The sequence below is a fragment of the Balaenoptera physalus genome, assembly GCF_965194825.1.
Source record: "Balaenoptera physalus genome assembly, chromosome: 17".
NCBI lineage: Eukaryota > Metazoa > Chordata > Mammalia > Artiodactyla > Balaenopteridae > Balaenoptera > Balaenoptera physalus.
The window spans coordinates 3,555,268-3,843,625 of NC_138895.1; the positions used below are offsets into that span (position 1 = coordinate 3,555,268).

Here is a 288,358-nt window from a genome sequence, read left to right on the forward strand (position 1 = left end):
CTCTCTCTGGTTTCATCACTTGTACTATAAAAGGAGATAAAAATAAGACTTGCCCTGAAACTCCATGAGGTTGGTATGAATATTATCTGTTGGAAACATGGGGTGAGACTACTCACAAAAACTGTAACATGTAATTCATCCAGATAAAACTACAGTTTATTAAGAGAGCACCGTAAAAGACAACGCTCTTTATTTGGAAGGCCAGGAACCAGAATCCTAGCTTTAAAACTCAGGAAGGATCTGTGCCTGTCCACAGTCTGCACACAAATATTAAAATAATCCCTAAATGGTTCCCTTGGTGTAGATCTTATTGAAGAAGCAGAAGAATATACTGAGAAGCCAGAATCACACACAAGCTTGCTTTGTTTACATACTAAAGGAACTTTGGAAAAACAAGTCCTATTATTTAATAGAAAATCTGTATCATTCTTTTTCCTCTGAAATTCACACTTACAGTCTTTCCCTCCACAGAAATGTACCCTATTTAAATATATTCTTATGCCTAAAAATTGTTACCGATCACTTTTCTGCAAGATAGATAAAGATAAATGGATAGATAGTCTTTCTAATTTCTTAGCACTCTTGTTTTCCAAATATAAAAAAGCAATGTCTCCTGGATTGAGTTATTCACATCAATGTCTTACAAATTTTAATAATTACTAAACATGAACGGGTAAATTTTTATTAGATTAATGGGCCTAAAGGTTGGGTCTTTTCATGTATCCATTCATGAAGATTATTGATTGCTAAAATAAGACAGGGGTAAGTTTTAATTGTACACCTGTTTGTCATTCACATGGCCCTCAGTGTTAAGAAGTAATTGTGCCCATAATGAGTACATGGGAAAGGAAGTTTTGTTATAGCACTGTCACTGAATTGTTTGAACTGCTTCTGACTTATATGCCCCCTCAAAAAAAGCACATACTGACTTAGCTTTAAAAAATTATTTTAAATGATCTATTGGCTGACAATTCACTTAGGTCCTGTTTCAATCGTGTCGACAGCAAAGATGTGAAAATCAATTTGACTTTGATTTGTTACCAAGTCAATCCTCTTTCTCAATGTGGGGAAGGCATTTCAAAAATAGGCTTTTCCAGAATTCCCTGGCGGTCCAGTAGTTAAGACCCGGCGCTCTCACTGCCGAGGGCCTGGGTTCAGTCCCTGGTTGGGGAACTAAGATCCCACAAGCTGCGCGGTGCAGCCAAAAAAAAAAAAAAAAGGCTTTTCTTAGACTTCCAAATGCTGCTCATTAAACTTGATTGTCTTTAACTTAGAAATACCTAGTTTATCAAGTTGATATACGACTGGAGTGAAAACAAAATGTATAAAATTGAATATTGAATATTTTAGGATTTTTCCCATTGACTATAAATTAAAACATAGAGAGCTTCATACTAAATTTCAATATTCTTGGTTGTGTCTGTCTGCCTTAAAAAGACATGACTCATGTACAGAAAATATGAATTATTGTATAGAAATAAATGAATAATAGTTAATAATTTTAAATGGTTAAATTTAGAATCATGAATTTGACAGGATTACAACAGCATGCCAAGACTTTAACTATATCACGAATTAACTGTAAGTAAATTAAACTGGTTTTCTTACCTTCAGGGTATTGATTGGGTATGGGGGATATTTTGTCTCTATTCATGCTTAAAATTCTCTGCTTGTAACAGTATAAGATAATCTTCTCTTTGGAAACAAACAGCAAAAAGAAGAGATTGTACTGTGTGGCTAGCAGGTATGGAGCTTACAGAAGACGTATTAGTGATTGTTATTAAGTACAGCGTACTCCCGGTCTTCAACAATCTGGCAAGCGTGAATGAAAATATTATTTTTGCCCTTTGAGTCTGAATAAAAGTTTGTGAAAATGTAAAACCATTATGTATCTCTGCTGGATACTCCTTTTTTTTGCAAACATGTAGCATTTATCTGCCAGAAGTAAACAAGAATCTTTTCACCTCTTCCTCCTTGAGACGCTACCATCTTGGGAACTGCAACATGGTCCATGAAACGGGCCAATGAGAGGGGTCTGTCCCGTTCCCGAAATGTGGAGGGTTTGTCTCGGAACGGATGATGCGTCCCAGGATGCTCTTCACAAACCTTTACTACCTGATTCCACGGACACTTCGAATAAGACCTGCAGCTTTGCCGTGAGATTGTATCTGGATGGATAAAATGCCATGGCCTCAATCCGTAATGAGACTCCCAAGCCCAGCTCTCAGGAAGCTCTCCCTAAAGAGGGATGCACTGCTCCCAGTGGTCAGGACATGAAAGATGAGGGCACGAAATAAAAAGTGGCATTCTCACCCTGCCCCACTCTGCAGTGTATCTGAATTCAGAATATCCCAGGATTGACCAAAATACTGTTTCTAATGTCACATTCACTCAACAGCAATCTAGTTAAGATGCAGAAAACCCCACACGGGTTTATGGAACTTTGATGAAAAGAGCTTCTCCAAGACCAAGATCTCAGATTCTTCTTGTTTTGTGAAGTGGGAGAAAGAGGAAGTGAGAAGAGGCGTGACCTCAAGGTGTGGCCCGTGTGGAGGGCACTGTGACAGAAGATGCAGGCGGATGCTGAGACCGCCGTCCGCTTCCTTCCCCACGGACCGGTGGTGACCCGTCATCAGCTGCGAGGCCGGCTCGGTGTGGTCCTCTCTGTGGGTTCCACGGTGGCCCGGCCCAGACCGTCTGATCTCTTCTCTGGAACGCCCATGTCTAGTTGATGCATTCTTTCCAGGCGCCATGTTCAATAGGTGCATCTTTGCAAGATGATCCTGAGGGTGGGTGTGGGAGACCACACGGTGGCTCTTCCACCCGAGCACGGTGGCTCCCTCTCTCCTGAGTGGGTGGGAAAGGTCTCATCCCGCCGGGATCAGTCAAAGCAGAGAACAGGTCATCCTCAGAGAGAGCAGGGCTGGTTAAGAACGACCAGTGCTGTGAAGTCTGTTAGGTGAGGACTGACAGGTACCTGCCCCATCCAGCAACAGGGATGTGGGCGGTCAGGTGATGAGAGCAGTCTCACGGGGGGAGCGAGGGAGGACGCCAGGTGACTGAAGACTGAGAAAAGGCCCTGTGGAAAAGCTACACAGACCTCAAGTCTCATCTTTTCCTCTGTGATTCTTTTCCCCATTTCTCCAAACTAAAGCAATACATCATTCTTGGCAACCACATGAAACATTTTTAATTTTTCTTACAGGATTCATCACATCTGCCTTATATTAAAGCTATGATTCCTCTCTCTTCCTATATTATAAACTCTTCAAAGATGGAAAGTAGCATCTCTTACACATTCTTTTATACACACATACACACAGATACCTGGACACACACCTGGATACACACACACACACCTGGACACAATAAGTACTTAGGTCAGTCTTGCACAGAGCAGTTTTTTCTTCTTTTCTAACATCTTTATTGGAGTATAATTGATTTACAATGGTGTGTTAGTTTCTGCTTTATAACAAAGTGAATCAGCTATACATATACATATATCCCCATATCTCCTCCCTCTTGCGTCTCTCTCCCATCCTCCCTATCCCACCCCTCTAGGTGGTCACAAAGCACTGAGCTGATCTCTCTGTGCTATGCGGCTGCTTCCCACTAGCTATCTATTGTACATTTGGTAGTGTATATAAGTCCATGCCACTCTCTCACTTCAACCCAGCTTACCCTTCGCCCTCCCCGTGTCCTCAAGTCCATTCTCTATGTCTGCATCTTTATTCCTGTCCTGCCCCTAGGTTCTTCAGAACCATTTTTTTTTTTTTTTTAGATACCATATATATGTGTTAGCATACGGTATTTGTTTTTCTCTTTCTGACTTACTTCACTCTGTATGACAGACTCTAGGTCCATCCACCTCACTACAAATTACTCAATTTTGTTCCTTTTTATGGCTGAGTAATATTCCATTGTACATATGTGCCACATCTTCTTTATCCATTCATCTGTCGATGGACACTTAGGTTGCTTCCATGTCCTGGCTATTGTAAATAGAGCTGCAATGAACATTGTGGTACATGACTCTTTTTGAATTATGGTTTTCTCAGGGTATATGCCCAGTAGTGGGATTGCTGGGTCGTATGGTAGTTCTATTTTTAGTTTTTTAAGACCCCTCCATACTGTCCTCCATAGTGGCTGTATCAATTTACATTCCCACCAACAGTGCAAGAGGGTTCCCTTTTCTCCACACCCTCTCCAGCATCTATTGTTTGTAGATTTTTTGATGATAGCCATTCTGACCAGTGTGAGATGATATTGCATTGTAGCTTTGACTTGCATTTCTCTAATGATTAGTGATGTTGAGCATCCTTTCATGTGTTTGTTGGCAATCTGTATATCTTCTTTGGAGAAATGTCTGTTTAGGTCTTCTGCCCATTTTTGGATTGGGTTTTTTGTTTTTTTGATATTGAGCTGCATGAGCTGCTTGTAAATTTTGGAGATTAATCCTTTGTCAGTTGCTTCATTTGCAGATATTTTCTCCCATTCTGAGGGTGGTCTTTTCATCTTATGTTTTCCTTTGCTGTGCAAAAAGTTTTTAAGTTTCATTAGGTCCCATTTGTTTATTTTTGTTTTTATTTCCATTTCTCTAGGAGGTGGGTCAAAGAGGATCTTGCTGTGATTTATGTCATAGAGTGTTCGCCTATGTTTTCCTCTAAGAGTTTTATAGTGTCCAGTCTTACATTTAGGTCTCTAATCCATTTTGAGTTTATTTTTATGTATGGTGTTAGGGAGTGTTCTAATTTCATTCTTTTACATGTAGCTGTCCAGTTTTCCCAGCACCACTTATTGAAGAGGCTGTCTTTCTCCATTGCATATTCTTGCCTCCTTTATCAAAAATAAGGTGACCATATGTGCATGGGTTTACCTCTGGGCTTTCTGTCCTGTTCCATTGATCTATATTTCTGTTTTTGTGCCAGTACCATACATACTGTCTTGACTACTGTACCTTTGTAGTATAGTCTGAAGTCAGGGAGCCTGATTCCTCCAGTTCCGTTTTTCTTTCTCAAGACTGCTTTGGCTATTCGGGGTCTTTTGTATTTGCATACAAATTGTGAAATTTTTTGTTCTAGTTCTGTGAAAAATGCCACTGGTAGTTTGATAGGGATTGCACTGAATCTGTAGATTGCTTTGGGTAGTATAGTCATTTTCACAATACTGATTCTTCCAATCCAAGAGCATGGTATATCTCTCCATATGTTTGTATTATCTTTAATTTCTTTCATCACTGTCTTGTAGTTTTCTGCATACAGGTCGTTTGTCTCCTTAGGTGGGTTTATTCCTAGGTATTTTATTCGTTTTGTTGCAATGGTAAATGGGAGTGTTTCCTTAATTTCTCTTCCAGATTTTTCATCATTGGTGTATAGGAATGCAAGAGATTTCTGTGCATTAATTTTGAATCCTGCTACTTTACCAAATTCATTGATTAGTTCTAATAGTTTTAGGGTAGCCTCTTTAGGATTCTCTATGTATACTATCATGTCATCTGCAAACAGTGACAGTTTTACTTCTTCTTTGCCAATTTGGATTCCTTTTTCATTTCTGATTGCTGCCTCACCTGGCTTTTAAAAGTGCTTTGCCAAAACCCTTCGGGGAGCTTGGGGCTTTTTAGGGCATAAGCCACCTTGTCTCCTTGCATGGCCCTGAAGTAAACCTTTCTCTGCTCCAAATTCCTATGTTCCGGTTTGTTTGGCCTCACTGTGTGTCGGGCACACGGACTTGCATTAACACGGGGAAGGTGTGCCGATGTATCTCCACTTTAATACAGAGCAAGTCCACTTTTATCCGTGATAAATAGTGGGGTTCCACTCATTTTAAATAGGGTTCTACTGCATGGTCATCTAGTTGCTTATCTAGTAAAATCTGGGGCTCGTTTTGACTTTAGAATATCTTTGATAGGTGGCTACCCCTGATTTTCCTTGTCTCAGCCAAGTAGTTGTTAAAGCTGAGTGCAAATCCCATAAGCTTGGGTAAGTCACTTAACCTCCCTCAGGGCCTCCTCTTCTCTAAAAGAGGGGTAACAGTCGTAGCCTCACAAGAGGGCTGTTCTAAGCTTCAGGAGAGGTAAAGCATTCAAAGCACTTAGCACAGGCCTTCCACAAAGTAGGCACACTCACTAATTTTAGAATCACTACCTCTCAGCAACATTTTATTCTACACAACTCTAATAGAAAGTCCCTTCTTTATCCAGAGCCAAAAATCTATCACCAGACAACGCAGGATGGGTCCGACTTACCCCGCTTTCTTCAGTGCCTTTTTGAATGACCTACATCGAAGTGCTGCTCACACATCACTGGATGTTCTCTGGTTTTCCGCTGTTTCTCACAAATCGTGATGCCCAAGCCTAAGCACGATGCTCTAGCTATTCCCACGCCAGCGTCCCAGGGCTGCCCACCTCCCTCGTCACACATGCTCTACTGCTGTAAGGGAACGCAGACGGCGCTAGGGTTGACGGCCACGTGGCCTGTGGACCCACAGCAGGAATGTCCTTCGTGGAAGCCCCAAGCCGGTATCACACATCTTACTGTCAAGATGCACCTGCCCGGTTACTTAAGGAATTGGGATTTTCGGGACTATGAGTTTCAAAGGTGACAATAGTTATGGGGACTTCCCTGGTGGTCCAGTGGGTAAGACTCTGCGCTCCCAATGCAGGGGGCCCGGGTTCGATCCCTGGTCGGGGAGCTACATCCCGCATACATGCCACAACTAAGACCTGCTGCAGCCAAAATAAACAAAGAAATATTTTTTTTTTTAAAGAAAGGGACAACAGTTACATTGGAAAACCAAGCCCACTCCTCATATTTCCCTCACCCCCGTGTCCACCTTGCCCTCTAGAAATCGTGCTGTGTTTGTTCCTCAAACAAATAGCGCTGTTTCTTGAGCCCAGGCCTTTTCACAACAGTGCTCTCGCAGGTAAGGACAGTCTTCACACCCTCTCCTCTCCTGACGGCTGGTGAACCTCTACTCTGCCTTCGACATCCGGCTCCAGGATCATTTCCTTTAAGACGTCTTCCCTGAAGCCCCAGGCTAGGTTAGGGGTCCTAACCTAGGACCCAATCTGTGCCCCTAATCTATCTATTCTTACCGTAGATATCTTTGAGGACCTTGATAAATGCTATTCTTTTTCCCCACCTGAACGTGAACCCACGAGCATAAGGCCCAGTGGAATCTTTGTGACTGATACAGCTGCCACTGGAGGCTTCAAGCAAGTCAGTTCCACCATCCTGAGCCCCAAATCTCGGCAGACTCACCCTGCAGCCCCGTCACGGCAGGGGCGGGCACCAGCCAGGCTCCTCCCAGCAGGGGCAGACCCTCCTGCAGGCAGCTCACGCCCTGTGGAAGTGGAGAGGAAGGACCCTGATCCACGGCCCAAGTTCCTCCTCCCAAACTCCCCATGAGCTCAATCACGCCCTCTCCTGGACAAAGTGAGGGAGGGACCCGAGAGGCCGGGTGGGTTACATGCTGGAGCCCTCTGCGTGTAAGGGCACGTCACGAGACAGAGGGCACGTGCGGGATGGGGGGAATGTGCAGGAAATGCTCCCCTTCACTTCCCTCTAGCACTTAGCAAAGCTAGCGAACATCTTCACCTAGTGCTGGCTCTCCTCTCTCAGTGAACTAACTGTAAGCTGCTTGAAGACAATGCCTATTGTCTAGTGCAGGTCACACCCAGAGCGGTTGTCAATAAAGATCTACTGAGCTGGATTCACTCCCCTTGAGATCTGTGTCCCTCCCTTCAACTCACAGACACCAGCCACTCAGGGACATAAGCTCTGGAGCTTAGGTTTTACATTTCGGTCTATGATCCAGTTTGAGATCACCTTTTTATACAGTGCAAGGTATAGACGGAAGTTTATTGTTTTGCGCACAGATATCCAGTTGCTCCAGTAACATGGGTTACCCTAAATATATCACCACAAATATTTAACTCATAAAACTTGAAAGTTAAGCAGTACCTTTTCCCTCCTCCCAAGTAAAGCAAGGACACAAACTCGGATCACGAGCCCCACAAATCACGTTCTATTACGTGCAGTATTTTCGTTCTACTTTGTTTTTATTTTAATCTCCCAAATTAGGCCTCATTTGTTTAGTTTTATTCCAGCAAGCTCTGTTTCCAGACTCTATCCTGCCCCTGGTTTATACACTGATTTTTATGCCAGTACCACCCTGGCTCTATTGAAAGTCAAGTACTGTTAATGCCTCCAACTTTCAATTCTTTCAAAATTGTTTCAGCTCTTCTAGGTCTTTTGCATTTCCACGTAAACTTTAAAATCAGTTTGTCTATTTCTACAGCAAAGCCTGCTGGCATTGCTGTTGGGATTGTATGAAACCTATGGACCAGCTGGGGAGAACTGACACGGTAACCCTACTGCGTCTCCAAATCCATGATCGTAATAGATCTCCTCATTAAGTTTATCCTCTTTCATTCGCCTCAGCAATGTTACAGCTTTTAGTGCACAGATCTTACACATATTTTGTTAAATTTTTGAAGTATTTTTACATTACTTTCCTTTTTTTTTTTTTTTTTAAATAACAAATATTTATTCCTTGTTTTCACCATGACTTCAAGGATTAGAAGAGGTCTCTGCTCAGAGTACTTACTAAGGGACATAGGATAGCAGATTAGCCATGGTCTCTAACATTGCCAGTTACTGTTTTTACACTATTTTTAATTTCAGTTTCCTGTTGTTGGTTGCCGGCACAGAGAAATGTGTGTTTACACAGGGACCTTATGTCCTGTGATCACCCAGGACCACCCACCCGGGCCTCAGGGATGCTGGCCTTCTGCCAGGCTGATGGCGGGCACCGATGACCCCACTCTTCCCGCCCCGCTGTCACCCAGCTCACCTCCCCGCTCTCCTCTCTGCCTCAGGGATGTTTGCTGAGGGTGTCCTAGGTATTCTCCCGTGTGTATCACCTCACTGCCTGTTACTTTCGTCTGAGCCTCATGCCAACATCTCAAAGGAGAGGTCTGGGCCAGCACGATTGTCCTCCCGGGCCCGCACCCAGACTGGACCGCACCCCGGCCCGGCCACGGCCATCTCCTGATTTGCTGCCTTTGGGTCAGGCCCCCATTCCGAGCCGTCAGCTGTGCGGGTGCAGAGGGTCGCAGGGCGCCACCAAGGCAGCACCCCTGCACAAAGCCCCAGGCAGGACCACTGCTCCGGGGGGATTACGGGCACGGCCGCTCTCTTCAGAGCAAAAAACCTCACTTTTTCAATCTTTTCTCCCGACAGCTTCTCCTGATGACTGTGCCGCCCGGGAGGAGGGTCCCAGCCTCATCCACTAACACATGACGTGACACGTTTGCTTCACCTTGCTCCATCAGAATGCGGTCTCAGATGTTAGCATTCAAATAGAGACATTTTAAATGCCAAGAATAAAGAATCATTATTGTAGAAGAAACGTTTTAGAAGAAAATAGAATCTTAAGGACAGGACTTGTTCTGTGTTATTCCAAAGGTAGACCTTGCCCCAAATGTTGAAATTTACTAGAAACTGATACTGTCTCAAAGCAAGAAAACACACTAACTAGAGCTGTTTGCAATAAAACAGGTAGCCTGTCACTGGTATACATTGAGAAGAAGCAGGATATCTGTCTATCATGCTACATAAAATAGTCACATGTAATGATTACAATCTGTTCTCACTCCTTTACATGTACTAATTTTAGTTCTCACAACCTCAAATGTTAAACATTGTTAGAACGGACAGACTCAAAAACCCCTCCCACTCTGAGGCCATACACGCCGGCACACCTGCCCCCTTACGCCCAGGTTTAATCTAGGCTTATTCTAACACGGATCTTACATGCCAACTTTGATTAAATTTTGGGAGTTCAGGTTAAACATGGTGAACTAAACACACGCATTTCTCTCTGCTTCCTATCCAACCCCACTCAAAATGCTACAATGGATTAAAAAAAGAAATAAACAAACAAAAACAAATCAAAAGGAATAAACCCACAAAGAGAACAAGAGAGATGACGGCAAATACAGGACAGCAGATGGACAAACGGCAACTGACTTAGGTTTCTGCTTTTCTCCTTTAATAACAGCCTGCCAAGGGGTAGGCGGGGAGAAGGTGATAGAAGCAAGCCACTTAGCGCTCCAGATCACCCACCCCCTCTTCCCCAGTCTCAGGAACTGGAGCCGACGGGTGTCCTGAAGTTAAAATTCTGGATGCGTAACAGTGGGATTCCCAGACCCCTCCCGTAATGTAGTTATTACTGTTGGGTTACATCTATTTTCTTGCAATTTGTTTTCTATGTGGCCCCTCTCTTCTTCGTTTCTCTTCCCCCGCCCTCTTTTGGGTTAATCAAGTATTTCTAGTGTTCCATTTTATCTTCGCTAATGGTTCTTTGGCTGGACCTCCTGGTTTATTGTTTTAATGGTTGCTCTAGGGAATTAATTGTGCATCCTTAGTTCATCACAGGCTACATGTTATACCCCGTCATGTATCATGTAAAAACCTCATGAGAGTATAATTCCATTTCCTCCTCCTTGCAACCTTTGTGATATTGTTGCAAATATGTTATTTCTACCTGATACATGGTTATTCAATCGTTTTTGTACATTGGTTCTTTCAGCTAAGCTCCCTGATATTTTCTTTCTTCCTTTGAGAGGGGAAAGAGACAAAGGCACAGACAGTTACCAGAAGGTAAAGCATCTTAGAACCAGCGTCCCTTCATAGAATCATAGAAATGTTTCTTCCACTTTGTTTCTATTTTTGGAAGAGTAATCAACTCTCTTTCTCTCCTAAGAATTGAAAGAGAATGTGTCCTCAGGGTCGGACTTGCATAACTGTTGAAGTAACATAACATTTGCAGTAAAAGTCGGTCTTCTCTCCAACTGACTTTTCCACTGGAAACTTGTTCAGAAAGTTAAAGGAGCCACATCTCTTAATCAGAACGAACACTGTGTACAGCAAAATAAGGGAGAAATTTCAAACTCAAAAGTGATTTCATCACAAGGTTCAGATTTGGAAAGTGACTGACACCTACTAACTTTGAATGGTTTCAAATTTTAGTCTCAAATATTCTCTATTTTCAAAGGCAAAGGATGAGAATGGAGCACCTTTTAAGCAATTATCAAATAAAGCAAAAGCATCAAAACCTGGCTCAATGCTTTCCAAGATTTGACACCTAGAAGGTACAAAATTGTTTACATTTTAACTATATAAAAACTAACCTCAATTACTCCCATGTGGCTAAACAGGAAGTGTGAAGATTTTTTTCAATTGGGTATGTTCTATAAATCTGGTATTCGTGACTGTCCAGGTACATTGTGTGGGAACAAGCTTTACCTGCCAGTGAGATGTCCCTTTCACACATCTTTTAAAATATAAGGGTCAATGAAACCCAAAAAAGAAGTTTTCCACAAAAAAAAAAATTTGTTTTTAAACAATAAAACAAGTTAAAAATAATTTTTAAATGGGTAGAGGACTTGAATAGATATTTTTCCAGAGAAGACATACAGATGGCCAAGAGACACAGGAAAAGATGCTCAACAACACTAATCATCAAATAAATGCAAATCACAACCACAATGAGCTATTACTTCACACCTGCTAGAATGGCTATTATCAATAAGACAAGAGAAAACAAGTGCTGGCGAGGATGTGGAGAAAAAGAGAACCGTTATGCAGTGTTGGTGGGAGTATAAATAGGTGAAGCCACTATGGGAAACAGTACGGAGTTTCCTCAGAAAGTTAACAACAGAATTGCCATACAATCCAGCAATTTCACTTCTGGGTATTTAACCAAAGGAAATGAAAACATTAATTCAAAAAGATACCTGCACCCCAGTGTTCACAGCAGCACTATTTACAATTGCCAAGATATGGAAGCAACCAAAGTGCCCGTCAATAGACGAATGGATAAAGATGTGGTGTATACATACAGTGGAATATTACTCATCCATAAAAAAAAGAAGGAAATCTTGCCATTTGTGATGACACAGATGGACCTAGAGAGTATTATGCTAAGTGAAATAAGTCTGGCAGAGAAAGACAAATACTGTATTATTTCACTTATACGTGGAATCTAAAAAACAACAAATAAATGTAACAAAATAGAAACAAGAGTCATAGGTACTGAGAACCAACAGGTGGTTGCCAGAGGGGAGGGGATGGGGGAGGAGAGAAACAGGTGAGAGAGGTACAAACTTCCAGTTACAAAATAAGTGAGCCACAGGTATGATGTGTACAGTGTGGGGAATAGAGTCAATAATTATGTAATATCTTTATATGGTGACGGACGGTAACTAGACTTATTGTGGTGATCACTTTGAAATGTATGGAAATATCAAATCACTATGTTGTGTAACAGAAACTAACACAGTGTCGTAGGTCAATTGTACTTCAAAACAAAAAAACAAGCTCATAGAAAAAGAGATCAGACGTCTGGTCGCCAGAGGTAGGGGGTGGAAGGAGGGGGGTTGGATGAAGGTGGTCAAAGGTACAAACTTCCAGTTATAAGATAAATAAGCACTAGGCTATAATACACAATATGATAAATTTAACTAACACTGCTGTATGTTATATATGAAAGTTGTTAAGAGGGTAAATCCTGAGGGTTCTCATCACAGGGAAGAAATATTTTTTTCTGTTTCTTTAATCTTGTATCTATACGAGATGATAGATGTTCATTAAACCTACTATGATCATTCCATGATGCATGTTAAGTCAGGTCATTATGCTGCACACCTGAAACTTACACAGTGCTGCATGTCAATTATATCTCAATAAAACTGGAAGGAAAAGAAAAAAAGAGGTGATTCTCAGAACAGATTTGGAATTTGATACTTGGGTACCCAAATATGGTTTATAGCTTGTCAATGGATAGAATAAATGATTAGCTGGTCTTTTTTCAAAAAAAGGGTTACCTACTTGGATTTTGTTTGTCAGAGTTAGAACTCCACTCTGTTAGTGTTTGCAGTTTACTTGAAAGCGTAAGTGGCATTATATTTATAGGAGGATTTAATCACTGAATGTTAAAAACATTAAGCACAGAAAAAAATGAAAGTGATTGTTTTGTAACTGTTATAAGTTCTATAAGCTGAGTGTAAAGATTTAAAAGGAAAAAAGTGCCTAGAGATAGTTAATTTTAATATTTGGGATAATAATTAAAACATGGGCATGGGAGTATTGCTCCCCATGTACAAAAGCACTTCTCGGGGATTAGAGCACCAATGATTTCCACCAGGATGACTGTCTACTTTATAACTACAGGGCTATGCAAAATGAAACTAAAATCAGAAAGTATGACATCAGAGAATCAATGTGTTCTTATGAAATTCAGAAGATTTCACTGTCTCTGGTTACCAGAACTTCTAGAAATTGAGTGTCTTAAGAACCTAATAACTTTGCAAACCATTAATACCTTAACATGAAAACTGATCCTTTGCTAATGCAGAATCTGTAATTCCACTGGTTAGTATTCTTCCATGTTTAAGAAGTAAAAATGTCTAGGTCTAAGCACTTTTAAAAATTTAGAACTTTCAGTCAAGAAAAAATTGGTTTGATCAGACTACCTATTTTCTTGGAAAATAGGAAGTCAACTCTAAGAAAAATCATTGAGTCACATGAACCCACTGACGACCATCATTTCAACTAACTTTTCCCACAAGATCTCTACATTGAAAATGAGACAATCTTTCATCCTTAAACAGGAGATGGATCCTACGAGTGTCTTTCTGTAGAAGAAAAACATCAAATAAACTGTCTATTAGCCTTACAACCTTTACTCAACAACTCAACATTCAGAGAACTGCTAGGAATGAAAAGTGAAAATAAAATGAAAATGAATGAAAAATGAGACTCAGAGAGACCAGGAGATAAGATTAAAAACAAAAGGCTCAGATCTGCGGGAGGTGAACGTACAGGCCGTGGATGCCCCGCTGAAGGCCTGGCGTTCCAGAATAAGGGGCTGGGGCTGGGGGTGGGATAAAATATCTACTGGCAACATTTAAACCAAAGCGTATTAAAAGAAAATAGACTTGAGGTACCAAAATCCAAGAATAAAAGTACAGGAAACCAATGAAAATAATCTAAAGCTAAAATTCCTCACTGTGTTCCATAAGCAAATCTTCTAGACCACAGCAGCACTTGAGTTAATTTAACATTTTAAAGTTCTCTGAATGTTAGCAGAGGATTGCCGCAATGTGTATGTGTGGATGGACGGACGGATGGATGGATGGACAGACGTAAGACAGAGATACATATAATTTCAAAACATTTATTTACCATTCACTATTTTTGCAAATACAATTCTCCCAATTTGGTTGGGACAAGAGGTATTTGTGTAAAAGGCCAAGTCAGGAACAAGGAAAGACAAAAAACATATTTGGAGTGAGAATCCTTTAATAATTCCATATGCATTCCCAGAGAACAATAAATACAGAAATTACAAGCAGTATATGTAACAGTAGTATTTTCCTTAGATACAGAAAGCACCCACTTTAATACAAAGTAATGGGCAAACACTCGTATTGAAATCAGCACTGGGGAAAGCTACACAACAGAAAAAAATGACACGTAAAATGAGAAATTGTTTGCTCTCGACCCTAATCACTGCGACTCACACTCCAGGTCTTCTGCCCCGGGGGAAGGGGCGGCTGGAGACCCCGAGGCTGAGCGCCCGTTCAGCTCCGGGCAGCTGCAGTCTGCGGTTGCTCAGACTGGAGCTGTTTACCAAGATATTCCCTGAAACACAGGAAGGAAATAGCAAGGGAGATTAGAACCGAAACAACAAAGAATCTCTTTCAAAATTGAAGAACTATATACACTGTCGTCTATGCTTACTTTAACATCTAAAAACTAGTAAAATAGCCCCAGAAAACTAATCTTGTCCAAATTTCAGAAGTACCTGTACTGTATGAATTTTAAACACTCCATGAACCACAGACAAACAAGGCATGACACACACAAACAAGTAATTCTGCATCCGATCACCGGCCACGTCTGCTTTCCTGTTTAGAGAGTTGTGTCTGCTGTCACCACTTCTGCAATCTAACAAGTTCAAAATCAACGTACGGAGGATTCCAAGTAAGTGGCCCAACACATAAGAAACAAATTTCCTGACGTTAGAAAGTACAAGTGTTTACCTCTAAGGATTTACCCAAGAGCACATGAAAACAATCACTGAAAATAACATCCAGAATCACGACACTTAATCAGAGCTACTAGTTACGCAGCACTTACTCTGCACTGGCAGAGTCTGAAACCTTCACCAAGATGGTCCTACTGAACCCACAGAACAATCACGAGAGCCGAGAAGCAGTATTCTCATTTTACAGATGGGCAACTGTGGCTTAGAGCAGTGGTCTCCAAACGTTTCAGGTGACGTTCTACTTCAGAAAATTATTCGAATGGTCTGTGTATACTTCGCTCTAAATTGCATACAGATACCACTGTTGATTCCAGGACAGAGAACAATCTTTTCCCTATTTTCCTATGAAGGATTTGCCTAAACTTTTGTTTTTGAACTACCTAATAAGGACCAGAAAAAAGAGATCTTTTAAGAATATTTAAAAGATCCCCTCCTGTTAAAAGGGAAAAGCTTGAGTTTTGGAATAGGGACCGGGTTTACATTCCGGAGCCTGGCAAAGCTGCCCGGAGCTCACGCCGTGAACCACCAGGTGGGTCTAGTCCCTTGGGGCTGTGGTTCATCTCCCGTGCCAGGACCCAACTAATACTCAGGGGACAACAGTGAATACCGGGACGTGGGGAAGGTACCTGATTTCCTCACACAGGAGGCGTTGCAGAAGTAGGGTCACAGCAGGAGGATTAAAACAGAGGGAAGAAGAGTTGTTCCCACAGAGAATTTAAAAACACACCCAGAGGGCTTCCCTGGCGGTCCAGTGGTTAAGACACGGCCTTCCACTGCAGGGGGCGCGGGTTCCATCCCTGGTCGGGGAGCTAAGATCCCACATGCCTCGCGGCCAAAAAAACCAAAACATAAAACAGAAGCAGTACTGTAACAAATTCAATAAAGACTTTAAAAATGGTCCACATTAAAAAAAAAAATTTTAAAACAAAAATCAAAAAAATAAAAATAAAAACACGCCCAGCCATAGCTTCCTCCCCAATGTCTTCTGCTCTTGTTTTCCTGGTCAAAGGTCTTTATTACAGATAGATAATAATGCTCCACCCACTACACTCTCATTTTCTCCCTGCATACAAGGTGGCCACGGGGCATTCCCCTCCTCACAACCTTACTGCTCGGGGAGTACAAAAACCAGGGCCCCCTTTCCTTGTCTGCTAAGTAGGGTTTATGCAAGCTAGGATTTAAGCGAAGGACAAGAACACACATAGATGTAAAGGGTTCAGCTAAAAACCCGCACATCAAGAATCCCAGATGGAACTCTGTGAGCCCTACTTGAGGTAGGTCACAGGATACCAAGTCTACTGGGAGAAGAGCCCAGATGGGACCCGCGGACAGAAGAATCAAATTCCTCCTCAGGCTTTCCTGAAATTGTTGTTTGCTATGGCATGTGGGTTGTTAAATTCAGAGGGAGCCGAACCGAGGCGCAACTGAAAAAGATCCTGTCCTACAGAGAGAGGACCCAGCCTGCGCGAAGCTTTGGAGAAAATCTACTCCTGGGTTCGTCTTGTAAAGGGTTGTGGTCTGCTGCCCCGACATCAAATGTGGTCAATTAAAACATTCCCGAGATTCACCCAAGCTGCCTCTGAGTCCTGTGTGACCCCAGGCACGGGGCAGTCCGGACACCAGGGGCCTGGGGCTGGGAACACACAAAGGCAGCTATGTCTGCACTTTGGTACCGGCCACCGTGGAAACCTGAGTACAGGTGTGCCCACCCTTATCCTCTCACCTCTGCAGCGTCCTGGGAGTGGGCATTCTCATCTCCATCGACAGGGGAGGGAAAGCTGCAATCACCTGCTCAGGAGCAAAGCGGGCAGGTGCACGGGCCGGGGCTCAGGTCCATTCCTCTCTCTACTGTGAGGCTGCCAGGCCTCCAAAAAGAGGCCAGAAAGTTGCAGAAAGCAGACATTGTGCCTATCTTTAGAGTAGGAAATAATAACAGGTGTGAATAATTTCTTCAGGTTAAGGTTACGTCACTGTCAGGCAAGAGGAAAAGCGACTATGGACTTTTCTTCAGGGGATGACAATGTGTCTCTAATAGGACTCCAGAAGAGCTACTTAAGTGAGTTAATCTGAGTACTGAGTCAATCTCGCTAAACACGAAGATCAGTACAATAAAAATTCAACTCATAATTCACTCAAAGGGTATCCGATTTGTACCAGCAATCTACAGGAGCTGGACATTAATTCTTTGCTTCTACTACCTAAGAAGCAAAATTTGAGAAGTGTAATATTTTCTTCTCTTTAATCTTCATCCATGACTTTGTAGGGGAACAGAATTTGCCACCCAGTATGTGTTTCTTCAACATGAGGATTATTTTAGGCTGATTATTTTTTTAAAAAACAAAAGCCTTGGCAAGTTCGCTTCTTACCTGCCCCTTAACTGCCTAAAGAACTCAGACAAAGGCCTTGGTCCAGGAAGGGCACTGTCACCGGAGATCTACAAAGCACACGGGTCGGCGCTGGGGGGAGCTACACAGGGCCGGGAGACCAGAGTCCTCTGTGTGTCCCACTGTCCCTGCGGGCCCAGCAAACATCTGTCACCAAACATCCACTTTCCCACCTCCGTGTGAACTGCCTTCTCCCCGCTGAAGTCCCCCCCCTGCACCCCCTTCTCCTTCTCTCAGATGCCATATAGTTTAAAGTTAAGTTATTCCTCCAGCTTTTATCATGATTCTGAGTATTACACACAAAGCAAATTTTGTTTTTATGAACCGATTTTCCTATGTAAAGCCACGAACCACGTAAAAATCACAGTGCTCCAAGGTCATCTGGATTTTCTCCTATGTTTTCTTCTAGGAGTTCTGTGTTTTACATTTAGGTTCATGATCCATTCTGAGTTAGTTTTTGTGGATGTCCAGTTGTTCCAGCAGCATTTGTTGAAGAGACTACTTTTGCTCCATTGTATTGCCTTTACTCCTTTGGCAAAGATCAGTTGACTATATTTATGGGGCCCTATTTCTGGGCTCTCTGTCCTGTTCCATTGATCTATTTGTCTACTCTTTCACCCATACCCACACTATCTTGATTACTTAGCTTTATAATAAGTCTTCAAGTCAGGTGGTGTCAGTTTTCCAACTTTGTTCTTCTCCTTCAATATTGTGTTGGCTATGCTGCATCTTTTGCTTCTCCATGCAAACTTTAGTATCAGTTTGTCGATGTCCAAAAAAAATAATAATAACTTGCTGGGATTTTGATTGGGATTGCATTAAATTTATATCAATATAACAAGTTGAGAACTAACATCTTGACAGTATTGAATCTTCCTATCCATGAACATGGAATCTCTCTCCATTTACTTAGTTCTTCCGTGATTTCATTCACAGAGTTTAACAGTTTTCCTCATGTAGATCTTATACATATTTTGTTGAATTTATACCTAAATATTTCATTTTGGGGAAGTGCTAATATAAATGGTATTGTGTTTTTAATTTCAAATTCCACCTGTTCATTGCTGGTATATAGGAAAGTGATTGACTTTTCTGTATTAACCTCATATCCTACAACCTTGCTGTAATTGCTTATTAGTTCCAGGACATTTGTTGTTTGTTTTTATCAAATCTTTAGGATTTTCTATGTACATGATCATGTCATCTGCAAGCAAAGGCAGTTTTATGTCCTCCTTCCCAATCTGTATACCATTTATTTTCTTGTCTTAATGCATTAGCTAGAACTTCCAGTACAAAGGAGTTGTGAGAGGGGATCATAGTATTCCCTTATTATCCTTTTACTTTCCATGGGATCTGTAGTGATGTTCCCTTTTTCACTTCTGACACTAGTTAATTTGTGTCTTCTCTTTTTTCCTTCATTAGTCTGGCTGTAGGTTTATCAGTATCATCAATTTTTTCAAAAAACCAGCTTTTGGTTTCCTTGATTTTCTCTACAAATCTCCTATTTTCAGTTTCCTTGTTTTTTTGTTCTTATTTCTTTTCTTCTGCTTATTCTGATTTAATTTGCTCTTTTCTTCTCATTTCCTAAGCTGGAAACTTAGATTACTGACTTTTGAACTTTCTTCTTTTCTAATATATGCGTTCGGTGCTATAAATTTCCCTCTAAGCACTGCTTGCGCTGCATCTCACAAATTTTGAAAAGCTGTATTTTCATTTTCACTTAGTTCAAAATATGTTTATATTTCTCTTGAGATTTCTTCTTTGACCTATGTGTTATTTAGAAGTGTGTTGTTTAATCCCCACATATTTGGGGATTTTCCAGTTATCTTCCTGTTATTGATTTCTAGTTTAATTCCACTGTGGTCTGACAGCTGACACTGCATGATTCCTATTTTTTTTAATTTGTTAAGGTGAGTTTTATGGCCCAGAATGTGGTCTGTCTTGGTGAATGTTCCATGTGGGCTTGAGAGAAATGTGTATTCTGCTGGTATTGGATGAGGTAGTCTATAGATGTCAAGTCTATTCAGTTGATTGATAGTGTTGTTGACTTAACTGCATCCTTATTGATTTTCTGCCTGCAGGATCTGTCCATTTCTGAAAGGGGGGTGTTGAAATCTTCAACTATGATAGAATTCATCTATTTCTCCTTACAGTTCTATCAGTTTTTGCCCCACATAGTTTGATGCTCTGTTGTTAGGCATATACATGTTAAGAATTATAATATCCTTTTGGAGAACTAACCCCTTTATCTTTGCAGAATGACCTTTCTTTTCTTTTTTTTTTAAAGCTTTTTAATTTATTTTTATTTATTTATGGCTGTGTTGGGTCTTTGTTTCTGTGTGAGGGCTTTCTCTAGTTGTGGCAAGCAGGGGCCACTCTTCATCACGGTGCGTGGGCCTCTCACTATCGCGGCCTCTCCTGCTGTGGAGCACAGGCTCCAGACGCGCAGGCTCAGCAATTGTGGCTCACGGGCCCAGTTGCTCCGCGGCACGTGGGATCCTCCCAGACCAGGGCTCGAACCCGTGTTCCCTGCATCGGCAGGCAGACTCTCAACCACTGCGCCACCAGGGAAGCCCCAGAATGACCTTTCTTATCCCTGATAAACTTTCCTTACTTATAAGTCTGCTTTCTCTGAAAGCAATATAGCTACTTCTGCTTTCTTTTGATTAGTGTTAGCATGATATATTTTTCTCCTTTCATTTACTTCTAATCTATATGTGTCTTTATATTTAAAGTGGGTTTCTTATAGGCTACATGTAGTTGGGTCATGCTTTTTGATCTGCTCTGATGATCTATCTTTTGCTTGGTGCAGTTAAGACCATTGACATTCAGAGTGATTACCGATACAGCTGGATTAATATCTACCATATTCATTTCTGTTTCCTATTTGTTGCCCTTGTTTTTTTGCTCCTATTTTTGTCTTCCACTCTTTTTCTGCCTTTTGTGGTTTTAATTCAGCATTTTATATGATTCTATTTTCTCTCCTTTCTTACTGGGCATGTCAGTTATACTTCTTTTTTTACTTTTTTTAGTGACTGCCCTAGAGTTTGCAATATATTAATTTACAATTAATCCATGTATATTTTCAAATAGCACTATACCACTTCATGGATAGTGTGAGTAGCTTGTAATAACCAAATAATCTTAATTCTTTCCTCTCGTCCCTTGAATCATTGCTGCCACTTACTTCACTTACATATAAACATACGTAAGCAATGTGTATAAAATACATATAAGCGTACATACTCAAGGATATTGTTGCTATTAGTTTTTTGAACAAACTTCTATGTTATATTAGTTAGGAATAAGAAAAATAAAAGTTTTAATTTTACCTTCAGTTGTTCCTTCTTTGATGCGCTTCCTTTCTTTACATAGGTCTGAGTTTCTGACCTATATTATTTTCCTTCTTTCTAAAGAACTTTTTTTCATATTCCTTGTATGGCAGGTCTACTGGCAACAAACTCCCTCAATTTTTTGTTTATCTGAGGAAATCTTTATTCCTCCTTCACTTTTGAAGGATAACTTCACAGGGTACAGAATTTGGTGAGTTTCTTCTCTCAACATGTTAAATATTTCACTCCACTCTCTTTTTGCTGACATGGTTTCTGAGAAGTCGGATGTAATTCTTATCTTTGTTCCTCTATAGGTAAGGTGTTTTTTCCCCCTGGCTTCTTTCAGGATTTTTTTTTTTTTCACCTTCGATTTTCTGTAATTTGAAAATTGCATGTTCAGGTGTAGTTTTTTTTTGGTTTTTATCCTGCTTGGTGTTCTCTGAGCTTTCTGGATCTGTGGTTTGGTGTCTGACATTAACTTGGGAAATCCTCAGTCATTACTGTTTCAAGTATTTCTTCTGTTCCTTTCTCTCTTTCTTTTTCTGATATTCCCACCAGATGTATTTTACCTCTTTTGTAGTTGTCCCATAGTCCTTGGATATTCTGTTCCATTTTTTTAGTCTTTGTTCTCTTTGCTTTTCAGTTTTGGAGGTTTCTATTGATATATCCTCAAGCTCAGAGAGTCTTTCCTCAGCCGTGTCCAGTCTAACCAATAAGTCCATCAAAGGCATTCTTCATTTCTTTTACAGTGTTTGTGAGCTCTAACATTTCTTTTCGGTTCTTTCTTAGGATTTCTGTCTCTCTGCTTAACTTGCCCATCTGTTCTTGCTTGCTGCCTGCTTTATCCACTAGAGTCCTCAGCGTGTTAATCCTAGTTGTTTAAAGTTCCCAGTCTGATCTTCCAACATTACTGCCATGGCTGGTTCTGATGCTTACTATGTCTCTTCTTCTTTTTTTTTTTTTGCTTTTTGGTATGCCTTGTACTATTTTCTTGATAGCTGGACATGGTGTGCTAGGTAAAAGAAACTGCTGTAAATGAACCTTCTGTAACCTGGTGGTGAGGTGAGGGAGAGGAAGCTTTCTGGAGTCCTTTGATTGGGTCTCAGTCTTTCTTGAACCTGGGCCTCGGGACTGTGAACTTCATGAGTGTTCCTCAGGGTTTTTTCTACCCCTTTGGGTGGGACAGGATGATGAGAGCCAGCTAGAGTTGGTTATTTCCCTTCCCCAGGTCAGTCGGACTCTGATGACACCCCAGCAGGCTGGGCTCTGGTTAACTAGTTTCCCCTGAGTGCAGGCCTTGTTAGAATGGAACAATAGTTAGAACTATATCAAAATGGTTCCTTTCCCCTCCCCCTGCCAGAAGGCCAACGGAATTTTTCTCAGATATTTCTTGTGGAAACCTGGTCTGGCTTCTGGAGAGAAATCTCCCCATATGGTGGGGGCCCCCCATGACTGGCTCCCCTGGAGTTTTTAATCCTCAGACTTGTGCACACTGAGCCTCCTGCAATTCACCAAGCACAGTCCAGCTCTCCTGCCAGGCACTGGTCCCCCGCTGGGCTCCACGTGTGAGTCCTGCTCAGGTAAGCCACAACTCCCTGTATTCACCTGCCTCTCCAGTCTCGTCCTACCTTCTCCCCTATGGATCCAAGAAGGATTGTTGATTTTTTCAGTCTGTTCAGCTATTTACTTGTTGTTCAGATGTAGTGGCAACTTCCAAACTCCTTACATGCATAACCGGAAACCAGAAGTCCCTCCTTTTCATTTTAAATGCTGGTTCCAGATCAGCAAGTAGTTACAACAAAAAGCGATCTGTACAATGCAGAGTACGCCCCTAAATGACCACACTACGTGCAAATCTGGTTAATGTGCTGTGTGGGAGAAACGTCTGTGCTGTTAGAAGGACTCTTAAGAAGACAGTATGCAATAAGCAAAGTCCATGTTTAGCACTTATTATAGACTCCTTTTTCTTTAATTATATTTAGAATGTAAGATTCTTACATGAGAATTCCTCCACTAAAAATATCATAAGAATAACGTGGAAAACTCCAGGTACCCAAAGAGAGACCACAATTTTCTAAATTAGTTTTGGAAAATGTTAAACCCAGAAATGTCATATGTTTATTTAAAATCACATGGAATGTCTTGGTAACATGATTATTAATGCTAAAAAGTTAAAACTTACATAAGGGTTTTTTTCCTTCAATTCTGTTCATAAGTAACTGTTTTAATCACTGCATTTATGGCTATGTACTACTTACAGAACAACTAAAATATCCTAAGCAGATATAAAGATCCGAGAATAAAGTAGTATCACCCACACCCTCGGCTTGCTGCGTTCCTCTCTCTTTACCTACATGTGAAAAACCTAGAGAGGGTGACACTCTTAGAACTTATTATTCTGCTTGAAAATAGGTTGAAAAAGAAGCTAGAAACAAAGAGAAAATTCTACAGGAGATCCTCTACCTACAAAACTCAGTGTTTCTTTCCTGAGGTCCTGAGCTGTCCATTTGCACATATTGCTGCTTCTGAATTAGAGGCTGATGACATTTAAAATCATTCGGTAGGAGAAAAATGATGACATTTTATGATGTTAAATTATAATGTATAAACTGAGGGTCTATATAAAAGTTCTCTAAAGTAAGCTGTCACTGTTTACATATTTTGCCAAATTTAAGAATATAAAAATCCAGCCCTGCTCAAAAGAACGAGGGACATACCAGGAACTGCACATGGGGACGGGAAGATCAGAGCCTGCACGTGCCACTTAGCAGAGTTGTGGCTAGGACTGACCCGCTCGAGGCCCTCTGAACTGAGGAGACCCCGGTGTGTGCCCACTGCACACCCCAGCAACTCCATTCAGCCCCCCATGCCCCACCCACATCAGTCAGGGTTACATGTAACCCACGCGTCATTCCACGTAAACACAGGTGTTAAGTGGAAGGGAGAAACACTGGCTACTCTAAGTCCTGCAGTTCACGGAAATAGTTCCGCAATCAGTCATAAAATTGTGAAAAAGAATTAAGTAGCGTTTTCACATGATATATAACTCTATACTCCATGTTCTATAAACCAGGGATAAATCCTTCTCTACATTATCAAGAAAAGTAATGTTTAACTCCCTAGAGCAGAGTCTAAATCAAGACCCAGTTCCATGATATTGTGAGTATCCAATTTATACTTAAAATGTAATTTTTAACCTAAAACCAAAAAAAAAAATTCTCCTCAGTAAAAAAGAAATGTTAACTTTACGATATCCAAAATTACGATTTAGTCTAGTCAACAGAAACTGGTAATAATGCAATGCCAAAAATCTAAAAATCATTTATGGTAGAAAAAAGTAAAAAAATCAAGAGTGTGCTGGAAATCTGGAAACAGCCAGGGAGGGCCTCAGAGCAAAACAACAACAGAGAAAACGTGCAAAACTGTCAGGAAAAATTGCTGCTGCCATTCAGACAGACTTTTATTCTACTTTTACACCCATGGTTGTATTTTCATTATTTTCAACTAATTTATTTCACCGTGTTGTACTAAAATATACCCTTTCTAAAATTTTGTTTTAATTAAATCAAAACAAACAAAATGTTGAGAGGAAACCAAGTCAACTGTGTTTTCAGGTTTTATTTAGTGTGAAACATCTTTCAGACACCAGTACCATGGTTTAGGTTAAAAAGCCTCTATTTCAGGAAAAGTAGAAAGGCAGACTTTACCAGCATGATTTACTGAAGGCAACCTGGTTACGTGCATAAAGATACTGACTCAAAATCCTTTTACATTTGGGGAAAACTCTGCTGAAGACTGACTTTCCAATGGCATTCTATTTGGTCTCACACTCATCTGATGTTGAAATAAATTGCTATTACTTGAGCAATTTTCATTCTCTGGCACAAAGTGCCAGAGAAATGCGTATGTCACAACAAAAGATACAGGTCACATGTGAATTCTCATCTTTATATGAAAATTCCTTTTTTAAAGAAAGTATAGGAAAATGCTGACACTAAGCTTCTCCATTAAAGGGGATTTATCATAACTAAAACATTAAAGCTAAAATAGCTTGGCACATAATTAGAGAGAAGGGGGGAAAAGGATATTCTCTCATCAGCTAGTCAATGACAAAGAGCAAATAAACCAGTTTCTGGCTATAAAGACAATTTACTTTTCCTTTTGTAATCGTACATCAAAAAATTTACTGAGACCAAATCAGATTCCTAAATTCAAGGAAAAGTTTTCAAATTTTAAATGTTTCATCTTTAATGCATGATCATTTGCACAATAAAAATTCTTAACCAAAAAATTTTCTCCACCGGCAAAGGGAAAATTCCCAGTCAACATCCTATTCCACACCCAGCTTTTTCCACATTAGAAATATACATTACAGAAAAAAAAGGGGGGGGGCTTCCCTGATGGTGCAGTGGTTAAGAATCCGCCTGCCAATGCAGGGGACGTGGGTTTGAGCCCTGGTCCGGGAAGATGCCACATGTCGTGGAGCAACTAAGCCCGTGTGCCACGACTACTGAGCCTGCGCTCTAGAGCCTGCAAGCCACAACTACTGAGCCCGCGAGCCACAGCTACTGAGCCTGCAAGCCACAACTACTGAGCCCACGTGCCACAGCTACTGAAGCCCACGCACCTAGAGCCCGTGCTCTGCAACAAGAGAAGCCACTGCAATGAGAAGCCCACGCACCGCAACAAAGAGTAGCCCCCGCTCGCTGCAACTAGAGAAAGCCTGCACGCAGCAACGAAGACCCAAGGCAGCCAAAAATAAATAAATTAATTAATTAAAAAAAAAAACTAACAATAAATTCTTCAAGAGAAAGAACTATTAAAATGAAGTTGTTTTTTTATTAACAAAAGAAGAATTATGCTTCAACAGCCCTACTTTCAACAAAAGGGGAAAATAAAACTGTATTTAATGGAAACTTCAGGAAAATATCTGTCAAATACAAGCTCACTGACTGCAACAGCCTCCAACTCTATTAAATGCCAACATTCTGTAAACGAACTTCATGAAAGAAACAGAAACAAACCAAGAGAAAGAAAATTCCTAAATAATTAATTTACGTTGAAAAACGTGGCTCAGGGTAAAGTAAAAGAAGGAGGGAATCCAGTGGAGTATTCTCTAGTTTCCTGACAGACTTGGAAGATTTTCCTCTGCTAAATAGTAGATAAAAAGCCATTTGGAGTGCCCTCTGCCTTGATCCCATTCTTCTTGCACAGACGATAGGAAAAGAGTAAAAACACTTTCAGTCCATCGAGCGCCGCGAGCACCAGCTCTGAGATCGATCCCCAGTCCATCTACCGCTTGGTACCGTCACCATTCTAGTCCACGGCACGAGCCATCCCTCCCCACGGCCACAACGAGAATCTACGGAAACGGTCTTCCTGCTGCCACACTCACCCCCAACCATCCACTCTCCGCAGAGGAGCCTGTGAGACCTTTCAAAATACAAATCAAATCCTGTCACTCCCCTGTTAAACCCTTAACCATGGCTTTCAACTCATCCAACAGAAGGACCCACCAGACCCTCGGCGATCAGATGGCGGCCACCTCGCCTCGCCCGCCTCCTTTCATGCTGGCCTCAGCCGCTCCTTCAGCTTCCGCTCTGAGCCCCAGCGCGGCGGGCGGCTGTCTGCGGTGGGGACTGGGTGCAATGCGGCCCACCAGCTGCCATTAGCGCCGCCTCCCGGCCCCCAGCTGTCACATCCAAACAGGGCTCCAGGCGCTGCTCTGAAAGGAGCCAAGCTCCCTCCTGCTTCCTGGTCCTTTCCCCTCCCGTTCCCTCCACCTGAAATCCAACCCCCAACACTGGCGGTGGGTGACTGGTTCCTTTCCATCACTGTCTCAGCCTGGCTGCTGGGACTACTCAGAAAGGCCATCTCTCATCACCCACTTCCATCACATCTGTCACCTGGAGCCTAGGGTAACAGGGTACAAATTAAGTGCTCAGAGAGCAGCTGCTGGAAGAAGGCATAAATGTCAGTATTCACGAGAAAAGTGCGTAAGTGGCAGGATCCTAATATTTAATACATGATGTCACTGCGGCAATCCTGGATCCTCTCCTATCCTGTATCTGCCTGCATCTTTCACATGTAAGCATTTGGATGTGCCATTAATCTGTCCTTTGGAACTATCAGTAGCATTACCGTCAGTTAGCGCATCTTTCCCAAGGATGGGGAATACAGCGGCATCTGAGCTTAGAAGAGCGCGGAACAGCCAACCTACTGCTAAAACAGCCACGGCCGAGTCCAGGGTTGTCCGCTCACAGACACAGATGGCTCACCATTGTATCTAAGCAGTCACTCTAATTTATCTTGTTTTGAGTACAAAAAGGTCAATCATTTTGATTTAAAAAATAAAAGCAAGAGAAAAAATATGACTCTGGCTACTATTTCAAAAGCAAAAGGCTGTAACAGATGAAATGTGAGAGCTGAATCTTAACTGATCAATCAGCTTTTACTGTTTTCATGTGAACTGGTAAAAATCCATTCAGGTTAACCGTACGCCGAACAGTTAAACCCTGCAAAATTGTAGCGTCTCTAATCAATAGTCCAGCTGAATTCCATTCAACTCTCAAAAAACGTATTCACCTATGTCGTAATGGTCCTTTTAGTTACTTCTGGAGTTGTTTCTGATACTAGTACTTTGAATATACATTTCTTCAGAACATTAATGCAGCTGTTTTTTCTAAATTATCACATCACTGCTCTGAACGGCTAAAATGTAGTTCTAGGTATTACTCAAAATCACTGCTGTTAAAAGCCACCACTCATCGGAGCCTTTCCACAAGAACTTCTGGACAGGGACGCGAGGCCCAACAGGGCAGCAGGGGGCGGGCGGCACCTACCAGTTGTGCACCATGAGCTTCTGCACGGCCAGGAGGGCGTTGTAGCGCACCTGCTGGTCCTCGTGGTGCATGTGGTTCATCACCAGCTGCTTCCCGCCGAGCTGCTCGATGACCCTGGGGGCCAGAAGCCACGTGGTGAAGACGCTGCCGCTACTTTCAAATGCAAGCTGTTAGCAGAAAGCCCCAACTCCGAACTGCCCAGTGGTTTTACAAAGAAAAGTTACCATACAGGTAAGTAAACCAACACACGTGTCTTTTTTTAAATATCATTTTCTCCAAATCACAGATTTAAAGTTTTTATATATTTTCTCTTGAATCCCTAATGATAAATCCAATTGTTATTCTCATTTCCTAGTCTGGGCAAATATCATCAACCTGGACTGTTGCAGTAATCTAGATGACAGTGTTCTAGGCAGTTGAGTATTAACTTCTTTATCACCAGTATTTGTGGCTTGCTTAAAAACCAGTATACTGAATACCACCTTATGTCTGAAGTAATATCAGATCAATATTAAGCCCAGCAGTTGCCATGCTGTGAACCAGATACGGGCTCAGATGCAGACAGCAGAGAACATGAGGTTAAAAAGCACCCTGTAGGAGCCATGTTAATTTCCTGAAAAAGACGTGATTTGTTAAGATATCTGCCCTTTCCTGTAATGATGGAACATGCCACATGACCTGCTGGGCAGTGAAACAAATGAGAAAATTCCTGTTGTCAAGTACACCAGGAAGACTGACAACCAGCACTGCTTTCTGTCACTGCCCCCTCAACCCCCTGAAAAATCCAGTTACTACAGACACAAAAGCGAAGTGAAAATGGTTATTTGCCTCACGAATGGAAGGAGGTCCTCTGCTCCTCTGGGGGGGAGCGGGGGCGTGCAAGAAGCTGGCGAGCGTCTTTAACCCCAGCCTGGGAGTGTGGGAGCTGCGGTCGGCGCCGCCTGGGGAGTGACATCGCCACCACACAGCCCGTGACAAGTGGCACCTTAGTGCAGTAGGGCTTCTGGTGCTTTAAGACAACCTTGCAGATGAGCACATGGGGTCAGGGGTGAGGGAGAGGCTTTATCTGTATGCCTTTTTATATTTTATTTTTTAAAGCATCTTTTTTAAAAAACGTACTGAATTGAGAAAAAAAATGCAGTATAATTATACCCAAACTTTATGAGTGCTTGATACATGCCAGGTATGTAACAAGCTTCTCCAAACAGCATACAACAGCCTCAGTCTCATTTAATGCTTTCTCCCTCAACTCCTGTCCTTTCACTGTTAGCGTACCTAAGTGATTTCACATTACCGAGCCAGCCTCACCTCCTCTGCAAAGCCTTACCTGTCTCCTCCCAGAGGGAATTCCTCACTCTTCAGTACTTGGAAACACATCCTTCCATTACTATATATCTACTGTGACTTTTCTTACACGTGTTATATTTCCTTTTATACTTGGAACCTACTCAGGTCAATAACAATGTAACTACAAATAATAATTTAAAAATCACCAGTGCTAACAAAATGGCTTTTGAATTAAATCATACAAACCAAAGAAAACCCTGAACATGAAATTTCTGGTGTGATCTCTGTTGGCTACTGCACAACAGTATTATACACGTGTGCTTATGTTTTCATACTTCCCATCTTTAATTAGGTTTATCATTTATCGTGATTCCCAGTACTATGGTCACCTTGATTCCGCTCACTCCATCAGCTCCTCGGCTGAACGAGTCTACTTTACAGGAGTACATGAACTAGGACCCCTATGCTGAACATCTCAGGACACCCCAATGAAACCAAGGTTCCTCACTTACCGCTTGCCTCGCGGGTAATGCCGAACGTACTCGCCAACGTCATGGGCAGCAACAGCTAAGACTTGTGGGTCATCGGACACCTCCAGAAGTTTGGTCAAAATTCTGAAATAAATTTAATCCAAAGAGAGATTGATTTCTAATTCTTTTCTAGAGCACAACAGAGCAAAGGTATAATGCCGATACTTTTCCTGAAAACAGACACTTACAAATATAACTGTATTTTCTACAGGTTTCACTGCTACACACAATACACTACACATGATTTACTGCACGTAAGTTAGCAGCTTTCAAACCTTTATACACACATTAACAGGTCACTTTCAGATTCACAACGTCCACCACCCACAATTCCCACAATATCAGGGAAAGGGAAGAAGGGAGAACATAGGGAGTTCTTAGGGCAGTGAAACTATTCTGTGTGATACTGTGACACAGCAGGAACTGTACAACAGAAAGCCATGAACCTGAATGTAAACTATGGACTTCAGTTAAAATAATGTATAAATATTGGTTCATCAATTAACAAACGTGCCACACTTAGGCAAGACGTTAAAAATAGGGGAAACTGTGCCTGGTGGGGGAAGAGAGGGTATATGAGTACTCTCTGTACTCCCTTCAATTTTTCTGTAAACCTAAAATTATTCTAAAAATTAAAGTCTATTAATTTTAACAGTTATAGTAAGGTATATTTGTAGTAATTCTATCCAAAAACTGAGAAGATAACCCAAAAATGGGAGATAACATTTGCAAAGTACATTGTCTGATCAGGGATTTACATCCAAAATATATTAAAAAAACTCTTACAACTAAATACTAAAAAGACAACGCATTTAAAAAATGAACTAAGAATCTGAACAGACATTTCTCCAAAGATATAAAATGGCCAATAAGGACATGAAAAGCTGCCTGACTCGTTGGCCATCAAGGAAATACAAATCAAAACCATGATGAGGTATCACTTCACACTCACTAAAATGGCTAGAATCAAGAAGTCAGACAATAGTAAGTGCTGACATGGAGATGGAGAAATCAGAATCCTCATACACTGCTGGTGGGAATATGAAATTGTGCAGCCACTTTGGAAAACAGTTGAGTAGTTCCTGAAATGGTTAAACAGAGTTACCATATGATTCAGCAATTCTATTCATAGGTGTCTACCCAAGGAAGAGAAATAAAAACGTATGTCCACATAAAAACCTGTACACAAATGTTTATTACCAGCATTTTTCATAATAACCCAAATGCCCATCACCTAATGAGTGGATAAATAAAATGTAATACATCCTTATGATGGAATATTATATGACCATAAAAAGGAACAAAGTACTGCTAAATGCTACAACATGAATGAACCTTAAACACCTTACGGTAAATGAAAGAAGCTGGTCACAAAAGAACAAATATTATATGATTCCATTTACATGAAATTTTCCTAATAGGCAAATCCATAGAGACAGAAAGTAAAAGCTTAGGGCTGAGGGGATGGTTGGACAGAGAAGTGACAGCTAAAGGACACAGGGTTTCTTTTTGAAGTGATGGAAAATGCTCTATAATTGACTGTGTCGATGGTTACACATCCTCGTGAATATACTGATTTATACACTTTAAATGGGTGAATTGTGTGGTATGTGACTTATATCTCAGTAAAAAAGAAAGAAAGACACTTGCACATATTAGGTCATCTTTATTATAACAAAGGGAACCGTGCAAAGCAGTGGGGAAAATGTTATTTTCAATAAATGTTGCTAGTTCAATTATATATCCATGTAATGAAAAAAACAAATCTTGACCTACCTTATACACCTTACCCAAAAACCAATTCCACACGGAATGGAAATCTAAATGTGAGAGGTTAAACGATAAAGCTGCTAGCAGATAACACAGAAGTGTATCTTCAAGACCTTGGGTAGGCAAAAACTTCTTAACCAGACACAAGAAAGCACTAGTCATAAATAATAAACTGAGCTACATCGAAAGTAAAGAGTTAGTGGCATTGACGTGGTAGAAGAAGAGCTGTGATGAATACATATGACCAAGAAAGCTACAGAATTCCCACAGAAACAAAAACTTGAACAGGCACTTCTCCTGGGAAAAAAGATATCCAAATGGCCAATAAGCACACGAAAAGGTATTCAACCACATGAGTAAGCAAGAAAATAGAAATTAAAACCATGGAATATCTAAAAATTTTAAGAGGGACAAAAATGTGTCCACGAGTATGTGGAAGGATGGGGGTTTATTCAGAGTGTAAACTGGAATTTAAAACTTACTTCAAGAGCTCATAATTCTTCTCATTTAACCTCACAGCATTTTCTCTCCAAAATTTCTCAGATTTGTGCACAGGACTCCATTCCAATCTTCCAGATTTAAGTTCTGAACTATATTCATCAAATGAGCTGTAAAAAGAATTCAAAGTTTATAAGAATCTGAGAGATAGATACTCCAAAATTAAAAAAAATAAAACATCTTCACTAATTATTTAACTACAAAGACTGATCATCCTTTGTACATTCAAAAATTACCTCTAAACAAGTTTAAATGGCTTAATCTTCAATAAATCATGTGAAACTTATTCAGGGTACTAAGGTCCAGTACTCCTGTCAAATTTGAATGTTCACCATGAGATATTAAAAGGAGCACTTGTTTTCAAAATTCTAACCTTAATATACACATAAATGTATGTACATCACTAAAATATCTGATGGGGACTTCCCTGGTGGCACAGTGGTTAAGAATCCGCCTGCCAATGCAGGGGACACGGGTTCAAGCCCTGGTTCGGGAAGACCCGACATGCCACAGAGCAACTAAGCTCATGCGCCACAACTACTGAGCCTGAGCTCTAGAGCCCAAGAGCCACAACTACTGAGCCTGCATGCCACAACTACTGAAACCCACACACCTAGAGCCTGTGCTCTGCAACAAGAGAAGCCACCGCAGTGAGAAGCCCGCACACAGCAACGAAGGGTAGCCCCCACTCGCCACAACGAGCGAAAGCCCGTGCGCAGCAACGAGGACCTAATGCAGCCATCAATCAATCAATCAATCAATCAATCAATAATAAATTAAATATCTGATAATCTAGCATTGTTTCTACCATGCCTCTTAAAACACTGTATTTGCCAGACCACTAGATACATAAAGATAAATTTATGTAAAAGTATATTACTTTAACACAAAATAAAATAGTATATTCTATCATACTTCAAATGACAAACCATGATACTGCTCTACAAAAATAAAAACACACGCCTCAGTACAATATTTTTAAACGTGACTACCAACAATGCAGAGGTAATTGATTAACTGAATTAGCCCACTACAGATTAATTAAAAACAAAAACCTCTGTACATGTAACAAACTAAAATGCACTTTAATTCAAAAATTATTCACTATGTATCAAGCAACAATTATTCAAATCTTCATAATATAAAACTGTTTTAATGTGGTTAGCCAGTGAACAAAGTGACAAGACATGCTTGTACTTTCAAGTAAAATTTTCAAAAAGAAGTAGCCATTTAATACTGATTGATAATTCAGTATAACAAAGATTCACTGGTTAAGTTGATCAGAGTAACCTGCTAAATAAAGTAGTAATTTAATGAAAGGCTACTTAATATAAGACGTAACCTAATATTGTTTAAGTTAATATGCTAAACCTGTAACAACATAAAGAGACAAATCTATTTCAACTGCCCCCATCACCCTGTTAGCTTTAGATAAACAGCAATATTTTTCAAATTACCAAATTCAACATGAAAAATCAGTAAATAATAACAATTGGCTAGCATGGATTAAATAATTTAGAAAGCTATCACTAATCTTATTTATTTTTTTAAAAGGATCTCAAATCATTATTACAGAAGAACTAATGATAATTTTTTAAAATAAACATAATAAAATAGAATTTGTATAAATTGCAAGCCTATTGCTGGCCTATTATATTACAAACAACTTATTCATATCTGAAATTATTAAAACACAAAAATCATCCGCCTTCCTCCACAAAACTCCATACAAACCACTGATATGGGTGACAGCTCCCATCTCTATAAAAGCTTTTGGGCCTTGAGCTTATGGGCTGCACTGAATTACCTGGTAAATACATTTGTGGAACACATACTATACTAAAGGCACTTGCTGGACACCTCACAGAAAATCCTACAAGGTTAGAATTTTTATCACTATTTTACCAAAAGGAAAATTGAGACTTTAAAATGTCAAGAGGCTTGCTCAAGGCCACACGCGGACAAAGTGGCCCAACAATTCAGACTGGAGTCATCCTGGCGCCCAAACCCCATCTATTTCTAGTGAGTAGCTCTCTTTTTAAAATCTATCAATAGTTGAAAAACAAAGAATGCATGGGTTAATGGGAAAAATCATCGAGCTATTATTAAACAAAAAAGAACCAGGACCAGAAGAATACGTAGAACCCTATTTGTGTGTGTCTCTGTGTGTCTCTGTGTGTGTGTGTGTGTGTGTGTGTGCACGCACGTGTGCGCACGCACATGCATGCATGCTAGGGGGAGGGGGGCTAGGTTTTTTTGGGAATGAACACAAGAAACCAGAGAGGCAGGGGGAAGTAGGTGGGGAAGATGGGGGGACTGGCGTGTTGCCTCTTCTGTACTGTATTGTATTCTGTACTGTACTGTATTCTGTATTCTGTACTGTACTGTATTCTGTACTGTATAAAAAAAGGGATTTTTTTTTCTTTACTGCATGTACATCACTTGCATAATTTTTAATATAAAAAATAAATAAAACCAATAGGGACTTCAAAAAAGCAGGAAAAAATACTCTTTCCATATCTGAGCAACCCTCCTCCACAAATTAACAATGACTGCTGCTTAAAAAAGATTTTAAACCAGGGGGAGATTCTCAAAGGGTGGCACCCACAACCTGTGGTAGAACACCAGGTCAGATTTTAGACAACAGAGAACAGTGGGGATCTACCCTAAAGAGGAGAAATAACACACAGCTCTGACCAATGGTTGCCATGATGAAGAGCCAGTGTTTCCAAACCTCTCAATTTTCAATAGAAGACATGATGTTTTAGTGCAATCTTTTGAGTTTATAGTTCGTAACAAATTTAAATTTCCTTAAAATATGAGGCAAGTCAAACAAGGCCCAATATACCAGCCTGTGAGAATTAAAAAGAATAACATACCTAAGATCCTGGACACTCTCACCAAGTTTCTCCAAGAGAAATTTTATATCTTCACTGATATCTTCGTCGTCGTACTTCTGCTGTTCCAAGTTCTCCAACTGTTTCAGAACTTTGCACTGAATCATAGCCAGAGCATACTCTTGGCGAGTTTCTCTTTCAGTTGATTTTTCTAAGAAGTTCTGGGTTAGACAAAGACACGACGAGAAATGATATAGTTTGTTATGTGATGTTCTCTGCACCTGCTTTCACATCCTCTCTCCTCTTCCTGTTCTCAGGTTAACTATCACCTTAAGTGGATGACTGGATCACAAATCCTGACTTCTTTCCTAAGCATCTGTCCCATATCAGGAGCATCCTTCTGATTCCTTCCTTACTTACTGGCTTACTAAACATTTTAAATTATTGACCTAGACAAGCCTCAAAACACTGAACACATTTACAATGAGGTCCATCACCATCCTTCCTCACAGCCCTGCTCTTGAGGTCACCACCATGAACACTCCATTTCTTGGCCACATGGAGCCCATAGGATGCTAAGAAAGACTGTTTCCTCAAGCATCTCTCTAGTTCCCAGTCACTGACCTTTTTCTCCATCCAATCAACCTGTAAGTGCACAAAGGACAGCAATTACAAAAACTCTCTTGCTTCAGTAATTATCAGAAAAGTTTTGTGACATTCAAGCAAATTCCTCAGTTTTCTTCTGTGATTTTTAAGAGTACTTACGAAATCAGCAAAGGAATCTAAGTAATTCTGAAGATAAACTGTTCACTGAATTAACCAATATTTCAGAGCAAACACCATGTTCATGCTGAGGTCTGGAACAAGGACAAACAAGCTCTCAAGAAAGCCACCTTCACAAAGTTGGTAAAGAAGGCCTGTCAAATCTCCCACACTCAAAAAAAATCCTGGAATAAGAATTCTAAATCAACTGTACCAAAATTTTAAATTTCTTTATTTTTGCAAGGAAGTTATATTTCTAATAATTATGTTAAATAAATGCAGAGAGAGATTTAGCTTAGCATATGGAAATTAGTGAGATCGATCCCTACCAAAATTCCAATTTTCACAGAAATAGGAAAAACAATCCTAAAACTTGTATAGAAATATAAAAGACTCCAAATATCCAAAGCAATCCTGAGAAAGAAGAATAAAGCCAGAGAAATCACACTTACTGATTTCAAACTAAACTACAAGGCTACAATGATCAAAACAGTATGGTAATGGCTTAAAACAGACACACAGTCCAATGGAACAGAATAGAGAGCCCAAAAATAAGCCCGTACATATTCAGTCAACTAATATTTGACAAGGGAGCTAAGAAAACCTATTGTGGAAAGGATAGTCTCTTCAATAATGTCATCAGGGAAACTGGATAACCACATGCAAAAAAATGAAATTGGACCCATATCTTTATACCAGTCACAAAAACTAACTCAAAGGGATTAAAGACTTAAACATAAGACCGGAAACTGTCAGACTCATAGAAGAAAACACAGGGGAAAATCTCCTTGACATTAGTTTTGGGAATGATTTTTTGGATATGACACCAAAAGCACAGCAAAAGTAAAAATCAACAACTGGGACTATATCAAACTAAAAAGCTTCTGCACAGCCAAAGAAACAAAAAAAGCAAAATGAAAAGGCATCCTACAAAATGGGAGAAAACATTTGCAAACCATATATCTGATAGGAGGGCAATATCGAAAATGTATAAAGAACTCATTTAACTCACTAGCAACAACAACAACAACAACAAAACCACAAGCCAATTAAAAAATGGGCAGAGGATCTGTACAGACACTCTCCCAAAGAAGACATAAAGATGGCCAACAGATCATGAAACAGTGCTCAACATCACTGATCATCAGGGAAATTCAAGTCAAAACCACAATTAAATATCACTTCGCACTTGTTAGGACAGCTATTATCAAAAAACAAAAGACAGCCAGTGTTGTCCACATTGTGGAGAAAAGAGAACATTTGTGCACTACTGGTGAGAATGTAATATTAACTTCAAGTACAATGGAAAAGGTTAAGGATAAATATTGTGACACCAAAACAACCTATAAGAAATAAAATACTACAAAGCAGAACAGTTAAAAAGCCAATAGAAAAATTAAACTGAAATTCTAAAAAGAACTCAGTTAACATAAGAGAAGGCAGAACAAAAAACAGATGAAACAAACAGAAGAAAATAATAAAATGGCAGACCTAAATCCAACCATACCAATAATTACTCTAAATGTCAGTGAACTAAACACTCCAATTAAGAGGCAGAGATTATTAGAACAGATAAAAATTCAAGAACCAAGTAAATGTTGTCTCAAAGAGACAAATTTTAAATATAAGACACAGGTTGAAACTAAAAGATGGAAAACCATAAGTGGAAGAAAGCTGGCATGTCTATATTAATTTCAAGTAAAGTAGGTAGCAAGACCAAGAGTATTGGGACTTCCCTGGTGGCACAGTGGTTAAGAATCCACCTGCCAATGCAGGGGACACGGGTTCGAGCCCTGGCCCGGGAAGATCCCACATGCCGCGGAGCAACTAAGCCCGTGAGCCACGACTACTGAGCCTGCGCTCTAGAGCCTGCACGCCACAACTACTGAGCCCGTGTGCCACAACTACTGAAGCCCACGCACCTAGAGACCATGCTCCGCAACAAGAGAAGCCACCGCAATGAGAAGCCCGCGCACCACGATGAGGAGTAGCCCCCGCTCACCACAACTAGAGAAAGCCCGCGTGCAGCAACGAAGACCCAACGCAGCCAAAAATAAATAAATATAAATAAACTAAAAAAAAATAAAAAGTTTAAAAAAAAACAGAGCTTCAAAATACATGAAACAATAACTGGCAGAACTGAAAGGAGAAACAGACAAATCCACACTAACAGCTGGAAACTTTAACAACTCTCTCTCTTAGCAATTGATCATTGATAGAACCACTAAACAACAGAATCAGTACAGAGATGATCCAAACGATACTATGAACCACCCTGATTTAATTGACATTTATAGACCGTGATACATCTGCAAAACATGCATTCTTTTCAAGTACACATGCTACGTTCACCGTGACAGACCATAAGATGAGCATAAGACAAATCTCAAATTTCAAAGAATTGGAACCATATAGAACATGTTCTCTGACCATAATGGAATTCAAATAAAAACCTTAAACTGTAGGGCGGCTTGAATTCTGATAACGTCTCCCTTTATGAAACTCCTCCCTTCACCCCTCGCTTTTGTGAGATTTTACTTATTAGTCTACTTAGTTTTCTCTGTTACCTTTTCCAGTTACTTTTCTTACTATTATCTCTCCTAAATTTAGAAACATATCAAAACTCTTCTGTTCATATGGTCCTACATATTTGTTGCCTGGAGAGTTACACTTCATATTTAAGATAGTATCATAACTAACAGTTTCAACTATAACCTCAACCCAGTCAGTGTGACTGGTAAAGAACAGCCTGATGGCACTCTTCTGAAACCATCTCTCCTCTCAATTCTCTAAGACAACAGCACTTCGAAACTTAGTCCTGTTTGATGTTCCCCTTTCCTTCAAGCCTATGTCAAATCAATCAGTAAACCTTACCTGTTTTTCCCTCAAAACATGTTTTAATTTCATCTCTCCATCTCATTACAAAGAATAAAAAGGTTGTGAAAAATACTTTAGAAAATGAATTTACCAGAAACAAACCTAGATCATCTGGCAGCAGTGTACTCTTTAAAGACGCTAAACTCAATGGCATCTTCACCTCAACAAAATCAAAAGCGTAAATATCATTTTGGCCTGTGTCCAAGTAACGGTGCAGAGCGACCTTGACTTCACTAAGAACAAGGTGGAACCAAGTGACAATTCAGATCCTTCCTTCACCAAAACTGCTAACCTTGTAACATACACGTTAAAGCAGTGCTTCTCAAACCGTCTGTGGTGAAGACCAGTTCTGTTTGATTTTCAATTTCCAATCAGTCAGGAACAAATACTTTTAGTAAAAAATACAATAAAAATGAATTTCTAGAAAAATGAACTTTAAAAGACATACAAAATACAAGCTCAAATCTTTATCATTAAATTTGACAGACACGTCAAATTACTCTAAGTTTCTAAATGCTTGCTCTCACTTTCTGTACTTATCCCTCGCAAGCGGCTAACCAAGAGCTGACAGAACTGCACTGATGTGCAGACCACACCCGAAGCAGCGCTGCATTACGGGACTCACCCCAAGACTAAAAATGTCTCAGTCTTACCAAACCTCATCCAAACCTGGTATCTAATAAACAAGAGAGATAAATTCCTGAAATAAGGAATGAGGGGTAGACCTAGGAATAAAATTTCTTGATAGCAACACTTCTATGTGAAAGCAGTGGGCAAAACAGTCCCCACACACCCAAACCAGAGCAGGTCTCTCTGAAGAGGTTATGACTGTGAACTGTCTGCGCAGGAAGATGTAAGTCTGTGTTTGCCTGTGTCTGTGTGTGCATATGTGTGTGGGTGTGAGTTAAACATCATGGTCAGTACAGCTAATGTAGATCCAAATTCAATTTGGTGGTATTTCTTTCTAAGCCTTTATGCTGAAAACGATGCAGTTGTAAAATACAATTTATCTTATTATCTGACATATTACGGAGGCTCTTGACTAAACAGAGCCAAAAAGAGAAAAACTCTACACAACAAATATGGTCTTGAATGTCTTTCTCAGTCACAGCCTCAAAAAACATTCTAATTTATTTTAGAAACGAAAGATTGACATATCAAGTTAACCAATGGAATAACATTCATGGAGACCTGGAGTTCAGCACCTGCTATGAATAAGTGAGACAGACATTTTCAAAAATAAATTCACCCAGCCAAATGGAAAAAAAAAAAAATTAACAGCTGCTAGATTTCTTCAGCTCACAGCAGCTCAGCAAGCTTCCAAAAGCACAAAAATTCCCTTCCTGAGTTTCAGGATGTGGGGAAAAGTGCATAATTAGACAATCCTCAAACAACCTCATTGGTGAAATCTTTATTAAAGGTTACAGGAATTTGAGAATAACGAAGAAAAAAAAGAACACGTCATTTTTTACACCTATTCGATGGTCTAAATCAAATGGCTTTACTATGTCCTTACTAATGGCTCGATTTTAACTCAGTTGTGTACATCAAAGTTCTGGATGTCTAAAGATGTTCTTCTGATATTCAGTCTTCAGTATAACCATGCAATGATTATACTGTCCCAATTTATCAAGGAGAGTCCAAAAAACTAATATACCTGTCAATAGGTTGGGTGTATTTTAAATAATCTGAAATCCAAATTAGACAACAGAAGCTGAGAAATTAGCATAAGTTCGACACATTGCGGGTAAAAAATTGAAACTGCAAATGAAGTATAAATAAGATTTTTAAATCTTGCTAAACATTAGTAAAATATTCATGCTGTCTTTTCTAAATCAAACAGAACAGCACTTGATCTTTGCCTAGGTTCCACATTAACTTAGAATGCAATTTCTAGAGGTGGGCGTTAAAGAGGCAAATTGCTAGTATTTTATGCTTTTATGGAGCGAAAAGGCAGGAAAATAAATACAGATTGTATATTAACTATTGCCAGGCACTTCGTCTGTTATTTCGTTGAATTCTTACCCAATCTTGAAGTGAGTTAAGTATCACTAACCACCTTTCACAAGTGGAGAAATCAGCTCTGAGAGTTCAAGCCACTCTCCCAGCAACCTAGTGCTGGGATTCACCCCAGGCGTGTCTACTCCAGAGCCTACACTCTCGCTAACACACCACGTGGAAAGGAAACTTAGAAAAGGGCTGTGCTATTGTACCCCTCAAATTTCCATAAAAAGCAGATAATCAATCTGGAGAGCTCCCAAATCAGGTCAAAAGAAAACTAAGAATCTCAGTCTGGCTTTATACTTCTTGTGACTTTTTGAACTTTGTATACCGTAAACATTCATCATGGTGACTTCATGAAGTCTCTCCATCAAAGACAGATTCAAACAAAATACAAAGTCCACATCTGATGCATTGAGAGGTGGACAGATAATACATGAAATGGGGGGTGGGGGGAGGAACAGGAAAAAGAAAGGATAGGATAGGATAGAATAGGATAGGGAGGGGGGAGGGAGGGAGAGGGGGAGGGAACAGCTCAAAGGTAGGATCCAGCTAATATCAACAAACACCTCTCACCTACCATACACCCATATTAGAGGTACCTGCTTCCAATGACCCTTTTATCTAACATAATAATGACTTAACATGAAAATCAATGGGAGGAGGAACTAGAGAAGGGACAAAATGCTAAGCAAGGTCTGTGGGAAGCTCAGCTAGAACAGCTGCCACATACATTATGTGCAAAGCAGTTTATGCTGGGGGTGTAGGGTGAGGGGCAAGACAGGGGTCAGGGTTAACAGATACGAGCTACTGTGTGTGAAACAGATGAGCAGCAAGGACATACTGTATGGCACAGGGAACGACAGCCATTGTTGTGTAATAACTTTCAATGGCGTATACTCTATAAAAATACTGAATCAACGTTATACACCTGAAACTAATGTAATATTATAAATCAACTGTGATAATAAATAAATAAATACATAAATACATAAATAAATAAATGATTTGATAAGACAAATGGCTTGTCTCAAAAAAAAACAAAAACGGGCTTCCCTGGTGGCGCAGTGGTTAAGCATCCACCTGCCAACGCAGGGGGCACGGGTTCGAGCCCTGGTCCGGGAAGATCCCACATGCCACGGAGCAACTAAGCCTGTGCGCCACGACTACTGAGCCTGCGCTCTAGAGCCCGCGAGCCACAACAAGAGAAGCCACCGCAATGAGAAGCCCACGCACCGCAAGGAAGAGTAGCCCCCGCTCGCCGCAACTAGAGAAAGCCCACACACAGCACAAAGACCCAACGCAGCCAAAATACATAAATAAATAAATAAATAAATTTATTTTAAAAAAAACAAAAAATAAAGCAGCTTATGCTGAGCTTTAGATTAAATCTCAATCCATTACTATAAATTATTAGTATCTGATTTCTTCCTAAAACTCACAGCACTCACTATATTATCTAAATGACACTTATAAAAAACCATGTAAGTTTATCAAAACTGAGGGGGAAAGATACAAGTGTAGAGATATAGTCTATGAAACAAGAGAACAGCTGAAATAAGACCCTGAGTTCTACAGCAGTTCTTCCCACACCTATATTTCACCTTAAACAAACAAGTCGCCTTATTAACAAACTATCAAAAGAAATAATTTTCTGCTAAATGTTTACAATCTTCAACATTTGGAAAGACAGATATTTTAACGTAAAAAATATGTCACTAACATACAGAAAAGGGTAGGTAGATATGAGCTGAAAAAATAAAATTCACTTCCATGTTTATCACTCAGGCAACTGTTGATCTTTCTATTTCCCAGAAGTTAAAGTCATACAAAGGGAAAAAATAATAATAATCCAAAACATCTTTCTAGGATAATCTAATTGCAAAGATATTGAATCAAGGATGACTATCTTTCCTAACAGTTCACCAATTAAGAAAATCTATTTTTTTAAAAGAGTTTTCACGCCAACTTCATGAACAGCTTCCAATTTAGAAAAAAGTCCACGCACTAAGAGAAAGTAGGGACTCTCTGTATTCTTGCCCGATATATAATTACTGGAAACATAAATTTGCACATTTTTGACAGGTGATTTGACATTATCTATCAGAACTGGTAAAAAGTATATTCTTTGACTCAGCAATTCCATCTCTGGAACTTACCCACCGAAATACTCATCAAAGTGGGAAAACATATGTAAAATAAACTGGAAACACCTCACATTTCCATCAATAGGACACTAATTAAATAAACCACTTTACATCAACACAGTATAATATAGCCACTGAAAAGAATACTGGATCTACTACAGGAAAATGAAAACACATTTATTATATATTGTTAAGAATAAAGTTATAGAACAGTATTTATAACATGACACCACTCTTATTTTTAAATACAAAACAAAATTAGACACCTATTTATATATTTATCTCTATTTGCTTAGAAAAATCTGAAAGATGTTAGTGACTATATTTGGCAAATGTGGTGTCTACGCTATTTACGGTTTTGCAATACATCTGCACAATCTTTTATTTTTGATTTGTCGTTGTTTGTTTAAAGAAAGCGTAAGAACAAACAATGGTTAAAAACACAAATTCTAAAGCCAGTAGCTTGGATTGTATGTCTACCATCTCCCAGCCACTCTTACGTGTCATCCATTTAGATGGCTTCCCCCCACCTGTCCACTCCCCCTGCCATGAGTACAAACTGTGGTATTTTACTCCAAGCTCACCAAGATGCCACAGTTCCATTACTACATGGAGAACAAGCAACTTTCTCCCACCTGCTAAAAGCCCTGAAATATACTCCACAGTAAAAAAAAATGCCTTATACACACACACACACACACACACACACACACACAAAACACGTACCCGGAATGCTGCAAGAATGATTCTTGTCACTTTCTCTTTGACCGATTCTTGCAGGATGTCGGACAGAACAGGAATGATGTTGTAGCGTCGCAGGTGTTCACACATCTGAGGACTGAACGCCAGGAGCCATATAGAAAAAATCATCTGATACTGGAGCTGAAAGCCACACTTGTTACTCAGAACTCCCATGATGCTGAAAAGGAACACACGTTGAGAAAACATTTAACATGACAGCACAACAGGAGAGAAGAAATAACTGATTGTTCTTTTTGCACTAATGGATCAGTCTCTCTGAATCACGTCCTCTCTTTTTTCCCCCGAAGGAACGAGCAAGCCAGACCCCTGCTCACAGAGGGCCAGTCCTGCACGGCGTCACGTAAGCCTCTCTCCAGAGTCTCAAGGACACCACCGCCCTCGCTGCAGGGAGCACGGCCCAGAGGGAACAGTAGGAGGACCCTGACGGACATTCAAGAAGTAAAAGCCGGGCTTCCCTGGTGGTGCAGTGGTTGAGAACCCGCCTGCCAATGCAGGGGACACGGGTTCGAGCCCTGGTCCGGGAAGATCCCACATGCCACGGAGAGACTAAGCCCGTGCACCACAACTACTGAAGCCCGTGCGCCTAGAGCCTGTGCTCCACAACAAGAGAAGCCACTGCAATGAGAAGCCTGTGCACCGCAACGAAGACCCAATGCAGCCAAAACTAAATTAATTAATTAACTTAAAATAAAAGATATAATTAAAAAAAAAAAAAGTAAAAGCCTCAGGACATGGTGACACGGCGGATGTACATTTCAGTGAAGCCAGATGGTATAATCAAGATTTTCAGTCTGGACTGAAAATGATCCAAGAGGATCATTTATAGCTTGAAAAATATTTAGGAAACTCGACAGAAAAAAGAGGAAATGAGTTTGGAAAAAGCCTGTCATGCGTCTGAATTTGACACACAGCCAATCATCAAATTTGGGGTCAGAACCTCAGAAGCTTCTAGTTCAGCCTCCCGTCTTACTGATAAGGAAACTGGGAAAGCGGTGTGGAAATGACAGGTTACACCAAGGAAAGCGCTAAGGAAATTTCCCCGGGGCACGCCTGCATTCACACAAGGGACAGAAAGCATCAAATCACACGGCTAAACAGCGACCAGAGGGGTTAAAGAGAACCCAAAATCCACAGAACGCACAACACAGAGCGCGTGCTAGTGTAAACTTAGTCAGTAAGCACATATCAGCATTGGTTCATCAACTGAAACAAAGGTATCACACTAACAGCAGCTGCTAGTAACAGGGAAGACTTTGGGAGGGCAGGCACATACGGGCACTCTCTGTGCTTCCAATTTTTCTGTAAACCTAAAACTGCTCTAAAAAATAAAAGTCTATTAACAAAATTAAATACATTTTAAATCTAATTTTACGATTTACAACTACTAACTTAGTGGAAGGCTTATATTTGTGCCATTTCCCCATTTTTCTGATTTGTATACACATAAATTCGCTGAATTGCCCTTAATTTTCTCATGCATGATTTCTCCCTTGAATCTGTTCTACTTTTGGTTGGTACGTAAGGCCTGCTTTTATTTAATATTGACGTCAGCATTCAACAGCAGTCAGAGCACAGCATTTTACGCTAGCAGCACCCTGGTACCTGGCTTCCTGTGCGCTCTGACTGTTCCACTTGTTAAGCTCAGCCTGCTACACTCTGGGATGCTGAGGCTGACAATTCACTTTCCGCGTTCCCCATCTCCGCTTTCCCCGCTGGCTCGGTGACAGGAGGTGCTCGCGGCTGACTCAGGGATGGAGGAAGAAGGGACCTCCCTCTCCTGTCGACCTCCTGTTCCTGCCAGCATCGCTTCGGCACGCTTCTTCACCCACGGCAGCGGCTGAATTCATCCTGCACGGGCTCTGGCAGAACGAGCGTCCCTGCACCCTCGAGACACCAGCACCCGCCGTCTGGGTCCCCGACCTCGAGCGTGGGGACCCAGCCCCAGCTGAGCTGTACTGTCCCTTCCAGGCCTGAGCTTCACTTCATGCAGCCCCTCCTGCAGCCCGTGGACCCTGGCAACTCCAACCTCTTACCTTTGCTCCCCGCTTTAGGGGTAGTAGGATCTCTGACACTTGAGAGTCCCTTTATCTGTTTTCAGAAACCCAGTTCACAAATTTATACCTAGTTTATACCTAGGGAGAATTTAATTTCTTCACATTAAATTCTCTCAGTTAAAAGGAAAAATTTTTAACGATGAAAGGGGCGAAGGAGAGTTCAAGGCCAATACACTGGTGCTCAGACCCAGATGGAAGGTCTCAAGGGGAGGCGTGCTCAGCAATGCGGACACCGCAGAGAAGCTGAACAGAGTTAAAGTGTGCCCACAATAGATGGGATTCTACTGCAGAGACAAGGTGGTCTTCTACACCCAAATATCAACCACAGAAACGCCCTAATGAAGCAAAATAAGGCCCCTGTTCACTGGAATAAGGCAGGGATTCCCGTAGGGGCAAGAACCCTAACTCTGAACCCAGTGAGGCAGGAAGAGCGAGCTAAGGGGGACAAAGGACACAAAGGCCCAACAGAAACCCAAACACAGTCATTTAACAAGTATCTGTTGAGGGTCTATGTGGCAGGTACAGCGCAAGGCACGGGGATAAAACGGGCAAAAACAAGACACTGTCCACATTCCTTGAGAGCCCAGTGCAGGGGGAGGGAGGATTCCCAGAGGCCGTGGCCCTCGAGCTGGGCCTGAAGAACCAGCGGGTGCTAATTACCATGTAGGTCTCTGCTCTCCCTCGCAAACTGCTGAGTTTAGTGTTACTTTTAAAGTCACTGGAAAAGTTACTAAAAGATGCTGTGGCATCCTATGTGCTACCTTTGTTAGGTGTTTCATACCTTCCAGCTAGGCTGTATATCTCTTAAAGGAAAGGACCACATATGTTTCCTTTACTCCCCATAATATATGGTATAACATCACGCAGAGAGCGCAAAAAACACAAACTGTCAAATCCAAGATCAGAAAGGAGGTTAAGGTCCATGATGCCAAAATAACTATTTTGTGCTCTGCTTTTTAATTAAGATTTTTCTTTTTAAATCATGCCAACGCAGGGACTAGGGAGACAAACAGCTGACCACTGGCTGACGTGCACACTTCCTGCTGTTCGTCAGACCCATGGGCCCCTCGCATCTCACCACGCAATATATTTTTTTTAATCTTACCTTTCATTTATATACTACTTTATACTTTCAAAATACTTCAAATGTCAGGATATAAATGTTCATAAATGGCCGTTGGATTTGGGGAAGCAATTACCCCAGCAAAAGCCCCCTTTTAGCTCCAGTATTTAAAAAAATCAGTGTTAATCTTCAGACTTTCTAGTGAAGTCAAAGCATACTCTTGGTCTTACACGGGCCCAGAAACATTCAGAAAGAGTGTGTGTCATTCGTGTAACCAAGAAGGAAAGAAAGGAAACTATGCAGAGATAAAAATGTCCTGGGGTCTTAAACCATCAGTCCTCTTCCACTCTCCTCAAACAGGCTATGCTTACAATTTTTTCTCCTCTCAGGATCCCTGCTTGTGATTTGAGGAGCACCAAAAAGGAAAAAAAGAAAACTTTCGACCCTAAACAAAAGAAATGGCAGAGTAAAAAGTACGTGTTTTCTTTCTAAAAAAGTGAAAAAATTCAATGACTTTTCTAAATTGCCCTACTATCAGCAAGTTAACATATTCTACCTTTATTAATGCCTGTTCTCAACCTAAAAGTCTCTGTATTAATTTGATTACTACTAACCTTGTTAGTGGGCATTAGCATATCAAAGTGTGTAGGTTGAACATGGAATATTCTAGATTGTACTTATGCCTGCTCTTGTTGCTAAACTGAATAGTTAATACTGCTTACCATCCTCCAAAATATTAGTGCCAACAATATTTTGAACAGCAGCATTTCGTTAGCCTCGGTCCACTGGACCAAATTCTAGTATTTGAGTTTATTTTTTGAGCAATTATAACTATTTGTATAAACTGCTGTTTCATGACTTTTATTCTCTCTTACAGGTCTTCCAAAGAACAAAAAAGAAAATCTACTTTTTGTTTAATAGAATAAAATTCAATTTATCTTGCAATTACAATGCAGGTCCATTGGACCTATTTATAAACCTAAGATACACTATGTGATCTTGGTGAGTTTGTTAACTATAATTTGAAGAATCACACTATTTCATCATCCTAGATCTTATTTCATCATTATTCATCCATAATTCTCAACTATGCTAATAAATATTAAAGACTAAAATTATAAGAAAATTGGAGAATGACGGAGTCACCTAGGAAGACGATATAATAGTGAAAGAAATAATTATCCTTTCTTGTTGTATTGCCCAAAATACTGCATCACTTTTAAGAAAGTAAAAAGACTAGAAACACCATCTGTGTAGTCCACCTTTAAGTTTCTGTGCGGAAAAGAGTTAACGTCATGGTCCGGAGACAGCTCTCCTCAGAAAGGGCTGCCTGCAAAGCTGGCCCTTGGCTGACTTGCGGGAATTTGACTGGTAATCTGTTCCCTACACGGAACCCAAAGTTCTCCTAAATGACAGGGAAAACTAAACTGTGTGCACAAACAAGATGCTTGTGCTGAGCGCCTGCTCTCCTGCTGGAGTCTGGAACGTTCCATACGAGGCAGAGGGAGCCGACCTGACACCCCTCCAGGGAAACCAGGGGCTCTGAGTCGCTAGAGAGAGTCTCCTGCACAGAAACCTCACACAAGACATTTTTTTAAAAAAAACCTTCTTTTAGATGATTAAATGTATTCATTTCTTTGAAATTGTCAAGGAGAGATGCTCTTAAATGTTACTCCACAGTCAAAATAAAGGGCGCTCACCAGTTCACCCCGTCTGCTTCCACCCAGGCAAAGCGGTACTCGTTGACTCGGAGCATCAGCTGCAGACACCCGGCCACACACTGCACATACTGAGAGCTCTGTGCGGGGAGAAGCACAGCGTTCAAAACCGGAAAGCACTTCAAGTCACAAGGTTATGCAGATAGCAAACTCTGGAGTGGTTTTTACTAGAGTTTCTTATCATCTGAAAAGTCCAAAAGTCTCAAATATTTTTTCAGAAGTCAATCCTTGTTGCTCTTCTCTCTTCCTCCTAGAAACGAAGCTGACTTCTTTTGCCAAATTAAGCCTACATGGTTCTAGCCCACTGAACACATCCAGTCAGGGAAATCAAGGAACAAAGTAATTATGCCTCTGATATGGTTTGATAAACAGCTTATTATCTTGCAATGTTTCACTTAGCCCCGAATAGAGGCACGATACAGAGAATACTGCCCTTCATAATTATACAAGTATCAAAGAACAACAATAAAAGGAAAGAGATAAAAGTGTATGCTTTGAGACAGGCCCATATTTGAATGATCTCGAGCAAGTTTCCGAACCTTGTCGATGCTCAGTTTCTTCATCCGTAATGAGGATGCTACCCCAAGCTCCCTGAAAGGGTGCGCGTAGGATTAAGTAAAGTAATTCATTTCGCACAGAGCTAGACATGTCACAGACACTCAATAAATAAGAACTTAAAAAAAAAACTATACAGCATATAAAAAGTCTACTTAAACACTTGGAGAAGACTGATTTTTTTTTTAAACTATCAGTTCAACAGGCACTATGTTAGAAAAATTAAGGTTAAATCTGAAGCTTGAAATAAATAGAATAAATATGCCCAAGAAGTCGCACGCTCCTCCATGTTAGGAAAGCTGGTAGTAACACCTGGCCTGGGCGCCTCCCTAAATATTTACCATGAGCCTTACATCTATAAGAAATGGAGGGACAAGGGGAAATTTCAGACTCCAGCCTTAAAGAACATGCTAACAAAAAGAAAAAAGAAAGAAAGGAGAGGATCGTGGATGCCATATAAAGTCACAAAAGCTAATAGACATGATGCCACTTCAGCTCTATGTTTTAATTTAAACTAAGTTTGTTAAAACCTAACACTTCAAAGAATTCCAGGCTCTCAAATACAAAAACACAATGATATACTCAGTGGAATAATCAAAAGTTATCATGAAAAGGTTATCTTAGATTTTACCTAGAAAGTAGTGAACACAGTTGCCCAAAAGCACACTATATCCAGTAACTTAATTTGCCTGAAAACCCAAAACAATCGCAGAAATTAATGACCAAAAAAAAAAAAAAAAGTGAATTTTCAGCTCAAAAACAATCTTCCATAATGGGGAAAAAAAATATGTATTTTTCCAATTAGGTCAGCAGCTAAGTAACTCTTTGTGAAAAGGAGAATTCCATCTTCCTTGTTTAGAGAGAGCGCCTAAGCAAGGTTTCTACAATAATGAATAAAAGGCAGCCTAGGGCACTCTCTCCTCTTCCATTTATCATCGATTTCCTCTCAACACGAGAATTTCTTGTTCACTGTAAGTCTTTTTCTTGTCTGTGTCCATTTACCCTACTATGTTGAAATACATGACACATTTAAAAAATGGATTCTTCGTTGCTAGTTACAGCTTCAGGACTCACGTATAAACGAGCATATAAAAGATGCTGCTTCAGCACTATTTACAATAGCCAGGACATGGAAGCAACCTAAGTGTCCATGACAGATGAATGGATAAAGAAGATGTGGCACAGATATACAATGGAATATTACTCAGCCATAAAAAGAAACGAAATTGAGTTATTTGTAGTGAGGTGGATGGACCTAGAGACTGTCATACAGAGTGAAGTAAGTCAGAAAGAGAAAAACAAATACTGTATAGGATCACATATATGTGGAATCTAAAAAAAAAAAAAGGTTCTGAAGAACCTAGGGGCAGGAAAGGAATAAAGATGCAGACGTGGAGAATGGACTTGAGGACACGGGGAGGGGGAAGGGTAAGCTGGGATGAAGTGAGAGAGTGTCATGGACATATATACACTACCAAATGTAAAATAGACAGCTAGTGGGAAGCAGCCGCGTAGCACAGGGAGATCAGCTCGGCGCTTCGTGACCACCTAGAGGGGTGGGATAGGGAGGGTGGGAGGGAGGGAGATGCAAGAGGGAGGAGATATGAGGATATATGTATACGTATAGCTGATTCACTTTGTTATAAAGCAGAAACTAACACACCATTGCAAAGCAATTATACTCCAATAAAGATCTATTAAAAAATAAAAAAAAAGGGCTTCCCTGGTGGCGCAGTGGTTGAGAGTCTGCCTGCCAATGCAGGGGACACGGGTTCGAGCCCTGGTCTGGGAAGATCCCACATGCCGCAGAGCGGCTAGGCCCGTGTGCCACAACTACTGAGCCTGCGCGTCTGGAGCCTGTGCTCCACAACAAGAGAGGCCGTGACAGTGAGAGGCCCGCGCACTGCGATGAAGAGTGGACCCCGCTCGCTGGAACTGGAGAAAGCCCTCGCACAGAAACGAAGACCCAACACAGCCAAAAATAAATAAATAAATTTAAAAAAAATAAAAAAAATTAAAAAAAGACGCTGCTTCTAATGGTACTGACGAACATAGCTGCAGGGCAGGAATAAAGAGGTAGACATAGAAAATGGACTTGCGGACGTGGGGTGGGAGGGGGAAGCTGGGGTGAAGTGAGAGTAGCATCGCCATATACACACTACCGAATGTAAACTAGATAGCTGGTGGGAAGCAGCCGCATAGCACAGGGAGGTCAGCTTGGTGCTTTGCGATGACCTAGAGGGGTGGGATAGGGAGGATGGGAGGGAGGCTCGAGAGGGAGGGGGTATGGGGACATATGTATGCATATGGCCGATTCGCTTTATTGTGCAACAGAAACTAACACGGTATTGTGAAGCAATTATACTCCAATAAAGATCTATTAAAAATTTTTTAAAAAGATGCTGCTTCTAAAACTGCACTCTCTCCTGCGATGCACCGTGAGGCAGTCCAATACCAGTCCAGAAATTATTTTCAAAGTACACAGTGAAGGCAACACTGATGAATGACTGAGTTACTGCCTTCAATTAAACAAAGTAAATCGTATCACTTCCTTACCTTTCTCTCACATTGTCCTGTTAGTCTCATGTACAAAGTTATTCAATGATTTTTTTAGAAGAAAACAGTCAGCCTTCAATCAACCCAACGAGCCACCCACCGAGTCTTCCCCCACACAGAGGTCATTCAAACACTGCTGGAGAGCGCCGCACAGCCACGCAGAGCCACCAGGCAGTTCCGCGCTGCTCTCGCTGCCGTCCCCAGGGCCACGCTCACACCTTCACCTCTACCCTCCTGTCCTGCTCTCTTCCCTCACCTCAGCACTAAGGGAAGAAACGGAGACCATGAGTTAGCGAGTCACTGAGCTGCCAACCTCGCGCCCCCCAACTGCACGTCGCTGACGGCCCTTCGCACTCCCTCCCGCCGAGCAGAGGCAGACCGTTCTTCCCGTCCAGGACCCACGGCCCCAGCAAGGCCCGCATCCCATTCCTCCCACACAGCGTTCCATCACTCAGACCCCTCCCTGCGGCTCCAACCTCTGTTTGATAGGTTTCCTCTCCTCAGCTCCTAAATACACTCAATCCTTCCCGTCTTAAAATTATCCCTAAACCTTGTACCAGTCCCAGCATCTTTCTTCCTCCCAACGCAGGAAGTTTTCTTGAGAGAATCATCACCAGGTTCTTACCTCTCTGATACCTTATCACTCCACTAACATGGCAAATGCTAGGATCAGTGGTGACCTTCAAGTGCCAGGTCCAACAGTTACTCTCCCCCAGAGAACCAGACCTCTACCTCCAGCTGCTTCCGGGAAAGCTCTCGCCCCTCCTCTCTCCAGCTGAACTGACTCACAGCTCCAATGTTAACTCCACCACCATGAACGAAAGGCAGTAACGTAGCGTAACAGTTACGAACAAAGGCTCTGGAACCAGCCCGCCAGGCTCAGCCACTTCCAAGCCGCGTGCCCTTGAATGAGCTTCCCACCTATAAAATGGGGATAACAGGGCACATCCCGTGGGGCGTGGGGATAATCTCATCAGCTAATATACGACAGGCTGGGCTGAGAACCAGCTACAGTGCGTACTCTCAAACACACAAACCTCCCTGGTAGAGAAAAACTAACTTTACTTCTCAACATATTAAGAGAACATCATCAGATAAATTTTCCAATACTGCTGAAAATGCAAATTCTCCTATATTATGGTGGAATAATCACATAAGGAAAACAGCAACTGACAGAATTCACCTTCCTGGTGAAGAGGGTCTCCCAGATCCAAATTCTGCAGAATTACAAAGTAATTCAAGAAGTGAGGAATTACAAAGCAAGTAGGCAACGAAAGATAAACATAAAAACAGCAGCGACAATGTACCAAAGTAAAATTCATGCCATAACAATGTTTACAGACCAATTTTCAATATCCACCTCCATAATGCTGGGATTTAAGTACAAACTAAATGAGAAAAAGTAAAGATAATATTCCTCTAAATTTTGGAATCAAGGGCGTTTAAAAAAAAAAAAGACGTCTGCAGTGCAGAGAAGAGCACCTGTCTCAGACGCAGTGGAAACACACGTGTGTCCAGTGGTATCAGTGAAGCACAAAGCTGAGTTTGTAGAACACACCATCGACCAAAATAAACCCCAGAAGCCAGTTTTACATGAAATCCTCCAGGACTGGTGATTAACCAATCCCAAAAGTATTCAACGTGTCATGACTACTAAACGAATCTTTTCTCATAGAACTAAAAAGTGAGTGTGCACATCTTATGTGTGATTTTTGCTTCTATCATGACGTCCACTTTAGACACGAACGCAAGACAACATCAGTGCCAGGAGGAAACAGGAACAACTGGAACTCTCCTACTTTGTTGACAACGTGTAAACTGGTTTAGAAAAGTGATTGGACTACTGGACCTAAACTCACATGTAACCTGTAGCCCGGCAACTCCATTCTAGAAGTGCTCCAGGTGTAAGTGAGTACATCTACCAAAGGCCATGTACAGGATGTTCATAGCAAGATATTCACAACAGCCAAGAACCAGAACTAACTCAAATATCCGTCAATAAGAGTATGGATAATATTCATTTAATAGATTACTACACGGCAATAAAGGGATGAACTACTGCCAGGTGCAACGTGAGTGACTCTCAATGACACAATACTGCACAAGAATTCGGACACACAGGAGTTCACACTGTGTATGATTCCACTTTTATGGAGTTCAAGGTCAGGCAAAACTAATGCATAATAACGAAAACCTTTGTGGGAGCCGAGGCGAAGGAAAGTATTCAGTAGGACACATGATGTATAAATGCATTCAGCTGAACATTTAAAAATCTATTTTACTCTATGTAAGCTGTAGGGGAACAAGATTTGCCATCTTAAATGGGTCCCTTTGGCATGAGGATTGTTTTAGGGTGATTATTTTTTTGAAAGCAGAGGATTCAAGAAGTCTGTCTTTTTACCTGCCCCTTAACTGCCTAAAGAACTCAGACAAAGGCCCTGGTCCAGGAAGGGCACTGTCACCGGAGATCTACAAAGCACACGGGTCGGCGCTGGGGGGAGCTGCACAGGGCTGGGAGACCAGAGTCCTCTGTGTGTCCCACTGTCCCTGGGGGCCCAGCAAACATCTGTCACCAAACATCTGCTTTCCTTCCCATCTCCGTGTGAACTGCCTTCTCCCCGCTGAAGTCCCCCCCGCCACGGCACCCCCTTCCCCTCTCTCAGGCACCACATCTGCGGCCTCATATTACGGGGCCCCTGTACATACGTAATTAAATCTGATTTTCTCCTGTAAATCTGTCTCATGTCAATTTAATTCTTTGGCCAGACAGAAGAACCCAGAAGGAGCAGAGCGTAATTTTTTCCTCCCCAACAAAGTTATGACATAAAAATAAGTGACCAAAGAAAGGAAGGGAGGCAAAGAGGGAGAGAGGTTTTGTCAGTCAGAAGTTCTGCCAATTTATCTTTGGCAAATCACTTTAAACTCTTCAAAATTGTTGTCTCATCAATAAAGGAAAGCAATACCAGCCCAATTTTTAAAAAATAGGCCTAAATTAAAAAACAAAACAAAAACGTCTCCTACTCAAATCTGAACTCACATCAGTTAAACACAAAACAACTCTAAGGTACATTATCATCATTATTGTTCTTGTCATTATGATTACTTCATATTCAGGAACTAAAACACATATAGTGCAAGAATTCTCTTGAAGCTGGCTTATTAAAAGAGACCCTCTACCCTCTAGTCAATACTCATAAAATACCTATATTAAATTAATACCTAAGTTAACTTAACATAATTTCATCTTAGACTTAAGTCTTACCAAGAAAGTAATTTCACTGTTAATTTACAAATTTATAAATCTCCTTCAAGTATTGCTTTCAATCTAATTTTCTTAGGCGTATAATTTAATTACATGACTACTGGGATTCTTTATTGTAGGAAAAAATTATTGCAGACTTAAGAAAATATGATTTACTTTATAAATCACTGCTTTGTATGCAACTTCCGAGAACACATCCAATGTACAATATTAGGTTACCTTATTATTGTTATTGATGTTATAGTTTGAAAATGATATGTAAAAGAAAGTCTGGTATTGAAATACTTTACCATTTAATTTTCCTTTGCATTGCCAGAATATACGCAATCCTTCCAAATATCTGATCAGAAAAGCAAAACTGACAGGTTCTTATCTGTTCTCCTTTTCTTAACATTTATCCTTTGCATATATTTTAATGATCCACAATGTTTAAAACGTACTAATTTTGTGATACAATGAAGATCATCCAAAAATTGCTTCAGGTAAATAGCAATGCTCTGGAAACCTGCACCAAGACACGTAATTGATTGTGAACTTCTCTGGGTCCTCACAGACTTTACAAATCACAGGCTAGAGGGGACCAGAGTTAAATAAGAGGGCTGCACTATGCAAATTCCTGACACAGCCCCTCATTTCTGCTACTCGGGTAGCACTTTAACGCACTTATGGACAAACAGTGAAGAACCAAATCGTTAAAGTCCTCCAACTCTTCTGAAAGACTGAAAAGTCTTAAATTAAAAACAGAGCCGGGGGCTTCCCTGGTGGCGCAGTGGTTGAGAATCTGCCTGCCAATGCAGGGGACACGGGTTTGAGCCCTGGTCTGGGAAGATCCCACATGCCGCGGAGCAACTAGGCCCGTGAGCCACAATTACTGAGCCTGCGCGTCTGGAGCCTGTGCTCCGCAACAAGAGAGGCCGCGATAATGAGAGGCCCGCGCACCGTGATGAAGAGTGGCCCCCACTTGCCACAGCTGGAGAAAGCCCTCGCACAGAAACGAAGACCCAACACAGCCATAAATAAATAAATAAATAAAAATTAAAAAAAAACAAAAAACAAAAAAAAAAAAACAGAGCCGGGCTTCCCTGGTGGCGCAGTGGTTGAGAATCTGCCTGCCAATGCAGGGGACACGGGTTCGAGCCCTGGTCTGGGAGGATCCCACATGCCGCGGAGCAGCTGGGCCCGTGAGCGACAACTACTGAGCCTGCGCGTCTGGAGCCTGTGCTCCGCAACGGGAAGGGCCGCGATAGTGAGAGGCCCGCGCACCGCGATGAAGAGTGGCCCCCGCTCGCCGCAACTAGAGAAAGCCCTCGCACAGAAACGAAGACCCAACACAGGAATAAATAGAAATAAATAAATTAAAAAAAAAAATCATTTAAAAAAAAAAAAAAAAGAAAAAAAAAGAAACATCTAGGATTAAAAATTTAAAAAAAAAAAAAAAAAAAAGACAACCTACAAAATGGGAGAAAATATTTGTAAATGAAGTGACTGACAAGGATTAATCTCCAAAATATACAAACACCTCATGCAGCTCAATATCAAAAAAAAACAACGACCCAATAAAAAAATGGACAGAAGATCTAAATAGACATTTCTCCAAAGAATACATACAGATGGCCAAAAAAGCACATGAAAAGATGCTTAACATAACTAATTACTAAACAAATGCAAATCAAAAAAAAAAAAAACAGAGCCTTAAATTTAAGAGTCAAAGCAGTAAAACTACCTTCACATTAACAAGGATATTAGAACTGTCAGAGAAAACAATTTAAGGAATGTGGCCAAAAGCCAAAAAAGCTAAGGTTGTTTTTTTTTTCCCCTTTCATTCTAAAATGTTGTTATTACATGCTAAAACATGGATGAATCCTGAAAACATAAGCTAAGTGAGAGAAGCCAGTCACAGATGACCACATATTACGTGACTTGTGTACAGACAGTGGCCAGAAGAGGTGAATGCAGAGACGGAAAGTAAGTGAGTGGTTGCCAGAGTTTAGGCGAGGGGGTTAGGAATGGGGGTGACTGTTTCGGTGGACACGGTTTCTCTCTGGGGTGTTGAAAGCGCTACAAAATCAGATGGTGGCAATGCTTGCCCAACTCTGTAAATATACTAAAACCAATGGCAAATGGAAAGATTTTATGGTATGAGAAACAGATTTCAATAAAGCTGTAAACAAGCAAACCAAAAAGCCTACAAAGAACTGCAAGTTTGGGGCTTCCCTGGTGGTGCAGTGGTTGGGAATCTGCCTGCCAATGCAGGGCACACGGGTTCGAGCCCTGGTCTGGAAAGATCCCACATGCCGCGGAGCAACTAGGCCCATGAGCCACAACTACTGAGCCTGCGCGTCTGGAGCCTGTGCTCTGCAACAAGAGAGGCCGCGACAGTGAGAGGCCCGCGCACCGTGATGAAGAGTGGCCCCCGCTTGCTGCAACTAGAGAAAGCCCTCGCACAGAAACGAAGACCCAACACAGCCAAAAAAAAAAAAAAAAAAAAAAAAACTGCAAGTTCACTTGCTCACTCACACGTGCCAGGTTTCCAGGTGCTCAAGAGCCATGTGGGGCTACCAGAGTGGACACCGCAGATATAAAGAACACTGCCGTCACCCCGGAGAGTTCTACTGGACAGAACTGCTCCAGAACATTAAAAGGCAAGACAAGACGAGCGATATGGAGAACGTGGCAACCTAATCACGTTACTTACTACCGAGACCATGTCCATCCAGCAACAACCAGGGCCGGAGCAGGTCTACAACAGAGAACAGGACGCGGGAGCAGAGAGTTACCACGGTCCCCTGCACACAGGTATGAAAGAAGCTGGACAGAGGGAACAGAATGCCCAGATTCTTCTGACTCCTCCAAAGGCTGGGAGAGATCACGGTGTTCCTCTTTTTGTCAGGGCAGCAGCCCAGCAATCAACATCTAAGCCTGGGCGACGTCCTCGGAAATGCAGAAGATTGATAATTCCCGTGCAAGGGCCAACAAAGAACTGAACAGACAGTTGAAGGTAAGTTAGGGCAAGTACATGTCATGTGATATGATTTATTATTTTTATATTTAGGTAAAAACAACACAAATCATTTTTAGAAAATTTCATTTATATAACGTCATTTAAATAAAAATGTAATGATCCACTCGTAACTTATGATGATGATTCTGTGCCATTTTAAAAGTCAAGACTGTTGCATCCTGTGAATTTCTCATGTTGCTGTGTAAAGCTTTGTTCTGTTTGTTTTATACTGACATCAAGTGGCAACAGCACAGAATGCAGTTTACCAAACTGCTTTTCTATGCTGTCTGAAAACCTAAAGGGATTTTAAGATATAACATGGATATTCTTTACAAGTCTGAGTACGTGAGGCAACTTGGAGAATGCCTGAAGCTCCAAGTCCAGTCCAGGTGCCTCAGAATCCTCTCGGCAAGGAATTCGTCCCCTTGGGGGTTCCGCCATCATGAGCGGATGACCTTGGGCAAGCGGTGTGCCTTTCCAGCCTCACTGCGCATCCCTAAGACGTGGCTTATGGTGAGACTGATGTCAAAGACGGGGTGTGAATATTCAAGGAGATGTAAACACAAAACGACTAAAACACTGCCAGGCACACAGGAAGAGCTCCACACATACCAGCTACCAATTCTGATCCCCCTACTGAAATACAAGTATCAAAGGAAGTGCTAACACCTCTCTGTCAACTTCGTTAAGTCTGCCTTCCAAGTTGACAGCCTTCTGAAAAAGCAGGAACCTGCAGCAAGAGACAGGGGGTATGTTCAGGTGTGAAGGGCACTAAACGGAAGAGAGGGGGACACCAAAAGCCAGCTTTTCTTCACTCAGAATCACCCCTGATGCTAATTCCGTTTGGGATGTACGTGTCTGAGTCGACCAGATAAACCACTTTGACTAACCACTGCCAATTCAATAGATGAGCGTTGTTTTTCCCACACACCGGACAGAAAAGAGCAAAAGAAGAATGTCACGTCACCAGGGCTCGCACCTCACTGCGTGAGCTTTACTAACTTCCAAACACTTTAATAACCACTTAAGTTTATTCCGAAAACACCTTTCAAAATTTTTACAAATAAGTCTAATTAGACAATTTTTCAAATCAAACAATTTTTCAAAATTTCAAACTGGTAGAAAGAAACTCAAGTCATGTAAAATAAGGATTCCCAATGTAAACATCTGCTTATGGCTGAATATCCAGACTTCAAACCTACCGCCTCCTTCCCCCACCCTGGCCCCAAGACTGCTCACTTAGTTCTGTACCCTGTTCTGATTTCAGAAGGCGCGCAGCCATTTTCCGGCCTGGCGCACTATTTGTCAAGTCCCTCGACCCGTGCCCCAAGAGCAGCCCCACTCCTGGCTCTGAGAGGGACTGTGTCGCCCGCTCCAGTCTACGAGCACACACAGGGCGCGGCCTGCGGGTTGTGGACACGGACCCTGCGTGGCCCCCACACAGCTTCGCTGAGGTCTAGCACGGGCAGGTGGGAGACACCATCCTCAGAAGGCGCTTTCCGGTTTCCCAGAGATACTTCCAGCAAAGGAAGCTGAATACGCCTCACCTACCTTTCTAACTCTCCCCCCCACCCCGCTCTCGGCTGGCGCTATCCAGGCCAACCCATACTTGTCCAAATCTATTGGCAATTCTTGAACTAGTCTGAAGACAGCAAAGTTAAACCACTCCCAACCGGGGGAGATAACCCTAACCAGGAAAGGAACTGGGGGGGCATGATTAGCTTTAACCTTTAACCTTTTGGCTCTACATAAATGTGGGGCAGGATCGGCCCGAAAAAGGGGGAGGGAGAGTCTGGCCACCACGTAGGCCCCCATTAAACCCTGAGCGACTCAGGCAAGTAGTGGGTTTTCGTGCCAGCGGGGAACGGAACTGTTTTCAGCTGCCTGGCGCAGGGTTCATGTACCTGTCAGACGTTCGCGTTCATGAGACAGCTAAAGTCTTAAGAGAGGAGCTCTGCTTACTCACTCGACTTGTGCACCTGAGTCCAGACTTGCTCTGATTCTCAGGCCTGAGATAAAGCCGCCTGAAGAGAAGAGCAACAGGAAGAGGAAGTCCCACGCCCACCAACAGCAGAAAGCAACCGCACAGCCCAGAGAGGCTTACTTTACACACAGCTTTCACAACACCATTAACCCAACTGGAGGTGACACCAAATCCACGGATTTACATCCGGGGGACTAGTGAACACCTTCAAGACGTTAAATGTCTGTGACTCAAAATAACTTAAATTCAGGGTGTTAGGAGGCCAGTGAACGAGGAAGGAAGGTACTTACATCGCTTGAGGAGACCGTCCCTGCTTCAACAGCGACGCCGCTGCCACGCAGTTTCTATTACGAAATAAATAACTTATTACTTAGTTTTGCTTTTAACTTTATCCTACTTCATCAGCTTACGAAAGAGAGCTAAACAAATTTTATCACTGTTTTCCTAATCCTACTGAACAGAGTATCATCAGCTAATAAAAAACGTGGGGATGATACGAAATATTCTAAACGCCGTTATACTCTTCCAGATCATATCTTTATCAATAAATTATTTTAAAAGGAACAATAATAAACTGAATACTAAGTTCCAATTACATTTCATAAGTGAAGCTAGTGCACATTTCCAAGTCTCAGGATTTACTTCCTGGGTCATTTTTCCAATGAGACAACTGTCTTAAGCTGAACTATCTACACTATATTCTGTGGCAAAGCTTTCAAAACAGGTGCATGATGATGGGAAGGTACTACATGGAACTTAAAAAATTAGGTTATCCACAGCAGTGCTAACACATTGTAATGACAATCAGAACCTCACCTGTTACACAGAAATGACCAAAGAAAATTTAAGGTAGAAAGTCAGAAGCTGAATATGCAAGAGAAAAGTGATCATGAATTTCTGAAAGGAAATTTTTATTTTGTTTTATTCAATAACTTATCTACTAAGTGCCAGGCATAAGCCCCTATAACCCAGGTATAACAGTTAAACTATTGGGAAAAAGGCTCCTAAATGTCTCTATAAAGTCGAAGAACAAAATATCCAAATTGGCACCTAATTCAGACTTTTGAAAGTCTATTTCTATTAGAATCATGAAAATGTGGTCCTTTTTATGAGGGAGAAAACGCTTATGATAGAGAAAAAGAGACCTTGCAGAAACAGTGCTATCACGTGGCATTTAAGCAAAGTAGAAAATAAAAGCCCGAACAAGCCTCTGCTTCATGCCTGTCACTGCACCCTGATCAAAGGCTGTGGACAAGTGTCTGCCCACAGCAAGGGTGGTAGCCAGCCAGAGCCCAGCGGAAGCAGTGACCAGACTCTGAGGCACGGCCGGACGGGCCTGAAGCCTCTCCCTGGGGCAGGACGTGCAAAGCAGCAACGCCAGACAGTAACTGAACGAGGCCAAAGACTCGGCGATAAAAAGAGCAAGCGCGCTGGAAAGATACAGAAAGGTCTTTAAGAGCGTGTGTCTCACACCAAGTCTAATGAAAAGTGTTCCAGACACTGAAATCTCTGCTTCCACTAGTGACCGGAGAAATATCCCCCCGATTGCTGGACATGGTTACAACCACAGCTAATCATTCTAAAACTGACCAATCATCTGTGAGGCACAACATAAATGTTACTCCTACGAGGAAAAGTCTAAGATGAAACAACCCAAAATGTTAGCGGCACACTGCAGCGTGCATTCTTTGCTACCAGATGTCATTTTATGACTCCAGCTAGCATAGAGCCTTATTACCACCAGACCATGCCTAACACTAAAGCAGAATGAAGTTTCCTCAAAGGGAAAACTAATCTCATAAGAGGAAAAAAGAAAGGGGGGGAGGCGGGTTACCTCTTTAACTAAGCGCTCTGATCCCAAATGATACACATGTAGAAATAAATACATCTCATCTTCACATACGTATTTTTCACGTTCTAAGTATCTTCTTTTTGAAATACCTCACAAACTCAGTAAAATCTGCAAAACTTGTGGCTCTTGTAAAAATACTTTTAAAAACTAAGCCCAAAAGAGTGTTAAAATGTATGCTGTTGACAGAGAAAATAATTGCTTTTGTTCAAGACACTTCAAAATCTCTCTATCCAAACAGAAAAGGTTATTAGGCTCCCCCCACAAAAAGGCAGGCAATGATAAGACAAAAAATAAATCGAAGCAAAATGTCACGGTGTCTCTCTCATACTTCAAATTAAAATCTACTAAAATCATAAAGTCACCAGCAATCTAAATTACAACTTTCCAAACCTTCATTTCAAATAGGCCCTTGCTTGTCATCTAGCCCTGAGGCCACCATGCCTCCCAGCACGGCTTCTCCTGGCCCATCCTCCATGTCCCGCCCACACCAAAGCTCACTCCCTCCTGCCTTTCCTTCCGGATACAGATACGCCTCCCCACCCAGCTCAGCTCACTCCTTCTCCGCGGCTCACTCCCTCCAAGCCCCCTCACCACCTCTCACTTGGTCATCGGACGCCTAAAGGAAAAGAAACCCTCCACTGAGCCGTCAGGAGTGTCCCGCCATCCGCCCTGCGCTGGGGAACCCAGAAGACAAAAGGGAAAACTCGTCATCTGCCAGCCGTCACCCCGAAAGCTGTCCTCCTCCACGAAGAAGCGGGCTCGAGGGCCCTGACAGCAGCGAGACCACAGCAAGCAGGCTTCGTGTTTCCCTTTGGGCTTAAATTCAACCCCACGAGGACACGGTGAAATCCTGAGAGGGAGTCACTGAGGGAGACGTCCTCTCGGGCTGGAGAGAGCAGCCCCAGGCCACCCAGTGGTGCCTGGGACGGACCCCTGGCCAGGACTACAGGCGGGCTGACTAATGAGCCGTCCCGTGCTGTCTGCAGTCTGAAACCCTCCTGGCGGCAGCCAGGGCCAGTTTATTTATTGGTGTGACTGGTCAGACAGTTTGGCCTGGGTATGTGACCACAGGGCATAAAGGACCCACTGCACACTTTCAAAGAACTCTCTCCAAACCAAGACTCCTGGCACCGACCTGGGTGGTCCAGGGTCCCAGGGCAGAGATGCTCGCCCATCGCACCGTCTCTCCTCCTCTCTCGTGAGCCTCACACGAGTGCACCCTCCTCTCTCGTGAGCCTCACACGAGTGCACCACCCTTGGAGCTGTGTGCGGCCTTCCAATCCTCCAACCCGTGTGATCTCGGCAGCTGCCGTCCTGGAAGGGAAATCCTCCCTACCTGCTGAAATGAAGGGAAAATCCCGAGTGGCAGAAGAGACAGGAAGGTCTGAGCTGAAGCCAGTCACAGGCAGAAAAGGTGAAGCCCCTACCCGACCTGCAAGCAGCACGGCTGACTCATCAAGCTCAGAATGCCTCCTTTTTAACATAGAGTTTCTGTAATTTCACATAATTACCATAAATAGCTTTAGAGAACATGGACGTTATATTCCTTTCAAAGATACGAAGAGGAACGTCTTTTACCTGTGAACTCAGCTGAGTCTTTATCCAATTGAAATAGTAATTTAAGTCACTGCCTTCCATCAATTCTTTTCCCCAAGCTGCTAACTTGGCAATAATTCTTGCTGCCTGAAAAATAAGAAATACATTTGAATATTATACTGATTCTAAAAATCACACCATAGACCCTAAGAAATAGGACTCATAACCATTTTGCTGCAGGATTTCTTTTAGCACTCAACTCCTCCAAAGATAATAGATTATATTTCACTTTTAAAAATATTTCTAATATGGTCAAATGTAGTTCTAAATATTTCCATTAAAGTGAACCAAAATCAGTTGTGTTTTAAGAATTTCACGACATTCCCTGCATTATTCTGAGTTTCAAAAGTAAGATTAGGATTCATTACCAGCAAAAATCAAAAGAACACAAAAATCCTTCTTAGCGACTTTCACCAAATCACTTGCCAGAGTTCTGAGCAATCGCTCCAACAAACTGCCAGCCACTACCTCGGTCATTCAAGCCCTTGTGAGTTCTCACAGTTACAAACCTGTATCTTGGTATAAAATATATCCTGGGTATTGAATCTCTCTCAATAGAAACAAACACCTTTTTCTCCTCACTCAAAAACTTCTCAATTTTCTCCAAGCTATAAAATGAATCACGAAGGGAGGGTGGGAGGGAGACGCAAGAGGGAGGAGATATGGGGATATATGTATATGTATAGCTGATTCACTCTGTTATACAGCAGAAACTAACACATCATCGTAAAGCAATTATACTCTAATAAAGATGTTAAAAAAAAATGAATCATGAATTTTTTTAATTAAATAGGCAGTATAAGTGTATTTTATCAAATCATCATGTTGTACACTTTACACCTCAATAAGTCCGGAAATATATATAGATATAGATATACCTGGGGGGGTGGAGGGAAAGGCAGTATAAAATACTACTTCTCCACCCACAAACCCAATTTAATAAATATTCTTTCAGTACTTTCTATAAGCAAGTTAGTGTTTCAAAGCTCTAATCATTCAGCAGGAGTTAATCCTAGTAGAGACCGTGAAGGCTGATTAGCTAAGCCAAAAATACACTGACGTCTGTTCCCAGACGTGCACACAGCGAGCGAGGTGACAGAGGGCAGCGTGTGTCGTGGCATATTCGGGAGCCTGCACCACGGGGGGGGGGGCAGAGCCCAGCATCCCAACTCCCTCGCTTTGCAGTGACATGCGGCCGTCTTCACGTGCCTCGCTAAGTGAGTTCACGGACACGCTATCTAACTTAAACTGACCTGTCACAAAACAGGTAAGTGACACGAAGGGATCCCTGTAAGGAAACGGGAAATTGAAAAGATGACCAGCAGTGTAAGCACAGGCAAAAGGGCAAAGACAGAGGGACGCGAGGCCCGGCGCTTCCCCTCCCAGCACAAGCTCTTCACCAGCACGGGGTGAACCAGCGGCCATCTGACACTCAAAATCTGAAAGATTAGCCAAAAGTAACTGAAATCATAGAGAAACTGAAACACAGACTTGGCTACACCATGAATAATGATGAATCTTACCCTAAATGTGTACTTGGTCTTTAACATATTTGTCAATTTTATTATAAGACCATCAAAATTAGGAAAATGTTTAAATCATGTTTCCAGACAGTGAAAACAAGCCTCTACACAATTTGAAAGAAGAAAATATATTACTGTTTTTTTTAAAAGTACTCTTTAAAATAGTTTATTTCATGACTCCTCCTTTTTAATTTCTTTTTACGAATGTTCCATACGATATACGAACATACATGAATATAGATATATATGGAGAGAAAGAGAAAGCGTGTGCTCAAAGCTGTTTCACTGACAGTGGATCTTGCTGTGAAAATGTAAAGACATCAACGAAATGCAGCCTCAGGAGCGCCCCCTGCAGCCCACAATGCGCTAGGAACAGAAAAGGCCTGTACAAGGATTGATTCTCTGATCGTCCTCTCAGACCTTCTGCTCAGTGTTAACACTTCCAAAGATAGCCTTTCAGGCTAAGTTTAAAACAGGAGTGTATCTAAGATATTAAAAAGCAATTAATTAACTACTTAATTAAAATAAAAATTAAACACAACAGCTGCTTCAAAGCAAAATTTAATTTCTATAGTAAAATGCAGTTAATTCTGTCACAGACCACCTAAAGCTGTTTGCACATGTGAATTTACCACAGGCTTTATTTTTAAATTATTTATTTGTTTGTTGTTTGTTTGTTTATGGCTGCGTTGGGTCTTCGTTGCTATGCGCGGGCTTTCTCTAGTTGCAGCGAGCAGGGGCTACTCTTCGTTGTGGTGCGCGGGCTTCTCATTGTGGTGGCTTCTCTTGTTGTAGAGCACGGGCTCTAGGCACGCGGGCTTCAGTAGCTGTGGCACGCGGGCTTCAGTAGTTGTGGCACGCGGGCTCAGTAGTTGTGGCTCATGGGCTCTAGAGTGCAGGCTCAGTAGTTGTGGCACATGGGCTTAGCTGCTCTGTGGCATGTGGGATCTTCCCAGACCAGGGCTCGAACCTGTGTCCCCTGCACTGGCAGGTGATTCTTGACCACTGTGCCACCAGGGAAGCCCTACCAAAGGCTTTTATCTCAATGAGTTCATCAAATGCTCTACAAACTTGAACTGTATCAAAGCAACCCTGACTCCTCTGACCTCCCAACACCCCACATTACTAACCTCCAGTAAGGAAGCGCTGCTTTGAAAAGTCAACGTCAGAGCAGTCACTCCTCTGCGTACTGGACGTTACCAAGTCACAACCGGCCCGGGTGAATTTCTTCCCTGAATCAGAAATGTGACCAATTCAAAACTTACCATATGAACAGTGAAGAGATCCTGGCGATTCAACATCGGCAGAAAGTAGGACCAGGCGGTGTTCTTGCTACGTTTAGCATAGTCAAAGAAAATGCTAACGCGCTGGTGATTTTCCTAAAAGAAAAAAAAAAAAAAAAAAAAACCAGAAAGAAAGAAAGAAACATCACTGATCAGAATGCATTTTCCTAAAGAACGTAACAATTGTGCACTGCTTCTCAGCCTTTCATTTTATGTCCCCTCAATCCGTGTTTTCTTTTTTTTTAAATTTATTTATTTTATTTATTTATTTTTGGCCACACTGGGTCTTTGTTGCTGCGCGCGGGCTTTCTCTAGTTGCGGCGAGCGGGGGCCACTCCTCGCTGCGGTGCGCGGGCTTCTCACTGCAGTGGCTTCTCTTGTTGCGGAGCACCAGCTCCAGGCGCGTGGGCTACAGTAGTTGTGGCATGCGGGCTCAGTAGTTGAGGCTCGCGGGCTCTAGAGCACAGGCTCAGTAGTTGTGGCGCACGGGCTTAGTTGCTCCGCAGCATGTGGGATCTTCCCGGACCAGGACTTGAACCCGTGTCCCCTGCATTGGCAGGCGGATTCTTAACCACTGCGCCACCAAGGAAGCCCCGGTGTTTTCTCTTTCCAGTCGGTATGAGATTTGTCTCCCTGTTATTATTACAATGGGGCAGGGGGTGACAATGGGGGCCGGGGTAGATAGTTTTAAGTAAAATCACCTTGAATTATTATGATTAGTTTAAATCAGGTGAGCCACGATAACAGACCCCCTGCAGGTGTAGCACCCGAGTTACATCTCTCCTCAGCCTGCCCTCTCAGTGCTGTCTGGACACCTCCACCCTCCTTCCACACAAACAAAATCGGGAAGGGCAGAGAGATCCTAATTCAGCTCTAGACGGGAGGATCAGCAGGAAGCACTTCAAGCTACTTACAAACAGGCCAGGGAAACAGGGAACTGGAGACACCTCGGATGTTCTAGGTGACCCTTAGCACACGGTGATAGAAAAATTGGGGCAGATGAAGACAGCAAAAAACAGCATAGCATACCAGCAGGTACATCAGAGGAACAATTAATTCTTAGTTGAAATCATGCAAACTCTGTCACTGAAATTTTCTCTGCATATCGCTGGCTGAAATCCACTATCTGGTTCACTAAAACATGGTGGTTAAGTAGCAATATTTGGTAAACAGCACAAATAACCACATAAACAATAATTTTAACTCTCGGATCAACATTCAAATCTTTTTAAATACAATGGTTTTAACTTTGGTCTGTGCTAGCAATTACCTATTTGAGGAGTAGACTACTATCTCTTTAAGTTAACAAATCATTATAGTCTAGACTAACAATTGAAATAGTTCCGATAACGACTTCATCAAAGAACTTGAAGTTCAGGTAGGTCATCATTAACTCCACTGGTGGACTATTTTCAAAGTTAAAATTTTACCAATAAAATCAATTGTCAGAATACGTTTAATCAGTAGCTAAGGATAATGGCAGCTACCTAAGTCTAAATCTCTCCACAGATCCTTCATAAACACAGGTCAACAAGAACAAATAAAACTATACACTTGAAGATGTCCTACTGTGGACACCGCCTTGATTGGCAAAAATGTAAAAACCTGACAGTGCCTTCTGTTGGCAAGGCTGTAGGGAAACAGGCATTCTCACACGCTGGTGGGAATGCAAAATGGAATATTTGGCAATATCTTAACAAAACTGCATATGTGGTTCTCTTTTATCCAGAAATCCCATTTCTAAGAATTTACCATGAAGTACACTCCCAACAATAGGAAAATACATTTGCATAAGGTTATTACCTTCATTATTTCTAATTACAAAATATGGTAACCGCTTTTTGCCCGACATCTTAGCGAGGCCTCAGTGGTAGCAGCTGCCCTCCGAGCTTGAGATGCCCCCAAAGACGGCAAGAAGAAAGATGCCAGAAAGTCGGCCACTAAGGACAAAGACCCGGAGAATGATCTAAGGGCAAAGCCAAAAAGAAGAAGTGGTACAAAGGCAGAATTCGGGAGAGGCTCAGGAACCTGGTCTTCGTAACAAAGCCACACGCGGCCAACTCGGTAGGAAGCTCGCAACCCCAGCTGTCGCCTCTGAGAGATGGAAGATTCATGCTTCCCTGGCCAGGCCAGCCTGTCAGCAGCTCCACAGGAAAAGACCTAGTGACGGCTTCTGAAACAGCTCAAGTAACTTACACCAGAAACACCAGAGGTGGAGATGCCCCAGCTGCTGGGAAGATGCATGAGCGGTCCCACCAACTGCACGTTTTGAAAAATAAAACTTTATTAAACCCAATATATATGTACCTGAACCAACCTCAATGGCTATTACATCAGAGGCCAATTAAGTAAAATATGGTATATCTACTAATGTCCTCTGTAGCTGTCAAAAAAAATATGGGAGATTGAACTGAAATGGAATGATTTCTGGCATATTGCTAAGTGAAACAAACAAAATACAACAGACTATGTCTAGTATGTATTTCTGTATAAGAAAGAGAGGGAAATAAGAAAATACATGTATACCTGTACATGTGTACCTGTTTGCAATAAGAAAAACAGGAAGGACAAACAGAAGTCTACAATATTATGACCTACAAGAGGTGGGTGGGAGTGTGGGCAAGGAGGACTGGGGACATACCTTTCTGTATAGTTTTGACTTCTGGAAGCATGTAAACGTTTTACATAATAAAAAATAGTAAAATAAGACCAACAGGGATGAGGAAAAAAACTGAAGTAGATTACAAACAAAAATAAATGAAGCTGACTATTTCTGGAAAAATAATATAACCACACTAAAACAAACTTGAACACAATACTCTGCACAACCTCGTTTAAAGACAAAGTACTGCAGACAAATACTGAACTCCAGGCAAAGTGCTTTTTTCGGGCATGCGGGTCAGCAATTCTGAGCCGACTTCCTCTGTATCATGGGTGGAACAAGTGAGTAACAGAGGACGAGATGACTGTGCCCCCTCGCCGGCACAGAAGACAATCCAGCATGGAACGGGGGGCTGGCATGAACTCGGGGGGGGGGGCGGTAGAGGGCACAAACTGGAGATGGTCTGTGTGAACTCATGGTTTTTCATTTACGGGTCTGTAAATGTGTATAAAAATCGAGGGAATCTGTGCATGTGTGAGTGTGGGTGGGTGGGTGTTACGTATCAATAAAACCAGGGTCTGCAGGCCAGCTCACGGCCTCCTCATTCTAGTCCAGTCATAGGAACGCGGATTACCAAGGCAGACCACAGCACTCCCCCATTTATCCTGACCTTACTTTCCTAAAGGAAAAAGTGCCGAGAAAGACGGAGATCATGCTCCGACAGGCTTGCGTCAGCCCAGGCTGGACGGCCATCCTGAGCTGATAAAATCACAACAGCCCTGTAAGGGACACGATGGCCCCTAGACGGGCAGCACCCTTCCTCCTAACCTCCGGGTGCTCAGGAACAGTTCGTCCAGTGGTTGCACACAGTAGGCCAGCGATAAATGCTCTTCCTCGTAAACTGACAGACGGACGCCCTCCAAGTAGCCAGACTGACTCTTTTCTTCGAGAGACAGGCAGACTCTTGAGTCTTCAAGACTCTTTTCCCTGAGACGTGCAGACAGGCCTTGGATTTTGCAGCCAGTTGGCCTGTTTCAGAAAGACTGCTCTCAATACCAACAATCTAAACCTAGATTATACTCCAGTATAAAATACAATACTGTGAATAAGGGAGGCCCTCTGTTTAGGGACAACAAAGCAGTAAATAGAAACTTCACGTCACTGGAAAAGTCTCAGATGAGAACCAAAATGCTCTCCAAAAACACCACGCTTTTGAGGGCAAGCACCTTGCCTACAGTCAGCACTAAACCCCCAGGGCCTGGCCCTGGCCCGGGACACAGGGGCACTGAAATCTGCCGAACGACTGAAAGAAAAGAGCCGCATCATCTGTGAGTAGGCAGAGCATCTGGAAAGCCTCAAGGGATGCACCGAGCACCGCTGTTGTCCAACGCAGAACTCTGAGGAAATACGGAAAGACATACTGATTCCCCGACATCCTAAAGACAACAAAATAGCCAGTGTGTGGGCAGTCCCATCTTTACCACTATCAGCAAATTACAACTCACACAATGAAGAAAAATACACTCTCACACTCTGGAAGGGAACCAGTGCTCTGGGTGAAACCTTACAGAAGTGCTGTTACTGGGAGAACACAAAAAGGTGAGGACCAAACGCGTCAGGTGAAGAGCACACCCACCTGCAGCGTGTCGTCGACCACGGTGAGTATGTACTGAACTGTCTGCTCTTTGGAGATGTGAGTCATCAGATTTATAAATGTCTTAGCACACTAGAAAAGATGAAATGAACATTAACCACTGCTTTCAAATGTGCAAACACGACATTTTATTGGAATTTCATTAAAATATTATTTCTCTTGCCTAAATTAGGAGGCAGTTATAGAAAATGCCTGCCTTTTACAAATACCGTGATGAAGTATGGGAGGACCATACTAGGGTTTGCATCAGTTTTTTAATAATTTCTAGTGACGTCAAAATGTTTACTATTTTTAAATAGATCTCGCCACTATCAACTCTTAACACCGTAAAGACTAAGTTACGTAGACAAATCTAATATTATCATTGGTTTTGGGGCTTTTTTTGTTTGTTTTTTTGGTTTTGGGGTTTTTTTTGCTTTTACTAGGAAACAGAATACCAGAGCAGCACAAGTACAGGAATTTGGTACAGTCACTGGAATCAGAAGGCTCTGAGCAGTCTCCATCCTATGATTTAACACCTATGTCACTGTCTCTCTAGAATTCAACAAAACTGGCACCCACGACATGTTTCCTCCCAAATTTCCCAGGATCGTTGTGAGAATCAGGCTGAATTTGTATACGGGCTCCTTCAGCCAATCAGGGCACCGTATCAGAAAATCTGATGGACAGCGGAGTTAGATGTTATTCTAGTGAGAATACAAAGTAGAAAAAAAATTGTCTAAAAAAACAGAAAAGTTAAGCAACTGTGAAAATACTGTATACTTTGAAACAGTAATTTCCATGCTAGGAATCTAATTCGAAAAAATTTTTCAGAAATGCAGAAAAGGATGGAGGAATAAACATACTCAATAGGACATTTTTTCCAAAATTAACAAAGAAAACTAGAGATCCCTCAAATGTCTTCCAATAAAAAAGAATCTTTAGTTAAATTATGACGCCTACCTACAGTGGACTATCACATGGTCATTGAGAAGATTTCTAGAATGTCTAATGACACGGGGCAGGTTCATGGTCTAATATCTGAACTGATCACCTGACTGCCTTCAGTCTGAAGCATCTCCTGCTTCTCCTCAAGACTTCTTTTCATTTCAAATCTTTGAATGAATTCGCAGTCTTCGGAAGAAATCATCTGCCCCCTGGAAAGAAAGAACAAGGTTTTCGTTCAGCAAGAGTTGAAGAGCCACTGGGAGCAAGCGATACAGGACGCCCTGCCTCTCTCCTCTCGCTGCGAGGGTTGACACCAGACCCTGGCGTCCCACGGCCCTGCCGTCTGAGTCCAGCCGCACTATCTACTGCTCACGGGCCTCCCAGGCCCCGACCAGAGCTAACTTACCTGCAAAATGGGAACAAGAACCACATGCCTTGAAGGGGCGGAACTGAGGATGAAATAATTCACATTAGGTGGTTAGCACAGGGCCTGGTCCACAGGAAACACTCACTAAAATGCCACCTCTGGGCCTCATCCAAGTCTCAGCCTATCCCCGTCCCAAGCCAATTTACTTGGCCATCTAAGTTATCAAGACCAAACCCCCTGTATACAACTTTCTGCAGTCATTTCCTCCAGCATATTCTTTCCCTTCAGACCCAGAAAAAAGTGAGCAAATCCTCTCTGAAAACATCCCCCTCCTCCCAGCAGTCAGCCCGCACTCTGTCTTCTTCCCCCACCCGAAGTGCTAACGCGCGATCTGAACTCCAGGCTGACCTCTCCCAGCCCCACTCACAGATCACACGTATGACACAGGCACTCCACACCCTACAGGGGCAGAACTGAGGTCGTGAATGTATACCCCACACACACTCTATCCCCCAGCCAGGCTGATGGGACGATGGAAGCAAAAACAGACACTGTGCCGTTTCCATTAAGACTCAGCACTTCACACATCACAGCTGGTCAGGAGAAAACGCACTCTGCACCCCAGGCTAGACCAAGATAACGACGCCACCCTGTCTGGTTCCAGCCCCCAAATAAATGAAGTCTTTTTTCATAAACCTGAACTCCCTAGCTCAAACAATTTTACCCCCAAATTTGGCTATGCTGACATGTAAAAGCATGCCACACCTTTTTAAATAGGATAATCATATGAAAAAGATGCAGTTTTTCTACCATTGAGAAAGTGTACTATGAAGGTTATACTTGGTAATCTTGAAATTTTGCAGCTTTCTTTTGTGTTTTTATTTGGCAAGCCATTCCTTCTGAAGTCTAACTTCCTTGCATTTGTCCCAAGGAAGCTGTTTTTGCTTTCCGTGTTTAACTTACTTCACCTGTCATCTTCCTTTGACAGCCCACAATCTAACAGGTCATGGACGCCGGCCCCTCCTGCGGTGAGCCAAGTCTGGGCGGGCCCCGTCCTCACAATTCCTCCCCCTGGCATCAGTCTCCTCCCCACTTCCCTACCTCTGGGGTGGCTCAGCCCGATGGCCACGGTCCAACGGGTTTCCTGCTCCCAATCCAACCCTCCTCCACATCCCTCTGACCTACACTGCCAGGCAGCTTTGTCAAACACCACCCCCCCCAACTGTTTTACTCCTTTCATTTGGTCAGACTGTGAATTTGAAAGGCGGCTCTACCTAGCACCTAGGCAGAGGCTTTCAACAAAAACCTTTTCAATCAGTTGACTCACTAAAACCTATGAGCACATCCATGTTACTTAACCTACGTGAGCAGCTGTCTACTCATCTTTAAAATGAGGATAGAAAACTTATTTCACAGAATTGCTACGAAATTACCATGAAACAATATGTGACTTACCAAGTACGTTACTTCTTTTCCCAAAAGCTTGGCTCCACCGCACCCCTCCAAGTCCTCTGCTCATTCATGATCTAATCAGCCAGTATTAGCTGCCAGCCAGCTATGTGCCAGACACCTTAAAGAACAGGCCACACAGCAATGAACTAGACATCCCTCCCTCCGTGAGCTCACATTCCAGCGCAGAAACCAGAAAATACACAAGCACAAAAGCAAATCGTTTTTAAAAAAATACACACACACATATCATCATAATACCAGGATTCTAAAAGTTTATTAAAAAAAACACCTAAAACTAGGTTGGGAGGAAAGGACATATTTTAGCTGGATTAGAGAAGGCCTTCCTGAGGTCACCTGCACAGACACCTGAATGAAGGGAGTTAACGAACCAAGTGATCTAGGAGGAACTTCCACAGACAGAAGTGCAAGTGCAAGGACGCTGGGGCAGCAGTGAGCTGGCTGTGTGAGAGAGCAGGAACGCAGAGCAGCTGCAGGGCTGGGGGCACCGGGGCATGACCTGACCTACACTGTTTCTTAATTGAACTAGAGTTGACTTACAATGTCATGTTAGTTTCAGGTGTACAGCAAAGTGACTCAGGTATATATATATAAAATCTATATCTATATCTATATAGAGAGAGTAAAATCTCTATCTATCTGTCTATATATATATATATATATATATATATATAGAGAGAGAGAGAGAGAGAGAGAGAGAGAGAGAGAGAGAGAGAGAGAGGGATTCTCTTCCAGCTTCTTTTCCCTTATAGGTTTTTACAAAATATGGAGCGTAGTTCCCTGTGCTACACAGCAGGTCCGTGTGGGTCTGATCCACGTTGTCTGAAATGACTCTCACTGCCCTGTTAAAACTGTACCTCCGGGGAACAGTGACCGTAGAGACCCCCGGCCAGGACCCGCGAGCACGCGTGAGACGCGGGCAGCCTGCGCCAGGCGGCACGGGGCACCTGGAGAGAGGCGGTCAGACTGGGGACAGGGCCTGGATGTGCAGACCTGTACCTGGACGGGGTGTGGACTGTCAGGGACAAGAGGAGGGGAGACGGCCCCTACAGAGCTGGCACGTGTGGGCGCCACACTCCGGCCTGCAGCAGCCTAGGCGGGGCTCCACCAGCCGACCTGAAGCTCCCCGAGCCCTGCGCATCCTTCTGAGTCTCCTCTGCCCATGACTCCCACAGGCATCTTCATGTGCTCCCTGAGGACGTCCCCAGTGCTGCTGGGTAATGATTCGCTCCCTCCTTTTGTTATCTGGGAAAACTTGACATATGTCTCCATTTTAATGCTTACCACAATTCGTTATTTAATTTTTTAGTTAAAGGTTTGCTTCCTCATTAAACTTTAAACTCGAGAGGAAGGACAGTATTTTTAACTCTTGCATCCTCAGGACAGTTTTACTGGATTCCAGTTTGACCGGAATAGCCACGCCCATTCGTTTATGGACTGCCTACCTGAATGATTAAGAAGTTTAATCACGTGTAAATACACTTTAAGGCACAGGACTTCCATAGTAACATGTTAATGTGTGAGAGGTACTGGCCTTTGACACTGGGCGATTCTCCCACGGGTTTTACTCTATCAGAAAACAATGTGGCATCAGATTCACTGATAACTCACGGGTCCCGTCCAGCCCCCAACAAGCTGTGAGCGCTCTGGGGGTGGGGGGAGCACATCTCACACCCACTGGTGTCCCCACAGCCAGCTCAACAGAGGCACACGGCTGACATGTGGGGAGCATCTGTGTACAGATGTACAGAGTAGATGGCTTCTATAAAGGAAACCACGAGCTGGACAGCAGAATAAAGGGCAGAAGTAGGAAAAAAGGGAGACTATGACGTACGTAGTGGGGAGGCCTTGGAACAGGAGGAACAGAAGAGAAAGCAATTAAACATCTCCCTGTAACTACGAACGTTCCAAACGCCAACACGAGGGAACGCCTGCCCGTCAGCCAGTACTTTATGATCAAGTTCAATATTATTCTATTTAGGTTATAAACAGTCGGGCTTTATAAACATGAAACTCCTTGCCTTCCAGTCTAAACACACTCTGGACTAAGATTAGGAAACAGAGCTCAAAATCCTCATTTCACAGGGGACTTAAACAATTACACAGACACAGATGACCAGAGAAAACAGCAGAAAGCCCCTCTTGCTCCTGCCGTTGAATCTGTGGCCTCACCATAATCCACGCCCTTAGACAGGGAAACCAGAAGTCATCCTAGATGCTTTTTCACCCTCATACATCAAACTGATCACCAAGATTTTCTCCAATCTCCCCAATTCTAGCCGTTCCCACAGCCCGAATACTGCTCTAACCTGTCCCTAGCTCCAGGCTTATTATCCACAAATCTACCCTCGTCACTGAGGGAAGAACAATCCAACCAAAAGGCAAATGTGATTATCTAACTCCTGCATAGAACTATCAGGTATTTCTAATTCCTCCAACAGTGAATTTAAAACTGTGTTCCTTGGGCCCAGCAATAGACCCCTAAACATAGGGTCAACTGATCTCCAAATGATCAGTTTATATATCTGACCTCCTTACTAGATTACAAGTTTATCTTTTTGTAGCCCCAAAGACTGGAAAAAATGCCTCAAACTTGGCAGGTGGTTATTAAACATGTGAGGAGTAACTAAATTAACAGAAATAAATGGGATCATTTTGGTACACTGCATATACCTCTTAGAACAAAGCAAACTGCTAAATATAAAACTAGAGCTTTCCCAATTTGTTTTTCAAAATATGCATGCAAATCTTAACTGAATTTCCTTAATGACTCACCGTTATGAATATACCAAAATAAACAGATATGAAGTAAAGTCAACATGATAAAGTATGGTCAAGGATAAATGAACACTCACTTTAAGATAAGTACAGAACACCTAAATCTTAACACACACAAGGAGGGGGAAAGAACTAAAATTTATTGAATGTATTCAACACACCAATGCTTGTATTCAACTGTGCTAATGCTTTAAATACACGATTTCAGCAACGCTCCCGTGGGATATGTATCCCCATTTCACATTTACTTTAGTGAACCTCAGAGGAGTTCAGGGATTTGCTGAAGACCAGCAAACTAGCAGACACAAGAACCAGAATTCAAACCCAAGTCTTGAAACTCAAACGCCTGCCCTCTTTGCTAGTTGTCTGAGCCCTTCTGCAACCCCACCCGTCCCCACGCTGATCACCAAGGCATACGGGGCAGGGGTCGGCGGGGGGGAGTCGGGCAGGCTCTGCCCATCATCCTCTTCCTCCCTCCAGGGCCTGAACACTCCTCCTGTGCTTCCCATTCATCCAAACAGTACCACTTTCCAGGCAGAGAAGGTCAAAAGTGCTGGGCCAGTGCTGCCTCCCAACTAGAGCCCCAAACTGTTTCCATCACACGAAGCTGTCTCCCTGTGACAGCTAATTATTCTAAGGAGGAAGTGTTTTCTTCCCCATTTATTAGTATTTTTCCAGTATTTCTCTCACAGAAGCATGACCATGAAAAAGTCTGCAGCAAAGGCACATGATTACCCATGATTCACAGCAAATCAGCACTCACTGAAGGTAGGATTGCCAGTTCACTTTGTTCGCACGAACTTCTGCAGCCTTGGCAGCAATGATGTTGGTTGGAACGGCAGCATCCACGGCGCCCCGGATATCCATCTTGGTCACCTAAATTTATGATCTTGAATGTTTTTCTGCAGACCTTCAATTCTGATGCAAGGTAAAACCAGAATACAAGGTGTGACTGTTTTTTAACAACTACTACTATTATTATTAGCAACAGCATCATTATCACCTTAATCTCTACAAGCATTCAACTCAAATACTAAATATCCTAAATATTAAATAGTTATGCCATTATATTTCACATCTTGTCCCGTTATGCACTGTTCCATAGAAGTGTTCTCTGTAGGTTCTTACTTTTCCAGGAAAGGCTTTCTAATTATTGGCACCAATATTGCAGTAAGATTCTTAAAGTAACCATTTAAGATACTGAATTAAGAAACCATGCTTAGAATAGGCATACAAAGTAGGAAAGTATTTTAAATGTATACAGTTGAGATCAACTTTCTTCTTCTGACAGAGGAAAAAATAAGAACCTGCATAGTACAGATAGGACCAATTATTTTATTCACATTTACTAAGCATCATTTTAAAGTGGCATATGAAAAACCTACATGTCCTTTCTAACATTATTTACTCAAATTAAAACACTCAAAGTGGGAATGCAGTATCTTAGAAGACACAGCTTTCTTTTTTCAATCAAAATTCATAGCAGCTTCAAAATCAATACTGGGAGAATTTTTTGAAACAAATAAAGATTACAGTTTAGGCTCAGCCAACACGAGAGACAGGTCTAATAATGTGATCCTACATTAATGAGTTTTTAAGTAATTCTCACTCCTAAACTTAAAGATAAAAGCTTAAGCCTGATTTTATCACGACACAAACTATAAGTTCCGGTTTACAAAATATAAGCTCAGAGTTATGACCACAAAGAAGCTTAAACCACACCCCAAATTCGATTCCAGGATCCCAATGACCTTAGTCAGTTTGGAAGTAACCTCTACATCTGAGGATGTGCTGCATGAACAAACACGGGCAATGCGGACTGGCTGGGCCCAGGTGAAAACAGCCTCCGTCCGGGCCAAGCTGGAACCTGGAATCAAGCGGGCTCAGCCCCAGCGGCCCCTCCTGCGGCGGCTGAAGGTGCCTCAGGGCGGTCACCTAGGTCCCTGAACAACTCGAACCCCCAGCCGGCCAGGGCCGCGGCCCAATCCTGGGGAAAGCACACCTTTCACCCGCCCACCCTCTCTCCCCTGCCCTTCCCTGCGGGGAAGGCTCCCCAGTTTCGAAAACCCCGCTGAGGCCCGGAAGGCAAGAAATCGGGGAACCGGGGCCGGAGGAGGGCAGGCGGCGCCTGGGCGGCAGAACCCAGCGCGCTCCAGGGAAGCGGAGAAACCGCAAGCTCGCCTCGCCGGGGTCGGGGTAGGAGTCGGGGACCGGGGCCGGGGCCGCAGACGGCACGACCCGAGCGCGGCCTCACCCAGCGAACCCGCGGGACCCTCCAACGCACCTCAAGGCGGCGAGAAGATGCGGCGGTCCGGAGTCGGGACCGCCGCCGTGCTGGGGCGCCGAGTCGGGTCTCCTGCCGAGTTCGGAGGCCTGAGCGGCGGCGGGGACGCGGCGCCAGAACGCGAGCGCGACTCGGCACCGAGCGGACGCGAAGGGCCTTACAGGCAGGAGGAAGCCGCAGCGGCCGCGGGGGAAATGACAGGAGCGCCGGTCACGTGGGCCGAGGCACGTGACCGCCCGGAAGGCGGAAGCCGGGAAGGCCCAAAACAGCCAGAGGAGCGCCCTGCGCGCGCGAGGCTTTCTCTGAGCGCGGGGCTGGGGGCAGGCCGGACACGCGGGGACCCCGCACCCCGAGACCCGGCGCCCCCGGGGACGGAGTCCGAGGGGGAGGGCCGGGCCAAAACTCATCTAGCTTAGCCGTCATTCTGAAAAGTTTAATTTAGTGCTTTGAAATCGGTTGACTTTCACTTGGGTTTGACAAGTCAGTGAAGCAGGCGTTCTTATTCCGAGTGTCCATATGAAACTGATGCTGAGACATGGGTCACAAGTTATCTTGCCCTAGGGTTGCAGATTTAGCGAACAGTGGATGTTCCATGCCACAGCTGCAATTATACTAAAAAAACAAAACAACAACAACAAAACTATTCCTGTTTAATTAAAATTCAAATTTAATAGCACCCTGTATTTTTCTGAAAACCCCGTTTTGAGCCGAAGTTTTCCCCAGTCTCCCTCTTTGTCTTAAGATAATAATGAGTAACGCTACACTGCAACTAGTGAGCAGGTGTAATAAAATAGCATATTGTTTTTGATAACTGCTGAAAGGGATTTGTAGGTATAACCAATACATTTCTCCTACAAATGTTAAATTTAGGTCAAGTTGTGAAAACAAAACTAATATTATACACTGATTACAAAGAAACACAGTAGGAATAGTATATAATATTGTATTATTTTTCTATTGCTGCTGTAACAAATTGCCACAGATTTACTGACTTAAAGCAACACAAATGTATTATCTTACAGTTCTCTAGGGCAGAAGTCTGAGGTGGGTGTCACTGGGCTGCGATGTTTGGCTGGGCGGAGTCCTCCGCGCTGCCCCCCAGGCTCTAGAGGAGAATCCATTTCCTTGCCTTCTTCATCTTCCTCTAGGAGATGCATGGATTAAGAGTCCATCAGCTTCCACACACTCTGAGATGTTTATGCTCTCAGATGCAAGTCTCTCCATCCTGCCTGTTACACTGACTCTGTAGGAAATGTCCTTATACTTGGGAATAATGCAGAATAAATACACATTTGTCAATAAGTACTTTACTCACCTTTAACAAACTGTAAAATTCTTTTCTCATACAAACTCTCCTTCCTGCAGTCTCCAGGACACTTGCTTTACACAGAATTCCAGGGAATGCCAGTCAATGTTGCAGTTCCACTAGATGTGGACACACACACACACACACACACCCTCAAATATGAAAAAATGTTTACTAGGATCTCAGGAGCACTGTGTGTGCAACGTTTTATTAGGAGACTTACTTAGTTAAAAATCATTAACAAATTAAACTTAAGAAGATGAAAGAATGTTCATAGAAATAATTTTTAAGTAGAAGTTTCTGAGAGGGAGAATGTTTACAAGTGTGGGGAAAGTGCTAAGAGAGATTAACAAATGTTCAAAGGAAATGTTTCCTCCAATGTTTGACAGCAGAATAGAAGATGCAGTAATGAGAGTGGGGAAGTGAGGAAGAGGCTGGTGGACCTAAAGGACATCCTTAAAGAGAAACACAAACGATTTGGTTTGCAGGGTGGTGCAGAGCCATGGTTTCTGGCCCCAGGGTATGGAGATGTGGAGGCTAGTCCCAACTGTACTATGACATGTAGCCCTTGGACACATCACCTGATATCCCATGCATGTTTCCCCATTCACAAAATGAAGAAGATGATGGGAAGGAGGACAAGACACTCTTGATGGTCCCTTCCAGCTCTGGAAATCGCACAGGTCAATTTGAGTCTACTGATACCACCTATTCCATTTTCGTTCTGAGAATCCAGAACCAAACACCAGGTCCTTAGACCCTCAGATTTTCAGTATATTCCCAGGGCTGGGCAACCATCACTGCAATCAGTGTAATAACATTTTCATCTCCCCTGAGAGAAACCTCTTACTCATTAGCAATCATTCTCCATCTCTCCCCAGACCCTCCGACCCTAGGCAACCACTAATCTATCAATACGTTCTGTATCTATAGATTTGCCTGTTCTGGACATTTTTTATACATGGAGTTATACAATATGTGGTCTTTTGTGACTGGCTTTTCCCACTTAACATAATGTTCAAGGTTCATTCATGTGGCAGTATGTATCAGTACTTCATTCCTTTTTATGGCTGAATAATATTCCGTTGTGTGGATATACCTCACTTTGTCTATCTGCTCACCAGTTGATGGGCATGTGGGTTGATTCCAATTACTGGACATTTGCATGTCTTTGGTGAACATATGTTTCACTTCTCTTGCTTCGGTGGATATCTACAAGGGAATTGCTGCCGCCAAACTGTCTTCCAAAGTGGTTGCGTCATTCTACACCCCCACCAGCAGTGTATGAAGGTCCCAGTTGCTCCGCATCCTCACTAACACTTGTGATGGTCTGTCTTTTTTATTAAAGCCAACCTGTTGGGTGTGACGTGGTATCTCATTAGTGATTTTGACTTGCATTTCCCCAATGGCTAAAGATGTTGAGCATCTTTTCATACGCTTTTTGGCCATTTGCATGCCTTCTTTTGAGAAATGTCTATTTAGACGATTCACCCATTTCTAGCTGTTTTTTTTAAGAGCTCTTTTTATATTCTGGATACCAGTCCCTTATTATGTATGTATGATTTGCCATATTTTCCCCTATTTTGTGGGTGTCTTTTCACTTTCTTCATGATGTCCTTTGAAGAGCAAAAGTTTTTATTTTGATGAAGTCAAATTTACCTATTTTTTTCTTTTGTCACTTGTGCTTTTGGTATTGAACCTAAGAAGGCTTTGCCTAATCCAAGGTCACAAATATTTTCTCCTATGTTTTCGTTTAAGGGTGTTATAGTCTTAACTCTTACATTTTGGTCTATGATTCATTTTGAGTTCAGTTTTTTTAAACAATAAATTTATTTATTTATTTATTTTTGGTTGTGTTGGGTCTTCGTTGCTGCTCACGGGCTTTCTCTAGTTGCGGCGAGCGGGGGCTACTCTTCATTGCGGTGTGCGGGCTTCTCATTGTGGTGGCTTCTCTTGTTGCAGAGCATGGGCTCTAGGTGCGCAGGCTTCAGTAGTTGTGGCACACGGGCTCAGTAGCTGTGGCTTGCAGGCTGTAGAGCACAGGCTCAGTAGTTGTGTTGCACGGGCTTAGTTGCTCCGCAGCGTGTGGGATCTTCCCGGACCAGGGCTCGAACCCATGTGCCCTGCATTGGCAGGCAGATTCTTAACCACTGCGCCACCAGGGAAGTCCAAGTTCAGTTTTTAATGTGGTGTGAGGTCCAACTTAATTTTTATGCCTGAGGCCATCCCGTTGTTCCAGCACCGTTTGCAGAAAAGACGGTTCTTTCCCAATTGAATTGTCTTGGCACCCTTTGTCAAAAATCAACTGACCATAAATGTGTGGGTTCATTTCTGGACTCTCAATTCTATTATGTTGATCTATGTGTCTATCCTTATGCCAGCACCCCAGTCTTAGTTACTGTAGCTTTGTAGTAATTTTTCAAATTGAGAAGCGTGAATTCTCTAACTCTGTTCTTATTTTTTGAGACTGTTTTAGATATTCTGGGTCCCTTACAATCTCATACAAATTTTAGAATCAACTTGGTCAGTTTCTGCAAGAAAGGGAGCTGGGATGTTGCTGGGGATTGTGTTAGTTTTGTGGGTCAGTTTTGGGGGCCTGGGATCATTTTATAAAGGAAACTTCTCCAGTTTGTTGCCCCCCGTAATACATACCTGGGATCCTTACCTCTGTGCACCCCCAGGGCCAGCAGAGGCTACTTGGGCATTAGATACCGTTTGAGAAAAAGGTATTACGGTCTATCTATTTGCACTCTGTTTAATAATCTTATATTTATAAAGCACTTTACAAATAGGAAGTATGATGTAGAAGCCAAGTCTTGGCTTAATCATTAAGAGGACTAGTTACCACCTAAGAAAATCACTTCAATTAATTCTATATGACCTAAGTAAAAAGTGTAATAATCCTTGGGCTTAAGTTTGGGTATGAGTTTAGCACACATTTCCAGCCACAAAGCTGACTGCTACTAAAGTGACCTTTTAGGAGACCTAGATAGATCAGGTGGCTCCTCTGCCTCTTGAGTGTATAGCCCAAAATTGGCACGTATCACACACTACGAACACAGAATTTTGCCACGCAATCTATTTCCTTTATCATGATATACTAAGCAATATATCACTTGAATCATGTCTTCCAGTTTTGATTTAGCATTAAATTTGAATTAGGAATACATTGCTGCCTGTAGAGGGCAGTCAGAACATACCTGGATGCTCAAAATCAGAGGCTAAGGGTCTGTGGATAAACTGCTGACCCACAACACAGATAATCCTTTTGCTTCAGTTGATGTAACTTTGCAGGGAGGCCCCCAGCAGACTGAGCGACAGACCAGCACCAGCCAAAGGAAGAGAAATAGAGTGGACCCTGGGCTGGTGGTGTTAAAATCAAGCTACAGGACTCGTTTGGAGGCTTTATTGTAAAAACATGCCTAGGCTTTCCCCAGACAACCAAGAAGACGTCCAGAAACATTTCTCCAGACCATCTATGCGGATACGATTTCTGCTCCCGCCTAGGGCTGAGGAATATAATGCAGACATTCATCAAACCGTGGAGAATGAAGGAGGCACCATGGCCAGGCACAATGTCAAGGTAAGACCGTCTCCACAGTCCGTGACCTTTCTTGACAAGGAAAGGGTTTATCCAGAAAGAATATAAAACCATAAGCAAGCTTTAGTGCCAGGGTTCACTTTATCTTATTGATGATTTATCAGAAATGCTTCCAAACCAAACCCAAGAGAAAAACTAGAACCTTGATAATAATTACCTGATCCTTCCAGGTTTCTCCAATCTAAACAACTTCCCTTTACCAAGGCAAACAATTACATGTTGTTTGTTTGTATGTTTCAGGAGGTAATGTTTTAAAAAGCAAAAAACCTAGACATAGATTTTTGTGGTTATTGATACTAACCCTTAGATATTTTTCTCTGATATAAAAATTATATCCCATATAGTAATGAAAAGCTTTCTACAAAAATTGCTCGAGAAAACAAACTGATAAACTAATACAGGCACATAAGAACATTAAGGAGCTAAGGGTTTTTTTTCCTAAAGTCATAGTTTCCTAGGTGAATTTCCTAAGCCTGAATTTCTGCCACTAGATAACATGATTTCCCTAAAGAGTAACCATTTTCCTGCTCAGTATTGTGTGTATCTTTGCAGAAAGTACAGTTTAAGTCTGTAAATCCTCTTAACTATAAATAGAACCACCTCTTCAAAGGTTATTCATGTGGAGGGAGATGGGCATGTGTTAATACCTCTGACAAATAATGATCAGAACTCAGAATTAAATGCTGCAAATCCTACGACAGCAAACCTGTCCAAATCCTGTAGCACTAGAAAATCTATCTGTCCCTATGCTCATATCCTCACAATAATCATTATTTATTTGTAGACTCTAATTATCTGGATCTGCCCCTTCCCCAATGTTATTTTAACCAATTGGCACAAGGAGAAGAAAAATTGTGGGTTTTTTTAGTCATTAGGAACCTTTTTCTGTAGGAATGTACTGACCTTTACTTTTGAGCTTTCAGACAAATAATACATGAATTTCCACACCTCCTCCTATCACCGAAACACTAGGTCTTTAGGAAACTAGAATGAAATGGGATAGAACGGCCAGAAGTCCTTAATTAATGGGCATCTAAATGTAGGCAACACACACAAAAGAGATTTCTAAAAGGCAGAATTTGGAGACAACTATGAGGAAACAGGCAGCAATAACAGTATATGTCGTGTGTGCATATATATAACATACATGTATGTATATATATAATATGTGCATACACACATATAATTTCAAAGTTCTAACTGCCTTGGAGAGTATGCTTTAAGCAGAGTCATAGGCAAAGGATTGGAAAGTATCTATGAACGTGCAGTACACATTCCGACAGCATCCTGGAATCGACAGCCCTGGGGCGCTGGGCCCTCCGAGCTGCCATCCTGACCTCATTGACCCAGGTAATCAGGTCCCAGCCTGTGCAGCAGCAGGTGCAAGCAGTCAGGAGCGATCCAGTTGGGATGCTGCTGGCCTCTCCACTCAGTGTTGCCTTTTTCTATTGTGTCTGAATATAGATGCACATTTAGGCGGCCATGTCCCTCATCTAGCAAGGATCAGGATGGTAGAACTCAATGCATTTAATTCTACAAATATCACTGAGTCCTTACTATCTGCAAAACCTTGGGCTAAGTTTTGAGAAAGAGAAAGATATTGTCTTTCCTCTCTACAGACTCACAGTATTATCAAAATAGCATCCTATCAGCATTAGTCCTGTCAATACTAGAGGCTAGCTATGTGATTACACCCTTTCAATCAGTAAGGCAGTAAGACACTGAGATGGAATATGATTGATATGGAGTAAAACAACTGAAAAAGGTCTAATGAAAGAGTGGGAAAGGTGACATTTAAGGTAGACATGAAATAATGTCTAGAAATGGAGAGAAGTAAGCAAAACATGGGCTGAAATGTGTCTAGATGCCCAGAGGCCACGGTCTTAAATGCACAACTATACTACTATATGTAAAACTATATGTAAAACTGTAAAACTTATAGGAAAAAATGATAAGAAATCTTTATAACCTAAGGCAGGCAGAGTTCTTATATAGCAAAAGCATAGTTCATGGAAGAAAAATTGATAAATTGGATCCCATCAAAAATAAAAACTTTTGCTCCGCCAAAGACCCTATTTAAGAAGATGTAGAGACAAGTTACAGACTTTGAGAAAATACTTGCAGACCCCATATCTGACAAAGACCTTGTAACTAGAAATATAAAGAACTCTCAAAACTCAAGAATAAAAAACCCAAACATTCCAAGTAGGATATGGGCAAAAGACGTGAACAGGCATTTCATCAAACAGCATACACAGATGGCAAATAAACACATGAAAAGATAGTCAACATCATTACCACTAGGGAAATGCAAGCTAAAAACACAATGAAATATCACTACTCACCTATCAGAATGGCTAAAATGAAACATAGTGACAAAACCGATTTCTGGCAAGGACGCAGAGACGCTAGATCACTCAAAGCTTGCTGGTAGGACGGCAAAATGGTACAGGCAGTCTGGAAAACAATTTGGCAGTTTCTTACAAAACTAAACATGCAACTATCATATGATCCAGCAATTTCACTATTGGGCATTTATCCCAGAGAAATGAAAACCTGTGTTCACACAGACTCCATATGCTAATGTTCACAGCAGCTTTATTCATAATAGCCAAAAACTAGAAACAACCCAAAAGTCCTTCAAGGGATGAAAGATTAAATAAACTGTGGTACATCCGTGCCATGGAACACGATGAACCAACTAAGAGGAATCAACTACTTATATGCAAAAGGAATGAACTACTGACATTGCCCCTGGGATCAATCTCAAGGGAATGAGGCTGAGTGAAAAAAGCCAATCCCAAAAGGTCACATTCTGTATGATGCCATTTATATAACATTGTTAAAATAAAATTATAGCAATGGAGAATAGATTAGTGATTACCAAAGACTAGGATGGCGAGAGGGTGGTGGATGCAGCTACAAAGGGGTGGTTTGAGGGAGCTTTGCAGGGATGAAACACTTCTTTATCTTGATTTCCATGGTTACACAAACCTACACGTGTGATAAAATTGCATAGAACTACACTCACACACACACTTGTGAAATCTGAGTAAGCTCTTAGAATTGTACCAATGTCAGTCTCCTGGTTTTGATGTTGTACAACTTATGAAGTTCCCATTGGGCGAAACTTGATGAAGAGTGCGTGGGACCATTGTGTACATCCTTTTTTGGAACTTCCGGTGAATCTATAATTATTTCAAAATTAAAAATAAAAAAAAAAGTAAAAGCCCTCCAAAGGCAGGTTAGACTGAAAATAACAATACATTTATGTGTTGCATAAATGTGTTGCCTACATTTATTGTGGTTCTTCCTGTTGTTCTTTTTATTTGGATTCTTAACCAATTTCATTAGGTCAGTAGCACTGATGTCGTTAGACCTGTTTTAGAGATGAGAAAACAAGTCTGGAAAAACTTTTGGTTACATGTGTGAAGTCAGCTGAGTGGTGATTTGAACCTAGGTTTTTCTGACACTGATTTCATTACTAATTCGATAGATTCTGGCAGTGCTTTAGAAGCAGGCTATAATCTCGTGGGCTTGAAGCCAGTAGCCTCAATAGTGATTTCTCTGTGCATTCTGCCCAAAGCAGCCCAACACGGCCACTCATTTACTACAAAATAAATTAATATTCCCCAAACATGCACACACACGCACACACACTCACGAACTTGGCTTCGTCAGAATTATTTTTTCTCCACAAGGATTTTTGCTTCCTTCCATTTAGGGCACAAAGTACAAGAGGGAGGGGGGGTGCCCCCTGGACCAGTCACTCTTTCTAATAATAAACGGGAGAGAGAGAGAGAGGACACTTTCCAGCCACAGTGGCAATAAGTCAAGTCATCTACCCATCCATCCTTCAATACAGATACATACGTATATGTGTGCATTCTTTCCCAGTAATAAAAGTGGTCAGAGCTTAGACAAGAAAGTGTTCTACACAAAATTACTGTTCATATCATTTCAATGTCGATGCCCCTCTAAGAGTACAGACTCCTAAGTGCTCTCCTGTTCCAGATGTGTGACCCCTTGAGCATCTGATCAAAGCACTTGTTTTGAAACATTACACACTAAAAGGAGAGAAATCAATTCCAAGGCCCCAAAGGGTACCTATGAAGACAACGGAGCTTTGTGTGGCAAAAAGGATAGAAGAAAGAAGAAGGAAAAAATATCTTAGTGAGAAAGGAATTATGCTTCTAGTATCCAGCACCTTCACATGAACGTATTCAGACGACAAAATTGTTCTGTCCTGCCTCCAGTTGTGAAAGGGTAAGTTCGCTGAGAAGGACAAAGATGGTTCTTATCTTTCCGAAGACCCTCTGAAAAGAACTCTGTACTAATCTGCTTAACACCTGAGAGGCTTACAAACCTGCTTAGGGAAAGGCTCGTCTGGAAGTCTGTTGTGGTTACATCTTCCGTCCTGGGCGCGCACGGGCTAGCCGGGAATCCCTGGGTTCCTACTGCAGGTGTTTCCAGGTGAGCAAAGGCAGGAGGGCTCACCAGGCTCCAGACTCAGGGGCTTCTGGGAAAATGTGATTCTTCCCGCCAGTGGGAATATCATGTAAAACCCAGTGTCAGCATCTTCATTCTCCACAAGATTTTTCTACTCTGAAAATAACTGTACAAAAAAGATCCTCATCAGTCCTGTTCTTCAAAGTTTTAGATGAAAACTTTTAAATACAAGTTTTGATCATGTTTACCAACTTTTTTTAACATTTAAATAATTGTCTTTCAGGGTTTTACATTAAAGATTGGGTTTTCGCTGCTGGATTATATTTTTAGAGGCAAACATCTCCACCAGCGCCACCAAATAATTTGGTTTAGCAAAGGTAGACTAGTTTTATGGGCTTCTTTGCTCGTCTGAAGTTTTTCTGAATGAGAATGGGTTAGAGGATATATAGCATTAGGTAGTTTTCTAACTTAGCTTGAGTTTGAAACTTAGCTTTTATTCTTTCTTTTTTTTTTAAATAAATATATTTATTTATTTTTGGCTGTGTTGGGTCTTCGTTGCTGCATGTGGGCTTTCTCCAGTTACAGCAAGCAGGGGTTACTCTTCGTTGCGGTGCGCGGGCTTCTCATTGCGGTGGCTTCTCCTGTTGTGGAGCACAGGCTCAGTAGTTGTGGCTCGTGGGCTCAGTAGTTGTGGCTCGCAGGCTCTAGAGCACAGGCTTCAGTAGTTGTGGCGCATGGGCTTAGTTGCTCCGTGGCATGTGGGATCTTCCTGGACCAGGGCTTGAACCCGTGTCCCCTGCATTGGCAGGCGGATTCTTAACCACTGCGCCACCAGGGAAGTCCTTAGCTTTTGTTCTTGAGACTGTACACCTAGAGTTTCTGGACACACAAATGAATGGCAGTATTTCTAAAAGTGATGGCTCTGCAGTGCTTCGTGTATGTTCCCAGTCACACGAGGCTCAGGGCACATGGTAAGAAGCCTCTCATTCTCTGGTGTCTCCGGATTCTCACACACGGCTTGATTTCCAGGGTGTGTGACAAGAGCCACACAGGGCTTCTCTGCAGCCCAACCAGCATCGCTGCCTGGAGATTCAGCCTACGGCGCCAGGTGCTTTCTGCTGCCACTGGTAGCTTTGTTGTCGGTTGACATTGAACTACCACGGCATACTCACGTAGGACACAGAAGACACATCTTAATAACTCGTGCCCGTGTTATATTCATTATAATATTCAAGCAGATGTTGCATTTCTGAAATGAGTGAGACATCACCAAAAACTGTAGAAAAGGAAGTTTTGCATGGAGATAAGACATTCTGTTATCAATTTTGAAAAGGAGGGAGACTTTTAATAGCAGATTGGACACCACAAAAATTAAAATTATCAAAGTAGGAAATATCAAAATAAAGAAATGTTTGAAAAAGTCTATCAGAACACAGAGAAGAAAGATAAATTAAAATTATGAGGGAGGAGAGGAAATAAGGGATATGGAGGACAGATCTTGGAAATTCACCTTAGGGATAGATAAAAGGAACAGATTAAAAGCGGATCTGAGCAGTGAAACAGCAATAATCAATTTTTTTAAAAAACACAATTTTATACTCCTGATATAAAGATTTCATATAATAATTTGAGAATATTGTATTCCGTCAGACAATGAAAACTAAATCTAGTAATATCTTCATAGAATGTTCAAATTTCAAAAATTAAGACACTATTTCTATAAATATCCAAAAGGGGGAAAATGAGATTACCTACAAGGAAACAAAAAAGAAACTTTACCTTATAATTCTCTGAAGCACTCAATAACTGAAAACAATAGACTTATAACTAGAGAGCTTTCAAAAAAAAAAGAGAAAAAACTGTGTCTCAAGACTTATTCATAGCCAGGTGTCATTCATGCCTTAACACAAGAGAAAGATACTTTAAGATACGCCAGGATGTGGGTGACACATGACACAACCGCACTTCCTGTAAAATCACATGAAAGTTCTTGTCAGAGCAACAAACGATAGGGCAAAATGAGAACCCAGGAACGAGAGAGTCGCGGTTCGGAGGGATTGGTGGTAACTACTGAAACAGTTAATCAGATGGAACTGATAAGAGGTAAAAGGTGACTGTAAAGTGTGACTGTTCTTTAGAAGTCTGGTTATATCATAAAAAGAAAGGGGAAAAGAATGAGGGAAGAGGCTTACCTCTCCAGATTAACTGGCAGAGCACGGGAGGGAGGAGACATCGGGCCTCACTCCTCGTGTCTGGTGTAAGAAAGTTGGAAGAATTCTGCCTGGACGGCATCTCTAAAGCGGAGGGAGGGGCGCCTTTGAGGGGGTGGAGCCAGGTGCCGGCAAAGGGAAAGGCAGTGATGTCCCCTTGACCGTCTGAAGAATGTCCAGCTCAAATGGTACTGCAGTTATGCTTTTTAAAAAGTCCCAAGAGGCACGCGGAAGTGTCTGCAGAACAAATGACTGTGACTTTCAACTTGCTTTAAGATAAGCCAGGAGGAGAGGAAGGTAGGGCAGGTAGGAGGCGAAGCAAAACTGGCAATATGCTGATAACTGATGAAACAGTGAGGGATATGAGGGTTTGTTAGTATATTTATTTGCTCAGTTTATTATTTTTTTAATTTTGAAAACTAACATAATAAAAACATTTTTGTTAAAAATCACAAAGACTAGAGCTTAGAATTTACCCTTTAAAATTAAATAACAAATTAAATAAATACATAATTACAGCTTTCCATATTCTATTTATATACCACAGTGGGAGCAGCTAGTATATGCTTTAGACTTTCACTGGATAGCAAGATTGAACTTAACCTTTCAGAAAAAATTTTAAATGGCAAAAGATCCTGTCTGGAAGTCTAAAAAGTATACTGTAAAAAATCCTTGTTGGCCTCGGCGTGCTGTTTAGACTTTTAGTCATAAATTTTATCGCTCTCAGATTTTAAATTTATGGTTAGGAAGAAATATATCTAAGTCTCATTTCCACTGTGCAAAAGATCTCATAACATCATGTTGTTGGCTTTCCTGCCAAAATCAAGCCAGCCTTCACCAAACCAAAAAACCACTGCAAACATGCTAGAAAATTTAAAGTTTTGCCTTCTTGCAGGGTAAAGATGTAGATGAAATTTACTGGGAATCTTAGATAGTAATCTTGTGTTATAGGTTCCGTACGAACCGTTTATTTCCATTCCGTGCATAAAGCAATTCAGATTAGGCTTGTATCATTTGAGAGCTTATTTTAGAAACCTCTGCAAAATGGTTTTACAGTTACTGCATTTTAAATGACTGAAAAAAGTAGTTTTAAAATGAAGCAACTATGCTGAAAGATAATAGTTTAAACCATGCAGTGACAATTGGCATATATTCAAATATTCAAGAGTAAAACCCAAATGGCAGACTACGTAAGCAATTTAATTTGACGTCAATGATGTAACCAAATACGTTTTTCCATAAGAATCTATTTCGCTGATGTGATTTTGAATTCTCAACACGAAAAATTATAAGGATTCATTTTCCAGTGAGAGACCATTCTAAGGACTGTTATTCAAAAACAGACTGAGAATGAATTAAATATCATAAGCATAGTCTCAACACAGTTTTGTAGCTGCCTGTTCAAACTGCACCTGACTAGAAGAGAAAAGTAAACAGCAGGGAGGCAGGAGCCAAGCAGCTCAGGAACCTGACTCCGGGGGTCTGTGGAAGGTGGTGGAAAAGGCTCAGACCAAGTCGCTGCCTCTCCACGTCCTCACTGCCAGTGCCCAGGAGAGAGTCCAACCCAGGGGGGTCTGGTGCCTACGCCTGGGTCAACAGCCCTGGCCATCCCGTCGGCTGTGAGACAGCCTTAAATAGCTGTCCAGCATGAGTTTTGAGGGACTGCAACTTTGAAGCAGCGTGTGGACCCCCCAAGGCAACCACGTACTCAAAGGAGAGAGCCCCGATTTCGATGTTTGAGTTCGGGCATCTTGACATCTATCCCTCAAGAGCTTTATGATCACATCTCAGAGATAAATCCATCCTTCTCCTCTGTTTATCCCTATTTAGCAAAGATCCGTGGATAGGCCCTCCACAACTGAAGTATAGTCCCCATACATCCCCTCCCCGAGGGGACACGGGTGGACGCTGAAGTTTTCGTGTGACCCTCTCTGCTCTCTTGAGTCAGACCAGATGGATCCAGTGTGGGCCACCTGATCACTCAGACACATGGGGACATGACTATTTTTACCTATAAGTTATCAGGAAAGGTTGCTTGAGGTTATGTAAAAAAATCGTTGAGCAAAATATGGCCAAATGGAATGAATAAAACATGGCTAGAAAGAAATGATCAAAAGCATTTGATATTACCAATTTCGCTCCACATTTCCCAGTTCTGTAATAAATCTGCTCTCTCTGCTTCTGCAAGTTAGATTTAGTCCTGTTTGAGACTCTGATCTGCGACCATTTGCCCAGAAGGTCACATATTCTGAAGGATGTATTTTTTGAAGTTTTCAGTGGAAGAGAGTGTTGTTCTGCCAGCACCATCCTAGGAGGACATGTACTTAATTATATGGACACTTTTGCTGCAGAACAAGTTTGCTGGATTGACAAATAAGCGTATGATCAGCAAACAAGAGCCAGGTCCTATCACTGCCTTTTTCTGTTTTTGTCTTTTCCTAAAAACAGCTGCAAAGTGACTGTTTTTAACAACTCACTAGTGTCAGCAAAGTCTGTAGGGCTCCCCTTTCCCAGAGTTTCTGTCTCAGAGAAGAAAGCCAGGCATGTCCGTCATTTGTTGGCCCCTGGGGGAGCCCAGGCTTTAGGGGCCCGTCATTGCCCCATGTATATTCTGACAACATTGAGAGAGGCAAGGTATGAGGGAAGGAAGCAAAGAAGGTCTCCCCGGCACCACAGCCATCAGCCTGGGTCCAACCGGGAGATGAGAAGTTCTCCTCCCTCTCCCCCCCCGCCCACACCTTCCCCAATATCCCCAGGCGTACCCTGGGCATCTCAGCCTCTCATTCTGGCCTGGTTTCTCCCGTTAGGAAACAAAGGAAGCTCAAGTTCATTTGGCACTTAGATGTAAATGAGCTAATGTATCGTTCCTGCTCACAAAATCTGCAGGGAATGCTAATATTAGATCCCCGAGCATGAACTCTTCCAAGAGTGTAATCTGGGGCGAATAAACTCTGAGCAGGAGAGAGACCCGGTGTTTGGCGGCCTCTGGCCTCTCCCCAGAAGCCACGCTGTGGCCTGGTCCCACCCCCAGCCCCCTGCATCCTCCCTTCACCCCAGAGCCTCCTCTGTCCGATGCAGTCTCCGCCAAAGGCCAGATAACTCTGCTTGGCTCGTCCATCAGAAATGGGCTGTTTTTTACAGACATGAAATCACAAGGGGGAGAGAAAAAAAAAGAATGCCTTTGGATTGTAGGAAATCGGGGAAGTGGAAGGCTGACTACATTTTCAAATTCCTCCTCGCTGAGTCAAGATTCAGCGCCCGGCGGCCTTCTTGTCACACGGCCCTCCATCCCAGGCGCAGATGCAATCACCATGCTGAGGATCTCAACAGCAAGACAGTGCTCCCTTGTTTTTTAAAAGACCGGACGCAGTGAGGGCCGGTAAATGGTGACATCTGGTGGAAAGGCAAGCACTGCAGGATTTCAAACTAGTAAAACCTGAGGCTGGGTTGTAACTAATCGAAGTCTGATGACTCGAAGACGTCCTTTATCCCAGCTACAGGAGTTCGGTTACGCACATCCTTCCGGCCCGCCCAGGTCCAAACCGCCACCAGGCAGTGCGATGACATAAAGCAATGTCTTTGGAATAGCAAGCATGGGCTTTGAATTCAGGTCCAAGTTGGGTTTAATTCTCTGAGTCTTGGTTTTATCATCTGTGAAATCACAACAGTTATACCTGTCACATATAATTTCATTTGGTTGTTTTCTTTTTTATCAGATACTTTGAATATTAAAAAACGTGCATCCAAGGACCCAGGCTTCCCTGGGGAACCCCCAGGACCCACGTGCTTGATCTGTAGCCGTTTCTCCCAGCACAGTTATTAACCTAGTGCTTCCCCTCTACAGGTGGGGCCTCACACCTGCTGGGCACGTGGTAAGAGCCCAGTCAATACTGATTGGCCGATTGATTAGCATTATTGCCTTGCTTCCTTCCCACCACGTGGGTGAAACCCTAATCAGAGATATAAAGTTTTCTCTTGACCTCTTTCACCTGAGGTCACTGTTAAAATCTTTCTTCAGCCAAATGTCTCATGTCCCGAAGGAAATTAATGACAGTTACGAATCCTGAACGGCCCCAAAATGTGTCATTTCAAGTCGGTGCCAGCCTCCAGCTTCCTCAAGGAAAACACTCCTTTTAAAATGCCAGGCAGGGCTTCCCTGGTGGCGCAGTGGTTAAGAATCCACCTGCCAATGCAGGGGACACGGGTTTGAGCCCTGGTCAGGGAAGATCCCACATGCCGCGGAGCGACTAAGCCCGTGCGCCACAACTACTGAGCCTGTGCTCTAGAGCCTGCAAGCCACAACTACTGAGCCTGAGCTCTAGAGCCCGCGAGCCACAACTGCGAGTCCACGAGCCACAACTACTGAAGCCCGTGGGCCTAGAGCTCGTGCTCTGCAATGAGAAGCCACCGCAGTGAGATGCCCACGCACCACAAGGAAGAGTAGCCCCTGCTCGCCGCAACTAGAGAAAGCCCACACGCAGCAATGAAGACCCAACGCAGCCAAAAATTTTAAAAAATAATAATAATAAAATAATAATAATAAAATGCCGGGCAAAGCCATCCAATTCAGCCAAGTCCAGCTCAAAGAAATCAGGGCCCTCTGACAAGTCCTCGGGCAGCCCGGTGAGGCTCGCACAGAGCCCGGTTCATAAGGAGCCACTAGGGGAGCACAGAGCCCACACGGCCCTCCCGGCCCGTCACAGGCTGTCCACTTCGGACAGAACAATGGCTCCCCTTGTTCTTGCCATCCTGTTTGTTGATTTTTGTGCTCCTCCAATGTGACACTTGTGGATCCGGCCCAACGATGGGGACAAATGGAGTGCAGGTGTCCCCTTAGGCGTCAGGCCTTCTCGGAACACCCATTTTAATAAACTCATACCCTCGAGGCATGTGTACAGAATTGGGGCAGATTCTGTCCCACCATTTCTTGTCTTTTGCAATCTAACAAGACATGAGACACATCATCTAGAAGTTAAAAACCATGACTTTTAAAAAATCTTTTTATTACAGAAAATGTCAAATATACACAAAAGCAGAGAAAAACAGCATGATAAAACCCTAGGTACCCCTTACACAGCCTCCACAATCATCAAATCCAGGTCATGTCATTTCTAAGTTCGTTCATTTAACAAATACTGATTGAATACACATTATGTCCCAGGACTGCTTTAGGCTTTTCAGGCACGGGTCTGAATAAGGCACAGTCCTGACACACACTGGGCTGGGAGCCACACAGGGCAACGGACTGTCACTGTCACCACCGAGGGCAGGAAGTGCTGTGGTCAGAGAAAGGAGATGGGCAGCTGACCCAGCCTTGGTGAGATCCCCAGGGAAACGGCATCTAAGCTGAGCCTTGAAAGCTAAGTGGGAGATCGCCCAGGAAGAGAAGAGGAGGCCCCGACTGGGAAAGGGGCCGGCAGATGCCGGCAGAGGGAACGGCAGAGGGAACAGTTTATACGGAGAGCAGGAACGCAAGTGAACAAGGGGATTTTAGGAGCCGAAGGATGCTTAATGTGATTGCAGCCTGGAGTACAAAAGAACAGTGAGAAAGTTGGGTGAGTGAACGGAGTATCAGCAAATCACGAAAGGTCTTTTATGCCACATTAAGTCCTGTAGAGACATGAGGGGCCACCGAATGGTTAGAGGGAGGGAAGTAACACGATCACGTTTGCCTCTTAGAAAGGTCACCTGTTCTGCAGGGTGGGGAACGGATTAGACTAGACAGAGGCGCGGTGTAGACGCCAAGGCGGGACCTGTGAAGGAGAGTCTGCTGTAATTTAATAAGCCCAGCGGGGACGCCAAAGTGCACGCTTGGGGCGTTCTAGAGCTTTCTCTGTGGATTCTGCTGTGTCTCCACTTCAAGGCAGGGCCAAGGTGTGGGCGTGGGGTTGGTGTACGTGTGCTTAGGATTCAAACGACAGCGGCGTTAGAAACTTTTATATACATGCACACAACTGAAGAAACAGAAGACTCTGATGATTGTGAACGTCTCTCTCCCCTGCACTTGTCAACCTTACACTTGCCTCCACCGGCTCTTAGGATTTTAACAAAAGGGTTTTTCATTTCTCAAAGTTACTGACATCAAGCCTTGAAAAGCCTTGGGATGAAATATCACAATCTGAATCCTTGTTGACCTGTTCCTTTATCTTCTTAAGAGAAACTGTATATGCAGTGAAAAAGAAATCCGTGATTTAAAATTATGTTAGACTATGACGGTCAATCATTTTGGAAAGCTTTGCTGTGCTAAGATTGTAAGCTTTCTTGCAAAAAATAGATAATTAAATAGAAACTTTGGACATTACACTGAGTTTCAACTGTACTGCATTTCAGTTTAGAATAACAATATTATGGACTCCATAGATTTAATTTACCAAAGGTGTCTGACGTTATGAGGCAGATTCTCCTAAAGCCTTCACTTTGGTGTGTATCCCTTACTATCTAATATGTCAGGGGCTTCTCTATTAGTGCCTAAAATACTGTTCCTTAAGTTTAGGTAAATCAGACTATTAATTTAGTAAGGAAATGGAGAATTAACAGGCATGTGGTTAACTGACCTAGTACCTGTAGAGTTGAACTTAGTAATTCAATCTCCTCTGCAGGTTTAGAAACATAACTAGTCCTGGAATTCTCATTACTCGCTGAGTGTGAGAAGAAAGGTAAATGGGAATTTTGGTCTAAGAGAATCATTGTGGTCAAAGGTACTTAATTACAACTGGAAACTACCAGAGGCATGTGGGGAATACGAGTGAACAGTATCTCTGTCGTTGATTACTGTCATCGGCGTCAGTAAATAATGACCCTATGTCCTGGGTGTGGAGTCACAAAGCATCACAGCCAGGAGTTATAGGCTGGTGGCCCAGCTCTGCTTTTTGCTTGTCCTAGCGAACATCATCTAACCTCACTGGTCTGCAGTTTCCTCATTAAACAGCCGGAGGAGGGGGGCGGGGAGATGGGGCAGGGGGCAGTGATTAGTCAAGTAACATATAGGAGAACATTTTGTAACTGTTCATGTATCAGGGTAAAAAATGTCACTTATTTTTATGATAAAAATAAGTATGTAAAATATAGTGGGGATTTTGTTAGGGGACTGCCTACTATTTCCTAGGAATAGCTTGTTTGGTAAATATATATATATATAATTTTTTGAATTGTAATCATCCATGATTTTAAAAGACTATACTAGTTTATACAGAGGTAATTTTTATAGAGCTGGAGATCCCAGAAAAACATCACTAAAGCTTCAAATATGAGTTTTGAATTTTTCTCTTTAATTTTCTGATATTTTACATAATAAGAATTCCCTTCCTGATCTCTGGAGATACAGAATATTTCAGAAGACAGAGCACAGGCTTTAGTTTAGTTTACTTTTATTTTCCTTTCTTTTCTTTTTCAGCCTCTTAAAGGAACTAACAAATACGAAACATGGGGGAGGAAGATTTTGAAGTCTTAGGACTTCGGTACACGGATCTTTTTTATTCTTACCATTTAAAAATGTTTTCATTAGTTTACATTTTTAATTAAAATATTCGGAATGAGAATCGTGCAACCCCACAGCTGTGAACGGATGTGATTGCTGTGGTCACCCCACATAGGCAGGATGGACCCCCCCCCCGCCCGGCACCTGCCCAAGCTGTGGTTCCAATACCCAGACCAGTGAGGTCACACGCACACCAGAGAGCATAGAAAGGGTTATTACTCACACGATGCAGCCTCTGAGGAGGGCAGCATGGAAGCAGGTCCAGAAACGGCTTGAGAGAGCAGAGAAAGGGGATCTGCTTGGGGTTTCCATGGCCGGGCCGGGCCGGGCCAAGGGTTCTCCTTGGCAAGGGCCAGGGCTTACCTGGTTGGACCTTCCCGCGGGAGCCAAGGGAGAGGGCACCTGGTGTCCCGTATCAGCCGCCCAGATGTGGGACAGAAGGGGGAGAGTGGTGGCACCTGGAAGCTGTCAGCAGTCGGGCATTAGAAACGAAGTCAAACTCTTTATTACCCACTCTCTGTTACAATAACACAGAGCCCAGAAGCGTATACAATACAGTAAGTCTCCATCTGGCCAGACAGCAACCTCCATTCCCCCATAAAGGCAAACGCTCTCCACTCTTACCAGCTTCTACGTATCCTGCAGAGATGGTCTTATGTATATAAAAACATGTACACACACACACACACACACACACACACAGGTCATTCCTTTTACTAAAGACCAAAGGATGGAAAGCAGATAGCCCAGGGTTTGCTTGAACTCCTTCACACTTGTTCTGTTGTTTTCTAGACAAGAGTCTTTGGCGAGGCCATTTCACCTTTCTGAGTCTCAGTGCAGCCTTCTGTTACACGGAGATGAGACATACCTGCTTGCCGGCCTGTGACAAGGAATGAACGACGTGTCATACGACCAATGCCTGGAACAGGGTACACGACGTCCCTTTTACCTTGCTTTCCTTCTACTTCGCCGGCTGCTCTTTTTCGGCCTCTTTTGCAAATCCCTCTCCCTTTATTGACTCTGAGGTATTGGAAGTTCCCTAGGTTTTCATCCTAGGCCTTTTTCTCACTCAACTCGCTCTCCCTGGCTAATCTTGGCTGTGTGGACAGCTTTGAGACAGCTTACGGGTGATGATTCAGCTCTCTCCCCTGCAGTCCACACATGAATGTACAAATGTTTACTCACCATCTAGCTTGAAATGTCTAGGCATGTCAAAATTGGCGATCTGTCTTTACCGTTCCCCAAACTTTTTCATGATGGTGAAAGGGTACCATGATCTGCCTGGTTTTGAACTAGAAATTTAGAGTCATAACCCTTGACCTTAATCTTATCCTCATTTCACACCCCTAATCAGTCTTCAAGTTTTGTCCACACTCTTCAGAATTATCTCTTGATCCGTTTATTTCGTTATCTCCATCCCTTTTAACACTTTCCTAGATAAAGTTACTATCATCTCCCAAAAAGTTTATGGCAGCGGCCTCTTCTCTGGTCTCCTCTTTCAAGTCATGCCTGCCTCTGAGTGACACCAGAAGTCAGAGATCTTCCTAAAACACAAAACTCACTGTGTTAACTCCCTGATTCAACTTCGTCCGTGCTCCCCATTTCCATCTGGACGTGTCAAACTCCTTAAGCGGACTCAACCTTGTTCTATCTTTTCATCTCTTTCTAGGGATCTTACCCAATCCCAATAGCTTTCAATATCATTTTATGCTAATGATTCCTAAATTTACATCTCCAAGGTTCCCACCTCTACCCTGAGCTTCAGGCTCTTTCACAACAGCCTTTTGAACGGCTCCATTTGAGTGACTCATAGGCATCCAAAACATGTGTTTACCTGGATTCTTGATTTCCCTCCCCGCCTTCCTCATTTCAGCAAGTCACCCAACTGCTCAAGGCAGAAAACCTAGGAATTTTCCTTGAGTCCCTTTTTCTCAGCCTGTACATTGAATCCACCTGATGTCCCGTTAATTCTCTCTAAAATGTACCTCATATCTGTCCACTTCTCTCTATTTTATTCCCATTACCTGCCCAAGTCATCCTCCTCTCTCACCTGGACCAGTTCAAAGCCTCCTGTTTCACTGTTCCCATGCTTGCCCTCTTCCAATTCACTCTTATGCAAAGCAGCCAAAGAAGTCTTTAAAATATATAAATCACATGATGTCACTCTCTTGCTTAAAACCTTTCACTGATTATCACTGCTTTTAAAATAAAATCCAGGGACTTCCCTGGCAGTCTAGTGGTTAAGACTCTGCACTCCCAATGCAGGGGGCATGGGTTTGATCCCAGGTTCAATCCCTGGTTGGGGAGCTAAGATTCTGCATGTCACATGGCGTGGCCAAAAAAAAAAATAAAGAAAAAATAAAATAAAATCCAAAATCCTTACTATGACTTGCTTGCCCTATTCAGTCTACCTAGACTCTTACACCCCCTCATTCAGTACATACAAGAGAAGGTCATTTTCTTCCCCACTCACCTTGAATCCAGAGCATCTAAGACATTGCCTGGAACTGAAGAATATACTAAGCAGGTAATTAATGTTTGTTGAAAGAATGAATAAATGAGTGGCTTACAAGCCCCTTCTTGGTCTAATCCCTGCGTCTGCTATTCCTTTTCTGCTTTCCCAAATCACAACCTAGGCTTCACTAAATGCTAGGAAGAGGATGAGAGTTGGCAAGGTCTATTTGGCAGCAGAAATCAAAATGAGAGAACCGCAAGAGTAGGTGACAACTCTACAGCAGAACCACGATTGATTAACTTAGCTGCCCGCACCCTCACCCCTGGTGGGCTTTCTCAGGCTCCTCTCCTCTCACATCTTGAAGAGTTTTGAGTGTTTTTTCAATTGTGCTACAAGATAAATAACGTAAAATTTACCATTTTAACCACTTTAAAGTGTATAATGCAGTAGCATTAAATACATTCACAAGGTTGTGGAACCATTATTACGATCTATTTCCAGAGCTTTTTCATCAACCCAAACACTCTGGACCCACTAAACGATAACTCCCCATTATCCTCTCCCCACCGCCCCAAGTAACCTCTCTTCTACTTTCTATCTGTATGTCTGACTATTTTTGGTACCTCATATCAATGGACTCAGTCACTATTTGTCCTTTGGTGTCCAGCTTCTTTCTCTTAGCATAGGGTTTTCAAGGTTCATCCATGTTGTAGCCTGTGTCAGAATTCTATTTCTGGAGATTGGTTCAAGATGGCAGAGTAGAAGGACGTGCGCTCATTCCCTCTTGCAAGAGCACCGGAATCACAACTAACTGCTGAACCATCATCGACAGGAAGACACTGGAACTCACCAAAAAAGATACCCCACATCCAAGACAAAGGAGAAGCCGCAAGGAGACGGCAGGAGGGGCGCAATCACAATAAAATCAAATCCCATAACTGCTGGCTGGGTGACTCCCAACCAGAGAACACTTACACCACGTAAGTCCACCCACTGGAGTGAAGGTTCTGAGCTCCACGTCAGGCTTCCCAACCTGGGGTTTCGGCAACAGGAGGAGGAATTCCCAGGAAATCAGACTTTGAAGGCTAGTGGGATTTGACTGCAGGACTTCGACCGGACTGGGGGAAACAGAGACTCTACTCTTGGAGGGCACACACAAAGTAGTGTGCGCATCAGGACCCAGGGGAAGGAGCAGTGACCCCATAGGAGACTTAACCAGACCTACCTGCTAGTGTTGGAGGGTCTCCTGCAGAGGCAGGGGTGGCTGTGTCTCACCATGGGGACAAGGACACTGGCAGCAGAAGTTCTGGGAAGTACTCCTTGGCATGAGCCCTCCCTGAGTCGCCTTTAGCCCCACCAAAGAGCCTGTAAGCGCCAGTGTTGGGTTCCCTCAGGCCAAACAACTAACAGGGAGGGAACCCAGCCCCACCCATCAGCAGACAAGCGGATTAAAGTTTTACTCAGCTCTGCCCACCAGGGCAACACCCAGCTCTACCCACCACCAGTCCCTCCCATCAGGAAGCTTGCATAAGCCTCTTAGATCGCCTCATCCACCAGAAGGCAGAGAGCAGAAGCAAGAAGAACTACAGTTCTGCAGCCTGTGGAACGAAAACCACATTCACAGAAAGACAAAATGAAAAGGCAGAGGACTATGCACCAAATGAAAGAACAAAATAAAACCTCAGAAAAACAACTAAATGAAGTGGAGATAGGCACCCTTCCAGAAAAATAATTCAGAATAATGATAGTGAAGATGATATAGGACCTCCGATAAAGAATGGAGGCAAAGATCGAGAAGATGCAAGAAATGTCTAACAAAGACCTAGAAAAATTGAAGAACACCTAGAAGAATTAAAGAACAAACAAACAGAGATGAACAATGCAATAACTGAAATGAAAAATACATTAGAAGGAATCAAGAGCAGAATAACTGAGGCAGAAGAATGGATAAGTGACCTGGAAGACAGAATGGTGGAATTTACTGCCACGAAACAGAATAAAGAAGAATGAAAAGAAATGAAGACAGCCTAAGAGACCTCTGGGACTACATTAAACGCACCAACATTTGCATTATAGGGGTCCCAGAAGGAGGAGAGAGAGAAAGGACCCAAGAAAATATTTGAAGAGATTATAGTTGAAAACATCCCTAACTTGGGAAAGGAAATAGCCACCCAAGTACAGGAAGCGCAGAGTCCCAGGCAGGATAAACCCAAGGAGAAACAGGCCGAGACACATAGTAATCAAATTGACAAAAATTAAAAACAAAGAAAAATTATTAAAAGCAACATGGGAAAAATGCCAAATAACATACAAGGGAACCTCCATAAGGTTAACAGCTGATTTCTCAGCAGAAACTCTACAAGCCAGAAGGGAGTGGCATGATATACTTAAAGTGATGAAAGGGAAGAACCTACAACCAAGATTACTCTACCCAGCAAGGATCTCGTCCAGATTCGACGGAGAAATCAAAAGTTTTACAGACAAGAAAAAGCTAAGAGAATTCAGTACCACCAAACCAGCTCTACAACAAATGCTAAAGGAACTTCTCTATGTGGGAAACACAAGAGAAGAAAAGGACCTACAAAAACAAACCCAAAACAATTAAGAAAATGGTCATAGGAACATACATATTAATAATTACCTTAAACGTGAATGGATTAAATGCTCCAACCAAAAGACACAGGCTTGCTGAATGGACACAAAAACAAGACCCATATATATGCTGTCTACAAGAGACCCACTTCAGACCTAGGGACACATACAGACTGAAAGTGAGGGGATGGAAAAAGATATTCCACGCAAATGGAAATCAAAAGAAAGCTGGAGTAGCTCTACTCATATCAGATAAAATAGACTTTAAAATAAAGAACGTTACAAGAGACAAGGAAGGACACTACATAATGGTCAAGGGATCAATCCAAGAAGAAGATATAACAATTATAAGTATACATGCACCCAACATAGGAGCACCTCAGTACATGAGGAAAATGCTAACAGCTATAAAAGAGGAAATTGACAGTAACACAATAATAGTGGGGAACTTTAACACCTCATTTACACCAATGGACAGATCATCCAGACAGAAAATTAATAAGGAAACACAAGCTTTAAATGACACCATAGACCAGATAGATTTAATTGATATTTACAGGACATTCCATCCGAACAGCAGATTACATTTTCTTCTCAAGTGTACACAGAACATTCTCCAGGATAGATCATTTCTTCGGTCACAAATCAAGCCTCAGTAAATTTAAGATAACTGAAATCATATCACGCATCTTTTCTGACCACAACACTATGAGATTAGAAATCAATTACAGGGAAAAAAAGGTAAAAAACACAAACACATGGAGGCTAAACAATACGTTACTAAATAACCAAGAGATGACTGAAGAAATCAAAGAGGAAATCAAAAAATACCTAGAGACAAATGACAACGAAAACACAACAATCCAAAACCTATGGGATGCAGCAAAAGCAGTTCTAAGAGGGAAGTGTATAGCAATACAATCCTACCTAAAGAAACAAGAAAAGGGGCTTCCCTGGTGGTGCAGTGGTTAAGAATCCGCCTGACAATACAGGGGATATGGGTTCGAGCCCTGGTCCGGGAGGATCCCACATGCTGCAGAGCAACTCAGCCCATGTGCCACAACTACTGAGCCTGTGCTCTAGAGCCTGTGCTCCACAACAAGAGAGGCCATCGCGGTGAGAAGCCCTCGCACCCTAACAAAGAGCAGCCCCTGCTCGCCACATCTAGAGAAAGCCCACACAGCAAGAAAGACCCAACACAGCCAAAAATAAATAAATTAATTAATTAAATAAATCTATATTAAAAAAAAAAAGAAACAAGAAAAATCTCAAATAAACAACCTAACCTTACACCTAAAGGAACTAGAGAAAGAAGAACAAACAAAACCCAAAGTTAGCAGAAGGAAAGAAATCATAAAGATCAGAGCAGAAATAAATGAAATAGAAACAAAGAAAACAATAGCAAAGATCAATAAAACTAAAAGTTGGTTCTTTGAGAAGATAAACAAAATTGATAAACCATTAGCCAGACTCATCAAGAAAAAGAGGGAGAGGACTCAAGTCAATAAAATCAGAAATGAAAAAGGAGAAGTTACAACAGACACCACAGAAATACAAAGCATCCTAAGAGACTACTACAAGCAACTCTATGCCAATAAAATGGGACAACCTGGAAGAAATGGACAAATTCTTAGAAAGGTATAACCTTCCAAGACTGAACCAGGAAGAAATACAAAATATGAACAGACCAATCACAAGTAATGAAGTTGAAACTGTGATTAAAAATCTTCCAACAAACAAAAGTCCAGAACCACATGGCTTCACAGGTGAATTCTATCAAACATTTAGAGAAGGGCTAACACCCATCCTTCTCAAACTCTTCCAAAAAATTGCAGAGGAAGGAACACTCCCAAACTCATTCTATGAGGCCATCATCACCCTGATACCAAAAATAGAGATACTACAAAAAAAGAAAATTACAGACCAATATCACTGATGAATATAGATGCAAAAATCCTCAACAAAATACTAGCAAACAGAATCCAACAACATATTAAAAGGATCATACACCATGATCAATCAAGTGGGATTTATCCCAGATATGCAAGGATTCTTCAATATACACAAATCAATCAATGTGATACACCATATCAACAAATTGAAGAATAAAAACCATATGATCATCTCAATAGATGCAGAAAAAGCTTTTGACAAAATTCAACACCAATTTATGATAAAAACTCTCCAGAAAGTGGGCATAGAGGGAACCTACCTCAACATAATAAAGGCCATATATGACAAACCCACAGCAAACATCATTCTCAATGGTGAAAAACTGAAACCATTTCCTCTAAGATCAGGAACGAGACAAGGATTTCCACTCTCACCACTATTATTCAACATAGTTTTGGAAGTCCTTGCCATGGCAATCAGGGAAGAAAAAGAAATAAAAGGAATACAAATTGGAAAAGAAGAAGTAAAACTGTCACTGTTTGCAGATGACATACTATACATAGAGAATCCTCAAGATGCCACCTGTCTGTGTCCAAACTTTCCCTTTTTATAAGGACACCAGTCATACTGGATTAGGGACTCATCCTACTCCAGCAAGACCTCATCCTAACTAATTACATCTGCAGCGACCCTACTTCCAAATAAGGTGATATTCTGAGGTCTTGGGGGTTCCAGGACTTCAACATACAAATTTGAGGGAGACCCAATTCAGCCTATAACACAGAGTGACAGCTGTGTTAAGAGAATATGAGAAGCAGGACTTCCCTGGTGGCACAGTGGTTAAGAATCCACCTGCCAGTGCAAGGGACACAGGTTCGAGCCCTGGTCCGGGAAGATCCCACATGCCGCGGAGCAACTAAGCCCGTGTGCCACAACTACTGAGCCTGCGCTCTAGAGCCCACGAGCCACAACTACTGAGCCCGCGTGCCACAACTACTGAAGCCCGCGCGCCTAGAGCCCGTGCTCCGCAACAAGAGAAGCCACTGCAATGAGAAGCCCGTGCACCGTAACCAAGAGTAGCCCCCGCTTGCCGCAACTAGAGAAAGCCCGCGCGCAGCAACAAAGACCCAACGCAGCCATAAATAAATAAATAAATTTATTTTTTTAAAAAGTAGATTAAAAAAAAAAGACAATTTGAGAAGCAGTTGGATTTGACTGAAGAGTATGAAGGAAAGAAAGGAGTCAGGGATACTCCAATGTTTTTGACCTGAATTAAAATAATCAAGTTGCCATTTACTGAGACGGTGAAGATTGCAGGAGAAAGTTTGGAGGGGAAAATCAGAGTTCAGTTTGGGATATAATTCAAATAAATATATGGATATATTCAAATAAAGACCCACCTCCTGTCCTGAGCTCCTCACTTGGTTTGGAATACCAGCAGGGTGGCAGAAGGCCCCGTTATCTCAGCAAAAATAGAGGAGCTAGAGCTTGGGAGTGTTTCCCTTCCCCACACACATGTCACCTAAGTGGCCCTCATTTCTGGTTCACTCCACTTCTGTTCATGGCCCACCTTCCTCATTACCTTTGCTTCATCATTCCACATCTCCTTATGACACCTCCCCATAAGCCTTAGAAAGTTATTAAGAGAATGAAGTCAGAAGTAATTAAGAGCTGCAGAGGTACTCTTTTCACCAGCTGTACTTTCACTAGCAACATTAAAATTCTAAGTGAACCTTAATAGAAACGTTTGATTAATTGTTCAGTTGGCCTCAAATTAATATTAACCTGTGACTCTAGTATCCATGGTCTGTCTTATTTATTGTTGCTTTTCCTATCTGCATGATTTACAGTCAGCACAAGCAAAGATTTGCCTCTATAGTTTTCAGTCACTCTGAATTAGATTCTTAGATCCAAGTGGAAAAATGACTTGTCCAAACAATAGAAAATTAAAATGTATAGTACGGCTAAACCACAGCAAAATAGAATTTTTTAAAATAAAGTTCAGGAAAAAATAGGTCATCTCATAAAATTAAATCTAATTTCAATTTCCATTCTGACTGTGATTTTAATTCTAAAGTTCTCAGAATGTTTTGGTAATAAAGTGGGTTAATTCTGCCATGGAGGTTTCCTTTATGAAAGGGTACTATTTAGGGGTGAATGAAAAATTTTCAATTTGCCTTTTAAAGGGGTGAGACTTTGTTGGTATTGATTAGGGGTGTGGTGATTTTCTCCTCTGCATGGTTCAATAACCAACATGATCAACTAGGCGAGTGGACACTCGATCAGAATAAGGTACTCCCTAAGTCTTCCGGATCCCTAAGGAGCAGTGCTTTCAGGAATACGGATGCCAAGATGATTCCCTTTGGCGGCTAAGTTTTTGAAACTTTCAGACTGTCAACTAGAATCTGGCCTGAAAGGAAGGCAGGGCTTTCTGGAGTGATCAGTACCGCCGGCGGCTGAAGTCCTCTGCTCAGACCGAATTTGGGGGCTACATTGACACTCCGTGCTCTGACCTTGCTAGAACGACCGAAGGAAGTGGACGCGTTTCAGCACCCGACACCTGTCATGCTTCACAGCCCCGCCAGTCAGAGAAGCCTCCCTCCCTCGAAGAGACAGGAGACAGAACTGGGCAGCCGGCTACTCATCCGGAGGGAAAAGACCACGCCAGGGAAGAGGAAAAGGTGGACTTCTCCGGAGACGCACAGGAGCCGGGCTTGGCGTTTCTGGGTCTGAGTCTGGGACTTCCCTTCTGCCGGAACATTTCCCCTGCTTCGCTCCCAAGCGTCTCTGTCTCGGAGCGCAGCAGCGCAGCGGGATGCCTAATGAAGCGTGCCCAGCAAGGGGCGTCAAGCGGCTCGGGAAGCAGGGCTGGGGCGGGAGGGGGAGAGTCAGGTTACAGGTTCACACGTTCTCGGAAAACCATTCGGAAACCTGAGCTGGAGACGCAAATGCCGGGACCCACGCAGGGCCGGGGGCGTGCCCTTCGGGCCCCGGCAGCCGGGCGTGCGCTCTCCGCCTCGTGCAGCGCGTGCCTGAAGCCGGTCGGGAAGGCCGCGGGCCGAGCGGTCAAACTCCGGGCCGCCGGGGACCGCGGCGCTTCTCTCTGGGCCTCCTTAGCATACGGTCCTTCCGGCCGGGGGCCGCGTCCGCTGGGGTGCCTGCGGCCACGGACGCCGCGCTGGAGCGGACGCGGCCGACGGCCCACGCTCCCCGCAGGTGCGCACGGGGTCAGCAGCGGCCCGCCCGCGTCCAGGGGCGCCGCCGCGGCCGAGCCCCCCTTCCCACCCACCCCCGGCCAGGGGCGCGGCGCCTGCGGCCCTCCCCGGGAGACAGCCGCTGGGCGCCGAGTGCCGCTCCGAGCGTTTTCCGAATCGCTCATTTCCCCCTTGAGCGAGCTGCTGGCGCTTATCCAGGAGCCTCCCGGGCTCCCAGCTCCAACCCCTGAAATAAACGCGGCGCCTGTCCAGAGAGCGGGGGAGGGGAGAGGCCCGTCTGCACGCGGAGAAAGAACATACCGGGCGAACGACCCCGTTCTCTAGGAAAAGGTAATGAGGGGAAGCGAAAGAGTGTGAACTTACTCGGAAATGCAAAGCGAGCTCCACTCTCGCCGGGAGCATACAAACGAGGGAACGACGAATCAGCCGACGCGGCCGGCGGCGGCCCAGGAAGGGCCTCATGCATGAGAATGGGTTGCTAGGTTGCCTCGTTCCCTCCGACACCCGCTTCCCACAAGACATCCACCGGCGGAAGAAAGCAGGCCGGGCCCGGCCACGGCCGAGCGGGGTGGGGGCCGCGCCAAGCCCCCGAGGCCGCTCCCGCCGTCAGGACCCTGGAGAGCGGCAGCCGCACCCCGAGGACCCGCGCCTCGCCGCCCGGTCCCTCGCCTTCGCGGCTTCCCGCCTCCACCTTCATTTTTCTTGGCAACCACTTCTCTCGCTCTTCACCAACAGCTTAAATTGCCTTTTTGTTTTGCTTGAGGGGGCTGTTTGGATTGGCTGAGTTAGGTTCCGGTTTGTAACTTCACTAAGTATTAGTGGACCAAGAAGCCCTGAGAGCTCCAAAACGAGAGCCTGAACGAGGCGGTTGAGCTTAAAAAGCCACTGAGGGACTTCCCTGGTGGCGCAGGGGTGAAGAATCTGCCTGCCAGTGCAGGGGACACGCATTCGAGCCCTGGCCCGGGAAGATCCCACATGCCGCGGAGCAACTAAGCCCGTGTGCCACAACTACTGAGCCTGCACTCTAGAGCCCGCAAGCCACAACTACGGAGCCTGCGCGCCACAACTACTGAGCCCACGTGCCACAGCTACTGAAGCCCCCGCACCTAGAGCCTGTGCTCCGCAACAAGAGAAGCCACCGCAACGAGAAGCCCACGCTCCGCAACAAAGAGTAGCCTCCGCTCGCCACAACTAGGGAAAGCCCGAGCGCAGCAACGAAGACCCAACACAGCCATAAATTAATTAATTAATTAATAAATTAATAAGCCACTGAGTTCAATCTTTTACTTCGTAAATGAATCAGACCAACTCAAAGAATAAAGAATCTCCCAAGGTTTGCCATGGAGTTCATTTCAAGGATGAGTCTAGACCCCTGGGCCCATGACTTCTAAATTAATGTTTCCCTATGCTTTCCAAGAAAATAATACTTTTATCTTAACCTCGGCTGCTTAGCTCTCCCAAGCAACAAGTGGAGGGTGGAAAGGCTTGTGTTCGTGGAAATAAGATGGACACAGCGAGTGTGGAAAGGGGGCCTGCAGACTGTGCTCTTAAGTCCTGGTCTCCCCTGACCCCCGCACCCAGCACAACCAAAGTCACATCGCCAGTCCCTTTTCCGCCAGCCTGAGGGCCCCTCAGTCTTCTGCCTGTATCCAAGCCTCCCCTGGACACCTATCACAAGTACCTAGTAACCTCATACCAACTTCTGGTAGAGCTCTGGGCACTACCAGGTCAGGATAGGGTCTGAGGTTCTGCATTCCCAACAAGCTCCTGGGTATTATCCAAGCTGTTGGCCCAGGGACCACACTCTGAGTAGCAAGGAGTTTGAAAGGGGTGGGGGGAGAATGGGAGGGAGGGGAAGCAGGGAAGAGAGGGGAGAAAGGAGAGAAGGGGATCTCCCCTTCTAAGCAGAGGCCTTTTCTTTTGCTCTCACCGACCTTCTCTTGCACCCCGAAAGTAATGCCTCGAAATGCCGCAGTAACTGGCACTCTGCACCTTCTCTTCAGTCTGTAGCGAGACCCGACAGTGACGGTGTGTGATTTTGTTTCTCTCCTCCCCCTCCTCTCGCCCTGCCCGCCGCCGGCCCTGCACAGCTCCCAAGCTCGCCCGCTGCCCCGAAGCTGCTCGGCCTCCTCTCCGGCACGCTCTCCGGCCTCGCGCGCTTCTTCGCTCACCTTCTCCAGCGACCCCTTCCTGGGGCTCCCCGGCGGCGCCCGGACTTCTCTCTCCTGCTCCCCGCCCTGCCAGCCGCTGGGCTCGCGCCGGGCCAGGAGGAGCGGCCGGGCCGCCTCTCGCTCCTGCTCAGGGCAGCTCTGGCACTGCCCGGCCGACCCCCAGGGGGACGCCTGCCCCGGGAAGAGGACGCCGGCGCCGGGCAGAGCTCGCCCATGCCCGTGAGTACTGTGGTCTCCGCCGCCCAATCCGCGGCCTCAGCGGGACGCCAGTTTCCCGGGTTCCTCCCTAACCCCGACTGACCCACTCCACGTGGGGCAAGCAGGGGATCCCGCCAGCAAGGGGAGAAGGGGAGGGGGACGGGTGGGAAGGTCGAGACCCGGCCGAGAACGCTCACGGAAAAGGCGCCGGCGGCCCGCCGGACACCCCTCCCCCCAGGAGACCCTCGAAGCTACTCTTCTCGGGCCACTTCCTCCCAGAGCCTACGGAACGGGGCCGGGGGAGCCCCCGTCCTCCCCGAAGCCGCTTCTCGAAGTCACGCATCGCTCTCCTGCCCCTCCTCCAAGCCTCCCCCGGACGAGCCTCCGCCCCCTCCTCGCGCTCCCACTCCCCAGCCCCCGGCTACGGCGCGCTCGGGAGGCCAGGGAGGAAATGACGTGATGTTATTTTAGTGTCAGGTTGGCTTCCAGCTTCAGTTTAGCCCGCCGAGCTCGGGCGCACGGCCCGGAGGTCAGGCCGCGTCTCCCGAGGGCACACTGGGGGCTCCAGGGCTCCGTGCCCGCAGAGCTGGGCAGCGGCGAGGTTCCCGCCACCCTCCGGGTCTCCCCCTTCCCCGGACTCCGGAGTCGGGAGTTAGCCAACCCCCCCGCCACCCAGCCAGGTGGGACCTTCGGCTCCGGCAGGCGGGGAGGGGGCAAGGAACCCCTTTCCAGTTTGGTACCTCCGGAGGCGGAGGCTGCAGCCGGGTGGGGCGGGGGTAGAGCTGGAGAAGCATCCCGGGGAAAGGGAGATGGTGGGGACCGGCCTCCAGAGGCGGAGAGTCCACGGCCGGACCCTCCGGGTACGAGCACCCCGCGCGCACACACGGGTGCCTCCCCCCGCCCGCTCCATTCACAAGATCCCAGCGCGCTCTCCCGCACGCTGGGGGTCCGCTCGGCCCCCGCGCGCCAAGCATAGGGAGAGCCGAGGGGGCTCTGCGGCGCCCACACTCTCGGTACTTCCTAACCCGGGGCTGAAGAAGGGAACCACGGTCCCGGCATGGATGGGGACCCCCGCCCCAAGCCCCGCCGCAGAGGAGCGCGCCGCCGCGGGAGGGAAGCGAGCCCTGGGTGGCCCGGCCGGGGAGGGGGGAGGGAGGGGCGGGGAGAGGCAGAGGCGAGGGAGGCGGGGGGGAGAAGAAGGCGACTGGAAAGACGGAGAGCCAGAGAAAGAGGAAAGCCGGGGAGAGCGATCGCGGGCGTAGCGAGGGCAGCACCTAGAATTATCATAAAAATAAGGCACTCGCGGGACGCATGCGCACGGCGGACGGAGGCGCGCGGGCCGCAGCTCCCCCTCGGGCTCGCGGGGCTGACCGTGGAAGCGTGAGTAGCCACTTCCTCAACGCCCCCTTCTCCCTCCCGGACTCGCCCTGTGGCCTCGGGCCGGGAGGTAGCCGGGGCCGGGCGGGGCGCGCACGCTGGGCTGGACCACGGTGGCGGGAGCGGGTCAGCGTGCAGGGCGTGCGGGGCTTGGGGTGTGACCGTGTCTCAAGGGGCTCCGCCGGGGCGTCCGCACGGTTCGACCTCTGTGGCCGGGCGCCAGCGAGTGGGTGGGCTGACACCCGAAGCCGACCTGGGAAACCCCGGGCGCCGGAGGCGGGCGGTCTGAGCGCAGGTGGGAAGGAAGCGGAGACGCTCCCGGAATCGCCGCGGAGACGCGCCACTACGGCGGGGACCCGAGGAGTCGGGCGCCCGCCGCGGACCCCGGGGGCCTGACTCGGTGTCGCCACTGAAGCTCGGAAAACCGAATGGACAGAACCGTCCCCACGCTCGGCCCGAGCCGAGGGGGGCGGGGGGAGGGAGGCGGGCGCCGCGGGTATTTTTCTTGCGGGAACCCGGCGATTGAGTCTTCCGCGCTCTCGGGGCTGCGCTCGGAAGTTGGAACGAGTGTGGCGCCCGGGCTGCGGGGACCTCCGGGACGGCGGCGCGCGGCAGGGACTGGGCTTCGGCGGGCGCGGCGACTCCCCCTCCCCCAGGGGTGGGCGGAGTGGGCGGGGGAGGGGTCGCAGAGGCGGCGGGCTTCCGGCCGGCTTGGCTGGTGCGGCGGGGGGAGTGGGCGGGAAGGGATGGGCGGCGGGGGAGGGGTCTGGGGAGGGGCGGCGCGCGGGGACTCGAGCGGTTTTGCGAGCCTCCGGGAGTCGCCAGCGCCCGAGGAGAGAGAGCTCGGGCGGGCGGCCGCGGCGCGGAGCGAGCCCGGCGGCGGCGAAGGACGCGGGCGCCGGGCGGGGGACGCGGCCCCGCCAGCAGCTCAGCCCCACGCGCCCCCTAGGCGGGCCGGGTGGAGGAGTGAGCGCCGAGGCTGAGTTTCTGGCCGGGAGGGGGCGGGCGCTCCGCGGGAACTCGCTCCCACATCCCTTCCTCGGGAGAATCCGGCCGAGGCCGAGCGCTCTTTGTCCGCCCCCGCCCAGCCGATCGGCCGGAGGGCGCGGGTTGCGGCGACCGCAGCCGGTGCCCGCAGCGCGGGCGGAGCGCCCCTCGTCCACGGGCGGCCAGCAGCAGTCACTCGCCCGCTGGAGCTCGCGGTGGCCCCGGAGGCGGGGAGCTTCTGCACCGTCTCGTTACCGTCCTGGGTCAGTCCCCCCTCCTCTGGAGCGCAGGTCGCAGGGCCCCTGCGTGGCTTGGCTTCTTTCACTTCTGGTGGTTCCAGATTGTGGAACTGACCAAACAGGGGTCCGAGTTCACGAAATAGTGTGAATTCCTCCCCAGACTTGGCAAAGGAGTTGTGTCAAGGAAAGACTCTATCTGTAAACTCTTAGTTTTTTGCTCACAACCTGATTTTCTACTGGGTTTCGTCCGGTTTATCTCCTGTTCCTTAAGTGGCGTCTTTTGTATCAGTATCAGTATCGCACATGAGGGGCGATATTGCTTAGTGGTAAGAGCCCTGGACTCAGTAACTGTCTAGATTCAAATCTCAGCCTAGCGGTGTGACCTCGGGCAAGTTGCTTAACCTCTCGGTGCCGTAGTTTTATCATCTGTAAAATGGGGATAAGAAAAATACCTGCCTCACAGGTTGGCTGCCAGCATTCAGTGAATTAATACAGCAGAGCTCTGACACATACCAAACAAAAGTTACTATTACTATTGTTATTGTATTGGTGCTAAATTGGCTAAGTAGACTTCAAAATTAAAAGATCAGGAACAAAATGCACATTTTGTTTGTTATAAAGAGTATACGTGATGAAATAGAAGATGTCCGTCAAAATTAGAAAAATAGAAAATGTTTTCTATGTCAGTATCTAAATTTAAAAACAATACATTTCTACATCATCTGGGCCCTTTTATTTCAAATAATTATGAAGTATATACAATGATTCAAATAGCATTTTAAGAAAATTATCTCTAACCTTCAAAATATTTCACTTTGTAAAACAGATATGCATTAAAACTACGTATTAGGTCATGGTATATACAGAAAATCCGATGTCTGCATTAAAATATTGCCCTGAGTCAGTTTTACTTAAGAGAGTGTGGAAACTTAGGAGCTCGACATGCTAACTTCTCTAAGATCATTGTAAACATTTTAGCCAAAATGCCCTTGATATCAAAAATATAGAATGATAAAAGTCAGATTACTTATGTACCTCCTTCACTTTACAGGTGAGGAAACATTCAGAGAGGTTAAAGGTCAGATATCTGCAGCTAAATAGAGGCCTAAATGGGATTAGAATTAGGTCTTCTGACTCTGCCCAGGCCTCTTACACACCACACAGGTGATTTCCTGTTTACTGCAGATTTATGAACCTTTAACAAATAGGAAACCAGAAGGTATGATATAAGGAAAAAATATACAAGCATGTGATATCAGCGACATAAGAAAGGCCGGGCTGTAATGTGGCTGCTGCTGGCCGACCACTTTATCATGGTCCCTCACATCAGAAGATATGACCACGTGACTTGTTTGAGGTATGGGAAGGTCCCAGATCAAGCAAGAGGTAGAGCCAGCGTTAGAATTTAAGGTCCCACATTTGGCTGCATATTCTGTTAATCCCTTGCAGCGGTTTTACATTAGAAATCAGTTTTGAGCTTTTCTTAAATGTTTAAAAATTGAAGGTTCCTGTAAGAGAGCTTTTTAGGAAAGTCTTTCAAGATTACATACCAGGAGATTTTATTATTCCAGATTTTGTAGACAAGCAAGCATGAAAAAGGAAAAAAAGCGTTCTTATTTTAATGCAATTGCCAGGTGACTGGTTTCGTTCCAGACACTTGAACAGCACTTCCGAAAGTTCTGCTGTTTTTTCATTTCTGCATGTGGCCGTCTAATGACATTCACCTTTCACGAACAGACGCAGCTGGTGGCTTAAAGGTCCAGACCTCACATAAGTGGTTTAGAAATTACATGGCAGAGCCTTTCACGTGCGTGTCTGGCCTTGCAAAGTTATTTACAGGAATGCTGTGTCTGCCAGGGAAGGCACTTATAGGAACTGTGCCTGCGTCCTTGAAGAAGGAAGCCATGGTCCTCTCCAGTCGTGAGCGCGATGTCTTACCCTTGATTTTGCCTCTCTGGACAGATGTTCTTAGACAGAAATCCAGGGCATTAAGCGGGGAGTGACTTTCTAGCAGGCTCCCAAGCCAGTCCAGCAGAACTGAGTTTTGAAATCACACGTATCAAGTCAGGTCCCATTACGATTCTAACGTGAATCACTGTTCAACTGGCAACATTGCCGATTGGTGTTCTGTACAGCAAACAGGTGACTCACAGTGTGAGCGTCTATTCAAATACCTGTAGTGTCAGCAGCAACTAACAGGGTTCACGCCGAGTCAGAGCCTAGCATTTAGTACAGTACAAGTGAGTCACTGACTACCCAGCACTTCTGAGATGGTCCCTGAATGTTACCTTGAGCAGCCAGTTCGAGAGTTTAGACAGCGCTGCACGGGGTGAGTCAGTTCCCAGTACCATTGAATAGGCTTCTGCAGCAGCTCTTCACGGCCAAGCCTGATATGACTGAGTGCCCAAGGTGATATTCCGCGATTATGAATTCACAGACTCCTGCTGATTAGATTCCAGCTCTTTGCATGAGGAGTCATCTGTCAAGAATCAGTAACATGCTCTGCTGCCCAGCAGTGATATTTCACTCGAGTTATTTCAGTGATTATTACAGCCAGTTGACCCTGATGGTTTGGGAATGCTCGATTTCTAGTTATTAATTAATTTTACTTTACATTGTAAAATCCTTCTCAAGTACGTATCGGTGTTTGGATTTTAGACGACAGCGTCTCATGCAAAGTCACCCAGCAGTTGGACTTGCTGAGGTCCTGGGTTGACCACGTGCACCTCAGCCCAACGGTGAAGTGGAGGGAAACATCTTTTTCTCTGGTTTGTCTCTGTTTGTGCCCCTATCACCTCTGATGTTAACTGGACAGTATTTGCTCCAGAGCTAGAACACGAGTTTGTGGTGCCCGTCGTTCTAAGGCTGCAACACTCCCAGCAGTTCCAGCCCTTCTGGGGCTGTTTGGCTAGATCCACACAGGCTTGTATAGCTGTTCCGTTTATGCAAGACACTGGAAAGAATTGTGCAACCCATGCCCTACCCAACCCTTCTAAGTGACTTTTGTGTCTCAGGGCGTGGTGATAATAAGATTTAAGGGACCAGTAGATTCCTTAATTTATGTAAAAGTCTTGTTGATAATTAATGGCAAGAAGTTATTATCCTTGGAATCAATGTTATGAGACTATTGTTTTTAAAAGTACATGTATGTTTTTCTCTATTTGTATTGTAGTGGTTGCAAGAGAAACCCAGAGGTATGGACTTTACCATATACCCTTATTGTGTTTCTACAAATATCCATTTCTGTGATAACCCAGATTCTAATTTGTGCATCTCCTGCTATATAGAAAGGTGTAGATACTTTTTTCCATTTAATAGGGACTGCACACAAAGAGTCTAGTTCTTCCAGGCTTAATGCAATTCCTGGCAAGTTCAGGTGGTTAGGACTCTTTAATAAATTAGACTATTTATAAAATGGAAACGAAGTTTCATGTACATTTTCTAAATCTCAGTGAGGAACTATAGCTATTTTTGTGAGAGTCCTGATTTTTTTAACTTCGTTTGTTATAAATTATAGTCAAGTGTACACGTTCTCAGTTACCCTCGTGTTACCATTATCTGCATCAGGATTTCTCAACCTCAGCACTGTGGACATTTTGGGTTGACTGCCTCCCAGTGGGAGGCTGAATTGTGCGTTGCAGGATGTTTAACAGCACCCCTGTCCTCTACCTCTGGATGCCAGTAGCATACCATCCCTGGAAATGACAACCAAAAATGTCTCTAGGCATTGCCAAAAGTGCCCTGGGGGCTCACCACTGCTCTAGATCAAGATACCGGATATTCTCAACCTGTATCCATAACATCCCCTCTTGCTTCCTCCCAGCCAGTACTCACAGGTATCCACTGTTGTAAGTTCCCAAACCACATATTAGTTGTGCCTGGTGTTGAACCTCTTTTAGAATTAGACAGTACATATTCTTTGCAGCTGGTTCTTTAGCTCAGCATTATGTTTTTGAGATTCATTCACTGTTGCATATATTGTTATTTTTCAATGCTGTGTTCCTTTGTGTGAATACACACCAGTTCACGTATCCATTCCACTCTTTTTTTTTTTTTAATTTATTTGTTTTTGGCTATGTTGGGTCTTCATTGCTGTGCGCGGCTTTCTCTAGTTGCGGAGAGCGGGGGCTGCTCTTCGTTGCAGTGTGCAGGCTTCTCTCGTTGCAAAGCACTGGCTCTAGGCACGTGGGCTTCAGTATTTGTGGCACACGGGCTTGGTAGTTGTGGCTCACGGGCTCTAGAGCGCAGGCTCAGTGGTTGTGGCTCGCAGGCTTAGTTGCTCCGCGGCATGTGGGATCTTCCTGGACCAGGGCTCGAACCCGTGTCCCCTGCCTTGGCAGGCGGATCCTTAACCACTACGCCACCAGGGAAGTCCCTCCATTCCACTCCTAAAGGACGTCTGAGTTGTTTCCACCGTGAATAATGCTAATGTGAACATTCTTATTCATGTCTTTTGATAAACATTAAGCCCTGATTTCCATTGGATGCTCAGGAATGAAATTGCTGGGTAATAGATCCAGTATATGTGTAGCTTTATTAGATACTGGCGGTTTTTACACGCCAAACCAACTTACACCCCTACCAGCAACATATATTGCTTGACATCCTCACCAGCACTTAGTATTGTCCACTGATTTAATTGTAGTCATTCTGGTGTCCATAGAGGTTTAGCATTGTGGTTTTAATTTGTATTTCCCTGATTACTAATGATGCTGAACATCTTTTTTCAGCCATTTGTATATCTTCTCTTGTAAACTGCCTCTACAAGTTTTTGACCTATTTTTCTGTTGTATGGTCTGTGTTTTTCTTATTGATTTGTAAGCGTTTTTAATATACGCTGGATATAAGTTATTGTCAAAAATGTGTGTGTGTGTGTCTGTTTGTCTATCTGTGTGTGTGTTGCAAATCCCAATCTGTGTCTTGCCTTTACACTCTCATTCCATTACCTTTCGACTTCTGTAGTTTCTGCTGAAAAGTCATGCTTCTATGAAGGTGACATGTCTTCTTTCTCTGGCTCATTTAAAATTTTTCTCTTTGTTTTTGGCTTGCCACTGTTTGAACACAATGTGCCTAGGTGTGGTTTTATATTTGTCCTGCTTTGGATTCATTGGGCTCTTTGTATCTGTGAACTGATCTCTTTCATCAGCTTTGGAAATTTTTCACTCAATATCTCTTCAGATATTGCTTCTTAGCAGTTTTCTCCCTTTCTCTCCTGCTTCTGAGACTCAAATCATACGTATGTCTTTTATTCGATCCTAGGTTTTGTCCGTTCTTTGTCTCTCCTTCAACTTGAATACTTTCTTTTAATGTGTGTTTTAGTTCACGTGACCTGTCTTCTGCTGTGCCCAGTCTTCTGTTAAACCATCTAGTGATCATTAATTTCAAAAACTGTTTTATTCTAAATGTAGTATGTCTGTTTGATGCTTATTAATACATTTCAATTTTCTGATGAAATTCTCCATGTTTTCATCAGTTTTTCCATCTAATTCTTGCCTACTAAATCCAGTGTTGAGGTTTTTATGAGCCTGTACCTGTTGTTTGTTTTTTAATCATTGATCACATTTTTCTGTCTCTTCACATATCTAGTAATTTTTGTTGTATGTAGACATCATATATAAAGAAACCGTGTAGGTTTGGATTATATCTTCCACCAGCAAGGAATCTCCCTTGGAGGGATTTGCTCTGTGAGAATGAGTAGCTAATGACTTCAGTCCTAACAGGTATTGAAATGGGTTGGGACAGGTTGCAATTTTAGTAAGACTTACGTAACCTCGGTTACTTCCCATTCCTCAGGTGTTTTCTCCTGGGCTTCAGATTTAGAGCCTAACGGGTTTCTATCTCCTCAGTCTTGAAAGACTAGGAGACTCGGTCTCACCTTCAGAGGCTTCTTTCTGCCCCTGCCTTCCCGAGGTGGCTTCCACGGTCTGGTAAAGGTCACGAGGAAGGCAGCCATGTGTCTGAGGGAGACCTTGTTATTGACAGGAGATGTGCTCTCCCATCTGAGACTGTAGCCTCAGCCCATGCCCAGAGTCCACATACGCCCTCAGGGAAGGAGACACACGGTGACAGACTGCTCCCTGGGGAGGAGCTCTCCCTCAGACACTTTAGGTAATTCAGCCTTTTTGCCTCCACAGCTCTTTGATGTCTTTAGAAATGGGATTTCAGTTATCCATCTAACATTTTTAGTTGTTGCTCAGGAGCTGACCTATTACCATTTTTCTTGAATTAAGTTTCTTTTTCTTCTATCTTGGAATCACATTTTTTATCTTTCTATAGTATCATTTGTTTCCAATGCAATTTAGAAAACGAACATTCAAAATTTTGCCGTGTATGAATATAAAATGCAATACATGTTTTGTGAGTTTAAAAATGTTAGAAGGAAAAGAAGTACATTATAATCCCTGCAACTCTTCCTGCTTCAGATTGCAGTTGTGTGATGTAAAAAGCATGAGCACTGGAATGAAAGAGAACTGGGTTTGAATTTTGACTTTGCTTGCTAGTTCTGTGAGCCTCGGATTCCAAATATGTACAACGGGGATAATTACACTTACTTTATAACAAGAAATGTACAGTAGAGCGTTCACGAGAGTATTCAGTTAAGTGGTAGCTGTTATCATTATTCCTCTAATATTTATCCATCATTATTTTAGGCCCCTGAACATGGATAATCTGATTTTAAACACATATTTTGATATATTTATATCTGGTACAGATTCTAAAACTTTTACCATTCAAACAAGGTGCTGAAAAAAGTTCTTTGATATGAAATGCCTATACCTATGACTTAATATCTATGAAAATATTACTAAATAAGTTTATGCATTCATATTTTGCCAAAATCTTTGTTTTTTTAGACCAAATAAATCCAAATAAATAAATAAATAAATTTTAATGGCAGGAAGAATTACATCCAAAGTAGTCTGCTCTCAGCAAAATTCACATCTAGCTACTTGGTGTTATATCCACTAGGGTTTATTATAAGATGTTGGCAACAAGAAAACCATATTAGGAAATATGAAGAAAAGGCTAACAATATTTTCTGGAAAGGACAGCTAGTTGATCTTTGCAGAGGAGAGTCTGTGGGGTCTGTGAGTAATTTTAATGTTATCTCCATGTTATTTAAATATTTTTACAGTATATTTCCTGTTACCCCTCTGCTCTTTTATTTTGACTTCAGCATTTGTTTCTTTTTAAAAAAAGACCTCACTAATATATGGAAACAATTAAGTTCTACTCTAAATTTAGAATGGAAATAGTAGTCCCGGGGGCAGTTGGATGGTTCTAGAGTAGCAGGCCTCTCCTGATCGCCCGCCCCCTCCCCGGCCAGTGGGACAGCGTTCCGGCCTGCCTCCCTGAGGCCCAAGATGCATCTGTGTTTAGTTCTGTAGCGTGATAAGAGCCGGCTTTGCGGGTCTAGCATCTGACTGCACTCTTTACAATCTGTACGCAGATTTAAACCAAGGCACAAGAATTATGGGTCTCGGGACCTCCCTGGCGGTCCAGTGGTTAGGACTCCGCATTTCCACTGCAGGCGGCACGGGTTCGATCCCTGGTCAGGGAATTAAGATCCTGCATGCCGTGCAGCGAGGCCAAAAAAAAAAAGAATTATGGGGTCTAGTTTACAACAACCTAGAATTTATCAAATTCTCATTAGAGCTAAGTTTCCACTAAAGCAAGTAAGTTATTTCTAGACCTTTAAATGACTGGGAAGTTCTGTACTGTTCTTTTGGCAAAATGAAGTACTTATTAACAAAAACAACTGAACAGCGTACCAGACCAGGTGGAATAAATTTGGGTTAAAGGAGGGTGAATACAATGGCACAAAGAGGTATGAAAAAAGTATGCAAAATCTAGTAACGTGCATAACTCACCTGTTCGTGGTAAACACATCTCATAAACTAACCCGCAAAAGACCTATTATTTTTTCCCTTATCTTCTAATGATCTGTTCAAAATCATGAAGGAAATAAAACTATAAATTCTAACTTAGAGCACATATTTGTTAAAATCTATCAAAAGTAGTCTGAGAATCAGGAGACTACATAGAGATAATTTTTTAATGGAAATTGGTCCTTTATGAGCCTTTTTATGCATCCCTTTGGATGGGGGTTTTATTCCTAAATCCCCGCGTCTGACTGCCTCATGTGGTCTCACCAAAGGAGAATCGAATGGCTGTGGTTCCCTACAAAGAGCCCAAAATGCATCACCATTAAACATTTCAATCCATTTCAATTTTATATCTGCTTGTTCAGCACACTAGCCATCGAACCCTTCATGCCGAGGGCGTGGGGACCTAGAATTCAGGAGATATTTTGGTGCAAATTGTAGAAAACCAAAACCTTGAGGAGCAGAGATCCTGTCATACACCCCCTGGGAACAGCAGACAAAAACGTCCCATGGGCCCGGCCGCCGGGAGCTGTCTTGGGAACACGAAGGCAGCATGGAACCAGGGTGACCGTGTGCTGGCCTGTCCCTTAGCCTGTTCTGATCGGCAGCAGACCACCGACGGGCGTCCCAGAACAACCCCAGTCTGTGTGACCGTAGCCTGCGCACAGCCGTGGCGCGAAGGGTGCTGCTGTGCGGGTGTTGAGAGGGACCCGTGCCTGGAGCCAGACGGCGCGGGTTTGGGTCCGCGTGGGGGCAGCTCCACAGAGTACATGGAGTCAGAAGGTGTGGTTACCGCTACCTTTGCCCATTTAGGCCGAGGGGAAGTTGTGCATTCGTTGGAGATTGTTAGGGGAAAAAGCAGACTCTGATAAAAGAGTTGAGATTTTATTCTGGTGTCATGCGTTACCATTGATGGCCACAGGAGGGGACTAACAAAGTCTGGATTCTATTTTAAAACTAACTATTTTAGGCCTTGAGGGCCATGTGGTCTCTATTGCAACTACTCATCTCTGCCACTGTAGCCAAAAATCTGGAGGGGATAGAGCAGAGGGAGATGCATTTTGGAGGGTGTGCAGTGGGTTTGGAGAGGAGGGCGCAAGCTTACCAATGAGTGAGGTGAAAAGAAGAGTCTAGGCGACTCCTGGGATGTGAGTGGCTGGGGCACCGTGGATGGGCTCGAAGCAGACGGGGGAGGAAACAGCGGGGGCAGGGGGTGGGACTTGAGCCCGTTTAGACGCCGGAATCTGAGACGTCCACGAGAGCTCCAGTTGTGATGCCAGGGGACAGCTGGATTGGAGTGTTTTGAAAGCAGGGGCTGGCGGGGGGCTAGAGGCGGAAACGTGAGTCTGTGCTGTGGCGCTAAACTTCGGGGGCTCGTGGCGGGAAATTCTGGAGCCTAATCAGTGGCTATTTCTGCCATAGAACCTGCACCTCCTTTTCTCACGCTGTAAACAGTCTGCTGAGCATTTCTGTGTATTTATTACAGCTAACTAAGGCCCATGTCCAAAGCCAGAACACGGCCTGTCCTTCTATGGGCTGTGCACTAAGAAAGGTTTTTATATTTTTAAACATTGTTTATTTACTTATTTTATATATATATATAGAGAGAGAGAGATTGCTTTTGAGGAATTGGCTCACAAAACTTAGCAAGTCCAAAATCTTGATGGTGTGGGCCTGCAGGCTGGGGACACAGGGAAAAGTGGCAGCCCTGGCAGGTTCCCTTCTTGCTGGGCGGGGAGGAGGGTATCGGTAACTCAGGAATGGCCGAGTGGAAGGAGGGCAAGGCCTGGGGGAGGGGCGAGGAGCTGCCCCCCTCCCTGGGTGCCCCACCCTCCCAGCTCCTCCAGGTGTTCACTAACGCGGAAGCTCAGTAGTTCTTAGCTTTCTTAATCGTTGGGGGAAGGAAATCGAAGAAGAACATTTTGTGACACAGAAATTTTATGTAGTTCAAATTGCGGTGTCCATGAATAAGGTTTCATTGACACCCAGCCCCACGCGTTCATGTGGGTGATGTCTGTGACAGTTTTGGGGCTGATGGGGCAGTTGACAGCTGTCATGAGCCCACGGAGGCTACCGTATTTACTCTCCAGTCCTTTACAGAATATGTGGGCCTGCCTCTGATCTGTAACCTAGATGTCAGTGTGGAGTATTACCAGGTTCTTGTAGGAAACCGCCTACGTGAAAGTAAGTTCAACCAATAACAATGACATTTCTTAGAAAAATAATGTACTCTCAAGGAAAAAAAAGTAAAAATTCAGAAGGACAGACCAAAGATCCAATTAAAGATAATCTCCTATAGGAAATAAAATCGAAGGATCTAACAAGTTTCCTTTTGGTATCCACCATTTCAACATTTAGCATTTTCATGCTAACAGAAAATGTAATGACAGTTAACAAGCCCCAAAAGTACCAATGAAGAAGGGCCAGAGAGAAGTGATACACACAAAGGTTTTGGGGATGAGAGCTCAGATGCTGAAGGCTTTTAGGGATTCAAATTACTCACAGCCTAAAAGCTTTAAATAGGATGGGAGCTGGATATCTCATATCATTTATAATAGGATCATCGTCATAGATGAAAATTCTAACTAATAATGTACGTGAGGCAAAGTCTGAATAGCCCAACGCTACCATTCAGTAAGGGATCATGGAGAATTTTCTGTGGGGAAAAGTAGAATCTGTGAAAAAGGAGACAAAGAGGGAAAACTTGCCCAGACAGACCTGAAAAGAGTAGAAAAGGCTAGTTAGTTACTTCTGAACACGCCTTTTTGTACCTTTTTATTAAAGACAGTTAAAACAAAAACGAATGTTACTTTTAAGAAACATGATAACCTTATAGTAAGCACACTTTAAAATATGATATCCATATAATTATAGCAATACCTTTGTCACACCCAACAAAATGAACAATATTTTAACATCATTTAATGCCTGACTATATTAGTATTCTAGGACTGCCATAACAAAATACCACAGGCCGGGGTGGCTTAAACAGCAGACATTTATTTTCTCATGGTTCTGGAGGCTGGAAGTTCAAGCTCAAGGTGTGGGCAGGTTTGGTTCTTCCTGAGGCCCCTCTCCTTGGCTTGCAGATGGCCGCCTTCTCACTGTGTTCACATGAAATTTCAATTCACATTCTTAGGGTTTCATTGAAGCATGCGTAATACACGATACCCTGCAGGCTCTAGTTTTATTTAGATTTTCAAGGCAGAGATAGAGATAAAATATGTACGAGACTGAACACAGGGCTTACGTGGCATTAATTGCACTTACCCATTGTCTTCTCCATTAAATAAAACCTGAAATGTAAGTAGTTACCTTTTATGCATTTCTGTTTCTCGGGATGCACTTTGGGAACCCACTTCTCCCCTACTGATTGTAGGAAAGACTATAAATATTATAATTCTCTGGGCCAAAGAGCACTCAAGTGCTTTTAACCAGGGAAAGAGCTTGCATTCCTGACCTTGGTGCTAACCCGTGTCGATGAAGGAGAGCCCTGGGATGCTACGTAACATGCCCGGCATGTTCATTTGCATTCCGCACTGGGACGTGCAGGGAAAGGATTTCCGTGGCACTTTTTCCCCCGCCAAATACACACTTTAAGATTTCTGATAAATACCGTGGTTCTGGGCTATGACGTAGCATTTCCCTCCGGAGCCGGGCACCGGTCCCCTTATGGACCACGCCCCAGCGCTGTGGGATGCTCTTATCCCTGTCTCCCCAGCATTGTCTCTGTGCTCGGGCACACCAGCCCAGCACGGCCGCTGGTCCCCGCTGTCTTCTCTCTCCCTTCTTCCTTGGGTATTTTTCTTTCCTCTTCTGATGTGTCTCAGCTGTCAGTCATGGAATGCCACTGTCACACCCAACAAAATGAACAATGCCCGATTAGCTACTGTACCCGACTCAAATGAATTTCATGAAACAGAAAGTGGGAATGACTTGGCCAACAGAAGTTCAGCTCAGGCAAGTGATTTATGTAAGGTCACACCCATTAGACATGCAGAGTTCAAGGGCTTTTAGTATATTCACAGTGTGTAACTATCACCATAATCTACTTTAGAACATTTTCCCATTTTCATCATTCTAAGAAGAAACCTACCCCCGTTAATTGTCACTCACCAAGTCTCTTTCTCCTGCAGCCCCTGGCAACCACTGATCTACTTTTTGTTTCTACAGATTTGCCTGTTCTGGACATTTCGTATAAATAGAATCATACAATATGTGGCCTTTTTTATCTGGCTTTTTTCATTTGGCAATGTTTGCGTAGTTCACCCAGGGAATGACAGCATCGTAGAATAACAAGAAGAGCTTAGTGAGCATCTTGCTCCTTCAGTTTGCAGGTGAGAAAGCCGAGGCCCAGGGAGGTGGCCGATTGCTGAGGTCACAAAGCCTGACGGTGGGCAAGCCAGGGCTGGACCCACACCTCTTCCTGCTCCGTCCCCAGCGGGCCTTCCTCGGGCTTCCCCAGTGAAAGCACAAAACTGCTCTTTTGCTCTGATTGACAAGCCAACAAATGTACATCCCTCTTCTCTAGTCCTCCCATCCTTAGCTTTTCTCCGCGATTTTGGTCATTGCTTGCCTTCCCTCAGAGGCAGTTTAGGTTGCTTGTAGGCTGGTGAATGGTCAAGGTGCCAGACGTCTGAGAGTGAACAGGTAGGGGCCTGGCTAGTTGACCCCACCAAATAGAGACCCAAAGGCATAGGATCAATTTGTTTATGATCTTAGAACACAGTTTAAGGACTTACCATAGTCTTTTACATTAAGTGTCATCAGTAAGTACTAAGTCAGAGGAATAATTATGGCATTGGATTAGCACTTCATGGTCTCAGAGACCTTTCATGTATGTTCTCTCATTCACTACTTTTATCAAATCTCAGTGTGGCTCATATCATAAAATGAGGAGGTGGGGGGCTTAGAAAGGTGAGGGAATTTGGTCCAGGCCTCACAAGTGCAGAGGTCAGCCTGGAAGGACCTCTGACTTGAAAGCCCACGATGGCTTTTCCTATGTTCCCACTACACGGACTTTTTAAAATTCTTGATCGATTGCTCATGTTCTCCAGCGATCCTTCTGTAAGTCCCAGCTGTGGGCTGGAAGCCCGAGACATGCAGGAGCCCCCAGTTAAGCCCCCTTGGGCGTCTCTGGTCCTGGTCAGCGCAGGGCTGCTCGTCCCGTGATCTGACCTCATCAGGTGCCCCTCCACCCCGCCCACTGTGCTCCCCGGGACCCAGTCAGTCATCAGCAAGACGCCCCTAGTTCTCCACATTGTCCCCCAATGTCCCTCCCCTCTTGTCTCTCCCTGAAGTGTGGCATCTCTTCCGAGGACAGCGCTTCTCCCATGGCCCTGGTAATCGGGGACATTTTTCTGCTGAAATTGCACCATTTACGTCCACTCCTAGAAGTCACATGGGTGTCTCTTTGCTCCCGTTGCCATTTCCAAGACACTTCCTCACTGTCTTCCCCCAAAACCCTCCCTCTTAGGTCTGACCCGGGACACAACATGAGGAACCTTGAAGACATTATGCTAAGTGACATAGGCCAGTCACAAAAAGACACATATTCTTCGTATCTGAGGAACCTAGAAGAGTCACATTCACAGAGACAGGAAGTAGAACAGTGGGTGCCAGGGGCTGGGGGAGGGGGGAAGTCAGTGTTTAATGGGGACAGAGTTTCAGTTTGGGAAGAAGAAGAGCTCTGGAGGTGGATGGAGGTGAGGGTTGTTGGAAAAGAGTGAATGTGCTTAGCACCACTGAGCTGCACACCTAAAAATGGTTAAAGTGGTGTGTTTTCTGTCACGTGCGTTTACCACAATACAAAAAACACTTCTTCCAAATGCATGTCCTAGACCGAAGCCCCAGTACCGCTCCCTCCAGTATCTGCTCGCCCTCGGGTCCCTGCCCCTCACGTAGAAGACTCTAGCATGTGGCCATCATTTCCTCTCCAGCGCCGTTCCTGTCATCATTCTCCTATTTCTTCAGCATCCTTGGCAATGACCTGTGCTGTACTCTGGTCTCCCAGCGCCTTGATTTCTCGACCCCAGAAGTCCACTGCCCTCCCCCACGTCAGCCCGCACCTCAGCCATCCCTGGAGTCGGCGATGACCGCCCGCATCTCCTGGGAAACCTCATCTTCAGACCCCATCCCCGCGCCAGGACCGCACCGCTCTTCCCGCCCGGTCGCCCGCTCTGATCCTTTCCTCCACAAGCTCCCTGGTCTCTGAGGCCTCCGGCCCATTCCCCCCTCCCTGGCCCTCACCTGTGCTCACCTGTACTCACCTGTCCCCAGCAGCCTCCATCCTTCCTCCTCCTCCGCACTTCCCGCGTGGTCCAGGGACATGCCCATCTCATTCGTGGCTGCACTTCCTTCTTAGAAGCCTCACGCCCCACACGCCACGCCACAGTCCTCTCCTCAGGTGCCCCCTCCTCAGAGACCCCCCGAGGCCCTGACTGTGACTGTCGTCCCCACGTCATGCTCTAGGGTCTCAACCATTTCCCATCTTGGCAACACTTCTCGGGCCTGTGGTTCTCCAGCCCATCTGTTTTCATGGCTTGTGTCTGTTTCTCTCACTGGAGCCCTTGGCAGAAGCAGTCTGGTTCACCCCGCGGTCCAGCGCCTGCAGCGGTAATGCACCCAGGCGTGCTCAGTACACGTCTGTGATCAGGTCAACAGGAGAACACTTTGAAAACAAACGCAAGTCCTATTTTTAACCTCTTTACGCTAGATTTATAACTGGGTCGCTCTTTACCTGAACCTCCTGAGAAGCCGTCAAACAAAGACGTGGCATGTTTTCAACCTTTGGGAAACCATGAAACGGAGCAGCCAGGAAGGATGTTTAGAAGGGATCCCCTCTACCACTTCTCCCGATGTCTTGCTGACAGTATCCCAGGACGCTGGACAATGCGAAAGTCCTTTGCAGTAAGCGTGATTGTGCCTACTGGACACCAGATTTAGGCAAAGACCTGTGTAGGGTTTCTGCATCAGACAGACACCACCTCAGTCATTAGTTTTCTTTGAAAGCTTCCTCCTCACAATGCTTTCCAGTTCTGTGACACAAGGGTCAACAACGCTGGGAGGACAAGGAAAACACCTTGCAGCGGAGGAAAATCACGAAGGAACACCTAAATAGGAGAGAGGCGCAAGCAGGCATCTGGTGTCCGTCGTGCTTGCTTCGAGCTTGGAGGGCTTCCCAGGCCCGTGTTCACTGCCCCGTGGTCCTTGCGAGGCTCATGCGGTCAGTGCCCTGGCCGGGGACAGGTATCCCGGTGATGATAAAAGCGGGGTCCCCCTCCTTCTTCCATTACCCTGTCTCCTGCTAGCCTTTCCCGATTGCGTATTTAGCTTTCTTTAAAATGATGCCCTACAAATAGAAAAGCGCACATAATGTTTGGTACATTTTCACAAACCAAACACACCTGTGTAACGAACGCCCGCACTGTACAACAGCACGTTACCAGCTCCCCGAACTCCCTCAAGGCAAGCACTCTTCTGACTTCTCAAAAGCAGAGAACAGCTTTGCCAGGGTCTGTATTCTCTGTAAATATATAGAGAATATACAGATTATCATTTTAACCTTGGCTACATGTGCACTCCAGCAAGCCACCTTCCACAACGGTTAGGTCCCTGAGCCATAGCACACAAGAAACTGCGAGAAGCAGACCACGTTCCCGACTGGCTTCTGCCTGTGATGTTGGCAAAGTCCGTAACCCGATGACCCGGGCTGACAACCTGGCCCTCTCCGTGCTTCGTCAGAGCCCGAGCCAGAGCAGCGTCAGGCAGCCTGTCCCTCTGTCCCTCAGCCTTCCCTTCTCAGCTGTCCAAAATGAAAATGTATTTCCCAAGCCAAAGCACATTCATCCAAAGGTCAGCTTCCTCCCTAACAAGTCTCACCACCTACAATGATGCTTCAGAAGGCAGAGTAAAAAAGAAAAACCTCAGAGGGAGAAAGGACATCCTTGCACAATTTAACCCGTTTTCTAGTGACCCGGGGCAAGCAAAGAGGCAGAGTGATTGATATGGAACCTTCCTTCCTAATCCAAGGAAGGCCCCGGGATGTGGACCCGGGCTGCGGCACGTGGAGAGAGAACAGGGGGCAGACGGGAAGGACATCCAGGAGACAGACTTCATCTGGTTTTGCTGTGAGTTGGAAGTTGAGGGTAACTTCAACTAGACAGATAGTAACACTGCTCACCAAGGTAGAAGGAGGGAGAGGATGGGTGGGTTTGCCCAAGGAATGGTAAGTTCCACCTTAGACATTAATTTTTCCACGTTGCAGATATTTTGTCCTGTTTTTTCTGTAATTTGCAATGATGGCTCAGAAATTCTTCTTAGAGAGCCTATTCCTTGCTTTACTTTATTTCCTTGAAATACTAAAAAGCTAGCAGAAATTCTCACCCAAACCTGAGAATTCACATTCTTTAGCGACTTGAAGATTGCCTGAAACAGCCCCACAGCAAAGATTTAGTAAGTGTGCAGTTCGTTCAGAGGTGCCCTGGGCTAAGCGGTCATCGGGAAAGCAGCCACCTACAGTCTCCTTGAGAAACTCCCGTGGCCTCCTGGGGTACGGAAAGCCCATGGTCAAGATTTCCATCGCTACTTGGCAAAATACTCTGTAATTGTTGATTGGTATTAAGAAAGAACAAGTAGGGCTTCCCTGGTGGAGCAGCGGTTGAGAGTCTGTCTGCCGATGCAGGGGACACAGGTTCGAGCCCTGGTCTGGGAAGATCCCACATGCCGCGGAGCAACTAGGCCCGTGAGCCACAATTACTGAGCCTGCGTGTCTGGAGCCTGTGCTCCGCAACAAGAGAGGCCGCGATAGTGAGAGGCCCGCGCACCACGATGACGAGTGGCCCCCGCTTGCCACAACTAGAGAAAGCCCTCGCACAGAAACGAAGACCCAACACAGCCATAAAAATAATAATAAAATAAAAAGAAAGAACAAGTAAAAGCATGCATAATTTATTAATTTTCTTCCAATCATACTTTCTTATTATTTCTAATAATTCCCGAAGGCAGTTGTAAAAGTTGAGTCATACAGTATGTTCATTTAGTAACAACAGAAGAAAAAGACATTACTGTCATAGTCTTAAAACCTTTGGTGGTTCAAGTTACAAACTTGGTGACAGCGAGATCAACAAAATAGTAAAGATTTCCACTCAAAGTCACTGAAAAACAGATGGTCACATACGTCAGTAGTTTTTTAAAAGGTAAGGACATGTAAGCATCCATCTGGGAGTAATCATAATTCTAAAAAGTCTATTGTTATCATTAAGCTTTCGGTTGACTTCCCTTACTAGAACAGTGAACCAGCTTTTTCTTAAAATAGTCCCGAAATTATTCAGACAATAAAACCAAAAGAGAAAATTTTGAGAACTCATAGTTTTGCACAGAGGAAGAGTTAAGCTCTCTCCCTCTAAAACCCACTAGCTACTAAAAATTGTTAGCTTTCTGTGTCATATGAAGTGGAAGACACAGCTTTGATTTGATTCTTGGTCTATTTGTGCTGAAGTTAATGCAAGTAATTCCAGCTCGTCCTTAATATTTCATGAGCCAGAGTGAGTTGGATTTTTTCTGGTGATGAGTGTGCCACAGGATAACCTGCCAGCATTCTCAAACTTAAAACCCGCTGACTTCAAGATCCCACGAAACAGTAGAAACATTGCTGTTGACTGGATTCATTTCATTTCCCAGCTGCTAATAACAGGTGGGAGTCTTGGGCAAGCAGAGGGCCTGTTTGTGACTTAATTGGCTTCAGGTGATCGGTGTTTATGCCTGGAGCATGTGATTCAGAGAAAGATGTATTCACCTGTGGCTGTTTTCAGAGCAGGTCGCTAAACCCAGAGAGGGTTCAACAGTGAAATCTTCCCTGCTGCTTTCAGTTGGTCTGTTTTTCCAACTCCATTGTGTAGATTCTTTTTTAACTTTATTGAAGTATAGTTGATTTACTATGCTGTGTTAATTTCTGCTGTACAGCAAAGTGATTCAGTTATACATATATATATTCTTTTTCATATTCTTTTCCATTATGGTTTATCAGAGGATATTGAATAGAGTTCCCTGTGCTCTACAGTAGGACCTTGTTGTTTATCCATTGTGTAGATTCTTTTTTTTCTTTTTTTTTTTGGCCACGCCATGCAGCATGTGGGATCTTAGTTCCCTGACCAGGGATCAAACCCGCACCCCCTGCATTGGAAGCATGGAGTCTTACCCACTGGACCGCCAGGGAAGTCCCCATGGTGTAGATTCTTGAATGAAAGAGAAGCAGCAGCCAAAAAAGACTTCCTGTCGGATTAATCAGCCTCAACGCCCCGCATCCTCAGAAGTAGCTCCCATCTGGGTTCTGGAAGCCTCGTGCCCAGCACACCAGATTGGCCCTCCTCCCTCACGGACAAGTGCCTTTCAACAGTCCCTTCCCCAGCCTGTGCCCTGGACTTCTTCCAGTCCTACCAGGGGTGAGGGGCTCGGGCTGAGAGGGACCTGGGTCATAGCTTCCTCCACCCCCGCCCCCGGGGTGAGCACCAGACCCCAAGGAGAACCTGCAGGAGGCCCGCCCAACCCTCCACCATGTCACCACCACCACCCAGCACACCCTGGATGTGCTCGCCCTGCAGGCAGGGTCAGTGCAGAGCCTGTAACTAACGTGAATCTGTGAAAAATCATCTTTTGCATCCAGGGGGGAAGTATGTTAGAAAAAGCTTTCCCAGGCTGGGAAAAGTTAGAAGGTAGAAAGACCAAAAGGAGGCTAAAATTAGGAGCAAATGGGGCTAAATGCTCAGAAACATTACTGCAGAGAACAAGGAAATGAGAGTGTCTCTGGAGGACGCTGTGCAGAGAATATTCCTGGAAGAGCGTTCTTTTGATGCACGTTGGTACCAGTCAAGGGAAGCTCAGAAAACAGCAAAAGGAAAATGAACAGACGTGGCTCCGGAGGAAAGGAGCTTTGTTCCTAATACAGAGCAGCAACAAAGACCCGGTCGTTTGAACAGGCTCCAAAAAAATATCGGGAGGGATCTTTATAGGGTGAGACTGAAGAAATAAGGTAAAATTACCGCCCTAGCATAGTGCTGTGAGAGGAGGTCGGATACTTATGGTCCAGGAGGGAGATTCTCCTTCATTTATCAGATAGTAAACTTTTCTAAAGAGAAACTTCTTATCAACTCTTGGATTACCCTGAAGTAATGTTTGTGTAGGAAAAGGCAGAATAAAAACTTGATTCTCCGTCCTTATTTACAAGTTTTCAAAATCATTTGGGTCCCTAACATTTTCTAAAAGTAACAGTGTTTTAGTATCACTATGAAATCACGGATTTACACACATAATGATGTTTCAGTTCATTGCAGTTAATATTCTTATTGATACTTAAACTTTCTCATACTTGGCAGCGGCAGCCTTGTTTATATTTGCTCATGGCTCTGAAGTTTAGCATTTTTATATAATCAAATCTGCCAATCTTTTGTGGTCTCTGGGGGGAACAGTAGTTACATTATGATACATCTAGGCATCTAAACTATGAGATACTAGCCAACTATTGAATGAATGAGATAGAGCTACATGTACTGTCCAGGAAGATTTCTGAGACATTTTTAAAGTAAAAAATATAAGGCACAGAGTCACACATAGCGTCCAAGGCCATTTAGATAAGCATACTAAAACTATGTTTTAAACTAAAGTTAATTACATGTTCTTAATTTCATAGAAGTGGTTCTGGAAAGAATCACATCAAACCTTAAAGCTGGTTATTTCTGGGGGTGGGAGAAGGATTGGAAAGTTCAGAGGAGCTGTGATTTCTCTATGTACCTCTGTTCTGGATAGAAGCCTAGTTGAATGTTCACCAGTATGTATTCATGTTTTGTTGGGGATTTTTTTTATTTAGTTATTTTTATTTATTTATTTTTTTGGCTGCGTTGGGTCTTCGTTTCTGTGCGAGGGCTTTCTCTAGTTGCGGCAAGCGGGGGCCACTCTTCATCGCGGTGCGCGGGCCTCTCACTGTCGCGGCCTCTCTTGTTGCGGAGCACAGGCTCCAGACGCGCAGGCTCAGTAGTTGTGGCTCACGGGCCTAGTTGCTCCGCGGCATGTGGGATCTTCCCAGACCAGGGCCCGAACCCGTGTCCCCCGCATTGGCAGGCAGATTCTCAACCACTGCGCCACCAGGGAAGCCCTTTGTTGGGGATTTTTGTTTGTTTTTTAAAAATTAGTTTTATTATTTTCAAGCTCAGGTTTAAATTACTATTTTGCCTTTGATGAAATCTTATATCTGCAATTTCATTTGCAAATGGTTTCTGCATTTTGGGCCAAAAGAAATGAAAAAACTGATTGGAATGTCTAAAGACCTAAGTGCATGTTAATGTTTATAAAAATATCATATTAAAGTGCATGTTAACATTTATAAAAATATTAAGTGAAGTAAGTTAGACAAATATCATATGATATCACGCATATGTGGAATCTAAAAAAAAGTGATACAAATGAACTTATTTATAAAATAGAAATAGACTCACAGACATAGAAAACAAACTTATGGTTACCAAAGGGGATGGGGTGAGATAAATTAGGAGTTTGGGATTAACATATACACACTACTATATATAAAATAGATAACCAACAAGGACCTACCATATAGCACAGGGAGCTATACTCAATATCTTGTAATACCTATAATGGAAAAGAATCTGAAATATATATATATCTGAATGACTTTGCTGTACACTTGAAACTAACACAACATTGTAAATTAACTATACTTCAGTTTTTAAAAATGGTTTAAAATTTTTTTTAAATAAAAGATAAAAAAATAAAAATATGTGCAGTCTCAAGGGAAACAGCATAATGTATTGGAGAGAAAGAATGACTCTGTGTGTGTGTTTGTGAATTCTAATCCCACATATGCTATCAACTAGCCATGTGTCTGTGGACAAGTCACTTTAGCTCCTTTGGCCTAAAAATTAAATAGATTAGATCATGTTCAGGTAAAAGTAAGCATCATAACTGGAATTATTATCACATTAGTGTATTTTAAAATGCATGTGTCTGCACTGAGCTATCAAATTTCTGAAAGAGTCCCTTGGACTGACAGGCTGGTACGAAGAAAGAGCATTGGCTGAGGGCTCGGTGACCTGGGCTACAGGTCGTCATCTGTGTCACCTCAGGGGGTGAGTTTAGCCTCTTTAAGCCTTGGTTTCTTTACTGAAAAGAGGAATTAATAACTGTCTTTCCTGGCTAACGAAATTGTGGGAAGGAAGAAATTAGGTGATACATATAAAAGTCTCCTGTAATCTGTAAAACCCCATAAAAATATGAGCATTATTCTCTTAATTAGCCTTGAATACTGCTCAGCCAATCAGACCTTTCAGGTGGGATGTTAATGGAACGACTTTTTCTATATATGGTACAGTAAAACTCTTTAGCACAGCAGAAGTACAGTCATTATTTTATATGAGGTATGATGTTAAACAAACCATCTGTTATTGTTTGAAGTGTTCATTCATTCAGCCAACCTCTTCTTACCATCCACTCTTCTAAGCACAGAGGTTCCATCCCTTCTGTGCTCGCTTCAGTGTGATGACTGAACCCACCCATAGAAGGGATAAGAGAATCCCTTAAGATGGTATTAGACTCTACTTTTCTACCTCTGTTTACATTTCTCGAATAAATGAACAAATAATCTGGGTATACCCAAACACAATAGAAACAAATCATTACTCGAGAAGCAAAGCATTTGGGTTGTGCCTTTGTCTTTTCTGAGACACTTAAGTTGGAGAAACCTAATTCACTCTGATGTGGGCAGTAGACCACATGTCCTAATGTGAAAAGAACCTCAGTGCTTTGTCAGGTGAAAAAGAGAGGCACGGGGTGGTGTGTATACTATGCTCGCATTTTCTTAAAAGTGTATAAATGTGTGCAGCTATCTGGAAGGACATACAAAAAACAGATAATGATGTTTTCCTCTAGGAGTTTTCATAGCAAATCCTTCGGTATTGTCTGGTTTTTCCTACCATGGGCGTGTGTTACTTTCATTTTTAAAATGACTTTTAATATAACATCATTAATAAAGTATCACCTTGTTTCATCAGCTCAGCTCTAGATTAAAGTAGCAGGTCATCTGGACGCGAATGGGGATGATTCATTCTGGAAAGAAGCGTTAAGATGGCTTCACAGGAGCCCCTGACTATGTTAGACATTGTCGTGGGTTAAATTGTATCCCCCCCAAAATATGTTGAAGTCTAATATGGCTGAATGTTTGTGCCCCCCCCAACAAAATTCATAGGTTGAAATCCTAACCCCTAAAGATGGTGGTATTAGTGGTGGAGCCCTTGGGAGCCCTTACGAGTGGGATGAAAGCTCTCATGAAAGAGGCTCCAGAGAGATCCCTAGTCCCCTTCACCTTGTGAGCACACAGCAGGAAGATGCCAGCTCTGAACCACCAGGAAGAGAGCCCTCGCCAGATTGTGACCTGCTGGCTCCCTGATCTCAGACTTCCAGCCTCCGGAACTGTGAGAAGTAAATATCTATTGTTTATAAGGCCCCAGTCTGTGGTCTTTTGTTATGGCAGCCCAAACGAACGGGCTAAGACAAAGTCCTAACCCTGGTACTTGTAAATGTGGCCTTATTTGGAAAAAGGGCTTTTGCAGATGTAATCAAGTGAAGATGAAGTCATACTGGATTAGGATGTCTTTATAAAGAGAGAGAGCTTGGGACACACAGAGGAATTTCTCCTCTCAAATTTCCTTATGTTCTGGCTTAACTCTTTCAGAGCCCATCATGTCCTACTGATGATAAGATTGTGTTTCTAAAGGTCGCTGAGGATGGTTTTGAGTGTATGTCCTTTAAGGTTCTTGGTTCTCCTTCATCAGGATCTTGTCTATGATTCTACACCTTATGGAACATGGACTCAGGTCTCAGGCCCTTCTAAGAGATAAGATTTTTTCCACACAATACTTGATGTTTCATCATATTCCCAATGCGTAATTCAATAATGGCTATTTTTAGAATTTGGAAACCATAATGAAAATAAATAGCTATTCATGGAATCCAACCACCAAGTTTAAACTTACCAGAAAATAAGAAATAACTTTTCTGAGCTAATCATGGTCTGGTTAAAATTTTTTCTAACTGGTTACTGCTTTCAACTCCAAATTACCAGAAGATTGCGATCAAGATTAAGAATTTACCTTGGGGAACTTCCCAGGTGGCGCAGTGGTTAAGAATCCATCTGCCAATGCAGGGGACACGGGTTCGAGTCCTGGTCCGGGAAGATCCCACATGCCACGGAGCAGCTAAGCCCGTGCACCACAACTCCTGAGCCTGCGCTCTAGAGCCTGCGAGCCACAGCTACTGAGCCCACGCACCGCAACTATTGAAGCCTGCGTGCCTAGAGCCCGTGCTCCGCAACAAGAGAAGCCACCACAATGAGAAGCCCACACACCACAACGAAGACCCAGTGCAGCCAAAAAAAAAAAGAAGAATTTCCCTTATTTACCTTGGCTTTTGCTTGAACTTTGAAAGAATTCTCTTGAATGCTGGGTTCCTAGGACTGGAAAAGCAATGTTTGAGTAGGATCATCTCTTAGCTAAGATCCGAATGTTTAATAAAGTGCCAACCTGTTTTTCCCATTTCCTCAGGCTGCCATAAATTACGGAAAATGTTTCTGAGGTCACTGACATTGGTTTTACATTCATCTAACTTCTGAGCCTTGGGGTCCTCAAGCGAAGGCAGCCAGTTACCGGGGCCTCATGTATGTGGCATGCTTGCGTCATCCCAACAGACACTGAAATGATGGCCAGCAGTCTGTGCCAGACACACACCAGGGGAAGAATAGAATAGCAATATCAAAGGAGCACTGATTCCATGTTACTTAGAAAAAGCAAATGGAAATGAAATGTGTGTGGAGTTCTCCCACACATAGGATGGAGGTGAAGAAAAAGATGCAAGCTAGTTTGGCTAATCAGACCACATATCAGCGTCTGAAAGGATGAGCTGAACTAACATAATTGACGATGGCATATTTTTTAAATCTTGTAAATAGGGAGCATTCATTTAATATATGTTGTTAGTCTTCATATTAACTAGCTATGACATTTAAAAAATTAATTCTCGGGCATATGTATATGTATAACTGATTCACTTTGTTATAAGGCAGAAACTAACACACCATTGTAAAGCAACTGTACTCCAATAAAGATGTTAAAAAGAAAAATTAATTCTCTACAAATATTTAGTGACACTAAATATGCAACTCTCCCATAAGCAACTTTTTTTTTTTGAAAGGAACCTTAAGAGGTTTTATTGTAAAAGTAAATAAAAGCTTTGAAAAATCCATTTAAGTTATTTTGACCGTATATGTGGAACCGTGGGCCAGAATCAGGAAGATCCAAGTTCAGAGCGATGACGCCTTTCCACTTTTGTGGCAGCCCTGATAGAAAATGTGTCCCTTGGGACTTCTCTGGCAGTCCAGTGGTTAGGACTCGGCGACGGGCCCCGGTTCAATCCCTGAGGTTCCTAGAGTAGTCTGATTCGCAGAAACAGAAAGTAGAATGGGGGTTGCCAAGGGCTCCTTCTGAGATGCCGCATCCACTTTCCAGGCCGTCCGCTCTCCCCAGACAGCAGGAAACGCCCAAAGGTACACCCCTCACCTCTTCTCTGCTGGGCTTCCATCACTTTCCATAGATTCTGGGAAATCCAGGCTTCCCTTCCCTTTCCACGGCTCCAAGAACCTATTTGCATTTTGAACAAGCCTGCTGTAATTTAAAGCATCTCGATCTGACAATTAAGATGACTAATAATGAAAAGTTCCAGTAAATTTGAAAACTAGATGAAAGGGATGGATTTTTTTCAGGAAATGAAAAATACCATATTGACTCAAAGCCGGGAAGAAACTATGAAAAGAACAGAAATCAAAGAGTAAATTGAAAACATCGTCAGCAAGCCACGTCTGAAAGGTTCTAGTAATTTTACCGGCAGATTCTACATATCTTCAGGGAAAAAATAATTCTCTTAGAAAAAAAGAAAGATAAATAGATTTTAAAACTCCCTAAAAAATATTACCAAATCAATTTCAGCAGTATAATAAAAGAATAATCATCTTTTAGACCCAACAAGAGTTTACTTAGTAAGGTAAGTGTGATTCAACATTAAGAAATGCATTTGGGGGGCTTCCCTGGTGGCACAGCGGTTAACAATCCGCCTGCCAGTGCAGGGGACACGGGTTCGAGCCCTGGTCCAGGAAGATCCCACATGCCACGAAGCAACTAAGCCCGTGCGCCACAACTACTGAGCCTGCAGGCCACAACTACTGAAGTCTGCACACCTAGAGCCTGTGCTCTGCAACAAGAGAAGCCACCACAATGAGAAGCCCGCGCACCGCAACGAAGATCAGCCCCCGCTCGCCACAACTAGAGAAAGCCCGCGTGCAGCAATGAAGACCCAACGCAGACTAATTAATTAATTAATTAATTAATTAAATTGAAAAGAAAAAAAGAAATGCATTTGGGACTCCCCTGGTGGTCCAGTGGTCAGGTCTCTGTGCTTCCACTGCAGGGGGCTCAGGTTCGATGCCTGGTCAGGGAACTAAGATCCCACACGCCACCCAGTGCGGCCGAAAAAAAAAAAAAACAGAAATGCATTAATGTGATTCACTTCATTAACTATTCAAAGGAGGAAATTCATATGATCATCTCAAAAGATCTTTTTTTTAATGCGATAGAATTCGACATTTTGGAAGCTTCATTAAGGAAAATTTTCAAACATACATAAATGTAGTGAGGCTAGTATAACAAACACCATGGTCAATGACACAACTTCAACCATTATCAACATTTTGCTTATCTTTATATTCATGTTTTATTAACATTTTTAGCTTCCTCTCAGGCTCTCATATTTCACCACTGCTCAGCAGGGCCTGGGTATCGTGACCACTCCCACCACTAAACATTCCAACAGCTAGTGACTGAGTGAAAACCATGCCTATTAATTTAGAACTTTGAGGAACTGAGAGATGATAGCTTGTTAGTAAATTTTATAGGAATGGCATATATTTCTATGTACTTGTGTATTTAAAGCTTTAAATGATTTAAGATGTCAAAATTACTGAACCATGTATAAGAATTCCAAGAAACCATACAAGAAACTGTAATGATATTCAGAGGAAAAATTAAATAGATTCTGAGACCAAGTTGAGACTCTACAAAGATGAACTGAGACATAGAACACTGGGAAAAGAAATGAGGGATTATAAATTAGGAAAATAGTTAACATCCCAGGACTAATCCAATACAAATGCCAAAAGAACAGAATCATCAAGCATTAGTCAATGTGGAAGAACACACTGGAGAAACACGTTACACCTGGAAACAGTGCAGTACCTTTTAACACAGTCTCAGCAACATACACCTCTCATTTTGTCTGATAAAAGACTTTCACGTTCAAAAGAAGACAATGAGATATATATATAAAATCTTTCCAGCAACTATCAAAAAGGTATAAGTCCATCAGTACGTGCGTGGATAAGGAAATTGTGGTACATCTATACAATGGAATACTGCTCAGAAACACAAAGGAATGAACAATACAACAATCACAAAATAACTATGCTGAATGAAGAAAGCCAGATAAAAAAGAGTAGATGTCGTATGATTCCATTTATATAAAATTTTAGTAAATGCAAATTAATATATAGTAAGAGAAAGCAGATCAGTGACTGTCTGGGGCCGGCAGGTGCAGGAGGGAGGGGTCCCAATGATGTGAGGAAACTTTTGAGCTTGATGATCTGGTCTTGACTGTGGTCGTGGTGTCACAAGTATATACATGTCAAAACATCAATAAACATGTGCCATTTATTGCATGTCTGTTAGACCTCAATAAAGCTGTTTTCAAAAGTGTATAAGAGCAGACTTTGATGAGATTTGCCTCTGATTTCTGAAGGCTATATTTAGTCATGAGCAACCTTGTGATGTTCTCTAAGAGTTTACTCACTAAATCATCAAGATTCTTCCAGGTAGGTTGGCACTCTGTATCCCCAGGTTCTGCATCCGTGGATTCAACCAACCTCAGATCAAAAATACTGGGAAAAACTCCAGAAAGTTCCAAAAATCAAAACTTGAATTTTGCCTTGCACTGGCAACTATTCACATGGCCTTTACGTTGTATTAGGTATTACAAGTAATCTAGAGATAATTTAAAGCATCCAGGAGGATGTGCACAGGTTATGTGCAAATACCACATCATTTTATGTAAGGGACTTGAGCATCTGTGAACTTTGGTATCCTGGGGGTCCTGGAACCAGTTCCCCATGGGTGCTGAGGGACAACTGTATTTACAAAGAAATAGGTGTGTACGAACAAATAAAATACATTAACTATTAAGATAGGCTGGCACAACTTATTTTATACTATGTAAGCAATATAAGAAAACTTGCTTAACTTGGTAAAGTTATCTTCTCCCAGAAACCTCCGACACACATCACACATACAGGGAAAATACTGTCAGTCTTCTCATTAAAGTCATGAAGAAAACAAAAGTGCCTGACAGTATTTCTACTTTTCAATATTTACTGAACTTCCTGGCCAGTGAAGTAAGACCAAGGAGAGGAAAGAGGTATATACGTTGGAAAGGGACAGAAAATAAAGTGTGATTATATATAGACAGTATCTAACTAGGAAACGAGATTCTAACAAGAGAATTAACAGAAAGACTCGTAAAACTAAGAGAAGTCAATAGAGAGGTCAGATAGAGTGTCATTAGCCTTCCTAGACTCTGAAGTAACTATTTAGAAACATGGCGGGGTGGGGTGGGGAGGTATTTACAACAGCAGCAAAAATTGACCTCTAAAATATTCAGGAAAAAACCTATCAAAAATATGCAGAACCTGTTTGAGGACAACTCTTAAACTGTACATAAGACAGGGTTTAAATGAAGAGCTATTTCATGACCGACTGGGGAGACCCAGTCTCGCAAAGATGTTGAAACCCACTGACATGACCACGTCACAATCCTTCCTTCTTTTGAGAAGCAATGGGGATTTTTTTTTTTAATGAGGCAAGTTGCATCAGTATCTCTGAGAAAATAAGTTACCCAGAGCATCTTTGGCTGAAAGCATCTTTGTTTGGAGACTGAGCTGGCGTGTCCTTGACTCTCCGTGTCCTGATTGAAGTAAAACCATTGTCAGTCTCTGGCTCCACTGAAATGCCGCGATGCGGTGAGAACGTGATGCCAGAGGAGCCCAGCTTCTCCCCCAGGGGCATTCAAGGGGGTCCACTCAGGAGGCTGGACCACCCAGGCTGGGCGCCGTGGACGGGTGTTGTAAGCATGGTTCTGGCTGTGGAGGAAGGGACAGTAAATCCCTCTGACGGGTCTCTCGTTCTGTCTTGGGACTTACATCCCAGGATGATTAAAAGACAAGGGCCAATCCTGAGTAGTAGTTGCCATCCAAGCTCCTGCTGCTTGCCGCAGGACAGGCCAATAAATCAAGAGACGCGCTGTTGAGGCAGGGAACAGCGACTTTATTCGGAGAGCCAGCAGACCAAGAAGATGACGGACTAGGGTCTCAAGGAACCATCTTCCGCAAATTAGAGTTCAGGCTTCTTTTATACTCAAAGGGGAGGCAGTAAAGTCGAGCACTTCGTGGTTCTGGGTGGCCTCCGGACGGGCTGTGTGAATTTCTTCCTTCCTGCAGCCATTCACAGGTGGGCCTGGTCAGGACGTTTCTTGTGAGCTAAGCAAAGGTGCTTTAGCTTAACGCTCATTACCTGGGAGGCGGGGTTCTCAGAGATGGGCTGTTATGTATCATTTAAGCTTCTAGGCAACAGCCCTTTAGTGATGAACTTGTAATAGAACCATGGTTCTTCCATGTTCCACAGTCATCCCTGATAGGTGCTGAAACAGATGTCATTTCTCGCAAATGTTTCTCGTAAATCCAGTGTGGTCCTTATCAGATTCCCTCATGGTGTTGATGAGCTGATTCCAAAATTCCACTGGAACACAAACAGGCAAGAACAGCCAAAAAGGTTTTTTGGTTTTAATTCATAACCTTTTTTTTTTTTTTCCCCCTGGCTGTGCCATGGCAGCTTGTGGAATCTCAGTTCCCCGGCCAGGAATTGAACGCGGGCTACAGCAGTGAAAGCCCAGAATCCTTACCACTAGGCCACCAGGGAACTCCCTGGTTTTAATTCATGAAGAGAATTTAACTTACCCAATATGAAAACATATAATAAAAGTATGATAATTAAAACAAAGTCCAACAGCATATAAGGATAAGTAATAGTAGGGATAGATAAATCTAATGTTGGAATAGAATATCAAATTCAGAATTTGATTCCAAAGATCTATTTAAGGTTCTTTAACACAGATTGGAGTTCTTTTTTCTTTTACCCCACCAACAATTCAAACCATTGTATCAAAAATAAAAACGGACACAGCAATTTCTCGTTTCTTATGCTGCGTTTATATCTTTCTCCTTCACCCATTCCTGTAGTTCTCAGGCGAGGCGAGGGATGAAGCGGTTTCCGACCACGCAGTGTCCAGGGAGGAAGGCCAGGGCACCGCCCCTACAGGTGGCAGGATGGGGGTGGGTCACTGTCCTGAGCCGGGCTCGCGTCCTGGGCATCCCTGAGCAGGACTGCGCACGGGCGCGGCTCCAAGGGCTTTGCAGCTGCGATCCAGCTGCCCCTGTAACTGCCCCCCCTCTTCACGATGGTCCAGCGGGGGGCGGGGGGGGACTCGAGCTACGAAACGCACCTGTGGTAGGTCCTCACCGCGATGTCTGAGGGATGTGATGCCAGCGTCTGTCTCCTTGACCCAACTGTGAGCGCCTTAGCACAGGAACCCCCCCCCCCAATTCGTCCTTTCACTCCTAGAATTTAACACCGTGCTTCTAGACAGGGAATAAATGTTTGGTCAATGAATGGATGCTAAGCACCAAATTTTGCCAGAATTCGCAGAAATGATCTGGAGAGAGTCACACTGCATCTTCTCAATGATGCAAACGACAGCGGAATCGGAATCTCCAGCTTATGTGGTGCTAACTCTGCCCCCGCCCCCCTTTTACTTTCCCTGTTGCAGCCGATGGGATCAGAACGCATGGAGATGCGAAAGCGGCAGGTGTGCGCAGCCCAAGGGCCCGCAGCCTCTGCCCCAGGCCAGCACGGAGTGGGGAACCGGGGGTCCAACGCTTGCTGCTTCTGCTGGTGCTGCTGTTGTAGCTGTTCTTGGTAAGGTTTGCGGCTTTTCATGAACGCGCTCCTGGTAGGAAAACGGTACCCTGCATGGTGCCAGTTTATGATGAATGCAGTAAGTGCTTTTAAGCAGCTGCTATATGCCTGCCTCTGATGTGGGTTCTGTAAAGGACGACAACAAAAACAAACAAACCCAAGAGGAGGCTGCATCCTAGCTCTGGGGAGACATATGCAAATCCCCGAAATCAGGCTAACTAATTTATATCAAATATCTAAAGAACAATCTAAGGCAGCTGACGATTGAATATTAATATCTGGGCAGAAAGGAGTGAACTCAAGGCCCTCCAGTTGGTAACAAAGGCTTCATGGAGGACTTAGAATTTAATCTGGGTCTTTAAGTTTAGGGTTATGAAGGAGAATGAGCCTGCATTTTATATTCTGCTGCTTCTGTTTTATTAATATTGTTTTTTAATAAAGAAAAATGTCAAAACCTAAGCTTGATAGAGAGAGGAAAATCTAAAAATATAGGCTCACTTACTAGTAGTGGAAGATACACAATCATTGCTTTAAAAAAAGAGATACAACTTGAGCATCTGAGTCACTGTTGAAGATCTGGAGAAATGGGGCTGAGTTACACCCAGAAATCACAAGAACATTAGGTTGCATTTCTGAAATCTTGGATATGAAACGTGCTTCGTGATAGCCAAATGTGTGCATAGCTTTAGGCAATTAAATTATTGTAAATTTATTTGGACTTGACTGCAAGTTAGACCAAGACCTCACTATCCAGTGGAGAAGAAGGAAAACTGGGATTGATCAGTGACGTAGAACCATTAGAACTGGGGGTGGGTGGGGTGGAGGCTGAAGGTGAAAAGTCCGGGACGGTTTGGGCTGCTCCTGCTTGCCTCGGGCTGGTGTTAATTTCCAGAAAGTTCCAGGCCAGTGCCTCTGAGGATGGATGTTACCCTGATGCTGGGAGGTCTGTCCATTCGGGACAGAACCCCAGACTCAAGTGGGAATATGGGGGAGAGTGGCTGACCAGAGCTGAGCAGCCCAGAGTTTAAAGTGAGCCTTCAGCCCTGACAAGAGGTCTAGAGGACCCGGCAGGAGACGGGAGGAAAGGGCACGTTGGCACCCCTGAGGTGTCCAGGAGCCCCACTAGTTGGGGAGGGGACCTACCAGGGGTGAAGAGACGGCACTGAGGCCCCTTTTCCGCCCTTTCACTGCTCATCAGGCTCAGCGAGATGACGCCTGAGAGGTGTGCAAAGGTGTCCCTGTGCAGGAGGGATGCCGCCTGGCGTTTACCCCACCCCCCCTTCCGGCTCTGGTGCCTTGGGGTGGCACAGGAGGTGGGGACCATGGTCTGAGCAGTGTCTGGGGCTGAGGGTGTATGGGCGGCAGGTGGTGACGGGTCCCAGAGCAGCCTCTTCCTACTAACGTCAACCGGGGCGAATGAAATATAAATCCGACCTGGACCTCCTCATCACGGCCAGCACCTGGGCAGCACGTGGTATGTGTGTCTACGAGAGACAAGAGAGCAATGGCTTCAAAGTACGGGAGCGAAGGAACAGAAAACTTAGTCAAACTATAACTCAGGAGTGTAGGTAAAATAAGTCATTTTCAGACACACAAAGGCCAAGAGAGGTAACTGCCTTCAGACCCTCCCTAAAGAACTAAGGATGTATTCAAGGGTAAAAAGGGTAAAAAGTGAACCCAGAGGGCAGTCATGGGAAACAAGTAACACTGATGAATACAAAAGAAGCAAACACAGCTGTAAAACTTGGTATTTAATTTTGTGTTAGAAAGTGCAAATCCAGAGCCGTAAACAAATAACCTCATGTTAACAATCAACAAATCAAATACCTCAGTCTTTCTTAGGAAAAAACTATAAGAACATTTTCTTTCAAAATTAATGGTATTTATGCTTAGTCAGAAATGGAACATCAATTTTTCCACATCAAGGGAAGGCAATAAAAGAAATACTGGGGCTTCCCTGGTGGCACAGTGGTTAAGAATCTGCCTGCCAGTGCAGGGGACACGGGTTCGAGCCCTGGTCCGGGAAGATCCCACAGGCCACGGAGCAACTAAGCCCGTGTGCCACAACTACTGAGCCTGTGCTCTAGAGCCCGTGAGCCACAGCTACTGAGCCCGCATGCCACAACTACTGAAGCCTGCGCACCTAGAGCCCGTGCTCCACAACAAGAGAAGCCCGCACACCGCAACAAAGAGTAGCCCCCGCTCACCACAACTAGAGAAAGCCTGCGCACAGCAACAAAGACCCAACGCAGCCAAAAAAAATTTTTAATTTTTAAAAATTAAAAAAAAAATACTGAAAACTTTATCAGCATATGGCAAAGGTGGCTTTAGCAAAAGAAAGAATGAGCTATTCTATAAATACCCAGATTCTTGGCATTAGGATAACCAGCTCATCCCAGTTGCCTGGTTGGTTTTAGCATTGAAAGTCCTATGTCCCAGAAAACTCATGAGCCCCAGACAAACTGGGAAGGTTGGTCACCCTACCTGGTATCCAAATCCACAGAAATAGATTTATATTCCTGTATTGCATCATGTAAAAAATTAATCTCCCAAGATCAACTCCAGATGGCTTAAAAGCCTAAACGTGAATATCCAAGAGGAAAACACAAGATAATATCTTTATGATCTTGGTGTTGGGAAGAATTAACTTTTAAAAAGAAAGAGGAAAATCTGTAAAAGGAAGAGATTCATAAATTTGGTTACATTAAAATATTAAAATGTGCTAGCAGGAAAAATAAAACACATTTCATCCAAAGACTTGTACATGAACATTCATTGCATCATGATTCATCCTGTGAGAGGGGTCATAGCAGCATTAATCTGATTGAGAAAAACTGCAAATATCTGGATAGATGCTTTGTGGTGTAGTTATATAATGTGATACCATCCGGCTTTTAAATGCATGTGCTTTTAAAGGAGAAAAAGGAGAAAAAGCAACTTGTAAAGCAATGCATATTTACAAAGTTTGGAAATATGTGCGTATCTATATATTTTTATTTATTTATTTATACATTTTTAGAGAGGGTAGGGTAACTGAATGGTAATGATAAAAAACAAAAAAATAAGTGTGGTGGTTATCTCAGGAGAAGAAAGGGGGAAATAGGTTGGGGGGAAAGTGCGTGGAAAACTTCAACTGTTCCAATATTTGATTTCCTTGATTTTTTTCACAACATGCTTTTGAGATTTATCCATGTTGAGAGTACACAGTGAGTCCATTTTTAAGAAAGGTAAATGGCAATTAGTCTTCTAAGCCCTTGTATTAACTTTCTCAGAATCCTGCTTTCTGGCCTTCAGGCGTTTCATTTTATAAAGGAAGTCAGGCAGAGTCTTGATCTCTTGAAAATAAACTTTTTGTTTTCCTTTCTAGAAAACTGAAGAAATTTTTCCTCCTTATAACAACTCTAAACTTTACCAAAAGAGACCTAAGCAGGGGTCTTCTTTTATTGAATAGTTCTTCAAAGTGGTGAGCAACTATTTTGGCTTCTATCAACATTTCCTTATTCTACTTTAACAATAAAAATAAATTCAGGTTCAAAAAGTTGACACAAAATATATTACTGTTTTTCAAGAACAACACATTGTCGCCTAAGAAATATTCCTACTTTTAAAAAAATGAGACATGGAAAAAATGCCAAAGCTTAAGTACATATTGCATTATTTATTCATAATACAACTTACAGTTCTTTTAAGAATCTTGTGTCAAATTCATCCTTCCTTTTCCTCTTTGCTTTTTCATACCCACTGTGTAGTACTGTTTTCTCTTACGAAAGAAGTCTATGACGTCGGGCAGTATTAATACTCCTGCAGAGAGAGTACCACCCAGATGCCTCTCAAATTCGTTTTTGTTTTTGTTTTTTTTAAGAAACCATCGTTTACTGAAACTGTTAGCCCTGGCGTCATGAAAGCAACAAGAAAAAGGAGTTCCTGCATGTCTAATGACAGCACTTAAAGAAAAATAGAGCTACACACAAACACACAATTACTGAAAATTCATAAACAGATGTGCCTGAAAACAGAATAAAAGACTTCTATAAAATGGTGTAAAGAATGTTAAGGAAAGGCATAATAAAAGAATAGAAAAGACAGTACAGAGGCAATAGTAAGATAAAGCAGACTCAACTAATCAATGGTAAAAATCCATTTTGATATTAATGGGAAACTAAAAGCATTCCTGCTAAAATCAAGAACAAGGCAAGGGGGACTTCCCTGGTGGCGCAGTGGTTAAGAATCCACCTGCCAAGTCAGGGGACACGGGTTCGAGCCCTGGTGCAGGAAGATCCCACATGCTGTGGAGCAACTAAGCCCGTGCGCCACAACTACTGAGCCTGCGCTCTAGAGCCCACGTGCCACAACTACTGAAGCCCGCGCACCTAGAGCCCATGCTCCGCAACAAGAGAAGCCACCGCAGTGAGAAGCCTGCGCACTGCAACGAAGAGTAGCCTCCGCTCGCTGCAACTAGAGAAAGCCCACACACAGCAACGAAGACCCAACGCAGCCAAAAATAAATAAATTAATAATTTTTTTTAAAAAAGAACAAGGCAAGGCTGTCCAGGATCTTCCCTACTATTCAACACTGTGCTTTAGGGATCAGACAAGAAAAAACAACTGGAGGCCTAAGAATTGGGAAAGAAGAGGAAAAGCTCCCTGTTTGCTGATGATATGAGAATTCCCTTGAGAATGCCAGGGGAATTGTTGCTAAGCTGACACAAACACAAAAGAGAGAAATCAAATTAACAAAGAATAATAGCTTTCAGAAGGTAAAGAACTCTTACAATTCAAAAATAAAAAGACAAACCAATTTAAAAATGGGTGAAGGATCTGAATAGATATGTCTCCAAAGAAGATGTACAACTAGCTGATAAATACTTGTAAAGATGCTCAAATGTCATGAGTCATTAGCAAGATGCAAACCAAAAGCACAATGTGATACCACTTCATAAACACCTAAATGGCTAGAATAAGAAAGACAGACAACAGTAAGTGTTGTCAAGGGTGTGGAGGAATTGGGTCCCTCCAACATTGCTGGTGGGCGTGTGAAATGGTGCAGCTGCTTTGGAGAACAGTTTGGGCCTTCCTCAAAATGTTAAAAATAGAGTTACGACATGACAGCATTTCCACTCCAGGGTATCTACGCAGGAGAAATAAAAACAGCCACACAAAGACTTGTACGTGACTGTTCATAGTGGAATTATTTACAAATAGCCCTGACGTGCAAACAACGTAACTGTCCATCAGCCGATGAATGGATAACAAATTGTGATATATCCAGGCAATGGAATATTATTCAGGCACAAAAAGGAATAACGTAGTGAAACATGCTACAACATGAATGAACCTTAAACCAGTATGCCAAGTGAAAGAAGCCAGCCACCAAGGACCACATATGGTGTGATCCAGAATAGACGTGTCTTAGAGAACAAACTAGTGGTTACCCCTGGGGAGAGGGAAGGGGGAGTGGCCATAGAGGGGTGGCAGAGAAAAGGGTTATTATAGGATTATATGAAATCATGTGTGTGAAACTTTTGAAAATTGTAAAGCACTGTAGAATTTAAAGAATCTTTCATTCAATGAAAAAGAAGAGACATATCTCTAGAGACAGGAAGCAGATTAGTGTATGTTGAGGGCTGGTGTAGGTCAGAGGTAGTGTGTCATGAGCAGTGGGTGCCAACAGGTCTGGGCTTCTTTTCGGGGTGATGAAAATGTTGCGAAATTAGATAGTAGTGAGGGTCATACACCCTTGTGATTATGCTAAAAACCACTGAGTTGTACACTTTAAAGAGGCAACTTTATGATGTAAAAATGATGGTTCAGTAAAGCTATTAAGAAATTACCTTCAAACGTACAAACAATAAAGTTAGAAGATGAGATGGAAGTGAAAATTCCATTTACTATAACAACAGAAATACCTGGAATAAATTTACAATTGAAGGTACAAAATGTGTATAAGGAAACAAACTCTCTTGAAAGATACAATAGAGATTTTGATTGTACACTTTCCTGGCTTTCTTTCATACTTTCATACGTGTGCCTGTAAATACATAAAATCTCCATTTTCACTGGGAAACAAAGTCTGGAGAATGTATACCTTTTTTTCAAGGTTCAGGAAACAAAATGAAAACCGAAAACATTCCTGAAAATCTGACCTTTTTACTACTTTCTAATGGACATGTTTTATGAAAAGAATTATTATTCTAAATGTAAACTCTCTCAATGAGTGTAGACCATAGTATTATACATAGAATTAATTTTGCTAATACTTTATTTTCATACTTTTGGTTTTCTTAAGAAAACAAAGAAGTGTCACTTTTATCAAGAAAAGAAATTAATTCTACTTGGTAACCTGGAGTTCTCTGAAATATTTGTAAAAAATCTTTCCTTGATACAGAATGATCTCAACTAACATGTGTTTGTCTTATTTCTTGCAGTCTCACTGTTAGAAACCAAGAAGAACAGAGACTCAGGAGTACTTCCTATGAACTCAGAACAGAGGACCTTCCCACCTGTGAAGAAAGGTAAAATCTCACAGTGTTTAGCTCACTAAATCGACAGAAATGCCAACCTTATTATTTTTTCCTTACAGTTTTATTGAGATACAATTGACATCCAGCACCGTGTAAGCCTAAGGAGAACAGCATAATGATCTGACTTGTATACGTCATGAAATGATGATCAAAATAAGTTTAATGAACCTCCATCCTCTCGTAGATTCTCAACCAGATTTTTTTTTTTTGCATTTTTGTTTCAATAGAACACACAGTTTCTCTAACTACAATTTAATAATATCAAATCATAATGTTGCAGCACATTTTCACTCTGCAGAATTCTTTTTTTTTTTTTTTAAGTTATTTATTTATTTATTTATTTTGTGGCCACGCCGTGAGGCATGCGAGATCTTAGTTCCCCAACCAGGGATTGAACCCGGGCCCCCTGCATTGGGAGCTCGGAGTCTTAACCACTGGACTGCCAGGGAAGTCCCTGCAGAATTCCTTGTAATTCATTGTGTGACAGGGAGAAAAATCAGTTCCATTGTTAATCTAATGCCTGTTAATCACAAATAGAAATTGATGCTTCTTGGCAAAACATATGACATCATTTTATTTTTATGTGATTTACTTTTTTAAATAAAAGAACATAATGAAATACACAAGTTAGGGTTTCAGGAAAATTTTAAAGGTCCATTTTTTTTCTTAGCTATAAATTTATACTTTAGTAAATGTATTATTTTTTAAGTATTTTGAAAAAAAAGTTGGAAAAACAAATTACTTTCCATAATGCCAAATTTTAAAATTGTCTTTTTTCCTTCCTGTATTATCTATGGATTTACTTCCACTTACCTATTCTTATTCCTTTTCTTTGTGTTATGCCAATATAACTGCAGGCAATAGACAAATATCCTAAAAGCATTGTTCGAATAGGTCTTGTCGTAAATTATTTATTTTTGAGGGGGGAAAAAAACAAGTAACCTAAAAGTTTACTTAAAATATTTTTCTTCATTCTTTATTTTATTTATTTTTACCCAGATATTTCAAAGTCTAGGATGCATATTAAAATCTTCCACAATTCATAAGTCTGTTAAAAACAGCTTTTATCTTTTTTTTGTTTTAATTAATTTATTTATTTATGGCTGCGTTGGGTCTTCGTTACTGTGTGTGGGCTTTCTCTAGTTGCAGCGAGCGGGGGCTGCGCTTCATTGCGGTGCGCAGGCTTCTCATTGCGGTGGCTTCTCATGTTGAGGAGCACCGGCTCTAGGCGCGTGGGCTTCAGTAGTCGTGGCACGTGGGCGTCAGTAGTTGTGGCACGTGGGCTCTAGAGCGCAGGCTCAGTAGTTGTGGCGCACGGGCTTAGTTGCTCCGTGGCATGTGGGATCTTCCCGGACCAGGGCTCGAACCCATGTCCCCTACATTAGCAGGCAGATTCTTAACCGCTGCACCACCAAGGAACTCCCGTTTTTATCTTATGTATTTCAGTATACTGTGTTCTGCACCAAGGCTTGAGGCTTTGAGTCCTGTCTGGAACCAGAAAGCCCTCGTCTGGTCCTGGCTCTGTCCATCCTGCCTGTATGACCTTGGGCACTTAGCAGCCACATTCTGCCTCAGTTTCCCTGCGTGTAAAATGGGGATAATAACAGTGTATTGTGACTCAGCCAAAGAAGGGTTGTCGTGAGCACTGAGTAACCAGTAATGCACTGAGAACAGAGCCAGGCAAGAGGGAAGGATTCCATGTATATCGGCCATTAGTTGTTCTCAGTCATAGCCAATAATATAAAATGACTCTTTATCCAATTTGATGCCTTTTGCTTCCATTTCTATTTAGATATTAATTTTATTCATTTGCATTTCCCTCATGTGTCTTTGCCTGTCTATTTGTTTATAATTTTTGGTAGTATTTTGTATGCTTCCCGAAAATAGCATTATGTTGGATTTTCGCCCAGTTTGAGTCTCTGTCACTCAATTGGGAATTAAAATCCAATTACATTGGGTCAGTTGTCCTGATGATTACAGATATGTTTAATCTTCTAGAATGTTTGTTGATTGTCTACTTACAATACCCCCTAATTATTTCCTTTTTTTTTTTTTTTTTTTTTACTGTATGAACTGTGCTTTCTTTGCTCCTGGGTTCTTTGGTACTATGGAAAAGATACGTTTTCTCCCTCCCTCTCTCTCTCTCTCTCTCTCTCTCTCTCTCTCTCTCTTTTTTTAAAGGGTACTACTGATTACCCTTAAGTTTTTCAGTCATTCTTTTATATGTATTTCTTAAATTAAAAGGAGTAAGAAGATATATTTTGAATCCCCATATTTAAGGAACATAACAGCATTCTTTTTTTTTTTAATTTAGCATTCTTTACTAAGCCTTGCCAATTTAATTAACCTATCTAAAAAGAATCCAGTATTTTTATGTAGATTGCTTTAAGTTACTATTTTTAAATTATCTTTTAAGCATCTTTTAAAATATTTCTTTCAGGGAGTTCCCTGGTGGGCTAGTGGTTAGGATTCTGGGCTTTCACTGCTGTGGCCCGGGTTCAATCCCTGGTGGGGTAACTGAGATCCCGCAAGCCGCATAGCCAAAAAACATGTATATATATATTTCTTTCAAAACTAATTTTGCTGGTTATGATAGAGATTTATGTTTTCATACAGAATACTCTTTTTATGATGAAAAGCTTAAACACCTGTTATAAAAAACAGAAATCAGACAATACAAAAGTTTTACAATAAAAGCTCAATTGTCCTCTTACTCCAGACCTTGTCCCAATCTCCAAATATAAACCATCAACAGTTTTTTTATGTATCCTCAACGGAACTGTCTGTGCATTTCCACACAGTTGTACTTACATAGGATTCATCTATACACACTGAATCTAACTTTGAAACTAAACTTGAAATGATTGTTTATCTGTCTGTGTCTCACTGCTGGCTCAGCTGACTACTCGCTTTCTATGACCCATTTTGTCTGGTCTTCAGCTTTTTTATTTTTTTTGGCCGTGTGGCGCAGCTTATGGGATCTCAGTTCCCCACCCAGGGATTGAACCTGGGCCATGGCAATGAAAGCCCGGAATCCTAACCACTGGAACACCAGGGAACTCTCTGGTCTTCAGGTTTTCACTGATGTTTCTCTGCTGGGTCACTTATAATCCATCTTAAAGATAGGAAAAGGACATAGAATTTACATTGTAAACTTTGCATATGGGAGAGTTTTTTCTATCATCATCGTATAATTAGGACAAGTTTGCTACATATCAAATTCTTTGCGATACACTGTTTACCCCCCAAAACTAAATGGAGAGCCTTTGGCAGTGTGGCAGCTTAGATCATCCGGGGGCCTTCCCAAGACAGAAGAACAGATTTTGCATAAGTCTAAAAGTTTTTGCAACACTGGGCTCACAGAAAGTAAGGAAAAGGACAAAACACCTGAAAAGCAAAACCAAATAAAAAGTCAGTAAAGCCCTGAGCAGTGACTGCTAAGCACAGGACAGAAGCGTTTTCTCTCAGAGCCAGTGCACAGGCGGTAGGGCAAGGAGCTGAAAGCCAGGATTCCAGGATTCAGCCCTGGTCCACGAAAGCAGCAGAAGTGGCCCCCAGTCAGTAGGAAGCACACACACATCCTCTCTGGAGGAAAGGGAATGCCATCAAATGTGACTCTCAGTTTCCCAAAGATTAAGACCAACCAAAAATTACAAAACTAGGGCTTCCCTGGTGGCGCAGTGGTTGAGAATCTGCCTGCCAATGCAGGGGACACGGGTTCGAGCCCTGGTCTGGGAAGATCCCACATGCCGCAGAGCAACTAGGCCCGTGAGTCACAACTACTGAGCCTGCACTCTAGAGCCTGTGCCCCGCAACAAGAGAGGCCGCGATAGTGAGAGGCCCGCGCACTGCGATGAAGAGTGGCCCCCGCTTGCTGCAACTGGAGAAAGCCCTCGCACAGAAACGAAGACCCAACACAGCCATAAATAAATAAAGTAAAAAAAAAAATAAAATAAAAAATAAATAAACAAAAATTACAAAACTAGAAGGACACAACCTACCACAAATGAGAGTCAGTAGAAACAACACTTGGATTTAGAGGCCAAAAGACTTCAGATGTTAGAATTATCTGCAATCAAATATAAAATAATGGTCTCTGAAATGTTTAAACCAATTAAAGATGGAATCACAAAAATGAGTAGGCTGAATTCAACTATCAGAATTGTCCAGGAAGGGAAATTCCCTGGCGGTCCAGTGGTTAGGACTCTGCGCTTCCATTGCAGGGGGCACGGGTTCAACCCCTGGTAAGGGAACTAAGATCACACAAGCCTCGCGGCACGGCCAATAAATAAATAATAAAATAAAAATAAAAGCAGAGTCTTTAAAAAAGAAAAACGAAAGAATATATTCTTCAGGGATACATCCATACATAAAAACTATGGGAAAAACAGGGTAAGGGAAAAGAAATTAATAAGGATCATTGTTGAACAGATTGTGTTTTCTGACCTCGATATAATGAAAATGTAAGTAAAAATAAACTAAAACAGGGTAAGCCCCCAAATCAAGAATAGCAGTTCCGTCGGGGATGGAGGGGGGCGTCCAGAGGGCAGTGTGCGCACCTGGCACCCAGGTGAGTGCAGTGCTGCCGATGGCCTAGGTCTCCAGGTGAAAGGTGAATCCGTAAGAGCTCATTTCGTCATCGCTGTTCATCACTTGCAGTTACTGGACATAACGTATCTTCTTTTCTTTTCCTCTTTAACATTCTCTTTTGAATCTTTTCGAACCCTGGCCAGACACTGCCCCATGACTGTTCTGGAAGCCAGGTGGTCAGGCCTGACTTGGGTCTATCACAGCCGCCTGGGGAGTTTGTGTTCAGATGGTTGTAAGAATTTTTTGTTTTACTTTTATAATTTAAAACCTTTGCCAGGATGTGCCTAGGTGTACAGGCTTGTTCTTAGCAGTTATTCCAGCAGTTTGGTTTGCAGGCCCTTTGCCAGCAGTGGTGCCGTCCAGCTAGACAGTTGGAAAGTGCCACACGTGTTTCTGCCGAAGGCGCAAGGAAATGAGAGCAGCTCTTTCTCTGCCTAAAAGGGCCTAAGGGCACATTTTCATTCTCAGAGCGAAAAGGACACGTTGCTCGGGATGAAATTCACACCAGCCACCAATAGCTCTGCTCCCTTCGCCCCTTTCTCCCGCCCCCACCCAGCCCGGCCCCCGCCCTGGAGGAGGCCAGCGCCTGGGCGCAGTCCTTCGACAAGCTCATGCTCACGCCCGCGGGACGCAACGCTTTCCGGGAGTTTCTCCGAACGGAGTTCAGCGAGGAGAACATGCTCTTCTGGATGGCGTGTGAGGAACTGAAGAAAGAAGCTAATAAAGCCGTGATTGAAGAGAAAGCAAGAATAATATACGAAGACTACGTTTCTATTCTTTCTCCGAAAGAGGTACGTACCCACCAGAAACGTCCCCCAGGAGGCCGTGGGTGAAAGGAACCCCTTCAGTGTCTGGCCACCCGGCCCGGTCAGGGCTGCTCCACCATTCATAGTGTGCAAACGCCTTGGGGGGTGGTCCCACCAATGGGCGCCAAGTGCCCCCCGAAATCAGTCAAAGATTGTGTGCGTTTTCCTGGGAAAAGTATCTATAACTTTCATCTGATTCTCTAGAAGGAGGCGTCTATGCATTTTGCTGTAAACACTGTTTTAAAATGACACCCTATAAGCATTCCTTTAAATAAAATTATCCTTTTAATCTGAGCAAAACCTCGTTTACAGGTGCCCTGATTTCAGATGGAAAGAGCATCACTAGTATGATGCTGGTGTGGCAGAGGTTCGCCCCAGAGTGTCCCTCTGTTACGTCAGAGAGATGACCGGATGAGTGAAATCATCAAGTTTCCATCTCTCAGGTTGCATTCTTCCAAATCTAAAATCTAGGAGGTCAGGTTGGCCTCAAACCCAAGTGCCTTGTAGCTCTGATGGTAGAATCCCACATGTGCCGCTCACAATGTAAAGCTCATAAAACAGGGCCTCTCCTGTCAGGGAGCTCACAGACAAGGGGGCAGCAGACATGGGGCCCCGGGTGCGACGTCTCGGGGTCGTGACGGGCTGGGGGACGAGCCATCCCTGGGGGGCGGGGGGGATGAGGAAGAGGTACCTGGAGAGGCCATGGATGGGCCAAGGATAATGAGGAGGAAATTACCAGAAACGCAGCGGGATGAAGGCATCCCAGGGGACAGGACTAGATGGGCCAAGGATCGGAGCATGGGGTCACCGGAACAGTGAACGCGTCAGAAGGTTAGTGGCTGAAGTGTGGAGCGCTTACCAAACAACTGGGGCCTGTGGCCAACAGCGGGAGGAACGTTTAGGAGAAGAGGATGGTCCGAGAGCGTGGAGAGGTTTGCGGACCAGGCTGAGGCTTTCTGAGGTTTATCCCGGGAAGAGCTTGGATTTTAGCCTGGTAATATCATCAAACTTGGATTTTTGAAGACCACATGATAGATTAGGAAAAGAAGACCAGAGGCAGAGGCCAGTTAGAGGACGAATTCCAACCCAGACATGACGATGGTCCAACCAGGCCAGCTGAAGAGAAGCCAGAGAGGATGGCTTTGATCTGAGTCTGGAATGACTGCACGTCTGGTTTAGGCAGACAGGGTGGGGACCATGCTTGGGAGAAAGACAGTGGGACTCAATTTCACTCCCTTAAGTTTGCAGTAAGTTGGAGATATTCCATTGACAGATGTACGGATATGAAGTTCAGAAAGTTCTTTCCATTTGGGGTTAACAAAAAGCAAGAGAATTTTTGTCCTTTAATGTATGGCTTCCACATATTTTTATTTTGTCATGACTTTCCTTTTTATTTTTTAAGGCAAGGTTTTTCATCACTGTCTTTCAAAGCGTTATACAACCAAAAAACTTAGCAAATTTGTAAAGCAAAGATGATATAAAAAGACGACCCTTTCCTCCCAAATATAAGCATCTATTACTTGAAATGTAAAACCTTGAAAAGTTTAAGAGCGTAGACCTTGGGGTCAGATGCACTGGGGTTTGAGCCCCAGTTCTCTCATTTAATAGCTGCATGACCTCGGGTGTGTTTCCAAGCCTCTCTGCACCTCGGTTCCCTCCTGTGTAGGAAGGGGAGGTCCCCACTTGCCCGAACATTTGGGAAGAGTGACAGGGGGCCGATGTGAAGTCCTGCCCACGCCGGGCAGAGCAGGCTCACCCCGGTGACCACGCTCAGCAACCCTGTGTCCATTTCCCGTCCTGAGCAGACCCTGTCCCCACCAGCACCTGAGGGACGGTCTTCAGATGGAGGTTGTAGAGAATGAAACAGTTCCATTTGCGCCTTAACTGTTGGTGAACTAGAATGTATTTTTTTAATTAATTTATTTTTGGCTGTGTTGGGTCTTTGTTGTTGCACGCGGGCTTTCTCTAGCTGCCGCGAGCAGAGGTTACTCTTCATTGTGGTGCGCAGGCTTTCCATTGCAGTGGCTTCTCTTGTTGCGGAGCACGGGCTCTAGGTGGGCGGGCTTCAGTAGTTGTGGCTCACGGGCTCAGTAGTTGTGGCTCATGGGCTCAGTAGTTGTGGCTCTTGGGCTCTAGAGCGCAGGCTCAGTAGTTGTGGTGCGCGGGCTTCAGTAGTTGTGGCTCGTGGGCTCTAGAGCGCAGGCTCAGTAGTTGTGGCGCACGGGTTTAGTTGCTCCGCGGCATGTGGGATCTTCCCGGACCAGGGCTTGAACCCGTGTCCCCCGCGTTGGCAGGCGGATTCTTAACCACTGCGCCACCAGGGAAGTCCCCTAGAATATTTTTTGATGTTTTCTGCAGTAACGCTTAGTCTAATTTTCTTTCTTTTTTTTTTTAAAGACTTTTTTTTGATGTGGACCATTTTTAAAGTCCTTATTGAATTTGTTACAATACTGCTTCTGTTTTATGTTTTGGTTTTTTGGCCGCGAGGCATGTGGGATCTTAGTTCCCCGACCAGGGATCGAACCCGCACCCCCTGCTTTGGAAGGCGGTGTCTTAACCACTGGACCGCCAGGGAAGTCCCAGGCTTAGTCTAACAAGAGCAAGCAGGAGGCTCTCTCCTCTCAGCCCACAGTGAGTGTCGAGTCCCCCCTCTGGCAGGAGCTGAGCTCCTAAGACCTGGGCCCTCCCACTCCGGAAGCTTCTAGGAGGGCATGGCCTGGTGGTGAGGGCAGCCGTGGGGGTCAGCTCAGGGTGGCTGGGAGGCTTCCCAGGACCGGGGAGCGATGTGGAAGCCAAGACCTGACAGAGGTACACGTAGCCAGGCCATTCTAGACAGTTCCCCTAGACAGCCTCCTAGAACAAAGACAGGCTAGTTCTCGCTCCTTCCTCCTTTAAATTCCAGGCGAACGCCAAGTTCCTTGAATTCTTGAGTGGAACAGTGAGGCGGAGCTGGGGAGCCAGTGGGAGCAGGTCATAAAGGGCCTCCTAAGTTTATACTTGGAACTTGCCAGCTTTGCGCTTGATCCTGAGCCCACCGACACCAGCACGAGGTCTGGAGCCGAGTGGTGGGTCCGGGGGTGGTGCGGAGAGGCCCTGGACTGCCGGCCCGAGGCCGGTCAGCAGGCTGGTGAACAAACCCCGTCGAGGGGGGTGGCTGACCTCCACGGGGGTCACGGCAGAGGGGAGGCGGGCGGTGGCCGGATTCGAGCCGCGTAAGAGGCGGCGTCAGCAGGGCTCTGTGCCGATTACAGAGCCAGAGGGAGGATGAGGGTGAGCAGGGCCCTGACTTGGGGGATGAGGGGTCCCAGCCCTTCCCGAGCATCCCGGAGATGCTGCGCCCCCGTCCCGAGGTTAGGTTTGAGTAACGTGGGCAGGCACAGGGGCTTCCCAGGAGGAGGTGGAGAGATGCCTCTGGAAAGACACATCACTGAAGCCCGTGCCCAGTGACTTGGACAAGCACACTTCCGGTTTTGTATTAAACAGCAGCACACGCGGCGCGTATCTCTCCTGCCCCCCCTGGTGCAGAGACGGTGCAGCCGAGGCTCCGCACGCGGCAGGGAAGCCGTGGGAGTCCTTCTTGGTGGTGGTGTCCGTTCTCGGCTGTCTGGCTCCCGCGCGCTGCTCTGGTCCGGGATGCGCTTCGTCCAGGACGAGCTGACGTCGGAGTGCGAGGAGCCAGCAGCTCCCGGGACGTCGTGGACCCCCCACAGTTTGAATTCATTCTCATTAAGCCCTGACCAGCTACCACCCTCGTCACCCCTGCTTTATGGAGCAGGTTTTTCGGGGATTTTTGCTGCACCACGCGGCATGTGGGATCTTAGTTCCCCGACCAAGGCTCGAACCCACGGCCCCTGCACTGGGAGCTCGGAGTCTTAACCACTGGACCACCGGAGAGGTCCTTATGGAGCAGTTCTTCAGGGCACAGTTCACTCTGCCTGAGGTCCCGCAGCTAAACAGAGACAGAGCCGAGAGTTACGCCCAAGCCCGTGCTATCGACCCTTCCACGGTGCTTCGGGTCACTTCTGCCTGACCCCAGCCTGGAGCTCCAGGTTTTAGCCCTAGTGTTCTTAGGCAGTTAGCCAGGGGTAAGTCAATGTGCGCTACCTTTCTTCCTTGCGGCCATAGTCCCCTCATTTTATTTTAGTTTATTTTATTATTTTTTTTCAAGACAAAATTTTGCATTTAATTTGGTAAGATAGTCTAGTTATACAACAAAACGAAATTACAGATAAAATTGAAGCACCTCTCCCACATTCCCCTTCTTCTCCCAGGATAGTAGTTACTATCCTGAATTTGGAGTTTGTCATGCTTACTATAAATATTTATGAACATAATATTGAATATTATATAATATTACTTTGCATGTTTTAAAACTTTATATAGAATGTGTGTGTGTAAAAGTTGTAGAAGAAAGTTCCCACTTTTTTTTTTTTAATTAATTAATTTTATTTTTGGCTGTGTTGGGTCTTCGTTGCTGCACGTGGGCTTTCTCTAGTTGTGGCAAGCAGGGGCTACTCTTCATTGCGGTGCGCTGGCTTCTCATTTTGGTGGCTTCTCTTCTTGTGGAGCACGGGCTCTAGGCGTGCAGGCTTCAGTAGTTGTGGCACGCGGGCTCAGTAGCTGTGGCTCATGGGCTCTAGAGCGCAGGCTCAGCAGTTGTGGTGCACGGGCTTAGTTGCTCCGCGGCATGTGGGACCTTCCCGGACCAGGGCTCGAACCCATGTCCCCTGCATTGGCAGGCAGATTCTTAACCACTGCGCCACCAGGGAAGCCCTTCCCACATTTTTGAAATTTATATATATATAAAAGTCCCCTCATTTTCAAGAAGTAGAGCAGCGTTGTGGTTTTCTAAAGCAGTGCGATCCCCACCGGCATCTCCGAGAGAACTCATGAGAAATACAAACTGTCAGCCGCCCCCAGATCCACTGGGTCAGGAGCTCTGGGGGGGACCCCCCCACACTTTTTAACGAGCCTTCCAGGGGCTTCCGATGCCTCTGAAGTTTGGGACCACTGTTCACTGTGTTCAGTTCCTCTCTCAACAGCTTAGGTTTGGGGATGACCTTGTTGGGTCTGGGATTTTTAAAACACCACACAAGGTATGGGAGTTGGGGTGTATGTCCGAAGAGGCCCTTGTCTGACACAGCCCCATGTGTCCCCGCCGGCAGGTCAGCCTGGACTCCCGCGTGAGGGAGACCATCAACAGAAGCATGGCCGAGCCATCCCCGCACATCTTCGACGACGCCCAGCTGCAGATCTACACCTTGATGCACAGGGACTCGTACCCCCGGTTCATGAACTCTGCTCTCTACAAAGACCTGCTTCGCTCCTTATCTGAGAAAGCAGTGGAAGCCTAGGATGTTCAAAATATTTATTATTAATAAAACAAAGAACTCGTGGACTCCGTGTAGGACAGGGGATTTAGAGGCAGTAGTGTCTTCTGCTGGGTCATGCTCGGGTTATTTTTATATTCTGCAGAAGGCTGTATGTTCACCAAGTACATTGCGGCCACCTTTTGTGATACTTTTGGGGAAAATGGGGTACGGCTGTGTAGAAAGGTAGTATATTTACACTTACAATGACAGTAGCACGTTCTCAGTGACAAAGGATACACAAGAAGACACCACACTGCCTGCAGCGTGTACACCCATGGGAACAGGACCCAAATTCCCATTTTATAAAGATGTGACCGCTACCTGTAAAACTGGTATTCTACTTTATCTTAGGATACATGTACGTAGATGTGTATCATGTGCGTGTGTATCTTACATGGTTAATGTAAAGCCCTGGGCTCTGAAGTGGATCAGCCTCAAATGTTTGATAAGAGACGTACTGCTTAGAAGATGCTTTTGTTGAAAAGTTACCTTTATTACCAGAATCTGCCAACCTGAAGAATGAATTTTCACGTAGGTGGTGTTCATCACAAAACGTTCAAATAAGCATATCTCCATTTTTACTATTGAAAGAAATATGGGCATTTTCACTCTAAAAAAATAAAGCACAAGAGTTTTATCTCAATCTTTTTTTCACATGTCACTATTTGGGAAATATAAGATTAAGTAAGTGGGGACACCCGAAGATTCTCTTCTAGCTTCCAGACTAGGATTTTCTTTTTAGATCCCACTATTTTTATCACAGGTGAATAGGATAACTTCATGGCTCACAGGTAAAAATATGGGTTTGTAGGCCTAAACCGTCCTGAAGAAACCCGTCACTAGGATGAATGGGAAAGAAAGGCATCCAGAATCTGGAATAGTCTGAGTAGTGGGTTGGAACGTGATTTACACGAGGCCCTAATGGGACGGCCCTCCTCTTGGCCACCTCCCTCCCTGGCCCTTCAGCCTGATGACTCCTTCCTCATGCTCTTCAACCCTAAGCCCTCATCCTCATTCTCAGCAAAACACCTCACCTCCCCCTTTACTGTGAAAATCGTGCCGCTAACCCTGCACCTTCTCACGTGACCTATAAATCCGCGTGGGTCGAGGTCAATGCCCACCTTCCCAGCCCAGTCCCAGAGAAGGTGCTCTTTCCCCCTTTTCAAGGCGTCAACGCCTCGTGTGCTTCTATTTTTTTTTTAATTTTATTGAAGTAGTTGATTTACAAGGATGTTGGGTTAATTTCTGCTGTACAGCAAAGTGATTCAGTTATACGTATAGAGATTCTTTTTCCTGTTCTTTTCCGTTACGGTTTATCCCAGGATACTGAATAGAGTTCCCTGTGCCGTGCACCAAGACCTTGCTGTTTATCCATCCTCTGTATCAGAGTTTGCATATCTTAATTCTGACTCCATGTTCTAGGGCCCCATTTTTTTCCTTAGACAAAGAGGACGTCACTGGGATCAAGGCATCAACGCTGCCCTCCAGCTGTTTACATCCGAGTAAGGATGACAGGCGTGTGGGGCAGTGGCGATAGCGCTGGGGAGTAGCCATCCAGAGAAGCGCTGAGCTCTGGAAGCCCTGGAGGCTACGGGAAGCTTTGGGGGCGGAGGTGACACCAGAGCTACAGCCTACAGGACAAGAAGAGTGTGCGTGTGGGGCGGGGGTGTAGGGAAGGCCTTGGTACTTGGAGGAGAGCCCAAACGGTCCAGTTCCGGCCTGTCAAGCAGGAGGTGAGTGGAGATGTAAAAGATGCGGAGGAGGAGCTGGAGCCGGGGGCCTAGGCTTTAGGCTGGAGTATTGACGGGGGATTTGTCAACACAGGGACTGGCTGGAGGGTTACAGCCTGAGCAGGGCTGAGGGCACATCCCTGCCAGGTGGACAGAGGAGCCAGCGCTCCCGAGGGACAGTTAGAGGAGCTCCTCGTCCCCATACCGGTGCAGGGAGAGCCGGGGGGTGCCTCTGGGGACGCAGCAGCCCCCGGAGTGGGTGCTGCCTAGACTCGGCTCTTAGATTCCATCCCCCTTGACTTCTTCCCACACTGGAAGCTTCTTTGGACTCCCTTTCAATGCAACTCCAAGGTTTAAAGAAATTTTATGTAAAATCTGACAGGATGGATGTCAAATGGGATGGATGGCTCGCCATTTGGAAAAAATGTATAGAAACAAATCTAAATTCCAAATGGTTTAAAGGTCTAAAAGAACATTATAAGAATACTGGAAGAAAGTGTAGGCAATATTTTTGTAACTTCAGATGGAAAGCATCTAAGCAAAACGTAAAATCTAGAAATCCTAAAAGAAACACTGAGATTGGATTATGTAAAAATTTAAATTCTGTACAACATAAAAACATAAAAGAATGAAAACACAAATATTATGCTATAAAACACACTCGATTACTATGCAGAATGTATTAGGAGTGTCTACAAATCAGACAACTCTATAGACAGAAAAGGAAAAACACAATATAAACCATTAATGGAAAAAATCAACTGGCTAGAAAACAAGAAAATAGGAACACAACATACACAAAATGATAATCATGTGAACTCAGAACAACGAGATGACAGTGGTTACCGTTTCCCCCTAGGTTTGCGAAAGTCACAAGGATAGCTCATACCCAGCATTAGCAAGGTGTCAGGTGTCAGGAAATGGGCGTTCCTACGCTGTTGGCAGGTGGGTGAACTGGTCTGACTTTCTGGAAAGCAATCTGGCAATATCATTCTGCATGCACACGTCCACTAGCTGAATCCACCCGACAAAACATCAGAATCTACCCACAGGGGAACAGGTTTTCAAGGGAATGGTATATACCCGCAGACTGCTTGCCCTACGGTGAAGGTGGCTGGCATACACCTCCATGCTCTGGCAGGGAGCGTTCTCAGCTAAAACAGCGAACTGCAGGGTATGTATAATGTATGTCCATTTATAACGTTAATAACGGCCATTCCCAAAAAGAGTCCTCTCACCGATGGAACTGGATACTGGTCCAAAGTCTTATTGCTGTAAATTATTGTTTAGTCCTTACAACCCTCTACGGTAGGATGCTCATCTTTACAAATGAGCAGAGAGAGGGGTGAAGTACTTGGTCAGTCTCACAGCTGGTACATGGCAGCTGCGTTTGAACCTGAGCAGACCAGAAGCCCACGCTCTTAACCACTATGCAGGGCCCATTTCCAAGGAAAAGAGGACTAGATAGCCCGGTATGAGCACGTACACAACACACCGACGTAACAGAGAAAACTACAGAGCCAGGGAGATCATTTTCTCTAGTTCACGACTTCCACATAGAAGACGAAGGTAATCCAGCCAGTTTCCCAGGGTGGTATTTGAGTAGGCGTCCAGCAGGCCTCTCTGTTTTTAGAACTCACAAAGGCTCAGGAGGCCAGTTTTTCTCATTGAACATGACAAAATAAACATTAAAAAAAATCATTCTTCATATATAAAGATGATACTGTCTTACACAAGTCAGTCAGGTTTGTTTGTTTGTTTTCCTGTTAGTTACCAAATTTGGAGCTAAACCATTAAGCTTCTTTCCTGACATGTGTAATCAAAAAATTTCAATTTTGAATCATCTAAAGTACAGCAGTCATCAAACAGGGTTTTTCCTGAGTAATGCCAGCTTAATCTCATAGGGGATGAAACTGTGGCCTTGACATTATAATCCATCCACTTGAATTAACTGTCCCAGTGGAACGTTCTGGAAAGGCGAATAAATAATCAAAATATTAACTATAAGAAAACTAGCACTTAAAACTTGATTAGCCTCAGAATGGGAAGTCTGAATAAAAAAATAATTACTTAAAAAACACAAAAAGTTTTTTAAATTAACAGTATGGTGACTATAGATAACAACACTGTATCGCTTTGTTGTGCAACAGAAACTAACACAGTATTGTGAAGCAATTATACTCCAATAAAGATCTATTTAAAAAAATACTGTACTGTATATTTGAAAGCTGCTAAGGGAGCAGGTCTTAAAAGTTCTCATCACAAGAAAAAAAATTGTAAACTAGACTTCCCTGGTGGCACAGTGGTTAAGATTCCACGCTCCCGATGCAGGGGCCCTGGGTTCCATCCCTGCTCAGGGAACTAGATCCCACACGCATGCCACAACTAAGGAGCCCACGAGCTGAAACTAAGGAGTCCGCCTGCTGCAACTGACCCAGCACAACCAAATTAATTAATTTAAAAAATCGTAAACTAGATGTGGTGATGGATATATTGTGACTATCACCTTGCAATATACACATAGGTCAAATCATTATGTTGTACACCTAAAACTAATAGTGTTATATGTCAATTACAGCTGACCCTTGAACTACATGGGGGGTTAGGGGAGCCAACCGTCCACCAGGTTAAAAATCTGCACAGAATTTTAGTTGGCCCTTATATCCTAGGTTCTGCATCTGTGGATTTAACCAACTGTGGGTCCTATGGCACCACAGTACGTATCAAAAAATCCACAAATAAGTGGACCCAGGCAGTTCAAACCCGGGTTGTTCAAGGGTCAACTGTATACCTCAATTTTTAAAGTTTTTAACAGGGAGAGGATTAATAAGCATTTGATCTTATGGATATGTTTTTAAATTATGAATTTAAAAAGAGGATGAAGACTGCAATTATTAAGGGGGCAGGGATGGACCCATCAGTGAAACAATCCCGAGATAAATCAGCCTGATACTGACCTGTGACTTTAATGCTCCTTCTGGATCAAAAATGCTTCTGCAGTTAACTGGAAATCTTAGTAGTGTTCCCATAGGTTTTGATGTTCTGTTATCAGTACTTTCATTTAGAATCATACATTTACTTAAATATTCATCCAAAACAATTTTGGATGAAACCATCTTTTTTCCGTTGCTTGTTACAGAAATCTAAAACTAATTTAAACACAAAGGAAACTGACTGGCTTTCATTAGCAGGAAGTCCAGGGTAGTTCCAACACCCACGTGGCTGGACCCAGACCTTCTCCCCATCTCAGCCTCCCCCAGACTCATCACACAGAGAGGGTCTCTGCACACTCTTGGTAAAATGGCACAGGGAGCCCCAGGGGCAGCTCCTGCTGGCTTAGCTCGTCCAGGAGAAACAGTGCTTCTCCCATCTTTCATAAAGTAACCCCAGGAAAGGAGCATGGGGTGGGGTGGGACACTGAATGACAGACCCACCAGGGTCACATGGAGGCGAGGTGTCCCCTAAATGAATCCGAAAAGATGTTTGGGAACTAGTGCCAAAAAATCCAAAGATACAGTTATGCCCTGCCTTGCCAGTATTCTCACAATTTTGCCTTTTTATTATCAGCTATACTTTCCAATGGCATTATTACAAAAATAACTTGGATACACACTGTAAACCACATATAAGAGTGAAAAAGCCTTTTTATGTCAAAGCAGCTCAGCCTTCCAATTATGAAAACACTTGGGCTAATTTAACCGGGCTGTAGGGCACGTCACACATGAAATGCTGTTCCTCTCTGCAGTCAGGGCCACTAAGGAAAGAATAGTCATAACGAGCTGTCCTTGTATAGCGCTGGCGAGAGGAAGCAGAACAAGTCACTGGAGGCAGTCACCTGTGCTCTCATTTCCATCCCCCACTTGGATGAACAAGTACCAGAGTGCACAGGTCCGATGCGAACACTTTTTTAATTAATAATAAAACTGTCGCATCACTTTGCAGAACTTCAGTACCGAAAGACACCTCCCGAGACTCGAGCTTGTTACTGCTTCCTCTGGAGCTGGAGTCTAGAGCATCGCCAACACTATTTAGCTACCCTCCTCCCGCAGGTCCTCAATCGTGGAACAGTCTTCAGGTCCCAGCTCCCACACGGTCAAGAAATGTAACACAAACAGAACCGAGAAAAACTACTTCACACGCACCTCCTATGTGACATACATTCTTCGAGGGGCTAAATACAGCAGTGAACAAGTTTCCCATCAAAACATATGGACTCCACCTTCCCTGAGTTACAGCTATTGGCCACAGCACAGCCGCATGGGGAGACTTCCAAGCACACTTGTCTACTGCTCTGGACTGACTGCACTTACAAGCTTCCGTCAGCCTAATTCTTCCATTACTACCTAGGAACTCATCAGGCAGTAACTCTGTCCTACTCGCTGTGAGGTAGCATCTTCAATGTTGGTATTGACACTCTGCTTATTTTTGAAGCTTACAGAAGTATGTGGATTTTATGTCAGTGCCTATTCACATTAACATTTCCCAGTGGGATATTCAATTCTTCTCAAACAGCTAATTTGCTCCAGCTAAATGGGATGGAGGTGGGGCCCGCCGCAGGCAGGAAAGAGGAACTGTTGATGAAAACTCCTTAAATCTCATGACTTTAACTCTAGTTTTTATTTTCATAATTCAACTCAAATCCCCGAATATCACTCTGACCTGTAGACAATCACTGTCAACGTCTAGTCTCGTTAATACTTTAAACATTCTTCCATCTGTGAGGACAGATTTGACGTCTGCGTGTATGTAAGCATTTCAGAACTCCTGCCATGGCTTCTCAACGTTCATACCAATGCTCATCACCCTCAGGTGAGCAGGAAAGCCAAGGTGGCGATATTCTGCTTTCCTGGGACAGTGCTTCATTAACTGGCACTACACCTTTCTAACTTACTTCCTGTATATGTTCATTTACACAGTGCCTTTGTCCTGGAAATAGACGTTAGCAAATATTACCCTTGAGAACATTCACTTCCAGTTACTTTATAACTGGCTGGCATTTTCCAATATAAGATTCACTATTTGGTCTCTCATATTACGTTAAGTGCACACAAGGGATGCACTCACGTGCTCTGCTCAGAACCAGCCTGCATCCCTCACCAGGGGTCCAGGAAAGAAGACAAACGTGCTCTGTACTACTGCTCAGTACTAGTCCCTTAATACTTACAACCAGGCAGCCATCACTTAATTAAAACTGGACTTTAAAATCACCGTAATAGTTGGGAAAGTAGAACTTTTTAAACAAAAAGTAAAGCAAGCACCAATATCTAAATAGAAATGACAAAATGTGATACATGTTTAATAACAAGAAACTTTATTAACAAATTTAAAAATGGATCACTTAATTTAAAAGTGGGACTATTTTAATTTTATTCTTATTAAATTCATTCTTTCAAAAATGCACGTTATTTTTCAAATGATAAAAGGTTACTCTGTGACCTGACAAAGTAGAGGTGGGATGGTACCAGTGGGCCAATTCCTCTATGTGGGGTCTGAACATGGACTTTTAGATGTTGTTTTCTCTATTACATCAAACTGACCTGCAGTAAGCAGTGGAGAAGAGGGAGCGAAGGGGAGTGCAAAGCAGGTACTCAGATCTTCCTATAGAGGTTTGAGGGCACAGACGGAGCACAATGAAACGTGGACTTTGTTAACAGTGGCCTTAAGATGTGCTAGACCAAGTGTGAAAATCATTTTTTCTTATTCCTAACAAAACAGATGGCACACATTACTGTAAGGTCCTTCCTGCAAATCAGCTGCATTACAGCCCAAGTATTAGTCTGTTCCACAACCTCATTCTTGTGTGACAGAAAGAGAGTCAGGACAGAAATGTGCTCCATTAGTGTCCATACGGAAAGGCCACAGCGTTAATGATTTATATAAACCTTAAAGTCCTTGGTCAGCACAGATTTCCAAATCAAAGTTAAGTCATGAACTGTTTGTAAGAACAACACTATCCTAAAATGCTAACATTTTCTTCCCAGTATGTCTTCCTACAAAAGGAAAAAACAGTCAAAAGTTTTCATTCTTTGCCTGAGCTGGGATTTAGGAAAAGCCTACTAAACTACAACAGTGTTCTGCAAAAGTAAAATACACTACAAAGTCAAACAGGTAAATAAACAACAAACCAAACTGATTTCAACAAAGTCAAGTCATGTTTCCAAAAGTAAAATCTATTACAAACAAGTAATAAACATGTACAAGAAATTACAAGAAATGAGGATCACAGTTAGTTACAAATGCAAAATAATAACTAATTATCCCAGACTTGTGAACATAATAATTAAAATCAATTTCATATGCTAGTTGAAATATTATGTACAATTTAGATAAGCTGGTCAAGTATTATCTGAATACACACCATGTTTGATAAACTTATAATTACATTACCTCTTCTCCTCTTTTAATATTTGCAGGTACATGCCAATATAGGAAAAAAATGTAATTTCCATTTGTGTATTAACTGAGAAGAATACCATTTTTACTGTGTATGTTTCAGATTGTAAAAAAGTTAAGGTACATTTTCCTTTAAGAAGGAAAAAAAAAGGTAAAAATAAACTGCCAAAAGTTTAATATCAACTTACTTATAAAAATGGAAAAAAAAAGTTTTGAAACAGATACCATACAATTATTATGTGGTCTCCTTACTGCTCTGAAACTACAGAAGGCATTTAAGGAAGGGATCCTATGTCAAAAACAGAGACTAACCCAAGGGATATATGTTACTTTAAAAATCTGATTTGCAAACTAGTTGGTTGGCCTAGTCTTAAAGCTAATTACAAAATCCATTTTCTTAATGGTCCAGATGTTTTGCCAATTCTTCCAACTCAACAGAACTGTCAAAAAAGAAGAAATATTTTGTGAGACCTTTAAATACAGACAATGGGGTGTACCCCTTCCCACATTTAACACAGCATACACCTTAAATTGCTAAAGAAAGAGGCATTTTTAAAAAAGATGCTGTGTTTTCCAGACATGAATAGTCACCTATATTAAGTGTTTGGCTCTTCCAACTTAGAATTACTAGGAATACATAAATAAAGAAACAGTATAAAATATTTTCTTAAGTACCTCTCTCCTTAATTTCAGGTTAAAAAATTAATTCCAAATTTGATCTTCTAGAGTAAGCCACTGTAGGCATCAGCTTTCTACATTAAATTGAATTTTCTTAAATCCAACAGGAACTACGTCAGCACTTAAGCAGCAAATTGCCTGCATTCAATACAAACTACAATATACCCAGTCCTCCTCCTCATCATCCTCATCATCACCTTCATCATCACGATGCATCATGTAAACAAGTCCAAGAGCGCTCTGGAAAAGCCAGATTTGCCCAACAGGACTGAAAAAAAATGAACATCCCTCTCTTAGACCAATTTAAAAACCTGCCAACTCAGGAAGGGAGACACTGTTTCAAGCCATGAAGACACTCTCAGTACCATTAATCTCCCGGCCCAGAACGAATCTTTGTAATAAAATGTGTACTGTCCTCAAGCCCGGAAAGAGTGCCGAGAGCCAAAGTCTCACACTATACTCGAGAAGGATATTCTCCCATTGTCTGCCTTTTAATTCACTTCTGACTTTCAGAAAATGCTTTAACCTATATGAATAATTCAAAATAAGCATTAGACTAAAAAGTCTAATGTAAGTATAACTTAAAAAAGAAAAGAATCTTATACAAATTTCACAAAAGCTAATAAAAGTAGCCAGCATTTTTGGAGCACCAACAATGACCAGACACTTTAAACATATTATTTCTACCACTCACCACACCCTGTAACGTGGGTCATGAGAACATCACAGTTCGGTAACGCTAAGTGGCAAAGCAGTTCAAAGCCTGTTTGGCTCCAGGGAGTATCCTCCTACCGTGTGAGCCCCCCCAAGTCGCACACTCCTAGTATCCCCAACTCTGTCTCAGGTATGATGTGTAATTCTTCTCCCAATTTTAAATTATATTTCTGTGGCTCACAAAAATCACTCAAGAATGAATCATTCAAATAACATAACTTGCCTGTGCGGGGCTAATTCAAGAGAACACAGACCGTACAAAGAAAGGCTTAGTGGAAAGCCTACGAAACCACGGCGGTGCTCATCTGGATTTCCTAAAATAAACACTAAAACCATCGGGCTGGATTTCAACAAGGTAGAGTAGTTTTTCCAGAACCAAAATCTATGAAGACAAGCCATACACTTGTACAGGTTTTCCGGAAGAACAAGAGTGGAAGCAACTGAATGGATATAGTATATACAGGACTGTGACACTGTAATGCACATTTAAGATTTAATCCTGTCATTTCTGCAACAAGACGACATGAAGGTTGGCAAATTAAGTCAACCTCTTTATTTCTAGTAGGGCAGCAAACAGTACATTCCACGAAAGACTGCAGCCACGGCCTTCCCCAGCACTGGGCAGCGTGAGCACGTGCATGCACCGGGACATCCAGGCGGCCCCCGAAGCAGACCCGGAGAGACCAGCCCATGGAGAACCACCCCACGTAAACAGGTGAGACGGGAACCCCAGGAGGCGTGTACCTTCCACCGGTTTCCACACTCGTTGCAGACAACAAACGTTGTCATCGGTTCATCAGCACTCCGTGTCTGGACCTGCGGCAAAGTCAGGTGAAAAATACTACTTTTCACAATACTACAAAAAGTCCAACCTAATTAAGAACGGTACCACAGTAAAATGTATAAGAGCCCAAAACAAGCTCAGATAAGCGAAATAATGTCAAACACACATTTCCAAACTTCATTTTTCTAAGTCCTTCCTTGTCTTTTCATCTTTTATCTGTTCATCTAAAGTCACACATTATACTACTGATAAATGGCTAATAAATATGAAAATTTTTCATCATAACTAAGAAGCACAGAAATGTTAATTAAAAGACATATCAATTTTCTCTTACAAATTAGCAAGGATGTAAAAATTACAAATATTTCATTATGACAAATATAAACTGCCACAACCTTTCTAAGTTAGGCAGCAACAAGAGCCTTAAATACCCATCTTCTGTGACCTAGGAGCTTGATATCTGATCTATCATAAGATGGTAATTAGAAACACAAAGATCTGTGTGCAGCTCAACATCACTAATCATCGGGGAAATGCAAATTAACACCACAAGAAAATATCACCTCACACCTGTTAGAATGGCTATTATCAAAAAGACAAGAAAAAGCAAGTGTTGTCAAGGGTGTGGAGAAAAGGGAACCCTTGTGCACTGTTGGTGAGAATGTAAGTTGGTGTGGCTGCTGTGGAAAATGGTGTGGAGGTTCCTCAAAAAATTAAAAACAGAGCTACCATATGATCTAGCAATTCTGCATCTTGGTATACATCTGAAGGAAATGAAATCAGTATATCAAAGAGATTATCTGCACACATGTTCTCTGCAGAATTATTCACAATAGCCAAGACATGGAAACAACCTAAATGTCCTTCAACAGATAAATGGATAAAGAAAAAATGGCATATATACACGATGGAATATTATTCAGCCATAAAAAAGAAGGAAATCCTGCCATTTGAGACAACATGGATGAACCTGGAAGGCATTATGCTAAATGAAACATGCCAAACAGAGAGAGACAAATACTGTATGATATCACTTATATGTGGCGTCTTAAAAAAAAAAAAAAAAAGCTGAGTTCACAGAAACAGAATAGATGGGAGGACATGGGAAGATGTAGATCAAAGGGTATAAACTTTCAGTTATAAGAAGAATAAGTTCTGAGGATCTAACATACAGCATGGGGACTACTGTTAGCATAGATCTTAAGCATTCTCACCAAAAAAAAAAAAAAAAAAGAATGAAAATGTGAGGTGATAGATGTGTTAATTATCTTGATCTTGGTAAGCATTCCATGATGTATATGTATATCAAAGCATCATATTGTACACTTTAAATATATACAATTATATTGGTCAATTATTTTTCAATAAAGTTGGGAGGGGAGATCTGTGTACAAGGATGTTTGAAGAGTGTAATTTTATAATAACACAAACACTGGAAACAACCTAAACATCCAACAGGGAAATAATGAGATAAGTTAAGAGTCTATCCACCTGATGGAATATTATACACAGCTATTAAGATGTTTATAAAGGTTTAAAAAAACAAACAAACAAAGGAAAATGCTTACACAAAGTGAAGAAAAGTATATAAAATGGTTTACAGTATTTAGCTGCAACTAGGTTTTTTAAAAATCCACAAAATACTACAAGCACCAAAATATAGATCATTGTCCTCTCTGGATGGCAGATTAATGAGTGACTTTAAATTTCTTGTTCATACTTTTCTGTATTTTCAAAATTTTCTATAAGTAGGTATAATTACAGAATAACAAATAAACTAAACATTATTTTTATAAAGTGCTTAATTTTCTGTCAATCAAAAAATTCAATCCCCTAAGTCTCTCTAGTAACCTGAAACAATTAGCTGTTCTTTAAAGGGAACATTTTGAATTTAGCAGATTACAGACATAGCACAAACAGCCTAGTTAGCAAATGAAATTAATGACAGTGAGAAAAAATTTCGTCACATATGCACATACAATCAAAACTATAACGCGGCTCTTTTCAGCGGTTCAAGAACAAAAAGGAAAGTCAGTCACATCATATATGAAGATAAAAGCCATCAATATGTTGCAAAAAATGGAATAAATATCTGGAAACCAGTTAACCTAAAAGTACCCAGGCTCCGAGTGAGGAAGAGCAAAGAACTTTCCCTAAATTACATGATCGTGCCAAATAAAAAGAATTGTGGCCTGTTTATATACTAACCAATAATCAACTGCTTATTAGCTCTTAGAGAAAAAACATGGCCATTTTATTAAACTCTATAATATTTAATCAATTTCAGTTTGTACAGCTTTCACAGTAACAATTTCTACGGAAGTATAACTATTTCAACTTATTTTCAATTAACTGGAATCTGCTAGTATTAAGAATGCATTGTTATACTTAAGAGATATCTCCTCTCAAAAAATATCAAAATACTGGTAATTATCTTTACTACTTGTTTTGAAATAGGAATTGCAAGCATTCTTAGTATGAAAATAAGAATCTATAAACAATCACAAACCTGTGTGTACGTGCAGTTCTTCTTCTTGCATTTGCCACATGTGAACAAGTCCGTCTGGGTCCCACCTGTCTTGGCCATCTGATGCTCTCTGATGGCTTCTTTGGTCAAGTTTTTCCGCATCTCTTTGAGCTCATCGCTGGCCATCTCCTGTTCAGAAGGTGGCAATACCACTCAGTTACGGGCATCTTCTATACATATACGGAATGCTTTTTACGCTCCCTTAGTTTAATACTAACAGGATCAAAATCAACTTTTAAAGTTTTAAAAGTGAAAAATTAATATTTTTCCTCAAAGAACTCATAAGAGTTTGCTTACTCTTAAAATTTTTTCAAACATTTATAAGTCTGCATGTGAAAACTGGATTTAATTACTGTTCAAAGGCTTATAAACAATGTAAGCCTGTAGCAATGAGCACCTCTAGGATCCAGACTATGGTCTCTACTACTGCACCCCCCCGCCCACTACCGAAAAAGGAACCAGAGGCCTCTGGAGGAATGTCTGGTTCCAGTTTTGAGTCAAGAAAAGCACAAGATAAGTCAGAGTCATCTTGTGCCAGAAAGCACGGAAACTACCTGACTACTGTGAGTGAGTCACACGGACAGAGGAGCTACATGCAGGAGCTCCCACTGGCCAGAGGGGATGATTTCTTCAGCCAACAATACGAATTACTGAAAAGACCAATCCCCACTGGATAAATAAGAAGTCACAAGTCTGTGATGACACTTAAAAAAGGAGAGCACAAACGCTTGCAAAAACGGCAACAAAAGCCCCCACTGGCAGTTAGTAGGGCGCCAACTCCTCCTTCTGATAACTGTTAACCAAAAGGAAAGAACTGCACATTTACCCTGCCTTTCCTGTTCTTACCAACAGTGTAACCAAGAGCCTTCGACTCAGGGAAAGTGCTTATCAAAGAAATCTAGCTAATAAATGTGAAAGGAATGACACAATTTTAGAAATCTCTATTTTGCAACTCCTAATGAAATCACCAATTCAGTGGATGAACACATAGATGAAAGGCTGATGCAGAACTTTACAACAGAGGGATCAGACTGTCAGTACACCAACCCCTGATCAATTTCCGCACCCTTAGAGCAACAAGGTATGTGTCTCCTGATGTGATGCAATATGAAATAAGAAGGACCACCGATGAAGTATTTATGCAGGAAAAGTTAAACTTGCATGTAACCAAGCCTACAGAACTAGCTTCCAGTTCATAGAAAATAAAGGGGACAGAAAAGTTAAATAACCTCATGAGGAAGAAACAGGCAATTCATACTGTGAGATATACAAGAGATAAACTGGATTCTTCAACAGGTCAATGTTATGAAAAAAAGGGGCAGGAGCAGGAGAAGAAACTGCTTTAGATTTAAATACGTACACACAAAATCTTAAGAGACCAAACTTAAGGTGACATCTAGACTTTGGATCCTGATACAAAATAAATGTACAATCAGGAACATAATACGAACATGAACTAGGTATTAGATATACCAAGGAATTATCATTAGATTTGTTAAATGTCATAATGACAATGTAGTCACATAAGAAAAATACCATATTTTTAAAGATAGCTCCCAAGGATAGAAAGGTAAAAGGATATAATGTCTGGAATTTGCTTGAAAATAATTCAAGGGAGGGCTTCCCTGGTGGCGCAGTGGTTGAGAATCCACCTGCCAATGCAGGGGACACAGGTTCGAGCCCTGGTCCAGGAAGATCCCACATGCCACGGAGCAACTAAGCCCGTGCGCCACAACTACTGAGCCTGTGCTCTAGAGCCCATGAGCCACAACTACTGAGCCCGCGTGCTGCAACTACTGAAGCCTGCACACCTAGAGCCCATGCTCCACAACAAGAGAAGCCACAGCAATGAAAAGCCCGCGCACCGTAACGAAGAGTAACCCCTGCTCTCCACAACTAGAGAAAGCCCGCACACAGAAACGAAGACCCAACATAGACAAAAATAAATAAAATTATTAAAATAAATAAATAAATAAATAAATCCTGGATGTCATTCCTAAAAAAGTAATAGTAATAATAATAATTCAGGGGAAAAGAAAGAAAACAAAAAAAGGGATAGATGAAGAAGGTGACTAATTATTTAAAATACTTGAAGCTTGGGTGATGGATATATAGGATTTCATTACAGTTTGTTCTCTACTTTGTGAAAGTTTTAAATTATTTTAATGAGGTTTTAAAAAATGAATTTTAAAAATATAACAATTTTTATTAGCTATATAGAAAGACAAATTCACTGTCTTGGATGCTTAGTCAGATAGTGAGACTGCAGACACACTGCAGCTATTATCTATGAACAGCTACAAATATAAATAGCAGACAGTGAATTCCATTTTCTCCACCATTTTCTAAATAAATATAAGGAATAGTCAATAAGATATAACCAACTTTTTAGTATTTAACCATGAAAAGAGCTTAGAGGTTACAAAGTCTGTTTGCAATTAGAGATTCGACTCTTTGATTCTACATGAATCTACAATAAGTAAAAAACACTTTTGTTTTTAGACAATAATTTATTAAGGCAATCACCCAAAGATCACGGCACAGTTCTGAAAGGGACAAAGTACTGATGCCAACAGATTCAATCACCTTAAGTATTTGTCTGGTATACTGTATATATAAGTATATTAGAATAGCTAATAACAATTTATTAATATGTAGTATTTATATAGTACTTTATGATTTACATAGACTTTACACTTGATATCATGGAATACCGTCATAGAAATGTACAAATATACTCACCTCTGCCGTCATTCTAGCAAATAAGTCAGGAGGAATATTCCCACACAGCACATTTTTCCTTAAATTTGGATTCTTAGCATCCTTAAGATTTGATATCCTACTTCGTACTCTATTTTTGTATTTCATGTCCGTATTCCTTATTTCTTGATAGATAGGTACTAGGCCATTAAGGAAAAAAAGGTTAAGTTATAAAGATAAGATAACTTTTTCCTATTCTGCCACAATAAGAATTCCTGAAAGTTCTAAGCAGTGTTTCCAATTTAGATTAAGTTAACAAGGCACTGTTTCTGCCTGATTTCTTGATCTGTAACTGGCAAAAAATAGTGATCATACTTTTATGCTATGAATGAGCAATACTTTCTCAATGTTGAATGCCAAGCAAGACACAAAGTAAAAGGGTTTCAAAATGTAACTCAGATATGCAATCTGAGTGAGAAAACTCGAGAATAAGAGCCTGAACTTACACATGCTTTCCCTCGCCCAAATCTGCATTCTACCAAGGATCCTCAAAGTCTCAGAAAGACTACACAGGGGCTTCCCTGGTGGCGCAGTGGTTAAGAATCCGCCTGCCAAGTCAGGGGACACGGGTTCGATCCCTGGCCCAGGAAGATCCCACATGCCGTGGAGCAACTAAGCCCGCGAGCCACAACTACTGAGCCCACGTGCCACAACTGCTGAAGCCCATGCGCCTAGAGCCCGTGCTCCGCACCAAGAGAAGCCATTGCAATGAGAAGCCCGTGCACCGCAATGAAGAGTAGCCCCCGCTCGCTGCAACTAGAGAAAGCCCGCATGCAGCAACAAAGACCCAACGCAGTCAAAAATAAATAAATTTAAAACAATAAGGGCTTCCCTGGCGGCGCAGTGGTTAAGAATCCGCCTGCCAAGTCAGGGGACACGGGTTCGATCCCTGGCCCGGGAAGATCCCACATGTCGCGGAGCAACTAAGCCCATGCGCCACAACTACTGAGCCTGCGCTCTGGAGCCCGCGAGCCACAACTACTGAAGCCCATGCACCTAGAGCCCGTGCTCCGCAACAAGAGAAGCCACCGCAATGAAAAGCCTGTGCACTGCAACAAAGACCCAACACAGCCAAAAATAAAAACAAACAAATAAATAAATTTATTAAAAAAATAAAATAAAATCAAAAAAAAAGTCTACACAGCTCCCTGGAGGGCCTTCTGAGAGAAAACCTTTCACAGTAGCCCTGAGGGATCATTTCCTCCTTGGCTCAGCAAGAAGCTAGTTTAGTAGGTGGTTTTCTCAAGAGAACAGGCGACAGCAGGGGCCCAGCTCCAGAGCAGCTCCCTTTCTAACAAGGCCATTTCCTCAACCAGGACAGTCCCGCAGTCACACTGTCACCTAGATGTTCCCTGTTCTCCAGACCCACGTGCAAGACCCCTCCCTCTCCCAGAGCCCTTCCCAAGGCCCCCAGCATGAACACACTCCTGTCCAGGATAATGAGCTCAGGGGATTGTACACGCTTTGCTGAGAACCCCCAAAGATGAAACCCTACTTCCCATTTACTAGCATGTGTGTTTTCCATGCCCTTCTGCACTTCAATTGAGATGCTACGTTCTCAATTTGCAAGGCAGAAAAATAAAAATACTATCAGTACTATGTGTTTTACTTTTGAATGACAGGAAAACAAGAAGAATAAAATGACACGGATGGCCCTCCCCTTTCCCAACAAAACAGTCAAGATACAAACTGAAGAATAAAACTTTGAATTCTTTACAGAAAGGAAAAATAATCTAGCGGATTTCTTAAAACAATTATGAATATACACGCAAAGGATATCTTCCTCGATTTGAGATCCTAATTCTTCCTCATCAGCTCCAATAGCGATGTAGTCATCTAAACACAGGCACAGAGAATTGTCATGAAAAAGTGATTGTAACACATTAAAAGAAAATCTCAGTACAGGGTCAATTAAACTGTATTCCTATTTCTTCAACCCCACTTGCCCTGCACAAAGAATCCTTTCAGTTTAGCGTCACTGGAACCTTGTCTCTCTACTGCCCGCTCTGTTCCTCCTCTGGCTCCACCTCATGTCCAAGGGGCTCCTGCAGGGGTGGCTCCTTATCCCTCAGGAGCGGGCAAGTAATGCGTCTGGCAGGCAATTCCTCACTTCACAACTCCATAAATTCTGGCTGCTCCAGCAGAGAGGAGAGCAAGTTATAAAGAACTGTCTTGTCTCCTGTGGCTCAGGCTTCAATGCCAAGAAACCATTCATTTCATCTGCCAGTCACATATACGGACATAATCAGAAGACTCCTATGCAAATATTCAAAGGGATAGAAGGAAATAAAAAGAAACTAGGAAGAAAAAGAAAAAATATATAAAGAGACAGTAAAGGAATCAGAGTAGAAAGGGCAGAGTAAGGAGAAAACTAGGTCATACTAACTGTGGTTCAGTACAGTAGAAAAGAGAAAGGATGAATTTGTATAGGAGGATAAATATTTCTATACATGAAACTTTTAAAAGCAAAATTTTACATAAGAGTGAGTACCTCCAAATTAAATTAAAGCTCCCATATATAACTCAAGATCTCTTTTCCACTTAAAAAAAAAAGTAGGAAATGAAATTATGTATATAAAACTTACTATATGTCATACTAACATTTAACAATGGGACCCAAATACAGTATTGTTAACTCCCAATCTTGAGGGTAGAGTACTTAGTTTGCAGATTAAACGTGAGGAGAAAAAAGACTGCGAAGAGGGCTTCCCTGGTAGCGCAGTGGTTGAGAGTCTGCCTGCCGGTGCAGGGGACACGGGTTCGAGCCCTGGTCTGGGAAGATCCCACATGCCGTGAGCAGCTGGGCCCGTGAGCCACAATTGCTGAGCCTGCGCGTCTGGAGCCTGTGCTCCGCAACGGGGGAGGCCGCGATAGTGAGAGGCCCGCGTGCCGTGATGAGGAGTGGCCCCTGCTTGCCACAACTGGAGAGAGCCCTCGCACAGAAACGAAGACCCAACACAGCCATAAATAAATAAACAAATAAATAAAATTAAAAAAAAAAAAAAAAAAAAAAAGACTGCGAAGAAAAGCTTAAATTACTACAAATCAGGGGAAACATCCACATATTAGAAGGAACCCATTTCTCAGAAATACACAGTAATAAGCAGAGGCCCAGTGTGCGCCCTCCGCTCTGCCACCTGTAACGCCCTCACAGCAAGCCCTCCCTGAGCTGGGCAGTGGCGAGCAGCTGTCATCAGGATCCCACCGGAAGGACAGACACAAGGAGACGGACAGGGCAGCAGTGGCAGTGGTCAAAGGACTGACCGCCGAAACTCACGAGGCGTACGCAAAACTCACCTCCCGTTCGGAGAGCCGCGGCGAGCATCTCCCTACACTTTAACCGCACAGAATCAGAAGTGCTTGGTGCCCGAGGAAAAGATGAAACGTAAGTGTCTCGGGCATTTGTCTCATCCTTTCTGCTGCTTACGTTGCCACTGGAGCTACTGAAGTACACGTACACGCACACACACACCAAAAAGAAGTCAGGAAAACTCTCTTAAAGTGAACATCGTTACTATCACTCTCTAAAAACAAAAATTTGGGGCATAAATAAATGAAACAGTATTTCAGTGACTCTTACATGAAAAAAAAATTGCCTGCATACAGATTAAAAAGAAGTTAAAATTTTAATAAAGATGACACAAATCTCATGTCCTTTTACTTTTTTAACCTTGATCATCCTTTTAAACATTAAATAATATTTTTCATACAGAAAATACACATTACAGCTCAATACAACAACTGCAAAGCAAGGATCTTGGTTATGAGAGGGGTAAGGGGATGGCACCAGAGAATATGACTGCTCTCCACCAAAAACAGAGGGGAAAATGCTTGAAAAACCCTGTTGCAATTAGACAACCAGTGAGGTTTACACGTACAACACCCCTTTCGGGATAAAAACCACGTGTAGTGAGAAGTAGTTGTGAAAATACAACGTCTCTTAATTTCTCCCCAGAAACATCAATTCAATCAGGACAGTTGGGCAATTTTTCCAGTCAACCTAATCATTTCCACTACTTCTGATTAACTTCTTACATTAGATTCTTAGCAAAATACCTTTCTGACTGGTTTCAGTTAACTTTATCCCAGTGCAGATTTCTGCCACAAACCTTTCCAGACGAAGCCAGCCCTTCACCCCACGGATGTAAGCGGCCGTGCTCGCAGACAGCCCGCGCGGGCAGGGCGGCCGCGGTGCAGGCAGGCCTCCTGAGTCCTGCTGCCCGTCTCCCAGAGCGCCGTCTACACACAGGTCTGTGCCTCCCGCCGCCAGCCAGAGCTTCTCACAAGCAAAGGTGAGCATTCACTCAGTTCACTCCTCTCTGTGCCCCGGGGCACAGTACCCAGCCTTCAGCGCACACCGATGAACACGCCCTGTTTAAAAACGCCACTCTCGGCTCCTTCAAGGACGAGCTCACTCTGTGCCCGTGGCCCCTGGGAGCTGCCAGGAGGACGAAGGGCCTTCTCTTCCCTCACGTCACTACCTCTGGCACCACTTCTGACGTTCTAAGCAGCTAACCGCACCACTTTCTCCTTAAATCCTTACACCAAGGCGTAAAACCCTTCTCACCTGCAACTCACTTAGATCTAACCTTCTATCTTCCTTTAGATGATACCTCAGACTCACTTCTTCAATATTTTATACTTTTTCGTCACTGTTTGAATGAGTGAGTGTGTGTGTGTGCATGGAAATACCAATCACTTACCTCGGCAGACTTCGCACAAAATAACCCTATGCTCTTGTAGAAAGGCTCTATCCCTAAACTTCAATCACTTAAAACTGATGAAAATATACTAAGAACTCACTCCTCCTTCACTGTCTATTTAAAATATTTGTCTGTACCTTTATATATTATATTCAAGGCATTAAATCATTCATTACTTTGAATGTAACACAGCTGAAAGCATGTGTTAAAAAATCCATAAGTTATGGCCTGTACTTTTCAAAAACATCAAGGTCATGAAAGACAATGACAGACTGAAGAATTACTCTAGATTAAAGGAGCCAGATATGATAACTAAATGCAATGTGACCCAAGATGATATTTTGGAAAATTCTTTTTCCTTTGCAACAAAAGATATTATTGGGACACATGCTAAAATATGAATAAGGCCTGCAGATTAGGAAAAAGTATCAGATTTATGTTAATGTTCAGATATTGATATCTGTATTGTGGCTATCTGTGAGAAAATGTCCTTGTTCTTAGAAAAGACACACTGATGTATTTAGCATGTAGGGCTGTAAAGGGCATAATGTCTGTAAATTATTCTTGTCTGGTTCAAAATAAAACTCGTGTGTGTATTCATTTATACACAAATATGCGTATACATATATAAATATCACTGGGGCAATTTGGGAGTTCTCTGCACTATTCGTACCACTTTCTACAAGCCCAAAATCATCTCAAAATAGTTGGAAAGAACTGAATGAACTTTATTAACAACTGGTGTCTAACCCTATCTTTAGCTTACCTTTTTTAGCATCAAGTTAGTTAGCACTTACACATAACACACAGCGTAGGGGTATTAATCACTCTGCTGACTAACAAAACATGAGGAACGCGTTACCAGCCTGGGGAAAATACTGAAAAGCAAATGAAGTTAAAGCCGGCGGCCTAAAGTGTGCGTGCGCCAGAGTCACCTGGAGGGCCTGCTACAACACTGGCTGGCACCGCCACCAGAAACCCTGGTTCTGTAATTCCAGGGTAGGGCCCAAGAATCTGCTTTTCACAAAGCTGCCAGGCTTGCTCCTGGGGACCGCCCTTTGAGAACTACTGCTCTAAGTCAAAGTCAAGGCTCCCAAGAACAGAGGGTCTGTATTTAATCTACTGAATACTAGGCACATCCCTGATCACGTCAACATGGGGACACGGCACAGTTCACTACGTGTCACAGGAAAGAATAAATGCAAAGGCCTCTTAAGTGGCCAAGGAATAACTTGAACTCTTCATTACTGAACACGTTTTAAGTTCTTACAATAAACAGCTAAATTGGGAAGGAAAACAGAACCATGAAGAGGAGAAACGGATTCAGGGACAAAAATCTCTAAAACAGAAATGTGGCAAATAAAGGAAGTAACCACATGAACCCTAGTCACCTAGTCAGTCCCCCCACTCCCAGCTCTCCCAGTGCCACCCCAGGGCCCATCCAACTACACTCGCCAAGTGCAATGTAAATCATTTCTCTTTTACGTAGTATCTTCTAACTCTCTTTTAAATTTCCAAGAAATCTTATAAGAAACCTTAGATATTTGGCTATATACATTTATACTGATTCCGTGTGACTGGAAAAAAGAAAGAGGAGTACAGACATGGGATCATAAGACCATGGAGGAAGTGACGGTGTAATAAAACTATGACTTTCAACATAAATGAGTTTCCATAAAGTGAAATACCTTTCTTCTCTTGCTTCAGGGCTATTCTGTGATGTAACTGCAGTATCTTTTTTCTTTTCTTCAGAGTCTTTATCTGTTGATGGTCCATCTGAAAATTTATGAAATTCCTGAGTTGTCAGCACTTGTTTAAACAAAACAAGACAAAACAAAACATGGGACTGCTACATGTTATCAAGCTATTTATGCAACCAAAAAAACCCCCGCTAAAATCCTAAGTTTTTAACAAGTAAATGAAGTTTATGCAAGCTATTCTATTAGCATATGTACATGGGGGCTCAGCCGGCATTCCCAAATAAACTCCTTCATTTGGGGGGAACCATAAATTCATACGCCAGTGGTAACATAAAAGGGAGAAAAGTATTCAGAACAAGGGAAGGAAAGAATATGGAAAAACATTAGCACTGTCATTAAAAAAACTGAAAGTGCAAAGCATATACAGCAATATCGTTTTGATAATTTTTCATGAAGTCAAAGTTTGAGGTGGTACTCAAAATACAAATAAATATTTCAGGGATAGTAAACAAATAACATTTTCAAAGAATATACCTCAGGGTTATTAGTTAGGCCTACCCAGCACCTCCTCTACCTTAAATAATCTGTAAACTAATACAGATTATTAATACTAATAAAGCGAAAGCTTTAAGACTTCAGGAAGTGAGCAATTAGACATGGGGAAATAAAGTACGTAAAATAGGTGGGGTCAAGGCAATAGTTCAGCACTGAAAAGAAACATTCATGTTTAAATCAACCAAAACAGCCTTGAAGCTAGGTTCAGAAAATGTTTGGATCTACTGTGTAACCCACTTTGATCTACATTTTGACCCCTACGTGAGCTACATAAATAAGAGCTACATAAATAATTCCATTCTCCACATCCCTCTTCTGTACAGGATACAGAAGAACAAACATTCAACTGTGTGGCAGGACCACCGAGGCAACTCTAAGCCTGTCCTCGTGCTCAAGCTCCCATCCCAAACCATGCCATCCAAATCTCTGGCGGTGAGGCATGAGTGTCACCAGATGACCTAATACACCAACCTGGATGACGCTGACTGACCGAGAATGGTCCCAATCACAATTCTAGAACTTCACTTGTAAATGTTAGGGTGACCAAACCTGAAACACAATTCAAGTCCCTATGACACATGTCAGTTCTCACACACCAATTTTATTGCCCCCTTTATTCTATAATTCCCCTGGAAGGCCTAAAGACGCTACAGTATTGTGAGGCAGAAAACAAAGATCAATAATGACATTACAGAATATAGCAAGGACTAAGACGTATTCCCAAAGTAACAGGTAGAAAGCTTCGGAGAGGTGATATAACCAGGCGATACTGTCTAACAGGGGTCCAATGATGGGGGAGCAGTAAAGCAGCTCTAGTGCAGTGTGTACTGGGGCAGTCCTCTGAGAAGGCAGGGCAGTAGAGGTATGACCAGTCATGAACAGAGTGCCGTGGGTCATACAGCAGAACCCCGGGGAAGTGCTCCAGCTCTGGGCTCAGACTGTCTGCAGATCACATCCCACCCTGGCGACTCACCACCAATCCAACTGCGCACAAGGTGCCTAATCTCTCAGTGCCTCCGGTGCCTCATCACCAAATGCAGGTTACAACAGCACTGAGCGCACCGGATCGTCAGGAGAACTAAATGCACTAGTACAGGTCAATGCTTGGCATATCTTAAGTATTCAAAACTGTGCCACCTAGAAGCAGTAGTAGATCTTCCAGAAATCTAGCTAACAATCTAAAGAAAAAGCTTTAAACAGAGAGATATTCATCACCCAGTAGATTATTCTGAAGCCAATAAAAATGAGCTACGATGATGGAAAAATACAAAAAAATTTCACTAAAAAGACAATATAAATAAGTATACATAGCATAAGTAAAATTATAGTTGAAGCAAAATTCATGCACCAGGAGGAAAAAGAGAAATACAAGATATTAACTGACAGTTGTATTTAGAGAGAGATTTAATAAGGATGATTTTTCCCTCCTCCAACTCTCCAAATTTTATTTAATGAACATGTAAATCTTTTAGGATAAATAACATTTTTAAAGAAGAACTTGTACTGATATTAGATACCTCCAATAAGTATACAAGAGTAAAACTTCTTTAAGATTAAATGAACATAACTGCAATGTCCACTCTTTTCTCCCACAAAACGTAAACCATTCTTTCCAGAAATAAAAATGTACATATATGGTCCTTAATCAACTTTCTGTTGCTAATTTTACTTACTTTAGAATGTGGAATTAATTTAAAATTTAAATGAAATACAGAGTTTCAGTCTGTCTTTAAAGATCAGCCTTTTTTAAAAAGCTTTTTATTCGGAAAGAACTTGACAGTTGCACAGATGTTATAAGAACATTACAAACAGCTTTACTCAGACCGCCCCCCCCCCGACTGTTAACATTTTGGCACGCTTCCTTCCTCGCTCATTCATCCTCCACCCCCTGCCACGTACATACACACGCATGTGCAAACACATACACACGCACATGCACGACTGTGTGCACAAAGACCTCTCTTTTGAACCATCTGAAAATGAGTAGCAGATACTATGCTCCCTTATCCCTAAATACTTCACTATGAATTCCCTAAGAATAAAGAAATTCATGTATATAATCACCATAAGTAGATCCAGCAATGATACAAGATTGTTTACCTACCCACCGACCTTATAAAATTCTGCCAATTATCCCAATAATGATCTTTATAGCAATGTTTCTTTCTGGTTAGGAATCCAATACAGGATCATATATTACATTAGTTTTCTTAAGATTAGACTTTCTAAATTTTATAAGCTTTACAATTTTTGGTTCCTAATTTCCAAGCTCTTGTAAGTAATAAGTCTTTTATTATTACTATTGCTGTCTATGAAATTTTAAAAGCTTCACTTTTTCTATTTTCTCTTCCATATAAGGCTGATAACTGCTAGGGAAATGGCTCATTCCAGGGCTGGGTTAGATAAGTCCAACATATTTTGTGATGCCAGAGTGTAAGAAAGAGATAAAAAAAAAAAACACACACACAACTGAAGGGAGCTTGCCAAAGGGACACAGGAGACAGCCTGAAGGGGTGCCCAGGGGTCAAAGCTGGGACGGTGTAAACACCAAAATAAATACGAGTAGCAATGGATTATAATCCATTACACAGAGTAAGAACCCACGTGCCCCCACTAATAATAGAAAAAGAACTGGGAGGTAAAAGGAGGGTTCTTTCTTATAGAATGGTGATATATAAATACTGAAGAAGTAGAAAAGCCGGAAAATCATAACTTTGCAACTGTCACCGTAAAGGGTGGTTTCGGCCACAATCAGTGGGTACTAAACGGGGCGGGGGGGCGGGGGGGACGGTCCGATGGGGAGCAAGACGGTTTCAGGGTCTTAAAGTGACCGCCACAGAACTCCTACTAGACACAAGAGTAAAAATCATAACGATGCAGTGCACACCTCGGCTGGGTCTCAACCTTAACACCACCCTGCCTCTGCACGCGATACCTGGGAAAGACACAACACACGTATGCAGTACCTCAACTGTGGATGCGCAACCAGATCTAGTCATGAGAAAATGCCAGATAAACCCCAAATAAGGAACATGTTATTAAAAACAAAGCGGGGAATTCGCTGGTGGTCCAGTGGTTAGGACGCCGCGTTTTCACTGCCATGGGCCTGGGTTCAATCACTGGTCAGGGAACTAAGATCCCACAAGCTGCGCTGTGCAGACCAAAAAAACAAAACAAACAAAGAAACAAAAACTCACACACAACCACAAAGGGGGGAGGGGGGAGGGGGGAGGGGCGTGCGTTCTTCAAAAGTCAATGTACTAAAAGAACTATTCCACATTGGCAGACTAGATTACATGGCCCTGGACTAGGTCCTGTTCGGGAGGAGAGAAAAGCTGGAAGAGTGGTTACTGGGACAACTGACAAAACTGCAACATGCACTGCAGAGTAAGGTACTGCACCAATGTTAAATTTCCTGAATTTCCTGTATTATGATTACATAAGAAAATAAACTTGTTCCAAGAACACACACGCTTAAGTATTAAAGAGTAAATAAAGCATGACAGTGGCAACCTATTCACAAATGGTTCAGAAAAAATAATGTGTGTGAGAGTATATACATACAGAGGAGAGAGAATATGACAAAACAAATATGGCAAATGTTAAAAATTGATGATCTAGAAAAAGGACACGTTGAGTTATTTTTATTATTCTTGCAAATTTTCTGTAAGTTAGAAAACTATTTCAAAAACCTTTTCCAAAAGTGTCACATCTTCCCCTTGGAGGAAAATTTTCTTCTTAAAGAGGCAATTCAGTTTGAAGTGTTGAAAAACAAGAAAGCTAAATCTGACTAGTTTAAAAAGTAGAACCCTCAAGGAAGTCAGACTAAAGCCCCCTCCCGTATTATAAGGCACTGATTTCAAAACATCTATATTCATTAAGAGAAAAAAAATTCAACAACCCAATGTCTGAAGAAACCAGAACATCATAAATATATGTAATGGAAGCTCTATTATACCTAATAACTTTTTCCAGGATTTGATGAGGGACTTTGCTAAAGATGTAACTTCTTCATCTGTGCTCTGCTTGCGAATAGCATTCACTGACATTCCGATTCTTGTGGACTGCAAGGCAATGACAAAAAAATATGTATAAGCGCTTTTATTTCAGGCAATTCACTGTTTCCTTTTCTTCTTTCCCAGATGCCTGTTTCCATTTTAGAACAGAAAAAAAAAATCAATTATCTGAATTCTTTTAGTGGTCGACTGTAGACTTAAGACACAGACATCTTCAAATCAAACATTAGACGCATCAAGGTTCTCATCACTGAGACCTGCAAGCATGTAACTTGCTGCTAAAGTAAGGCTGGTTAACTAGCAAAACGAAATCAGTCTTTCCCACAAGAGAAGAACAGAAGATAAAGTGTCTGTGTTTGTACACAAGGCAGGCTGATGCAACCACGGCTAACACACGCACTTTGCTTCTCTACATTCTCCTACAGATTACTCTGTACACCACCTGTTGCAACTTATAAGGACACCCAAACAAATACCACCACCCACATAGGTTTAAACACCAGCACATGATCACAGATATTAAGAATGGACGTCACAGAACACACACAGATAATGTGACCTGTGGCGACACTGCGTGCCCGGGGTTATGCTGGGAGCATCCATGTTCATTACCCTTCCGAACAGCCCTTTGAAGTCGAGCTCATTATCCCTGTTTTTAAAGATGAACAGCCCGGAAGTATCAATAAATAACTGCCCAGCATCACACCACTACTAACTGGAAAAACTGGATTTTAATCCAGGTCTGTCACCTCCGAAGTCCATGCTCTTTCCAACACATCAACCGTTTTCAAATTGTGCTTAAAGAACACAAAGGCTATGACAGGCCAATTATGGATGATAAATAAAAAATGGCAAATTATTTAGTAAATTCAGGTTGTCAGTAGACGATCTTTCAAAATATGGATATGGAAGAAAAAAATAACAAAAGGAATGGTTAGTGAGAAAAAAAAAAAAAGAGAAGGGAACCCCTGCTATAAACTTTAAGGTTGAGAAATAAATGGGTCCTTAAGATTTCCTTTTAAATTATTCAATGTACTCAACAAAGAGAATCGGGACAGTTGCTGAAGAATCTAGAATGTGTGTCTGGCTGGAGTGCCCTGTGTTCTCTCTTGGAGAGCTGAGCAAGGCGGATGAAGGTTCCACAGCAGAGAGACACAGGGGACTCATGGCTCTAAAACCCCAAGATGATTTGAGATTAGTGTTTTGGGGATTTTTTTCCCACAGAAAGTGGCTTCTTTCCTGTAGAAAATAATATGTTCTCAGAACTTTTTTCAGTGAAGAAAAGACTTTTAGAACTTTAGAATGTTTTAGAACTTCTCTAAAACACTACTTTGTTAGCTGGTGTGGCAGGCACTTCAATGTAGAAAACCTTCCAGAGGCAGGGGCCTGGGCGGACGGCACAGCTCAGTCGCGTGGTCTCCGCGCTGCCCCACAGGATGCCGCTAACGTGCTGACTGCTACCGCCCCGATGCCTGTGGCGTCCCTCCTTCCCCAGCACCCGACCCCCGCCTAGAAGAAAACCCAATTTTGGAATGAGTGGAGGAAATAACTTGAGTCACTAATACAGTTCTGGAGCTTGGGATCAACATGGATTGGCAAAGAAAATGGGACTTTAGGAGGTGGTCAGAGGCGAGCAAAGGTATAAGGAGATTATGAACAAACCGTGTGCTGTAGGGTGACTGCTTTTTAATTATCACAGAATGTTCTGATCACTAAAGAGACCAAACCTAAGCTCTGCTTAAAACCTAAGAAAACCCATAAGGAGAACACAGGGGTCTGTAATAAACATGCTCACTTAAAGGAGAGATTGTCCGGTCAAGAATAATAAGAAACGAGGCTGTGGAGGTAGAGTGAAACACTAAGATTATTTGAGTAAGTTTGTTTCTTCCTTTTAGGAGGTATTTTGGGAAGAGCAGAAGAAAGTAAAAAGAGGAAAGGACTATGAAGCTATCTGACAGCACTGCTCTAGGATATAAACTCAGCTACACAGCAGAATCTACATCTGTTTCACAGGCATCTCAAAACCCAATGGATCCAAAATTATCCTTTATCTCTTTACCCTTCCACCTTTATTTCCTTCTCATCCCAACCCCACCACATTAGGTTTTCTTGAATTTTGCTTTACTGTACAATGGCACCATCTACCCAGTCACCACGGCAAACACCTCAATCATCCTAAACTCCACCTTCTCCTTCACCCCCCCAACCTGGTCGGCTACCAATTCTTGTAGGTTGTCCCTCAATAACAAGTACCCCTTCTCTCCGCTCCTACTGCTACGCCCTCAGTTCAGGCCCTCATCACTGCTCCCTGAGTACCTGCGTCAGTCAACAAGCTTCCCGATTCTTCCTCCCTGCAAACCTGGTCACGCACTCCCCCGCCCCAAGCCGCCAGGCAGGATGCTCTCAGGATCGCAGCTGCAGCCCTGCATGCCAGCCAGCCTGTGTCTTCAGCCCTGCATCAGACTTCCTCCACCTGAACACGTCGTACTGCTTCCACATCCTGCCTTCTCTGCTGGAATACCCTTCCCGGTCCTATCTGCCTAGGGAGAACCTATTCATGTTTTGAGACTCAGTTTACACTTTATCACCATATGAAGGCTTTCCTGAGCCTCCCAGGTTAAGTAATCAGATTAAGAAGTAAACTTCTTTGTGCTTCTTTCTTGCCCTACCTATAACAAATACAATAAATCCCCCACATACAAACCTTCAAGTTGCGAACTTGCAAAGATGCGAACGGGTGTTCGCATGTCCAATCACATAAGTTAGTTCTATTTGAGGAGGCACTGTTAGTTTTTGAGGCACAGGACCCAAACGTAGAATGGTACACGAAGGTTGCAGAGGCCGTTCAGAATGCAATCCAGTGCTACCATGTCATCTATGACGAGAAAAAAAGAGCTACTACCCAAACATCACTGGATCGTTTTTTCAAGAGGGTAGATAGAATTGAATCCAGCAAGGACCCAGAACCTGTGCCGTCAGCGTCAGGCGTGAGTGACATTGCAGCTTGCCCTCCGTCTCCTACTGCTGACCATCCTTCAGCTCTACCGTCTCCCACCTCCTCTCCTTCCTCCAGTCAGTAACTCTTCTTTCCTGTTCACTCGATGCCAGCCCCTGCATGCCAGCTGTTGTACTGCGCTACTGTACTTTCCAAGGTACTGTAGTGTAAGATTAAAAATGTTTTATTTTTTGTGTTTGTTTTTTTATGTGTTATTTCTGTGAAAAGTATTATAAACCTATTACAGTACAGTACGATATAGCCAATTGTATTGGTTGGGTACCTAGGCTAACTTTGTGGGACTTACAAACAAATCAGACTTATGAATGAGCTCTCGGAATGGAACTCGTTCGTATGTAGGGGACTTACTGTAAATCCTATACAGACTTCTATCCGGGCAACTATACCTTTCTGTTTGTTTACGTGGCAGTTTTCCTCTACTAGACTTTAAGCTCAATGAGGGGGAAAGACCATTTTTTATTCATCTTTATAACCCCAACACGATTTCTAAGCCTAATAAAAACTGAAATGTTTGTTATATAAATACATAAACTTTCCAAGGATTGAAGCATATAAAAAAATCAAAGTGTATTACAAATGATAACCCTACCAAACTCCACACCCTCTATAAAACTACACATCTCTTAAACAAACACTGAGGTTACTGTTGTTTTCGATGTGATTATCCCCACACAGAACTGCTAGGATAAGGCCACACTAGGTGGTGAGGTACTGACACAAACTCAAGGTCATTCTCAGAACTGATTTGCCAGATCTGCAGATCCCTGGACAGGATATCTGAACTGAGAAGACAGGACTTAATGACTTGCTTCCTTTCTCCTCTTGGTTCTATTCTTAGAGGAGGCATTCTTAACCTTTTTTCCCACCATGGATCCCTTTGGTAAACTGAAGCTTATGGACTCCTCCTCAGAATGCTTTCAAAATGGATTAAATACATAGGAGTACAAAGAAAAGCAGTTATATAAAGTTACAAAATGTTTTCTTAAATGTGATACAGTAATACACGTGCTCCTTTATTAAAACATTGAATAAGATCTAGCATAACATATAAGAGCTACCATAATAACGGGCAAAAACACACGTCAACATATCTATAACACGTATATCTACAACATGAGGTTAAAATATCTGTGATTTCTTTCAGTTAGTCATAAATACTAATTCAACTGTGGTTGACTGCCTTCATAATTGAAAGAAATGCTCGATTTCAGTTAGATGTTAGTGAAAATACATGTGATTTTTTTTCCCTCAACCACGTACACACCCCTGTCACCCTTCCCTAAATTCTGACTTAATGGAATGGAAATATCAAAGGCGGCACTCATGGATAATAAGAAATGTGTAGTAGAAAATAGCCAGATTCATCTCACAATTCAGTTTCCTTTTTAACATTCTGACTTGTGTTAAAGTTGTATTTTTATGTTTTAGTCCTGCTGCAACATTAAGACTTGAGTAATGACTCTACACAATGACGACCAGACACCCGACTGTGCACAGGGCAGGCCGGCGCTGAGAGAGGGAGAAGAGCGAGCGACCCTTGCACCCTCACCCTCAGGCCAGCTTCATGCAGCACGGCTGGCGACCACAGATCCAGAATGGGAAATCTTGGGAGGTCAAGTCAGGGCCAAGAGTCCAATTTCCTTTCATAGTGAGTTTCACTCCCACTGTCAACCTCAGAGGGTATGTTTTATTCTTCCTGAGAAAGGCAACATTTTTCTACAATGGTAACTTAGTAGACTACTGATTTATGTTACCATCTTAAAAAAACGAAAGTTAATAATGTTTCACCATAACAGGAAAATACAAAAATACCTATTCAAAAATTATGATACATATTAGCACATACCTGTAATAATTCCAAGGTCATGGGAATATTCTTAAGCTCCTTCAGTAAATCCAATGCTCCAGCCTGTAAAATAAAATAATTTCAAATTGAATTTCCCAGATAGTAAAGCAAGGAGTAACTAGAGATCTAAATAAATATTTTCCTATCTACAATTCACTAGGGCTCACTTATTCATGTGAGGAGAATGGTATATAGATATATAGATGAGAGAGAGAGAGAAAGGGTTTTCCAAACAGGGGTTGCAACTCACTAGAGGATCATAAAATGCATTTACTGGGTTATAACCCGCACCTAAGTGTTGTTTTGTGAAAGTTTACTTTCAGCAGTATTTGTCTATATGTGCCCCAATTACAAACATAAAATGTTTCTTACTGTGGTGGCACAACACACCCCGGAATTCATGGAGGGCAGCCGCCTGGGGACGTGGGAGTGGCGGCGGAGGGGAGGGTCCCCAGGATGCCGCAGCACCTCCAGCATTCGAGAGGGGCATCACTTCCCTGGAACTCTCACGAGGCCGCTGTACCTCGCTGCTCAGGCACAAGAACACTGCTGTCTACCTGATTCTTGCAAAGTAGTAAAAAGCAAATTCTGAAAGGAAATCCACAGTTAAGATCTGCGTTAAGCTCGCAGGCCTGTCCACTGCCAGGTGCCACCTAGAATCAAAGGCTCCCACGTAGCTGAGGAAGACGGAACAAACCTGGAAGCTTTATGGAGAGCGCTAAGGTTAAGAGGGGAGAAGCAACAGCGCCACCTGCAGCTTGTGGCCAACGTTCCAATCTGATATTCATTCCATCGGCCATATTTCAGCTCCTCTAATACATCCACTTAATCAGTCATATTTCGTTTAGTCTAATAGTGACTTAATGCACTATATTTGGACAAATCATTATTCTACATACCACTAACAAGAAAACTATTAAACTATGGAAAACTTTTTTATCACCTCTTTTTACTTTTGCAATTCTCTTAGACTTGGAATTTTTATCATGTATCACCATTTACATACAGAAAAAGAAAAATATAATCAAAACTGGCTAAGGCGGTTCTAAAACTATGTTGCACTCAGAGTCTAATGCTTATAAATTGTTTACTGACTCAGATTCAATAATATCTGTCTTTAGCCCACAAAGAGTTGTTATCGAAACACTAGTAACACAACACTTCACAAAAGAATCCATAGAAGAGCTCAGAGCCACTCGCTCTCTGTGAGCACTGAGGTGCGCGGGGCTCACTGCCTTCGCCCCCGCTTCTCTGCTACCATTTGGTCCCTCGAGGGGCGAAGAGCACGCCACCACTCTCTCAGATTTGCTTCCAAGCCACCGACACCCGTTCCGCAAATGTCAACGCTGGCTTTGACGCTCCGCCTGTGAAAGTACATCCCGACGGCCGCCTGGCCAGCAACACGTGTAGCTCATTCTGCCTTGAAATGTTACGGCATGGAAACAAGCACCCTAGGAAGCAGCGAGACACGGCACCCCCAGGGGAGGAGGGGAGGCAGGACGCCCTGCAACACACCCCTCATACGCACCCCAAGGGGGGGAGCAAGCATGGAACCTCACGGTGTCAGCGCTTCTCTTAAATGTAAAATCAAGCAGACGGTTCCAGTCAGATAGTTTTTCCATTTAAAGCTGACAGGCAGACTTGGCTGTACAGAATAAAACAGTATCAACTTTTCTTCTGGCCACAAACAGACATCATTTTAATTTAACCCAGTACCTCATAAATAAAAACTTAAGTTCAAAAGAAATATGAAACAGACTATTATGAAGGAAGGATGTTAATGATCCATTGCTTACAGATTCCTCCTGATCATAAAATTCCATAATTTTTCTTTAGAGGCAACTAAAAATAGTAAAACATTAGAGTTGTTAAAAATAAAACACTGATTTTAAATTTACTATTAATCAAGAATTTGTATAGGCACGACATTTTTGTGAGCGAGTATCTTCAATCCCGTACCTGCAAATCCCCAAACCAAAATCCCTTGAAAACCAAAAGACTTCTCATTTCTCACAGATCTTCAGTAAACTCGCTTGGCAGCAACATCCCATCTCAACAGATGCATAAAGCTATTTATGTTCTACTTACCCCACTTAATGCGAAAATGCTGCATTTCACTACAGAAATGCTAATATCTGATTACTGGGAACTGCCCAGATCTCACTGAGGATATCATGAAATATATGATGTTTGTACTACATCATCTTTATAAACCTGAAAAATTTGGAATTCTCAAATATATCAGACTCTAAAGGTTTTGATTGCGAGACTGTGGGCCTGTATCCTTATCTACCATAGATGTTTTTCTTCTACCCATGTCTCCATGGTCTTTCTGAACGATTTCTGACCTAGGATCAATTAAAAAGGAAGATAGGATTTCCCTGGTGGCGCAGTGGTTAAGAATCCGCCTGCCAATGCAGGGGACACAGGTTCGAGCCCTGGTCCTGGAAGATCCCACATGCCACGGAGCAACTAAGCCCGTGCGCCACAACTACTGAGCCTGCGCTCTAGAGCCCACAAGCCACAACTACTGAGCCCACGCACCACAACTACTGAAGCCCACGTGCCTAGAGCCCGTGCTCTGCAGCAAGAGAAGCCACCGCAGTGAGATGCCCAAGCACTGCAACAAAGGGTAGCCCCCGCTCGCCGGAACTAGAGAAAGCCCGCGCGCAGCAACGAAGACCCAATGCAGGCAAAAATAAACAAATAAATAAATTTATAAAAAAAGAAATAAACAACTTTGATGATCTGGGTGAGTGAAAGGGCAAAAAAGAGATGATCGTATATTAATTCAGTGACAAAAGCTTTTGAGTGTCATTGTGTGCCAAGCGCTGTGTTAAACACTTTACACGCAGTATCTCATTTCATCTTTACAATAAACCCTACGGAAGCAGGGAATCTTATCGTCCCCGTTTTACAGAGGAGGAAATTAAAGCCCAGGTTAAGTTAAGAAACTTGCACAAGGTCACATGATTACTAACTAGAAAAGGTGAGATTTACCCCATTCTGTCAAAGGACACTTATTGCCTCTCAACAAATACCCAACTAGCACCATGTGCCAAGCTCTGCTCTGTGCTGAGGACACAGCAATGAGCACAACAGAAACCCTTTCTGACCTCAGCGAATTCAAAAATAGGCAGAAACCTTTCAGCATCTACTTCAAACCCTCAATTATACAAGAAAAAAACCTTAAACTCAGAGAAGGTAAGTGACTTGCCCGAGGCCACACCGATAGGTAATGTAAAGGGACAAGAATCCAGTTTCCTGACCCTCAAACCACTGCTCTTTCCATGCCATAACCCCTCCCCCAACCCCCGTGGCAGTTCTGCTCTGTGAACTCCGATGAACAGCATTACCAAACAGTCCCCAATCATCACCTGCCTCTAAAGGTCAAGTCTACTAGATTGCAGCATCTCCTACAGACAATGATGCAAGAGAAAGAAAGATTCTACCTTAACTTCCAGAGTCAAATTTAGTTCATAGTACTGGCTAAAAAATAAATAGCTACCACACTACCATATGACATAGGTGGTACTCCTACCTGTCATCAGAAAGAAGTACTTTTATAAAGTGTATACTGAAAACCCAGTATATACAAGACTGTACAGGATACAAAAATCCTTCTCTTCAAAGGGACGTAAGAGAGAAGGAGCAACATGGAATATACAGTTGAGAACACGGGCTACAAGTATATGACTGATCTAGATTCAAGTCCATGTTCTGTCATTTCCAAATTATAAGATATGGGGAACGTTACTTGGCCTTCTCAAGCTTCAGCTTCTTTATATGTACATGAGCATAACACGCCAACCTTGAGTAGTTAAAATGGTCAAATGAGGTAATGTAACACATATGAAGTATCAATCTAGAGTGCCTAACAGAGGAGATGGTTGATAAGAGGTATAAAAGATATAAAAATTATCTGTTTCTACCATAACAATATTCTCAAAGAGCCATAAAGCCAGCATTTTAAGAGAGCATTATTTAAGCCCAATCAACTCAAAAACAATTCTTACTAAGAATTATGATGAGATTTTAAGGTCTAAAAAATTAAGATGCTACTTATTTTTTTAAAAAGTAAACAAATTATAAATATGTGAGTTACAGCTCAGCAACATCACTATAAACTAGGAAATATAAATTTACTATGTCGCCTCAAATTTGCAGTTATTCTACACCAAAAGCACAAGCAACAATAGAAAAAATATATAAATTCAACTTCATAAAAATTAAAAGCTTGTGGGAATTCCCTGGCGGTCCAGTGGTTAAGACTCAGTGCTTTCACTGCAGTGGCCTGGGTTTAATCCCTGGTGAGGAAATGAAGATCCTGCAAGCCACGCAGCGTGGCCAAAAAATGAATAAATAAAAATTAAAAAATAAAAGCTTTTATTTTTATTTTATTAAAGCAGATTAGTGGTTGGGGTAGATATGGTGGTTACTTAATGGACAGTTTCTATCTGGAGTGATGAAAATGTTCTAAAATTAGATAGTGGTCATAGCTGCACAAATCTGCAAATATATTAAAAACCACTGAATTGTGTACTTTAAAAGGGTGAACTGTAATGTACAGCTAAATAAAGCTGTTATAAAAAATTGTAAAAAAAAAAAAAAAAAAAAAAAAAAAAAATTGTGCAGTCATTCTAAATTTCAATATATGCTAATTAATCTAACCCTGATATGGAAACCAAAGTTTTCTTTCTAACCCAGGTACAATAAAGACTTAGAAATGTACATATTTCAGGTATCCCTGCTCCTAGGAAATTCTAACACCTAGTTTCAGTTTCTCTCTCTGCAATTTAATTCTACTCAGCCCTGAGCCTTCAGTGCATAAAAAATACACAAACCTCAACACCCCACAAAATGTGTCCGTGAGCTTGAAAATTCTACGCTCTCACCTGACTCCTCTTTCTACAGTCTAGTGCTATAAATCCTTTACAAAGATAACCCAGAAGTTTTTTTAGCCTTTACCATATCCTAGGCACTGCCAACAATTTCATATTCATCTAATCTTTACTAAACTATCTCCAATTTACTACCAAGAAAAACATTTTAGAGATGTTAAGAAGCTTGCCTAAGATCACACAGCTAAAGTTCAGAAGAGCCAGGATTTGAACCAAGATTAGGAGTCAAAGACTTGCTTATTGATAAAGTCAGAATGACAAGAAAAAAGCTATGTAAAAAACAGCTAATACCCTGGGGCTTCCCTGGTGGCGCAGTGGTTAAGATTCCGCCTGCTGATGCAGGGGACACGGGTTCAATCCTGGTCCGGGAGGATCCCACGTGCTGCGGAGCAACCAAGCCCGTGTGCCACAACTACTGAGCCTGTGCTCTAGAGCCTGTGAGCCACAACTACTGAGCCCGTGCGCCACAACTACTGAGCCTGTGAGCCACAACTACTGAGCCCACACGCCACAAGTACTGAAGCCCACGTGCCTAGAGCCGGTGCTCCGCAACAAGAGAAGCCACCGCAATGAGAAACCCGTACACCGCAACGAAGAGCAGCCTCCGCTCGCTGCAACTAGAGAAAGCCCACGCACAGCAGTGAAGACCCAATGCAGCCAAAAATGAATACATAAATAAAATTTTAAAAATACATTATTAAAAAAAAAAAAGCTAATACCTGAAAATTTGGCACTAATTCACGTGGTTCATCATGGCCTCAAAGTGTGTACTGTTTAAGATCAAGTACACACGTGAGGCAACACCCTGGGTAGTACCAGGTCAAGATATTGTTGGGATATTTAGGGAAGCCCGTCTGCCCCATGACAGCAAGTGCCCTGGTCGTACAACTGTACCCAGGCAAGGTTCAGATACAGATGCAAGGGTCTCCTAGAGATGCTGTAGTTGAACAGAGTAGTACTGGCTTTGAAGCAAAATAGATTTAGATTCACATCTTCATTTGGCCTCTTTGTAGCTATTAGGCTTAAAACAATTCACTTAACTTTCTAAATACTTCATTTCCTCATTTTTAGAATAGAGATAGTACTTATCTCAATAAACTGAGGAATAAATGAGATAAAGTAGGTAACTTAGTAGAATGCCTAGCTCAGAGTAATAGCTCAATAAATGGTAGCTGTTTTATTATTACTTAAAAGTGACACCTACGGTTTTATTAAAACAATATCTAATAACAGCACTTAAACTTCAATTCAGAGGATAACTATTACTTTTCAAGCAAAGTTTACTTTTTCACAGTATCAAAATAATATAAAAAATAACTCACAGAGAAAATCTGGAAACCAGACACACAAAAAAGAGAAACAAATCTACCATAATCCTAAAACCCCCAGAATGACTTCTGTTAAATTACTGAACACTTAAAAAACTATTTATGGGCTGCTGATGTGCTCTGGAGGGCAGGGAGAGAGAGTCATTCAGACCATTTCCCTTTCTCTATTTCATTTGCCTATTTGAATTTCTGTAAGACAGACAGGAAAAGAGAGAAGGAAAAAAAAGTAAAAGAGCCAGTCAATTTTACCTTTCTTTTGGGCGGGCAAGTTTTTATACTGGTAAAGCTCTGTACTACTAGAAATATAAGATTTGAGAAGAAAAATGAGACTTGAGGATTATCTGCGGAGCTTATCCTCATTCTCCTGCTGACGCATTATGTGTTTATAATTTGAGAACTGCAGATAAATACAAACTGGTCTTCTCCATACTTGCTCACTAAGGAATTCCTCATTTCTAGGAAACGTCTATTTCAAGGAAAGGAAACAAACAAAAACACCTAGTGCACTACATGATTAAAAGGTACACATTTTACAGCCTGAGTTCAAGAAAAAAATTACCCAAGAAACGGCCTTTTTCCCTAGGAGCCAGCTTCTACTAGGGGAGTCTAGGGTTCTCTAGGCAAAGAAAAAAAACTTGCCAGCTTAAACAGAATAACAGAAACGTTCAGCCCATCAAATATACAGAACTCATCACTTGCAGTGAGGAATGAAAGGCCTGTATCAACAGAAAAAATAAATGACACAGGCAACGTCTGGAACAGAAAACAAACAGGAAATACTTTAAAAAGCCAAAATTGCAAATACAGATTAACAGGGTATGAAATTGCACGCTGGGCAATGCACCTGTTAAAGGAAAAGAGGCGCACACCAAGTCTGAAGCCTTAAGAATTCGGTGTTTAACACTACTTCTGCAGGCTGCCCAGCAGAAAACTCGGGTCCTGGCTTAATCCACAACGCACACTTCATTTAAGGAGGTGACCTGCTTGGTCTGACTCAGTTTCTTATTCTGTAAAATGAATGCAACACAGCTGTCGTGAGTCCCCAAAGAATTCTGCACAGACGCTTTGTAGCTCCAAAGTGCTGTGCAAATCAGAGCAGCCCTTCTCTCCTTCACATTCGTTTGACTTAGAATTTCAGAAGTTTGGCTGAAAACAGACGACTCGGAAGCAAGGGACTGAGAGTGGCGCACACAGGTGGACAGAAATGCAGAAACAGGAGCACTTCATACAAACCACAGGAGAACACGTTCACGTGCGCACGTTATCAGTAACAGAAAACGCCACCGGTATCAACCGCAAGCCACTGAGAGAGGACCAGCAACGACATGTGTCCAAATCCAGCCGGCAGCACAGCCTCGTCGGCGGCAGTGCCTTAAACACAGCTCCCCGCACTCTGCGGCCTAACAAGATCCACTTTTTCAAAAAAGTTTAGCAACTTGCCAAGTACACTGGCGTAATTCACCTTTTTTAATTGCTAAGCAAACATGCAGGGTAGTTGAGACTATCAAGGGAATGTTCAGCCTTCCTCAAAAATAAGATCCAGGAAATTCACGTTTTGCTTTAACAGTTTCATGTCTAAAACTGATCACAAACCTCTGTTTGATGTTGTTTTCTCGCTGCTGGCCGATGAGCCCGGGAAAGACAACGAATTCTTTCAAACAGGGAGGGCTCTCTGCACTCTTCAGCTACACCAGCGAGGCTTTACCACCGTCACGTTTAAAATAATGAGGAGGACGCCTCGATGGAGTTTACCGGGCTGCGCTCATCACGAGGGGCCTCGGGCGCCCAGGGCGGGTCCCAGCGCCGGTGGCCGCGGGACCGGACGCCCTCCCCGGGACCCCCCCCAGGACCCTCTCCCCGGGACGCGGCCGCGGGACAGGACGCCCCCCCCAGAACCCCTGCCCGGGACGCGGCCGCGGGACAGGACGCCCCCCAGAACCCCCTCCCGGGACGCGGCCGCGGGACACGAAGCCCCCCAGAACCTCTGCCCGGGACGCGGCCGCGGGACACGAAGCCCCCCCCCTCCCCAGGACCCCCTCCCCAGAGCGCGGGCCTCGCCGCCGTCACGCGGCACCCGCCGCGCTCACCGCGGCCCGGAGCCCCCTCAGGCCGACTGGCCCCCGCCCGCCGCCCGGCCTCCCTCCGGCCCGCGCCGCCCGCCGCGCTCACCGCGTTCTTCTTCTGCACCATCTTGTCCATCTTCTTGGCAATGCGGACCACCTCGTCCTCCATGGCCCCGGCAGGCCTGCCCCGCGCCGGGCCGCGGGGGACGGGAAGCGAGCGGAGCTGGCGGAGCGGCGGGTGAGCCCAGGCGTCGGCAACGGCCCTCAGCAGGCCTGACCGAGGCGCTTCCTCACTCACGGAGCCCGCGGCGGCGGCGGCGGCGCTCCTCCCCCTCAGGCAGCGCCAATCGAGCTCCGCGCGCGCCGAGCAGGGGCCTCCAATCGACAGCCGACCAGCCGGGCAACAAGCCCGCCGGGCCGCAGGCCTTCTCCGGCTGTCGTGAAAGTGGGCGGGCCGCGCGGCCGAGCTTTGCGCGCGCTCCCTCCGGCCCCGCCCCGCCCGCCCAGCGGACCCCGCCCCCTGTTCCCCGTTCCCCGTCTCCCGGTCCCCCTTCCCCGGGCTGTGGCGCCCGCAGAGAGCCCCGGGGCGCCGAGCCCGGCGGCTTTGGACGCTGGAACGTGGGCGGCTTTTGCAGTCAGTCGGAACCCCAGCATTTTCCCCGCCGTCGACGGCTGCCTGGAAATCAGATTCCCCATCCCCCTAAATAGGCCTTTATCGTAGGAATGTGACCATTGTAAGCGCTTCCTCTTTAAAGTCATTTGTAAGCGCCGTAAAGCCGGAGACCCAATCTTGTTTGTTTCCTGACTCAGAATGTTGGACGCAGTACCTTGAATACAGTTGAGTAATAGTTGACAGTAACATTCTCATCAAAGAAGTTAATGAAGGCATCTCGCCTGCTCTGAAGGTCAGTGAGGAAGTTGACGTCCTAAAGGGTTATGACTAACAACATAAAGCCAAGGTGGAGAATTGAAATGATCAATACTGGAGAGTATAGGCTCCTTCAATAGGTCTTTGCCCAATTAACGCCCTTGACTACCATCTCGTGCAGTTTGCAGACCTATCCCCACACCCAATTTAACCATCATTAGTCAAAATTCACCACCTAATAATGTTTTTTCTATACTATGATGTCAGGTTTTGTTCTACCTCAGTTATTTGGGGGAAAGAGTAACTTGAACCATGTCCCTTTTTATTTATTTATTTATTTTCATCTTAAAATTGTCTTTTTATTATTGATTCCCAACTTAAATTGCAGTGAAAATATGCGATTGCAAAGTTACTGGTTCTAAGGTATTTACTGAGATTTGTTTTATCAATTTTTTATAAATATTTTATATGTCCTGAAAAAGAATGTGTATTCTATAACGGCAGATGTGAAGTTCTATGTGGGCCCATTAGCCCGAAATTAATTTTACTGTTCAAATACTTATACCTCAGTTTGTTGTCCACTTGATGCATCAGTTAATGAGTATGTACAAATCACCATTTATGTTTGCAGTTTTGTACATTTACTCTAATAATTGTCGTTTTTGTTTTTTTCCAAAGAATCAGCTTACTATACTTTCACTGTGGTAAAATACGCATAACACTGTCAAATGACAAAACTGAAACAATTTAGTGATGAGTCTGATGTGCTTTATCCAAAGGAAAACAATCCGTGGACTGGGGAGTACCTTGCCTCACAAGCAGTGGCACACTTTTCCAGGGGTGTTGGGGGCAAGAGTTAGTTCTACAGAGCTTACAAGAGGCAACCTGGAAACACTTAATTTTGTTAAAATGGCAATGATAAATCTTCATGACCTTGGATTTCGCAATGATTTTTTAGGTATGACACCAAAAGTACAAGGAACAAAAGGAAACAGATAAACTGGACTTTGATAAAATTAAACAGGTTTGCACATCAAAGATTGCTATCAAGAGGAGAAAAGACAGCCCACCAAATGGGAAACAATATTTGCAAATCATATCTGATAAGAACCTAATGCCCTGGACATATAAAGCAGTCTTAAAACTCAACAACAAAAAGACAACCTGGTTAAAAGTTGGCCTAAGGACTAGACATTTCTCCAGATGTATAAATGGCCAACAAGCACATTAAAATATGCTCAACACAATCAGTTATTAGGGAAATGCAAATTAAAGCTGCATGAGATACCATTTCACATCCACTAGGATGGTTAGAATTAAAGTATGGATAAAAACAAGTGTTGACAAGGATGTGGAGATAGTGGAACCGTAGTACAAATCTGGTGGTAACGGTATCAAAATTTGGGTGGCGGGAGAGATTTGCCGTCGTTCCTTCAAATATTCTTGCTGCCTCTCTCTTCTCTCCTAGGACTCCATGATGTGTATGTCATATACTTGATGGGTTCCCACAGATTTCTTAGGCTCTGTTCATCTTACATATGTAAGATGTAACCAATGGAGAAAACTGGGTGAAGTGTACACAGGACCTCTCTGTACTATCTTCATAATTCCCTGTCAGTCTATGAATGCTTCAAAAGGAAAGTTGTGGGTTTCTTATATACAATGGGAGGGATGACAGAAGTTGAAATATTCTATGGTTCTCCTATTTTCGGAAAATAGATGAAAAATAGTCATTCCATTTAGATTAAATTTTCACAATGTAAGGCTAAGTAAAAAAGAATACAACGATATGTAGCTTTCAAACTTGTAGGGGTGGGGATGAAATAAAGCTCAATTTTTCTGCATCCTCACCAGCATTTGGCATTGACATTATTTTTTATTTTAGCTGTTCTAATAAGTATATAGTGATATTTCATTTTGGTTTTAATTTTTCACTTCCCTAATGGTTTAGCGATGTTGAATGTATTTTCATCTGCTCAATTACCATCCATGTTGCCTCTTCAGTGAGCATCTCTTCATGTTTTTTTGCCTATTTTCTAATTGGATTTTTTTTTAACTGTTGACTTTTGAGAGTTCTTTATATATTATAGGTACTGGATTATGTGGGTATGTGGTTTGTAGATATTTTCTCCCAGTCTTAATTTGTCTTTTCATCCTCTTAACAGGGTCTTTGAAAGAGCCAAAGTTTTAGATTTTGAGGAAGTCCAATTAATTTTTTTCTTTGCGGTATTATACTTTTGCTGTCTTATTTAGAAACACTTCAAGCCCTAGATCCTGAAGATTTTCTACTGGGTTTTCTTCTGTAAGTTTTATAGTTTTATATTTGATGTTTAAGTCTATGATCCATTTTAAGTTAACTTCTGTATAAGGTATGAGGTCTAGTTCAAGGTTCATTTCTTTGGCTTTGGATGTCCAGTTGCTTCAGCACCATTTGTTGAAAGACTATCATTCCTTCGTTTAATTGCTTTTGTACCTTTGTCCAAAACCATTTGGCTGTGCTTGTGTGGGGCTATTTCTGCTTTATTTTGTTCATCTATGTGTCTCTCTCTGCCAATACCACATAGTTTCGATTTCTGTCACTGTATAGTAAGTCTTGAAATCCAATGGATTTCTCCCACTTTCTTCTTTTTCAATACTGTTTAATCTATTCTGGTTTCTTCGCCTTTCCATATACATTTTAGGATAATCTTGTGTATAGCTACAAGAATCTTGCTGGGATTCTGAGAGGTATTGCATTAAGTTTTCTATCCATTTGGGGAGAAGTAACATCTTTACTATACTGAGTCCTCCAATCCATGAACACGATGTTTGTCTCCATTTATTTACATCTTCTTTGATGTCTTTCATCAGCATTTTGTAGTTTTCAGCCTCCATATCCTATACATGATTTGTTAGGTTTACACTTAGGTATTTTTTCTTTTGGGCAATAATAAGTAGTATTGTATTTTAAATTTTGGTTTTACATGTTCCTTGCTAGTATATAAAATACAACTGATTTTGGCAGGTACTTCGTTTTTGTCGTGTTTCAGCTCCCAAGTTAGTATTAGTTTCATGCAGTCGGTGCTTGTTTAGTTACCCAAATGTTTACCACTCTTTCCCCATTCTTTGCACCTCTCCTTTCCTCTGGCTCATTTTTTTTTCTGAAAGAACACCTTTTAACAGTTCTGTCAGTATTCTTTTTCTCATAAACTTTCTATGTCAAAGTGGTTTTCTTTTGCCCTCACTGTGAAATGAGTTTGACCTCTGTAGAAGTTCCCAGTTGTCCTTTTCTCTCCCACTTTGATGTTATTCCATTATCTTCTGACCTCTGGTGGTGTTTTTCTTAAGTATGCTGTGTGACAGTGAAAGCAGGCTCTCTCTGGTTGCTATTAAGATCTTTTTCTATGGTATGCAGTTTTGCTTTGCACCATGAAATGTCTCTTTAGGGACTTCGTTTATTTATCCTGTTAGTAACTCATTTTTCTTCCTGAACCTGAGATTTCTTACCTTTCCTGAAGTCTGGAAAAATGTCAGTCATTTTATCTTCATGTATTGCTTCTCTCCCATTCTCTTCTCTCCTGCAACTTCCATTAAACTTTATATTGGACCTCTTAATTTTACTTTTCTAGTCTCTTACCCTCCCCTTTTGCTTGCTGGGATTTCTTCTGAGTAAATTCCTCAGAGCTTTCTTTCATACACAATTTCACACACATACACGTCTGTTGTGTCTAATATGCAGTTGTTTTTTGTTTAAATATTTATTTGACTGCGCCGGGTCTTAGTTGCAGCATGCGGGATCTTTAGTTGCAGCATGTGGGATCTAGTTCCCTGACCAGGGATCGAACCCAGGCCCCCGTGGTGAGAGCGTGGAGTCTTAACCCCTGGACCACCAGGGAAGTCCCTAATATGCAGTTTAATTCATCCATTTGAATATTTTTTGTAGGTCAGATATTACAACTCAAAAATCTGAAGAACAAGGAGTATGGGGTTTCAGCTTGGGAAGTTGATAAAGTTCTGGAGGTGGATGGTGGTGACGGTTGCAAAACAATGTGGATGTAATTAATGCTACTGAACTGTATAATTTTAAAGTGGTTAAAACTGTAAATTTTGTTACATTTTACAACAGTAAAAAATCTGAAGAATAAAAAAAAGCACATCCAAGGCCGGCCTTCTCCCCTCCTTTCCTTACCTGCCTCATCCGTTCCCCGATCCATAACCACTTTTATGAGATTCTTCTTTGCATCCTTCTCGCATTTGAGGTTTTCTTTTAATGCAAATTCTAGCCAAGTCAAATATATGGTCTTATTTCCTCCCCTTTGTTTTTTACATTATTTCTTCATCAATAATGTATTCTGAATCCTTCCCAAATTAATACAGAGCATCCTCATTCTTTTTTTATAGCAGTGTAACAATCCATTGTGTAGGTGGAGGGCAGTTTATTTAGCTGGTCCACTTTTATCCCACGTTGGGTTGTTTCAAATATTTTACCATCATAAATAATGCTTCTCCATTAAGATTTTTCACTTGAGTGGTTATTTTTCACTTCTAGACGTTTTCTTTTTCAAAGCTGCATTTTCTTTTTTTATATAAATTTATTTATTTATTTATTTTTGGCTGCGTTGGGTCTTCGTTGCTGCGCGCAGGCTTTCTCTAGTTGCAGCGAGCAGGGGCTACTCTTCGTTGTGGTGTGTGGGCTTCTCATCGCGGTGGCTTCTCTTGTTGCGGAGCACGGGCTCTAGGCGCGCGGGGTTCAGTAGTTGGCACGTGGGCTCTAGAGCGCAGGCTCAGTAGTTGTGGCTTAGTTGCTCCGTGGCATGTGGGATCTTCCCTGACCAGGGCTCGAACCCGTGTCCCCAAAGCTGCATTTTCTGATACTGTGTCCTTCTTCTCACTTGTCTGTTCTTTTCTCTGGTTGGTTAACTCTCTCATACCATCTATCCCCTTAAAGTTCCTGAGAGCCCAATGATCCCTTTACCTTTTGTGTCACCTCCTGTTCCTGTGTAGGTAGTTTTCTCATAGGCTTCATCCTTTGGGGGTGTTGAGCTCACTTTTGGCAGGGCTAAATTAACCAGCCTGGGTTCAGAATGTCACTCTCCATAAAGAATCTGTTTGGGGACTTCCCTGGTGGCACAGTGGTTAAGAATCCGCCTGCCAGTGCAGGGGACACGGGTTCGAGCCCTGGTCCGGGAAGATCCCACGTGCTGTGGAGCAACTAAGCCCGTGAGCCACAACTACTGAGCCCATGCGCCACAACTACGGAGCCCACATGCCTCGAGCCCGTGCTCTGCAACAAGATAAGTCACCGCAATGAGAAGCCCGCCTAAATAAATAAACAAATAAAAAGAATCTGTTTGCCTCTTCCAGGTGCCCGAGGGGCAGAGCCAGTCTGAGGAAATTCTTTTTTTTTTTTTTGCCTCGCCTTGCAGCATGCTGGATCTTAATTCCCCGACCAGGGATCGAACCCAAGCCCAGCAGTGAAAGTGCCGAGGCCTAACCACTGCACTGCCAGGGAAGTCCCCAAGGAAATTGTTGATATTAACTTAGAAGCTTATGTGTTTCCAGGCCACGTTAATAGTATAAATTCAAAATCCAAATATCTATGAGGGCAAGCTTCTGGTTAAACAAATTCAAGTGAAGAGCTCCCTTCTCTCTCACTCAGAGCCCAAGCCAGAACAGACAAGCTTCCCCATCGCTTCCTGGCAGTCAGACTTTTTTCCAGTTCACCTTGTGACAAAGAGCGCAGCCCTTAAAAGGGTGCTAGCTTCATAACGGTGAGTTATTTCTGAGACCCCGAGTCAAGTGTGCTGTGTGGGTTTTAGGTCCCTTTTCAGTTCTCTCTGGGTACCGCAGGATGCAATTTCTTTAGGGCAAGCTGATTTTTACCCTAGTTTATTTAGCATTTCTAGGTGTTTTGAATTATATGAAATATAAGTTTGTGTTGTATTTATTTATTTATTTATTCATTTATTTATGTTTAGAAGCATTTAAATTACCTCACAGGGGCACAGGGCAAGGCAGGGGACCACAAAGTAATTAAGGCACATCATTTTGAACCCTGGCTCTTACACATAATAGCTCTGTAACCACAGGCAAACAGTTCATCTCTCCAGGGATCAGTTTCCTCTTCTGTAAAATGAAGATAAGGTTGATGTGAAGATTATATGAGGAAAGGATATAAAATGCTTAGTACAGTGCCTGCCTGGAATATATTAAGTACTTCACAAATAAACAAATTTTCACTTTTTAGTAAATTTTATGAATAAAATGGTATGTTGTTAGGAGGGTATCACGTATCTACTTCTAAAAAGTAGCAATAAGAAGGACTGCAGTAGTAGGCAAACCTCCCAGTGACTCACATACATAGACACTGTCGTTACCTGTCGACAGACGTAAACAATACCACGCTCTGACCACATCTGACTGTGAACCAAGAGTTTCAAAAGGATGATGAAATCAAAGATTATCACGTGAAATACAATGCTGCTGTGAAGAAGGATAAATCTAAAAAAGAGCTGAAGTTGAAGACAGCATTACAGTACAGGACTCTCTTACCACGAGGGCTACCCCAAAATGGAACAAGCAGCCTCGCAAAAATGTGAGCTGTCACTTTATTCAAAAGCAGAAGCTGAAGGACTGCTTAAGAGGCAGAACAGACGGGATTCCTTACTGGGGAAAGTCAGAAATCAGCAGTGAGATAAACGGAGAAGAAACTACTTGATAACTGATTTGTGACACTAATTTAAAAAATCCCATGACTACTACATGGAAGGTGAAGACAGAGGGAAACACCAAACTTCTTAAATAGGTTAGGAACACTGAAAATCAAACTGAAGATTGGTTCAGCTTGTTCGTAACACTGAGGAATAGGAAGCCTGGGCCCCGCCTGGAGAAGAGCCAGGCGGGGGCCACACTGCCATCAAACTTCCCTCTCAGTGTGTGTTCCTGGGATTACACTGTCGCTTTCCTCCTTTTCCTTACAGACAGCCATTCCAAGGAAACCCAGATGTTAAAAGTAATATTCCAAAGAGCCAGCCACAGAAAAGTCAGAATTACATTTTATTTCACATTGATAGAAACCGTGAACAAGATTTACATTTTCCCACGTTAGAGCACATTTCAATGGAATATTTCTTGCCATAAATTAGATCTTGCTGATTTGTGTAAGTGAAACAACAGTTTATATTCTTCAAGATAAAAGCAAAATGACTTAGTAAATGATTGTTTAAAAACTGTAAATCCAGACATAAACGTATGGCTTCATTATTAACATCCTATGCTGTCCATACGAAATCATTTCCATCATCAAGTAGCGCCCATTTATAAAGGTGCATTCCTAACGGTATTCTAGTCAGTTGGAATACAGCAGAAAAATTAACAACAGTTCAGAAGTATCAGGCGTACATTTTTGCTACATATTAAACTGGGTGGTAACTACACCACATGTATTGAGTTCTGACTAACTTTTATTACCCATAAACTTGTTTTCAAATAATGTTAACCAATAATCTGAAAAATCTATTTAAAATCAAATAATTGCTACTTTTATGTTTGCACAGAAACTAACTTAAAAAGATCCTCTCTGACTACAGTGAAAATTTCAAATAAGTCCACTGGCAGATAAAAGTAAAGCAAATTTTTCAAATGGATTGTTCATTTCCTACAGCAGTCGGTTTCAAACATGTGCAAAATAAGTAAACTAAAACGCTATGCTATGAGGAGAATCATCTTAGAACAAATCATCTTAGAAATTACAGTTTGTAAGATCAGTCTTAAATATTTCAGAACATAGTAGAATATGACCTAATTATTCTTTCAGTTAATTACAGAAATATACAACCACAGAATTCTTCTCGTTACCTGGACTAAAGATTCGAGTAACTCTGCAGGACTAAACTGCAGACAAAGGTCCAGTTTAAGAAGTAGTGTAGAAACTTTGAAGGGATGTCTGGCTTCTTTCTACAAGTATAAATACATTTTCAGTGCCGTCATGTCTGTGATTAAGAATGTCAAATTACAGCACGTATTGACAGCAGATGTCTATGGCAAGTAGGCAATATTTGGTCTGTTATGAAGGATAAAAAAGAAGAAAGAACACATTTCTTTTCTAGGGAGGAAAAAAGAGTATTAAATAGAAATTATATTCAGGAAAGAAAAACCTGGTCCCCAAAATAAAAGGGCCATTAATTGAAGACAGCAATATTTCTCTTTATTGACACTTAGAAGCATTATCCCTATTATTAGGAATAATGTAATAACGCCTCATTCTTATTATGTATTATAATCATTAAGTACATATGAACACATATATAAAAATACAGATACTGCATGGTGACTAAGTAATTTGGGAATAAGTCCAGAGTCTAAGTCACAGCATGCATAGACTTTTTATGTCTTAACTGCTCATTTATACCTGAACAAGTTTTCATTAAGCATACTAATAATTTTCAAGTGATGTAATAAAAAATCTGGTTGCAGTATTTTATTATTTTGCTGAATTACATATGAGAGAAAGAAGCTAGCTGCTTCACCTATTTTAATACTAATATATGCTGGATCATGTTATACAAATACATACATAGAAACTTAAAAGATCATAAATTTCCCATGAGGAGATTTATTTAGTCTGTGTCATTGGTGTGTATTTGCAAAACACTTTAACACTGCAAACATCAGAGGTTTCAAGATCGAGTACAACAATGATGCTGGTGTGCACTTCTCCACAAGGCCTCTTAGTGACGTCAATCAATGGGAGGTAGGAGTTTATCAATGAACTGCTTGATATCCATCATTTCCTGTTTGGAATAAAGAGATTATTAATATGCAGTTACACAAATCAGAAATTAAATCCCCACTAAATACAACTAAAACCACATTTTTACTACAATTACATAAAAAGTGGTGAAAGAGAAATGAGGCGCCAATAGAAGTTAGAAAACATTTCCTACGATGATTATTATTGTAATTCAATGATCCCTCTCACGTATTATGACGTCCTATGAAAATGGTCTGCATTTGCACTGCTTGAACAAAATAAAACACTGGGGGTGGAGGGGGGAGAGGAAGGGGGTCTAAAACTGACAGTAACCACGCAGAGAAGACTTGGCACGTACACAACTGCCGTCAACCAAGTGTCCGCGCCCAGCTTCTAACACTCCCTCATTAGAATGAAATGCTAAATCAACAGCACCAAATGCTCTGTGCCTTTCAAAAGGATTCACACACAACCAGCCAGCTGAGGCTGAGGGGAGCAGGTCCCCAAGGCAGGCCTGGAGAGACGCAGAGGTGAATCCATCACAGAGGAAACTGCTCGACACCTCCTGCGTCTGGCCCAGCTTTCTCACTTCCCTCAAACACGTTTCCTGCTGCCACCCCTAGTATTTCACAGCTGAGCCTCCTAGACCCACACATGAGCATGCAGAGGACCTTCAACCGCATCACCTCCTCACTCGGGAAAGAAGGCACGGCACGGCGGTGGCCTGTCTCACCCGCTGTGTGGTCCCCAGGGGCTCCTGCGACACCACCTCCTCCAGCCCCACCTCCTGTCCCTTCCTGCCCCGAACCATCCGTCCCGTGTTCTCCAGTGTGGTGAACAGAGTCTCATCCACACACACACAGCCGCCTGCGTTTGCTCCTGAAGCCTCAATGTGCTGACTCAGAGGCACCGAGTCTGGAGTCCTGGCATCTGTGTGTTTGTGAAGCTCCGGGGGCGCCGGGTGTGCTTTGAAAACCACTGCTCTGGACCCTCAGCCCCTCCCTCCGGGTACCCGGCGTGTCGCCCTTTCCGGATTCAACGCATCATCAGGGGCTCAACTATGTTCTCAGTAACACCTAGAATCCCAGGTTCCCCGTCTTTCTGGATAAGTCATATTACTACCTGCCTTCTCTGTCCCGAAGCAAATGATTTCGCCAGCTGACAGTTGCAAAAAAATGTTAACTTGGACTGTCTCAGTGCTTAGCAATTGATTTTTATTCTAGTCCTTTGCAAGCCTCCAAACCTATCCTGACAACCCTCATTCTTACCATCACCCGTCTCAGTTTTTCAGAGTACTTTAAAAAACTTCTAATATGACACATATCGCATTCTGCTTTCTATATAGTTACTTGGACATATATCCTTCTCCCGATTAAAAGTTCTCATTTTAAGTAATCTACTTTAGATTTTAACAGAGAAATGTTTTTTATTTGTCCTTGATTTACAGTGTTTACATGTAATAAGAAATGAGTGAATGTCTGTTGAATTAAGTTGCATAAACTTTGATCTAAGTCCTACTAACCTATGGTTCAATGTGAATTCATTAATTAACTTCTTTAAATCCCCAAGCAGTCAAATGTTATTTATCTTAAAAATACCACATGCAAACAGTTGCAGACGTGTCTCTGTAATCACTGCTTCCAAACACTCACCTGTTGACATGAACTGTGCATCATGCCTCCATAGGTTTTGAAGGTTACATTGGTTGGATTTACCAATGTCTTTAGCCTTTCAGCAGTAAGAGAACCAAACATGAGGGGAACCAAAGGATCCAAATCTCCATGGCACTGAAGAATAGAAATGTCTCTATTCACGCCACTGATGGGACCCTGCAAAAAACCAGAACAGGACCAGGATTATTTATTCAGGTGTGTGGAGCATTACGCTAGGCACATACAGCACGTGCTTACTCACATTATAGGTTACATTTGGCCACAGAAATAAAATTCCTCCCATCCTTATACCCCCCCCATCTCTTTATTTAAACTTTTATAGGACATATGATTACCCTGCCGTGTACTGTATGTCTTCCTAATGAATCAGTTCCTGAAACACACTGTGTCCTAATCGTATGTTCGGGCGGCCGGACACGAGAAGTATGTTTCAGCTGAGTCATGTTCTTTGCAGCTCTTATGTGATTTTTAAATTTTTTTTTAAGAATGTGTATTTAATTAATTAATTAATTACTTAATTTAAATTTTTGTCCGCGTTGGGTCTTTGCTGCTGCACGCGGGCTTTCTCTAGTTGCAGCGAGCGCACGGGCTTAGCTGCTCCGCGGCACGTGGGGTCTTCCCGGACCAGGGCTCGAACCCGTGTCCCCTGCATTGGCAGGCGGATTCTTAACCACTGTGCCACCAGGGAAGTCCCTCTTATTTGATTTGAATAAGAAAGTTAATAAACAGCACTTACTACGTGCAAGACACCAAAGGGTTACTATATAGTGATAAGAAAAAAACCCCCTAGGTTTAACGATGAATTTGAAAATAAAATAATGTCCATATCCCCCACGTGTACTATATCTTGCTTTATAATGTTGAGTATTTAGAAATTATATTCTACACTAAAATTCTGCTACCAAGCAATGAACATACTGAGCACTCAAAAACATCATTTCTATGTGTAAAAAATAGCCCTAATTTTGATATATATCTTAAAATGTACCAAAGACTTCAAATATAGAATTTATGACAATAAAGACTTCCTTCCTCCTTCCCTCTCCCTCCCTTTCTTCCTTTCTTTTTTTAAGGACTCATTTCTTATTCTATTCCATGCAACCCACGGTAAAGACAGTGTAGTATACAGATAAAGCCTAGCAATAGTACATCACAAAAGTCTAAGGCAATTCTTTTTAAAAAAGGATGACTGATGTAGACTACGGGCTTTGAGTGACACTAACGTGTCACCGTAGGTTCACTGGTTATACCAAATGTGTCCTGTGCTGTGGGATGCTGATGGGGTGCTGTGCGTGTACGGGGACGCGGGTATATGGACACCTTCTGTACTTGCCGCTCAATTTGTTGTGAACCTAAAACTGCTTTAAAAAATTAAGTTTATTAATAATCACAACGTGACGGTGTCCTCAACATCATCTGCCGTCCCTCAGCTCAGTGCTGCCGCGCTGCAGGCGTGGGCCAGGCACCTGTGGAAAGGAGGTCCGCAGGGGCAGCCAGCAGCTGAGAGCGGTGACACCGGCCAGCTTCTGCTGTGTGGTCAGTGCCGTGTACAGAGATAAAGCTCCTCCCTGGAAAGACAACAGGGAAAGTCAGTGGGACACAACTTCTGCCGGCAGCAACGGGAGTGATTCTTATTATCAACACCATTCATAAAAACATCAAAGTGGGTGGCTGATGCCCAGTACAATAGGCAAACTGGTAGGAATATGTGCACACCCCGCCGTGTCTGCAAGGACCTGACCCTCCACACTGAAGACCGTCGTGAGACCACAGCGACTGCCCAACCAGCCAACGGCAGAGCCCGCTGCTGCCCTGACAATGCTGTAGGGACGCTCCGAACTTACAGTTACTATTTTCTTTGTTTTGGCTGCACCGTGCATCACGTGGGATCTTAGTTCCCCAACCAGGGATCCAACCCACACCCCCTGCAGTGGGAGCGCGGAGTCTTAAGCAGTGGACCACAAGGGAAGTCCCCTAGAGTAACTATCTCCTCCTCGGCAAAGTTGTAGGTAGAAAATCGAATCTGGTCTTAAACTGGTATTACTTTCCAAAACAAGAACTCACGAGAAGGACCCCGCGGCGGACACCTCTGGAGCACAGGCCGCCGGCTCACAACACCCGTATCCTGGGGCCTGCGTGCCCGCTGACCCGTGCCCACGGCTCACGGGGGCCACCAGAGGACCTGAGATTCTTTCTCATCTGAGAGATTTTAAAACTGAAATTCAGAGACCGTCAGTCTCTCTTTGTGTGGCTGGAACTATAACATGTAAACTCAAGAACGGGAGAAGCCACAGGCAGCAGACGGCCAGCTGCAGACAGACAGGCGAGTGAAGCCGACGGGCAGAGAAACAGGTGAGAGACAGCCCCGATGGCTTCCCGAGTCCTGGTGCCTCCTGGGGCCTTGCTTCATTCTCATCCGTGGCCTCCGTGATGTGACCCCAGACTCGTAACTTACTCTTTTTTTGCCTAAGGTGTTAGGAGTTGGTTTCTGCAAACTACAATCAACGAATCTCATAGACAGACTCCTGTCTGAATGAACCATTCATTTTTGTACCCATATTTATGTCACAGTGTGTAGTACAACGTACATTACCTGTGAGTTTCGACACATACCAAATCAATAACACGTCTTTTTACTGTATTATATCAACGACCTGTGTTTCTACTGAATTCTAACTTCTAAATGACTCCATAATTCTGACACTGCCCTAATTCAGGCAGTCTGGACGCTAAATTGTTGACCCAGAGGATTTACAGACTGGCAGCTAGGGCAGTTCGGGGTGAGTGACATGGCAAACAGGTGATGAGCTGAAATTAAGATGTGAACTCAGTATGATGTAACTGTAGAAAAAGTACAGAAGGCAGGAGAAAAAGTACAGAAAGAGAAGAAAGATGCCGAAAAGAAACATCATATACTTTTATCCAAAACTTATCTTACACGACAAGAAGAGGGAAGAGGACAGAGTGGTGTTACCGAGACTGACTTCGCTCCCCTCCCAAGGACGACCACCATGTACTCAGGAACGGGAACCACTCAGGGGTCCCTGAACACGGGGTGAGGCTGAAGCACCCCCGACCCGGGGACCAGGACAGATGCAGTGGAGGTCAGGGAGTGGCCGGCGCAGCCCCTGCACTGGGGTCCCTTCGTGGGAGTCCCTACCCCGATCTCACCCCACCGCGATTACAGGGAAGTCTGCAGGGCTCGACCGCTGGGAATCTGTGACAAACAGAGGGAAGGAATTCTCTGTTCTTCGACCTTATTATTCCACTGCTCGTCTTCTCCTGGGAAGGGGACTTAACACCTGCATTTAGGCAGAGTTTTGTTCAGAGAGGTACAGAGTGTTAACTCAGACCTAACTGCGTGTGTACTAGTTATTTTAGAAAAATACATTCCAGGTTCCAATCAGTTTCCTTAATAAATTGACTTTCAAGACATAATCTGTAGGGTGAAGGCTATCACTGAAGAGAGAAAACTAAAAAAGGAAAAGAGCATGACGTACTCTCTAATTAATCAATCATTATTTCTGGTCCATTCAAACTTAATCAGCATTAACAGTAAGTAATATATCAGATTCTATAACATCTTCTAAAAACAGGACTCCTCTATAGAAAAACGACTGAAACTACAGACTTCTAGATAAATATACTGATGACGCTGACATATCGCCCAAACTTTTATCTTACCTGAGAAAATCCTCCCAAAATAATTCTGTTAGAAGGAATGCCATTCTTCACCTCTTGGTCTATCAAAGCTTTTACTAAAAATAACATAAAAGTTAAATCACCAATACTTTCAAAGTTAAGCCCATTGATATACTTTAAATAGGAAAAAAATTAATAACAGAAAAGCACAAAGTATATTAAAGGTCGAAACAAGTGAAAAACTTGGAGCACTCTATTAAAATACAAAACTAGAATGGATTTTCAAAAACTCAGATTTTGCAGCTGTTACTTAAACTGTTCAACGATGTGTTGCATAATCTGTAAACCAGTGTTTTCTCTCATCAGCAGATGGACATGGATAGCCCTTTATCCGCGGTCCATTCTGCTCATACATTTTACAGTTCTCTCTCTTCAATGAACCATAGGCATTTGTACCTAAAAGCTGTTATTTTTAAATCGTAGGTAGTTAAGTAGTTTACATGGTTTGTGCCTGACGTTGTTTAAACAGTTCACTATATTATTAAAAAAAAAAAAAGAAAAGATACAGTATACTTTTCCCTATAGCCAGTAAACAACGCGGGAGAAAAATCAAATGAATTCTTTTGTTTCTGCAAAATACTCTGACACGCATCATTAACTGTATTACTTGATTAACTCCTAGAATTTCCTTTTTCTTTATAATACTATGTTTTGGGGATAACTGCACCTTTTACAAATTTATCTCCTCTCATTTTTGACATATGTGTAAGTTCCATCTTCTTAAGATGAAACTTTCCAACTTTATATTTCCTTTTTACCAAAAACCTAAAACCTGCTTTAATTAGAACACTGCAAAAACCCCAAAGCCCAAATTAAATGTTTTTTTCGTTCTGTATAAATTTAGATCTTAGTTAGAATCACCTGAAAAGCAAGGGGTACCCTGGTGAGCGCGGGGAAAACGGGCTAGAAGAGAGGAGAGGGGTAAAGAGGCGAAAGCCTTGCTGAGAAGCCTGAGGCTTTACTGAGGGGGAACCGCAGGGCCCGGGCAGGAAAGGAGATGCAGCGGGCAGCAGCAGCCCTGCACTGGGGAGGGGCAGGGAGCTGGGGCCACTTCCCCTCCGTTTCACACGGCTTCACTCCTCTGGTTACACCAAGCGCTGAGATAAAGTTAAACCACGTACGGTGACCGCAGTCAGCTGTGGAGTGACGGGTCCTGATTCCAGGCCCTGGACGCACCCCGAGCCCTTTCTTCTTTGTTCATGGGCACATCTTCCCGGCCCCAAATGGAGACACCCCTCATTCCTAACTCTGGGTCTCAACCCGATTCTCTCCAATCACGCATCACGTCAGACACAAAGAATGCCACGGGCCAACCCTACCCGGGACGGATGGGACTTTCACCCTGCAACCCACTGGGCCTGACCGTCCACGCCACAAGGCCCACCCTCCCTATGTTCCCAGGGTCTGACAACTCACCCCCAGACCCGACACGAGCTCTACCACCAATTATATTTTGACAAAATCCTAGCTCTAGGAGTCTAGCTTTGATCTACTTTTTGATGATCCTAAAAGTCAGTGTCCTTGGTTTGACATTCCTTTATATCCAATATGTTCTGAATGCAACTTCCCTGTTTTAAAGTTAAGAGTTCTCCTAAAAAATAAAAAGATTTTTAAAAAGGAACCTACCTACCATTTTTGGTTTTTAAACGATTTTTGAAAATTTCCAACAAATATAAAAATAGGAAGACCGTGCAGGGTTCCCTGGGTACCTATCACCTCGCGTCTGTAACGAACGCCTCACAGCCAGGCCTGTCGCATCGAGGCCACCGCGTCACCACCCAGGTCATGAGGGAGGCCGGCCTGGCCACGGCGCTGTCTGCTTGTCAATGTGTCAGTACATACGTGTCAGACACACGTGCTCCTGTGCATGGGCTAAAACCAGACTTCTCCCGATAAGTCAGCGTTCTTTATGCTTTCACCCCACAAGTAAGCGGGGTTACCATGTTCATAAGCGAGGACGTGACTGGAGACCCTGTAAAGCAGAGCTAACACTGTTACAGGAGTGCCCAGTGAGACGATTTACAGGAATCGCCTGGCAGGCAGTGTTCGAGCAGGGGCCCCTCACTAAAACTAACCATTACCACAATTTTCATTATATATCATGACATCATGTGTAGCCTTGTCTTTGTCCTTATTTCAAATCTCTTTAATGACAATAACTGGGCACAGCCATCAAACACGCTGCGATTTTCTCCACTTGCCTACATCAATCAAAGCAGAACGACGCATCCGACAGCACTCAAGTCTGATAAATGCCGTTCCTCCCCATCCACCTCACCTTCACGGACCATAATTAACGAGTCAAACAAGACAGTGAGCCATCAGAAAGGAAGGACAGCGCCACCTGAGTTTAGATAGCTATGTAGTATTTCATCAACAACACTACCACGACTGAATCTACTACAAAACTTTTCTTACTTACCACTTTCTGCTGCCTGTTTAATTCCAGTTTCGTCTTCCTGTGAATCTGGTGAAAGCCCAATAATGTCAAACCTGGAAAATAAGGCAAAATTCTAAAAGAATCATTCAATTCTAAGAATATCTACTCTTGATAAGAAGATGGTAATTTTAGAGAAAAAAGGCTAACCAAAGATATTCTCTAGAACATTAAACTCAAATTAAACTGTCTCTGGGGACTTCCCTGGTGGTCGAGTGGGTAAGACTCCGCGCTCCCAATGCAGGGGGCCCGGGTTCGATCCCTGGCCGGGGAACTAGATCCCACATGCCGCAACTAAGAAGTCTGCATGCCGCAACTAAAAGATTCCACATGCCACAACTAAGACCCGGCACAGCCAAAATAAATAAATAAATATTAAAAAGAAAAAACAAAAAAAAAACTGTCTCTGGAGGCCAAACGGTCAACTTAAATGTGTGAATGTGACATCCTGTAAGTTCCCTTCACACCAACTAGATACAGATTCTATTAAAAAGTCACAGTACCACATAATTTTAAGGTAGAAACACCTGAAGAATGACCTAGTCTGACCTGACACCCACACAGGAGTCTCAAACCGCAGCCCTAAGGTCTTTGGAATAAACCGCAGCCCCTCACCTCCCTCCCAGTGCGTCGTAAGTCAGCCGTCTGGAAAGAGCTACTTCACCACGGCACCTGTGCACGCGCGGCCCACACCTACTGCACACAGGCCACCTCCATCCACATTCTGCAAAACCTGTCACCGCGCACTGCAGCGACCTCAGACCAGAGGCTGGGCGGCCCTCCTTTGGCCCCGACTACCTCGCTACCCGCTGGGTGCTTCCGCTATGGTCTTGAGCAACGTGAGGTAGAAATTTTGCTTCTGGATAGGAATTTTGCCAGAGAGGGAAGGTGGAAGAATCAAAGGTCAAGGTGGGCAGGAACCTGTAAAAGTTGCCAAGGAATGTCCGGCAGATAAAAACGAAGGTGCAGGGTGGGTTAGAGGTGAGTGGGAACAAGCAGAGGACAAGGTGGCGGCAGGCTGGAGTCCCCACGAGGCCTCAACAGGCAGCGCAGAGACGGGGGAGCAAACTCACAGGAGGAACAACTACGCTTGACAATCAGGTCTGAAGTAAGTGCCTTCAGAGACGGAACAGTTCCAGACGACAAAGCCCAGGGGATGCTGTGGGTGCCTGAAGCTGAGAGAGGAAAACGTCAGCGGGAAGAGGAGAGTCCAGGAAGTGACAAGCCGGTCAAGGCTGTGAATGGGTCATTGACATTGGATCCCCTAGTCACCCGAAAGGTAAGACGTGGCAGGAGCTAGAGGGGAAAGGAGAATAGGAATCAGCTGTGAAAGTCATCAGTTTTGAACAGACCTGATGGCAGAGTCTCAGAGCAGCAGGAAGAAAGCATGGTCTGGAAGTGGCTCAGAGAACAAAGAACCGACTGTAAAGCACACAGGGAATGCCTGACATCATGAATGTCTTGAGAGGGCTCAACAGGAAGTGCTTTCCTTAAAAACTGGCCAGCTCTCCAGGAAGGCAAGAAGGTGGGAGGTGGAGAGGCCGCGGCTTCACCAGAGTGGATGCCACGCGGGCACGTCCACACGTTTGGTTACTGAAATCAACAAAGGTTTATCAAGCAGTAAGAGATGTTCTCTACAGTATTTCTCTCCACCCATTCCCTCCTGTTTCTCTACCTGTTGGTGCAGCTCCTTAAGTTTACCCCAAATCTAACATATAAAACCTGAAATAGTCGAATAAAGGTTACATATGTAACTTTGCAACTTAAGAATAATTAATTAAAAATTGCTATATGCAAAAGCACTTCTGATTAAAAAAAAAAAGTATAAGTAAAAAGTTCTTATTGAATAAGTGAAGTCTTACTTACCAAGAAGGCATGGCCATGTTCATATTTAATGTTACAGGCATAACCGGTCTACATGGGGAAGAAAAAGAAAAGGAAGAATAAGCATAATATACCGAAGTACAAAACCTGATAAATTCCATCAACTGAAGATGATTCCTCGAGGCTCTCACAAAACTGAACGCTACAGTTTGAACAGACGAGCTGCCTCACTGCACGCACACCTGCACAGTCCCGTTCTCCGCGCCCTCCAGATGGTTCTCAAGACAGAGCCGCAGCTGGAGTGGACTAAGCTCGGCGAATAAACCACATCTCCCTTCTTCAACACCTTTACTTGATACTTTCAAACCAGACACGAGAAGGAAAACAGTAACCAAGACAGATGGAAATTTCTGAGACTCTGACTAAGGGGCTAAGGATACAAGCAACTTACTGCACAGAAACGGTGGCATCAATTCCCATAGGCTCAAATTACATTTTTGCTTATTTTCTAGTTCTTAGCTATGTACCTGCTTGTTTAAGAGACCTCTAAATAAATAAGGGAAATATAAGTCTTGCCTAAGTGTCCATTTTACCCAACTCAATTCTGTGATGAAAAACTTGCTGGACAACCTGAATGCAGCTAGGTACAAAAGGAAAGAAAAACAAATACACTCTTAACTACATCTCACCACCATCCTCCTGACTCATGAAACAAGTCTACCTTAGAGGTCACAAAATATTAGTAAAATTTCCATGAGAACATAAACTTCCCTAGGTTGGGAAATAGCCTTAAACTAAATTCAATCTTGGAGCCAATAAGTGTACAGAAATTCCAACACCATCAAGAATTCTGTCTTGCACACGTAGAGAACAGACTTGAGGACACGGTGGTGGGGAGGGTAAATTGGGACAAAGTGAGAGAGTGGCATGGACATATATACACTACCAAATGTTAAATAGATAGCTAGTGGGAAGCAGCCACATAGCACAGGGAGATCAGCTCGGTGCTTTGTGACCACCTAGAGGGGTGGGATAGGGAGGGTGGGAGGGAGATGCAAGAGGGAGGGGATATGGGGATATATGTATACATATAGCTGATTCACTTTGTTATAAAGCAGAGACTAAACTAACACACCATTGTAAAGCAATATAGTCCAATAAAGACAAAAAAAAAAAAAAGAATTCTGTCTCTGGCATGAGTCAGATTAATAAGGACACAGCAACCGTTTTAGGATAAAAAGAGGAGGGAATGTTTTCTTACGTAATCTCATATTTTTCCTCTTTCACATTTATCGACTCTGCTGCTACGACCACTTCCGAGGATGAATTACTAACCTATCAGCATGTATCTCACCCCACCTGTTTCTCTATGGTTACTGCTTGTCAGCACACTTTGACCTAAGACTTGTTCATCTTAGTGATTTTCTGAGTTTGCTCAAAACTTACTAGTTTCTGACACCCACAAATGTTTTCAGAATTCAAAACCAAACCTAACACTCTCCAAAGTCTCTGTTCTTTCCATGCTGCATCACATTGTCTCTAACTGATCAAGTTTAGGCGTGTTTTCAAGGTAGTAGAGATTTCTCCCAAACCTGACAGGTAAATCCCCTTCAGAGATAGCTCGTGGATGTCCTGAGAACTTAACAGGCGCTTGTATGTCTACAAAAATTTTTCCGGCTGTGAGTTCAACTGATCTCCAAGAAAGCATTATTTTAAATTTCGCAACAAAAAAGATAAGAAAAATATTCAATGTAACCAGGACACATTTTAGTTTTACAGAACTTACTAATCTTTATTTTGAAGCTGAACATTTAAAAGATAAAAATTAATTATATTCAAATGCTTTGCTGGAAACGTAAAGCTATCACGATTGTTCCTCTCCAGACTCTGAATCCCAAGCCCGAAAACTGAAAATACTTACGCGTGCGGGCAGATGTATTTGATGTGGGAGCTTCTGATACCTGCAAAGGCTTCTGCCCACCCATGCCTGGTGGAGAAACCATATGAATAACGCCATTAGATACTGCTTTAAATTCCAGTAAGTTAATAACAGAAGAGTAAATCTGTGAGGGTAAATTTCAACCCCTTAAAAGACCACTACCAACCTAGAAACAACCCAAAGCTTATGATTTCAGCTTTACCTGCGGATAAAAACGATCTCTCATGATTCCTGAAGAGCAGTGTTTTCTCTTTCATATACTTCACTGGGCTTTATAATTTATAAAATACATTTTTTTAATCTCTTTATGACCTCCCAACAATGTGCCTAACAAAGTAGGCAAGACAGATGATATAATTCATTTTATATGAAGAAAAAATCCTCAGAGAAGTAAAGTAAAGCAGCTGTCTGATATTTCTCCATGCTTACTACACCATTAAAACCAACAACCTTAGGGACTTCCCTGGTGGCACAGTGGTTAAGAATCTGCCTGCCAATGCAGGGGACACGGGTTCGAGCCCTGGTCCGGGAAGATCCCACATGCCGCGGAGCAACTAAGCCCGTGCACCACAGCTACTGAGCCTGTGCTCTAGAGCCCGTGAGCCACAACTACTGAGCCCACGTGCCGCAACTACTGAAGCCCGGCACGCCTACAGCCCGTGCTCCACAACAAGAGAAGCCACCGCAATGAGAAGCCCACGCACCGCAACGAAGAGTAGCCCCCGCTCGCCCCAACTAGAGAAAGCCCACGCACAGCAATGAAGACCCAATGCAGCCAAAAAAAAAAAGAAAAAGAAGTTGAAAAAATAACTTTAATTAACATTCTCTCCTTATGCGTATATGTACATATATATGTTCAAAACAGAATATGAGACGTCATCAAAATCCTTCTGGCCAGAAATAAACAGTTAATCTTTCTACGTATTTCCTTCCAATTTTTTTCATGCATATCACTTGAGAAACAGACACAGATTTTACAAGAGTGGGATCATACTATACATACATACAGCTCCCTGCGTCTTTACACTTGACATTACACCTGATACTTTCCACATATTACCTCTATTAGAGGGTAAAATAAAGGTAACTTAAGACGTTTTTGGATTAAATAGTTTTGAAATAAATGTTAAATGCTTTTCTAATAAATGTTAAATGCTTTTCTATTAACTACTTCTCTATTTTAATCCACCTTCCCCCAAAGTGTTAAGGAAATACAGAAAAGTTAATAACATTATGAACATTAACACTTATGTAACACTGACACTGAGCCAGGCACTATTCTAGAAGTTATATATGGGTGCATGCATGTGCCTATGTGTGTTTCCATGTGGGTTCGTGTGTGTGTGTGTGTGTGTGTGTGTGTGTGTATGTGAGACTTTAGTGTGAAATGTACAAAACATGTTGAAAGAAATGAAAAAATATCTATATAATGGACATCCCGCATTCCGGAAGACTTAATATTCTTAAGATGGAAGTGCTCCCCAAATGGATCCATGGTCAATGCAATCTCTAAAGAATCACAGCTGGCTTTGCAGAAACTGACAAGCTAACTCTAAAAGCAACAGTAATAAAGATTGTGACACTGAAAAGACATACAAATCAATGAAATAGATTTAAGAATACAGAAATAAACCCTCACATTTATGGTCAGTTTATTTCTGAACAGGGTGCCAAAACAAATCAATGGGGAAGGAACAGTCTTTTCAACAAAAGTAACTGGAATAAGTGGAAACCCACATGCAACAGGATGAAGTTAGACTCCTACCTCACACCATGTACAAAAATTAACTCAAAATATAGCAAAGACCTAAACGCAGGAGATCAAACTACAAAACTCCTAGAAGAAAACATGCGAAAATCTTTGTGACCTTGGACTTGGCAATGGTTTTTTAGACGTGAAGTCAAAAGCACAAGCAACAAAGGAAATTACTTTAGTAAATAATAAACGAGTAGGAATCTTGGGTTCTAGCCCCAACTCTGTCTCTATCTAGAAGTGTGGCCTCAAACAGTTCATTCAGTCCAGTGGTTTTCAAAAATGTGGTACCGTCCGGGAACTTGTTAAAAAGTCTGAGATTACACTAGTTCCTCAATTCCAGCCCAACACCACGGGGTTCTTCCTAGCCGTCCCCCTTCCCGTATTCGTAATTCCGCGGAAAGCTGGCTTGGGCTCTGGCAGTTCTGGGCCAGCAGTGCAGGTTGGGACCTGCCTCCCCCCAGGTGCCCCGCCCATAGTCATGTTTCATGCACGGGAACACCCCCTCCCCTCACAGCTGACTGTGACACCGGAAAGCACAGCTCTGACGAAGGGGAGCAGGGAAGGAGAAAGCTGGGCCCTCTTCATGGAAACCCCTCCCTCCCCTCCATATATTCCAGGCGTCGCTGGTCTGTATTGCCCATCTGTGTGAGATTTTTCTAGGCCGAGATTGTAAAAGTTTACAAAACAAAGTTTCAAAGGCAGAAGTGGTTAAGTGGGTCAGATCTTACTGAGAGGTCAAACAAGGAGAGGATTGAAAATAATACTGTAGACTGCCAACGAATAAATACCGAATGAAGGAATTTTTTAAAACATCATTATTTGGCAACCATCACAATAATAGATCCAGACAGCAATCGTTAATGGGTGCTAAATCCACAGGTGAAAAATTGGTGAGAAACAGATATTTTCATAAAATCAAAGTATCTCCCCACAGAACACTTTTTAAGTGCAATCGTATTTATTAATTTTACTGTGGAGAAACCTGGCAGACACTACCTTAACCAGATAATGAAACATAGTATCATCAGCAAAGGCACAAAAATCAACACAGTGTGGTCCCAGGACCACCAGAGCAACCTCTGCGGTGTCTCTGCCAAAAGGGAGACGTCACATAAACCCGAACTGAGGGACATCCTACCTAGGAACTGGCCCATAGGGGAAAAGTGTCAAGGTCACCGAAGACAAGAAAATGGACTGCTCAGGACTGAAGGAGCCCCAGGAGACGTGACAGCTCAGTCTAACTTGAGATCCTGGACCCGTGAAGGACACCACTGGGTCAACCCAGAGAAACGCAAGTGGGGCTGATGGATGCGATGGTAGCTTCAGATCAATGTTAACGGCCTGACTGATGGTTACACCATGGCTAAGTGGCCATGTCCTTGTACTTACAAAATACACACTGAAGTGGCTCTATGGAGTCATGAGGCAACATGTCTGCAACTTACTCTCAAGTGTGTAAGAAATGTTAACAACTGCGTAATCTGAGTGACAGGTAGAAGGACCTCTAAATACTATTTCTGCAACTTTCATGTAAACTTGAAGTTATTTTAAAAGAAGTAGTTAAAAATTTTACATAACAACAACGAGGGAATGTAACCCACGAAGTAAATCTACGAGTCCAAACTACACAAGTGGGGAGGGGCAAGCTAATAGACATCAAAGGAGTGGCAGAATTAGAAAATCACATCACAGTACAACCTACTCCAGCAAGAATCATCCACAGACGCTAAAAATACCAGGTGAAAGTCTGATGTACGATTCGCATCTCCCCACGACTCACTCTACCTACACAGGGAGAACAGGTGCCGTAGAGAGACCCAGAGGAAGAAAGAGACCACCTTTATCGCGTGCTCCAGGTCGGCATCAGTAATGGGACGGACGGCCCCACCTGCCTCCTGCCGTGATGCAATGAACAGGCCATACCATGTACATGGTGTTCGCACCAAAAATGCACAAGCTGAACGTCATCGTGAGGAAATGTCAAACAAACCTAAATGGAGGGACCAGCCTGATCCCTGCAGAAACGTCCATGTCGCGAACGCCAAAGAAGAGCCGAGGGAATGTTCCAGATTAAAAGAGGCTGAAGAGCTGCAGCAGCTCAGGGCAGCGCGGCTGGGATGGAAGCGCCGGAGGACAGGACTACTGCAAAGGACGCGACTGGGGCAGCTGCCAAGGTCTGTTAGGCGACAGACTAGACCGGATAACAATGTTAAATGGCACTGAATCTCCTGAATTTGGTAATTTTCTGTGGTTACATAAGAGACTCTGCTTGTTCTTAGGAGATACATGTTGAAGTCTGGAAATAAAGAATCATGGCGTCGGCAGTTTACTCTCCCAAGTTTTGGCAAACACAGTAACATATTCGATAGAGATCACTGAGTCTGAGTAGAAGGTTGTGAGGGATCTGTTTTATTCTTGCAACTCGTCTATAAACTTGAAAGCATTTCAAAATAAAACAGTTTTAAAATGCTATCAAAAATAAATATGTATCTCTGGGTTGTTCAACTGTTTTTCACCCTCTTCTCAAGCATATTTGCATTTGACTTTTTTTTACAAGACAAATGTAACATTTTCATAATCATAAGACAAGCTGTTTTTATTTTGTAAGGAAAACTGATCTTATGCAATATAGTTTGAACTAACATTTTATTATACATGTTATGCATAGAAACAATTTTGTGGTCCGATGTGTTTCCTGCAGAACTTTTCAGAGCTTTAAACATGCTAGTGTATACCCAGTAAATCTTCTAGAGGAGAATATGCCATATCATATTTCCTAGACACTAAGATATAATCTAAGTGGCACCACTGAAAAAAGGCCTTTTATAAAAAATAAAAAAAAAATCACCACCACAATAACCACACGTGTCGTAAGATGAATACCCATCTCAGTAACATAAAAATGTGGGGGAAATGACATATTAGAATTGAGAAAATATAGAATTATACAGGGCCCCCCAATCTTATTTGGCCATCAGAGACTTTTCATGAGAACACAGACTGCAAGACCCAAGTTACCAGACAGCACACCTTGGCTGGTCCTGCAGAAAAGAACCTTAACCAAGAAAGGCAAAGCTGCCCATTTTCATAGCTGAGTTGCTTAATCCCCATCACCCTCTACGTTAACCTGACAAAAGAACTTTAGTTCTCCAAAAAGTATCTCAAACATTGAATTGCCACTTGTCACATCGGCTGGTTCTGAATTTCGTCATGTGCTCATGGAAGCAATCTAGCGTCAGCTTTCTTTGGTGCCATCCCCCAAAGTAAATACTGTCAGAACTGGAGACCTCTAATTCTTTATATAAACTTAATTCTTAGTCAAGATGTCATGGCTGCTCTTGGTGTTTCTAATCTCTCACATTGTTCATTTTTTTCATCACTTTCACTCTTAACTTTGGTCTAAAGAATCTGGCTAAACTGGGGACCACAGAGAATCTTTCTACAACTGAAGCTTTTAACCCCTGGACTGATTCTTCAGACCTTGAAGCTCTTTATTGGGAAAGTTACAGGTGAGCAAGATCCTCCCTGGGTCTCAGCATCAAGAAGGGTTTGGTGATAAAACAGAGCTCTTCTAAAACCTCTGTTTAGTAAAATAAATAAATAAATAGTAAAGTAAGTCTGTCCTTTTCATAGGACTACCTGATGGCCAGAAACAGTCCTATAACCTTTCCCATATCTCCATGCAAGGCATGTGTCATGTACCTCTACTTGGGAGGCATAAAAGGATATTAGGAATCACTTTTAAGAATTAATCTGGCCCAGTGCCTCCTTGCAAAGATTTAATAGTTTCTTGGCTATCTTATCAAAATTTATTTATCTTCACTTTTCCTCCAATTCTTCAATTTTGTAACAATGTTATAACAACAATTTGATCGAAGTTTCAAACAGATAACCACTGATTTAAATTTTAAAAAGCTCTCAATATAGAACGAGACTGAGTGAAAGATAAGCCACGTGGCTACAGTTAGCACAACAGAATGTGTTTGATAAGCCTCCAAACAAATCTTTGAGCTGCATCCCCTGCCCTTCAACTGATTTTTTTCTTTTCAGGGAACATCGGAGCTCTCATTCAGAATGTTCACATTGCTATTATCTCACTTATCAAAATCAACTAGTTCTCCTCAACCTGCTCTGAAATTTTACCTCTTCTGGAAAGCTCTCACTTGCATCTCTACAAACATGCCTCCCATCGCTGGTATCCACTACCCACGGCAACTCAAGGAGGAGTTTGCAGTTTTAATATGTTCCAGACACAGGAGGTGAAGAATGACAGAATAAGAGGATGAGGGGAAAATTCTGGGGGTTTTCAAAAAAAGAAAGGATTCTATCTCATGACTGGACTGTACGAAATATGACTATCAATCTATTTTTATACAATCCTAGAATTCTTTGCTCGTGTAGAGTTGCATGACCCGTTTCATTAGGGTACTAACAACGGTACCTACCCTGTGTCTCCCAATCCATGAAGGAAAATCACCTAGAACGGAAGAAGAACAGTGAGTAAGCAATGCCTAAATAAACCCAGCGGAATGTTACACACTCCAGAGCCCCAGTTAAGGTGGAGGCCGGAATCACAGAACACTACCTTCAGCAAGTTAATCAATCTCTACAGACCTCGCGTAAGGGGCAAAAGCACTTAACGTCTCTCCGTGCAGCTCCTAAGATAATTAACGTGGGGTTTTAGCACTGAAAGAGGTCCCAGTTAGACAGGCTTCTGGGCAAATAATCACATTCCAAGAAAAATCGTTTTGTCTCTTTCAGGTCAAACCATGAAAGTTCTCACGCGTGCAGTAGAATTTCTCCATCCCAAAAGGGAGCTTCCGGCGGCTAAAAGTAAGTTTGAGATCCTCACGCACAAGTTTCCTAAGGAACAGCACCTCTGATCGAAAAGGACACTAAATCTTCAAACTTCTTTAACTGAGGACAGGCGTGCAAGGTGACACAATCAAGGCATCTCCCTCATGCACAGACAAGGCAGCAACGTGCTCCAGAGACACCTAGAGTTGGGGCGCCGTCAGCTCAAGCGGGTGCCTCCGGGGTCCCGGGGCGGATCCGCGCGCAGGGCCCGGGGGATGCGGGGCCGGGGGCGCTGGGCCTCGGGGCCGCCCGCCCTCCCGCCGCGACCCCGCGTCCCCCGCACACAGCCCGGCCGGGCGGCGCCCACCACCCCGCCCGAACCCCCCCCGGACCGCACGCCCCGTCCCAGCCCCGGCCCGCCGCCCACCGGCCCGCGACGCGACCCCTCGCGAGGCCCCCAGCGCCGCACTCACCACGGCGGTGGCCTTCCGGACGGCGGGCACGATGGCGGGCAGTGGGGCCGACATGTTATTGCCGCACATACACCGGCTCCACCGACCGCGCGTCGGAAGCGGAAGGCGGAGCGGGCGCCGGACCGCGGCCCAAGGCGGTGCGAGCGCCGAGTTCTGCCCGCCCACGGGCGCGCGCTCAGGCGCGTGCGCGCCCACGCCGCGCCGCCCCGTCCCCCGCCCCGCCCCGCCGGTCGCCCCGCGCGTCACAGTGCCCGGCCGCCCGACGCCGCGTTGGCCGCGGCAGAAGGCGGCCCGAGCTGACCTCCGGCCCGCGGGCCGCGCGTGCTCCGTGCGGGCGGCCGGCCTGGGGGGCGGGGCCGCGCGGTCACTCCCGACCTGACTCGCTTGCAAAGGTCGGGAAGGATTGGACCTGGGGGGCAGCTTCTGCGGTATTTCTATTGGGGTCTGCACAGGTGTGTAGTTTGGGGGCCCGCGCCTCGCCTACTTTAAACTGCAACTGGAGAGGGAAGCACTCAGTTGTCACCGAGTTTCCACAATTTGCTGATTGGTGGCTCTGGAGGTCCTACTGATTTAGGCCCCAGAACACATGACCCCATTCTACAGCGGTGGCCCGATGCCCATCAGATACCTGGTAGGATCTGGGAGGGGCGGAGATGGACACACCTAAAGGCAAAATGCCCTGACCTTCAGACGGTTACAGTTGACCACTGGAGAAAACCCACACCGTGAGAGCTGTGGTTCCGTTTTATTTGGGGACTCACTGAGGGCTATGCCCTGGGACACTTCCTCCAGCGCTGAGGACGTGCTCTGAAAAGGTGGGGCGTGGGGCGAGGTCAGTGGGTAGATGATTTTGGTCCAAGTGCGCATGCAGTCAAGCACGCGTCTCCCTAGAAGGTTGCTGCTAGTCAGAAGAGATTTAATGGTTTTAGTGCTTTTCTGAATGTAGGAAGATGCAAGAGTTTGGGTTCATAAAAATTTTCACCTGCAAGTATCTAATTATCTGAAGTCTGTTCTGCCAGTTTTCCCCAGAGCACAGGGTACCTCATCCTGATCTCAGCCCTGAACTCCTTTCTGGAGGTGTTGAAGGTCAGCGACTGCAGTGGCTACTGACTTCATCCTTGTAGAACCAGGTGGCAAACGACAGTTTTTAGTTGTCACAATCTAGTGGAGAAACTTAGAGGATATATACAATCTGTTAAAAGGAAGATAACAGGCCCAAAATGGAGTCACTTGTGCTAAGCCCACATCAGCCCCAAACTGAAACTTACTACCTAAACTTATTCCAGTTTCAATCTCTGGCAGAATGTAATCTTAAAGTCAGTCTGGAATTTCCTAGTCGGCGTTAGTGAGTTAATCAGCCTGTCTAGACCCCTTCCATCCCCCAAAGAAAAATGAAGTCATCTGCTCTTTCCTCGTTGCCCCCTCTTTCTGCCTTTAAAAGTCTTCTGTTTGTGCGGCTCCCCGGAGCTCCTCTCTACTTGCTGGATGGGGTGCTGCCCCATTCATGAATCGTTGCATAAAGCAAATTAGATTTTTAAATTTACTCTGTTGAGTTTTGTTTTTTAACAGTCCTTAGGGAGTCCAGTGTAAGGGAAGGGGAAGCTAGTGAACAAAGATCTTAAAAACAAAAACAAAACAACAAAATCTCCATTTTAATTATATGATAGCCAGAATGCTTGAAGTTTGGGGGTCTTATTCATAGTCTCTTTTATTTTTTCCCCAATCATTCTTATCCTGGATCTGAGTGCTGAGAATTTTGTGGGCTCTCAAAAATGTTAAGTTGGTGCTGATTTCCCCAAAATAAAAAGGCTATTGGGAGTTTCATTGAGATTCTCATGAAGCTACAGACCAATTTGAGGAAATCTGACAACTGAGTCTTCTGATCCAAGAACTAGTATGTATTTTTAGGTAATCTTGGATTTCTGTCAGTAATGTTTTATTTATTTATTTTTAAAGTGTTTCTTTGTTTTTATAAATTTTTATTTATTTATTTATGGCCGCGTTGGGTCTTCGTTGCTGTGCGTGGGCTTTCTCTAGTTGTGGCAAGTGGGGGCTACTCTTCGTTGTAGTTCGTGGGCTTCTCATTGCGGTGGCTTCTCTTGTTGCAGAGCACAGGCTCTAGGCAGGTGTGGGCTTCAGTAGTTGTGGCTCGTGGGCTCTAGAGCACAGGATCAGTAGTTGTGGTGCACGGGCTTAGTTGCTCCACGGCATGTGGCATCTTCCCGGACCAGGGCCCGAACCCGTATCCCCTGCATTGGCAAGTGTTCTTAACCTCTGTGCCACCAGGGAAGCCCTCTGTTAGTAATGTTTTATACTTTTCATTGTATAGGCCGGAATACCTTTTGTCAAATTTATGCCTAGAAAATCCATATTTTATGCAATTGTAAATGGTATTTCAAATTTCAATTTAATTATTTATTGCTAGATACAGGAATTTAATTTTTGCATACTGGCCTTGTATCTGAAATCTTGCTATACTCACTTAAGTTTTAGTAGCTTTTTTTTTTTTTTTTGGTAGATTCCTTAGGAGTTTTAGGCAATTATATACTTGAAAATAATTTCCATGTATCTGTGTATTTCCCAAATTTCTTTCACAAGTTCCATTGTGGTCAGAAAACATACTTTGTATGACTTCAAATTTTTAGTTCTATTGAGACAAGTTTTATGTCGCAGCATATGGTCTATTTTGGAGACTGTTCCATGTGCATTTGAGAAGAATATGTATTCTGCTGTTGTTGGGTAGAGTGTTTGATAGATGTCTATTATGTCCAGCTAGTTTTTAATGTTGTTCAAATGTTCTATAACCTCATCAGTCTTCTGCCTATTTATTCTGTCAATTATTGAATGAGGGGAATTCAAGTCCCCAGCTCTTATTGTTGAATTGTCTATTGTCTTCTTTAGATTCTGTCAGTTTTTGCTTCCTGTTAACAATTTTCGTCTTAAAATCTATTTTTTCGGATATTAGCATAGCTGCTCCAGCTCTCTTATTGTTGCTGTTTATCTTTTTCCATCCTTTTACTTTGACAGCTTTATTGAGATATAATTTACAAATCATATAATTCATCCATTAAAGTGTACAATTCAATGATTTTTGGTACATTACATTAATTTTGTAATTGTAGTGAAATGTATTTAACATAAAATTTGCCATTTTTGCCAGTTTAAAGTGTACAATTCAGTAGCATTTATTGCATTTAAAATGTCGTGCAGTCTTCACCACTATTTCCAAAACTTTTGCATCACTCCAAACAGAAACTCTGTAACTATTAAGCAACACTCTCCATTCCACCCTCTCCCTAACCTTCTGTAATGTCTAATCTACTTTCTGTCTCTATGAATTTGCTTATTCCAGATATTTTATGTAAGTGGATTCATACAATATTTGTCCTTTTGTATCTCACTTATTTCATTTAGCATAATGTTTTCAAGGTTCATCCATGTTGTGGCATGTATCATATCTTCATTCCCTTTTATGATTGAATAAAATACCTTTGCAGGTGTACACTACTTTTTGTTTATCCATTCATCTGTTGATGGACACTTGGGTTGTTTCCACCTTTTGGTTTTTGTGAACAATGCTTCAGTGAACATTGGCATACAAATATCTGTTTGACTTCCTGCTTTCAATTCCTTTGGACATATACCGTCAGCTTTCAGCATTTGACCATGATGTGTCTGGGTGTAGACCTCCTTTCAGTCATGCTAAGAGTTTATTGAGCTTCTTGGATACGTAATGTTTCTCATAGTGTTTGGGAAGTTTTCAACCACTATGTAGTCAATATTTTTCTGCTCCTCTCCCTCCTTTCCTTCAGTTACTTCCATTACACAAATGCTGGTATGCCTAATGGTGTCCCACAATTCTGTAAGGCCCTGCTCAGCCTTCTTCATTCTTTTTCTCTGTTCCTCAGATTGCGTACCCTCTATCAGTCTATATTTCAGTTCTCTGGCTGCTCCATCTTTCAGTTCAAGCTCACTGTTGTGCCCTGTAGTGAATGATTGTCCAGTCACACCCCTGATGTTCCCTCCAGAATACTCTCATTTTTTGCAATATAGAAAGGCTGAGAAATTTCCAAATCTTCTCTTTTCGTTCCTTTTTCTAACATGCCCCTCAAAAGCCTCCCAGCCTCTACCCATTAACCAGTTCTAAAGTCACTTCCACAATTTTAGATGTTTGTTAGAGCAGTGCCCTAATTCCTGGTACCAAAATCTCTATTAGTTTGCTAGGGCTACCGTAACAAAGGACCACAGACTGGGTGGATTAACAGACAAATTAATTTGTTCACAATTCTGGAGGTGACATGTCTAAGATCAAGGTGTCAGCAAGGCTGGTTTCTTCTGAGGACTCTCTCCTTGACTTGTAGATTACTGTCTTCTCCCCATGTCTTCACAGTCTTCCCTCTATACAAATTGGCTCTGATTTGGGATGCGGGTATAAATCTGAGAATTTATAAACCATTTAAGATCACCTTGGGAGAACATCTGCATAGAAAAAATAAATTTCAACATTTAGAGGTCAGATAGTGTAGGAGGAGACAGTAAAAGTGAGAGAGGTCAGCCAGGATGGAAGAAAGAAACCAGAAATGTGGGCTATCCAGAAATCGAACAAGGAAAATGTTTCAAGTGGGGGTGGCCAACTGCTTTGAGTGCTGCTAAGAACTCACTTTAGAAGATAATTTCTACTTTTTAGCTTTATTGAGGTGTAATTAATATACACAAAATGTACATATTTAATGTGTACATTTTGATGAGTTTGGACATATGCTTACACTTTTGATACCATCACCACAATCACGGTAATAAACATTCCATCACCTCTTAAAGATTTCTTGTGTCCCCTTGCTTTTTTTCTTGTGATAAGAACGTTTAACTTAAAATTTACCATCTTGGGACTTCCCTGGTGGTCCAGTGGTTAAGAATCCGCCTTCCAATGCAGGGGATGCAGGTTTGATCCCTGGTCGGGGAACAAGGATCCCACATGCCTCGGGGCAACTAAGCCCGCGAGCCACAACTACTGAGCCCACGAGCCACAACTAGAGAGGCCACGTGCCACAACAAAAGATCCCACATGCTCCATCGAAGATCCCGCATGCCGCAGCTAAGACCTGACGCAGCCAATAAATATTTTTTTAAAAAAGATTTACCTTCTTAAGTTTTTAAGCACACCACATTGCTAACTATAGGCACAATGTTGTAATGTTATAGATCTCTAGATCTTATAGATCCCTAGATCATATAGATCCCTAGATAGTATTCATTCTGCATACCTGGAACTTTATACCCAGTCACCAACAACTCTCCATTTACCCCACTCCTAATCCCTAGCAATCACCAATTTATTTTCTACTTATATGAGTTTGACTATTTTAGATACATGATATAGGTGGAATCATGCAGTACTTGTCCTTCTCTGACTGACTTATTTCACTCAGCATAACATCTTCCAGGTCTATCCATGTTGTCACAAATGGTACAATTTCCTTAAATTTTAAGTTGGAATAATATTTAATTGTAGGTCTATCCCATAGTTCCTTTATCCATTTGTCTGTCGATGCACATGGGTTGTTTCCATGTCTTGGCTACTGTGAATAATGCTGCAGTAAACATGGAAGTGCAAATATCTCTTCGAGATACTGATTTCAGTTCTTTTGGATATATACCCAGGAGTGGGATTGCCGGATAACGTAGCTCTATTTTTACTTAAAAAATTTTTTTTAATTAAAAAAAATTTTTTTGGCTGTACTGTGTGGCACACAGGATCTTAGTTCCCCCACCGGGGATTGAACTCACTGGACTGCCAGGGAAGTCCCCTATTTTTACTTTTTTGAGGAACCTCCATACTGTTTTCCAAAGAGGCTGCACCATTTTACGTTTTTATATTCTGATTAGCAGTACAAGGAGAGATTGATAATGTAGGAAAGAAAGGGGATATGAAAACTACAGAATTCTTAAGCAGGTGGGAGGAGTCCAGATCACAGGTGGAATGACTGACCATTAGCAGGAGAAAAGCCGCTTCCTTCTCTTTAATAGGATATAGAGGATGAATGCTGTCCTAGGAAGGACTGTACATTTACTGGTGGGATGTGAAAGAAATTCTCCATCTCATGACTTCTTTTTCTAAAGTATAAAGGAAAATCATTGACAGAGAGAGAGAGGGAGAGTAGATACAAAATAGTCATCATGGAGAGTGAAAAAGTAAGTTTTCTAGAACACTGAGGTAGGATGACCAATTTGAGGTTTATGGTCATGAATTTAAAGAAAGCCTATCAACCTGAAAGCCAGTTCTCTGGGGCCAGGAAAGAGGGAAATACTGAAAACTGGTCTAGAAAGAGCAAATACAGTAATTGTTGTAGCTTCTTATTTACACTAAATGATGATTGAAAGTGTACAGGTATATTGATAATCCATGACAATGGATTAAATTGTCAGTAAATTGTTAGTAAATAGACAGCTAACAGAAGTTGGAAATGAGAAGGGGCAAAGGAGTGACAGGTGAGGCTTGTCAGTATCTTCATCTTACTCAGAGGGAGGAGCTCATATATACTTCTGAAACTCGAACATCCAAGAAATAGTGCTTATATTATTTTAAGTTCTTATATTATTTAAATCACACAGTTTACCATGAGAGAAAAGAAAATACTAGAAGGAAGTAGTTTAATATAAATCTTCAGCTATCGTAAGACAAGTGAATATACAATGTCAAAAGTTGATCAAAACAATTAGTGTAGGGAAATTTTAATTTGTAAATATGGAGGCAATCACCAGAAGAAATAAAAACAGAAAGTTAAAAGTGATTGCCTATGAAGAACTCCTGCTTCTCATTGTAGGCCCTTTTGTACAACTGCATTTTTTTCATAACAAATGTATGCATTATGTACTATGATAAAATCAAAACAAAAATTATCTAGGTGTGAATGAAGACCTTTGAGTCAGGACCAACCTTTGATAAAACTAGGTAATTTTTCTGAAGGTGCCATTTATTTTCAACCCTTTTCATGCTCTCTTCTCTGTCTCAATATTTGTTGTCTCCCAATATCAAAGCCATTCACTTCTTTCCCGCCCTTGACTTCCTTCCTTCCTTCACTAAGAAAAATCACATCCCCAGTTTTTTTTACTCAACTTTGATCTTCACAAAATTAGCCTATTCTTCGTCCCATTCTAAAAATGACTTGTCAGTAATAATTGAATCACTGAAATTCCTTTCCTCCTCCTGTTCCCATCCCTGCCAAAATATTATTTAATGTGTGACCTCATTTAGGGAGATGAGATGGGAGACTTTTATGTGCATGCTTTTGTCTTGTTTTTTAATCTCAGAAACAGTTGAGTTGATCTTTTTTTAATTTATTATTGTTTTATTTATTTATTTTTGGCTGACTTCTGTCTTCGTTGCTGCGTGCAGGCTTTCTCCAGTTGCAGAGAGCATGGGCTACTCTTTCTTGTGGTGTGCGGGCTTCTCACTGCAGTGGCTTCTCTTGTTGTGGAGCACGGGCTTCAGCAGTTGTGGCTCGCAGGGCCCTAGAGCGCAGGCTCAACAGTTGTGGCGCACGGGCTTAGTTGCTCCGCGGCATGTGGGATCTTCCCGGACCAGGGTTCGAAACCATGTCCCCTGCACTGGCAGGCGGATACTTAACCACTGCGCCACCAGGGAAGTCCTGATGTGACTCTTCATTTCATAGTGTATTATCATTATGGTTCATACACAGTACCTTGTGTGATGAATTTATCCCCTTTTATTTTCATCCCTGACTCCCATTCTGACATCCTTGAAAATTTTTATTTTAATTAGTTAGCTAAAAGGAATCAATCTATATTGACAGACTGTCAAAGCACTGGGATAGGTGGGGGAAGATTATTTGGGAGTGTATGAGAAGGAGGGCCTTCCCAATGGACTTCAAATTATAGCATCTTTATAGGGTTCACTTTATTCTTTTATATAATGACTCAGTAGTCACTATTAACCAGGGCTGGAGTCAGGATGACTCTTAAATAGTTGCTGAGGTGTTTTCTTATTACAAGGTCTCCTTAATGTGATTTAAACGGGCTAGGACAACACCCCAAGCATGTGGGTGCTTAATAAATATTATCCTGCAATGATAATGATGATGTAAAACTTCTGTAGACTTAAAGATCGATGACTTATTCACCACACACCCTTAATTTACATTTTTACAACACAGATGAGACTCATCAAATTATTTTGACTGTTTTATATGCTTGGTCAACATGTTGCATATGGGCTAAACAAATATGTAGCCTACAATTATTACTTCCACTATTATTAACTGATGTCCACCAATAACATTACATAACGTATACAACAAAAAGCATCTACTTCGCAGAAGTGCAGCACACTGTTTTATATTTCCTGTATCTCATTTATACAATAAAAATTTTTTTCGATGATAAAAAATATTATTGGAACTAACACTCATCCAGAAGCTCATTACTTAGTGCAAACAATGATTTTCTAGATAGGGGGAAAACTGTGTATCTTTCTGTAGATTAGGACACATTTTGCAACATATTTTGCAATTTTCTTCCCAGAAGTATGAAATTTCCAACAGAAAGGTGATGAAATATATTGAATTTAAAACCCTTAAAGGCAGGAACTAGCTTCTATTTTTTTCACTATATTTCTTTCTACACTTCTAAATAGTATGGACTTTTATCTTCATATTGTTTTATAGGACTCACATATTTGTATTTCTCTTGTAGTGCTATTAGTTCTACAAGAGGCCTAATTTTTTTTTAACTTTTCAAAAATATTCATTCTTGGGGAATTTCCTGGTGGTCCAGTGGTTAGGACTCCACGCTTTCATTGCCAAGGGCCTGGGTTTGATCCCTAGTCGGGGAACTAAGATTCCACGTGTGTGGTGCAGCCAAAAATAATAATAATAATAATTCTTGGAAAATCTCCCCTACTAGATTTCAAACAATCTGGGACCAAGATCCTGTTTGACTTCATCCATGTATATTTTTCAGTAACAAGTTCAGTGTCTTGCTCATAAATATTGCTCAAATAAAGGAATGAATGCAACTTTTTCTTTCTGTGTTTTTTTTTTTTGCCACGTCACGGGGCTTGTGGGATCTTAGTTCCCTGACCAGGGACAGAACTCGGCCCCAGGAGTGAAAGCACAGAGTCCTAACCACTGGACCGCCAGGGAGTCACCTCTGTAGTTTTTCACACTTGATTTAAAATAACTTCAAAAATGTTTCGTTAAACACAGAAGTAGTTGCCCTCCAAAAATTTATTTCCACCTTCACTATTTGTGATCACCAGTAGGGACCAGCAGGAACAACCCCCCAGCAAGACAGTGAAACATAAAAAGAACAATAAAAGAAAGAAAAAGAAAAGAGCATGGTCTATATTACTCACTTAAGACAAAAATGGGGAAGCCGATACTTTTGAGTGAAAATATTATGTATTTTGTGCTGCAGATATTCAACTTTATATTATAAAAAATACTACTTATGTAATAGGAGGCAAAGCGTGAATCCTGGCCCTGCTGCTTGCTCTGAGACGTCGTTCAAACTACCGCCCTTGCCAAGTCCGAAAGATAATAACATCTACCCCACGAGGGGTTGTTTAGTTGATGAATCGAATGAGGGTGACTCAGCACGTGACTGACACATAGCCAAGCGCTCAGCGTGCCTCCTTCATTATTAACAGCAAGTGAAGTTAGCATGTCTGTGACTTGGTCAAAGCAACACAGACGCACTCGTACAGGATGCAGAGTTTGAGTCCTATTCACGGGTTGGTACCAGCCAGCTATTGTAATAGCTCGACCCTGGGTATTATTTTCGAATCTCAGGGTTGCCAACTAAAAGTCGGAACTTGCCACCTGCCTCTACAACGATGAAGTCAGTAACCACTGCAGCCGCTGACCTCCAACACCCCCTGAAAAGACTTGAGGGCTGAGATCAGGAATAAGGCGCGCTTTGCTCTGGGAAAACTGGCAGAACAGGCTTTCAGATAGGCATTTTCAGAAGATTTTATGAGCCCAAATTCTGGCATCTCTTTGTATCTAGAAGAGCACTAGAATCATTGACGGTGACATCTGCTCCTTGTGACCAGCAGCAAGCCTCTGCCAACATGTGTGCTTGATGACACGCACCTCCCTTCACGTAAATCACATATATACTGACCTTCTCCGGAGCAGTTCCTCGGAGCTGAGGGGCTATCTCCCAGGCTATAGCCCTCATCTTGCCCCAAATAACAATTAACCCACAACTCTCCGTTGTGCAATTCTTTTCAGAGGACAGGGCGTATAATTGGCTCAGCTCCAGGCCAGTACTTCAGCGCCCAGGGTATCTTATTCTGGGCCCCACTTGGAGTTCGGAGAAGACCCTGCGCCTCTAAGGACCAGACTGGGAGACACATCAGGCCAGTGAATCCAAGCCCTCTAACGCACACCGTTTTCAACGCGTGCTTTGTGCGGCGGAGGAGAATGCAGCACATTCCGAGCCAAGGTCAAGGCACGACCTCTCAAAATAGGATCCCATCCCCAACGAACTAAACATAAAGCCGGTGCACAGCGAAGACACACCCTCACACACCTGCCGCCGCCGCAACTGCACTCGGCTCCCGGCATGCCCCGCGGCTGGCGGTGCGGCGCGGCGCGGCGGGCCTGCAGCACGACAGAGGCGGGGCCGCGGCCGTAAAGCAGCGCCGGAAATCACGTGGCTCTGGCGGCCCGGCGCCCTTGCGGCTTGGCGGGCGCGCGGGTCATGGCCGGCCCGGTGCGGGGCGGGGGGCCACAGGCCCTGGACCTGCTGCGGGCCCTGCCCCGTGTGAGCCTGGCTAACCTGAGGCCGAACCCGGGCTCCAGGAAACCGGTAAGGCTGGGGGCGGCGCGGGGGCCCTCGAGGTCGCGGGTCCAGAGGCGCGGGGGGGAACCAGGGACCCCTGAGCCCCTCTGCTTAGGTGACGCGGGAAAACCTGCCCACGTGGTCCCAGTTCTCGGTAAGGTTCAGGTTTAGAGGCTTAATTACGTTAATTAGGGCGGGGGAGCGAGGTCGCAGGAAGTACAAATGATTGTCTCTTTTAAAATTGGGTTTAACATGGAGTGCTTTTCCATACCTTATCTTCATGGGAAAGATTTATTACGTTTGATGTCTCTTCTGCAAATCATTGAATATAGCTAGAAAAGCTGTCATGGACATACTGTCACTTTAAAAATCAATTCGTTGCTTTCCTGAAGTGACAGGATGTAAAGTAAGAAAAATATTTTCCTTATAAATTGGCATTTAAATAAAACGCTATATGTGGGTAACAATGGCATATTGACAATTAATTCCAAAATAAATGCGCTTGCATATCATGCAAACTTTGCTTGTTGTGGATGTTTTAATTCTACAATTTTTTTCAGTTCCAACCTGTCACAGTCTCCTTTTTTTCATCTCATTCTTGGAACTTTCCCTTTGAAACACAACTTGGAGTTTGGTTGCAAGAACTAGCTACATCTTCAGAGGCAGAGTTGCTCATGTGGAGTGTTTGGACTTCAGAGCAGCTAGGATGGTGCCTGGCACGTAGTGGGCTTGGCTAGTCCTGCTTGGTTGGCTGAATGAAGGGCATAACCAAAAAATACAGTGCAAAGGTGAAATGCAATTTTAAAAAGTGCATCTGTAGATCATAAAACATTCTTCTTTCCTTGCAGGAAAGGCGACCAAGAGGTCAGAGAAGAGGTAGGAAATGTGGCAGAGGCCACAAGGGAGAACGACAGAGAGGAACCCGGCCCCGGCTGGGCTTTGAGGGAGGCCAGACTCCATTTTACCTGCGAATCCCAAAATACGGGTTTAATGAAGGACACAGGTAAGTTTACTTTGCTTCTTAGTGTAAAAGTACCTAATTCTCACTGAGAGTTACCTAAAAATAGGTTGGTAGAAATTTAAATCCACTTTGAGGCAAACTTTCACTGCTGTTTCTCTGAACCATTTTTGGTAATGAAGTTTAGCCTGAATTGGGGAAAAAGCCAGACGTTGCACTAAGACTTGCAAAATGGAGATAATGGTGCCTGCTCGCGAGTTTTAGGGTGATTACATATATAAAATCTGACTCATTGTCGTCACCCAGTAAATGGTAATCACCGTTACTTTGAGTTCCATTAATGTATAATTTACATAGTGGGTTAAATTTTCCACTTATTTACTTATTTGTGTAAATGAGTGAAGTAGATGCCTAGGCAAATAATTGTTGGTGAAACAAAGTAAGTACTTACTGGTTTTGTTTCATTGCGCCCAAATCAAGGAATATTACATGTTTATGCCATACTCAGGGGTTTTATTTTGTTAAACCATATAAATTGATGGAGGAAAACCCAGGACAAAGCTCTGAGTTGATCTGGAGATCTTGCTGGAAGGTAAGTCTGACTGAGTTTTCCAACTACGGTTACTTTCTTGTGTAGCTTCAGACGCCAGTATCAGCCTTTGAGTCTCAACAGGCTGCAGTATCTTATTGATTTGGGTCGAGTTGATCCTACACAACCTATTGATTTAACCCAACTTGTCAATGGGAGAGGCGTGACCATCCAGCCATCTAAAAGGGATTATGGTGTCCAGCTGGTAGAGGAGGTAAGTCTGAATTAGATTTTTTTGGAGTTACATAGATGGCTATTTCTGATTTCCATATAATCGACACTCTGCCTTCTTTATTTTTATCCCTTTTGAGTTGTCATAACCATTATGTAGCGGCGATCGTGTTATACTCGTTGTGGTTTTAGAAAGCTGCATGCTCTTTGTGGCGGGAGGCAGGGGCGGCTCTGTTTCCTGGTCCTGGGATGTTCTTCTCCTGGGTACCCATTCATATTTCTCCCTCACTCTCTTTGGTTCTCTGTTCAAATGTCATCCTAGCAGGAAGATGTTTTTGACACTCTTTATAAAGGAACATTCATACTCTCATACCCGACCGTCTGCCTTATTCTGCCCGAAGGATCTTTCTTTGAGTGTATGAACACCTGACACTTGTTACCAAGTAATGCATTTATTTTTCATTGTTTTCCTCATTGTAATGTCAGTTCTTTGAGAGCAGGTACTTTGATTCATTGCTGTATTTTCAACATTGGAAATATTGGCTTGTGATAGTCACTCAGTATTTATGGAAGACAGAAATGAACCAAATCCAGTTCTAATTGTAGGGAAGCGGTTTTCTATTTGTAGAAGTTGGCCAGGAGTTTCATAAGCAAATAAACTTGTAGATTGTTAATCAACTACCTGTTTCTTGTATGTCAGTAATACGATGTTGCTGTGTAAGTAACTTAGTGTCCACTAGAGGGAAGCATAGTTTATGGGAAAACCTTTTAGATTCCTTTGAAAAAGTACACTTGTGGATAAAAGTTTTCCAAATAAAATGATTCGAAGAGAGAATACCAAATACACCATTAAGCCTCAGTATTCTACTTGTATAGAATTGTGTATAAGGGAACACAATTGTAGATTAACATATGGAAAAACCCTTGACCTCACCAGGCATTAATGCACATCCCAGCAGCTTTCAGGCATGTGTGTATTAAACTAGCAAAAATCATTCTGAAATCTACACCAGGACATCGGTTGAATAAGTACAGTTATACATTATTTACAGGTCTGTAAACTGCTTGCCCTTTTCTGGATTTCAGATTTGTAGTAAATAGTGGATAGTAAGACTCTTTTGCTCTTTCAGCACAACATTACCAATTTGGGAACAGAAGTCCTAAGGAAAAACAAAATAAAAGAAACCTAATATAATGAAATGCTAAATATTCTTCTTATAACACTGAAAATGCTGGAACTAACCCCAATGCCCAAGGATAGGGAAATGGTTAAGCAATCTGTGGAACAGTAATTAGAAATCTCAAATAATATGGCAAGACTTTGTTTCATTGAGTCAAAAGTGCCATTGACTGTAAAAATGCCTACCAGTATCATAGATGGGAAAAATGTGAGAAAATGTGTCTTAGAATTGATGGAATATTTTGAAATTGGGAGCCAGCTTGTTTCGGCCGCACCAAAATAGCAAAAAAAAATTTATTACTGCAAAAAGAATGGTAGTGCCACCATCTTTTTATTTTGTCAGAATCTGTTTTGAAATTAGAGTAAAATATAGCACATCCTAATGAAAGTGCCCAGACAGGACTTTAAAAAGTTGAGTACTATTTTTATTTTTGTTGTTGTCTCTGCCCCTTTCCCTAGAGGGGCCTGGCCCCTCCCAAGCTCAGATACTTTGTTCTTTTGCTGGCTCAAGCCCACTTGCCCCCATCTTTAACCAGCTCTTGGCCTCTTGCTTACTTATGGGTCAGGAAGGTAAGGTTTTATCGGTGTCACGTGGCATAATGTGGTTAGGAACGAAGGCGCTGGGACTAGACTCCCTGGCTTTGTGATCTTGGGCAAGTTGCTTAACCTCTCTGTGGTTCAGTGTTGCCGTCTGTGACATTGGTGTGGCAGTGATTCTGTGGGTTTAGAGTTGTTCTGAGGATTAAACAGTCTGCTGTTAATGAAGTAATGGGAATGTGTATTTATGTTGGTACCCGCCAAACGCATAAAATCGAATGCTAGTCATCCCTGCTCGTAGGGAATGAAAATTGGTAAAACAAGTTGGCCTAAAAAAACGTGGAAGAATTTGGTGTTTGATAGGACCTCAAAGCAGGGGTATTTAAAGTAGGAATAGCTGTCACGTTGCAAGCCCTTTAGAGGAGAAAACACAGTATAGAAGGGAAGCTCATGTAATTAACTCACTTGTAGCCAAGCCGTCTCCTCACAGACCTTGTTTTGACGGGTGACAGGGTGCTGACACCTTTAAGGCAAAAGTTAATATTGAAGTACAGCTGGCTTCAGAGCTGGCCATCGCTGCGATCGAGAAGAACGGGGGTGTCATCACGACGGCCTTCTACGACCCTCGAAGCCTGGGTAAGCTTGTTGCCTCGGGGTCTCGTGCTGACTGCCACATGAGGGTTTGACTTGCTCTGCAGCCCCCTTGGCTTCCGGTTTGAGGGGTTTCTGCTAGTGGTGTGGCTGGTGGCGCTGCCTTCTCGTACACCTCAGCCAGTGTGTCGTAAAAAGGTTTTGTTTTGTAAAACATGGGGCTTAAATATGCTATTTCCCACGTTTAGAAATTCACTCGCTGTTGGTGACCCAGGAGTAACTTTGACTTTCAAGATGCAGACTTTTGAAAGTCAAGTGTTTCCATTTGCTTACTTAAGACAAACCTGTTTAATAAAAAAAAAAAGTTTTGGGAATTAAGTTTTCCTCTTGGAAATATTTAAAAATTAATAATTAAAAGAATACCATTATTAAGAGAAAATCATTATGTATATCGCCAGTATTTGCATCTCTCTCTTTCTATTTACACATTTTTTTTTAGAAATTCTGTGCAAACCTATTCCGTTCTTTCTCCGTGGACAACCCATTCCCAAGCGAATGCTCCCCCCTGAGGCACTGGTAACCTATTACACTGACGCGAGGCATCGCGGTTACTTGGCGGATCCTGCTGAATTTCCTGAAGCGAGACTGGCGCTCGCCAAGAAGTACGGTTATATTTTACCTGATATCACTAAAGACGAACTCTTCAAAATGCTCAGTGCTCGAAAAGATCCCAGGCAGATTTTCTTTGGTCTTGCTCCCGGGTGGGTAGTGAATATGGCAGATAAGAACATCCTCAAACCAACGGATGAGGATCTCCTCAAGCACTACAGCTCCTGAGTTCCTTCCAAGAGAGCAGATGGTAAAAGAGCACCAGAAAGGGACTGAAACACGTGTGTTTCCCGTTGCATTTGCTTAATTTGTAATTCTGCTGTTTGATGTTGGTGTTTTGTGTGTCATCATCTCTCTCTTTGTTATCTAAGTTACAATAAAAATACAGTAAGCAAGGACTGCATAGAGGATCTGGTGGAACTGTGTGCTTCTGTCTCTGTTCTGAGCTCCCTGGTTCTCTGCCCAAGGAAGAGTGTAACTCTTAGACAATTTCCAGTTGAGTTTTCCATCATCTTTCCATCCAGGTCTTGTCTTATTGTTGCAAATCAGAGTGAACACGCAAGTGGGATGGGATTGCTTTGTCGGCTGCTTGGTCAAGGTCAGAGGGCTGCTAATGAGCTGGTGAGCCTCTTCCTCGGTAGCCGCGACGAAGCGCTGCTACCCAGTGTCAAGACAGTAAGCCTTCAGCTTGGGATGATTAAGATGTGGGATGTGAGTTGAAGGTTTAAGACTGGTGAGTAGCTTCTAAGTAGTTCAATATTTGCTAGCAAAATTGAGACAAAAATTCCAAGGGAATTCATTTTCTCAACTCAGAGTAGACAGAAATGATCAAGGCAGTAACATTTTTTTCCTTGAAGAAGGTGAATGTTCTAATTCTAATTGATATGATTTTACTTATTTCATAGACTTTGGAAACCTTTGTTTTTCAGTCATTTTAAATGCTTTTGAAAAAATGGTCAATGATTATATAAGCCATAAAAACAATTGGTCATGTGAAAGTTAAACTCAGTTAATTTAGAAGGTTCAGTCAGTAAGCTCATTTAGCTTTGCAAAGATCTGTTGTATCTAAACCACGTGAAAGCTTAATTTATCCTGATACAATTAAATCTTGAATAATTCATGATAATTCTTTAGCAGTAGAAATACAATGATTCCTGCTTGTTTATTTTACGAAAATAAAAAAATTAAAAAAACTAAACAGTGCATTATTTTGTTACCTTATCTATCTCAATATTGCTGAGCTAAGATTCAGTTTATGAAGTAATTTAAGTATCAAGAGTGTATTTCGGTTTTTATCCAAGATTATTTAGTTTGGCTTGTTATTAAACCATTTCTTAGTACCCAGAACTTATAAGAATCACTACTAGCCCCATCTTCTTGGATAGTCACCTATGAATTTCAGAGGATGGGCAACAATTTAAAAACACGTTTTTATTTTGCAGAGACACAAGTGACAGGTGTTTCTGAGGGAGAGTGATGATAAAACACCAGAAACCATCTACTTTTTTCTGTGCCTCTTTTTCTAAACATTTTGGCCATAAAGCCATCTTACACTTCCTATGCTAGGTACCTAAAAAGTTTTATTTGAATATTATATACAGAAGAAGACAGATGGTAGCAAAGAAAAATTCCAAGGTACAGAGAAAACGTGTTTTTATTGATGATTACAGTGACTAAGAGTCAGGAATAGAATACATTTTCATTTTTTAAAATCACGGGGAAAAGTCCCCAAAAACTTTCTATCATTATAAAAGTAGTCCATGCTTGTTTTGAGGTTATGTAATACCGAAGTCTAAAAAGTAAAAGTCCATATTCTCTTACTGTTGCCCGTCCCTGACCTACTACCACTGTTTAGTTTGTTTGGAGTCTCTTTTCTTTTTTTGAATCAAAAAGGCATAGACTGCAGGGGGCTTCCCTGGTGATGCAGTGGTTAAGAATCCGCCTGCCAATGCAGGGGACACGGGTTCGAGCCCTGGTCCCGGAAGATCCCACATGCCACGGAGCAACTAAGCCTGTGCGCCACAACTACTGAGCCTGCGCTCTAGAGCCCGCGAGCCACAACTACTGAGCCCACGTGCCACAACTACTGAGCCCACGTGCCACAAGTACTGAAGCCCGCGCGCCTAGAGCCCGTGCTCTGCAACAAGAGAAGCCACCACAGTGAGAAGCCCACACACCGCAACGAAGAGTAGCCCCCGCTCGCCGCAACTAGAGAAAACCTGCACGCAGCAATGAAGACCCAATGCAGCCAAAAATAAATAAATAAAATAAATAACTTTTTTTAAAAAAGGCATAGACTGCAAATAAAGGCAATGACCTTACTTCTTATTGTTGCATCTAATACTGTTTCAAAGGCACTTTCCGTTCGGGTAAACTGCACCCTATTCTTATGCCATTGCTGTAGGATCCATTAGGCAAGTTCCTTCACCTTTGCCAACTGTAAAGTGCAGTGACCCATAATCTTTGTATATTACAAGCTCAAATACCATGATGATTGAGGTGTTGCCTTGGGCTGAGGAAAACTTCTTTGACCTCAACCTATTTGCACAGAAATGAACTTCCTTACATTTAAACACATCCTGTCCTGTGTCCGGCCTGAAGCAGGAGACAAGCCCGAGAGACCACTCGTTTTCTGTGCAGAGTGCCGGCCTCGCTCTGGGTGGGTTACTGCCCCCCGGACGTGCTGCTAGAGGTTCCGTTTCGTGGTTCACTTCGCAGTTGTGTCGGAGGGGCCGGGGCCGCCTCGACAGTTCTTCACGGGAAATGAGGGGGCAGCTAGTCGCGTGAAGGTGGATGATGGGGCCTCCTTGCCTTCCGGTCGCAGAATGTACTCGTGAGGCCCTTAGGAGCGTCCCCGTGCCACGTAAATGACTCTCAACTGCCCTGAGCAGCAGTGAGGGTGGAAAAGGAGATGGCAGACGCCAGACTCGCTGATGTTGGCCGACTTGGGGGCCTGCAGGTGAAAGGAAGTCCGGATAGAATGATAAAGGGAAGAGTGAAAACAGGAAACAGCTGCCTGGTGACGTGTCACCCTCAGGGCGCAGGGGCTTAGTCACAAACAGCTGTATCCTGGGCTTAATCGTATGATCGTGCAGATCATTCTTGGCCAAAACAGGCACGTTCCACAAAATCCGTCCATTCTGCTTTATGAAGCCAGTCCTAAAATCGCTGCGTAGCAGGGAGACTCGAGCTGAATTATGTAACAGTGCTGGGAGCTGCTGGTCATTTCCAAGGATGAAGAGTTCACATCACCTGGAGATCTGAGTAGAAAAGCCAGACGCCCTCCGTCTGGATTGCAGTCCTTTCCTGGTGTGTGGCTTCAGCCTGTTTTCAGTGTACGTGGCCTGTGTGGGTCCAAGACCAGAGAAGCTTGAGTTGATATGCATTAGGAAAGATCTTTTCATGCCTGGAAGTAGTAACTGGATTTCCTCGGTTTATTTTCCTTTTTGAATGTTACTTTATTCTTTGGAACGAGGAGCGGCTCTGCAAGGGCAGAGAAAATGCCAGACAGCAGCAGAGGGACCCAGCTCCGCGTGCGTCAGAGAACAAAGCGTGCTCCCTGACTTTAGTTAGTGCAGATTCTGGTGCCCGCGTCTGGGAGGCTTTGCTGCAGACAGTGTGCCAGGCGTGGCACGGTCTTGCACATGTAAACTTCAGTGCTGCTCCAGGCTCCAGTGGCAGCCGGATGACCTGGGGCACATCCTTTAACTGCAACACCCTCTCCTTCTGTGGTTGGGGGCTCACTGGGTTACCAGGGAGAGGCTCCAGGCATGGAGGCCAATTTGCAGACTTGCCAGGAGAGTTTCCCTGGGCTCAGAGGCCGGTACTAGCTGTGTGACCGTTATTTAACCTCTCTGAGCCTCGGTTTCACCATCTGAAAAAGGGGATAATGACAGATCCTAACGCATCCGGTGATGATGGGGATTGAAAGACGTCAGTATTTGTGAAGCACTTACCACTGCGCCTGACACAGAAGTGCCTCTGAGTGTTCGTGAATTAAGTATCTTATGTGGTCCACCTCGTTTGCGGTAGCTGTTCCATAAATGTTATTTCCTTTTCGCCTTAAGATTTTCATACAGTCTGTGGTCAGTATCTTGTCAATGAAAAGAAAGGCGTGCTAAACTTTATTATTTTAATCAGGACCTGCTGAGAAAGGACATTTTGGGATGATCATATGGTTTTTATCCTTCAGTTTGTTAATATGGTGTATCACATTGATTGATTTGCATATATTGAAGAATCCTTGCATCCCTGGGATAAATCCCACTTGATCATGGTGTATGATCCTTTTAATGTGCTGTTGGATTCTGTTTGCTAGTATTTTGTTGAGGATTTCTGCATCGCTAGTCATCAGTGATATTAGTCTGTAATTTTCTTTTTTTGTAGTATCTTTGTCTGGTTTTGGTATCAGGGTGATGGTGGCCTCGTAGAGTGAGTTTGGGAGTGTTTCTTCCGCTGCAATTTTTTGGAAGAGTTTGAGAAGGATGGTTGTTAGCTCTTCTCTAAATGTTTGATAGAATTCACCTGTGAAGCCATCTGTCCTGGACTTTTGTTTGTTGGAAGATTTTTAATCACAGTTTCAATTTCATTACTTCTGATTGGTCTTTTCATATTTTCTATTTCTTCCTGGTTCAATCTTGGAAGGTTATACCTTTCTAAGAAAGGTATAGTCTAAGAATTTGTCCATTTCTTCCAGGTTGTCCATTTTATTGGCATAGAGTTGCTTGTAGTAGTCTCTTAGGATGCTTTGTATTTCTGCGGTGTCTGTTGTAACTTCTCCTTTTTCATTTCTAATTTTATTGATTTGAGTCCTCTCCCTCTTTTTCCTGATGAGTCTGGCTAATGGCTTATCAATTTTGTTTATCTTCTCAAAGAACCAGCTTTTAGTTTTATTGATCTTTGCTATTGTTTTCTTTGTTTCTATTTCATTTATTTCTGTTCTGATCTTTATGATTTCTTTCCTTCTACTAACTTTGGGTTTTGTTTGTTCTTCTTTCTCTAGTTCCTTTAGGTGTAAGGTTAGATTGTTTGTTTGAGATGTTTGTTGTTTCTTGAGGTAGGATTGTATTGCTATGCACTTCCCTCTTAGAACTGCTTTTGCTGCATCCCATAGGTTTTGGATCATCGTGTTTTCGTTGTCATTTGTCTCTAGGTATTTTTTGATTTCCTCTTTGATTTCTTCAGTGATCTCTTGGTTATTTAGTAACGTATTGTTTAGCCTACCTGTGTTTGTGTTTTTTACGTTTTTTTCCCTGTAATTCATTTCTAATCTGGTAGTGTTGTGGTCAGAAAAGATGCTTGATATGATTTCAATTATCTTAAATTTACTGAGGCTTGATTTGTGACCCAAGATGTGATCTGTCCTGGAGAATGTTCCGTGTGCACTTGAGAAGAAAGTGTAATCTGTTTTCAGATGGAATGTCCTATAAATATCAGTTAAATCTATCTGGTCTGTTGTGTCATTTAAAGCTTGCGTTTCCTTATTTTCTGTCTGGATGATCTGTCCATTGGTGTAAGTGAGGTGTTAAAGTCCCCCACTATTATTGTGTTACTTTCAGTTTCCTTTTTTATAGCTGTTAGCATTTGCCTTATGTATTGAGGTGCTCCTATGTTGGGTGCATATTTATTTATTTATTTTAAAAAATTTATTTATTTAATTTATTTATTTTTGGCTGTGTTGGGCCTTCGTTGCTGCACACGGACTTTCTCTAGTTGTGGCGAGCGGGGGCTACTCTTCCTTGCAGAGCACGGGCTTCTCATTGCGGTGGCTTCTCTTGTTGCGGAGCACTGGCTCTAGGTGCATGGGCTTCAGTAGTTGCAGCACGCGGGCTCAATAGTTGTGGTGCACGGGCTTAGTTGCTCCATGGCATGTGGGATCTTCCCAGACCAGGGCTCGAACCCATGTCCCCTGCATTGGCAGATGGATTCTTAACCACTGCACCACCAGGGAAGCCCAGGTCCTCTGCTTTGACAAATAGAGTGAGGGACCTGCAGAAGACTTTTTCCAACTCTAAAGAATTGGAAAGAGAATTCTCCTTTCTTCTACAAGTGAGGAAGGACAGGCTTTCAACCAGACACACACACACACACACACACACACACACACACACACGCATGCGCGCGCGCCCCTTAGCCATCAGAAATGAGGCAAGACTGCCACCTACTGACCACATGTGAGCACTTCGTGGGAATTTCCAGGTGTGATCTTGGTCCCACTTAATTAGGATTGTTAATTATTCATGATTTATACATTCAACAAACCCGAAGTGCTCACACAGCAGGCCCAACACCAGGCACTGGGGCTACTAAAGTCAGAAAGGCAGAGTGATCACCTTACACGCACCGGTAGAAGGGAATGGAGAAGCAAGTGAAGGAGAAATTGAATCCCAGAGCAGTAGGTGCTGCGGGTAACCTGCTCCCAGTACTCTAGTTCACCCTTAATTTTAAAGGAATCAGAACCTGCCTCTGGGCACGGCAAACCCAAGTTCTTCCTTGGTTGCCGTCGGTGACAAGGAGGAGGAGGAGGAGGAGGAGGAAATCAAAGCCAAAGTAGCAACAATGGTTTTACACTGATTTTCACTTAGCTCCCCCAGCAACCTGTAAAGTGGCTTGCCAAGTTTCCAAAAACGACATTTATAGCACATTTATAGCACCGCCTAGCGTGTTAAGGACACAGAAGAGACAAACTCTTACTTTCTGAGACTTTATATTAATGTACACATTTGAAAACCAGATGCAGACTATTTAAGAAAGAGACGCCCCAGGAGGTGTGCGCTCTGGAACTAGCGTTACCTGTGGTGGCAAAGTGGTTTAAAGCAAGAGATTTTGAATGAGATGGTCCTGCGTGTGTGTCCTGAGTGGGCTGCTGACCCAGGAGGGCTGTTAAAGCTCAAAGCTTCAGCAGCTTCTCTTGTGAGATGGCAAGGTCCATCTTGTGAGATGGCAAGGTCCCTCCTCAGATGGCTGTGGTGCTGGGTGTGAGAGGGAAGGTGTACATCATCGGCAAGTGCTGGGTACAATGGAGGTCCAAGAAGCGGGAGCACTTGTTTTTGTGAAGACATTGTGTGGACGGCTTCGGGGAAGATGGTCCCCACTAACACAGATTTCTCTCCTTGTGCAGCAGAATCTCGGAGCACACACTTAGCCGCGGCTCCCTGCACCTGCCACCTGTCATTGCGTGCCCACCTGCTTTAGTCTCTCACCTGGAGAACTCACCTCCCTAGACCAGCAGGCGGGCACCTGCTATAATTTAGCCAATGCCAGCTGCCAGGGAGATGAAATAGAACATGGAAACGCTGCTCTTAGAACTGTTCACAGTAAGGCAGTGGGCAAGGGAATACGTAAGCATGTTCTTAGATGTTGTCCTTACAAAATAAGGGTTGAGCATTAAAGGGAATTCACTTAGGGCAATTGGTTTTTCTGCAATTAGTAATCAACATCACCAACCCAACTAATATAGTGCTCCTTGTAGAAAAGGGGGAAAACAAGTCTGACTTACGAACATTTAACATCTAAAAGGATCTTTACATCTAATTACAACCTTCTATTTAGACAACTAGACTTATCATCAAATTCATGGAAATTCCATGAACGAGCAGCATTGGTATCCCCAGGGAGCTTGTCAGCAATACAGAGTTTCAGTCCTCACCTCTCACCTGAGTAAGAATCTGCATTTTAACAAGATCACGGATAGTTTCTGTACACGGTCAAGTTTGAGAAGCTCTGGTACCATTTATGGAGCTTGCGTATTGCAGTACCTCATCTAGAGCACTAGGAGGAGCCATTTCCCCAAGTTTCTTATACTTCTTAAGGGTGCATTTAGAACCACAGCTGTAAATCGTTTTTTGCAATAAAGTTCTTTTCCTCCACTGGAATAACATTTTGCTCTTTAAACAAAGAGAAAACAAAGAGAATAACAAAAAATGTTATGTACAACATATAAAGTTGTATTTGATGAATGATTGTGGAGAAGGAATATCTTTAAATTTCTCTATTAAGGTCTAAAATATTTTAGAAAGACTAGAACAATGATTGTTCTACAAGTCCAGGCAAATATTTGAAAATGATATGACAGTATTTGTATTATAGCTTGGGATGGAGCTACAATAAAAATAGGTATATTAAATTGAAGAACTTTGGCTTTGAACTACAGGCGTGTGCGCGCGCGTGCGCGCGTGCGCGTGTGTGTGTGTGTAGTTTATTTCAAGAAGTCCGTCCATTAAAGAAATATGAAAAAAATGTAGAAACAAGGATGGCGTCATTTTATCATGGCATAAATATGCCACGATGAACCTTTAACCCGTGAAACCTCGTCATCAAAGACTTCTAGTCAAGGTCACTGGTAAAAATGAACTTCCTGCTTCTTTTCTTTAGAATAAACAAAGAAATCTATAAATTGAGACTCCAGGCTTACCAGCTACGGGGAACTCTGTGGCTGGGCTAAGTGACACAAAGGGAGCTGGGAGCAGCCGCTTGCCCTGCACCCCTGGGCCACGCAGCTGCTGCCACGGGCCACCCAGCGCTGGCAGCTCAGCCCTTTGGGGAGGGTGAGACCTGTGGTAGCTCCTTGGAGCTCTGGCTTCTCCACCTCCAGGTTTCAGGAGCGGGCTCCTTGGAGAGAGTTTCCCGGTTTCTGTGGGGCCCGACTGCACTGGAGAATTCAGGGGACCTCTTCTACCAGCGCCTGGTCCTCCTTCCGTCCCAGCAGATACTCACCCCCTAAGCTGCTGTTGTAAGATACAGGTGAGGATGGCTCAAACAACCTGATAGAGAAACGAGAAGTTCAGAGAAATAGTTCATAAGCGCATGAAATCTGCACCACCTCAGCAACGATGAAATAAAAACCAAAGAATCCAGGGCCGGTGAGCCTGTGTGGAGCTGGGCCCTCTTTTCCTCCTTATTAGGATTGCATTTGGGCACAGCGTTTGAGAGTGCAGCTGGACGGTAGTTGTCAAAATACAAAATACTCATATTTTTAGGCTCAAAGCCACATTGTAAGCCAGAAATGGTGTTGGAACACTAGAAGCCTGACATCCTGGCCTGCAAATGCAGAGGGAAGACGAGTGCCCCTCCTCCCCTTCCTTCTCCTGGGTGCCTGCCCCCCAGGCCTGCCTGCACTGCTTATTCTCATCTTATTGGTAAAACCGAAGAGCTTTGGTCCCTGTAGCCAATGACTTGCCAAATCGGAATTTCACAGTATTCTTCAGATATTTCCCTTAGAAACACCGAATTGCACCAAAGCAAACGCAAGGGGGAGGGACCGATGGTGGTGAAGGGTTAAAGGTCTTATATTTTTCACGAAGGATTGTGAAATAAAGGCTTTTCCAGCTGGGCAGGGCAGCCCATCAGCCTCCCGCCGGCCCCCGGTCACTCGTGCAGTGGGGACTGGGAGAGGGTGTCCTGGCCTCTGTTCCGCTCGCTCCTCTGACGGCCCCTCCCATCCCCGCCCCACTCTCACACGTGGGAAAGGTGTGTGAGCTCTCACGGTCAGAGAGAGAATTCAGTGTTCCAAGCCCCGACATCACACAAAAGAAAACCAACGAGGCCGTTCTGGGCTCCCAAGAACACTGGGTAATCACCGAGTTAAGCTTAAATAATTAGAGATGGAAAAAATAGGAAAAAAAAGTTGTTTAGGCACCTGCATTGAACCGTAAGGAACGTCCCTTCCTTGCTGGGGCTCCTTTGAGCCGGTCTGAGCGCTGGGTGCTGGTCATGCACATTAAACTTCATCCCGAGGACAGCGGACCTCGGGCTACCTGCAGAGCTGGAGAAACCAGGTTCCCTTCTCTGTCCCTCTCCTGACAGCTCCCACCCCGATCTCAGATTTCTCTGAAAGCACGCAAATGGTGGAGCAGTCAGGAGAGGAGCTCATTTTACCTTGTCTTCCGGCCACACTGCTCAACCTGCAAGACTCGGATGAAAAGGCTCATCTTTGTAAAACATTCATAATTTGCTACAAGTATTTCTTTTTTTTTAATTGAAATATAGTTGATTTACAATGTGTTAGTTTCAGGTGTACAGCAAAGTGAATCAGTTATATGTGTGTGTATGTGTATATATATATACAATTCTTATTCAGATTCTTTTTCCTTAGAGGTTATTTCAAAATATTGAGTATAGTTCCCTACGGCTGCAAGTGTTTCTTCAAAGCAGAAAAGAACTGATGTTTATTGAGTGCTGACAATGTACTACAACTAGGTTCCGTATAGAAATGAACTCCAGTTCGTGACCACCTGCTGGGCCCCAGGCAGGAACGTTGGCCTTCCTGGGACCTGAGGCACGGCCCGCCCAGCGTCTGGAATCTGGCCGTGGTCGCTGGGCCTGTCTTACTGCACACGCTTGCTTGTCTTCCTGGTGGCGTGGAGGGTACACAAACCCTCTCTGTCTCAGGCAACAAATGTGTTGAGGGTCACTTGGAAAGGACCGTGTCTGTGCCCTGAAAGCTCAACACCCCCGGGGGAGGTCAAGAAAGCAACAGCAAGAAAGCAACACTCGGAGGAGGGGTGTCTGAGGCTTGACGCAAGTCCAGGAGAAGACGGTGCAGAAATGCTTTGCAGAAATGCTGCCGGTGGCTGGTGCCTGGGGTGACAGTGACCAGGCCAGCAGGCCATTCGGGAGGAGATCTGGGCTCCGAATTGAGAAAGGTTTGGAAGTATCCTAATTTATTTTTCCTTTTTATGTATGTATGAGACTGACATGGTAAAAACCTGCATCTGAGAAGATCTAAGAAGGATTTTTTTACCAAATGTAAAATAAAAAACTGGAGTGATGAGAAAGCGCTGCCTCATAGTTTAATTGGCAGCGGTTTTCTCCTTCTTAGTGGCTCATAAAATAGCAGCACATCTTACAGTTGACAGCATTTTAGGCTTGTTGAAATACGGTTTTTTAGGTTGATTTTACATACGAGGAACTGAGGCGCAGAGAGGTTAAACGACATGCTCAAGGCTGCACAGCCGGTTGCTGGTAAGATGTGGACAAAACAGGCCGCCTCCGGGCAGCCCCCCGCGCCGCGGGCTGTGGGCGGTGGGTCCTGGCTGTGGTTTTGGTTTGCCTCCTGCCGCCCGGCTCGCCTTTGTTCCTGCCGTTTTCTGAACCCGGGTCTCCAGGTGGTCTGAGCGGTTCAGTGCGCACGTCTCTGCCGGGATCCGCCCGGGTCAGCTTCTCTTGCTGATGGAAACGCCTTGAAATGACGGCTGCTGTGGATTCACCGGGACCGACCGGACCCTGTGGGCACAGGGAGTGAGAACTGGGCTAAACGGGCTCCTTTGCTTTTGTCTTTTCTTCTTCCAGTTCTGCCGTCTTGGTGATGCCCTCCGGCCTCCCGTATCTCCCGCTGAACTGCAACCCTTGCGTTTTCTGTACCTTTCCTTCACGAGTAGCTGCATGCCATTGGGTGTCTGCAAAAGTTCCTGCCATCACGGTACCCAGACTGGATTGTGTACCTTGAGAGCACTTTGAGTGTTCCTCTGTAGTGATGTAGACACTTGTAAGTTTATTGTTTGTAATTATGCGTTTGCTATCTGGCTTCCCCATTAGGCTAAGGTCACGGGGATAGGGGTCTGGGCTGTCTTAGGCCTGGTACCAGGGAAACGCTCGGAAACCATATTACTGACCTGAAATTTCAGAGCCCGAGGGCCTCAGCGGCCCTCTGATCACGTAGTGCTGGTGTACAGATGCAGCAGCAGCAGGCGGAGGTCCGGGGAGAGGAGGCACCCCGTTCTCCGGCGCCGCGGGGGAGGGGCTGTCGGCGCCGGGACCCAGATGTCTTCACTCCCAGTTCGTAGTGCGGTCCGCCAGGCCTGGGTCTCTGGGACCCACTGTATACATCCTTCCTGAGTATTCTATAGAGAAGAAGTCAGTGCCGGTTTATTATAGCTACACAAATGTGTTTGTAAATGGTATTTTGCGGTGGGTTGGGGATTGACCGGGAGGAAGCTGAACAATGGGCGAGTGGAGCGTGAACCCAGGCTTCCCGGGCGGAGTGACACTGAGTAATAAGAAAGCGCAGCCCGAGCTCGGGAAGCTCGTGTTTCGGGAGGCAGCTGCCACCGCACGTGGCCGCAGTAGCGCCTCAGAAGCGGGGAGCCGGGCGCGCCTCTCTGCCCCGTTCCCCAGGCCTCAGCATATGCGCTTTGCTCCTTCAGCAGGGACAGCGCTGTCTGGGCCGGGGGTGGGGAGTGACGGGGCGTCGCTGGATGCAGGCCCCCGGCTCTAAGACTTCTCGGATTCAGCCCCTGTTTGGATAAGGCTGGAACCTGAAATCCCCTCCCGGGGACCTCCCTGGCGGTCCAGTGGTTAAGACTTCGCACTCCCGCTGCAGGGGCCGCGGGTTCGATCCCCGGTCGGTCGGGGAACTAAGGTCCCGCATGCCTCGCAGCGCGGTCTAAAAAGTAAATAAGTAAATGAAATCCCCTCCTGTATGTTCCCTGCCACATCCTTTTCCTAGACCAGGTCCCTGGAACCACCGTCCTCGGGCGGGTGTGCCCCCCTGCGAACAATGGCAGCCTGACCGGAGCGCCCTGGACACCCACGCTGGGGTCTGGAAAGGAGTCGCGCGTCCAGTCCTCAGATGGGGTCAGCGGAGGTGACGTCAGAGGCAAACTGTATTGTGCCTCAGACGAGGTGTGAGAGGGGCCCACCCTTCGCTACCACGGCCTGCCTGTAATTCCAATCATACAGAAGGAGGAGGAGAAGAAAGGGGCTCGGAGCTCTTGTCTGACACCTGGGACCCTGTAGGAGGACTGAGAATGCGGCCACACCAAGACAAAGGGTTGTACTAAAGATTCGTGTCAGTGTTTGCCGTTGGTCACACTGGCTTCCCGCTTGACCTGAGGGCCGTGGGTTCGGGGGATGCTCTGGACAGAAGCGCCAGGACGCGGGTGAGGACAGCTGCGCCCCCCACCTGCAGCCCGACCCAGCTGCTGTCACCTTCTTACGGAAAGACGGGAAGGACTCTGGGGTGTGTGTGTGTGTGTGTGTGTGTGTGAGAGAGAGAGGGAGAGAGAGAAAGAGAGAGGGAGAGAGAGGGAGCCACAGAGACTAGGAAAACACAAGCCGAATCAAACCATCAAGTCCTATTTTACAAGAAGGACAGGAGCTTATTGGCTACGGAGGGGATTAATTGCACGAATGGGAAACATTAACCACTGGAAGCAAGTGATAGTGGGGAGTCCAAGCTACAAGCTGGGGGGAGGGACCGGCAGGCGTGTTCGCAGGAGTCCTTGCTAAGCGCGTGGCTCGTTACAAAGACCCTCAGAAGGGCTGAAGTTAGCCTTCCGCTTTGACGGGTCCCTCTTCTCTCCTGCTAGACAGCCGGTCAATCCATCACGGTTTCCCGATTTACAAATGGCACCCGCGCAGCCTCTAAGCCTGAGATTTTGCAGATGAGGACCCACGCCGCTCTTCAGACACAGAGGCTCATTAAGGCGTAGAGAGCAATCTTCGGAAGAGAGAAGAGGAAGCACCACCCTCCGGCCTGCGGTGCCGCCTCCGTTGGCGGTAGGCGTCGGGGCCGCGGCGGCAGCTGCGGCGAGCGTGCTGGTGCCCCCGCCCTGGACCACTGTCTCCCAGTCCGTAGAGGATGGCCTGCGCCTTCCGTGGACGCCAGCGCTGATGGCTCGTCACCTCGTGGTCCTGGCTTCATTCTTACTGACTCTCCTGCATGCTGGCTGTTGGGATAGGGCTGGAGACATAAAGCCTCGTGGACAGAGGCCTCGGTCTCCCCCCGCCCCCCCACGCTCCCGGGTCTCCCGTGGAGCACAGCGTGCGGCCCTGCCCCTCTCCCTCAAGATGCTAAAGGGCCTTAGGGTCACCTGACGGCCTCCATCCCTCGCTTAGGAACCGCAAACTATTTGCTTTATAAAACCCCTATGTTCGGACTTCCCTGGTGGCACAGTGGTTGAGAATCCGCCTCCCAATGCAGGGGACACGGGTTCGAGCCCTGGTCCGGGAAGATCCCACATGCCGCGGAGCAACTAGTCCCGCGCACCACAACTACTGAGCCTGCGCTCTAGAGCTCACGAGCCACAACTACTGAGCCCGCGAGCCACAACTACTGAAGCCCACGTGCCTAGAGCCCATGCTCTGCAGCAAGAGAAGCCAGCGCAGTAAGAAGCCCGCGCACCGCAGTGAAGAGTAGCCCCCTCTCGCTGCAACTAGAGAAAGCCCACGTGCTGCAACGAAGACCCAACGCAGCCAAAAATAAATAAATTTTAAAAACCCTATGTTCTCTTAAAATCCTTTTTGGGTAAGCTTTTTCGTCACTGGTTTTTATGATGCTGCTGGTGTACTCGGAACCCAGAGGCCAGTTCACTTTCCAAAAAGATAATCTCTTAGAAATGCTTCTATTTCTTTCTCCGGCTGTTTGGTGTCAAGATGACAAGTGGCTCGTAGGTGTGGGGTCTGTGTAGGAAGTCTCCGACATGGCCACACTGAGAATGTTTATTGTAGAAAGGGAACTTTTGCCCTGTGAAGTCACCTCCTCCGAGTCACCAGTGGCTTTCTGATATTCTATCACAGGAAATTCCTGGTGGTCCACAAAAGCACTCTTCCGAGTGCAGCTGCAGAGAGAGAGAACATAATTGCTGCATTGGACAGTAAGGTCTGGGGACCCGGGTTCAGGGGTGGCCAGCACCTGGGCCCTGTGAAATACAAACTGAGAGGCTCTTTGTACAATCTCAACATAATCCAAGGAACAAAGGTCAGCTGACCTCTCATTGTAACACATTTCATGCAGAGAAAAAGGTACAAGAGGATGTCTTTTGTGTCCCAATGCTGCAGTGGGGAATTATATTTAGATTGGGTTTCTTTGAGGCTGTAGTAACTGCCCACCTCCACCTCCATCTTTTAGCCAACACTTGCTGTTAATTATCCAAATCTCAGCTTAATAGTTTGGGCAAGACAGTGGCGTGTTTGAAGCATCAGATTTTGAATGGAAAACTGTCTTACACCAGTGATTCTGGACCCAGAACATTACCATGTGCCAGTACTTTACAGTCTTTCTCTAAAGCCTCAGTTCCCTGCGTGACACAGGCCAAATCCCTTGATTCTCTGGGTCTCGGTTCCCTCGTCTGAAAATAAGGGAGAGTCATGCATCTTGAAGGCCTCTTCCTGTTAAGATCCTGGGATTCTAGACTATTATATATAAAATAGATAACCAACAAGGACCTACTGTATAACACAAGGAACTATACTCAGTATTTTGTAATAATCTATAAGGGAAAAGAATCTGGAAAAAAAAAGTATGTAGGACTGAATCACTTTGGTGTACACCTGAAACTAACACAGCGTTGTAAATCAACTGTACTTCAATAAAAATAAATAAATTCATTAAAAAAAGAAAAAGATCCTGGGATTCCAGGCCTTTCCATATCTCTTCCTAGCAGAGGAGCAGACATGTTTGTCATGCTGGCGGGTGAGGAGGCTGAACCCCATTCCTCTGGGTCCCGCCAGGACTTGAGAATGTTCCAGTGCATGTGCTTTTCCTTGGAACACCGTGGCTCTGACGGTGGTGTACCTATTAGAAGGAGCAACACCAGCCTGAAAGGACGCTCAGGTTGAATTAGAGCTTGACTTCTCTGAGATAATTACAACCCCTCATTTGAGGTTGTTTCTGGGCTCCTTGAAGACCACTTCAATAGAGATCTTTTTCTGGAGTCCTGTGGAACAAACAAATGTAGGCTCTGCATTAAATCTTGAACATTCTCTATGATATGGTTTGAGTGCCTTCAGTGGGCCAAGTAGCTTGAGTTGGTCCACCTTGAAGGCCACAACTTCATGTGATGTTTTTGAGGTGCTGTCATAGGATTGGCCAGGAGGACTTAAAATGTGCCCATGATTCTCTCTGCAAGTCGGATGGAAGGCCGAGTTAGGGCATGAACTGGGGGGGCCAAGGCCATGACAGAGTCGGGAAGGAGTGAGTCCAGGGTCTTTGTGGCCTCTGCTGGCAGCCTGGGTTTTTGAGCCACCACTGGCGGCTGCTCCACACCTCCCAGCAGCCACAACAATTCATGGAAATTAATAAATGCATTTATTGGGAGAGGTCATGGGTAAAACAGGAAAATCAGTCCCCCCGCTTCCCAGACAAATACTCCAGGATCGAGTTTCAATAGAAACCAGTAGCCTCCTTCATAGCACTGAGTATTTATAGCAAGCAGAAGTGGTTCAAGTTCTTAGGTAGTTCAGCAAGGTTAAGTACGCTTCTTGTGTTAGTTTAGTTAACAAATGCGTTTGGAGGAGGTTTGTCTCACAAAATACCAGGTGCTAGAAATTCTGGAATATGAGGGGACTGCGTTAATGAACCTGACTGTCCTCCTCTCAGGCTGTGGTCAGAGAGAAACAGAATTATTTTTGCTCAAAATTGACATAGAGTTCAATAGGGTGAGAAGGGTCTTTTCAATGAATGGTGCCGGAAGAATGGATATCCACGTGCCGAAGAGTGAAATCCAACCCCTTCCTTATATCACACACAAAACTAACTCAAAATAGATCATAGACCTAAATGTCAGAGCTAAAGCTATTACATTTTTAGAAGAAAACATGAGAGTAAATTTCTGTGACCTTGGATTAGTCAATGGCTCTTTAGATATGACACCAAAAGCATAAGCAACCAAAGAAAAAATAGGTAAATTTGACTATATCAACATTTAAACTTTTTGTGCTGCAAATGATATACCAAGAAAGTGAGAAGATAACCCACAAAATGGGAGAAAACATTTAGAATTCACATATCTGATGAGAAACTGGTATCCAGAATATATAAAGAACTCTTCCAAGTCAACAAAGAGGTGTTACAGAATTTTTTAAACGGGCAAGGGATTTGAATAGCTATTTCTCTAGAGAAGACATACGAATGGCCAATAAGGATGTGAAAAGATGTTCGACATCATTAGCATCCCATTAGGGAAAAGCGAATCAAAACCACAAAGAAAGGGCCTTCCCTGGCGGTCTAGTGGTTAAGACTCGGCGCTTCCACTGCAGAGGGCGTGGGTTCGATCCCTGGTCACGGAACTAAGATTCCATGTGCCGTGCCGCGAGGCCAAAAAAAAAAAACCCACAAAGAAATACCACTTCAAACCCACTAGGATAACTATAATCAAAAGACAACAATAACAAGTGTTGGCCAAGAGATGGAAAAAATGGAACCCTCCTAGATTGCTAGTGGGAATGTAAACTGGTGCAGCTGGTAAGAAAAGCAGTTTGGCAGTTCGTCAAGATATTAAACATAGAGTTACTATATGCTTCCTCTTGTACGTGCCCAAGAAAATTGAAAACATACATCCATACATAAACTTGTACATAAAGGTGCATAGCAGCATTATTCATAATAGCCAAAACATGAAAACAACCCAAGTGTGCATTAATTAATGAATGGATACACACCATGTGGTGTATCCAAGTGTGGTGTACAGTGGATATTATTTGGCCATAAAACAGAATGACGTGCTGATACCTCCTACGCCAGGGGTCCCCAACCCCTGGGCCGCAGACCGGTACTGATCCTCGGCCTGTTAGGAAGTGGGCCGCACAGCGGGAGGTGAGAGGCGGGCGAGCGCGCGAAGCTTCATCTGCTTCTCCCCGTCGCTCCCCATCGCTCGCACTACTGTCTGAACCATCCGCCCCTCCCCTGTCGGTGGAAAAATTGTCTTCCACGAAACCAGTCCCTGGTGCCAAAATTGTTGGGGACCACTGCCCTACACCGTGGATGAACCACAAACGCGCTGAGCTGCATGAATGAAGCTGGGCACAAAAGGCCATATACTGCGTGATGTCATTTATGTGCACTGTGTGGAACAGTCTAGAGAAAGGAAGTAGATTAGTGGTTTTCTCGGGCTGGATCAGTGGCTAGTTGGAGAAAAGACTGCTAATGGGTTTTGATATTTGGAGAGATGTGGTTATCCTAAACTCAGACCATAGCTCTGTGAATAAACTAACACCATGTATATTTCCCATGGGTGCAGTTTTACATGGGGGTAAATTATATCCGAATCCATCTTTAGAAGAATTGACGTGTAGGTAGGTAGGTAGGCAGGTGGGTGATGAGACATTGTGATGTAGCTGCTGGCTCTGGGCCTGCTACACCCCACGCCCCCCGTTCTCCTCCTCTCAGATCCTGAACCCAGGCCGCCAAAGAGAGGCCTTTTCCCTCTGGACTGTGAGAAGGGGAGGGGCTGCCCTGCTCCCTCTTCCTACTCGTCTGAGTCCCACAAACAGAAGAGAAGTCCCTCAGGCTGCTTTGGTTATGCAGAAAATAAAAATACGGTAAATCACACCGAAAAAACTTACATATAGATTAGCATGGCTTTCTCTGCAGGGCTTAAAAGATGGCTTTTAAGTCCTCATAGAGTCTTTTTAAAGTATAAATATTTACACATTACAAATGTGACACTCTGTGTAGTCCTTTTCCTTGTATGTATTCACAGTACTTATATACGTATTGAATGTGTGCTTTATTTTTGCTGTTCCATTCTTCTCTTTCAGAATCTTAGTCCCTTTGTGCCTCATAATGTGATTTACTCTGGAATCCTTGTTAACCACACCTGGTGGTGGAGCCATGAGGGCGCACCTCGTAGGGTTTCTGCTTGCAGAGTGTGGTGGGACCCAGCTCTGTCGGCTGACCTCTGACCCCATCTCTGCATCACACGGGGGACACGCTACCCGGCTGCTCCCAGGGGTTCTAAGGCCTGTGCCTTGGATGCCTGGGACGGGCCCCTTTGGTGCGAGGACTCCCTGTCAGCCCCACTGAACCTTTTCCAGAACTATCCTGCAGTCTCCCAGCCTTCAACCGTCCTCACAAAGCAAGGACCACATCACGTGGGACACGGCCCTTGATCGCCCCTGGCAGATGGACCGCGCTGCACCCCGGAACCTCTCAGGGCTGTCAGTGCCGCTGACACATTTTTGGGTTACGATGTCATCCGATTCTGAGCGGCTGGCCTCTGCCAGCGCCCTGCAGCCCCTGAGACTGCCCTGCGTCTGTGTTTGGCTTTCTGGACCATTTGCATCCTGACAATGGTGAGCCTTTTATCGCAGAAGGCACTGACAGTCAAGTATTTGATGGAACTTAGAGCTCTGCGCCACTCACAGGCATCCAGTGTGGCTGGGCATGGAAACAGCCTCCTGCAAAATTGACTGGAAACAGTTTGGGACTCTACGCCCTCACCTGTTCCTGGCCCACACGCCTGAGGGAGATGGTCCGCTCGCTGTAGCAGGCAGTCCCCAGGAAGGAATTGTCTTCTCTCGGCGGCCTCCAGGGCAATGATCAGGGTGAACGAGGTGGGGTGATCATTAAGACCTGGGAAGGGGTTCTCCTACTTGCAAACTGAGGACTTAGCCTCCATCGTTTTAGTGATGCCAGCAGAAGGCATGAACCCGCCGGGTCAGAGACCAAGGACGTGGCCACTCGTGGCAGTAGCGGTTGGTCAGAGTCCCGTGAGCCTTCCCCACAGAGCAGCGTGGTGAGGGGCGGCTGGAAGCTGCGCGTGTAGGGGTCGCATCCGTGAAAGGAACCCCAAGTTTAAGGAGCCCTGAATCTTTAATAGTGGACATCGAGCCTGTGTGATCTTTGTCCTGGAGGGAAATGTCATTACCCTGGAAAGTTAACACAGCTGCCCTTGGATCTGGAGCGAGAGATTGCCTTTACCCTCCAAGGCTGTTTGCTGGACAAACCTTCTGGAAGAAGAGTCTAAAACAGAGAGCCAGTGCCTTTGCTCATAAGGCATGTAGCAAGACTCCCCAGGGGACTGTGTCTCAGTAGGTCTCTAGACCTACTTTGAAAATTTGGGGATTCTGCCCTTACGAAAGCTGGGTACGATGCTCCTTTCTTTCACCTAAAGGCAGCTGTGGGCTGGCCTGGAGGTGCATCCTCTGGGGGCAGCCCAGGCAAAGGGAGGCCTTGAACCTCCTTCTGGTTCAGCCACGTGGATTCTCTCGTTGGATTAACATGGCCCTAGATCATGAAGATAATGACCACATGCTTGAGGACCCTTTTCCCAATTCCTCCTACCGTGGCCTGTCGGGGGACTAAGGGCTGTGACGGACTGAACGGTGTCCCCTCCCCCCAGTTCATATGCTGAAGTTCTAACCCCTGGTGTCAATGTATTTTTAGATATGGCCTTGAGGGAGTTGAATAAGGTAAATGAGGTCATAAGGGTGGGTCCTAATTCAATAGGACTGATGTCTTACAAGAAGAGGAACAGACACCAGACCTCTCTCTCTCTCTGCACAAGCGCAGAGGAAAGGCCATGTAAAGACATATTGAAAAGGCATCTGTCTGCAAGCCTAGAAGAGAGGCCTCGCTAGAAACCAACCCTGGCACCTTGATCTGACTTCCCAGCTTCCAGAACTAGGAGAACATAAATGTCTGCTGTATAAGCCCCCCAGTCTGTGGTATTTTTTTATGGCAGCTCATGCTAATAAATGTGTTCTCTGTCCATTTTATAAACATGCCCTGGACTTCCCTGGTGGCGCAGTGGTTAAGAATCCGCCTGCCAATGCAGGGGACACGGGTTCGAGCCCTGGTCCGGGAAGGTCCCACATGCCACGGAGCAACTAAGCCCATGCGCCACAACTACTGAGCCCGTGCTCTAGAGCCCGTGAGCCACAACTACTGAGCCCACGAGCCTAGAGCCCATGCTCCTCAACAAGAGAAGCCACCGCAATGAGAAGCCCGTGCACCACAACGAAGAGTAGCCCCCACTCGCCACAACTAGAGAAAGCCCGCGTGCAGCAACGAAGACCCAACGCAGCCAAAAATAAAGAAATAAAATAAATTAATTAAAAAGAACATAAAAACATGCCCTGCTCGTCTTGCACTTGACCCTCCCAGAGAAAGGTCTTGGTGAGAGCAGGGGAACATTTAGACAAGAGGTGAAGTTATAGGTACCAGACCGGCCACACCAATTTTGCGCCAGTAGAGGGACAGCACCTCCCAAGCACCTGGGGAGGGGACCGTGGACTTCAGGACTTGCAGGGGCTTGAGGGACATCAGTGATCGTTTTCGGAGCCTTTCTCAAAAAGGACAATGGCCAGTGCAGCTCCTTTACACTGTCGGGAGGGACTCAAGTTTAAGACTGTTGGGTCTGCCATCCTCCTCCAGGTGACTTTGACCGTGAGTGCTCACTGTTTACTGAGAAACCTACTGAAAGCAGCAGTGGGGGGCCCTCACATGCAAAAACAAAAGCATCCTGCTGACACCACTGGATGCCTTCCCCACCCCCCGCCCACACACCCCCTGCCCTCTCTGTAGCCATGGCTCCACTGTTCTGCGGGCTGAATGAATACCGCTGCTTGGGTGGTGTATCCAAACAGGACAGGTTGCAGGGGATGCCCTTCAGGCAGTCATTCTAAAAGCAAGGACTGGGCTCAGTTTTTCAGGCTGAACTGGGACCCACAGACCTACCAGCTGGCTCGGATGCTGCATCATTGGCGTTGTCTGTCTTTTCACAGAAACCTGGGGACGTAGTTCAACCTGGGGGTTGAATCGCCCCAACAATCATGAACTTCTCTCCAGGGGCATGGCGTGCACTCTCAGTGCTGTACGTCTAGTCTGGAAGCCAGGGGTTAATCTGCCTTTCTTATGAAGACACAGGGACCTGACTCCTAGGAGTGGTCCTGGGAGACCTGCAAGTATTTAAGAAAATACGACCCGGAGATCACATAGCCCTCGGACAGCCGCGGAGCCCTCCCCCAAAGCAGCTGTACCTTGGTTCTCAAGGGAGCGCCGTGGAGGGATGTTGGCTTGTTATTTATGTGCCCCTGTGAGCAGTTTCTCCTACGATGGGAAGCATCCGATTAGAAAAGGTGGTGTGGAATCTGCCCCTGATTTTAGCTGAAACAGTCAATGATATGACCTCATCCTTGAAAGCCAGTTGGGTCGGTCTAAACTCATTGGCCAGGGTTGTTATGGCTGATAGAATGCCCTAGACATCCTCCTTCTGTACCTGGATTAATGCCTAGGGCCAAGTTAAAAGAGCAACACAGAAAGTTAAGGAAAAAGCCACTTGGATTTCTCTAAGGCAGACCCTGATGGTTTGTGAGATTTGTTCAGCTCGTTGGATCCAGGGCCCCGGGGGACATGGTTGGGGTCAGTACTGCAGGCTGGCCTCACCCTACTGCTCAGACCCTGGGAGGTATTAGCCTTAGCTAAGTGCCATGAGACTACTTGAGGGGGCGTGGTCCCAGCCTCTGTTGGTCAGATCAATTGGAGTGGATGACAGTGGTATTTTTATAGGAGTATCTATTAGGAACCAAGATGGTGCAGAAATGAGGGGTGGGTATTGTGTGGAAAGAATTCTCTGTGGGTCTCCTGAGTTCCTGTAAGTCATGCCACCGGAAGTACTGACTTACTGGACTTTACTCTGAGTAAGAGCGAGAAGCAGTTGGAAGGTTTGGGCTTGATGAGATTTATGCTTTGGCAGGACGGCTCTGAAACCAGTCCCGAGAGATGAGTAAGGGGGCAAAGGAGAATGCCAGGTGGCCACTTGGGGGCTCAGCCTGGGTGTCGGGATGGGCCTTTCAAGAGGTGGTTGGACTATGTATTTTGAAGGTAGAGCAAGCAGAATTTGTTGATGGAGTAGATGGGAGTGCTCGAGAGAGAAGCACAGCAGTCTTGTGGGATGGCCTGAGCTTTCAGTGCCGCGATGCTTGTGATTTGTCAACTAATGTAAGTACTCAGTAAACAGCAGCCTCTCTGGACACACGTTCCTCGTCTGCCTGGTGCCAGAGGAGGCATGTTACTGCCCCTGCCATTTGGTACCTGAGGTGTCACTTTCCCCGGACGCCTTTCCTGATGCGTTTGGGCAGGTGTCTTCCACGTGCAGGCGCCTCCCCCCCCCCTTGCACGTGGTTGCTTGTAGCCGAGCCCCGTGGACTGCTGCTACCACTTCTGTTCCTCTGCGGCCGGCCGGCCTCACCGCCCCTGTTCAATGCTGAGCCCTCTGCGCCCAGGACCACATCTGCAAGACAGCCAGCATTCAGCCCAGACTTGCTGATCATTGGTAACAGCTTGATAGTAATAATGCCGTGGGAAAAACGGTAGTTCCTTTATCTCAAGGACGGAGTTCGGCGTTCCCTCACGGGGGCTCCACTTACGCTGAAGAGGCGGGGACAGGACAGGTAGCTCTTCTCCCGGGCTAGCTGTGGCCCAAACACGAAGGGCCAGAGACTCGTGGATCTTTGGGTGTTCATTTTTATTTAAAAATATTTCAATAAGATGTTATTTATCTTAATTACTAAGTTTTTTGGTGTCTCTGGGAAATGACTGTATTTTGTGCCCTGAAGGTGCTTCACTCACATCATCATTGCCCTGCTGGAGGGGCAGCTCAGTGACAAGGAAGGTGATGTGGGGTGTGGGTTTGGAGTGTGACATTTTTCTGAGTGTTACATGGAGAGTTTTTCTGTTTGTTTTTTAATTTTTATTATTTTTTATTTTGGCCGTGCTGTGAGGCTTGTGGGATCTTGGTTCCCCAACCAGGGATTGAACCCAGGCCCCCTGCAGTGGAAGCGTGGACTCTTAACCACTGGACCGCCAGGGAAGTCCTGACAATCTTTTTTTTAAATATTCTTTTCCATTATGGTTTGTCATAGACTAATTTTTTTTAACATCTTTATTGGAGTATAATTGCTTTACAATGCTGTGTTAGTTTCTGCTGTATAACAAAGTGAATCAGCTATACGTATACATATATCCCCATATCGCTTCCCTCTTGCATCTCCCTCTCACCCTCCCTATCCCACCCCTCTAGGTGGTCACAAAGCACCGAGCTGATCTCCCTGTGCTATGCGGCTGCTTCCCACGAGCTATCTATTTTACATTTGATAGTGTATATATGTCCATGCCACTCTCTCACTTCGTCCCAGCTTACCCTTCCCCCTCCCCGTGTCCTCAAGTCCATTCTCTACGTCTGCGTCTTTATTCCCGTCCTGCCCCTAGGTTCTTCAGAACCATTTTTTTTTAGATTCCATATATATGTGTTAGCATACAGTATTTATTTTTCTCTTTCTGACTTACTTCACTCTGTATGTCATAGACTATTGAATATAGTTCCCTGTGCTATACAGTAGGACCTTGTTGTTTATCCATTCTGTATATAATAGTTTACATCTGCTGACCTCAACCTCCCACTCCATCCCTCCCCCACCCCCCTCCCCCTTGGCAACCACAAGTCTGTTCTCTATGTCTGTGAGTCTGTTTCTGTTTCGTAGATAGGTTCATTTGTGTCATATTTTAGATTCCACATATAAGTGATATCATACGATATTTGCCTTTCTCTTTTTGACTTTCTTCACTTAGTATGGTCATCTCTAGTTGCATCCATGTTGCTGCAAATGGCATTATAAAATAGATTAATATTTCTTATCTCACAGGGAGATAAAGAGGCTAATCTGATATACATCTGTATTTGTACATAGACCTATGTACAAATTCTCAGTATACTTTAGGTTCCCTCCCTTTGGCAAATGACTTGGGATTCAGGAAGGAGAAGCTGGCACTGTAATTAAGTTCGGAAGGTAGTTCTGCTCATCAGCTTGAGGTACCCGGAGGGCCGGAGTGGGGCTGGGACACAGAGGCTAGCTGCTGTTTTTCTGAATCTCAGTGGCCGCCCACCCTGAGCCCACACGATATTCGATCTTCAGGCAGACACCGGGCAGGCGTCCCAGACCCCACAGATATCCTCAGGTCAGACAGGAAACTCCCTCCGGCCGTCGGGCAGGAGGGGGGGAAAGTGCTGAGTCATGACTTTGTTTCCTTCTGATTCTGTGTGGCTCTTATCGTGTCCTTCAGGAAGCATTCCCACACCCAGCTATTAATAATGATGATGAAATGAAGTGTCTGACTCCATGGGACTCGATCCGGGGTGGAGGTGAGGGTCACCTGCCCAGCTAAGCTACCCCTGTATCGGTCCAGGAAGGAAGGGACCTCTCTGGAGATAGCAGGGCGCTTGCTGACAGGCCTCAGCTTCACGCAACAGTGCGACCCCAGCCTCCCCGAGGTCACGGCCGGGTGGGAGTGTGGATGTTGTCATTGGCAGCTTTTCTCAACCATTTCCAAGATCCCTTAGCGGGCAGAGAGCCAGGCAGAGAAACGGCATCTATGGCCTCACAAAGCCCGGGATGATGGCCCCATCGAATTGCAGGATGAAGTATTTGTTTAGATTAATAGGGAGCTACACTCACAGCCTCACAAGGTATGAAATGTCTTCCCGGGGGACTTGCTCTAACCCTTTATCCCCTAATCCCCCTTTTCCGTTAAAGCACAAGATTTCACTGATGCAGGCCCATCCCTTCCTGTCCTCCCTCTCCTGTCCCCAGGTCTCCTCCGTGGGCCTAACCAGGGCTGACAAGTGGGAATGCTGTCAGATAATGATTTCTGTTTGGTGCCTAGAACTTTCCAGAAATTATGGTCACTCGAGTGAATCACAAGGGAGACGTTGATTCTATTTTTTCTCTCAAGAGGGCAAGGACAGTATGGCCCTGCCTCTCTGAATAGGTTTTCTCAGGCAATTGCGTTATTGGCTTCAGAAGCTCATTCTCTTACCCGCAACCTGAGTGGAAAACTTCACTCAGGTGATGGGATATATATTTTGCTCTCATTGCCCAACAAATTCAGATCTCGTCGACATAAGGGAAAGTTTATTTCACCTATTTTTGGTCCCTTCGCCTTATCGAATTCATACTTGAGGAGTTTTCGCAACAGAATTTAATTTCCAGCATTGAGATCTGGTTGATGATTAACTCAAGGAACCCAGGAAGAATTCCGGTTGCAACCAGTTACCACAAATAGAGGCGTCAAGCTTACTGGAGAAATAAACCCGGGGCAGTCACTCCACGCCCGCGCCTGCACCACTCACCACGGCAGCCAGAGCCGTATGTGGCTCTTTAAATTTAAACTAAAATTAGGTAAAACTAAAAGGTCAGTTCCTCTGTCGCGCCAGGCACATTTCACGTGCTCACCGGCTCCATGGGGCTTGTAGCACCTGCATCACGCGGGCAGACACGGAACCTTCCCACCGTCGTGGAAAGTTCTCCGGGACAGAGCTGGTCCAGGCTGTTCCGTCACTGACATCAGATGAGGTGGCGCGTACGCCATGAAGGGCAGCACACGCGTGTCGCTTGCAATTAGGGCGGACGCAGACGCGAGTCCAGATTTCCTGGAGAGAAGTGTGACGGGATGACGTGGCTCTCGGGTGCACGTCTGAGCGTTTTACAAGTCCGCTCTCTTTGTCCCGCTATCATCCGCAGCACTGAGCGCCCACCTTTCCTGGGAGAAAGGGGAGGAAATCCCTGTCACCGTAGCTCCCAGATGCCCAGGTGGTCCTCAAACAACCAGCAACCCCCCTTACAAGCCTCCGGGGCTTCCTTCCATCCAACCCTGAGCCTCATGTTCTACGGCGGCACAGAGCCTGTGGGGGGCACGCAGCTGTGCTTCCCCCAGCCCCACCCCACGGTCATCCCCACAAGATGCAGTAGAGATGGTACCGCAAGGGGAGGGCTCCCGCCTGACTCTCACCTGTGTCGCATCTTAGCTGTGTGACTGCCGAGCTCCTTCACTTCCTTGAAGCAAAGCTTTTGCTTTTGTTTCCTTTAATTTGTGTGAATGGGGATAAGACGTTCCCTCGGCAGGACGGTGGTAAGAACGGATGGAGCGAATGGGCATGGGATGCTCAGCCCAGACCCGCACACGGGACCCAGTACATTAGGGCTGCGGTGAGCAGCGGCCATATGGACCCAAGAGCTGTCCTCAGTTCTGGGAGAAACAGTGTTTTTCTTTCTCCTGTAAAGCAATGTAAGACGCTCAGATACTTTGTTGTCCAGGTTTAGATCTGTCTAAACCTCTGTGGGATGTGGCTGAACAGCTTCAAGTAAATGTGCCAGCGACAGTACATGTTTCTGTAAACCCTGTTGACCGTCTACCTGACAGCCAACCTTCCCCCCTTTTTCCCTTGGTAACAGAATCCAGATTTTGTTTCAGTGTCTGGTGTCCAGGGCTCCCTCCCCAGGCCCAGAGGGTTGAATCTTGATTGGTTCAAGTGCTCAGGTTAATATTATTTGTCTTGCCGGTGACGTAATTCTGAGAAGTGAGACCCAGAGAAAGTGGGGAGGAGAGGCAGATCCAAGGATGATTTTCTGTCCGTAAAAATGAAGGAAAGACACACGGAGACACTGGACCCTGTTCTTTCACCCAATGTGCCATGTGTAGTGACTGGAACTATTGCCCTCTTGTGCCTGTGAGGGGACAGACCGGAGGACAAGGCCAGCGTGCTTGGGTGGCAGCAGGGGAAGAAGGAAAGACCCTAGTCCAGGAGGACATCTCAGCTATTACATTAACCAACCCTACAATCACCCTATTTCTAGAGTTCTTAGTTAAACCAAATTAAAAGTTGGAATTTTCTATTATTTGCTGCTGACAGCATCCTAAGTGACACATAATACAAATAACCAATACGTTTGCACTTTTAGTTACTTACGTGTGTCTTATATTGCAGACTCAACCCTGTGTCCTTCATCCTTGTACAATCTCATGGCATCCGTCTCAGGGTCCTGCATGTAGTGAGCACTTAACATATAGTTGTTCAATGAACATGGACGTGAAATACGGCCCCTGAGGTTCCAGACGACTTCCAACAGACCGTCCACCCCAAGACAGCAATAGGGACGGTTGGTGGGGAGGCCAGGCTGAAGGTGATTACTTGGATGGACTCTACCTCGTCCTATTCTATGTGGTGTATCACCCTTCTAGGAACTCTGACTTTGACTCTTTCCACATCGTTTAGCCCTCACATCAAACGTTGCCAAGCTCTGGTCGTATTACTTTGGCCTTTCAGCTTATCCAGGGTAATCAGGTTTTAGGGGAGAACTGGCTTACACTGTCCAAGCAAGTGAAATGGGTCTGACACAGAAAGGCCATGTAATTTTTTCTAATGGGAGCTGTGTCTTTTAGGAGGGAAGTTTATTAGGGAAACGAAACCAGGACAAAAAGGCTGCCTGGCGGATGGGTGGAGACAGAAAACGAAGGAGCCCTCTTGATGGACAGTCCCCTGGATGCCGGCTCCTGGTCTGGGTGGCCCCTTCGACCCCACTGCCCCCTTCTCGCCACGTCCCTCTGCAGCTGCCCCCTGGGCCCCCCTCACTGTGGGTGTGGCTACAAGAAGATGTTAAGAGCCCTCGGTGGACTCTGGGCTTTCTTTTCTTTCTTTCTTTTTTTTTTTTTTTATAAATTTATTTATTTATTTTTGGCTGTGTTGGGTCTTCGTTGCTGCGTGCGGGCTTTCTCTAGTTGCCGCGAGCGGGGGCTACTCTTCATTGCGGTGCGTGGGCTTCTCATCGCGGTGGCTTCTCTTGTTGTGGAGCGCGGGCCCTAGGCGCACGGACTTCAGTAGTTGTGGCTCGTGGGCTCAGTAGTTGTGGCTCATGGACTTAGTTGCTCTGCGGCACGTGGGATCTTCCCGGACCAGGGCTCGAACTCGCGTCCCCCGCACTGGCAGGCGGATTCTTAACCACTGCGCCACCAGGGAAGCCCCCTGGGCTTTCATTTCAATTAGTGATCATTTCTGATGATCCGCACGTGTATCCTCACTCTTCTCACAGCGTCAGCGTCTCGAAGGCTGTGTTTTGGCCACACAACAGGCTCTCCCCCGTTGAGCGTCATCCCCGTCCGCCGTTCTCACCAGCAGGCTCCTGGGCAGTGAATGTGCCGGGCGGCTGAGCTCCCTAGTAGGGTGGTCCCCGGGGAGAAATATTCAGTAGGCACGGATGACTTTCTGTGGGGTGTGAGGCAGAGGGTTCGTGTAAGGTTGTGAAGAGCTGTGTGGTTCTTTATCCCAAGCCCTGTGTCTCTCTCCCTGGCCGGCAGCTTTCCGGGTTCCTGCTCTCATCTGAAAAAGGGAAGCAGAGTTTTCAGGATGAAATCTCACTGGGATGCTGTAAGTGATTCCATCTTTGTAGCAAGAGATTTGGACTCCTTCATCCAGATTAGAGAAGAAAGAAATGAGTGAGAGAAGAAAAGAAAATGTACCCAGGAGGGGAGTAACAGAGAACACAGGTCAGGAAAGAGAGCTTAGTGATGGAAAAATGGAAAAGGAAGACAAAGAACCTAATTAGTTAATATATAAAATAGATGAACAACAAGGACCTACTGTATAGCACAGGGAACTCTACTCAATATTCTGTAACAACCTATATGGGAAAGAATCTGAAAAAGAATGAAAATATGTGTATGTATAAATGAATCACTTTTCTGTACACCTGAAACTAACACAACATTGTAAATCAACTATACTGTAATATAAAATAAAATTTTAAAAAAATTTAAAAAAGAAAGTAATTAGTTAGAGGCTTAAAAACAAGAAAGAAATAACCACAACACTGAGAGCAAAGAAAATTCACTTATAAAAAGAAAATAAAAATGATCCATGAAATAGAAAAAGAAAAACAACTAGGGATAAACCAAAGTGAAGAAAATTGTGATATAAAAGAAGGCTGACATATGTCAACTTGACCACTTTTACTAAAATAAAAGTACATTTTAAGCATGCATTTTAAGCATTTAACTTTTTTGGTGATCCTATGAATATAGTGAAATAGCTTTTTGATGTTACAAATGACAGTTGCCTGCTATGCCTTTCACCGTCCTTTTGTTTACAGAACTTAGAATATCAGAAGTGAAAGAGGCTTGGAGAATATCTAATGTTTGATCACTTTGGAGGGAAGGAAACCTCAGTCTGAAGAAGTAACTTGTCCAGGTGGTGTGGCTGGGTGACACAGGAGAGCCAGGACTTGACCTTCCCTGAGGTGGGGCTCCCAGCTGCTCTGGTGGCCGCCAGGCTCCCCCTTTCCCTCTAGTCTCCCAAGTTTCAGATCTTTTCCTGTGCCCCTACCTAGTAAAATTTATTTGGCCTGAGGCTCATTCTTACTGCACCTTATGAATTTAAATTAGTATTAAAATTACTAAAGAAGTAACACTCTAACGTGAATATACATCAGTATGGAAACAGTTACTAAATAATTAACATTGTAACATATTACAACTTCATAGCTAATAGTTATAGAAATTTCACTACGGGCTGGGTATTATGTTCAATGTTTGACATGTATTGACTCATTTAATCCTTAAATGAGTAACAATATAACATGGTAATGATGGAATTATTGACAACTTAGCTAATATTTATAGAAATCTTACAACGTGCCAGGTATTGTGCTCTTATGGGTTGAACTGTGTCCCCACAAAATGCATATGTTGAAGTCCTGACCCTCAACACCTCAGAATGTGACCTTATTGGGCAATAGAGTTGTTGCAGATGTGATTCACTAAGATGAGGTCATTAGGGTAGGTCCTAATCCAATATGACTGGCATCCTTCTAGGGAGGGCAAATTTGGACACAGAGACAGACACAAATACAGGGAAGAGCAGGTGAAGAGACACAGGGAGAAATGGCTTCTGCAAACCAAGAAGAGAAAGCTGGATCCTTCCCTCATGGTCCTCAGAAGGAACCAACCCTAAGAACACTGGATTATGGACTCCGGCCTCCAGAACTGTGATACAGTAAATGTCTGTCGTTTAAGCCACCCAGTTTGTGATATTTTGTTACAGCAGCCCTTGCAAACTAATATAGTACTAAGTGCTTTACAGGTATTAACTCATGTAATCCTTACCATCAAACCTATGATGACATCCATACTGAAGACTGACAGGGAAAAGTTAGATACCAGTAGAAGGAAGCAGTCAACCTAATCCAGAATGCGGAAGATTCCGCAAGATAAATGATATGGTTTCTCCAACAAAACAATGTTTTGATTTAAGTGGAGAGAGAGAGAGAGAGAGAGAGAGAACTGTTACAGAATAAACATGGCTTAAGATACATAGTAACCATGTTCAGCATTTGGAGCTTATTAGCATTCTGAATTAATAAACCAACTGTAAAAATACATCTTTGAGAAAACCAGGGAAATTGGCCATGGACTAGATATTAGATGATGTTAAAGAATTATTGTTAATTTTGCTGGGTGTGACATGGCATGGCATGGTGGTGATGTTAGAAAATGCATAACCTAATTAGCCAGAGATGGGAAAAAGCCTTGATACCTAGGATTTGGTTTAAAGGAATTCAGAAAAAAATATTTGGGACTAGGCGATGTACTAATTTCCATAGTTCATTCTACTGTTCCCTCTACCATTACAAGTATGTTTGAAAATGTCCATAATAAAGAGGGGGAAAAAAGCTATGGGATTCTACTATTGCTGTTTTACAGATGAGGAAACTGAGGCTAGGAGAGGTTTTGTTTTTTTTTTAAATAAATTTATTTATTTATTTATTTATTTATTTATTTATTTATTTATTTATTTTTGGCTGCGTTGGGTCTTCGTTGCTGCACGCAGGCTTTCTCTAGTTGCGGTGAGCGGGGGCTACTCTTTGTTGCGGTGCACAGGCTTCTCATTGCAGTGGCTTCTCTTGTTGCGGAGCATGGGCTCTAGGTGCGTGGGCTTCAGTAGTTGTGGCATGCAGGCTCAGTAGTTGTGCCTCACGGGCTCTAGAGCGCAGGCTCAGTAGTTGTGGCACACGGGCTTAGTTGCTCCGTGGCATGTGGGATCTTCCCGGACCAGGGCTCGAACCTGTGTCCCCTGCATTGGCAGGTGGATTCTTAACCACTGCGCCACCAGGGAAGTCCCTAGGAGAGGTTTTGCAAGCGCCTTGGACGAGCTGAGCTGTGACCAGTCAGTCTGGCCCCAGAGTGTAATTCCAAACAGGTACTTAAAAATATTAATATTTAATGACAACGTGGTAAATATTTCCTATCCATTCGACAGCGGTCCTCCGAGATGTGCCTCCCTATCTGGGTATATCCCCGTTGGGTACGTGGGGACAAGCATCCCCATTTCAGAGGTGGAAGCAGACGTCAGAGGTGATTTGTGAAAGGTCACATTTTCACTGCAGAAAGTGGAAACCAAGAGTGGAATCCAGATTTCTTGACTTCTGGTCAAATGCCAACACCAGATCGCGTGGCCCGAGTGCTTTGCGTGTAAGAGGAAGGAGTTGGGGCTAGGATTTCTGGATTGCGATCCCCTGTGGATGTTTCCCTTGGTCAGGTCACTTACTTCTGTTACGGGCCTCGGGTGTCCAGCGTATGAAATGGAGAGAAGGGCCTCCACCCGCATGCCTTGCCCACGGTGCCGGCTCTCAGGTGCTGAGACCTACAAATATGCAAATAGAATGACCCACTGGAAAGGAGGGTGGTAAAGAGCAAAGACGCCGGCCTTTCCTCCTTAAGCTGGATCACTTATCAGGTGGTATACAGAGGAAAATGTGGTTAACGGCTTCAGAAAAAGACCATTTAATGTGGAGGCAAAATGGGGCTTCGGGAGGTTCCCACAATTGCCAAATCATCAGATTTACACTCCTAAAATTTCAGCCTGAGATAAGAGTCAGGGCATCCCTGGGCGACTTTCTCCTGGCACTGTTGTGGATTGTGGATGGTACCCTTTTAGCCCCAACTTCTCAGAAGCAGCCTGTGTTATCCATCAGGGCCTGTCCATCCAGTTCAAGTTCACAGTGATAAATCTCGAGGCCTCGGAGGGTCCTCACAAAGGTGGGTGTGGTCTGCTGATAGCATGCATGATTAAGTGCTTTCCTGTGTCAAATATAGCCGTAATATACCACAAACAGGCAGTCGAGTTTTATACAAACTGATCTGGCCGCTATCAGCTGCTGTGACATTTTATACTAATACTTAAAATAAATCTAGAAACAGGAAAGAAAGTACAGAATTATTGTTTCAAGCGGGCTGTGCGAGCTTATCTTCAAAGTGGCAGAGCTTCTATTGTGTTCAGAGGACGGCTCACTCCACTGGCGTAAAGGTTAGTGGCCGCGGCCGGTTCCCACGTGAGAGCTGGCCCAGGGCTCCATCGTTTTCCTTTCCTTCTTGCTCACCTGGGGACCTCTCAGTGTACCTGGAAGCAACAAATACCGTTTAGAAACTTTAGAATTTCTCCTTAAAATCAGCCAAACCATCCTGATGCTGAGGGTCATACGTAAACCTTGGTCTTGACCTCTACATCTTTGCATGTGTGTGTTTCCTGGAAACAAATGGAAGCTTGTGCTATTCTGGATTTTCTTTTTGGAATGAGAGCCTGAGGGAGAAGTGTCCCGTGAAATTAGGTTTAAAAACCCTAATTTTTTCGAAGAGAGCATAGAAATCATCTCTCTCATCCAGTAATTCTCAGCTCTGGCAATGCGTTGGAACCACTCGGGGAGCTTTTTAGAAATATTGATCCCAAGGACCTATGACCAGAATCCAGTTTAAGAGTTCTGGAAATTTCTAGGAGCATTGATGTGTTTAAAAATCTCCCTAGAGGAGTCTAACAGGCAGAAGGGTGGAGAAACACTCCTATTCCAATGGCTCATGAGAGAGCGCGGCATCCGAGGCTCGAAAAGGAGGGGCAGCTGGGGTCCCACAGAAAGCATGAGGACAGAGCCGGGCCGGGACGCAGTGTTCTTCTCACTTTGTTCTGTGCTATAATTTATCAGTACCCTTAACTGACATAAATCGAAGAATGGATCGAATGCTAAATACTTAGTCAAATTTGCAACCTTGGGGCTGGGTTTCTTCCTCATAGCTTTATTTCATAATTCAAATTTCTTTTTTATTATAGACATATCATAGGACTTTATTTTTAGTTTATCATTTCTGGAAACTCCTTTATTTCTTGGTCCCTCCTTCCTCTCTCATAACAATTCTGTGTAGATTTGAATTGTGAAAGACTTCAGAAGACTGACGCTGTTCTTCACTCTGTAAAATCGAACCAGTAATTAGAAACACCATAGCAGAGAGGACAGAGTGGAGCTGAGTTAAGCCGGGTGGCTATGTTGAGCACCACTTCTGGTTTTATTTGTAAGAATAAGAAAGCTCATTACTGCACACATTCTTGTCCTCGTTTTTGGCGAATATTTTCAAAATTATTTTCTACGTAGTAAACAATACTTGGTAAACAAAACAGTGTAGTATGTGATTATGGAAATTATACTTCCAGGGTTTTCTGGGATAGTCCTATTTTAAATACCCTATCTTGGGAACTCCCTGGCGGTCCAGTGGTTAGGACTCCGTGCTCTCACTGCCGAGGGCCCGGGTTCAATCCCTGCTCAGGGCACTAAGATACCACAAGCCACCCGGCACGGCTAAGATAAGTAAGTAAGTAGGTAAATAAATAAATACCCTATCTTTAGAGTCACATAAAAAGTAAAAAGGACTTAGAAATTTCAACAGTTTGGTATCCAGGTGATGTCCCTGAGATCATACTTGAAGTGTTGTGAAAACTCATGGTCAGCGCACGTGTTCCAGTTTCTGGCGTGGAAAAGATGGTCACCCTATAGATACTTCCGTGATGCTGACGGAGCCTGTTCGGGGCCCTAAGACTTAGGTGTGGGGCACTGGTGGCCTGGAGATGATGACTCCTTCTCACCTGCGTGGAGCAAGGACTCCTGGGTCCAGGGCGACAGCACGGTGCGGAGGCCCCAGAGCTGCTGGCCCCATGGTCTTGTCCAGCTGGCACATCTTGAGAAGCAGCAGAAGCCCAGGAGGCTGCTTTGGGTGGTCATGACCCGTCCCTGCTCTCCGTCCCCTTTGCGCATGTAGGCCCCGCCCCCTGACTCTTCCTGCATCACTCCCTCTGCTGTCTGCGCCCCCGTCCTGTGTGCTCTGGGTCCTTACTCTGTCCGGAATCAGGCCTGACACCGACGTCTCCTGTCGGGCATCACAGCAGCCTCTTCGCTGCTTGTCCTGCTTCACCGTTGTCCTCGCCCTGTTCCTTATTCTCCTGTAGCACCTGGTCACGCTCCTCTCATACTTAAGAACCAGGGGATGCATCTAAGACCCCACCGTCTCCTCCACACACTTTCCAACACCAGCCCTCGGCCTCACCCCCGGCCTTTCTTTGGGTTCACCCTCTGCACCCCAGGATCTCAGATGTCTGCGTCCTGACCCCAGAGGCCCTGTTCATTAATCTGGGGGTCAAGCGTGAGCCTGGGGACGGTCCTGCGCCCCCCAGGTGACTGCAATGGGCAGCCGAGTTGGAGGAACCTCTGCTCGGAGTCTGTGAGCGGCTCCCCTGGCCTTTGCACAGGCTGCTCCCCCGGCCTGAATGTCGCCTCCCACCCTCGTCTCCCGGCCACCTGTCCACAGCTTCCTCACGAGAGGAGAGGCTATCAGAGGGTTCAGTGTGAGCGGCTGGGCAGGGCGGCCAACGGGAGATTCCAGGGAGATTCCACACTGAGAGGGCCAACAGATCATCATTTTGTAAGAATATGAGAGGAAGGGCGTTATGTGGAGAAGGGCCCTCCCTCCTGGAAAATGGGCTTTGTCTCTTAATTCTGGCTGGCTGTGCTTCCAGACCACGTCTTATAATACAAAGGAAGATTAGAAACGAGATTCTTTGGGGAGCTCGGAGGCCATTCCATTTGTGAACTTCTGTGTCCTCTACAAATTCTTCGCATAGCCTACTTGCTTATGCGCGACTCTCTCCCACCACTGGGTGTTCCAGCGAGGCGGGTCCTCAGGCCCCCAGGTCTGCTTTGCCTCGTTGAGGGGGAGCAGTGGAGGCAGGGAGGGGTTGTTAAAACATCTTCAGGAACTGTACCAGTCACAAGCGTCACGCCCCAAAGATAGGAACGCAAATTGGCTTGGATCGCCCTGTTCTCTTTGTACAAATAGGGAGCGATTCAGTTGATTAGAGCAGCTTGAAACTGATCATTTCCCCCTCTGACCATCTAATGATATTTCACCCTCTTCCTCCTCTCACGAGCATCTTGGACATTTTCTTCTTCTGATTCATGCAAGACCTTACAGACTTGACTTTAGAAGACTATAAAGGAAATTTAAACAAAAGCCCAAGTTCATGTAAATACAGGACAATCTTAGGTCAATCCCAGGCCCAGCCCCACTGTATGTACCCTGATCAGACGAGATGCTATTCAAATCGCTGTGAGTTTAGTTCCCAGGAGTAATAGTAAAGAACACGCGGTCTGGATTCATTTGTGCCAGCTGCACTGTGTACTAGTGAGTGACCTGAGCACATTCTAGCCTGTCGACCCCAGTTTCCGCATCTCAGAAACGGGTATGATACCCAGAGTTTGGTATGAGGTTTAACCTGGTGGTGCCTCGTGAAGAACTTACCCGGCACTTGGTAATAAATGTAACTTGAAAAAAGCGATTAGGATTTTGTTTTTTCTGGCAGAGTCTTCATCTGGGCATCATTGCACCACTTTCTTTAAATAGATTAGACTAAATAGTTCATGAGTTAAAGGTGGTAAAAGAAAGAAAGAAGGCCCCCTGCCCAAGGTCAAGTCCTGGTGTCACAAGGGACCATCTGTGCTTGACCAACACAATCCTCGGAACACGCATTTTACACCCAGGTCCCTCAGGAGAAGATAGATTTCAGGCTACAGAGGGGCCCCGGGTCACAGAGCTGGTTTTGAGGCAGGGCTGGGATGAGCTTTCCGGGTACCCTGTTTCCCACACACCTGGCTTCCAAACTGCGTCGGGCATGGCTTCCTTGATCACCCAGACCAGGGGCTAATTTATCCCGTTGCACCGTTTACCATCTCATGGTGCCTGAATTAACCGGATGTTGAAGCACTTATCACTTCTGAAAGGGCAAATTGGTAACAAAAATATAGGAGAACTTTTTCATAAGGACACCTTTACTGTGCCACGACATAACAGCTACCTCTTGAAGATCAGGTGTGACTTGCAGAGGGAAAGGGGGAGGACTGACGTGGAGGGGTAGGAACCTCTCCTATATGCCTGGGAAATGAAGCATTGCACAGTTATTTCCAAAGAATGGACTTGCAAAGTTACAGAATTTAACTAAACAGACACTCAAGCTTCCAACTGGACAAGAGAGAAATACTGAATTTTATAACTCCGTAGCCCTCAGGTATGGTGGAGGGTCATGTCTCTGTATTGTTTACGGAGAGGGTAAAGGGGCTTGTAATCAAGTCACTGCTTAGTAAGCAGCACAATCAGAGCTGGAGAAATCCTAAAGCTACTAGGAAAATATTTCCAAAAAAAGAGAAGAATTCACCAAAAGAAAGGCTTGAGGAACTGTAGGACATTTAGGGCTAATGATATATGTACCAGCATTGTCCCTCCCTGCCCCCCACCCCAAGTTTTTCTTCTTTTAATTAACTCACAAATAAGAAGCCCTGGATGACAAACTGGGTCACCCACCTACCTATGATTTTTATGCAATCTCAGACCAGGTTTTAATGCCACTTGTCTTTAATCACCCCATCACACTGACAGCGCCCTTGTACATGGAATCTTGGGTCTAGCAACCATGAGCCTCAGGTGTAATCCAGACCTCACCTGTGAGGTGAGTGTAGCTCAGGTGGTCACACTGAACAAACGAGGCACCTCCTCAGCCCGAATGTCACCAAGTGCCTTTGAGGCTTCTCAAGCAGAGGGAGGGGCCTGGGTGGCATAGTGATGACATTGTTCAGGGATAGAGGTGGATTAGATGTGGCCCCTAGCGCTGGGGGTCAATCTCTCCGGGTCGAGGGGATTGCTTTGCTGTGACACCACCTGGAAGGCCAGGACAATGCTTAATAAAGCTTAGACCTGCAGCCGTAAACTGGACAGAAGCTAAACAGATAACCTGTGGGAAGGTCCTTCACCCGAGTTTCTCAGTACCTTTGAGGAAGCCACTGTGAGATTAGAAAATGTAATTACATCTGGTAAAGTGATTGCTGAGACTTTGTTTGAAGAGGGGGCTTTATCAGACCTATTGTGTGAAGGTTAATGGAGGTGCGGCGGATCTCCTGCCACTGCTCTCTCACCTCCGACAGACGAAATCTCATCATATTAGAATGTTTGGAAAGTAGCTCAACAGTCCTTAGGGCTCCAACACGTTATGGTTGACTCCATTTGGTCTCAGTTGGCCGTGGAGCCCCGCGATCTGAACCCGCGTTGCTGTGCGATTCTTCTACCCGTGCCAGATCCAGTGGACTGGTCCAGGTTCTCTCCCCACTCCGAGCTCCTCCCCACCTGAGCATGTGCCTTGCAGAGCACTGGCTTTGTTATCTCACTGTTCTGTTTCTCTGATTCTCTCCCCTACTAAGATGGAAAGGCCCTTAAAGACAGGCATGCACTTACTTTGTATTCCCAGAGCCTAGCACAGATTTTGTTTCGTAAGAGTCAATCCCCCCATGATTGCTGACCTGAACTCAACCTACTCAGAGAAATCTTGGGTTTTCCCGTTGGTGGATATTGGAAAGGCGGGTGAGGGTTGAGTGGACCAGAGGAATCCGTGAGGACCCCTGCCCCTGCCCCTGCCCCTGCGGGCGGGTTTACTGTTTACTAAACCCCAGGGTTAGGGGAGGGGGCATGGGTGGGTGGGCAGAAGCAGAAGAGAAAATCCACGTCGTGAAAGGTCACTGTTTACTCCATGTTGACTGGATGCGATCGTCTAATCTAAACTCCTCACTTCACAGATGGGGAAACAAGTCACAGGAAGGATTATCACTTAACGTACTTCTTTCTGTGACGAAGGCTCCAGGTGACATCCAGTTAGCCACACCCCCTAAGTATTCACTGAGGCTGCTGAAGAGGACCAGGCTTACCCAGATAAAACACATACTTCTCTTCTTTTACAATCAGATAGGAAAAAGGGTAACACCCTCATGAATCAGAGGATTGGGTTTTAGGTCTAAAGAACTGGACCCAGAGTGTCTTAAAAATACATAGCATAGCTAAACATATAAAAAGCAGACGTTTTAAGTTACGAAGATCGAAACACGACTTAGAAAATGTCACCTACCTCTCTTTCATCCAAAACTAGGTTTGATCGATGTCCTGTTAGGAGAAATGCGGGCTATGGTTTGTGCCCCAAACCTCCTCCACCCTCAGCCTGTTTCCACCTTTTCCACCGAGCTTCAAGCTAATGGGCTCCCTGCTAAGCCCGAGTAAGTTGGTCCTCCGGGCACCCTGGCCCCCGTGGAGGAAAGGAGGAGGTACAGCTTCTGCAAATGCGGAAAGCAGTTCTCAACTAGTTGTCAGTGTGAGCGGTGCGGGAGTGCGGCCAGTGCTAGGAAGAGGCACACTTGAGCGTGCAAGCCCAAGCCCCAGCCTTCCCTCAGTGTTTGTTAATCAACCCAAAAGACACATAACTTATTTTTATAAAGCGCTTCCACCTACATTAGGTCTCTCTGTATCCTTGCGAGGACACTAGGACAGTCATCACCCCCCTCTTGTAGATGGAGGAAGGGATGCAACAGAGAGATGGAGCAGCTAGCCTGTGGCCGCCCCGGGCAGGTGGCGTCCGAGGGGGGGTGCTTTCCTTCCACGGCCGTGCCACAGGCTCCTTGACCAGATAGAACAGTATATTTTAGACTCTGGAACTCACCCCTTTTCAAAGGAATCAGCCTAAGAGACCCCCAGCCTCTTCTTTCTGTTCACCCCACGTCCAGCAGGGGTCTTGTACCAAAGCCCATCTCTACCAGGATCCTCTGACCCGGACAGGAAGGAAAGGACAAAGGCACGACCACGGAGCACGTGGCGATGACAACATCTTCCCTTCTTTGAAACATCTGGGTTTTCATTTCTTTGCTTCTCTGTAGAAACCATCAGCAAGCAATGCAAAACCTCCCCATTAGAAGCCAGCACCTTCCCCATCTGGGAGGTGAGATCAGAAATAGATGATTTCTAGGGAATTTTCCATCATTCCAGTGCCTCCTTATTAAACATCTCCTGTTGGCTGGTTACCCAGTCCTTGTGCGTTTGTGGCGAGATGTCACATGACCCAGAAATCTGGGGCAACAAGAACACTCGGTCGCCATAGGGGTTGTTGTTTCAGTGCAGGGATTTTAAAATCCTCTTGGTACTAATTCCCATTCCAGGCTTATTTAAAGCAAAGCAGTCTCTTGCAATTGAAGTTGGTCTTCAAATTCCCTTTAAGATGAACGCATCAACCCACCCGCTGATTTGTATAAAAGCCTTAAGAACATCTTCCATCTGCGTGAAGCGTCCTCGTGGTTCCACAGGTGGCTTTGCAGATGGGCAGTAGGGTCGGCAATTCTAGAGATAGTTTTCCCCTTGTCATCTCTCTGGAAATATGTGCTACAGTCTTTACACTTAATAAAGTCGGAGCAAGGTGAGAGATTTACAGTGTCCTCCAAGGAGCCTGTAAACCATCCTTACTTACATGGCCAGCAGCGTGGCAACACAGGCAGTGAGAGCAGAGCCATCCTCGGGGTACAGGCCGGGAGACTGAAAGCGAAGGCAGAGATCTGCAAAACTCGGATTTAACCAACTTGTCTTTGCATGGCCACAATGGGACATTGTTAGGCCTGGGTTCCATGAAACAATGGGCTTCGATAGGACATAAGACCCATTCAGAAGCACAGCTACATCCTATCCCTTCAGGCAGTCTGAGTGCCCTTTCAGTTTGTTCTTGCTACACACAATGTATGTGTAACAGATTATTTGTCCTAATTCTCTTCCTGCCCTCCCTCCCCCATTACTTTACTTCTGCTCCAGACTTCCAGTGAGTCCAGGGTGGTTTTTCTCTCTGGAAATGCTGGGTCATCTGTCATGGGATCCTACTGCTGAAATACGCAACAGCATTGCTTTTCCTGGTCGTTTAAACATGAGATGAGTACATTGCATGAATGGGTTCTAAGGACAGGTCGTTTAGAATGTGTTTGTACCCCAGTTTCTCCAGGTGCAAAATCAGCCCCCAGATCAAATTCCTGGCTGTACATAAAAAAGAATGAAATAATGCCATTTGCACCAACATGAATGGACTAAGAGATTGTCATACTGAGTGAAGTAAGTCAAATATCATATAAGACAAATATCGGATAATATTGCCTATATGTGGAATCCAAAAAAATGGTACAAATGAACTGATTTACAAAACAAATAGAATCACAGATGTAGAAAACAAACCTATGGTTACTGGGGGGAAAGGGGTGGGGGAGGGATAAATTGGGAGATTGGGATTGACATATATACACTACTCTATAAAATAGATAACTAATAAGGACCTACTGTATAGCACAGGGAACTCTACTCAATACTCTGTAATGACCTATATGGGAAAAGAATCTCAAAAAGAGTAGATATATGTGTATGTATAACTGATTCGCTTTGCTGTACAGCAGAAACTAACACAACATTGTAAATCAACTATACTCCAATACAAATTTAAAGAAACCAAACAAACAAAAATCCTGGCTATAATCAGATGAAGAATCTACTATTTGGCAACAAAGGGTCATTCTCATTTTTATAGGGGAATGCATTGCAAATATAAAGCATCAAAGCCTCCATAATTTTTGCAAAGAATATAATCTACTAAAGAGAAAAATGAAAAAGAATAAAACTATGGTCATAAAGAGGCCTGTTGTAGCATAAACCTGAATATAATATTCACATCCAATATTGTAAAACTTTTACATGGTGGCCTATTCTGGAGCTATTTTATAGGATAATGTGAGATCTGTGCTGGTAAATGAATAATGTCACATGAAAAATTAGGATGTAAATAGTTTAATCCTTGCCAGAAACTATGAGAAACCATGTCTGCAGGTGGGCAAAGACTGCAAGATAATAGCTAAAAACAAAAATAGTCACAGAAGGAAGGAGAATTATGGTTCTTTAAAATCTTTATTTTTAACATTTTAAATCATTTTATCGAAAAAAAAACGTTCCAATGATAAGAGGACAATTCGTGTGGGAATGATAATTTGTTCAAAGGGTCTGGAATCCAGTTCATTGCCCGGGATACTTTGCTTTACTCTTGCAAGTTGCATTTGCCTCCGCCGTATTCCCAGCGATGGCCAGGACAGTGGGCCACATCCTGACTTTGAGTCATCACCCAGGACTTCTGGAATGCACAGTGAGGGGCCCCAGAAGGAGGATTACCTTTCCTCCTTCCTGTGAAGTTGTTACAAGGGGAAAGGAGAAAATTAACAGGAGTCGGTCCATCCAGATAGTTCCCTATGAGCGTTATCTCCAATCCAATGAGTATTAGATATTCATTTTCGAGAAGAGGAAAATGGGATTCAGATGTTAATTAAATACTCAAGGTCACTCAGTGAGCAAATAGATATGGCAAGAATTTGAGCCCAAGTCTGGGCTGCAAAGGCCACATTCTTCCCATGATACGACCATGCTGTTTGCAAAGAGCACACCTTCTTCTGTCCCAAATGCAATGCAACTCCATTAGACCAGAGTCGACTCTGAACATCACGTGCCCTGGCCGGGAGGGCAGTGCCAGCCTGGGTAATAATCAAGGGTGCTGCTACACTAAGCACTTTCGTGTATATTCTCAATCTTCACCACACAGCCAGTCCCATCTTACAGTGCAAGCCGAGGCTTAGAGAGGTTAGCGACTTGTGCTGGGTTACACAGGATTTGAATGTCTGGCCCCAGAATATCAGAAGTGCTAAAAAGAAATACCAGTAAAACACATTTTCTGCATTTCTCAGATCTAAGGCAAATCAGAGGAGAAAGATATAATCAAGAAACATAAAATAAATAAATGAATACAAAGACTTCCTTCCTTTTTAGCTCTAGTTCATCAAAGGTGTTAAAGGGTGGATTCTCTGAGGGAAGTGCCTGAAACTTATCAGGGAGATAAGCTAAGGGCGACTTTCCTTGGGGTTGAAGCTCACCTCCTCCCAGCAAGCCCATTACCTCCTAGAAATGCACAGTTAGTACCCCCATCTCCTCCCTGGGAACACCCAATTCCCTCATTTCTATCCTCCTGTAGCTCTTACCCCTTTAATGCAGAATGCTTTGTCTTATTTTTGTTTTTTTTTTAAATTTATTCTGTTGAGTATAGTTGATTTACAATGTTGTGTTGATTTCTGCTTACAGCAGAGTGATTTAGTTACACACACGCACACACACACACATATATTCTTTTCCGTATTCTTTTCCATTATGGTTTAATACAGGGTATTGAATAGTTTCCTGTGCTCTACAGTAGGACCTTGTTGTTTATCCATTCTGTATGTAATATTGAGAGTTTGCATCTGCTAATGCCAAACTCCCAATGCATCCCTCTCCCACCCCCTCCCCGTTGGTAACCACAAGTCTGTTCTCTCTGTCTGTGAGTCTGTTTCTGTTTTGTAAATAAGTTCATCTGTGTCATGTTTAAATCCCACCGGTAAGTGATGTCATATTGTATTTGTCTTTCGCCGTCTGACTTAACTTCGCTTAGTATGATTATCTCTAGGTTCATCCATGTTGCCTTATTTTTTTCGTTTTTTGGCTGAGTAGTATTCCATTGTATGTTTTACTTTTTTTTTTTTTTTTGTATGTTTTACTTTCAAATGAAAAGAACTGGCCATCTGTGGCAGAGCCCGCAGCCTTGTGGTCACGCCAGCTCCCGGCTCTCTGAGGCAGATGATGGGGTTGCCCAGGACATTTGAGGTGTTAAGGCTGACGACGCAGCCCCTCCCGCTTCTAGGCTATGCAGTAGGGAAGACTCACCCAAGGGGTCTACCACACGGACGTTCAGGCAGTAAACATCATTCGGCAAAGCAAGTAGAAGTGGTCTCACCTCACCTTGTGTGAAAAGACCACTCAAGGGACACGCAGCATTCCAGCAATTTCGAGCAGGGGGCGGCATACTGAGTTCTGGGCCAAATTTCTGTATATGGAATTTTATTGAAACATAGCTACACTCATTCATTTAGGTGCTGCCCGTGACTGCTTTCCTGCTCTGACGGCAGAGCTGAGTAATCTCAGCAGACTCTGTGACCCACGAAGATAAAATACTTGCTATCTGGCCCTTTACTGCAAAAGCTTGCTGGCCTCTCCTTGAGGGGCTGAATTTGGAGCCTTTCTGGTTGGTACTAAGCAATCAGAAATCCTCCTGAAGCAAAGGTGAGGCACAGACCCCGCAGGGACCTAGCCTTGGGGGCCTTTCTGAAGGACGCCGGTGACAAGCTTCACTACCGTTAGTCCCTGTTCATGCAAGGACGGGCAGTGTCTAAACCTTAAAAAAATTTTATGATAAAATGCACATAACACAAAAGTTACATTTTAAACCATTTTTAAGTGTACGGTTCAGTGGCATTCAGCCCATTCACCTGGCTGTACAACCATCAGCACCATGCACCTCCAGAAGGTTTTCATCCTTCCAAACTGAAAGTCCCAACATTTCACACCATTTCTCCTGTCTTGAATGTCTTTAGCCAGTAAGACCCCACTTCTCACACTCATTATGATAATTAGCAAGTCGCTGGTGTCGGCAGCGAATACCCGTTTTTGATGGTCAGGATGCCAGCAAGCGTATCCTTAGCGCCAGCTGGGATCTGCGGGACAGGAGGCTGGAAGCTGCCTCTGCGTGGTGTCTAGGATGCGCAGCTAGTGGACGGCCCCCGGGGCGTGCATTCCTGATCACACGTGCGGGAATTCAAGCTGAAACTAGCTGGCACACACACTTGCACACTGACTGTACTGAAATAATTTAAAGTAAGTCACTGACGCCGCTACAAGCAGCACGAAGAGTGATCCTGGATGCTGAGCAGGGGCTCAGTAAGTATTTACTCGGGAGAAAATAACGGAAAGAGTGAACAAGAGGGGAGAACTTGGCTGTCGTGAGTCACAGTCTTAGGAATCTGACACTTGGCATTTTGTGGTTCTGTCTTTCAGGAACACAGCGCTTTTCATATTCTCCCAACACTGATAAGAACAATGGTTCTGGACTGCACATTGCCTACGGGTGTCCCCAAGTCCTGCTTTCCTAGAATTCTCATGTACAGTCACCGCCCGTCTCTCCTGCCCACCCAGCTTCCTTGATCCCCGGGCAGTGCTCGGATTTCCAGCAGAGCTGAGTGTACAGGAGGATGGGGTCACTTCCCCCGGTCTCCGGCACAGACGCGCCACGGAGCAGTGGCCAGGGTGTGAGCTCCGCTGGAAGTTAAGATGCGCTGAAAGGTTGCTCTCTCCCCTGGTCCCTTTCCCCTGATGGAAGACATTTTCACACATCGAGGTATGGGGAAGTCATTCTGGCTTATACATGACTTAACTTAAGCTTAATGCTAACAAACTAGAGAGCGTGTTTGTGGCCTTTTAAAGGTGCATCGTACATCTGCTTTAACCAGTAAAGAAAAGAATGCATTTAAAAGTCAAAATGGAGTAACTGTGGTTCAGGCATCCAAAATGGAGCCTGGTGGTCACTATGGGTGTGGTTTCAGACATGTTGTTCGTGCGTCACTGAGAACCTGAATTTTGAACCGTATCAAACTCAAGGACACCACCAGCCGTTTTCAAAGCACTATCTGGGAACAGCTTCCAGCTGCCACCTCACGGTCTCAAGGTCTCCCCTTGAGCGTGCAACTACTTCAGACCCCACCCGATCCCTGCTTAACAAGCACCCTTACTTCTTCCCAGCTCCCATGATAGTTCTTGGAAAACAACTTACGTTACCTAATTTTGCGGTTTTTGCCTTTATAAGCACCCCCCGTTTTGTAGTCGGGCAGGACACAGTTCAAGTGCTTCTTGAATCTGTGTCTCCTGGGCTCTAGGCCTCAGTTTGGCTCAAACCAAACTCTTTTCTATTCCTTTGGTAGATTGTTTATTATTTCCGTCGACACCCCCAAATCTGGTCAGAGGCCCCTGGGCAAGGGGGAAGTGAGGAGAGCTGCGTGTGGGCTTTTACACTGTGGATGGGTATGGGGGGAGGGTGGATTTACGGTTGGGGGAGGGGAAACAGGAAGCACCTCGCCTTCCACCCCAGGGAACCAGTGGCTGCAAGAGGCCTTAAAAAGCACGAGGGTGGGGACTTCCCTG

At 43.7% G+C, this 288,358-nt stretch overlaps 5 protein-coding genes and 1 long non-coding RNA gene across 25 annotated transcripts; 2 read left to right on the forward strand and 4 right to left on the reverse strand.

Moving 5' to 3' along the window:
- Positions 1-14,225: 14,225 nt before the first annotated feature.
- On the reverse strand, positions 14,226-78,803 carry ATP6V1H (ATPase H+ transporting V1 subunit H). Of its 8 annotated transcripts, none has more exons than XR_014255430.1 (14): positions 77,673-77,849; positions 76,152-76,306; positions 70,880-70,982; positions 69,829-69,918; positions 65,573-65,686; positions 62,767-62,871; positions 59,627-59,680; positions 47,961-48,058; positions 43,108-43,300; positions 34,637-34,815; positions 31,742-31,867; positions 29,472-29,573; positions 27,673-27,866; positions 14,226-14,708 (listed from the first exon to the last, which is right to left on the reverse strand). XR_014255430.1 is itself a non-coding variant. In XM_082433032.1 (14 exons), the coding sequence occupies exons 2-14, from the start codon at positions 76,253-76,255 to the stop codon at positions 14,648-14,650; spliced, it is 1,482 nt and encodes a 493-aa protein (XP_082289158.1). In that variant the 5' UTR covers positions 76,256-76,306; positions 78,693-78,803; the 3' UTR covers positions 14,226-14,647. The 8 variants fall into 8 exon arrangements, 7 of the variants coding, with proteins under 7 accessions (XP_082289158.1, XP_082289159.1, XP_082289157.1 ...); XM_082433032.1 differs by lacking the exon at positions 77,673-77,849 and adding an exon at positions 78,693-78,803 and having other exon boundaries at positions 27,673-27,825; XM_082433033.1 differs by having other exon boundaries at positions 27,673-27,822.
- A 128-nt stretch (positions 78,804-78,931) lies between these two features.
- Positions 78,932-159,233, forward strand: RGS20 (regulator of G protein signaling 20). 8 transcript variants are annotated; one of them, XM_082433039.1, is made up of 6 exons: positions 78,932-82,561; positions 108,961-109,260; positions 141,770-141,918; positions 148,344-148,430; positions 153,586-153,820; positions 159,001-159,233. In XM_082433039.1, the coding sequence occupies exons 1-6, from the start codon at positions 82,397-82,399 to the stop codon at positions 159,187-159,189; spliced, it is 1,125 nt and encodes a 374-aa protein (XP_082289165.1). In that variant the 5' UTR covers positions 78,932-82,396; the 3' UTR covers positions 159,190-159,233. The 8 variants fall into 8 exon arrangements, with proteins under 8 accessions (XP_082289165.1, XP_082289171.1, XP_082289166.1 ...); XM_082433043.1 differs by lacking the exons at positions 78,932-82,561; positions 108,961-109,260 and adding exons at positions 126,164-126,416; positions 127,764-127,857; XM_082433045.1 differs by lacking the exons at positions 78,932-82,561; positions 108,961-109,260 and adding an exon at positions 109,721-109,919.
- LOC309646615 lies at positions 87,832-108,962 on the reverse strand. 2 transcript variants are annotated; one of them, XR_014255471.1, is made up of 3 exons: positions 108,805-108,962; positions 89,221-89,580; positions 87,832-88,277 (listed from the first exon to the last, which is right to left on the reverse strand). It is a non-coding gene; the product is annotated as an uncharacterized lncRNA (long non-coding RNA). The 2 variants fall into 2 exon arrangements; XR_014255472.1 differs by having other exon boundaries at positions 87,832-88,304.
- Positions 93,504-108,796, reverse strand: LOC309646590 (uncharacterized protein). Its single transcript, XM_082433111.1, has 4 exons — positions 107,234-108,796; positions 97,079-97,180; positions 96,939-96,986; positions 93,504-94,762 (listed from the first exon to the last, which is right to left on the reverse strand). The coding sequence occupies exons 1-4, from the start codon at positions 107,390-107,392 to the stop codon at positions 94,691-94,693; spliced, it is 381 nt and encodes a 126-aa protein (XP_082289237.1). The 5' UTR covers positions 107,393-108,796; the 3' UTR covers positions 93,504-94,690.
- Positions 159,234-166,225: 6,992 nt separating the features above from the next.
- LOC309646578 (transcription elongation factor A protein 1) lies at positions 166,226-227,340 on the reverse strand. Of its 5 annotated transcripts, XM_082433096.1 has the most exons (17): positions 227,122-227,321; positions 226,297-226,328; positions 220,078-220,143; positions 218,199-218,246; positions 216,318-216,388; positions 213,878-213,951; positions 211,660-211,761; positions 210,173-210,349; positions 190,630-190,692; positions 185,710-185,815; positions 181,185-181,272; positions 178,091-178,236; positions 176,573-176,629; positions 174,776-174,930; positions 172,016-172,162; positions 169,467-169,538; positions 166,226-167,770 (listed from the first exon to the last, which is right to left on the reverse strand). In XM_082433096.1, exons 1-17 carry the CDS (start codon positions 227,188-227,190, stop codon positions 167,762-167,764), a joined length of 1,482 nt encoding a protein of 493 aa, XP_082289222.1. In that variant the 5' UTR covers positions 227,191-227,321; the 3' UTR covers positions 166,226-167,761. The 5 variants fall into 5 exon arrangements, with proteins under 5 accessions (XP_082289222.1, XP_082289218.1, XP_082289219.1 ...); XM_082433092.1 differs by lacking the exons at positions 210,173-210,349; positions 211,660-211,761; positions 213,878-213,951; ... (3 more) ...; positions 226,297-226,328; positions 227,122-227,321 and adding an exon at positions 199,028-199,259; XM_082433093.1 differs by lacking the exons at positions 166,226-167,770; positions 169,467-169,538; positions 172,016-172,162; ... (4 more) ...; positions 185,710-185,815; positions 190,630-190,692 and adding an exon at positions 206,812-208,560 and having other exon boundaries at positions 227,122-227,340.
- A 10,438-nt stretch (positions 227,341-237,778) lies between these two features.
- On the forward strand, positions 237,779-242,972 carry MRPL15 (mitochondrial ribosomal protein L15). Its single transcript, XM_082433087.1, has 5 exons — positions 237,779-237,954; positions 238,776-238,930; positions 239,523-239,688; positions 241,875-241,998; positions 242,453-242,972. Exons 1-5 carry the CDS (start codon positions 237,847-237,849, stop codon positions 242,788-242,790), a joined length of 891 nt encoding a protein of 296 aa, XP_082289213.1. The 5' UTR covers positions 237,779-237,846; the 3' UTR covers positions 242,791-242,972.
- Positions 242,973-288,358: the final 45,386 nt, after the last annotated feature.

What these genes read in the sequence shown, in the direction of transcription:
- RGS20 (XM_082433039.1), top strand. Translation starts at nt 82,397, where the DNA reads ATGCCTAGGCTTTCCCCAGACAACCAAGAAGACGTCCAGAAACATTTC. An exon ending in TGCTGTTGTAGCTGTTCTTG is followed by an intron (nt 141,919 to 148,343) that starts GTAAGGTTTGCG and finishes TATTTCTTGCAG; the next exon opens with TCTCACTGTTAGAAACCAAG. An exon ending in CTTCCCACCTGTGAAGAAAG is followed by an intron (nt 148,431 to 153,585) that starts GTAAAATCTCAC and finishes GCCCCCACCCAG; the next exon opens with CCCGGCCCCCGCCCTGGAGG.
- MRPL15 (XM_082433087.1), top strand. Translation starts at nt 237,847, where the DNA reads ATGGCCGGCCCGGTGCGGGGCGGGGGGCCACAGGCCCTGGACCTGCTG. An exon ending in ACCCGGGCTCCAGGAAACCG is followed by an intron (nt 237,955 to 238,775) that starts GTAAGGCTGGGG and finishes CTTTCCTTGCAG; the next exon opens with GAAAGGCGACCAAGAGGTCA. An exon ending in GGGTTTAATGAAGGACACAG is followed by an intron (nt 238,931 to 239,522) that starts GTAAGTTTACTT and finishes TTTCTTGTGTAG; the next exon opens with CTTCAGACGCCAGTATCAGC.
- LOC309646590 (XM_082433111.1), bottom strand. Translation starts at nt 107,392, where the DNA reads ATGTCTTGTGGGAAGCGGGTGTCGGAGGGAACGAGGCAACCTAGCAAC. An exon ending in CCGCGGGAAGGTCCAACCAG is followed by an intron (nt 96,987 to 97,078) that starts GTAAGCCCTGGC and finishes TGCTCTCTCAAG; the next exon opens with CCGTTTCTGGACCTGCTTCC. An exon ending in CTCCTCAGAGGCTGCATCGT is followed by an intron (nt 94,763 to 96,938) that starts GTGAGTAATAAC and finishes TTTGTACTCCAG; the next exon opens with GCTGCAATCACATTAAGCAT.
- LOC309646578 (XM_082433096.1), bottom strand. Translation starts at nt 227,190, where the DNA reads ATGTGCGGCAATAACATGTCGGCCCCACTGCCCGCCATCGTGCCCGCC. An exon ending in TGCGGACCTCCTTTCCACAG is followed by an intron (nt 210,350 to 211,659) that starts GTGCCTGGCCCA and finishes GGTTTTTTGCAG; the next exon opens with GGTCCCATCAGTGGCGTGAA. An exon ending in AGGATCTCAAATCGAGGAAG is followed by an intron (nt 174,931 to 176,572) that starts ATATCCTTTGCG and finishes ATGGCCTAGTAC; the next exon opens with CTATCTATCAAGAAATAAGG.
- ATP6V1H (XM_082433032.1), bottom strand. Translation starts at nt 76,255, where the DNA reads ATGGATATCCGGGGCGCCGTGGATGCTGCCGTTCCAACCAACATCATT. An exon ending in AAGAATTATGAGCTCTTGAA is followed by an intron (nt 29,574 to 31,741) that starts GTAAGTTTTAAA and finishes AATTTATTTCAG; the next exon opens with AATTTTGACCAAACTTCTGG. An exon ending in AAGCTCATGGTGCACAACTG is followed by an intron (nt 14,709 to 27,672) that starts GTAGGTGCCGCC and finishes CCTGTGTTTCAG; the next exon opens with GGAATATCTTGGTAAACAGC.